At 42.8% G+C, this 251,637-nt stretch overlaps 3 protein-coding genes across 3 annotated transcripts; 2 read left to right on the top strand and 1 right to left on the bottom strand.

Annotated features, from left to right (window-relative positions):
* Positions 1 to 8,801: 8,801 nt before the first annotated feature.
* Positions 8,802 to 71,273, bottom strand: LOC137273092 (RNA-binding protein MEX3B-like). The gene is made up of 3 exons (XM_067805540.1): positions 71,183 to 71,273; positions 33,364 to 33,588; positions 8,802 to 10,197 (listed from the first exon to the last, which is right to left on the bottom strand). The coding sequence occupies exons 2-3, from the start codon at positions 33,521 to 33,523 to the stop codon at positions 9,878 to 9,880; spliced, it is 480 nt and encodes a 159-aa protein (XP_067661641.1). The 5' UTR covers positions 33,524 to 33,588; positions 71,183 to 71,273; the 3' UTR covers positions 8,802 to 9,877.
* LOC137273090 (uncharacterized) lies at positions 62,125 to 65,374 on the top strand. Its single transcript, XM_067805538.1, has 2 exons — positions 62,125 to 63,658; positions 65,347 to 65,374. The coding sequence occupies exon 1, from the start codon at positions 62,292 to 62,294 to the stop codon at positions 63,618 to 63,620; it is 1,329 nt and encodes a 442-aa protein (XP_067661639.1). The 5' UTR covers positions 62,125 to 62,291; the 3' UTR covers positions 63,621 to 63,658; positions 65,347 to 65,374.
* Positions 71,274 to 71,503: 230 nt separating the features above from the next.
* Positions 71,504 to 166,732, top strand: LOC137273091 (ATP-dependent DNA helicase DDX31-like). Its single transcript, XM_067805539.1, has 17 exons — positions 71,504 to 71,763; positions 83,427 to 83,707; positions 84,121 to 84,196; positions 92,652 to 92,766; positions 93,265 to 93,374; positions 93,713 to 93,754; positions 103,803 to 103,867; positions 105,760 to 105,879; positions 105,998 to 106,107; positions 106,259 to 106,479; positions 110,354 to 110,509; positions 119,758 to 119,817; positions 120,318 to 120,508; positions 120,751 to 120,829; positions 165,300 to 165,396; positions 165,759 to 165,930; positions 166,549 to 166,732. Exons 1-17 carry the CDS (start codon positions 71,668 to 71,670, stop codon positions 166,676 to 166,678), a joined length of 2,121 nt encoding a protein of 706 aa, XP_067661640.1. The 5' UTR covers positions 71,504 to 71,667; the 3' UTR covers positions 166,679 to 166,732.
* Positions 166,733 to 251,637: the final 84,905 nt, after the last annotated feature.

Below are 251,637 nucleotides of genomic sequence, written 5' to 3'. Positions count from 1 at the left end.
GAACACAGACCTACGAAAAAAAGCCACCAGTGATTTTGAGAAAAATCTCTACAAGCTCATGAACAACTCGGTGTTTGGTAAGACTATGGAGAACCTGAGGAAACGCGTGACCGTGAAGCTGGTTCGGTCGAGTGAGGAAGACAAGCTCAGGAGATTGATAGTCAGTCCGGCATTCAACCGTAGTAAGATATTCACAGACAACCTGGTTGCCCTACACATGAAGAAAAGCCACATAAAATTCAACCGGCCTGTTTACGTGGGGATGAGCATCCTCGATTTATCCAAACACCTGATGTACGACTTTTACTACAACGAGCTCAAGAAACAGTACGGCGACAGGTGTGAAGTGCTGTACACTGACACGGATTCCCTGCTGTTAGAAATTCGAACCGAGGACGTGTACGAGGACATGAAAAAACACCTCGATTTATACGACACCAGCAACTACCCTAAGACCCATGCCATACACAGTACGGTAAATAAAAAGGTCCTAGGTAAGATGAAGGACGAGTGTGCTGGCACGCCCATAGCCGAGTACATAGGTTTGAGACCGAAGATGTACTCCATACTGAAAGCCGACAATAGTGAGATCCGGAAGGCTAAGGGGGTTAAGAAGTATGTGGTGAAACAACACATCAAACACGCCAGATTCAAGGAAGCCCTGTTCAAGACCCGTACCTTTAGGCATAAAATGAACACACTTAGAAGTGATGGACATAAGATATACGGACTGACTATAAACAAGACGTCCCTGTCGCCTATGGACACGAAACGTTGGATAGCTATTGATGGGATAAACACATACGCGTATGGACATGAAAAAATTTGAGGCTATTTACTACAGCCCACGTGGGTACTGGAAAGGAGCTAGCGCAGTAGATAAGCTAGCTAAAATAGCGCGAGTACCCCCGGAGGAAGCCAAAGCGTGGCTTGAAAAACAAGCCCTGTGGCAGATCTATTTGCCGGCACCACGCTACGTGCCTAGAAGGAGGTTTGGTATTAACATACCTAATAGCGTTCACCAGGCAGACCTACTGTTCCTACCCCACGACAAGAGGTACAAGTATGCCTTAACCGTAGTGGACGTAGCCAGTCGTTACAAGGAAGCCGAACCCTTGACCACGAAAGATTCGGCCCAGGTAGCCAGAGGATTCGAACGCATATACAAACGCAGCCCGCTGACGTGGCCAACAGAGCTGCAAGTTGACCCCGGACGGGAGTTCATGGGTGCCGTGTCACAACTGCTAGCCAAACACGATACAAAGGTCAGGCGTGGCACGGCCGGAGCCCATCGCAGCCAAGCCATAGTTGAGAGATTTAATAGGACTTTGGCTGAGCGCTTGTTCGGCCATCAGTATGCTAGGGAGATGGCCACCCCTGGAAAACGATCGACTGAATGGGTCACGAGGTTACCCAAGGTGGTGTCGGCAATCAACCATGAAGTCACCCGTCTCACCGGTAAGAAACCGGCAGACGCTATCAAACTAAAATCAATAGTTGCAGAGTCGGCCGCTCCATTGCGTGGGAAGGAGAAACAGATACCAGATAGGGCCCTAGTGAGGTATCTATACCAGCCGGGGGAACACGAGGGTGATAGCCGTAAGCGAGCCACCGATCCTATATGGTCAGTCAAAACTTACAACATAGATAAAGTGGATATGAAAGCCGACGAACCTAACTTATACTACTTGAGGGATGGGCCGGGTAGGGGGTTTGTAAGAGAAGAATTATTGATCGTACCGTACGGCACAGTGTTACCTCCAACACACGTTATGTAGTAGGGGTAATAGTAGCAAGAGCTAAGGGTCCAACCAAAGCCTTATTTAGTAAATAAGGCTTTGTAGAGACTTTTCTTGAAAGTGTTTTAGAACCCCCATTCCCTATACTACTACTTGGGATGCAAGTGAGACATTTCAAAGGCGAAGTCCTCATATTTATCATGCTTTTCCTGAATCTTGACAGTCACATTGCTGTCAAAAGGGACAGAAAATTCAATGACATAAATAATTTCATTGGCTTTATCAAAAAGGAAAAGATCAGGTTTGTGGGCAGGAATTTTTCTGAGGCTGTATATGGGCCTATTCCCAAAAGGTTTAAAACTGTCATTTTCCAAGACACCCTTGACATGTTCAGGGTTGTACCATGGATGGACATCTGGGTCAAAGCATGGCCTGGTAAAACAGTGCATGTCACGTGAGCAAGTCTAAGTCGAGTGGCATGCAAAACCAGTTCCTATACACTTTGGCAAAGGCTTTTTGGACACCAAGATTTTGTTGAGCTGAACGTGCGTGAAGCTGTACCCCACACGTAACCGAGTGATTTATTACTATCGACACCGTTTTCACGTTCACACGCACCTCTCCAGAGATCCATTTAACTGTGAAACATGTTGCTGTTGTCGATGCTCAGCCCCTCGTTCCCACTGATTTTGGTCTTTTTCTTGATGATGGTAGCTTTCTTGACCGATGTTCCACACAAGTTCGCATTTTTGTTGCTGGAAGTCAAAGCAATGGTAAACGCCGGGGTAAACGGAATGTGCCGGGGACGGTGAGGTCATCCGCGCCCCGGTTCGGGAATTGAACCAACAGTGTTTGCTTTTGGCCTTTCTTGTTCGGAATAGTGGTGATGGTCACCGACTGACGCATGGCTTTGACGCCAAGAGGCTCTCTTAATCTTTGAAATGGATCTAAATTTTCCCTATATTGTGACATAAAATTATATACGTTTAATATAATTAATATATTGGCTGATATCAAAATGACCTCTTTCAGGGGTGATGAAGCCTACTTGCAACTTGACGATGCTAGTGAGGAGGACACGTCATTTATCAGAAATAACATTCAAATGGGGAAGATATGACGCTGGCTGGAAGATATGGTGTTAATTTTTTTCAGGCTGAATTAAACATACCAGATTACGGTAGAAAACAACTTACACCAAGGGAAGTTCAGAATCTACAAAACACTCGGACCAAAGTCATCGTGCGTTGGATCAAGACGATGAGAGAGGCTTTTAAAACGGGCTTGAGAACATACTGTCCATGATGAACGAGGCCCCTTACAAACTTCGAGAACGTCGAGAGTTGGACAAAGCCATGGGAACTGTGAGCGGAGCACTGAGTACTAATAACCTCACCAAACTGGAAGCATGAGATGACCATATCGCTTATGAGAAAACGAAAGTTGAATAAGCAGATGACAACTACGAGATGAGCAGGCGGCTTATTGAGGATAGATTGCATGATTTATACGAGGAAAGTGCAGCTCGAATTGACGCCGCTGCGACCAACAAAGAAGCCCTTAAGATCCAAATCAGTCACTGGCAACAAACTATCGAGGGGGTCCTCCACAAGGACACCAGCAATGGGCTTCATCATATCAACCGTGGTCTTATCGCTGATGGGCAGCAGTTCCCACCACCAACACCATCACCACCAGGCGGTAGCGACGTCAGAGACTGGATAAAGAAACATCTGAAATTGTTTGATGAAGCTCTGGCTAGACTTGCCGGTAAAGCCACTGAATGCTGGGCAGCATCGTCTCATGGATGCTGAGTACACTGTCAAAAACAGTCAAGTGGCTTGGTTAAAACCTGTGGGAAGCCATCATCGCTGTGGTATGTAAGAATTTTTTGTCAAATGAAGCACAAGCCAACCATGATTTCTCTGACCACCAGAGCTGTTTTTCCATTGATGTGTTCCTTATTTTCAATCACCTTGCGTGGTGAAATGGGTTGTGGTGGTCGATGTTGCCACTATGCCAGTTTCACCGGTGCTCGTAGGCATGATGTTTAAGATGCTGATATCTTGGTTGATACCCAACTTTTGATCAGTGGTGGTGATGACAATTTATTGTTGTAGTCCACCATTTTATGGATTCTCAGTTGCATATCACTTGGAGCAATGTACAATACTACTGGAGCAGTGATGGCATCCTCAACGTTTGACACCATCTGTTTCTGTGTGCTGTGAGCAGTCCCTCAGCCCACTGTGCTGGAACGTGTTTGCGACTACGCACCCAGCAGTGCCCACATGTATGTTCAAATTGAATTGTTCAAGCGTTCGACACTGGCACAAGTGAACCCTTTCGATGTGTCGAGCATAAACATTTTCCAATCTTCCATGCAGTCTTTGGGTTGTTCCACTTTTTAGACGGTGAAAGCAACACCACCTTTAAAGTTCATACGACCATCTCGCCATTCATTACTTGACAAAGCAAAATCCTGACATATTAAACCTCATTTCAGTAAATCATCACTGACTTCTTTCGCAGACTGCATGCCATCATGTGGAATACTCAAACCATGGTTAGGACCTTGCAAACGTTAATCCTTCCTCGGATGGATCTCGAACTGTCGCACACCACACAGCGAAATTGAATTGATTCTGCCAGAACTGCATAGAGTTGTTTGATGAAGTAATCATGCACCGTTTTAAAGTTTGTCACCAAAAATCCATAATTTTTAAACATGTTGATGAATGGTGCTCTGAAATGCACCCAAGCTGCATTGACCACAATCTTTATGTGTGTGAAATCAGAAACACATACGTTATCATTTTTAGAATAAAACACTCCAGGTTTGTACATTTAAATTATTATATAATGGACATGTATACTTTCCATATGTATACTAGGCACATAAAGAAACTGTGCATACAAAAATTTATAAACTAAATTTATCAAACGTGAGACATAAGGATTTATACTCAGAGATTAGTGACATGTATGCGCGTGCGACGTTCCGTGACATCAGTGGTTTGGTCCTTGTGATGTGCAATACGTTGTTGCATGTGCATTCTGGGAAAGAGAAACAGAGCAAATGAATGCTACACAATACTGTCAGTCTGGAAAGATCAACCACTGCCCTTGCCATCGTTCAAACGATCAAATGGCTATTGAAACAGCATGCCTATGCTAACGTCTGCACAACGTCATGAGGTCATTGAGAACACCATTTCTGCACTGGTGAGAGGCTACCAGAAGACAAATGATGTCATCGATCGGCCACGTTCCGGATGTCCATGTCTAACAACACCAAGAAAGGACAGATATATAAGGGTGATCCATCGTTTGTCACAGGTTTCAGACTGCAGTGATGACTGACCGGACCATCCCAGGACTTCGCCGTATTTACCCCAACATAGTTCGACAATGTTACAGGATCAGACCATGACATCCCGCCACACGACCTATCCTGACATATGAGTCCAGGTTTAACATTTCCCATAGTGATGGACGTGAATGTGCCAAAAGACGCCTGGGAGAACGTTATGCACAGGCCTGTGTCATGGAGAGAATCGCTTTGGTGGTGGTTCGTTGATGATTTGGGGTGAAACAACAGCATGCCAAAGAACTCCTTTGGTGATTGTTCAGGGCAACTTAACTGGTGTAGGCTGCATGGGTCAGATTCTTCGAACTGTGGCAAATCCTTTTCTGCAAGGTCATGGCCCTGGGTTAACATTCCAACAGGAATGCCCGCCCTCATATGGCAACTGTTGACTTGCTGCCTTGGCCTGCAAATTCACCAGATCTCTCCCCAACAGAGCATGTTCGGGATGAGATGGATCAACGTCTAAACCATCTTCCTCATCCGACACGTAACGTCCTTGACCTTGCAACTGAACTTGAGAGAATCAGGCATTGTTATGGTCTCCTGATCCCTAAATTAAAGTATATATGTATCTTTGACATTGTTATCGTACTTATAAACTGGGATAATATTTTGACAATGCACAGTTTCTTTATGTGGCTAGTATACATTACACTTCTAGGAGTAACCAGCGGTGAGGTTGTTCAACTGCTGCATGGGATCAATAACATGTCTGGCAAACTCGAAGTCACACTTTGTGATATCATCTACCTCCCACGATGGACCAACATCGACAGCAACCAGATACTGATCATCAGTGGCATCCTCAACTGCATAACCGAGGGTTACTACAGCATATGCTCGCGAATCGACAAAGTCTTCAAACCCATGCAAGCCGAACTCAAAATAAACGATTCAAATTTTATGGTTGTGTTAATCAACAACAGAATACACCTTGAGACTCAACCGGACATTGGCAGGAATACTCAGGGTGCAGTTGATCGGGACGTTGACCATTTGTTACTGAGGACCCATAGTGCTGGGTATTGAAATAACAGCTGGGGTGTCAGGGTGAGTGGGGTTAGTGTTTAACTTTGTATCTCACAAATTACATTGTAAAACATTTAAACATGAAATTAGAATTCTAGCTGAAGCAAAGTTAAACACAATAGATGACCATATTTCCTCCACACTCATAAACAGTAAAATCTCAGAGGAAGAGTTCTGTTTAGTACTCTCTGAACTTGCAAAGTATCACAGAATGAAACAAGATTTGAACCAAGTCTCGTAAAAGCAGTGCCATCAGTGAAGACAAGGAAAAAAATTACATAAAACAAGGGATACAACAAGCCCAAGAAGACTTCATTGTGAAAACCAAAGAAATCATAGGAGGTTCACTGATATCTGTTCCTCCCCGTTCTTGTTTCAGATGTCAGAAGAGGGCAGCACGATATCCGTTCCTCCCTCTGTTTCAGATGTCAGAAGAGGGCAGCACATGATATCCGTTCCTCCCTCTGTTTTTTCAGACGTCAGAAGAGGGCAGCACATGATATTCGTTCCTCCCTCTGTTCTTGTTGAAGAGGGCAGCCCATGATATCCGTTCCTCCCTCTGTTCTTCTTTCAGATGTCAGAAGAGGGCAGCACGTGATATCCGTTCCTCCCTCTGTTCTTGTTTCAGACGTCAGAAGAGGGCAGCACATGATATCCGTTCCTCCTGTTGTTTCAGATGTCAGAAGAGGGCAGCACATGATATCTGTTCCTCCCTCTGTTTTTTCAGACGTCAGAAGAGGGCATTACATGATGTCCGTTCCTCCTGTTGTTTCAGATGTCAGAAGAGGGCAGTGCATGATATCCATTCCTCCCTCTGTTCTTGTTTCTGATGTCAGAAGAGGGCAGCACATGATATCCGTTCCTCCCTCTGTTCTTATTTCAGCAGATGGGCAGCACAATATCCTTCCTGAACAGATACCCCTTTGAATTTACAAACCTACAAGTGCAACTTGATGTCGTTGACAATATTGTGCTCACCAAGAACTGGCAAAAACATTCAGCTGAAGACAGGATGCTGGTGAAGACATTTTTTCTGCCTGCATGTTTGCAAACATCAGTTTGCTAATTCATGGCAAAGGCATCCAACACAAATTGTGTTGTTATCTCTATTGCTTATGGTAATATACAGAGACAATTTACAACTGATGTTTAGTTTACTCATGGTTTCCAGGCCTAGAATAGTTTTAATCTTACTTGTCTTGACTTTATTCAGGCGTGTTTTGATCAGTTCACCCCATTGAGATGAAACTGTAGTAGCTGCTTTTGAAATGGCGATAGCTGCATGCACTGTTGTGAGAATTTGGTAATGCTAGATCACTATGACTGTGAGCAGTACACTGAGACACCATGTCAGTGATGTAACAGCTAGCAAACAAGGTAACAGAATTAATGCAAGAATTTAAAGCAACATTTGGAGACAAAACTCATTTTTGCAAATATAAACTGTAAATACCAACAATATCCATTTCCTATACGAACACAATTTCATCCAGGTTGTTTAAAACTAGGAACGTGTTACAGAATGTCCACTTGGCAGATGACGGTGTTAATTCCATCTAATACAACCACCTACACTCTGTACTGCCACAAACATCTACGACATATAGGCACAGGTTAATGTGTGCAATAACCACCTTTGTCAGTAATTCAAATATGGACCACAATACCGTGAACCATCACTACAACCCGTGATAACAATCTTAAAATCAATATAAATACCCAGAAATGGGCCAAAGGGTAAGTGGAATCTACAGAATATCTTTCTGAGTTGATTCAGTCAGTGGTATAATGTTGTCATTAAGTTAATGCACAAATGTGAAAAGAACAGAAACATTATTAGAATGAACCCATTCTGTTCCAGGCAGCTGTCATCCAAGTCTTGCTTCTCTGCAGGAGAGGTTTGCAGTTCTACCCACTGACAAGGCTTCAGCTAACATTCACATTATGTCTAAACATCACTGTACATGAATTGTTTGATGAAATAGTTTGCTAACTGAGCGAAAAACCTCTATTGTGCCAAAGGACAGCCAAGGTTAACCATGATTTATCCGCAAACAAATCATTTGGCCAACGATTCTTCTAGCGCTGCCACTCCTGACACTAATGAGGTCTTGAACCGATGTCATGGTCTGTGTACTGTGGGTGAACACATGGACATTGGGAATGTAGGCCTCTCTTGACACTCCAATTTGAGAGGCACTAAGACCCTGGTTTAATAACAGTTGTTCTGATGAAGAGGCATTGTGTTCCAATTGTTACCCTTGGTCGACAAATTATGGATTTGATCTTGACTATGTGCATGTACACGATTAAAAAAATGATGGGACTCATTACACACTGTGAATGGAATATTCATTTTATAAGTCTATACAGTCATACAACTTGGTTCCAAAACAGCATTACCCAAAAATGGAATATCCACCACTTTCAGAAAAAGTGTATGATGCCTATCTGTGAATTTATCCAACATGAGTGACGGTAGGACATCTAATCTTAGGGGAACATGAATGGTTTTGGAGTACTACTGTGAGAAATAGCTTTGCTAAAAGGGAACATCTATTTTGTTCATCATTGGTATCTCCAGGAAAGATTTTTTCAGTTAATCATATTCCTGGAACCACCAATTCTGGATAGACATGGCTGAATTGGTGACTAACAACTTCAACTTTCTTAGTGTTTAATTCTGACGCAACAACAAGAAATATTTTACAACAAGAACTTTCTTCAAAAGTGATCTCAAAATTCAGCAATAGAAATATTCACCACCAGCAATCTCCATGATTAGGAAGTCAGCAAACTTCATGTGCAGACAGTCTGCAACAGCATCAACAGCCATTATTTTCATAAACTCAGCAAAGCATTATGTCCTTCAGCAATCACTATGTTCATATACACAGACAGGAATGTTTCCTTGAGGGGGAAAACAGGATCAATGTTTTTCAAGAACTGATGATGATATGACGTAAACACAATATCATGCTTTCGAACCATATTAAATAAATCTGAATCTCAACGCTGAAGTGGAAAAAGACGGATCATATCATCATTGGAACCAAATGTGTGCTGTCTTGTTTCACTCATAAAAATATACCTCCCTGACCCATCGTTGGCCACAGCTGCCAGACTTAGACTCAAACCATAAAAACTGGCACTTCGTTAGTGTCGTACAGGAGCTCCATAACATAACACCATATGGCTTAGCTGAAACTGATGGTGTAAGGAGCTCCAGATCTTCATCTGAGATTGTATCTCTTGGATTTCAGCTGTTGTGGTGAGGAACTCTCAGATTTGAAGGCAGACGTGAGAAGCCTAATTGTCTCTGGTTGTGTTACCAAGTGATGTGTGGGTCCCAGTTCAGAGACACTTCCAACTATGAAATGTGAGTGTAAAACAATTCTAAATATCTATACAAAGTTATGCACAAACACATTATAAATATAGTGTTCACCAGCGTAAGCTGTGGGTTCCAGGCTTCAAAATACAGACATCTTCAAAGGCAAGCATGACCTAGTAACACATCATCAAAGCAGCCCTGGTGACACGTGTTCCTCAATGAACGACCTTGAAGTTCATTTTCTTCACTGACTCATATTCACTGAGCCACTGATTCATATTCTATAGGCAGTTTGACCCTTCTTAGTCTTTAAATACCAACAAATCTTGTATCATCTGATCAACAAAAAATGGGAAATTTTGCCAGGTTGGGAATAGAGTCTACAGATAATCAGCTGACAATGCTTCACGTTGATCTAGGTGTTCTGCTGTTGACTACAGCATATGCCTGTATGTAGCTCCTGCAGAATGGGCAGCTCCGGTCCAAGTCTGTGATGATCTTATTCACACAGTCTATACACACATTGGTGTGGGAGCAGGGAGATAACTCTATATTGCCCTCATTTTCAAAACAAACAGCACATTCATTGCTGATGTCTGGATCCTTTCCACTCTGGGAGCCAGACGTGTTTGCTCTCTTCCCATATTGGCTCTCACCATCTCCTGTGTCTTCAGGGTGGCGACGGCGACGACATGTCATTCGAGCTCGGCCAGTCTGGTTATTACCTGTGGAGAAGAAGAATATAATGGCAGTTAAACCACTTGACTACCCCATCTCTTCTGGGCATAAGGAGCCTGTAACCCATTGAACAACTAACGGCGATGGGACAATCCCTCTTGAACAACTAACGGCGATGGGGCAATCCCTCTTGAACAACTAACGGCGATGGGGCAATCCCTCTTGAACAACTAACGGTGATGGGACAATCCCTCTTGAACAACTAATGGTGATGGGACAATCCCTGTAGAACAACTAACAATGATGGGACAATCCCTCTTACCACAAATATGTCACCACACAACAATCCCTCTAGCCATAACAACCTTTCGAACCAACTTCTCTGACCATAACAATCCTCTTACCATAATCATTTCTCTATCCTTACAGAATCTTGTTACCATGACAAAACAATCACTTTGGGGTTGTCTGAAGAAGTGCAGATCTTTGGGGTCCAAGGTACAATTTTGTGATGGTTGTGTTGTTTAAAGTGATGAAACTAATTTAAAGACCTGGACAGTCAATGTGTGACTGTTTCAACTCTCATTGTTACACTCACTCACAGTCACTCAAACCACACTCCGAAAAGGAGAAACATGCCTCCGAGATATTGGTAGACAATGTACAACTGGAGGGGGTGGGATTTCCTGACCCCGCTGGTTTTACATTGTCTACCAAAACCAAGGAGAGGTGTTTTCCATAACATAGTCGAACACCGTTTATCCGGACGTTTTGGTTTCACACGTTATCTGGATCAAACAACCAAAACATGAAAATTAAGTGAAAGCAAAATAAATTCACATAAGTATATCAAAAAAAAAAACAGTCAGTAGGAATAACAGTGAATCATCATAACATATAAGTGTACCAATAACACATGGAAGGCGGAACACAGGTTACCATTTGTCAGCTTGTCTCAGACGTAATCGAGCAGCGTGTGGAGCTTCAGATGGTAAGTTAGATGAAAAACATAAATCGATGACAAAAAGTTTGTATTTTGCCAATTGCATATTCTTTTGTTAATTTTAAATGCCCTAAAAAGACACGACATCACGTTGAACTTGTCTGTCTGCAGAAAGTAAACTTCCAGATGGGATTGCATGTGGCAGGCTTTTTTTAACTTGTATCGCGACAGACAGCAGGGGCCGATTTATAATAATTATAATAATAAACCAGGTGAAGTCCTTTACCAAATCTGCCCAGAGTCGGTCCTTTGTGGAGAAGCTGTCTGAGAAACCACTGCATCATGTGTACATGCAGTGTGTGGAACAGAACAGCAATCCAACCGACTCCTTCGCCTGGATGAAGTCTGCTGGTCTCAAATGTGAAACTAAGGGCTTCCTTTTTGCTGTTCAGGACCAGTCACTTCCCACTGGCAATCGCCACAATGTGATTCTTAACCAAAATGTGAACATGAAATGTCGTCTTTGCAATGACTTTACAGAGACTGTCCAACATCTTGTCAGTGGATGCCCTTCCTTGGCACAAACAGCATATCTTAAAAGACATGATGGCATGGCTCGCTGCTTTTACTATCGTCTCCGCCATGCCTGTGGCTTTGACCCCGAGGTCCATCCATGGTATGGCCCTGAACATGTCCAGGGCGTCCTGGAAAATGACAGCTATAAACTTCTCTTGAATAGGCCAATATACAACCTGAGACGAATTCCAGCCAACAAACCTGACCCTGTCCTTTTTGATAAAGCCAATGAAATATCATTGAAATTTCTGTCCCTTTTGACACCAATGGGATTGGCAAGATTCAGGAAAAGCATGATAAATATGCGGTCCTCGCCTTTGAAATGTATGGCTTGCATCCCAAGTACACTGTCGTCAGACTCCCCATTGTTCTCGGTGCCCTTGGTTTGGTGGAGAGTGCCCGGGTTCTCCACTGGGAGAACAGCCCTTCTGACAATCTGGGTAATGCAGAAGGCTGCAGTGTTGGGGAGCCTCCATATTCTCCGGAAAGTTCTTGGTGGGTTCGACTAGGCAGTGCTTCCTGGGAGAAGTCCCATTCGCTGTCTGGGCTGCGTGTAGAGGGGGTGAGGGCCCTGAGCTAATGATGAGCTTTACCAGCCTGACTGTGCAAGGATCACCCGAACCCTCTCTGCTGCATATCAATTTTAATCTTTAAAAGATAATAATAATAATGGATAGCATTTATATAGTGCTAGTCTCCAAAAGGACTCTTTGCGCATTTCTCTCACAAAAATTGGATTGAAAAGTACACATTAAGGGAAAGCCTGTTTAAATAAGAATGTTTTCAAACCAGTCTTGAATGAACTTAGAGAAGGGGAATTGCGCAGTTCATTTGGAAGAGCATTTCAGACTGAAGGTGCACTGTATTTGAAAGAGTTCTATCCTGCTGACTGTATGTTGTATTTTGGGACTTTTAACAGTTTCTCACTGGAAGAACGGAGAGTTCGTGGAGCCTTGTATGCAGAAAGTTCTCTGGACAGATATGGCGGTAGTGAACCATCAAAATGGCGAAACACAAGTGTTTCAATCTTGTATTTGCATCGAAATGCGATAGGCAGCCAATGCAGATGCTGCAGCATGGGAGTTACATGATCATGCTTCTGTCTCTTCATCACAAGACGAGCTGCACTGTGCTGTGTTAAGTACACTACAATTACAGGGTAGTTTCCCTTAATTCTACTTAACATGTGTTTTCTTTACTCACACGTGCCAATCCTAATGAGCAGCCTGAGTGACACACACCATAAGTGTTTTGATGGCTAATTAATCAATTCACACCAACTGCCTTCCGATAGATTAAGAATGAAATCACATAGTCGTGCAGTAAACAGTGTTACAATACAAAGATTTCTCAATTATATATTGCAATAACTGCTCCCATCATCCGGGTCACTCGTATAGTATGGCTGACTTAAACATACAAGCGTGATATGGTGTCGTCTCCTATATCCATAAGTTAGGATGACTTATGAGGATCTTCATGAATGAAACATGGTGGCAACGTTGAAAACTGATCTTGGGAGTGCTGAAACTTGCGCTGGATGAATTGTTGATAGCATTTTGTGTGGACTAGTGGAGACCGTATGGTTGCGTGAGTCAAGAGCAGGTGCTTTCAATGACAGTATAGTTTACTGTATTTGTGCTTTGTTTGGATAATAACATTCTTTGTCATCACTATTACTGTGTTTGAACTGACATTCACAAATGGCGGAACAGCGAAACCAACCATTAGAGAATGGAGAGGGGCAGGCAGCGGGTGTTGAACACAAACTACCATTGCCGCACATGTTACCCCCACCGCCATTACAACTGTCGGGCAACGCTGCAGACAACTGGAGGATGTGGAAAGCTTCGTGGGAAAATTATGTTATTGTAGCACAGCTAGACAAATTTCCTGAGAATTACAAAGTGGCTGCTTTCTTACATTCTATGGGGACTGAGGCATTGAAAGTGTATATATTCTGCTATGGAATTTCTTCCCGAAGAGGAGAAAGATATGAAGACAATAATCAAGAAGTTTGATGCATATACCCCCGGTGAAACTAATGAGACTTATGAACGATATGTTTTGAACAACAGAATCCAAACAGACTCCGAATCCTTTGATGAGTACCTAACTGCAATCAGAACGTTAGCTCAAAGCTGCAATTTTTGTAATTGTTTGAAAGACTCTTTTTTGAGGGATAGGATTATCACAGGAATTAGAGATTCCAATCTAAAGAGAAAGCTGCTTTCAGATCCAAAACTAACACTAAAGTCATGCATTCAGATGTGAAGAAGTGCTCAAGCTGAAGGAGTGAGAATTAAAATCATGGACACTGAGGAAGTGCTGAAGCTGAAGGAGTGAGAGTTAAAATCATGGACACTGAGGAAGTGCTGAAGCTGAAGGAGTGAGAATTAAAATCATGGACACTGAGGAAGTGCTGAAGCTGAAGGAGTGAGAATTAAAATCATGGACACTGAGGAAGTGCTGAAGCTGAAGGAGTGAGAGTTAAAATCATGGACACTGAGGAAGTGCTGAAGCTGAAGGAGTGAGAGTTAAAATCATGGACACTGAGGAAGTGCTGAAGCTGAAGGAGTGAGAAGTAAAATCATGGACACTGAGGAAGTGCTGAAGCTGAAGGAGTGAGAGTTAAAATCATGGACACTGAGGAAGTGCTGAAGCTGAAGGAGTGAGAGTTAAAATCATGGACACTGAGGAAGTGCTGAAGCTGAAGGAGTGAGAATTAAAATCATGGACACTGAGGAAGTGCTGAAGCTAAAGGAGTGAGAATTAAAATCATGGACACTGAGGAAGTGCTGAAGCTGAAGGAGTGAGAGTTAAAATCATGGACACTGAGGAAGTGCTGAAGCTGAAGGAGTGAGAATTAAAATCATGGACACTGAAGAAGTGCTGAAGCTGAAGGAGTGAGAATTAAAATCATGGACACTCAGGAAGTGCTGAAGCTGAAGGAGTGAGAATTAAAATCATGGACACTGAGGAAGTGCTGAAGCTGAAGGAGTGAGAGTTAAAATCATGGACACTGAGGAAGTGCTGAAGCTGAAGGAGTGAGAGTTAAAATCATGGACACTGAGGAAGTGCTGAAGCTGAAGGAGTGAGAATTAAAATCATGGACACTGAGTAAGTGCTGAAGCTGAAGGAGTGAGACATGGACACTGAGGAAGTGCTGAAGCTGAAGGAGTGAGAGTTAAAATCATGGACACTGAGGAAGTACTGAAGCTGAAGGAGTGAGAATTAAAATCATGGACACTGAGGAAGTGCTGAAGCTAAAGGAGTGAGAGTTAAAATCATGGACACTGAGGAAGTGCTGAAGCTGAAGGAGTGAGAGTTAAAATCATGGACACTGAGGAAGTGCTGAAGCTGAAGGAGTGAGAATTAAAATCATGGTCACTGAGGAAGTGCTGAAGCTGAAGGAGTGAGAATTAAAATCATGGACACTGAGGAAGTGCTGAAGCTGAAGGAGTGAGAGTTAAAATCATGGACACTGAGGAAGTGCTGAAGCTGAAGGAGTGAGAGTTAAAATCATGGACACTGAGGAAGTGCTGAAGCTGAAGGAGTGAGAGTTAAAATCATGGACACTGAGGAAGTGCTGAAGCTGAAGGAGTGAGAGTTGAAATCATGGACACTGAAGAAGTGCTGAAGCTGAAGGAGTGAGACATGGACACTGAGGAAGTGCTGAAGCTGAAGGAGTGAGACATGGACACTGAGGAAGTGCTGAAGCTGAAGGAGTGAGAATTAAAATCATGGACACTGAGGAAGTGCTGAAGTTGAAGGAGTGAGACATGGACACTGAGGAAGTGCTGAAGCTGAAGGAGTGAGAATTAAAATCATGGACACTGAGGAAGTGCTGAAGCTGAAGGAGTGAGAATTAAATTCATGGACACTGAGGAAGTGCTGAAGCTGAAGGAGTGAGAATTAAAATCATGGACACTGAGGAAGTGCTGGAGCTGAAGGAGTGAGAATTAAAATCATGGACACTGAGGAAGTGCTGAAGCTGAAGGAGTGAGAGTTAAAATCATGGACACTGAGGAAGTGCTGAAGCTGAAGGAGTGAGAGTTAAAATCATGGACACTGAGGAAGTGCTGAAGCTGCACTAGTGAGAATTAAAATCATGGACACCGAAGAAGTGCTGAAGCTGCAGGAGTGAGAATTACAATCATGGACACTGAGGAAGTGCTGAAGCTGAAGGAGTGAGAATTAAAATCATGGACACTGAGGAAGTGCTGAAGCTGAAGGAGTGAGAGTTAAAATCATGGACACTGAGGAAGTGCTGAAGCTGAAGGAGTGAGAGTTAAAATCATGGACACTGAGGAAGTACTGAAGCTGAAGGAGTGAGAGTTAAAATCATGGACACTGAGGAAGTGCTGAAGCTGAAGGAGTAAGACATGGACACTGAGGAAGTGCTGAAGCTGAAGGAGTGAGAGTTAAAATCATGGACACTGAGGAAGTGCTGAAGCTGAAGGAGTGAGAATTAAAATCATGGACACTGAGTAAGTGCTGAAGCTGAAGGAGTAAGACATGGACACTGAGGAAGTGCTGAAGCTGAAGGAGTGAGAGTTAAAATCATGGACACTGAGGAAGTGCTGAAGCTGAAGGAGTGAGAATTAAAATCATGGACACTGAGGAAGTGCTGAAGCTGAAGGAGTGAGAGTTAAAATCATGGACACTGAGGAAGTGCTGAAGCTGAAGGAGTGAGAGTTAAAATCATGGACACTGAGGAAGTGCTGAAGCTGAAGGAGTGAGAATTAAAATCATGGTCACTGAAGAAGTGCTGAAGCTGAAGGAGTGAGACATGGACACTGAGGAAGTGCTGAAGCTGAAGGAGTGAGACATGGACACTGAGGAAGTGCTGAAGCTGAAGGAGTGAGAATTAAAATCATGGACACTGAGGAAGTGCTGAAGTTGAAGGAGTGAGACATGGACACTGAGGAAGTGCTGAAGCTGAAGGAGTGAGAATTAAAATCATGGACACTGAGGAAGTGCTGAAGCTGCAGGAGTGAGAATTAAATTCATGGACACTGAGGAAGTGCTGAAGCTGAAGGAGTGAGACATGGACACTGAGGAAGTGCTGAAGCTGAAGGAGTGAGACATGGACACTGAGGAAGTGCTGAAGCTGAAGGAGTGAGACATGGACACTGAGGAAGTGCTGAAGCTGAAGGAGTGAGAATTAAAATCATGGACACTGAGGAAGTGCTGAAGTTGAAGGAGTGAGACATGGACACTGAGGAAGTGCTGAAGCTGAAGGAGTGAGAATTAAAATCATGGACACTGAGGAAGTGCTGAAGCTGCAGGAGTGAGAATTAAATTCATGGACACTGAGGAAGTGCTGAAGCTGAAGGAGTGAGAATTAAAATCATGGACACTGAGGAAGTGCTGGAGCTGCAGGAGTGAGAATTAAAATCATGGACACTGAGGAAGTGCTGAAGCTGAAGGAGTGAGAGTTAAAATCATGGACACTGAGGAAGTGCTGAAGCTGCACTAGTGAGAATTAAAATCATGGACACCGAAGAAGTGCTGAAGCTGAAGGAGTGAGAATTAAAATCATGGACACTGAGGAAGTGCTGAAGCTGAAGGAGTGAGAATTAAAATCATGGACACTAAGGAAGTGCTGAAGCTGAAGGAGTGAGAGTTAAAATCATGGACACTGAGGAAGTGCTGAAGCTGAAGGAGTGAGAGTTAAAATCATGGACACTGAGGAAGTGCTGAAGCTGAAGGAGTGAGAGTTAAAATCATGGACACTGAGGAAGTACTGAAGCTGAAGGAGTGAGAGTTAAAATCATGGACACTGAGGAAGTGCTGAAGCTGAAGGAGTGAGACATGGACACTGAGGAAGTGCTGAAGCTGAAGGAGTGAGAGTTAAAATCATGGACACTGAGGAAGTGCTGAAGCTGAAGGAGTGAGAGTTAAAATCATGGACACTGAGGAAGTGCTGAAGCTGAAGGAGTGAGAGTTAAAATCATGGACACTGAGGAACTGCTGAAGCTGAAGGAGTGAGACATGGACACTGAGGAAGTGCTGAAGGTGAAGGAGTGAGAGTTAAAATCATGGACACTGAGGAAGTGCTGAAGCTGAAGGAGTGAGAGTTGAAATCATGGACACTGAGGAAGTGCTGAAGCTGAAGGAGTGAGAATTAAAATCATGGACACTGAGGAAGTGCTGAAGTTGAAGGAGTGAGACATGGACACTGAGGAAGTGCTGAAGCTGAAGGAGTGAGAATTAAAATCATGGACACTGAGGAAGTGCTGAAGCTGCAGGAGTGAGAATTAAATTCATGGACACTGAGGAAGTGCTGAAGCTGAAGGAGTGAGACATGGACACTGAGGAAGTGCTGAACCTGAAGGAGTGAGACATGGACACTGAGGAAGTGCTGAAGCTGAAGGAGTGAGACATGGACACTGAGGAAGTGCTGAAGCTGAAGGAGTGAGAATTAAAATCATGGACACTGAGGAAGTGCTGAAGTTGAAGGAGTGAGACATGGACACTGAGGAAGTGCTGAAGCTGAAGGAGTGAGAATTAAAATCATGGACACTGAGGAAGTGCTGAAGCTGCAGGAGTGAGAATTAAATTCATGGACACTGAGGAAGTGCTGAAGCTGAAGGAGTGAGACATGGACACTGAGGAAGTGCTGAAGCTGAAGGAGTGAGACATGGACACTGAGGAAGTGCTGAAGCTGAAGGAGTGAGACATGGACACTGAGGAAGTGCTGAAGCTGAAGGAGTGAGAATTAAAATCATGGACACTGAGGAAGTGCTGAAGTTGAAGGAGTGAGACATGGACACTGAGGAAGTGCTGAAGCTGAAGGAGTGAGAATTAAAATCATGGACACTGAGGAAGTGCTGAAGCTGCAGGAGTGAGAATTAAATTCATGGACACTGAGGAAGTGCTGAAGCTGAAGGAGTGAGAATTAAAATCATGGACACTGAGGAAGTGCTGGAGCTGCAGGAGTGAGAATTAAAATCATGGACACTGAGGAAGTGCTGAAGCTGAAGGAGTGAGAGTTAAAATCATGGACACTGAGGAAGTGCTGAAGCTGAAGGAGTGAGAGTTAAAATCATGGACACTGAGGAAGTGCTGAAGCTGCACTAGTGAGAATTAAAATCATGGACACCGAAGAAGTGCTGAAGCTGCAGGAGTGAGAATTACAATCATGGACACTGAGGAAGTGCTGAAGCTGAAGGAGTGAGAGTTAAAATCATGGACACTGAGGAAGTGCTGAAGGTGAAGGAGTGAGAGTTAAAATCATGGACACTGAGGAAGTGCTGAAGCTGAAGGAGTGAGAGTTAAAATCATGGACACTGAGGAAGTGCTGAAGCTGAAGGAGTGAGAGTTAAAATCATGGACACTGAGGAAGTACTGAAGCTGAAGGAGTGAGAGTTAAAATCATGGACACTGAGGAAGTGCTGAAGCTGAAGGAGTGAGACATGGACACTGAGGAAGTGCTGAAGCTGAAGGAGTGAGAGTTAAAATCATGGACACTGAGGAAGTGCTGAAGCTGAAGGAGTGAGAGTTAAAATCATGGACACTGAGGAAGTGCTGAAGCTGAAGGAGTGAGAGTTAAAATCATGGACACTGAGGAAGTGCTGAAGCTGAAGGAGTGAGACATGGACACTGAGGAAGTGCTGAAGGTGAAGGAGTGAGAGTTAAAATCATGGACACTGAGGAAGTGCTGAAGCTGAAGGAGTGAGAGTTGAAATCATGGACACTGAAGAAGTGCTGAAGCTGAAGGAGTGAGAATTAAAATCATGGACACTGAGGAAGTGCTGAAACTGAAGGAGTGAGAGTTAAAATCATGGACACTGAAAGAGTGCTGAAGCTGAAGGAGTGAGAGTTAAAATCATGGACACTGAGGAAGTGCTGAAGCTGAAGGAGTGAGACATGGACACTGAGGAAGTGCTGAAGCTGAAGGAGTGAGACATGGACTCTGAGGAAGTGCTGAAGCTGAAGGAGTGAGACATGGACACTGAGGAAGTGCTGAAGCTGAAGGAGTGAGAATTAAAATCATGGACACTGAGGAAGTGCTGAAGTTGAAGGAGTGAGACATGGACACTGAGGAAGTGCTGAAGCTGAAGGAGTGAGAATTAAGATCATGGACACTGAGGAAGTGCTGAAGCTGAAGGAGTGAGAATTAAAATCATGGACACTGAGGAAGTGCTGAAGCTGAAGGAGTGAGACATGGACACTGAGGAAGTGCTGAAGCTGAAGGAGTGAGAATTAAAATCATGGACACTGAGGAAGTGCTGAAGCTGAAGGAGTGAGACATGGACACTGAGGAAGTGCTGAAGCTGAAGGAGTGAGAATTAAAATCATGGACACTGAGGAAGTGCTGAAGCTGAAGGAGTGAGACATGGACACTGAGGAAGTGCTGAAGCTGAAGTAGTGAGACATGGACACTGAGGAAGTGCTGAAGCTGAAGGAGTGAGAGTTAAAATCATGGACACTGAGGAAGTGCTGAAGCTGAAGGAGTGAGAGTTAAAATCATGGACACTGAGGAAGTGCTGAAGCCGAAGGAGTGAGAATTAAAATCATGGACACTGAGTAGGTGCTGAAGCTGAAGGAGTGAGACATGGACACTGAGGAAGTGCTGAAGCTGAAGGAGTGAGAGTTAAAATCATGGACACTGAGGAAGTGCTGAAGCTGAAGGAGTGAGAGTTAAAATCATGGACACTGAGGAAGTGCTGAAGCTGAAGGAGTGAGAGTTAAAATCATGGACACTGAGTGTCAAGATCACAGATGATTTCGTTTATATAATTAGTTTATGGTACTGTAAATAGATGTAGTATGGTATTGTTAGAGTGTGTTATATATTGTTGGGAGTTGTTGTTAGATTATGTTCGGTAATACTATGGGAACAGGGTTATGTTCAGGGAAGCGTGACCAGGTATGGCCAGAGAGCTGGGGTGTTAATTTGTAAACAATAGAGAGGTGTTGAGTAGCTTGGGTATGGGAGGTCAATATAAATAGTGAGGAAGGGTAGTAATCTGCACAGTCAGCCAGAATCACCACTGTGTTCACCTGTATGGGTTCAACTTTTGCATGGGATTGCATCTCACGCTGGCTGGCGTAAGTTTTTATTATCATTATTACTTTTGTATTTATTGATTGAGTAGATGTAGCAAGAAATTGTTTTACTGATGTAGTATTTCTAGATATATGTGCATATTGTAACACTATATAGCCACAAAGCCATTCAAAATTTGAATGTTATCGTTCCACAAAACCTGTTCCACTTTCAAATATGTAAATCGGAGTAAAGTACATGCATAAAGTATAAGACATTGACACATGTCTTACTGAGTAACTGTAGTTACTTATATTGTATTGTAGTGTCCCGGAACTGGCCGGTTATCCTTAAAGTAAGGAGAGGGGTATTATCTCCGCCTGTAAGGAGACAGACAAGAGTCTTCCCTGTTGTACAAGGAGCATGTATCTCCTAGTAATGTGAGATGTGGATGGCACAGCCATCAACCATTACACAGGCCCCTTAAACTCCGTGAGGGAAACCATCGCCTGGGTGTGAGGGATACCACACAAATACTATGACGTCACCAAGTGGAACCAAAGTGCACTGACATTCTGATTACATTGTAAAGAGAAAGTGTTCTCTCTGAGTGGCTAATTCCTTTATTGTTATTTAGTTCAATTGTTTAGTTTCTGATTGGGATTATATGTAATCATTATCTATATTAGTGAGGGTATTAGGATTTTAGTGTAGTTAGTAGTAGTAGTAGTATTATTAGAACTTTAGCAATATAAGTGGTAGACAGAACTGTATATGTAGCTAGGTTAGGTAATTAGATTAGTTAGTTGTATTTGCACCTGTAGAATTAGTTTAGTATAGGTATTGGGGTTACTTATATCTTAAGGGGAGGAATAAAGTTTTGCAAAACAAACTATTCTTCTGTTGTGGTTACTTTGGTATGTGACACTGAGGAAGTGCTGAAGCTGAAGGAGTGAGAGTTAAAATCATGGACACTGAGGAAGTGCTGAAGCTGAAGGAGTGAGAATTGAAATCATGGACACTGAGGAAGTGCTGAAGCTGAAGGAGTGAGAGTTAAAATCATGGACACTGAGGAAGTGCTGAAGCTGAAGGAGTGAGAATTGAAATCATGGACACTGAAGAAGTGCTGAAGCTGAAGGAGTGAGAGTTAAAATCATGGACACTGAGGAAGTGCTGAAGCTGAAGGAGTGAGAGTTGAAATCATGGACACTGAGGAAGTGCTGAAGCTGAAGGAGTGAGACATGGACACTGAGGAAGTGCTGAAGCTGAAGGAGTGAGAATTAAAATCATGGACACTGAGGAAGTGCTGAAGTTGAAGGAGTGAGACATGGACACTGAGGAAGTGCTGAAGCTGAAGGAGTGAGAATTAAGATCATGGACACTGAGGAAGTGCTGAAGCTGAAGGAGTGAGACATGGACACTGAGGAAGTGCTGAAGCTGAAGGAGTGAGAGTTAAAATCATGGACACTGAGGAAGTGCTGAAGTTGAAGGAGTGAGACATGGACACTGAGGAAGTGCTGAAGCTGAAGGAGTGAGAATTAAGATCATGGACACTGAGGAAGTGCTGAAGCTGAAGGAGTGAGACATGGACACTGAGGAAGTGCTGAAGCTGAAGGAGTGAGAGTTAAAATCATGGACACTGAGGAAGTGCTGAAGCTGAAGGAGTGAGAATTAAAATCATGGACACTGAGGAAGTGCTGAAGCTGAAGGAGTGAGACATGGACACTGAGGAAGTGCTGAAGCTGAAGGAGTGAGAGTTAAAATCATGGACACTGAGGAAGTGCTGAAGCTGAAGGAGTGAGACATGGACACTGAGGAAGTGCTGAAGCTGAAGGAGTGAGAGTTAAAATCATGGACACTGAGGAAGTACTGAAGCTGAAGGAGTGAGAATTAAAATCATGGACACTGAGTAAGTGCTGAAGCTGAAGGAGTGAGACATGGACACTGAGGAAGTGCTGAAGCTGAAGGAGTGAGAGTTAAAATCATGGACACTGAGGAAGTGCTGAAGCTGAAGGAGTGAGAGTTAAAATCATGGACACTGAGGAAGTGCTGAAGCTGAAGGAGTGAGAGTTGAAATCATGGACGCTGAAGAAGTGCTGAAGCTGAAGGAGTGAGAATTAAAATCATGGACACTGAGGAAGTGCTGAAGCTGAAGGAGTGAGAGTTAAAATCATGGACACTGAAGAAGTGCTGAAGCTGAAGGAGTGAGAGTTAAAATCATGGACACTGAGGAAGTGCTGAAGCTGAAGGAGTGAGAGTTAAAATCATGGACACTGAGGAAGTGCTGAAGCTGAAGGAGTGAGAGTTAAAATCATGGACACTGAGGAAGTGCTGAAGCTGAAGGAGTGAGAGTTAAAATCATGGACACTGAGGAAGTACTGAAGCTGAAGGAGTGAGAGTTAAAATCATGGACACTGAGGAAGTGCTGAAGCTGAAGGAGTGAGACATGGACACTGAGGAAGTGCTGAAGCTGAAGGAGTGAGAGTTAAAATCATGGACACTGAGGAAGTGCTGAAGCTGAAGGAGTGAGAGTTAAAATCATGGACACTGAGGAAGTGCTGAAGCTGAAGGAGTGAGAGTTAAAATCATGGACACTGAGGAAGTGCTGAAGCTGAAGGAGTGAGACATGGACACTGAGGAAGTGCTGAAGGTGAAGGAGTGAGAGTTAAAATCATGGACACTGAGGAAGTGCTGAAGCTGAAGGAGTGAGAGTTGAAATCATGGACACTGAAGAAGTGCTGAAGCTGAAGGAGTGAGAATTAAAATCATGGACACTGAGGAAGTGCTGAAACTGAAGGAGTGAGAGTTAAAATCATGGACACTGAAAGAGTGCTGAAGCTGAAGGAGTGAGAGTTAAAATCATGGACACTGAGGAAGTGCTGAAGCTGAAGGAGTGAGACATGGACACTGAGGAAGTGCTGAAGCTGAAGGAGTGAGACATGGACTCTGAGGAAGTGCTGAAGCTGAAGGAGTGAGACATGGACACTGAGGAAGTGCTGAAGCTGAAGGAGTGAGAATTAAAATCATGGACACTGAGGAAGTGCTGAAGTTGAAGGAGTGAGACATGGACACTGAGGAAGTGCTGAAGCTGAAGGAGTGAGAATTAAGATCATGGACACTGAGGAAGTGCTGAAGCTGAAGGAGTGAGAATTAAAATCACGGACACTGAGGAAGTGCTGAAGCTGAAGGAGTGAGACATGGACACTGAGGAAGTGCTGAAGCTGAAGGAGTGAGAATTAAAATCATGGACACTGAGGAAGTGCTGAAGCTGAAGGAGTGAGACATGGACACTGAGGAAGTGCTGAAGCTGAAGGAGTGAGAGTTAAAATCATGGACACTGAGGAAGTGCTGAAGCTGAAGGAGTGAGACATGGACACTGAGGAAGTGCTGAAGCTGAAGGAGTGAGACATGGACACTGAGGAAGTGCTGAAGCTGAAGGAGTGAGAGTTAAAATCATGGACACTGAGGAAGTGCTGAAGCTGAAGGAGTGAGAGTTAAAATCATGGACACTGAGGAAGTGCTGAAGCCGAAGGAGTGAGAATTAAAATCATGGACACTGAGTAAGTGCTGAAGCTGAAGGAGTGAGACATGGACACTGAGGAAGTGCTGAAGCTGAAGGAGTGACAGTTAAGATCATGGACACTGAGGAAGTGCTGAAGCTGAAGGAGTGAGAGTTAAAATCATGGACACTGAGGAAGTGCTGAAGCTGAAGGAGTGAGAGTTAAAATCATGGACACTGAGGAAGTGCTGAAGCTGAAGGAGTGAGAGTTAAAATCATGGACACTGAGGAAGTGCTGAAGCTGAAGGAGTGAGAATTGAAATCATGGACACTGAGGAAGTGCTGAAGCTGAAGGAGTGAGAGTTAAAATCATGGACACTGAGGAAGTGCTGAAGCTGAAGGAGTGAGAATTGAAATCATGGACACTGAAGAAGTGCTGAAGCTGAAGGAGTGAGAGTTAAAATCATGGACACTGAGGAAGTGCTGAAGCTGAAGGAGTGAGAGTTGAAATCATGGACACTGAGGAAGTGCTGAAGCTGAAGGAGTGAGACATGGACACTGAGGAAGTGCTGAAGCTGAAGGAGTGAGAATTAAAATCATGGACACTGAGTAAGTGCTGAAGCTGAAGGAGTGAGACATGGACACTGAGGAAGTGCTGAAGCTGAAGGAGTGAGAATTAAGATTATGGACACTGAGGAAGTGCTGAAGCTGAAGGAGTGAGACATGGACACTGAGGAAGTGCTGAAGCTGAAGGAGTGAGAGTTAAAATCATGGACACTGAGGAAGTGCTGAAGTTGAAGGAGTGAGACATGGACACTGAGGAAGTGCTGAAGCTGAAGGAGTGAGAATTAAGATCATGGACACTGAGGAAGTGCTGAAGCTGAAGGAGTGAGACATGGACACTGAGGAAGTGCTGAAGCTGAAGGAGTGAGAGTTAAAATCATGGACACTGAGGAAGTGCTGAAGCTGAAGGAGTGAGAATTAAAATCATGGACACTGAGGAAGTGCTGAAGCTGAAGGAGTGAGACATGGACACTGAGGAAGTGCTGAAGCTGAAGGAGTGAGAGTTAAAATCATGGACACTGAGGAAGTACTGAAGCTGAAGGAGTGAGAATTAAAATCATGGACACTGAGTAAGTGCTGAAGCTGAAGGAGTGAGACATGGACACTGAGGAAGTGCTGAAGCTGAAGGAGTGAGAGTTAAAATCATGGACACTGAGGAAGTGCTGAAGCTGAAGGAGTGAGAGTTAAAATCATGGACACTGAAGAAGTGCTGAAGCTGAAGGAGTGAGAGTTAAAATCATGGACACTGAGGAAGTGCTGAAGCTGAAGGAGTGAGAGTTAAAATCATGGACACTGAGGAAGTGCTGAAGCTGAAGGAGTGAGAGTTAAAATCATGGACACTGAGGAAGTGCTGAAGCTGCAGGAGTGAGAATTAAAATCATGGACACCGAAGAAGTGCTGAAGCTGCAGGAGTGAGAATTACAATCATGGACACTGAGGAAGTGCTGAAGCTGAAGGAGTGAGAGTTAAAATCATGGACACTGAGGAAGTGCTGAAGCTGAAGGAGTGAGAGTTAAAATCATGGACACTGAGGAAGTGCTGAAGCTGAAGGAGTGAGAGTTAAAATCATGGACACTGAGGAAGTGCTGAAGCTGAAGGAGTGAGAGTTAAAATCATGGACACTGAGGAAGTGCTGAAGCTGAAGGAGTGAGAGTTAAAATCATGGACACTGAGGAAGTGCTGAAGCTGAAGGAGTGAGAGTTAAAATCATGGACACTGAGGAAGTGCTGAAGCTGAAGGAGTGAGACATGGACACTGAGGAAGTGCTGAAGCTGAAGGAGTGAGAGTTAAAATCATGGACACTGAGGAAGTACTGAAGCTGAAGGAGTGAGAATTAAAATCATGGACACTGAGTAAGTGCTGAAGCTGAAGGAGTGAGACATGGACACTGAGGAAGTGCTGAAGCTGAAGGAGTGAGAGTTAAAATCATGGACACTGAGGAAGTGCTGAAGCTGAAGGAGTGAGAGTTAAAATCATGGACACTGAAGAAGTGCTGAAGCTGAAGGAGTGAGAGTTAAAATCATGGACACTGAGGAAGTGCTGAAGCTGAAGGAGTGAGAGTTAAAATCATGGACACTGAGGAAGTGCTGAAGCTGAAGGAGTGAGAGTTGAAATCATGGACACTGAAGAAGTGCTGAAGCTGAAGGAGTGAGAATTAAAATCATGGACACTGAGGAAGTGCTGAAGCTGAAGGAGTGAGAGTTAAAATCATGGACACTGAAGAAGTGCTGAAGCTGAAGGAGTGAGAGTTAAAATCATGGACACTGAGGAAGTGCTGAAGCTGAAGGAGTGAGAATTAAAATCATGGACACTGAGGAAGTGCTGAAGCTGAAGGAGTGAGAGTTAAAATCATGGACACTGAGGAAGTGCTGAAGCTGAAGGAGTGAGAGTTAAAATCATGGACACTGAGGAAGTGCTGAAGCTGAAGGAGTGAGAATTAAAATCATGGACACTGAGGAAGTGCTGAAGTTGAAGGAGTGAGACATGGACACTGAGGAAGTGCTGAAGCTGAAGGAGTGAGAATTAAAATCATGGACACTGAGGAAGTGCTGAAGCTGAAGGAGTGAGACATGGACACTGAGGAAGTGCTGAAGCTGAAGGAGTGAGACATGGACACTGAGGAAGTGCTGAAGCTGAAGGAGTGAGAGTTAAAATCATGGACACTGAAGAAGTGCATAAAGTGAAACAGGGAAAAAGAAAATCACAGAAGAAATTTGATGAGCCACCTCAGAAACCAAATTGTCCGAGCTGTAAATTCTGTGGTCAGAAACGTGATGAACCGTACAAAGTGTCCTGCATGGGGAAAAGTGTCTGAGAGATGTCACGGGAAAAATCATTTCAAGATAAAATGTCGCCATAACAGAAAAAAATTAAATCATGTGAATGCTGTGTCAGATGACGATTATGATGACAGTGATGAGGAAACAGAACTGATCAGTGGTGTAACCTTTGATTGCATCGAAACATGTAATCAAGTTGGAGGCTCAGACATTTATGCCGAGATGACTGTGGGAAAAGATGTTCGGGTTGTATTTCAAATTGACTGTGGTGCGTCTGTGAACATATTGCCGAGTAGGCATTTGAGACCTGATGTGATTGTGTCACCTACTCAAAAAGTTCTGTCAGATGTGGAATGGTTCAGTATTACACCCTGATGGTGTATCTAGGATTCAGTGGAAGAACCCTAAGAACAGAAAGACATACAAAGTGGAATTTGTGGTTGTGTCTGATGACACGAACAGGCTAGTACCATTGCTGGGATCAAATGCAGTGCAACAAATGGAGCTTTTGACCGTCAATGAGGAAAACTTTGTGAGGATAAATTCTGTAGGAATACCGTCACCACAACAGAATGATGTGACATCTGCTGAAAAGCTCATAAAGTCGTTTTCAGATGTATTTGCCAGTGAGGTTGGGCAGTTACCAGGCAAAGTTCATCTATATGTTGATCCTGAAGTGCAACCATGTGTGTTGCAGCAGAACAGAGTTCCGATATCTAACAGGGATGAATCGAAAAAGGAACTTGATCGCTTAGTGAAGCTTTGAGTGATTGTACCTGTGGATGAGCCCACAGATTGGGTTAGCTCCTTAGTGAATGCCCAGAAACGATCTGGAGGCCTTAGGGTATGTATTGACCCAAAAGACCTCAATGTAGCCCTTCGACGGGAACATTATCAGTTGCCAACAATTGATGAAATATTGCCCGATTTGAGAGATGCTAAGGTATTTAGCATGTGTGATTTGGCTGCTGGTTTCTGGCACTTGGATTTAGACACTGAATCAAACCTACTTTGCACATTTGGTACGCCTTTTGGTCACTTTCATTGGACCAGACTGTCTTTTGGTCTAAGTGTATCTCCTGAGATATTTAAGAAGAGATTTCATCAGGCATTGGATGGCCTGAAAGGAGTGAAGTGCATCGTTGATGATATTCTCATCTGTTGAAGAGGCAAAGACTAAAGTGAAGCTGTTATTGATCATCATCAAAACATGCATACACTGTTGAGGAGATGTCGAGAGTTGGGCATCAGATTGAAGAAAGAGAAACTGAGGCTGTGTAGGAAAGAAGTGACTTTTCTTGGTCATGTGATAACGGACAAGGGACTCAAGGCTGAGAAAGTCAAGGCTGTGGCAGATATGCCTCAACCTCAGAATGTGGAGGATATACAGAGCTGACGTTACAGAGCGGTGCAAGCTCACTTGGTCCTGGAGCTGTCTAAGTAAACTTAGTCCAAGTGTATTTCGTTACACTCCACCACTGAGTCTAACAAAACCTTATGGGAGGTCGCGTCAGGTAACCTTTGAAATTGACCAATCAGACTGCACACGGCGTACGTACAACCATGACAACGGTGAGTAAACAGTCGCTGAAAATGGTGTTTTTGGCAATATTCAAGGATGACATCTTGCGGAAATATTAGCTAATGGTAACCATGTCAACAGAAACCCCAAAGCATATATACTGTAGGTCAAATAACTGTGTTATATGCAGCAGTTTTTTGTTTATGGAGAGATCTGTGTCGGTGACCTGAATATTTTGAAAGTCCCTCCGATCCCTAAATAGTAGCCGTTGTCTGATTGGTTAAATCTATTTAACGGTCTTGCGTTTGATTGGACAGTCACTGGTCGCTCAAAGGTTACCTGACGCGACCTTCTACTAGGTTTCGTTAGACTCAGTGGTGGAGTGTAACGAAATACACTGAGACTAAGTTTACTTAGACTGGGTCTTGGAGCAGTGCTGTTGCAGAACAACAAACCTATTCCATACATACACACTTGGACGTAAAGTGCTTGTAGAGAATGATCATCGTCCTCTAGAGTCAATTACAAACAAACCTTTGCATAGTGCACCCAGTACAAGCCATGATACTGGCAATGCAGCAATATGACGCGACAGTGAAATACAGGAAAGGGACAGAGGTAGTCTTAGCAGACACCCTTTCAAGAGCACATCTACCCTCAGATGAGAATCAGGATGAGGAATTCTCATGTGTGAACATGGCAAAATTCTTGCCAATAACTGATAAGAGACTTTCGCAAATCCGTCAGGAAACAGAAAAGGATGAAGTGCTGCAGAAACTGAAACTTGTCATCCTGTATGGTTGGGCTGAAGACAAGAAATTACGAAATTACTCTACAAAATGGTCTGCTGTTTCGTGGAGAACGTCTGATCATACCGCACAGTTTAAGCACGCTCATAAAGACAAGAATACATATGTCTCACATAGGAATTGAAGGCTGTCTTCGGCGAGCTAGAGAGTGTTTGTACTGGCCACACATGCCAGATGAAATCAAACAGTACATTGAGATGTGCAAGTCATGCTGCAGATACAGTCGCCCCTCGCAATAACGTGGGTCTCGGGGTCCATGGACAACCCCCTGTGTTATTAGACACCAGTGTTATTGCTCACATGAATATAGGTCGAGTGAAAGACCCAGCAACAAGAGCGTATATATACATTGCATTTGGTACACGTGTGCGTGTGTATATAAGAAACGCACAGTATGTGCATCTGTGAATGGTTACGAAACTTGTGTGTGACGGAGAAAATAAAACTTACAAAAGTGTCTCTGTGTTTTCTTTCGGTAAGACCAATCTTTAATACGCAAATCTGCTAATGTGGTATGATATGGTCAGTAGTTGTCAGTAGTAGCGCTGTCAAACTGGCACTGTCATTTTTTTCCAAACACAGGGAAATTTCAGATTGCGAGGTAGACTTTCTCCCATAATGTAACAGTATACATGATTGTTACTAATCGTTCAGATATTAAAATGTATGTGAGTTAGAAGTGAGCAATGACTTCCTTCTTTTCAGATGCCGATGTCAACTCACCTTCTCGAACACATGGAGAGGCAGTGGCATGCAAACAGTTTAGCCAATTAGATATATTGTATCATTTTGTTTACATAAAGAAAGGCAGTGACTGGATAATCGCTTTAAAATCTAGAGAATGTCCACGGTGTGACAAGATTGAAGAGAAAACACAAAATGAACTTTAATGAACACTACGTTTATTTGATGGCATGATAAAAATATGAATATTGATCAAAGTATGTGTACTTTTGTATATATACATGTATTTACAGGTTCATAGTCCTGCATTTAACAATGCAGAAAGTCAGGTGTTCAATTAAGTTTGACATTTTGCACGGTTATTGTCCGGATTACACTCCAGTTGACACTGAGTACGCATCCGCCATGTTGTTACTCCAATGACAACACGCGGCATGTTTGATGTTCAAATTAGTTTTGACAGTTTTTGACACTCTTGAGAACAGAGACTATTTGATCACAGTGGATTATTTTAGTAATTTCTGGGAAATTGACTACCTGAAGGACACAAAATCTCAAACAGTGATAAAGAAGTTGAAAGCTCATTTCTCTCGTTATGGAATCCCTGACAAAGTCATCAGTGATAATGGTCCACAGTTCAAGTCTGATGAATTCCAAAAATTCATGGTTGATTGGGACATTGAACATGTCATGTCAAGCTCGTACAACAGCAGAGCCAATGGCAAGGCGGAATCAGCAGTGAAGACAGCTAAACGACTACTACGTAAAGCAATAGACAGAGGTAATGACCAATATCTTGCAGTGTTAGACTACCGGAACACACCTACTGGAGTGGGATCTAGTCCAGCACAACGTCTCATGAACAGGCATTGTAAAACGCTACTACCAACAAGTGCAAACCTCCTCAAGCCTAGAACAACTGGTTATGCAAACGAGAGACAGAAACTGTTCGCTCAGCAAAAGAAGCAGAAGTCAAATTATGACAGGCATGCGAAGGACTTGGAACCTCTGGAAGAAGGAGATGTGGTTAGTATTAAGCCATTTTCCGTTAACAGTAAAGTGTTTCAGAAAGGTGTGGTAGCCAAAAGACTGGACGAGAGGAGCTATGAAGTGGAAACAGGCAGAGGGGTTGTTCGACATAGTGTCAGGATAACACCTGAGAGAACTACAGACAGACAAGAAACGGGGTTCCTTAAACCTCCATCAGAGATAGATTCTGCAGTGAATGCTCCAGTGTCTCAACCAACACCAATACTGGTCTCAGCTCAAACGCCAGTACCAGCGACACCAAACCTTGTACCATGACAACTAGGAGTGGTAGAACTTTGAGAGTGCCAAAGAAGTTCAATGACTTTACTACCTAGGTTGGATAGTGTCAGGCACTTTAAATGTTAAGTGTCGATTAAAGACTTTTCAAGTTATTTTACCATAAGGATAATTTTAAGCAAGTGGATTTGTGCCAGAGAGGCATGGACTCTTAATTTCTGCTCCACTTACAGTTTATATTTTAACAGTTCAAGTGAGTTTAACCGAGCTGAATTACTCATATGGCAGTCTTTAATTTTACTATAACTGCACGAAGATCTATAGCAAATTTTGCTGTTCAGTGTAACCGGAGATGGTCATTCCTTCATTGCTATGTATAAGAGATATTCACTTCACAAAAGGAGGGATGTTGCAATACAAGGATTGCTCTCTTATATGTTGCAATAACTGCTCCCGTCATTCAGGTCACTTGTAAAGCCTGGCTGACTAAAACATACAAGCGTGATATGGCGTTGTCTCCTATATCCATAAGTTTGGATGACTTTATGAGGATCTTCATGAATGAAACAAACGGTATTGACGTGACACATACACATGCATGTTGCATAGATCTCTGTCTGGATAACTGAATCATTTTTCAATCGAAATGTATGGGAATGGTCCGGGAATTCCCCGTCCGGGTCCGGAAGCGCGAGGTCCAGTTAAGTAAGTAGAATTAATGACCGTAAGTTTCGTTTCACACAAAAATGGGATCCAGGTAAACAGGGTTCGACTGTATATACCATCACTGATGGATAATTACCTAACTGAAGCACACATAAAATCAATTTAATGACAGTAACTTTAAATAGATAATTCAACCCCACTTCCTTCGTTGGCCCGGTGATTTGTCTGCTTACAAATCAGAGAATTGCTTTTCTAATCTTGGGAAAATATATGCACCTTGAGCTTAATCTTGAATGATATTTTTCAGTTGATTTCAAACACACATAGATCATTTGAATGTTGATGTTCACACAGAGTTAGGAAAAGACGATTGGAAAAAGGTCTTACTAATGAAAAGTAAAACCTGGGAAGAGGTCTTTCTAACAAAAAGTAAAACCTGTCCTTACAAAACAAAAACCTCAAATGCTGATATTGTAGGAAAACAAGAGATGACCTCATATACAGTGAGAAGCACACTTCAGGTTTATGTCCATGTTACAAACACTTCCATGGCTACACAAATACTCTCTCTCACCATGGTTACAATCGGTCTGCCCCTTAGAGTCACCTCTCACCAAGAGTCTCAGTCACTCACAGTGTCACAATAAGTCTCCATTATAATTGATCACAGTGTCGATATAACTCTCCATCACAATCACTCACAGTGTCACAATAACTCTCACTGTCATAATAGCTCTCCGCCACAATCACTAACAGTGTCAAAATAACTCAGTGTCATAATAACTTTCCATCCTAATCACTCACAGTGTCACAATATCTCTCCATCACAATCACACACAGTTTCACAATGACTCTCCATCACAATCTCTCACAGTGTCACATCGACCCTCCACCACAATCACAACAGTGTCACAAGAACTTTCCATCACAACCACAAACAGTGTCACAATGATTCTCCATCACAATCACACACAGTGTCACAATAACTCTCCATCACAATCACTAGCAGCATCACCATAACTCTCCATCACATTCACAGTGTCACAATAACTCTCCATCACAATCACTAGCAGCATCACCATAACTCTCCATCACATTCACAGTGTCACAATAACTCTCCATCACAATCACTAGCAGCATCACCATAACTCTCCATCACATTCACAGTGTCACAATAACTCTCCATCACATTCACAGTGTCACAATAACTCTCCATCACAATCACAGTGTCACAATAACTCTCCATCACAATCACTAGCAGCATCACCATTACTCTCCATCCCAAATACTCTCAGTGTCAACTGCACAGTGACCCATAACATTACATGACTCTCAGTGACCACATCACAATCACCCACAATGATACATCACTTGTACAGTATTACTGTCACCTTGACAACCTCTCACCTGAGTGATACCCTGAGTCAGGCTGTGGTTGCCAGTCTCCCCTTGTCTCAGCAAAACCATCTCTGATGGCTCCACACTGCTGCAAACTGCGGCGAATGAAGTAGATCGCAGCTGCCAAAGTCACCACCAAGGGAACTGCTGTTACCAATGTTCCCAGCATCCTTGACTCTACACCAAGTGAACACTAGTTTATCCCAAAACAGTCAAATGTCACACCTGCGAAACCTGTGAACACAACACACATAATAAACACTGATATCTGACTTTTAACATTTAACATTGGGAAGTACAACACAACCACAGCTGCAATGTAAATTAATGTAATTTTTTCAAGTAAAATTGATACTTTATACTCATCCTGACTCGTACTTTTTATGCTTATCTCCTTCCTCTATGCGTATAAATGTGGAGCTCTTGAATCCCTCGTAGTTCCCTGAGGAGCACGTAAAAGTTCTCTCACCCACAAATTGCCTCCCTTTTCCCACGAAAACAGGTATGCCATGCTTGTTACTTTCTCCTAAAGAAGCCCTTGCACTTGACTTAGCTGAATCTGAAGTGTGTGATGTGGGGAGGCTTGGAGGGCTTGACATCATGAGTCAGGATAATTATGAAATATCAGTTTTACTTAAAATACAACAGTGAAACTGACGGTGTGGCCCGTCGGAGTGGGATAGGCACTATTGTGAGTAGCAGGGGGGTGCCACTAGTGTGAGTAGCAGGGGGGTGCCACTAGTGTGAGTAGCAGGGGGGTGCCACTAGTGTGAGTAGCAGGGGGGTGCCACTAGTGTGAGTAGCAGGGGGGTGCCACTAGTGTGAGTAGCAGGGGGGTGCCACTAGTGTGAGTAGCAAGTGAGTGTGAACTTGGAATTCCTGTGATGCTGCCTTGCCAAGGGCGTACTGTCTGAGGCGCATAGGTCATAACCCCTGCTCTACAAGCTACCTTCACGGAGGAGATTGCCACCCTTAGAGCCTCCACCATCAAGTCCGCCTCTATGGACATGTTACGCTTACACATGCGCCTGCTCTCTGGAAAATAGCATTAAGGAATGCGAAAACAGCATCCCAACAGACATAGACTAACAGTCTAAGTCTACAATAGCCAAAGCCATTGAAACAGTAACCACCTGTGAAACCAACGTATTGTTTCAAAAATTGGACCAAAGATTCAATGAACTGGTCCAACAACATGAGAAAAATGACCCTTTCCATTTCAATAAATTTATTGAAGGGAACACATTCAAGCCAACAATCCACCGGCCTAGGTCTAGATCTAAGAGCGCTAGCAGACGCCGCCGCCAACCCAATGTACGCCGCCCGCCACCCGGACCACGCCAAACCGGACCACGCCACCGACCGGGAAACAATCGCAAACCGACCAGCAACAGGAAGGACCTAAAACAGGCCATTGCCCTGCTCATCCACAGTCTAAACCTCAACAACAGCTCCATTTGTGATACAATCAGCACTCTGAACATCAATAACAATTCAGATGCAAATAAAAACTCGGAAACTTACCAACAGAGTTTTGTTGTTAATCTGTCTGATCATCAACTAACTGAAGCGGAATTGAGCCTCTTATCTAAAGGCTTAACATTTGGCCCTACACCCACATGCTCCAATAAAAGTCAGTCATTCACTGATCTAAAAGCATTTTTTAGAAAGCTGAAACTCACTCACTACTTTAGTGACGTAGGAGAGACCACTAACGTCTCACCCCTTGATAAAACGTTTGGACCAAAAAGCAACTGGAACCCACAAGCTTGGAATCATTCTTCAAAGCAGTCACCAAATTTCTTCAAACTGAAAGACACAAAATTCAAACATCACAACCTTACTCGTGTTGAAATGACCGCACTCGCTGCTCTCAAAAATAATAATGAAATCATTATTAAAAAGGCATATATGGGCTCTGCAGTAGTAATTCAAAATACTTTGGACTACATAAATGAATCATTACGAAAACTTTCGGATGATAAATTCTACTGCAAACTAGATGACGATCCCAATGAAACATTCTCAGCCCAAATCACTAGAGAATTAACCAATCTCTATGACAAAGAGGAAATATCAGAAAAAAGTGTTTCTAGGCCTCGTACCCAATCACTGTAAAGTAGGCAGATTTTACACACTCCCTAAAATCCACAAATGCCTCAGACCAGGCAAAATCCCGGGCCGCCCTATTATAAGCTGCAACAATACTCCCACTGAAAAAATCAGTAGCTTAGTGGACGAACACATAAAGGAGTTCGTCTTGGAATACCCCAGCTATGTCCGGGACACCACCCACTTTATACAAAGATTGGAATCACTGTCTATTCCTGTTGACCAGGACGTCCTCCTAGTCACACTAGACGTCACATCACTCTACATGAACATCTCTAACCAAGAGAGTCTGTTAGCTGTCACCAGAGCAATTCGTAGACACAAGCCCGACTGGCAAATCAGTGCCGCCGGTATTCCCAGGGCTTTCACAAAACTGTACTTCACAAAAACAATTTCGTTTTTAACGGCCAACACTACCTGCAGGTAGGAGGCACGGCTATGGGCACTAAACTAGCACCATCATATGTCAATATATTCATGGGGGAATTAGAAACTAAACTCCTCTCAATACATGCTGACCAACCCCACATCTACATGCGCTTCATTGACAACATTTTCCTGGTATGCACACTAGGCCTGTCCCACCTACATGCCTGTCCCACCTACATGCCTGTCCCACCTACATGCCTGTCCCACCTACAGGCCTGTCCCACCTACAGGCCTGTCCCACCTACAAGCCTGTCCCACCTACAAGCCTTCATTAAATTCCTTAATGAAACTTATACAATAGAATTCACGCTGAATTTTCACCTAATAAGGTAGCCATTCTAGACACAGTCTAGTCTAGACAAGGAGAACAACAAGTTATGTTTTTCTTTATATTGCAAGCCCACCGACACACACTCTTATCTGTTGTACACATCATGCCACCCCAGACATGTCAAGACTAAGGGCCCATATAGTCAGTTTCTTAGACTCAAACATATCTGCTCCTCCACTGAGAAGTACAAAAAACACAGCCTCAACCTCATACATTTATATCTCAAAGCTCAAGAAGCGATGGCATTTGCTATCCAGATCAGAAATATGCCCAAAAGTGTTCAACTCACCCCACATTGCGGCCTAGAGGAGAAATAAAACCCTGAAGGATCACCTGGTATGAGCTTCACTAGAATACCCCAAAAACCACGCCACAGATCAGCAGCGTCCGGGTAGTCACATTCATCGACAACTTGAGTGATAAACAGAACTGCAACATCTCCATCGTAATAAACCGGTCAGACACTTTCCACAGTTCAGTGTCTGATGTCAAATACCGCAAACGACAATACAGATGCACCAACAAAAATGTGGTTTATTTGCTTACCTGCAAAAAGTGCAAAAAACAATATGTAGGGGAAACTAAAAGATGCTTCAAAACGAGGCTGAATGAACACTTCACTGACATCACCCACAACTCTGTGCACTAAAAAGAACCAACGAATCTGTTGGTAGATGGTGGCTATGCGAATTCAACCTGCTGCAATTCACTTCAATTCAGAAAAACATGGCAAATCAGATCTCAACTACGAAATCATCGCACAACTCAGAGAGTACCCTGAACCTGTTAGCACTGCCGAAAAGAAGAGATCACTTGAATTTAAGTGGACATTTAGACTCCACACGTCCGCCCTGCAGGGGCTCAACAACAAAATAGTTGGCTAAAGTATCCCCCTAGTCTTCCTCATTTAAATTTTCATATTTTTTCATTATCCCAACTCATGCATATTATGTTTCCAGACCCAACGATCTTCTGGAACCATAATGCGATTCTGTTTTGTGATGAATCTTATTCCCAGGAACCGTAAATCTTCCTCAAACTCTGACTCAAACAAGTTCATTAGTCATCCTAGCTGTGCGAGCTGTTTGAAGGTGAAGTCTAGCTGCTGTCTGAGTTGACTGATGAACTTGAATCCCAACTTGCAAATATATTAGGCACTCACTGTGTAGACCTTGACAATGTAGATCACTCAATGGGCTTGGTCACTCATGTAAACAACCATGGGGCAGACGATATTGGAAATGACAGGTTGCTCAACTGGAAGTGTCGACCTTTAAACAGGAATGTCAGATACTTTCTTGAATCCTGATGAATTGAAATGTGCAGGTACATACCTGTTAGGTCTATGCTGGCCAGGTAGTCTGCTGGATGGAAGAGTTGTTTGAGTTGGGTTAAGGTGAATATCTTGAATCTGTCTGGCTTGAGTAGGTAGTCTTGGTTGAATCTTTTCTTATTGTAAATCAGCCTGAACTTCATATTTGAACATTAAACTTTGGAGGCACGGTGGGCAAGCTGTCTAAAGCGCCAGGCTAGTAATCCTGCAAGCATGGAGGTGCTGGGATTGAGCCCACCTGTGACCGGGTGTAAAAACCTTGGAGTCAACTTTGTGTTCAAACTCTTTCAGTGTTGTGACAATCCCTTGCGTGCAGTACACAACTCTGTGCACTAAAAAGAACCAACGAATCTGTTGGTAGATGGTGGCTATGCGAATACAAACAGCACGTGGGTACAGCAATGTGCTGTAAACATGTCCCAGTCCACCCAGCTCTGATTGGGTACCTTGTAAAGATGGGAAAGCCACATTAACATGGTGCGCATAGTAGGCTGCATGAGTTGCATGATCCCCAGGGAGTTGAGATTGAAAATATGATGTGCCGTTGTGATGGGACATCCAATGATGAGCAGAAAAACAAAGTGTCCTTGAGCATCTGAATTGACAAACTGGATATTGGTGCTATACAAACGTCTAGTATATAATAATAACTTCCCCTTGGAGTTCTTCGGTACTGGGAAAACTGGGGAGTAGAAGTCAAGCATTAAGTGATGTTGCTCTACCAGTTCTACGGCATTCTTCACAGCACTTCTGAGACAGTTGTCCTCCATGATTCCCCAATTTTCCCAATAATTTTGTAGACATCCATTGTTGACGGCTGTACAGTGACAGCTTATGGTTGAAGTGTACATTCATTCTGAACCCATCTTCAGCATCTTGATCCTCTGTAACCTATGGGAGTGTTCCCGCTCCCAGAGGCATTCCTGGTGTTCCCGGATGGGCGTCGAAAAGAACTTTTCCCACCTCCTGGAGTATTTTGTCTCCTTTAATTTCTGTACACCTGGGAACTTCGACTTGTTACTGTATCTCTGTGAGGCCTGTATCAATCGACTTAATCGTCATCATCTCCCTGGAATCATGAGTGAACTCCCTGGTGACTTACTCAATTCCATCGCCTAAAAAAGCAAGCACCAATCATGAAGCTCTTGACAGGGATTTGGTAAATCTATCACTCCACAAGCATGACAACAGCAGACCTTTTCTCTGTAACAGGGTAAGACCTGTCGATGTCGAAGCCAGGTGTTTCGAGATAAAGTGCCAATCCTTTTTCTGTGTAACTTTGAAGTAACACTGAGAGGATCATCCTATCTTCTTCTGTGCTGGGTTGTGGAGCCTTGATATCAGCGCCTCGTCAATTGCTTTGGATCTTGCCAAGCCGCAGAACGTATTTCTAGTTGTAGTTTCCAGTTGAGTAATCTTCCACCTTGTAGGACTTGTTATGAGATTCATTGATAAATTTGTAACTGTCATCCAAGTCTGGTGCTTTCATAAACTGTTCTATGTGATGCTTAGGGAATCTCTTAGCTTTAAAGGATGGTACATGCGATTCTGGTATCTGGTTGCGTTATCGAAGTCCAATTCATTTGCCATCCACAATGTAAACTCAGCTTCAGAGAAGACAATGTCACCCTCTTAATCTGTACAAGTTCTGTCTAATACTTTCAGATCCAATGAACTGTAACTTTGTGTATCGTCCATTTGCGAAAGATCCTTTCATGAATGTTACATCTCCCATGTGTGCTTTTTGCGAATGATCCCTTGATGAATGTTTCTCCCTGTCTGTAGATGACACTGATTTGTATCTGTGTGAGCTGGAGGATTCTGAAACGAAGCAACAGGATTTCAACGGGGATTCTATCCTGCTTGACATTCTGGAAGATGAGGATTCATTCATGGACTGTTGCAGATCCGAGGATGAGTGGAGCCTCTATTTTCCAAGACAACAGTCCTCTGTCTGTAAGGATCTTCTCACGCTGACATTCGTGCATATCATCTTCACTGTAAAGTAGTAAGATGTGGGGATAATTTTTTCAGGAACAGGTACACAAACCTCGAGTGTAGAGTTTTGGTACACAGTCCTTTCTTAGGCAAGATAACATTCCATCACAGTCACTATCTGTTCTGTAAACTGCTTCATGAAAGCCCAGAGTCCAAGTTCTGCATAACAGACTGGGACTGATTCAGAGTAATTGAAGCATTTGAGAACACCGAGCCTCCCTCTATACTTCCTTGCAGCTGTGACGAGGTTACACTGCTCCTGTCTCTGGTACCTGATGTCTGTGTTGGTGACAGCTAGTCTTCAAATAGCTGATGAGCTGATTATGTTGTTGGAGATGCTGGTCTCACTGTAGAGGGATGATGCTGTGATGCTTTACTGGTAACTGTAACTTCAGAGAGTAAAATCAGCAGATCAGCAAACACTGCTTCGACAGAAGGCACAATATCTTCATTAAAGGACCTCTGAAGAGCAATCTTCCTGGAGTGGGATGTTAACAGCAAAAGGCACCACTTCAAGATCTGTCACATATATCTGCCAAAATCTGTTGAAAGATATCAAATTTTTTTAGATTTCTGCTCCGGAAATGAAGCCCATCCATCCCTTTTGAGACTAAGTCCGAATTATTTCGATGGAAACCGGGAAATAATAAAATGCCAAAAATTTGTCAACAGCAAAAGGCACCACAATGGGGTCTAGCTAACACATCTGCCATGTTTTGCAGAAAGATATTAAGAAGTTTTCCAACCATGCTCCTGAAACTGAGTCCATCCCTCCATTTTGAGGTGAAGAAAATAATAAATCACAAAAATCTGTAAATAGCAAAAGGTACCACTTAAGGTTCTGATTGATATATCCACCAAGTTTTGCAGAAAATTATTGAATGGTTACAAAATGTTCCATGGAAAACCTAAAAAAATAAAAATGACAGAAATCTGTAAATAGCAACAGGCACAACCATAGTTCAGGTTATTATATCCACCAGAGTTTATTATATCCACCAGAGTTTATTATATCCACCAGAGTTTATTATATCCACCAATTTTGGTCTAAAAATACTGAACGGTTTTTGAGATAGACTCCGGAAACAAAATGATTACAGACGGACGGACAGACAGACGAGGCATCGACTATGTTCCCCAGCCGAGGGGATTAAAAAATTCAGAAAAACTTCAAAATAGCCAAAGGCACATCTATGGTTAATGATTAACATGTGTGTGAAGTTTGCTGAATCTAGCATATAAACATTAAGAGATATGCTTTGGACAAGCCATCAAACTTTTTGGGCACTAAGTTATGTTCCCATGGAAACAGCAAAAATCAATCTTTTGAAAAACTTCAAAATAGAAAAAGGCACATCTATGGGTAATGATTAATATGTGTGTGAAGTTTGGTGAACCTAGCATGTAATCTTTAACAGATATACTCAGGACAAAGTTTCGGGATAAAAGGATGAAAGGACGGAAAGACAGACAGAATAAATACTGTATACCCTCATTACTTTGTAGCGGGGATATAATTATAAACCATAAACCATACACAGCTAAAATGTGGATACATGGATCGATATTAAAAGGAGACACTGCAGTACAAGGACTCCTGTGCTCCCCTAACCTTCCACTTGGGCGATGAAGGAGAGACTGACAAGCGTGGTCAGTAATGTGACCTTTTTGGTGGGAAAGTCCACAAGGGAAGCAACCCATGAGTGAGTGAACTTCTGTGTCCTCTTCAACGGGAACTACAAGGGATTCAAATGTTCCAGGGCTCACCCAGCCATGTGCTTGGGCTATGAAGGAGAGACTAACAAACATGACAAGTCACAGGACCATTTTGGCAGGAAAGGGCAGGCATCTTCTGGGTGAGTGAACTTTTATGGGAACTACCAAGGATTCAAGTGTTCTACTATCATTCACACAGAAGAAGGACATAAGCATAATAAACATGAGTCAGGATAAGGAAATATATGCCAAAATAGTCATAAAGAGAAGTCTTGAAAGTCTATGAGGAAAATCCAGGGTAACATTCTATGAGAAATCTTGATGACAAGCTTAACATGCAATTTAACATGCTGAAATCTGAAAGTGTCGCAGCAACTTTGGAAATTATGTGAAGGTCATCAAAACAACTGGGTCCAGCACCTTCACTTCATCAAGCTTGGGTCAAACATGAGTAAAATCCAGTGAATGGTTCTTGAGGTATCCCACTGACAAGCTTAACATGCAGGATAACATGCTGAAATAAAGTGCTGCCATGACCTTGAAAATTATGTGAAGGTCACCAAAATGGTCAAGGACCTGTACCTTTCCTAGATGAAGCTTGGTTTTAATATGAAGATTGTCCAGTGAACAGTACTTGAGATATCTTGATGACAAGGGTAAAACATTCAAGTCCCCCTGTGACCTTGAAATGGAGGTCAGGGTCACCCAACCTAACTAGGACCTTTTGTTTACTGTGATAAACCTTGGTACCAGATATGAAAAGAATCTAGTCAACGGTTCCAACTCCCAAGTACATATAGACGGACAGAGAGAGCCTAATACTATATGCCATACTTCACACATTTTCACACTGATTAAATCATTATAACTGGCAAAAGACTGGAAATGTGGTAAGACATCAAAGTTAAGCAGCTAGTAAGGAACAGTGAGTACACAAAGTCATCACAGTCACTGCACTTTTATTTGTTAAAGATTGTTGTTGACTTTAGGTCTGAACCTGGTTACTGTAACCTTAAGGCACATGGGTCAGTGATTACGACCATCTCATCAGGTTGCATGAAAAGTGTCATCATAAAGTCCAAATCTAATACAGCTCCAGGGCCGGATGGCATTCGAGACTGGTATTGGAAATTGTTTCCCTGTCTCCAAACACCATTACTTCACTGTATCAGTTCTCTCATTGACACAGGTGATTTTCCTCCAAGGTTCGGCAAAGGTCGCACAATATTCCCTAAAAGAAAGGAGACTTGACTGAACCAAAAAACTTTCCTATCACATGTTTGAATACACAATCATTGGAGTCTATTCCAATCAGAAGCGGAATATTTCAGGGCGATTCCTTCAGTCCTTTGCTTTTTTGTTTGTCTTCACATCCTGCGAGTTTTCTGCTCAATAGGGAAGAGGGTTAACATTACGGACCTCCTCATCACAGAATCCCAACATCTGTTACTCATCTCCTCTACATGGATGACATTGAGCTCCTTGCCAAAGGAGATGCCAGTTTGAAAGAACAGGTTCTCTTTGGCAAGTCCTTTTCTAATGATATTGGCATAACTTTTGGACTTGACAAATGTAACACTCTTCATCGGAAGCATGGCAAGGTAACTAATGATGGATCGGTCAAGTTACAAAGGGGAGGAGTTATTGAGCATCTTGTGGAAGTTCAGGCCTACACCTATCTTGGAATGCAAGTTTGAGACAAGCTCAAGAAAGCCCAGATTAAAGACAAACTTCAGGCCGAGTATAAATCTTCTTTAAAGAAAATCTGGAGCTCAGAGCTAAATGCTCGAAACAAGGTCAAACCACCAATACTTTTGCTGTGCCAGTCCTCTCCTATTCCTTTGGAGTAGTTGACTGGAAAAAACAAGACATCGAGTCTTGACCACCTGACCAGAAGGATCATGTCTGATAACAGAGCACACCCCCTCGTTCCTCTCTTAATTGTTTATATATGCCAATCAATTCTGGATGTCGGGGTTTAATTAATGTGGAGGCTCTTCATGACAGAATTTTATTGTGTACTTTTGCACTTACTTATTTATCGGTGATACTCTGGTGATCCATGTGAAGACTCATGATGAAAGCAAGGAATTCCACAGCTATTTTAAGTGTGCTAAGGTTGTTGGATACAATTTGAAATTTGCAGTTGCTTTTGTTGATGGTGATGTACTGCTGGATGGTACAGCAATGGGAGTAAACCAGGTGAAGTCCTTCACCAAGTCTATTCAGAGTCAGTCCTTTGTGGAGAAGCTTTCTGAGAAGCATCGTTTGTACATGGAGTGTATGGAACAGAACAGCAATCCAACTCACTCCTTCGCCCGGATGAAGTCAGCTGGTCTCAAATGTGAAACTGAGGGCTTCGTTTTTGCTGCTCAGGACCAGTCACTTCCCACTCGCAATCGAGAAGAATGTAATTCTTAAAGAATATATCAATATGAAATGTCGTCTTTGCAATGACTTTACAGAGACTGTCCAACACCTTGTCAGTGGATGTCCTTCCTTGGCACAAACAGCATATCTGAAAAGACATGATGACATGGCCTGCTGTTTCACCTACCGTCTTTGCCATGCCTTTGGCTTGACCCCGAGGTCCATCCATGGTACGACCCTGAACATGTCCACAGCGTCATGGAAACTGATGATTTCAAACTTATATGTAACAGGCCCACATTCAGCTTCAGAAAAATTCTGGCCAAGAAGCCTGATCTTGACCCTTTTGATAAAACCAATGAAATTACTTATATCATTGAATTTTCTGTACCTTTTGACAGCAACCTGTTTGGCAAGATTCAGGAAAAGCATGATAAATATAAGGACCTCGCCTTTGAAATGTCTCACTTGCATCCAAAGTACACTGTCATCAGGCTCCCCATGGTTCTTGGTGCCCTTGGTTTGGTACCTCCTGGTCTCTTGGTGCAGATCAGGAGAGTGCCCGGGTTCTTCACCGGGAACACAGCCCTTCTTACAGTCTGGGTAATGCAGAAAGCTGCAGTGTTGGGGAGTTTCCATATCCCCCCGAAAGTTCTTGATGGGTTCCACTAGGCCATGTTTCCTAAGAGAAGTTCCATTCGCTGTCTGGGCTGCGTGTAGAGGGGACAGGGGCCCTGAGCTGATGATGAGCCTTACCAGCCTGACTGTGCCAGGATCACCCGAAACCTGTCTGATGCATTTCTATCTTAATCTGTACAATAATGACAATACAGTGTATTTGTATTGTGCTAGACTCCATGCACTAGTGCGTGCTCAAAGTGCTACAAATTTGTTTAGTAGGAGTATGCTTTCCTGTCTCGAGGTTGCACTTGAAACAGTATAAAGAGGCAGAAGTCCTGAGTGGAGTTGAACAAGAAGATCATTCCACAGTCTAGGACCAACTAAGCTGAAAGCCTTGTAACCATTGGTTCTAAGTTTATATGGTGGAATTGTGAACTGCTGTGATTCCTGTGACTGTAGAACCCTTTTTGATTTGTAGGGTTAAATTAGGCATTACAGCGAAAGAGCAGACAGAGAGTGGGAAGAGACAGATAATTGGACACAAGGCAAGCCAGCAACAAGGAACGACAAACGCTGCCCTTGAAATCTAGGTGATAAGCCAGTCAGATGTCAGCCTGACATCAGGGTGAAAGAATCATAAACGATAAGGTTACATAATAAGACCTACAGCCAAACTGAAATTCTTATCATAATAAGAATTCCTCTTGTTCTCCCTTCCCAAATAATATTTATAAATGAATTTATACAAAAATTATTTCCAAAACCCAATACAACAATTACAAGAGACTCAAAAAACATAACTGAAAGCCTAAATATCAATTACTACATAACATGGTATATTCTTTCCTTGATTATGGGCGATGATGTCAGGAATTGTCATCACAATGCACACAGAAAAAACATCAGGTGTCTAGTAATAATGCAGAATAATTAAAATGGCACTGGTGAGACAACTGAGGGTGGGTTTTGTTTCCCTTTAAGTCTTTACCTACATCATGTCATGGACATTTGGAAAGATGACAGGCTGTTGTTTTATGTATACACTACTTCACAACCATGAACAGGGATACCAGGATTTTACAAAAGCAAGCCCTCTCGTTTAAACACCCAAGGAGTAGTATATACAATGACAGTTCTGGACCACTTTCAAGAAATGTCTCTACAAAGCCTTATTTACTAAATAAGGCTTTGGTTGGGCTATTAGCTCTTGCTACTATTACCCCTACTACTTAACGTGTGTTGGAGGTAACACTGTGCCGTACGGTACGATCAATAATTCTTCTCTTACAAAACCCCTACCCGGCCCATCCCTCAAGTAGTACAAGTTAGGTTCGTCGGCTTTCATATCCACTTTATCTATGTTGTAAGTTTTGACTGACCATATAGGATCGGTGGCCCGCTTACGGCTGTCACCCTCGTGTTCCCCCGGCTGGTATAGATACATTACCCCTACTACTTAACGTGTGTTGGAGGTAACACTGTGCCTATGTCACGTTTATATCGATGAAACAGTTTAACGTGAACCGCCTACGATCTCTTTGGTGTTCATAATAAAGGCTTGCTGGGCTTTTTGTATCCCCTGTTCTATGTACTTTTTTTTCTCGTCCTCGCTGATAGCAGACTTACGAGACTTGGATCGAATATCTTGTTTCATTCCGTTATATTTTGTGAGTTCAGAGAGGATTGAACGAAACTCCTCTTCTGAGATCTTACTGTCAGAGAGTGCCGTGGAAATACGCTCACTCACTGTGTTCAGCTTTGCTTCGGCCAGAACCCTGATCTCGTCGTGTTTCAATGCCTTACGATTAAGTCTGCGTGATACTAACTTAGGCGCCAATCCTGCTAACCCTGCCACCCCAGCTGTTATTTCAATACCTAGCACTATAGGTGCAGCCACGATGGTAGCTAACAACCCAACACCTGCCGCCCCTAGTCCCATGCTGGTTGCCATAAGGGTAGTGTCAGCCCCGTCCACGATATTGAAAGCTCTATTATATTTTTTACATAGTGCTTTCCGCGTGTCACGGTCTTGTTCTAGTTGACGTTTCACATCACATAACTGCCTCAAGCGGAACCCATCTACGGTTTCCAACGTCTTAGCTACTTCCTCTACGACTGGGTACAGACCCATCCTATAATATATATTATGAAAGATATTTTAATTGGGTTTCAGTTAATAGTCCATAAGTGAATTTGAATTCTACAAGGTCTATACCACTAGTCAGGGTAATAGGTGAGAGGTTAATAGACTTTCCTGTTGTAATCAAAACCCCACTGAGGCTTATTAAGCGGTTTATATGACCCGGGGTATCCCGTTGTATAATAATACGACAATGTTGACCTAGGTGTTCGTCATACCAGCGTACTGTCACCCCGGGTACAATTTGGTGTACTCTTGAGTTGTTTTCAGTGCTTAAATAAAAGAAGACTTCTATGATGAGTGTGGAAGGGGAATATATCTCAACAATATTTACTATATTACTCAAACGATTGCTAAATGTTAATTTTTTTTTTCCTACAGACATTAACCTATTTACGGAATTAATAGACATCATGAATCCCCTCTCCGGAATGATGAAATCCCCGATCCAGCTACCGTTGTTACTAATCTTAGAGACCCACTCATTTTCGTCCATTGTTATATAAGGTGAGGCGAGTGTTAAGTTGATATTCCATTTAGGTTCTTTAAAATCTGATAACGGCACCCGTCTGTACACGTTGTCTTTAAAGTGCAGGATATATAAGGCGTCTTCCTCACCAGGCTGATCGAATCCCTCCGTATCTCCTAGGTCGTTAAGCGTAGTGTTGGGATGATGACTGGTCATTATTATACTATTACGATATAATTTCCAACTGGTTTTCTGATAATAATTCAGGGGTGAACTTCATACCCATGAAGTGTATGTTGTCAGGCAGGAAGATATTGGTTAGTGATATCTTGTTTTCCACGATCACGTTGACCCCCTGCAGACTGGTGTTGGAGCCGACACCCACCCGCACGTAAACGTTGCAAACTTGATACTGGTGTCGTTTCACCCACCCGAGTTTGATCCCCTTCACGATCTCGACATCATTCCCCGATGGTTCCCCTAGGTAGACTTTGATGATCAGTGTTGAGTTTGCCGGTAGATCCTCTAGTATAGTGACCACACCTTCGAATTCAGACACCAACTGCAATTTCACGTTTTGTATGGCTGGTTTACTCGATAGCATGTGGGCTGCTATAGTGTTGACTGGGCTGACGACTACGCTACGTCTCTGAGTTGGGACGTAAGCCACGAGCAGGGTTCCATTGTTCACGACTTTGTTTAGGTGGTTGTCTTTGTTATCAGTAAACACGTAAGGGGAGACGAGTCTAATATTGAGAAACCAGTCGTTATCGGGTAACAACACCCACTTGTCATCTTCGGTGAAGACAAGCATATATGGCTTGTTTCGGGCGACGGTAGTGCTCTCAACATCGTCTAAGTCGAACAGTTTACCCCCAAACGATGGGTATATTATCCAATTATTATTACCGGTGTTGACAAGGGCGTACTTAGTGTTGACTGTTGCTCTTGTGGTATCTACTATATCACTTAGGGTTCCACCGGAGGGGACTTCAACGCGTTTGTAAATGTTGTTTTTCAGTTGCAAGGCGTACGATTTACCATCTACTCCGGGAGCGTCGAAACCGCGTGTGTCTCCGAGGTCGGAGATCCCGATATTGACGCATTTTTTCACTCCGGGCCCTTGTGCGCTGGTCATTTTACATGAAGCGTTAAGCTGAGGTATCCTATATTTACAGGATTATGATTTATATCTAACACCGATATTGTCAGCTCAGGTATGTTGCCCTGGGTTAATCTCTTATACTGCCGTGGTGAAAACGACTCAGTTCTACCGTCGTTGAATTTCTCAGTTTTCACCGGCACTGCTCTCAGTATAGTGGAAGGGTGACCTCCTTGAATGTTGTACGTTGTGCTCACCTGACCGAGATGAATGTACAGCTCTCGGTACGGTACTAGATCGGGTAACTTCGTGCCTGTGACGGTTGTTGTTGGTTTTATCTCGTCAGGAGACATACCGAGTATCCTCGCTAATGGTCGGCCGAGTCTTAAGGAGGTTCTTCCGTTGTTGATTAACACCACTGTACCGTTTGAGTCATTCATCTTGAGTTCGGCTCCCAGGGGTTTGAAGACCTCGTCGTTTAGAGAGCACACGCTGTAGTAGCCGTCAGTTATCTGGCTGCGAGTTCCACTGACGAACAGCTTATTGTTGCTGACGTTGATGTTAGTCCATTGCGGTAGGTAGGTGATATCGCAGAGTGCGACTTCGAGTTGACCTGACGTGTTATCGATCGCGTGCGTCAGCTGAACGGCCTCACCGCTCGTTATTCCTGGAAGTGTTATGTACATGTTAGAGTATATATGCTCATTATATAATAGTTTTAAAATGTATTCCACTGGTGTGTTTTACCCTAAACTGGACGTAGATTTCTCCCCCATGAAGATCGTGGTTGCTCCTGGGTTGTATTTCAATGCCCAGCTTTTAGATGTGTTCGATAAGTATAAGCTTTCGGTGACTAACATCAAGGCAGTCCACGCTTGGTTCAACAACCCTATGCAGTTCTGGCAGAATCAATTAAACTTTGCCGTGTGGTGCGCTACAACGGGGTGTGGTGTGACATTGACCGACACTCGGCGTGGACCGCTGAGTCAGTCTGTGTTCAAGTTCCACGTGTACTACCAGGTCAGACGTATCCTTAAAGAGATCAGCGCCCCCCTCCCACAGGACAAAGCGTGGGACGCAACAAACAACCCGTACGATAGACGGGTCTATGAACGTATTTGCAATGAATTCGAAATAAATCCGAAGACGGATTGGCGTTTGCCGGGGCCGAACCACGGGTTAGGTATTCCTTACAGCGATGGGCTCTCAGTAAAAGCATTTAAAAAAGATTTACTAACAAACTTTATGAAACGAAAAATGTTTAGTCCTGAGAATTTTTTACGTGAATTAGATGACATTGTTCCTAAACCTACCAAATATGGGCCAAAACCAGTGAAAGATGCAAGTGATGATTTACTGAAACGAGGTATACTTAGGCAGGACTTTGCTTTGTTGAGTAATGAATGGAGGGATGATCGCATGGACTTTGAAGGTGGTGTTGCTTTCACAATCCAGAAAGTGGAGCAGTCAACCGCAGACGGGTGGAAAATGTTCATGCTGGACACGTCGAAAGGATTCACTCGTGCTGGGGTAGTCAGGTTGAACGACTCGATTCGAACGTACGTGTGGGCGCTGTTGGGTGCTCAGTCGATGACGCGTTCCAACATCATCGGTAAGGGAACTGCTTTCGACGCTCAGAAACAGTTCGTTGCCAACGTTGAGGATGCTATCAATTCTCCAGTTGATCTCCCGCGGGCCATCAACCGTTACCAAAACATGTTAGAATACGCCAGATCGAAAGTCAACTACGTGTTCGGCGTGGGGTTGTACATGGCTCCGAGTGATATGCAACTGAGAGTAAAAAAAGTGGTGGGTTATAACAACAAAATAGTCATAGCCACGGCGGATCAAAAGTTGGGTATCAACCCCGATATTAACACCCCCTATATCCCACACATCCCACCACGTGAAACGGGTATAGTGGCGCCGCCCCCGGAGCCTAAAGTTCAACCAACACCACAGGAGGTGGCCCCCCATATTCAGGCCTCCCAACAGCAGCATATTGATAATAAAACAGCCCTAGTGGTTGGTGGGGTAACTTTGGGACTTATTTGGTTAAAGATTTCTTAGCCGCTACGTACACCAGACCCGCCACGGCGACGATGACTGCCCACATGTTTTGACTGAGCCACATGGCAGTTTTAGCCAGAGCGCCTAACAACCACGAGACGATGCTACCCAGGATGCCGGGAAGGGCTTCGGCGGCTTTACCAGCTAGTTTAGCTAGGCCTTCCCCGAGTTTTTTTATCCAGTCTTTAATCCCACCGCCTGTGGGAGTTCCCCCGCCGCCAGGTGTGGGGGTTCCCCCCACCAGTGACACCACCAGGGTTGATATGATGAAACCCAATGCAGTCAGAATGCTGGCGATGGTGATCCCTTGCTCCCGGAACAATATCCGAATCCTGTTGGCTAAAGTTGTATCCTCGTTCAGTATTCTATCGATTGTTTCCCGAATGCGACTGATCTGGGATCGAAGCTGTTCACGATTCGAGGAAGCGGCTTCCAATCGTGTACGTCTCTCGTCTTCTAAATCACGTAGTCGTTCATTGATACGACGCTTCATATCATCGTTTTCAGTTTCGTTGAGTTTGGTTTTTTCCTTAGCGATGTGCTCGTCGATTTCGTTCAGTTTCCCCATGTTGTTCACGAGTTCTCCACGCACGCGTTTCACGGCTTCGTCTAAGCCGTACAGTTCCCTTACCGGAAAGTCAAACCCCGGTAACGGTTTGTCCCAGTAGGTGCTCAACAGTTTTTCTATGCTGTCCGAGGCTTCTGTAGCACGCTGTGGTGTCATTTCATCTCTAGTGGTGAGGTGGGATCTGGTAGCTTGCAGATCTTCTTTAACGGCCTTAGGTATTGCACCACCGTAATCATTCATGTTTAGATTTTTACGGATAAATTCGACACCATGGCGGCTGGCTAGAGTTGACAAGGCCAGTGGTTTTTTATTGCTCTTGTTAAAGAGGTCAACCCCTGGGTCAGACTTAAGGCGTAGAACACCCTTTGTATCAATAAAAAAATTCTTATGGTATCGACCCTGTGGTTCAACGTAGTTTTTATCTCTTCTTAAACTTTCGTAATAATCATTTACCGTTGTTTCCAAGAGTTCTTGGTTCAATGGTGAACTAGTAAATGAGGTCTCCTGCTCATCATCGAATGCCTGGGCACTAGCGCCCGGCATCTCCGTCATATCTATGTCTTCATCCACTAGTATTAAAAATATATTTCTTTTATATAACAATGTACGGCAGAAAATTAGATCCTTTCAGAAGATTGAGAGAGCCATTAGGCGCCAGAGCCGTGCGCCAGTCGGTGACCATCACCAACAATCCCAGCAAGATAGACCAGAATCTGCTGGTTAGATTTCCAAACCTTGGTGAGAATGACCTCATTGTACCAGGCACTGTTCGACTGGCGTTCAATATCACGTTGACCTCCGACAACGACAAACGCGCGCTAGTGTGGAACGTGGGTCGAGCCATCATCAAGAAAACGACCGTCAAGATCAGCGGTAACGAGGTGCTGAGCATCGAAGACAGCGACGTGTTTCACTGCTACAAGGATCTCTGGAAAAGCGATGGAGAACGAGTCAATAATGTGTACCAGGGTATCAGCAAATCAACCCTGGCGCGCATAGGGTATGTCTTCACGCCAGACCAGCTACACAAGCTATCGGACGGTGAAAAGGCCATCGCTCGAGCATACGGGAATCGATTCTGCGTGCTGCTCGACTTCGAGTTGCTCACGGGACACGCGCCGTTTTACCAGGCCGCGCTGGGTGATAGGCTCGAATACGAGCTCACGTTTAACGACTATAGCAAAGTAGTGCGTACGCCGAATGGTGATGAGGCCAGTTATGCCATAGACAACATCTCTCTGGAGTTCGACATGGTCACTAGCCCGGAGCTGGCCAGGCAGGTTCGAAGCCAGTACTCTGGGAAGATGGCTATCCTGTACGATCGCGTACTGAGGCATAGATCAGTCGTGCGAGATAAGAGCGACACTGTGTGGAATATCAACCTGAACGTGCCGGCGCGATCGATGAAAGGTATCCTGGTCATCCCCGTGGAGGATTACGAGCCATTCCAGAGGAACAGCGAGAAGTTTTTCAACCCCGAGATTGAAAAGGTGGAAGTGACTATCGAGGGCGTGCCCAACCAGCTGTTCAGTCATGGTATGAGGCCACACCAGCAGTGGGATGAGATAAAAAAGCTACCAGTGGGGGCCCAACATTATATAACAAAGGACCTGGACCTCGGCTCCGTGCAGATCGGTGAATACCTGACCACCAAGTACGCCCTATGGTTGGACATGCGATCCACGGATGATGATAAACTGCACGGTAGCGGGCGCCGTATAGATAACGGCAGCGAAGGGATAACCATCCAGATTACTAAGAAGGCTCAACCCGCTGGTAAGTTGAAATTATATCTGTACGTTATTATGGACGCGCAACTTAATATAGACAATGGGAGATTCGTGCAAGCCATCTACTGATGGGGGGTACCCCCCCACACCCCCCAACAATAAACTGCCCCACCTCCCCACTGACCCACACTGCGCCATAGTGTGCGGGCAGACTGGCTGTGGGAAGACCGTTTTCGTGTTGGATATGTTGGAGAGTTACTATAAGGATGTGTTCGATAACATCGTTATCATGTGCCCTACTCTGAGCATGAATAAAACGTACGCGCGACCTTGGGTGATGACGGACCCGGACGTACACAAAATCGACCCTGGAACACGCCTGCAGGACTGGTTGAAAGCTCTTCACGAGAAATTTAAAGGGGAACCGACGCTGTTCATACTAGACGACTGCAGCGCTAATCGCGAGATAACAAAAAAGAGAGACATGCTATCGTACCTGGCCTTCTCCGGCCGGCATGCAAATCACAGCGTCTGGGTGCTAACGCAGAAGTTCAACTCGGTGTTGAAAGACCTCAGGGAGCAGACGCGATGGGTGGCCTTATTTCACTGCAAGGACAGGGATTCGTTCGAGGAGTGTTTGAGAGAGAACGATGTGATGAGCAAATTAGAACGGGAACGGGTGAAGAAACAGCTCGCTGAAACTAAACACGCTAAGCTCGTTCTAAAAACCGACCAACCAGTAGCATATATAGTATGCTAAAGCTAAGCAAAGCTAAGCAAAGCTAAGCAAAGCTAAGCAAAGCTAAGCAAAGCTAAGCAAAGCTAAGCATAGCTATGATATTTGAAGTATTTGTCGTGTGCAACTTAACCTTCATTTCTCTGTGTTTTGTCTGCATCGGGTATTATATAGTTAAAACTAAATCTTACTTGTTATATTATAAGATGGAGTGTGAGGAATTGCTCGAACAGTTGGGGGTCTCCCCCACGCCGCCAGCAGGCCCCACTGGGGGTGTGGGGGATTCCCCCAAGCGAGAGAAACTGGTGGCGTTGGCTGTTGGCGGCAAAGCCAAACATTACTTTGGAGACTACACTCCGGATAAAATTCACAAAATGTCAGCCGAAGAAATCGATAAGCTGTACGCTAGATACGAGTCCCGGCTCGGAGCAGAAATGACAAAGACAATAGGATCGGCTATGACCCAGATATACACCGGTATTGTGTCACACTTCCTTCCCATTCCACCAGAGCGCCGACTTTACCTGTGGGAGGACCTCGAGAAAGACCCTTTTATCGAACACGCCGTGAGCTCTATCAGCTGCGGGTTGTACCACAAATATGGTATGTTGTTGGCTCCAGTGACGGCGGCGATTATCACAGCAAAACATTGTCAATTTGAGAGAAAGAATAATAATAATAGTATAGATGGATACTGCACAGGAAACCCCAGTGGAGGTACCCCCAACAGTGATGGAGGAGACCCCACCCCCAACAGTGAGTCCCGAGGTGACGGTGAAGACCACTTCAACAGTAACCAGGCAGAAGAATCCTAAGAGAGTAGCTGCCGGTAAAAAACGGTGGTGTAACCAACATAAAGTGGCCAACCCCCGACTGTTGTTGGCTGTAGGTGTAACTGCTGCCGTGGTTATAACATGGTTATATACACGTGAGGGAACTGAGGGAAACCCTGGGGGTGTGGGGGTACCCCCCACGCCGCCGGCAGGCCCCACTGTCGACCCGCATATCATGTTATAATTTTAATATTTTATATCATATACATAATGTCTGAGGAGAAAACGTTCGTCAACGACGCATACCACGCCACAGTGGTAGCCAGTCTAGCAGTAGGGTACGCTCGGTTGACAAAAATGGTGCTTAAACAACCAACTATCAAGCTAGATTTCAACCTGCAGGATATGGGTATGCTCATAATGAACCTTGGTATGGCGATGGCCACAAAAGACATCCTAGTAAAACAAGGAATAATACCTGATAATATAATGAAATAAATATAGGGATGGCCACGATAGCTATGATGGTCGGTGGGGCGTTAGTGAATGCCCTGGCATTTTCCGGGAGTAATTTCCTCTTCTCGAAACTACGAGATGGGGCTGAAATACAGGAAGAAAGGAAGCGACACGATCTCGCTACTGAGAAATTACAAAGGGCACAGGCCGAGTACGCTAAAAAACGCCTCCAGAGGATCGATTTTATTAACGAACAACTCCAGCGTGAAAACCATTCCGTTCAAACATTCAACGATGTCGATGAAGCAATGAAAGAATACTACCTACTAACTGGTAAACAATTGGAACCGCTCAATAAACCCACACTCGCTCAGTACTACACACCATCCAAGGGACAAATGAATCGTGAACTGGGCTTCATAGTGTTGGGTATAGCAGCTACTGCGTTGGTTGCGAAGCAATTAAATTAAAATACCTATATAAGTAAACATGAGACCTGCTCCATACCGATGCGAATACATACTTATGGGGAAGACCGAGGCCTGTGGTAGGAAATGCAGGAATCAGGGGTTCTGTTGTTTCCATATGGGAAGTCCTAACTACACGTGTTCTGTGTGTGGTATCGGGGTTAAAGGACATTACTGTCTATGTAAAGCTCACGGAGCGAACATAGTCAGACATCAACTCATCTACGAGAATAAAAAAGGCTACATAAAAGAACGTAGGCGACTGCTCAAGATAGACTCCAATGCGTGAAAGGGTTACCTCCCTTTACTGTGAAGCAATTAGACATTGGTTCTCTTAGGTGTAAACACTATGTCTACTGTACGCGAGCTCAAGCGGGTCGCAAAACAGAGAGGTGTGATCGGGTATTCTCGAATGCGGAAGTCAGCATTGTTGAGATTACTAGGTTTAGAAGCCCCTCCTACGGTAACACAATTAAAAGCTCAAGCAAAACAGCTTGGATACACGGGTTATTCAAACCTGGGGAGAGCCGGGTTAACCGCATTGTTATCACATGCCCCCGTAGCACGTCCCACTGTAAAACAACTGAAAGCCGAGGCACACGATTTGGGTTTAGGCGGGTATTCCCGTATGAGAAAACCACAGCTTGTAGAATTATTACGACAGAATAGAGCTATTGACCTGCAGTTCGTGCGCACTGAGCGCGCTGTAGGCAACTATTTGAGAGGTTGGCGCATGCACGTTGATAGAAACATAGATATTACAGATATCAAGCCTCTGGTAGCTGATAAGGTCAACCAGGAACTAAATAACCTAGGAAGTATCAAGTTTCAGATCACAGTGAAAATGTCGCTCGATAAGCAGGTTGGGAGTACCACTGAGTATGTTCAGCCTTACTTCCGAGGTCAACAAGAGGTCGCCACACATACAGAGACCATTGACGCATCAATCGATACCAGTTTTCAGCAGATACGAGAATACCTAGAACGCTACACACACTTGGGGTCCGGGTGGGCTGTAGATAAAATCGATAATGTCTATCTAGACATAGCTAACTACGTGCCGTTCAGAGGCGGGTCATACCTAGCCTTGCCTCCCTACTATAGGAACAAACATGCCATAGTAAACGTTAAGAATAGAGGAAACGATTGCCTGAGGTTAGCTATCAGGTCAGCCTTATTTCCAGCTGGCACTCATTCAGATAGGCTTTCTAGCTATCCCCAAGACGATGGGCTCAACTGGGATGGTATAGATGAACCCACCCCCATATCCCAGATCACTAAAGTAGAAAAACAGAATAATCTGGCTATAAATGTCTTTGGGCACGAAGGTAACACAACAATAGTACACAGAGTCAGCCCGGTGAAGGATCGCCAAGTTATCAATATATTCATGATCCAACAAGGTGAAAAGTATCACTACACGTGGATAAAACATCTCAGCCGGTTGTTGCACGACCAGTCGAAACACGATGGGGAAAAACACTTTTGTGTACGATGCCTACACGGTTTCAGTCGAGCTGATTTATTAGAATCCCACCGGGATGATTGTCAAGGTGTGGGGCAGACGGCCATACGAGTCGACATGCCTAAGGAAGGTGATAATATCCTAAAATTCAGTAACCACAAGAACCAAATGTCTGTACCTTATATCATATACGCCGACTTCGAAGCCTTAGTTGTGGGTGGGGATTCCCCCAGTGGTAGCTTCACCCACAAAACACAAGAGCATAAAGCCTGTTCGTTTGGATACATTGTCGTCCGTTGTGACGGGGAAACGAAAGCTCCGGTAGTGTATAGGGGCCCTGACGCGGCTGAAAGGTTTCTAAAGTGTTTGCAGGAGGAAGAAAAAATTATTAGGAATGCATTGTATAAAATCGCTCCCATGCGTCTGACCCAAGACGACAAGCTAGCTCACAAGCGTAGCACTAAATGTCACGTGTGTGACTCACCACTTAACGGTGATTCGGTGAGAGATCACTGTCACATAACTGGTAAGTATAGAGGCGCCGCTCACAACGCGTGCAACCTCAAGCTTAAAATCAACCCTAAGACAATAAACATCCCCGTTGTCTTTCACAACTTGAGAGGGTACGACTCACACTTGATCATGCAGGTCATCGCGAAAATCGATGGTAATATAACGTGCATCCCCAACAATATGGAGAGATACATCTCCTTCAGCTTAAACGGACTTAGGTTCATTGACTCGTTTCAGTTCCTCCTGTCGTCACTCGACAGTCGGTCAAGGCCAACAATACCTTCCCTATCACCGATCGATACACAGACGCCGAGACTAGACCCCTGCTTATGAGGAAGGGTGTGTACCCCTATGAGTACATGGATAGTTGGGTCAAGTTCACCGAGACCAGACTACCCCCTATTGACTGCTTTTATAGCAAGCTGAATGAGGCGTCCGTCTCACTAGATGATTACTCGCACGCGACTAACGTATGGAATAAACTGGGTTGTAAGAACCTGGGTGATTATCACGACCTGTACTTGAGGACAGATGTACTGCTGTTAGCCGACGTGTTTGAGACGTTTAGGCGGACGTGTTTCAAGCAGTATAAACTCGACCCCGCATGGTATTACACCAGCCCAGGTCTGTCGTGGGACGCCTTGCTTAAAAAGACCGGAGTTAATTTGGAATTGCTCACAGATTACGACATGCACCTATTCATTGAGAAAGGCTTGCGAGGTGGGATTTCCATGGCATCCAAACGATACGCGAAAGCAAATAATCAATACGTGAAAGGTTACGATCCTAACAAGCCAACCAATCACATTCTCTACCTCGACGCAAACAACCTGTACGGCTGGGCCATGAGCCAGTATCTACCTACAGGGGGATTCGAATGGGTACCCCACGTTGATGTTATGGGGGTTGCACCAGATTCGAACAAAGGGTATATCCTCGAGGTTGACTTAGAGTATACCAAGGAATTACACACATCGCACAACAGCTACCCCCTGGCCCCCGAACGTATGAGGGTTAACCCAGACTGGATGTCTGAGTACCAACATAACTTGTTAGGTGGGCGTGTGACAGACGTTGAAAAACTCGTTCCTAACTTAATGAATAAGACCAAGTACATCGTTCACTATCGCAACCTACAGCTGTACCTGTCGTTGGGTATGAGGCTGACCAAAATACACAGGGTGCTCATGTTCGACCAGAGCCCATGGATGGAGCCCTACATCAGAATGAACACAGACCTACGAAAAAAAGCCACCAGTGATTTTGAGAAAAATCTCTACAAGCTCATGAACAACTCGGTGTTTGGTAAGACTATGGAGAACCTGAGGAAACGCGTGACCGTGAAGCTGGTTCGGTCGAGTGAGGAAGACAAGCTCAGGAGATTGATAGCCAGTCCGGCATTCAACCGTAGTAAGATATTCACAGACAACCTGGTTGCCCTACACATGAAGAAAAGCCACATAAAATTCAACCGGCCTGTTTACGTGGGGATGAGCATCCTCGATTTATCCAAACACCTGATGTACGACTTTTACTATAACGAGCTCAAGAAACAGTACGGTGACAGGTGTGAAGTGCTGTACACTGACACGGATTCCCTGCTGATGGAGATTCGAACCGAGGACGTGTACGAGGACATGAAAAAGCACCTCGATTTATACGACACCAGCGACTACCCTAAGACCTATGCCATACACAGTACGGTAAATAAAAAGGTCCTAGGTAAGATGAAGGACGAGTGTGCTGGCACGCCCATAGCCGAGTACATAGGTTTGAGACCTAAGATGTACTCCATACTGAAAGCCGACAATAGTGAGATCCGGAAGGCTAAGGGGGTTAAGAAGTATGTGGTGAAACAACACATCAAACACGCCAGATTCAAGGAAGCCCTGTTCAAGACCCGTACCTTTAGACATAAAATGAACACACTTAGAAGTGATGGACATAAGATATACGGACTGACTATAAACAAGACGTCCCTGTCGCCTATGGACACGAAACGTTGGATAGCTATTGATGGGATAAACACATACGCGTATGGACATGAAAAAATTTGAGGCTATTTACTACAGCCCGCGTGGGTACTGGAAAGGAGCTAGCGCAGTAGATAAGCTAGCTAAAATAGCGCGAGTACCCCCGGAGGAAGCCAAAGCGTGGCTTGAAAAACAAGCCCTGTGGCAGATCTATTTGCCGGCACCACGCTACGTGCCTAGAAGGAGGTTCGGTATTAACATACCTAATAGCGTTCACCAGGCAGACCTACTGTTCCTACCCCACGACAAGAGGTACAAGTATGCCTTAACCGTAGTGGACGTAGCCAGTCGTTACAAGGAAGCCGAACCCTTGACCACGAAAGATTCGGCCCAGGTAGCCAGAGGATTCGAACGCATATACAAACGCAGTCCGCTGACGTGGCCAACAGAGCTGCAAGTTGACCCCGGACGGGAGTTCATGGGTGCCGTGTCACAACTGCTAGCCAAACACGATACAAAGGTCAGGCGTGGCACGGCCGGAGCCCATCGCAGCCAAGCCATAGTTGAGAGATTTAATAGGACTTTGGCTGAGCGCTTGTTCGGCCATCAGTATGCTAGGGAGATGGCCACCCCTGGAAAACGATCGACTGAATGGGTCACGAGGTTACCCAAGGTGGTGTCGGCAATCAACCATGAAGTCACCCGTCTCACCGGTAAGAAACCGGCAGACACTATCAAACTAAAATCAATAGTTGCAGAGTCGGCCGCTCCATTGCGTGGGAAGGAGAAACAGATACCAGATAGGGCCCTAGTGAGGTATCTATACCAGCCGGGGGAACACGAGGGTGATAGCCGTAAGCGGGCCACCGATCCTATATGGTCAGTCAAAACTTACAACATAGATAAAGTGGATATGAAAGCCGACGAACCTAACTTGTACTACTTGAGGGATGGGCCGGGTAGGGGGTTTGTAAGAGAAGAATTATTGATCGTACCGTACGGCACAGTGTTACCTCCAACACACGTTAAGTAGTAGGGGTAATAGTAGCAAGAGCTAATAGCCCAACCAAAGCCTTATTTAGTAAATAAGGCTTTGTAGAGACATTTCTTGAAAGTGGTCCAGAACTGTCATTGTATATACTACTCAAGGGCTACTATTCTGAATTTATTTCAAAATTGGCCCATGGGCTTCTGTTTCATTCCGAAGTGTGTCAGATGTGTCCAACTTTCTGGTACTGCTCTGAATGGAGAAAAACAAAAGGTGGACATAACGGATCTGAACAGTCAACTATGAAAGAGCCTCGGATACAATGTAGGTTTGGAAGAGGATGACATGGATGTAGACGATGATGCTGCAAGCGAGGTTTATGATGAAGATCCTTTCAATGGAACTGAGTTTGATTGACTTTGATAATATAGAGACTTATAATAGATCATCCTTTTTCATGATGGACTAACTAGTTTGAAGCCCCTAGTTCTCATGATCAATTTTTAAACATTTAAAAGTTTACAAGAGTTATATTAGACTTTGTATCCATTCCCAACACTGGATACAACAATACTAATTAGCACAACCACAAGGATGCTGAAAAAGTCCCAATTCTATTTGTAAAAATTGTGATTGAGTAACATTGAGTTATCACTGAGTCTGCTACTAGCCAGGTTATGGTTTCATTTGCAATTTATTGCTGATCATGATATGCAAAACAATAACAGTAACTATATTACAGCAATATTACAAAATAGTATTAATATATAGGCGTCTGGGACCCCAATCGGTCCGAGTCCCAAAGCAGGGACTTGGAAACTGAAATATAGGACTCAAGGTCAATCCCTGCATGATGAACCTGTACCTGAAACCTGACCACTGCAAGTTCAACAATTCTCATCATGTCACACTTAACATTACAGCGCAACTGCAGAATAAGGCCGATATGTCTGTTAGAATAACCCTTCTGAGAAGGGCAAGCAGACAACATATAGTCAACATGTAGCTGTCATGCAGTCCTATACATTCAAGGTATGACCCTGCATCACAGCGGAGAACACTACCTTCACAAATCCTATTCAGATTCTAGTGGCTGATTACCCCTTGTAATTACTTGAGATTTTTTAAATGTATTTTCTGTGAGTGTTTGACTGAAAAGTCAATACCAAACTACTCCCAGATAATTTCCCTATTCATACACATAACCTTCATATTTTTATGATCATACATTTCACTCGTTTGATACCATATCATTCACTCGTTTTATGAAAATGGTATTACACAGAAGGTCATTTAGTATTCTGTTTATTACTCGCCAACATTAACTGATAGAAACTGCTGCAAAATTGCCTACAGTGTGATGACTCTCACCTTTCAGTAAGTCAAGCAGGCTCTAGTACCACTGTGACATCAGCATTAGCATTGTGACGTCATACCTGTGAACCATTTTCACATGTCTAGCGGCATTACACTAGTGTAATATTGCTGTAAAAATATCACAGTGCAGTATCTTCCACGGGCAAGTAATAAATTTAGACATTAATAGGCCTGTAACCCGCTATGTTCTTTTTTCAAAGATAGCCAGCTGACACGTTGACATGTGCACATGCGCCAGATTTCTATAGTCCATATCGGAGGAAGTTCATCATTAGTGGTGTGCCATAAATTCACTATCATCTCCTGTTTCACAGGTTTTCCTTGTAGAGAGGATTCCATTCACGTTATCTCAGAAGTTGTGATCAAGGAATCAAGAAGACTTATATGTTAACGCAGTGCACAGAAGCCTCAACCTCCTGGAAGCTGACTTCTTAAAATTTGCCAAATAAATATTGTGCCATTTATTATAATTGTGGTCTGATGAAGAAGGGAGTGAGTTTAGATTTCTGCCACTTATAGCAAGTACTGCTTCAGCAACATGACAGTGAAGGACACCAGAAATGGGCTTCACATATTGTGGCAGGAGAAGTTGGTCAAAAACCCACTGGAAATACATTAAGAAATCTGAAGAAAATACCAGTGCTAATTTGCTACTAGAATCTGAATAGGATTTATTGGGGCACTGCACTTTACCAGGCACACCTATTAAGATTAATTAGTGCTCTAACCCAACCCCTAAGCCCTAAAGATTGTAAAGGGCACCTAACCCTAACCCAAAAAGCCGTTATTAGCAGGTGGGATTTGGTTCAAATCTGACAATTGATAATTGCTTCATTACCAACGAACAATTATCGAAAAAAGTTGGCTAGCAACATTTTCTACATTTTCTTAGGTTGTTATTGCAGATATGTATTCCACCTCCCCATTCCGTACTATCGGAATCCCGTGAGATGTGCGCATGCGCTGAAACATCAGTTCGTGTGAGTTGCTTCATCAGTCGACAGCCTCCATATAAGTTCCAAGAAGTTTTATTTACATAGTTAATAGACAGGATAAATCATCGATCAGAAATCGCCAGACACTTTCTGGTTGTGTCAGGAACAGTTGGGAATTTTGGACTGACCGTCTTGTGAGTGTGTGGCTAGAACACTCAGGTTTTGTCTCAGAGACCGATACGGCCACGGGTCGTGGTCTGCCAAAATGGCGCAGCCAGAGGGGCAAGGGGCCAAGGGCCAGCGTGCACCCGATTCTGACAATTTCTTTGAATTTGTGGAAAACCTCACGGAGGTTACCACCATTCCTTTGGAGAGTACGTCCACGGGAGGAAAGTCAAACTCTATGCAAGGTTTCCGGAGTGAAACTGAGGGGGTCAAGAGGAAAGCCGCATCTCATAGAGAACTTGACCCCGCGGGGGAGAAACAGTCCCCCCTTGATGCCATTTTGCGCTCGCTACTTGCAAGCCAGCAGGCCCAGTCACACACCATGGCTCAGATCAGCACAGCGTTGGCTAAAATTAGCAACAGCGCGGAGAAGGCCGAACAAGACCGAGAATCGGCGAGTGGCGGTCTAAACAAAAACAAACATGGCGGCGCCCAGGAAATGGAGGAGGGTGAAACGTCCGACGAGGATGAAATGGACATGTTGATACACAGGTGCCTTGATCAAGGGGAGGAGACGCAGACCGATGATGAGACCGACGATTTTAATAGTCTCATGAAAGACATGACGGAGTTTTTCGGGGAAGAAGATAAAACAGGGCCTGTGATTAACAGCGACTTAGCTAGGTCTATCAATGATGGGCTCACTAAAACCCCGAACTTGGAAAAACTCAAAGCCATTATGGAAGCTTACAAACGCCCTAAAAACCTGGAATACTTGATGTCACCCCGCGTTAATGCCGTGATTTGGCATGAGGCGAGAGCTATGACCAGGTCCAAAGACATTAACCTGCAACGGATTCAAAATCTGCTGGACAAGGCCACTACTCCGGTTATTCAAATGATGGACTCCCTTATGTCGGCAGTTGTTCACAAGAAGGACATTAACCCTAAAGAACTCCTGGGGAAAACCAAGGATGCTGTTAGAATGTTGGTGGGCCTACATAGTGATATCAACAACACAAGGCGAGAGAATTTTAAGCCAGACCTTCGTGGGCCTTATAAACGGTTGTGCTCAGTGGATACAGTGGCAACTACAAACTTGTTTGGAGATGACCTCCCAAAGAACATAAAGGACATAACAGAGTGCAAAGAACTGAGTAACAAATTACATAGCTCTGAGAAGCAAAATAGGAGTTTTACTGCTCCATCACCCTCTCCACGTGGACATGGCGGAGCCCACCATGGAAACAGATTCAGGCCTTATGACTCACCTTATAGAGGACATAAGAAAGGTGGTTTTACTAAAGGTAAAGGTCAGTCCTCTCACTCAGGCACATATGGACCTACAGGCCGGCACAACCAAGGACCTTTTTTAGGCAAGCGACCGACAGGGTCACCATGGAAAAAAGGGGACCAGCGGAAACAGTAGAACAGTCCTGTAACCAGGGTGATGTGGAAACCGCTCAGGTGAGCTGGCTACTTGACGGTATTGGCAATACACCCCAAAATTTTATGGCAGGGAAAGTTGGCTTGTGTCATGACAATTGGAGGGTGATCACGTCAGACACGTGGACACTAAAATGCATTCAGGGAGCGCGAATAGAGTTTAAGCATCAAATATACCAGCCCGTCATACCTACACCCTTTAGGATACACAGTGACGAGTGGGAGCGGGTAGACAACGAAATCTCCCGTTTGCTTCGCATTAGTGTGATTGAAAAATGTACCCATGTTCCAGGGGAATATATATCTAACATTTTCTGCAGGGAGAAAAAAGACAGTTCACTAAGAATAATTCTGAACTTAAAAAGCTTAAACAAAGAGGTTGACTCATCACATTTCAAAATGGACACTTTCAAAACAGCGATCTATCTGGTACAAAGAGACTGTTACTTTGCATCAGTAGATTTGAAAGATGCATATTACTCTGTTCCGATACATGCTCAAGATAGAAAATTTCTAAGGTTTTACTGGAACAATGAGCTATATGAATTCACTTGTTTACCAAATGGATTAGCATCTGCTCCAAGACTTTTCACTAAAGTTATGAAACCTGTCTTTTCAAGCCTAAGGAAACAGGGATTTGATAACACTGCCTACATTGATGACTCCCTGTTGGTAGGGGAGACGGAAGAGTTTTGCATGGAGAATGTGAAATGTACAGTGAACACTTTAGACACATTAGGATTTACAGTTCACCCTGAAAAATCGGTGCTAAGGCCTACAAAATCCATTACATACCTGGGGTTTGTAATTGACAGTGAAACCATGACTGTAAATTTAACACAAGAAAGAGTAAAGAAAATTCAAAAAGTGTGTCGTGACCTACTGAAGTCCAACATGACTAAAACTACCTCAATCAGGACTCTTGCTGCAGCAATCGGACAACTAAATGCTAGTGGACATGGGATGATGTTTGCACCCTTGTACTATAAACATTTGGAAATAGTTAAGAACAAGGCTCTCAAGAGGGAAAAAGGGAACTATGATGGGAAAGTTTTGCTTGATCATACTTGTATCCATGATTTAAAATGGTGGATTGACAATGTGGGGAAAAGGCCACAGTTTCTTGACCAACGTCAGCCAGATGTACTGGTAACCTCAGATGCCTCTAAGACAGGTTGGGGCGGAGTTATGAATGGAGTTAGTGCACAGGGACTCTGGTCTAGTGAGGAAAGTGAAATGCATATAAACTCCTTAGAGCTGTATGCAGCCTGGTTAGTGCTAAAATCACTCTGCGCAGATGGCAGTCACCTTCACATAAGAATAATGATAGACAATACCACTGCAGTTGCCTACATTAATCACATGGGTGGTACAAAAATAGGATGCAATAGCATAACAAGGAAAATTTGGCAGTGGTGCATCGAACGAGACATTTGGATCTCAGCAGCTTACTTGCCAGGGACACAAAACACAGAAGCAGACTGGCACTCTAGGAATATGTGTGATGATAAGGAATGGCAATTAGATTGCAGCGTTTTCCAAACCTTAACATCCATCTATGGTACCCCATCTAGAGACTTGTTCGCCTCACGGCTGAACACACAATTGGATAGATATGTGTCCTGGCACCCTGATCCTTGTGCAGAAGCAGTGGATGCCTTTTCTGTTTTTTTGGGAAATTCTTATGACTATATTTTCTGTCCTTTTAGTGTGATCGGACCAGTCTTGCAGAAGATAAACAGAGAAGCGGCCGACGTGTTAATGGTGGTTCCCATATGGACAACCCAGCCATGGTTCACCAAGCTGCTGCAATTGTTAGTAGATTGTCCAAGGCTGCTGCCAAGATCACCAAACCTACTGACACTGAAAAACCGACCACAAGCTTTACACCCGCTTCACCAGAAATTGCGACTGGCAGCTGTAAAATTATCAGGGGATCTATTCAAACGGAGGGATTTTCAACAGCAGTTGAGGACATCATACTGCACTCATGGAGAGAAACCACGCACAAACAATATGGGACATATCTCTCAAAGTGGAGGTTGTTTTGCAACAAATGGAGTATCAATCCCTTTTCACCCACTTTGAGGCAAGGTTTAGACTTCCTAGCTCAGCTGTTTAAGTTAGGTCTCAGTTACTCGGCAATTAACACCGCCAGATCAGCCCTGTCTGCTATTGTGAAGACGCCAGAACTGACCCATCCACACTTTGGACAGCACCCTACAGTCACAAGATTTATGAAAGGTGTCTTTAATTTGAGGCCCTCCTTGCCTCGTTATAATGTGACATGGGACGCAAGCACAGTGATAAAATATCTAAAAGGTGTCAATGAAGATGAATCCTTGCTGTTGCTATCAATGAAGTTAGCAACTTTGATACTACTGCTGTCAGGACAGAGAATTCAGTCTCTCCATTTGATTGACAACAGGAATGTAGATATTTCTAACGGACAAGTCAAGATCAGATTTGGTGACCTGTTAAAACAGACACGACCAGGATACCAACAAAAAGAACTAACTTTTCAGAGATACCCAGACAAAGCACTGTGTGTAGTGTCTTTGCTAACCCAATACTGTGAACACACCAAGGATCTGAGAGGAGAAGAGACAGCTTTATTCATAGCCACACAGAAACCACACAGAAGGGTCTCCAAGGACACCATTACTAGATGGGTGAAGACTATGCTAAAGAATGCTGGCATCAATATGAAAATATTTAAGCCTCATAGCATAAGGGCAGCCTCCACTAGCAAGGCCTGTAACCTTAAAGTACCTTTAAAAACAATACTGAATACAGCAGGCTGGAGCAAGGACTGTGTGTTTGGACGTTTCTACAACAAACCAGTAGAAAATGACAGTGTTTTCAGTGATGCTATTCTATCACCTGAAAATTTGAGTAGTTCTTAGCAATACATTTGCTCTGGAAGAGCTTGATCCTGTTTCGCCGACCTAGTTAATGTGTAGAGGTTTTAGGCATAGTGACATAAAATTTTCGCAATAATGTTTCATTGTACTTTTGGAATACATATTGAAAGAGAACGAGTATTGTGTGTGTTCTTTAACATGTGGTTGAGGGGAAAACACTTTTCTGGAAATATGCCTCCTACTCTAAAATCTCACGGGATTCCGATAGTACGGAATGGGGAGGTGGAATTTAAATATTAAACGAGACTTACCTGTAAGGTGAAGTTTGATATTAATTCCACCGACCCATGAAGTACTGAGGGATTACGTGCCCTCCACTCCCACCCTTGCTAGCCAGGAACCATATTTCTACGCTAAAGACTGATGTTTCAGCGCATGCGCACATCTCACGTAATCCCTCAGTACTTCATGGGTCGGTGGAATTAATATCAAACTTCACCTTACAGGTAAGTCTCGTTTAATATTTAAATTATCCCAAAGCGAGTTGAATCTGACGTTCTGGTGATTTTGATGATTGCATTGCTGGTGCTATATCGAGGAAGTATGTGTGTGATTGGAGTGCACAAACAGTTTCATCAGTAGGGCGGATGCCCAGTTCTTGTTGTGAAACGTTTTATTGACAATTTAAATCATCGAAAACACATACAAAATACCCAGACGTTTTGCCAATGCTATTTTTGTTGGAAACCCATGATATTTTCGTGTGAAATAGATGAATTTACCTTTATCACTCAAGGTTAGCAAAATCAAAACTTAAAATGATACTGAAGATAAAAATTATGTGTTTGTTTTATTTTGTTGAAAACCCCTAACACTGGGATATATGATGCAACTTGATACTTTAAACAGATGACTAAAAAATCATGAATAGAGTGGAGGGGGTATTACTGATGGGCTAATGGAAAATCAAAATGTAACTGAAATTGTGGTGTGTTTTCACGTCTACTTCTATTATTATTATTATATATTAGTTACGGTGGTCTTGAAGCACCGCACGCCAACGGGAAGTGAGGCATTTACCGATGAAGGTCGGGTCTATCGATCATATTTGTTTGGTCGTTTGGTCACTGCGACCAATCTTTGATTATTTCAAATCAATGTATTGTAACACCACTAGGTGCTATAGTGAGAAACTGCAATTTAGATGGATTAATTAAGGTAGTGTTCTCGGCCACGATACAGGTTCATGTCTTGACAGTATAGGACAGCATCGCAACTCTCAGCTAGACCGACCGATCCCCAGCCATAACCTGGTTTGTGTGGCAGACACAACTATGTACATAGGGATTTTATCATTTTAATGTTTTCTGTTCTGCATATGTATATATGTAGACTACTTAATAGGTCATGTGTCTCTCAATCCCTTAACAAACCCAAGCCATGACGTGGTCAACTGATTGGCCAAGCTAACCCTCCAAGTTAAACCTTTTGTCCAATAGCCTGCACTTTGCACAAAGTCACAACAGAGACAAGTTCACAGAGACACTTGACAAATCAGGTTTGATTATTATATATCTCTGTATCCCAAAGCGAGCTTAATTCGACATTCTGGTGATTTCGACGATTCCATTGCTAGCGCTATATCGAGGAAGTACGTGTGCGATTGGAGTGCACAAACAGTTTCATCGGTAGGGCAAATGATCAGTTCCTGTCGTGAGATGTTTTATTGACAATTGAAATCAAGAAATTAAGTTATGTAAAGAGCAATTAAACAACAATATTATTTACCCTCGATCGTTAATACCACTTCAGATGCAAAATCAAATACTTATATAACAAAACACAGTGAGAAAAATTCAACAAGATCAGTCGTCTGCAAGTGACAGGTTATGCATGAAACAGGAAGCCACGTGATCAAAACACTCTCTCGCAGTGCAGAGGGAAAAGTATGGCTCACCGTCGAAAACACATACAAAAATACCCGGATGTGACAAGCGACTGCAGTTTCGCTGATATGATGTAAAAACGCAATTTTTGTTGGAAACACATGAAACTTTTTTGTGAAATAGATGAATATACCTTTATCACTTAAGGTATTCAATGATATTAAGGATAAAAAATACGTTTTTGTCTTATACCGTCGAAAACCCCTAACACTGGGATATATTTATATCATTGCACCTATATGTTGTGATGCGTTAAATATGTTCTATTAAAGTAAACTAGGTGTTTGATATTGTCCAGATGTCATCCATTATCTATAAACATAAATTTGCTAAACAAGGCTTAGCAGTTGCAAAGTTTTTTTTGTATTAACTAACAACTTTTCTATATCTTTACTCTTGCGTGCATGAGATATTTAAAGGGGCACTGATGCGGAGCGAATAATGTTTCTCGCCAACGGTCTAATCACGAAACCAAACTGCAAATTGGTCAGCGCCCGCTCCTTCAACCGTGACGGACAAAGGAACTGGGCTCCTGTCAATATTAGCAGAATTTCTTCACCTAAACAGTCAGGAGGCCGGATGCCCATCATATGCCATTATTTAAAAATATCCATGGTATTCCTTGTCTGATTGTAACAAAATACCCCAGCAGTGTAGTTTTTTTCGGATGCTTGGATGGCATAGTTACTGATCCAATTTGATCCTATTTCTGTGATTTTAACCTCTATATTTAATCATGTTACATGAAAATATGATGTCTACAGGTACGTAGCAAGCCATTTGTTTCAGTCCGAAACATTGCAAAGCTTTATTTAGGTAGTTTTGAGTGTTGGTTCAGCTGTGATAGGAAATATCATATGTAAATTTTGGTAGCTATGGTAGCTACAATGGTTTATTATTTATGATAATAAAAACACACAGTGGATTTATTTGAATTCGTAAACAAAAAAAACGATGACTTTGCCTTTGGTAGAGAAATCTGAAAATTTTCTTACGTAAAAAAACCCCTTATTTCAGCAATTTACCCAAGTACACAGCAAATGCCTGTATGTATCCCTTATGTAACGAAATTCCGTTGGTATCCTTAAAACAGTTTCAGCCCCTAAGTGTTTTCAGGCTGCATGCGACTGGCGTTTGATGGTGTAAACCTACACGTGTTATTTGTCATCATTCTCTGGATGGTCAATTAATGAATTTATAACAGGTATAATTAGTAGTAACACAACTCAGGTTACTCAACAAAGGTTCCCATTTGGCATTTCTCCTGTCTGGAGTAAATACTCAACATTATAAATTAAGGTCTGTAATGGCAAATGTATTGTATGTTATGTAATATGTGCAAGTACGTGATGCAAGAGGGTTTATCAGCTGAGTTACAAAAACAAACATCGATCAAAGGATTAACCGATAACACACTGATTGATTAATTACTGTTATCTTCTAGCGGATTTGTCAAAAGGCAGTATGTGTAGATGACTACACCCTGTCGTAAAGTGCAAGTGTAAAAACAACATCCTCCCTTCAAAGAATTAACCACCCTTGCATTGATTGATTGATTGCTCATTATTGGTTAACTAAATTACTTAGAATAGTGGACATCATACAGTGAGTTGCCAGGTGTGCTACCTTGGGTGACCAATGAGAGGGCTATCTGGTTTTCACCAACGAAAGACGTGAAACAATGTGTTACTTTTTCGCAAACTAGACAGTTGTAAGAAACGTGACACAGAGCAGGATTATTTACCAGCTGCAGATGAATGGAATACGATTTCTTTTATGTGGATATTGATGGATACATTCCTGAACAAGGTAGTAGCCTGACATCGATGCTATAAAATTAGTCTGTTTTACATTCATTATTTGCATTTTGTTTTAATTTATTTGTTGTAGCATTCAGCAGAATCTACATGACGGAAAACACACACTAGATCGAGTATGTGTGTGAAATAGGATCCACATTGGCAATCTATACAATGTATAAATGTTGCTGTTATGTTAGAAATTTACTATGAGTATAAGCAGATCGTGTGTTCTTTCATTAATTTTCAAAATCATACAAATATGACAATAAACTAATTAGGGTTATGAGACAAAATATAGAGACGCACATTGGCTTCGTTATTTTCCCGTCCTAATAGTTTTTTTCACCATTTCTACCACTGGCAGATGATTAACCTTCAAAGTGTTTCATTTGTTTTCATAATACATTTGTAATGAAGTAAAAATGACTTCACCTCAGGTGATCTGTCTATAATTAAACTATCAAGTGCGCATAGGGACTGCACGGCAGAGGTCACAAACCAGTCACGAATTCTGGGATATCATCTGGGTATTCACGGGAGAAAAACAATAACAAAAGTTTACACCAGTCCACGGAAATTTCTCTGCATCAGTGCCCCTTTAAGTCCGAATGTGTTGTAGAAAAGTCATATTTTAATTCTGTTGTTTAGGTATGTGTATACAATATGCGCATATAACATTTCACATAGCACATAAACTGTAAAGCGTGTTACTCTTAGTAATTATATTTTATTCAGATATATTCGGGATACAGCTTGTTGCTGTGGTCTGTCGTCACCCGTCTCACCCACAGGGGTGACTTATCGACAACAAAATAAACATACTTCGGGCAATAAACTCACACCCGTAGAGTGTGTTTGTCCTTTGTACATTCATTTCATTGTTTTCATTAACTGTGTGTATGTAATATCTGAAGCATACAAAAACTTGATTACCATTTCTGAAAACGTAAGAGACGAAGATTATCTTGGATTCTCGTCTTTTCATTTCATGATGTTTTGACTTTTAGGGATCAGCTGTCATCTCAGATTCACAAAGCTGTTAGAAAAGAAAATTCAACACAGAATTGTCGTGAATAGCCTTTATCTCCCCGAAGAATTACATTTTACAATATTATTTGGAGGTGTAGGTACAAAGCTATTCTTTTTGCAAACCAGTGTCAAATCTGTATCAACATAACTCGTTGTTCTTAATACATGCTCCCTACTCCAAACTCTTTACCAGTGCGTGACTCGTTTCTTAGGCCTTGTTCCCGTGGTATGTGCAAGCCGACGGGTTAGAATATCGACGAGGTAAGGAGTTTGTGCAGGTTCCGTCAAGGGGCACAACTCTCGGCCCCAACTCTCGGATATAAACACAGGCACGTGTTACAGTTCTGCAACGAAAGAATAACACAGATAATGCCAAGAAGAAATCTTTAATGATGGACAGCAGTATCACTTTGAATCTTTCAGGAACAAACATTCAACTCGGCGATGGCTTCTCTCGTATTAAATCAAAAATCACCGGAAGTCGGGTAGGTTATTTTATGGTGATAATTCTAACATCAAGTCATCAACAAATTTAAAGGGGCACTGATGCGGGGCGAATAAAGTTTCTCACCAACGAAACCAAGCTGCAAATTGGTCAGCACCTGCTCCCTCGACCGTGACGGACAAAGGGACTGGGCTCCTGTCCACATTAGCAGAATTTCTTCACACTAAACGGTGAGGAGGCCTGATACCCATCACATGCCGTTATCTAAAAATATTCATGGTATTCCTTATCTGTTTGTAACAAAATATGCCAGCAGTGTACTTTTTTCCTGATGCCTGGACTGTATAGTGACTGATCCAATTTGATTCAATTTCTGTGTTTTTTACCTTGATATTTAATCATGTCATTTGAAAATATGATGTCTGCATAAACGTAGCAAGCCATTTGTTTCATATAAGTCCGAAAGAGCTGTCATAGCAAACGTCATATGTAAATTTTGGTAGCTACGACCCTGGTTTATTATCTACGATAATAAAAAACGCACAGTTGATATATCTGAATTCGTAAACTAATAACAACGACTTTGCCATTGGTAGAGAAATCTGAAAATTTTCTTACGTAAAACAACCCCGATTATACCCATTTATCCAAGTATACAGCAAATACCAATCTGCATTTCATATGTAACAACGAAGTTCCATTGGTATCCTCGAAACAGTTTTGGCCCATAAGTGTTTTCAGGTGGCATGCGACACAGAGATTACATCTTCCTTGCTGTAACTCGCGTTTGATGGTATAAACCTACACGTGTTGGTTGTCATCATTCACTTGATGGCCAGTTAATGAATTTATAACAGGTATAATTAGTGGTAACTCAGATTACTCGACATAGGTTCCCATATGGCATTTTCCCTTTCTGGAGTAAATACTCAACATTGTAAATTAAAGGGGCACTGATGCGGAGCAATTTCCGTGGACTGGTGTAAACTTTTGTTATTGTTTTTCTCCAGTGAGTACCCGGATGATATCCCAGAATTCGTGACTGGTTCGTGACCTCTGCTGCGCAGTCCGTATGTGGAACTGATAGTTTAATTATAGACAGATCAACTTCATTACAAATGTATTATGAAAACAAATGAAACACTTGGAAGATTAATCATCTGCCAGTGGTAGAAATGGTAAAAAAACTATTAGGACGGAAAAATACCGAAGCCAATGTACGTCTCTATATTTTGTCTCATAACCCTAATTAGTTTATTGTCATATTTTCATGATTTAAATTAAAGATTTAATTGGAAATTAAAGATCTTTCCAACTCCGGTCCTTACACCATCCTGACGGACTCTTTATCATCCCTGCACACTCTGTTGTCATACAAACCTACTGAGTACTACCATCAAACCAAAGCCATCAACAGTCTGCTACAAACCCTGAAAACTGTCATCTGCCTACAATGGATCCCAAGCCATGCAGGGATTATTGGGAACGAAAAGGCTGACGAACTTGCCAAGCAAGCATCTGAGTGTGGCCCTCTGCTAAAACCTATGTCATCTCTACCTAGTTTGAAATGCAGAGTGAAGGAAACCTCTAGTGATAAATGGTCAAATATCTGGCTCAATAACAGCAAAGGTCGAAAGTACTTTGAACTGCAGGAAAAACCCAACAGAATTTTCTACAAAAATATCAAAAGAACGGATCAAGTTACCATCTCTAGAATCCGACTGAACCACATTCCCTGTCAGAGCTATCTAGCCAAATATCATCTGGCAACTGACCCCATTTGCACATTTTGTAATCAAGAAGAGGAAGATCTTGAGCACATCTTATTCAGATGCCCCGAATATGATGAAATCAGGTCAACAGCCAACAACAATCTTAAAGAAGCCCTTGAAAACAGAAATAATGAATGGGCTCAATTCATCAATATAATCAAGAGGAGAAACGAGAGGGTACATGCAAGGGCCACGACGCCAGAGGCATGCTCCACTACCTAACCTAACCTAACCTATTTTTATGATTTTGAAAATTAATAAAAGAACACACGATCTGCTTATACCCATAGTAAATTTTTAACATAACGGCAACATTTATACATTGTATAGATTGCCAATGTGGATCGTATTTCACACACATACGCGATCAAGTGTGTGTTTTCTGTCATATCGATTCTGCCGAATGCTACAAAAATTAAATTAAAACAAAATGCAAATAATGAATGTAAAACAGACTAGTTTTATAGCATCAATGTCAGGCTACTACCTTGTTCAGGAATGTATCAATATCCACGTAAAAGAAATCGTATTCCATTCATCTGCAGCTGGTAAATAATCCTGCTCTGTGTCACGTGTCTTACACAACTATCTAATTTGCGAAAAAGTGACACATCGTTTCACGTCTTTCGTTGGTGAAAACCTGATAAACCTATCACTGGTCACCCAAGATAGCACACCTGGCAACTAACTGTATGATGTCCGCTATTCTAAGTAACTTAGTTAACCAATAATGAGCAATCAATCAATCAACGCAAGGGTGGTTAATTCTTTGAAGGGAGGATCTTGTTTTTACAATCACACTTTACGACAGGGTGTAGTCATCTACACACACTACCTTTTGACAAAAGTAATTAATCAATCAGTGTGTTATCGGTTAATCCTTTGATCGATGTTTGTTTTTGTAACTCAGCTGATAAACCCTCTTGCATCACTTGCATGCACATATTACATAACATACAATACATTTGCCATTACAGACCTTAATTTATAATGTTGAGTATTTACTCCAGACAGGAGAAATGCCAAATGGGAACCTTTGTTGAGTAACCTGAGTGGTGTTACGACTAATTATACCTGTTATAAATTCATTAATTGACCATCCAGAGAATGATGACAAATAACGTGTGTAGGTTTACACCATCAAACGCGAGTTACAGCAAGGAAGATGTAATCTCTGTGTGGCATGCAGCCTGAAAACACTTATGGGCCGAAACTGTTTTGAGGATACCAACGGAATTTCGTTACATAAGTAATACATACAGGCATTTGCTGTGTACTTGGGTAAATAGGTGAAATAAGGGGGGTTTTTTTACGTAAGAAAATTTTCAGATTTCTCTACCAAAGGCAAAGTCATCGTTTATTGTTTACGAATTCAAATAAATCCACTGTGTGTTTTTATTATCATAAATAATAAACCATTGTAGCGACCATAGCTACCAAACTTTACGTATGATATTTGCTATCACAGCTGAACCAACACTCAGAATTACCTAAATATGAAGCTTTGCGATCTTCCGGAGTGAAACAAATGGCTTGCTACGTGCCTGTAGACATCATATTTTCATGATTAACATGATTGAATATCTAGGTAAAAAACAGAGAAATAGGATCAAATTGAGTAACTATACCATCCAAGCATCATATTTTCATGTAACATGATTAAATATCGAGGTTAAAAACACAGAAATAGGATCAAATTGAGTAACTTTTCCATCCAAGCATCCGAAAAAAACTACACTGCTGGGATATTTTGTTACGATCAGACTAGGAATACCATGGATATTTTTAAATAATGGCATATGATGGGCATCCGGCCTCCTGACTCTTTCGGGTGAAGAAATTCTGCTAATATTGACAGGAGCCCAGTTCCTTTGTCCGTCACGGTCAAAGGAGCGGGCGCTGACCAATTTGCAGTTTGGTTCCGTGATTAGACCGTTGGCGAGAAACATTATTCGCTCCGCATCAGTGCCCCTTTAAGGCCTGTAGTGGCAAATGTATTGCGTGTTATGTAATATGTGCATGTAAGTGATGCAAGAGGGTTTATCAGCTGAGTTACAAAAACAAACATCGATGAAAGGATTAACCGATAACACACTGATTGATAAATTACTTCCACAGCGGATTTGTCAAAAAAGGCAGAGTTTATGAGTGTAGATTTACGTAATCTATACTGAATATACCCTGTCGTAAAGTACGAGTGTAAAAACAACATCCTTCCCACAAAGAATGAACCGCCACTGCCTTGATTGACTGATTGTTTGCTCATTATTGGCTAACTAATGGCAGACATCATACAGTTAGTTGCCAGGTGTGCTGTCCTGGGTGAACAATGAGATTATGCATACACTAGTGTGAAACATTCTCAAACGATGTGTCACTTTGAATGGAATGAATGAATGAATGGAATATCGTTCTTTTATGTGGATATTGATGGATACATTCCTGAACGAGGTAACAGCCTGACATTGTTGCTAAAACTTTAGTCTCTATTAAATTTAATATTTGCAGTTTGTTTTAATTTATTTCTTGTATCATTCATCAGAATTTGTATTACAGAAAACGTGCACTAGGTCGCAAATAGGGTGTGTGTGAAATATGATTTACTCTGGCACTCTATACAATGTTTAGATATTAAAATCATGTTAGAAATTCACTGTAAGTATAAGCAGACCGTGTGTGGTTTTTTTTATTAACTTTCAAAATGCATACAAATGTGACAAGGAAGTAATTAGGTTTATAAGACAAACTATAAAGACGTACACTGACTTTTTTAATTATTTGTTTATTTTTCAGTCCTAACATATTTTATATACCACTGGCAAATGAGTAAACTTCAAGGTTTTTGATTTGTTTTCATAATAACGAAGTAAAATGACTTCATCTTTGTTGATCAGTCTACACATAAACTGCGCATATGGAAGGCGCAGCAGATATTACGAACCAGTCATGAATTCTGGGATATCATCCGGGTACTCACGGGAGAAAAACAATAACAAAAGAAACCACCAGACCACGCAAATTGCTCCGCATCAGTGCCCCTTTAACAGTTCACATTTAAGGTTGGATTTTTAAACTGAAGAGTTCAATCCTTTCCCCTATCTTCTTTCATCTGCAGATTAACAGAAATAACACTAAGTGGTTCAACCCTGTTTATTGTGCTTAATTTTAGGGCTTTTAGTTATTTTTGTGAGTTCTCTAGTTTATGGTTTATAATTATATTTATAATTCTATATATGTCTACATATAAATATTATTTGGGATGGGGGAAGGGGAGGAACTCTTACCCTTAAGTTTTCAAGGTTTGCCAGCATGAACCATTGTTGTTAAATGCTGTAGAAGGTATGAACATGTCCACAATTCCAGCATGAACCATTGTTGTTAAATGCTGTAGAAGGTATGAACATGTCCACAATTCCAGCATGAACCATTGTTGTTAAATGCTCTAGAAGGTATGAACATGTCCACAATTCCAGCATGAACCATTGTTGTTAAATGCTGTAGAAGGTATGAACATGTCCACAATTCCAGCATGAACCATTGTTGTTAAATGCTGTAGAAGGTATGAACATGTCCACAATTCTAGCATGAACCATTGTTGTTAAATGCTGTAGAAGGTATGAACATGTCCACAATTCCAGCATGAACCATTGTTGTTAAATGCTGTAGAAGGTATGAACATGTCCACAATTCCAGCATGAACCATTGTTGTTAAATGCTGTAGAAGGTATGAACATGTCCACAATTCCAGCATGAACCATTGTTGTTAAATGCTGTAGAAGGTATGAGCATGTCCACAATTCCAGCATGAACCATTGTTGTTAAATGCTGTAGAAGGTATGAACATGTCCACAATTCCAGCATGAACCATTGTTGTTAAATGCTGTAGAAGGTATGAGCATGTCCACAATTCCAGCATGAACCATTGTTGTTAAATGCTGTAGAAGGTATGAACATGTCCACAATTCTAGCATGAACCATTGTTGTTAAATGCTGTAGAAGGTATGAACATGTCCACAATTCCAGCATGAACCATTGTTGTTAAATGCTGTAGAAGGTATGAACATGTCCACAATTCCAGCATGAACCATTGTTGTTAAATGCTGTAGAAGGTATGAACATGTCCACAATTCCAGCATGAACCATTGTTGTTAAATGCTGTAGAAGGTATGAACATGTCCACAATTCCAGCATGAACCATTGTTGTTAAATGCTGTAGAAGGTATGAACATGTCCACAATTCCAGCATGAACCATTGTTGTTAAATGCTGTAGAAGGTATGAACATGTCCACAATTCCAGCATGAACCATTGTTGTTAAATGCTGTAGAAGGTATGAGCATGTCCACAATTCCAGCATGAACCATTGTTGTTAAATGCTGTAGAAGGTATGAACATGTCCACAATTCCAGCATGAACCATTGTTGTTAAATGCTGTAGAAGGTATGAACATGTCCACAATTCCAGCATGAACCATTGTTGTTAAATGCTGTAGAAGGTATGAGCATGTCCACAATTCCAGCATGAACCATTGTTGTTAAATGCTGTAGAAGGTATGAGCATGTCCACAATTCTAGCATGAACCATTGTTGTTAAATGCTGTAGAAGGTATGAACATGTCCACAATTCCAGCATGAACCATTGTTGTTAAATGCTGTAGAAGGTATGAACATGTCCACAATTCCAGCATGAACCATTGTTGTTAAATGCTGTAGAAGGTATGAACATGTCCACAATTCCAGCATGAACCATTGTTGTTAAATGCTGTAGAAGGTATGAACATGTCCACAATTCCAGCATGAACCATTGTTGTTAAATGCTGTAGAAGGTATGAGCATGTCCACAATTCCAGCATGAACCATTGTTGTTAAATGCTGTAGAAGGTATGAACATGTCCACAATTCCAGCATGAACCATTGTTGTTAAATGCTGTAGAAGGTATGAACATGTCCACAATTCCAGCATGAACCATTGTTGTTAAATGCTGTAGAAGGTATGAACATGTCCACAATTCCAGCATGAACCATTGTTGTTAAATGCTGTAGAAGGTATGAACATGTCCACAATTCCAGCATGAACCATTGTTGTTAAATGCTGTAGAAGGTATGAACATGTCCACAATTCCAGCATGAACCATTGTTGTTAAATGCTGTAGAAGGTATGAGCATGTCCACAATTCCAGCATGAACCATTGTTGTTAAATGCTGTAGAAGGTATGAACATGTCCACAATTCCAGCATGAACCATTGTTGTTAAATGCTGTAGAAGGTATGAACATGTCCACAATTCTAGCATGAACCATTGTTGTTAAATGCTGTAGAAGGTATGAACATGTCCACAATTCCAGCATGAACCATTGTTGTTAAATGCTGTAGAAGGTATGAGCATGTCCACAATTCCAGCATGAACCATTGTTGTTAAATGCTGTAGAAGGTATGAACATGTCCACAATTCCAGCATGAACCATTGTTGTTAAATGCTGTAGAAGGTATGAGCATGTCCACAATTCCAGCATGAACCATTGTTGTTAAATGCTGTAGAAGGTATGAACATGTCCACAATTCTAGCATGAACCATTGTTGTTAAATGCTGTAGAAGGTATGAACATGTCCACAATTCCAGCATGAACCATTGTTGTTAAATGCTGTAGAAGGTATGAACATGTCCACAATTCCAGCATGAACCATTGTTGTTAAATGCTGTAGAAGGTATGAGCATGTCCACAATTCCAGCATGAACCATTGTTGTTAAATGCTGTAGAAGGTATGAACATGTCCACAATTCCAGCATGAACCATTGTTGTTAAATGCTGTAGAAGGTATGAGCATGTCCACAATTCCAGCATGAACCATTGTTGTTAAATGCTGTAGAAGGTATGAACATGTCCACAATTCCAGCATGAACCATTGTTGTTAAATGCTGTAGAAGGTATGAACATGTCCACAATTCCAGCATGAACCATTGTTGTTAAATGCTCTAGAAGGTATGAACATGTCCACAATTCCAGCATGAACCATTGTTGTTAAATGCTGTAGAAGGTATGAACATGTCCACAATTCTAGCATGAACCATTGTTGTTAAATGCTGTAGAAGGTATGAACATGTCCACAATTCCAGCATGAACCATTGTTGTTAAATGCTGTAGAAGGTATGAACATGTCCACAATTCTAGCATGAACCATTGTTGTTAAATGCTGTAGAAGGTATGAACATGTCCACAATTCCAGCATGAACCATTGTTGTTAAATGCTGTAGAAGGTATGAACATGTCCACAATTCCAGCATGAACCATTGTTGTTAAATGCTGTAGAAGGTATGAGCATGTCCACAATTCCAGCATGAACCATTGTTGTTAAATGCTGTAGAAGGTATGAACATGTCCACAATTCCAGCATGAACCATTGTTGTTAAATGCTGTAGAAGGTATGAACATGTCCACAATTCCAGCATGAACCATTGTTGTTAAATGCTGTAGAAGGTATGAGCATGTCCACAATTCCAGCATGAACCATTGTTGTTAAATGCTGTAGAAGGTATGAACATGTCCACAATTCCAGCATGAACCATTGTTGTTAAATGCTGTAGAAGGTATGAACATGTCCACAATTCTAGCATGAACCATTGTTGTTAAATGCTGTAGAAGGTATGAGCATGTCCACAATTCCAGCATGAACCATTGTTGTTAAATGCTGTAGAAGGTATGAGCATGTCCACAATTCCAGCATGAACCATTGTTGTTAAATGCTGTAGAAGGTATGAACATGTCCACAATTCCAGCATGAACCATTGTTGTTAAATGCTCTAGAAGGTATGAGCATTTCCACAATTCCAGCGTGAACCATTGTTATTAAATGCCAAGAAGGTATGAACATGTCCACATATCTTCCCCCCACCCTCCTGCCTCCCCCCTCCCCAAAATGTCACCTCAAATACAGATAATAGTCTTGTCCATCAGTAAAACTGCACAGGAATTAATGAAGTCTTTGAATATCATACAACCAAGTACTCCAGTTTTGCTGAGATCACCTAAAAGAAGACAGAAAACATTATTAGACACCTTGAATGGTGTACAACCTATTTTTCAGTTATGAAGATACATTTATGTGAGAGTGTGTGAAGACAATAGATTGTGTTCTGCTCCTTTATTTTTCTATTGTATCAACATGCATTTGGTTATTAATTGTAGTCATGTATCGTCACTGTTGAAAAGAGTTAAAATGATAAATTGGAGCTAGTATACATGGGTAATAGAACTCAACAAATATTTACATTTGTTTGTTTAATTTGGTCATAAGTGGAGATAAAATCCAGAAAGTCTTTGATTTGAAAGGGAGAACAGGTAAGCAAAATAGGTCATTATCTTTTATTTCGTTGATATAGGCTACCTAAGATCACATGTACTGAAAGGGGGAACAAATCAATAAATCATTTATTGAATTCATCATAAATGAAACCCTGTCATTATAAACTACTCATGTCGACATTTAATTACGTTAAATCGACCTTTTTGACAACAGTGCAGAATTCTTCCCCAAGAATGAAATTTCAACCAATCAGAGGGCTGCGCCTCCATGATGGAATATGAGGTCTACCTATGTGGGTTGCTGTAATATTTGTCTACATTTCTGAGAGTTGGATTGTCTTGGTTAAAGGTTTGTCTAAACCTGCAATCGTGACAGTCGTTTTGAAAAATGAAAGCTCTATGATTTCACAATCTACTGCCATTTAATCTTGTCACCTTATTTTCCGAGATGCAACTTGTTTTCATAGATGATCCTGTCAAATCGCTTGTTGTCATAATGTTTATAAATTGTTCTTGTGGAGCTGTTACAAATGGTGTCTCGCAAAATCGTTTTGGTCATTATTCAAAAACACATTTAACTACGAGTAGGAAGTAGTTTTGATAGTTTAGTTTGATGAAAACAAACCATTATCTTATTAAACCATAATCTAACTGATTATCAAACTGACTTAGACCGTGATGTCATGATTTTGAAAAATGGCTGCGCCCTGTCACAAATATCTGCCAGTCTGAGTATAAACATACTGTTTACTGATAAATGCTGTTTGGGTTGTTTTCATCGAGTTAAAAAATCTAAACTACTTTGTACTGGTAGTAAAATATGTTTATTTTCGTTGATGGACAATAGGATTTTGCATGATTTTGCTTATAAAGTAACAATTTCACTCTTGGAAGCTAGGTCGGTGTCAGTATCATGGTCACTTTGACCACAACCGCATGTCCAAGGAAGGAATCGTTATGTTACTACTTGTGTCATGCAAAATCCTTTTTGGTCATAAATCATTTGCTACAACTAGTAAGTAGTTTGAAGTAAGTATGTTTTAATCTCAATGAAAACAAATCTAAATAGAATCTTCTACCTTGGAAGTGACTTAGGTTTTCAAACCACCCGATTTAATATGTACAGGCTTCCAAAGTGCTCATTTCGCACTCGCAAACAACATCTTTAGTGCGAATTGAAGGGTCTGATTGAAATCTGTGGATGGTGACACCATCACCCGACACCTTTGGACACCTTCTGAGAGAAGCAGACGACTTTTGGGCAACTTTTAATCCCTTGGTATTAATTAACCACACCTTTTGTAAGAATGAATTCGGTGTTCTGCTGAAGACTAACCATAAGTCTTTGATATGCAATGGTTACAAGAGTACAAAAAATGTGTGTATATTCGTTCTTTAATGCACCACATATATATAGTGAAAGTAGATTTACAGGAAATCAGAAATACCTTGGAATTTATGGCTATTGTATTATGATTAGTAATCTGTATAGACTATCATCATATGTTTGACAACGGTATATGAATCCATACTGAAACAATGCATCAAGTACAATAAAAGAAGTTGTTATCCATAAAAAATCTTACTTTCTTGTGACTCACCACACTTCTAGATGCCCACCAAACAGATCATCTTTCTGTACACATAATGTGCCCTCAGCGTATTGCCGTAATGAACCAGTCAATCTGTTGAGTGCACACCCACCCTCATCGCGATTGTACGCATATAATTTTGTTTATTTGATATATGATACCAGATACATGATATTAGTGATTTAATGCAAATTCTTTTGTAGTTTAGTTGAACCATAACGAACTAAATAGAATATAATTTCTTAAAATCGCATCATGTTTCATGAGGTACTAGAGTCCAGAATTATTGCTCCCTTGCATAATTAACACAAAATACAGAGCTTAACTACAGTTCCTCTGTGAATGACAGCTCATTTTAAATACATTTTGGGTTATCTGCCCTGTTTTATGGAGCGTAAGGATATGATGTCACAGGATAAAACTAAATCCATGGAGTGTCAATAGATCTATTTTCTGAGTGATGCAATATTTTGAATAGTTTTCTATGAAAAAGAACACCAAACAAACTTCTCTGGACCCCCACTCTGGAATAGAATATAATCTGAAAGGACCAGTCACTGTTTTCCAGATGCTAGAACATGTAAACCAAGGACTATCCTGGCAGAAGAGCTGCAGCAGGATCTATTGTAGAAATGCAGAGTTACACCATGGACTTGTTAATTCTAACATACTACACAGCATTTCCATGTGTTTCCTACAAAGAGGATTTGATTTGCTTGCTTGAAGCAAAGCTATCCCAAAGCCTTATAAGCCAAATAGGGCTTGAATGGTTGTTTTTAATTGTGAAGTGGTTATGTAAAGTCAGTGATATTAAAAGAATGCTTGATCGGAAAGAGGTTCCACCCAGGCTAACACAACAAGTCCTAATGCTTAGAGAGAGAACAAATCGGAGCTGTGAGCTATGTCTGTTAAACTGTAGTCCTTACCAAACTTTGTCACCAGATGATTTGGTGAGTATGGCTGATTTGCTTCTTCAATGCTGTACATGAAGTGGTTTTTCACATACCAGATATTTTGACCAAAGCTTGATGTTTTTGTAGGTCAGACGAATAAGAGGCCGGCGGAAGCTGAACAGTGTACAGAAGGAGAAATTTGCTAAGTCCAAAACTGCAGAGAAAGGAGTTGGTGGAGCTGGAGGTGTGGCAGGGTACAAGTCAGTAGATAGAAGGGAGGGGGAAGTTACACCAGAGGTGGGTGATGGACAGTCAAGGAAAAGGAAACAAAAAAATGACGTTGCTGGAAAGATGACAAAGAAGTCGAAGAGTGGACAGGTTATTTCATCATTGTTCAGATACAATCCGGATATACCTAAAGTTGTCAGGTATGTTGATGTCTGACTGATACATTTACAGGCAGTATTGCAATAAGTGAAGGGAAGTAACCCACCTTTTGACATGGATCATCGGATATGTTAAAACACTCACTGACTTAATGGAGTGTTTCTGTGGGGGCAATTTTGGGGTTATGTTAATCGCTCACTGACTTAATGGAATATTTCTGTGGGGGTAATTTGAGGGGATATGTTACAACACTCACTGACTTAATGGAGTGTTTCTGTGGGGGCAATTTGAGGGGATATGTTACAACACTCACTGACTTAATGGAGTGTTTCTGTGGGGGGAATTTGAGGGGATATGTTACAACACTCACTGACTTAATGGAGTGTTTCTGTGGGGGGAATTTGAGGGGATATGTTACCACGCTAACTGACACAATAGAGTGTCTCTGTTTCAGCTCCAAGGTAACAGAAGTGAAAGAAGATGTATTTTCATCTGATTCCTTCAGTCATCTGTCTCTCCACCCCTTCATGGTGAGTTTGTCCTTAGCATGTTAACATGGTGATAGTGTAAATGGCTTGTTAACATGATGATAGTGTAAATGGCTTGTGTCCATGGCAAGATGGTCATTACCTTGTTAACATGTTAGAATTGTAATTGGTGTCACATACTAGAGTAAAAACCAAACCCCAGATTTAAAAGTTAATGCAATTTATTAACTAGATCTGTCTTATTTACAATAAACCATTGCCTGCTTGCCTTCACACCTGCATTCTCACCTCACCAAACACCCTTGTGCTCTTTCCTTGCACACTCACGCACGCCCACCATACTTCACTCTTCAACTGTACGCACATACAGTCATATCAACACTCACATCAACTCACAAACTCACACTACAAATGTCTTTAAAGAAATGCACAACAAATCATATAATTGTATTATTTACACTGAAGATGGAATGCACAATTCATTGAAAGCACAAATCAGTAACCATGACTGTTCAATGTTCCAATCACAGTCAATGTTGTTGTCACCATATGTAGAGTTTCAAATAGTTTATTCTTTTGGTGTTATATGAGGGGTCCTTCCCCTGCATGTTAATCTCCAAACACTTTGTCAGTGTGTCTTGGGGCTGGCTTGGGGTGGTGGCCTTGACCTTGACTATTGGGTTTGCGGTTGTTGATGTGGTAGACTGGGATCCTAGCGTGAACTGTATGGATAATTAGGGTCTGTTATATAGTAGAGGTAAAGGGCAGGTTTAACGGGACTGAGCGGTTAATTGAGGTTGACTGGCTGGTGGATTAAATATGGCAGATTTGGAGGAGCGTGGGGCTTTTGTTGTGTTGTTTATATTTTATGTGGTATGTTAGAGTTTTCTAAGAATGTAGATGTGGTCTGAAATATGTAGGGGGGATTGTGGGGGTTGAGTAATAGGTGGGTATTGTTGTGAAATTTAGGTGGAATGCAGTTATGTAGTTGTATTATGTTTGCTTGTTTTGCCGTGCATTGTGCAAATGTATGGTTGATGTCTTCTTGTGTGTTGAAGTGGGTGCATAATGTATGTCTGTTTTGTTTATATAGTGTGTGGTTGAGGTTTGTGATGTCTGTGATAAGTCTGTTTATGGCTGTATGAATGTATTTGCTGTTTGAGAATGTGTGTATTTTGTGATTGGTGATGTTATGATAGATTTGACCCATGTAGAATTGTTAGTGTTTATGTGATGTTGGAAGTTTGTGTGTTTAATGTTTGATTTAATGAGTTGCTTGAGTTCTGTTTTGGATGTATGGAAGTTGATGTTGAGTGATGGGTGTGTTGTTGCTAGTTTGGCTGCTGTGTCTGCTGTGTCATTTCCTGGTATGTGTGTGTGACTTGGTATCCATATGAAAGTTTTGCTTTTGTTTTGGTGGATGAGTGGATCTGTTTGGATGACTATATTGTGTATGAGATCTGGACGTGTTTTAGAGTGCTTGGTGTGTATTTGTTTGATAGACCTGAGTGAGTCAGAGAGGATAAGGAAGTTAGATTGGGGAAGGCAGGGGATTAGATGGAGTGCTGAGAGGACTGCTGTGCGTTCTGCTGTGTGTTCTGCTGTGCGTTCTGCTGTGTGTTCTGCTGTGCGTTCTGCTGTGCGTTCTGCTGTGTGTTCTGCTGTGTGTTCTGCTGTGCGTTCTGCTGTGCGTTCTGCTGTGTTTATGTTGGTGTGGTTTGTGTAGTGGAGGGGGTGTTTGTTGTACGTGTATGCCTATACCGGTGAGTTTGTTTGTGTTGATGGATGCATCAGTGTGTATGTGCATGTGGTTGGGATAGTTGGAGTGGATGTAATCGAGGGAAATGTTTGCTATGTCTAGTTTGGTAGTATTTTAGGGAAGGTGTTGGAGGGTGGAGTTGAGGGTGGTGTCAGTGGTTGGTGGTGGTTTGTCGTGAATGTAGCTTGTAATGGGAGGTGTGTGTTGTATGTCGTTTAGTTGTTGTGAATGTAGCAGATTGTGGAGGTGGGTTAGGTAGGGAGCTTTAAGTGGATTGAGTTTGAACTTTTTAAGTGTAGATTTTTTTATTTGGCTGTATTTTTGTGTGATGTGTTTGTAGAGTGGGTTATGTTGGACCCCAGCCCAGTAAGTGAGTGAGGTTTGATTTATTCTTTGTTTGATTGAAGAGTTGCCTGTTAATAGAAGTAGTGTATTTAGGGAGATGCCATTCCTCGTACCAAAGGCTAATTTAAGGGCTTGGTATTGCACTGAGTTTAATTTTGAATGTTGGGGGAGGGGGGAGAGTGAGTGGAGGACCGGAGCGGCGTAGTCCAGTCTCGACAGAATAAGAGTTTTGTATAAGTTTATTAGGGTGTGTTTGTCGGCACCCCAGTTTATGCCGCTGATGGCTTTCATTAAGTTGAGATCATTTGGACAGGAGTTGACCAAATTATGAATGTGGGGTGTCCATGTTAGTTTTGGTCGAAGGTTACGCCTAGAAATTTTGCTTCCTTTTTTAATTCAATTTTTTGGTTGTTAAGGTGTAGTTCAGGTGTACAATTTTCCATATATTTATTTTTGAAAAGTATGCCCACGGTTTTGTTGACATTTATGTGGGACCCCCACTTTTGGGCCCAATTTTGAATATGGTTTAACATTTTTTGGCATTTGTAGCTTGTTTGATCGAGATGGAGGAAGTCCAAAAGGAAATGTCGTCAGCAAATTTTGCTCTAGAGATTTCAGACCAGGAGTCAGGAAAAATGTAGTTAATCATGAAATTGAAGAGTGTAGATAATATGCTACCCTGGGGGGTCCCTTTATCTAATGGAAAGTGGTCCGAAATGGTGTTGTGGGATTTGAGTGTTGATTGTCTATTATTAAGGAAAGTGTGAATGAAATTTAGAATACGTCCATGTATGGCATGATTTTGAAGTTTTTGTAGTGGGCCGTTGTACCAAACCATGTCAAAAGCTATGCTGAAATCAATGAAAATGGCCATAGTGGATTGTTTTTGTGCATGGGCTACTTTGACGTCTTGTTCCAAATGCAATATGTGGTCTAAATATTGTCGGTTTGGAGTAAAGTCACTCTGGTCCTGCTTGATAAGGTTTTTGGAATTGATAAGATGTTTGAGCCTGTTGTTTACTATAGTTTCGAAGGTTTACATAGGTGTGAAGTGAGAGAAATGGGGCGGTAGGAATCAGGCTCATGGCTGGGCTTCCCTGGTTTGAGGATTGGCACCACCTTAGCTGTTTTTCATGTGTCTGGGATAGATCCTGTGGTCCAGATTGTATTAAAGAGTGTGAGTGTTATGTGGTGCATGTTTGGTGGTAGCTTGTTGAGTGTAGTGTATGTGAGTGAATCTGGACCAGGGGCTGAGGCTGTTTTTTTGTTTTTACGTGCAGATTTAAGCTCATGTATGTTAATGTTTTTGTTTATGGGGAGTTCAGTGTGGGGTGGTTGCTGTGTGCATGGTGAGTGTGACTTAATAATGTCTTGAAAGGTGGGTGGGTAGTTGGTGGAGCTACTGGTGGCCGAAAAGTGGGCAGCAAACTTGTTTGCCTTAGCTTTGTTTGTGGGTAGTTCTGGAAAGTTAGGTGAAATGGGTTTTTTTGAAATACCCTTTATGGCTTTAAATTTGTTCCACAAATGTCGAGAGATTTCATTGGGGACGTGAGGGTGGAGCAGAATTTTTTCCAGTGATTGGATTTTGCTGCCCTGATTAAATCTTTAGTTTGATTTCTTAGTTTTCTTGCCAAAGTTAATTTCGAACGGTCCCTTTTATATTGATTAAGGGCCGTTTTTCTTGCCTTTCTGGAGTTGATTAGGTCAGAACTCCACCAGGGGATTGTTTTTCGTGCAGGGTTAAGCCCAAAGGTGGGGATGCATTTTTCTGTTATGTTTAGGATAGTGTTGGTGTAGTTTTCATTAAAGATATTAATGTCGGGGTCTTGTATGGTGTTAATGTTAATTTGTTTACATAATGTGTTAAATCTGTGCCAGTCTGCTTTGTGTAAGTGATGTCTGTGGTGGTAGTGGGTGGAGTGTTGTCTGATGTCTCTGGTGGTAGTGGGTGGAGTGTTGTTTGATGTCTGTGGTGGTAGTGGGTGGAATGTTGGTGGGTGAAGTGTGAGTGTACTGTTATTTTGATGGGGCAGTGGTCACTGCCTCAGGTGTCGTTGTGTACCTCCCATGTACAAGCTTGTGTAAGTTTTGGTGTGGTGATTTTGATGTCGATGGCTGTGGGTGATAATAAATTTGTGAGGGGGTAACGTGTGGGTTGGTTGTCATTAAGCGTTGTGAGATTATGTTGGTTTAGCAAGTCAGATAGGCGGGTTCCATTAGTGGCGGTGAAGTCTCTAGTGCCCCACAGTGGGTGGTGAGCGTTAACGTCTCCGAGGATAATGGTGTTGGGGTGATAAATTTAGAAAGGGTGTCCAGATCTTGGGGAGTAATTTTGAGATTTGGCTCTCTATATACATTTATAATTGTAAGGTCTTTATTATTGAGCTTGGTGTTTATTGCCAGGACTTCTAATTTTGTGACGGGAATTGGTACAATGATGAAATTTAGATGCTCTGCTATGAAAATGCCCAGACCTCTGCTGTAGGGGGGGGCGGAGCGGGGAGCCTGGGTAATTACTGGACCGAGGTCTGTCTTTCCGAATAAAAAAGTAGCCTGGTATTTTGAAGGCATTTTTGAGAGAGAGTTTTGTTTCTTGCAGTGCAACAAGATCAGGGGTAATTTTGTTTTTGGCGATGAGTGCCTTAAGTTCATGCCCATGCGCTCGGAGACTGCTGCAGTTCCACTGTATAAGTGCCATGGTTACTGTAATTTGAAAGAAACGTTTAAAAAAGACCATGGGATGGGGCTTAATTTAGAATAGGTCGAGAGAGGGTGACTGCTTGGGTAGCTTAGAGGTGGATTGAACTTTAATAGGGATTTTTTAGGGCGACTAGTAGACTGACTAGGCTCTTATGATATAGTTTGGTTTTATGTGCAAAAGCATGTAGTTTCTTGGCTGTAGGTTTTTCCATAAGGGTGGCTGCAATGATAAATTCTACTAGTTTGTTAAGATTTTGGTTTAGTTTCTGTGGTGTGAGAGTGAGGGTAGGTTGTTGGGTGTTTGTGGTTTGTGTGGTGTTTAGTGCATGTTTGTCAGTGAATGTAACTTTAAAACCTTGGCCGCAATTGTTTATGTATTTGTATTGTATATTGTGTTTTTTTAGGCAAAGAGCAAATTTGTTTATAGAATAGGTGTGGTTGAGTGGAGTGTTTGTGTTTGAGGCGAATGCAAGGAATATGTACGTTTTTGGTTTTGTTGGTGGTGGGGTGGGTTGGGCGCATTGTTTTTGTGGGTTTGAGTGTTTGCTGTGGGTGATGTATGATGTCGTTTTGTTGTTTTAGTGGAGCTTGTAGGCTGATTGGACAGGGCAGTGGGGTCTGGAGTCTGATCGGTTGGAATAATGGTTGGGGTGGGTTGGCTACTCTTGGATGATAGGATGGTTGGTTGGGAGACCGGTTTGGTGTTAATAAGTGAGTCAAGGTCAAGACCAAAATTTATGGGGATTGGGTCGGTTTGATGGGATGTAAGGGGAGGAAAGTCTTTGGGGTGGAGAAGAGTAAAGTTGTTGGGTGGTGGTTGTCCATGATGATGCATTGGGTGGGGGGGAAGGGGTGTTTGGGTATAATTGCAATGAGGGTGAGGATGAGATGAATGTAGTTAAGTTTGTGTGACATACAAAAGGGTGAAAAACATGGGCAATAAGAGTACTATGTATACAAAAGAGAATAAACAAGCTATATACACTGACAAAATGTTGGGTGATAGCGAGGTATTTACAAAAGATGAAGTGATGGGAGAAGGGAAGATTTCTTTGGGTTTTAATTTATGGATATAAGTACAATACAAGGAGATGCAAAAAGCGGGAGTGATTTACTTTGAGGGCTGGCTTGCGCCCAGAAACCCGGGGGCTGGGGCTCGCCTGGTCGCGATCTGTATCAAATGTCTCTTTTGAGGAGGAGGCGTTAAGATGCCAGATGAGGGTGTGGGGTAGTATCCGGGCTCTCACCGTACATCCTTGCTCTGTGCTTTCCGATATAAGAAAGTGTACATGTAGATGGTGATCTGTGATGGCCAACTCACAATCTTCACAGCAAACTTTATATACCCCTCAAGCTACTTGTTTGACCCTAGTACCTAGCCACATACAATAGTTTCTCATACTGCACTCCTCAGACACAAACAATAGCTCATCGCTTGCTTCACTGCCCTCGCTCACAAGTCCTCACTCCAAACTTGTCACCCTTCAAATTTAACCCTCAACATATACTGTATGCACTATAATTATTGTGATCTTGACAATTGGTGTGTCAGAATGGTGAGACTGTCATTAGCATGTTAATGTGATGAGATTTCATTACCTTGTTAAATATAGCTATTAGCTTGTTATGATGGGATTGCAATTGGCTTTTTAATATGGGGAGATTGCCATTAGCTTGTTAATGTGATGAAATTTTATTAGCATGTTAACATGGCAAGATTGTCATTAACATGGCTGGATTGCAGTTGGCTTGTTAACTTGGTGAAATTGTTATTAGCTTGTAGATGTGCTAAGATAATCAAGGTCCCCTTAAGGTTAAATTGCAAATGGTGTGCTGATATGGATAGATTGTCATTAGTTTGCTAACATGTTGAGATAGTTTTTAGCTAAAAGTGAAGACATTGTAGCTTGGCAACATGGTAAGATTGTCATTAGTTTTAATATGAGGAGATTATCATGATGTTGTTGATACGTGTTCACATATCAGCAGGGTTAACAAAAACATAACTCTTGCTCTGACAAGACCAACCCGGTAAAGTTCTTGCTTTTGGTCAGTATAAATCAGTGTAACTGAAATTTGCTGTGAGTGTTCTTTGAAACTGTCATAGCTGAACTTTATTGCTGCATCCATGAATGTTTCTGTTTCCCATGAGTGTGAAACTCGCTTCTGGTGTCCTCAGTGTGATATCACTGCTTACATCACCCCATACCTCACTCACTCACTTTCATGTCCTTACATACAGATAGTGTTGAGAATGTCATTACAATCAGAGCAGGTGTAATAGCAAGTTAAGAATAACATATTAAGGTTTTGTCTTATCATTTGTGAGATTTGTCATTATGCCATCATGGTGAGATTGTCATTATGATGTCAGCATGGTCAGACTGGTATTAGGAGTCAGCATGGTGAGATTGTCATTAGGATGTCAGGATACTGAGATTGTCATTGCAAGGGTTAAAAAGTCCTATTGCCCGATGCCCGGGACAAGTCAGTTTTCATTTTGGGCAATCAAATAATGGTATCTTACTTGTCCATGGAATACTAGATAATTTCCTCTTATGGTTTCAAACTGCAAATAAACATGGATTTCATTCCATATCTGCTCATAATGTAGCTATTACATTTCGCAATAATAATAATAATAATTTAGAGCTATCATTCTTTGAAATTATCACTCTTCAATAAATAGTTCAGTAAATATTAACATCAAACATTGTCATAAAATCAGGGTAAGTGGAAATTTAGTCCGGGCAAGTTACTTTCTTGAAGTCACTTGCCCGGTAGCAAGTGGCTTTTAAAAATGTCAGTATAGTGAGATTGTCATTAGAATGTCAGCATGGTGAGATTGTCATTTGAATGTCAGCATAGTGAGATTGTCATTAGAATGTCAGCATGGTGAGATTGTCATTACGATGTCAGCATGGTGAGATTGTCATTTGAATGTCAGCATAGTGAGATTGTCATTAGAATGTCTGCATAGTGAGATTGTCATTACGATGTCAGCATGGTGAGATTGTCATTGGGATGTCAGCATAGTGAGATTGTCATTACGATGTCAGCATGGTGAGATTGTCATTTGAATGTCAGCAAGTTCAGACTGGTATTAGGAGTCAGCATGGTGAGATTGTCATTAGGATGTCATCATAGCGGGATTGTCATTAGGATGTCAGCATGGTGAGACTGTCATTAGGATGTCAGCAAGTTCAGACTGGTATGAGGAGTCAGCATGGTGAGATTGTCATTAGGATGTCATCATAGCGGGATTGTCATTAGGATATCAGCATGGTGAGACTGTCATTAGGATGTCAGTAAGGGCTGACTCTCATTTGGAGTCGCCAAGGTGAGATTGTCATTAGGATGTCAGCCTGGTTAGATTGTCATTGGGATACCAGCATGGTGACTTTGTCATTAGGATGTCAGCATGGTGAGACTGTCATTAGGATGTCAGCATGGTGAGATTGTCATTAGGATGTCAACATGTTGAGATTGTCATTACGATGTCAGCATGGTGAGTCTGTCATTAGGATGTCGAAATGCTGATATTGTTATTAGGATGTCAGGATGGTCAGAATGTCATTAAGAGGTAACAAGGTCAGATTGTCATGATATAATGCCGATGGTGTGATTGTCATGCTGAGGTAAACATGTTGAGGTAATGGTGATGTGGACATGGTGAGATTGTCATGTCAACAGGTACATGCACTGGAAGAAAAGCTGCAGCTGACACAGATGACAGCTGTACAGCAGCGAGCCATCCCCACAATCCTACAGGGTCATGATGCCCTCATCAGGTCACAGACTGGGTCAGGTAGGTCAGGTCACAGACTGGGTCAGGTAGGTCAGGTCACAGACTGGGTCAGGTAGGTCAGGTTACAGGCATGCTAAGGTTGTTCAGGTCACCTGGTTGCCCACTTAGGTCAGGTCACAGACTTGCTCATGTAGATCAGGTCACAGACTGCCTCAGTTAGGTGAGGCCACAGACTGGCTCAAGTAGGTCAAGCCACAGACTGGCGCAGGCAGGTCAGGCCACAGAAAGGCTCAGGTAGGTAAGGCCACAGACTGGCACAGGCAGGTCAGGCCACATACTGGCTCAAGTAGGTAGTTCACTATGTAAGTGTATCCTGCATGTAAGTGTATCCTACGTGTATCCTGCGTGTGCTGCAGTGGTGGTATGTTATTTCAGATGTATGTTGTGGTTGGTAATGAACTAGGTAAATATATCCTGAGGAGGGTATCCACTATATAAGTGTATGCTGCAGTGAAATTATCAATCATCTACAATGAAAGGAATATATGTCTGTTTCAGGAAAGACCCTGGCATTTGCTGTGCCTATAGTACAGAAACTGCAAGCCTTGGAACCGCCTATAACCCGGGCAGATGGGCTGTATGCTATTGTCATAGTACCCACACGAGAGGTAGGTATTACAAAATGTTTGATACATGGTGAGGACACACCAACTGACTGGTAGCAGTTATGGTCCAGCAAACATGGTTGCTTCCACAAGCTGCTGCTGGATTGACTAAAATACACCAATTGTCTTAACAGTCATGATGGAAGACGGCAAAAGTAGGATCACAGATTGTACCCCCAGCAAAGCTATATTTTGTACAATGCAGTGAAAAAGATGGGTACAGTCATAGCCATGTTTCATGGGTACAATCATAGCCATGTTTCATCAGATGTCATGTGACATATACTTGACAAGAGTCATGACTTCTGTGCAGTGTTTGACTTGACCTCTCTCTGTTTCAGCTGGCCCAGCAGTGCCTACAGGTGTTTACAGAGCTTGTCAAGGTAACACTAACCCAAACTCTTACACTGTGAACACAAACTCAGTAAACACTGTAATATACACAGTACGGCTTGAGATTCCTCTGTCAAGACAGCAATGTCCAAGTAGTGCTTGTGCTCCCTCCCAGATAGCATTCCGACTTTGGCCCCACATTGGTAATGGCTGGCAACATCGCGATTTCATACGTGTAACATCGGGTATCATTGTGGATATTTTTTTCAAGGGACGCTATTCCAACCTGTTAGCTTTTTCCAGAGGTCGCTCTTATTTTTCAAGCAGACGACACAACATGATCACAGACTCAGATATATAGTGGTAAGTGTTTCATTATGTGTTTTTATTATCCTCAACTCCTTTTCCGAATTGTGCCCACCAAAAACAGTCATGGTTCATTCAAATATACCAACGTGAATTGTTATTTACTTGAAACTGAAAACATGTCACAACTTTAAATGACCACAATGTGGTTCTTGGCTAACGAAATTCATGACTGAAGCCCAACAGGGGTAATGTGATCATACTGGTGGTGTTTAAAATGCCGCATTCAGTATCATATAAACACCGAGCTTGCGGGTATCATTTAGTTGGATGTGATCGACAGTACATAAAATTATGAGTTACAAGTCGTTAAGTGACCCTTGCGGTACCGCATGTAGATTAGTGTAGTGGGGATCAAACTTTTAACAGTCCGGAGATCTACAGCCTGCCATCCACCTGCATGACTACTGAATGGTCCCAATAATAGCATTTGTGAATAAAATTTGGTTCATTTTTTATTGTGCCTATGGTGAAAAATATTACAGTAATAGTAACAGTCATCGATGAAATCGACATGCAGAGCTTCGCTGGTGTAAGTGAATCGCGAGTTCAGGTTTCGATCATTGTCTGGGCGTGTTTGTATGGGTTTTGTTGCAATTTAAAACAATAATTGTGAATAACATTATGCATTAGAGTGACTTAAAGTGCAAAATGGTGGCTGTTATATTCGGTCAACTGACGTAATTTTTAACTTACCTTACCATAGGTCTTATGCATATTACCTCTAGCTTCGCTAAACGAGATCAGACAGTCGTTGATTCGCCATCCCCTCGATGGCTACCTCATGTAATCTACGAATGTAGTCACGGAAGTGACGTGATCTCTCCACTCGCGCGAGAGCGCAGAATCCAAAATTCACTTTTACCTTTAGCGTTCGTGCGAACGGACGTGTTGGTTTGCAGTTTTTTTTTTCCTACTGTGTGTAGTTTCAATAAAGTTGCTACTCCTTGGTAGGTATGGTTTGTATCCCCTCATTATGTATCAAAGTCAAGTCATACAAGCATTTAATGTGCTTACCTTGCTACCTCGTGTTGTTCTTTTCTCACTCAGGCTTGGCTTGGCCATGTCGGAGGTGAGAACGACATGGCGTCCATGAGGGTAGTTCATCTTGTTGGTGGTTTGCCCGTCATGTTTCTGCCCATGCTTGGTCATTTTCACTTGTGTTTTCGGTATTTAGCATACTTTTTTCTGCCATGAATTTCAGCGTAGCGAAGGCAGCCATTGTGGTTGTTATTTTTCGCTGCCCCGCACTTACGGGTGTGCCTATTTTTTACGTAGGGGTGCAACTACTTTCTACATTTTTATGTAGGGGGTTTTCCTCCTAGTATTGTATTAACATGTCGTCAAGTCGTGGTTTCTTGTCTGTTACAGTTCTGTGTATGACTCGACACTATTGTACTGTCTGCAAGGGGCAGAAATCAGCCAAGGACCCACATCCCTGGTGTCCGGATTGTGCGTCCGCTGTTTGTTCCATCGATAGTCGGTGCCTACACTGTCAAGCGTTATCTCTCACCGATTTCAAGACCTTTTTGGCGGTTCGGAGGAAACGTTTTACGCAACGTAAGAGAAGAATGTCGTCGCCAGCGTCTTCCTTGGGATCCTTACCTGACGACCAAGATCTACCACCGCCTTCAATACCACTATCAACGCCGAGTGTGGAGCGCTCATCTATTACGCCGGCGCGCTCCTCTCCAGAGCCTACGCGTTCGGACGCCTTTGTAGATTTATCTCACCCGGATGCCTTATCCCATCCTGAAGTTCAGAGGCTTCTGCGATCTCTCTTGACGCCGGGCGCTGCTGTACTCCCTACCTCGGTATCTACACCTTTACCAACGACAGCGCCTAGACTTACGCCAGCGCCGTTGCCTGTACCAGCGCCTCTGCCTGTCCCGGCGCCACTGCCTGTCCCGGCGCCTTTGTTTACATCAGCACCGGTGTTTTCGTCAGCGCTTATTCCGACGCCAGCGCCTATTCCGACGCCAGCGCCTGTACCAACGCCAGCGCCAATATTGTTGCCGGACCCTGCTCCTATAACTACGTCTTATCGGATCCCCAGAGTGTCTCATACGCTGACTAAAGAAGAAATGTTACAGCGCCAGCTGGATGAAGAGCGCGCTCGTCGTTTAGAGGCTGAGCGCTCCCGGCGCAGATCTCGTTCTAGGTCCCCGAAGGGTCGGCGCTCTCGTTCTCCACACCGTAGCAGGCGCCGGCGCTCCCGGTCGGTTTCCCGCTCTCCAAGGCGCTCCTTAGAGGAAGACTCACGTACCAGAAGTAGACGTAGAGTGCGATCTCGGTCAAGATCACCACGACGTCTCTCTAGATCCCAGCGTTCGCGATCGCCGGAACCACTGCGGACTTCCGGCAAAGAATTTAACACTAAGAACTCTGCTTCCAACTCGAGTCAGCGACGAGAATCAACCTCTATTTCCTGGGAGGAACACGAGGAACAGTTCTTTTGCCCAGACTATGAGGAGGAACCTGGCAATGTTGGTGATAGTGATGGCACCTATCTTCCCTTAACTGCTGTCTTTGAGTGGATTGCCGACAGATTACCGGACTGTCCTTCCCCTTCTTCGGATTCAAACAACCCGGCGTCGATTCACTTGACTCCTGAGTTACTTATTCCACCACACCCTATGGTGGCGGATGCGATTACTTTGTTAGACTCGGACTTTGCGAAGTTATCCTTAAATCCGACCATCAAAGCGTCGAAGTCTAAGAAATCAGATTATAAAGTGCACAGTCTGGATTTTGCCGACAACGGGGCGGCGCTAGACGATTCAATTAAGAGGTTGTCAAGTTCAACTCCGTCATCTTACAGAGTTCAGGATTCAAAGTTAGCAGCTGTTGATACTGAACTGAAACGTATGCTTAAACCTATCTCGGCGCTTGCGTCAGCCACCTCCGCTGCAGCCTTGGATTTGTCAGAGGATAATGCCTCGAGGGTGGATCATTTAACTACCATTTTTGCTTGGCAAGGCAGAGTACTCCATGACCTACTTGGACACTTACGTGCGGCGCTAGCCATGACTACTACTATGCGCCGATCTGGATTTTTAGATGCTTGTTCTTGGCAAGAGGAATTTAAACGTCAACTTCTTCGTGCACCATTTACGTCTAAGTTCCTCTTTGATGAAAAGATACCGTCGGTGTATAAACAACATGCCGAACTTACTAACACGGAAGTGGCGCTGTCAACTTTCGAGGCCTTGGGCTCTGCATTTCGTGGCCGAGCCAGGGGTAATGCCAAGAAAAGATATGTACCCAGGAGAGAGTCGATCCGTTCCTCGTTTGGGAGGGGACGAGGTCGTACCAAAGACTCAGATGTCCAGCGCAAGCCTCAAGAACGTGGCAGGGATGCCCCAGCTACGTCCGGTCGAGGTAGGGGCAAGCGTCCTGGATCTTCTGGGCCAACTGGACATTCCTGGAAGACCCGTTTGTTTGCAAGATCCTGAGAGCCGGCTACAAGCTACCACTAGCCAGAGCTCCGCCGTTGACTACCACTCCCCTGTCACGAGGGTACTCAATAGATCAACAGGTACTTATCCTAGAAAACATCAACATTTTATTAACAAAACATGCTATAGAGATAGTGTCAGAACCCCATCTCTCCCCGGGGTTCTATTCACCCATCTTCCTGATACCCAAGAAAGGTTCCACCAAAATGCGGATGATTCACAACATGGCGACTTTCAACAACCTGTATTTAGCCGAGCCCCCGCATTTCCGAATGACATCACTGGATCAGATCCGAGCCAAATTGTCACCCGGAGCTTGGATGGCCAGCCTAGATTTACAGGATGCTTACCTGCACGTTCCTGTATTCCCACGTCACAGGAAGTTCCTGCGTTTCATATTCAACGGAGTACACTACCAGTGGCGAGTGCTGCCGTTTGGAATTTCTACGGCCCCGTGGCTTTTCACTCGGGTCACACTGCCTGTCACCCGGTTTCTGCACCTCCGGGGGATAGACTTCGATCCTTACATCGACGATTGTTTTCTAAATCACTGCAATCCTCAGTTGCTACGCAAACAACTGGACTTCTCCACACGCCTACTTCAACAGTTGGGATGGATTATCAATTTCGAGAAGTCGCAACTGAAACCAACGCAGGAGTTAACATTCATTGGGGGGTTGTTCCTGACTCGGCTCAATCTAGTCAGGGTCCCTCCCGATCGATGGCAGAAGATTCTCGCCTTTACGGATCGAGCTCTGTCCCTACCTCTCACCCTCAGAGAATGGCAGTCTCTGTTGGGCTTGTTGACGTCGGCGCAGGACCTCACCCTCAGAGGACGGCTTATGCTGCGCCCACTACAGAGGTTCCTATTACCATTCATTCGAGAGAACGACCTCCAGTCGTCATTTCTTCTACCCCCGCACCTGCATCAGTACCTCAGGTGGTGGACGGTAGAGTGGAACGTCTGCGCCGGTGTTTGTTTGACAAACTTCAACCACGACCACAAATTGTTTGTAGACGCATCCCTCTTGGGATGGGGTGCTCATTTGAACGGCCAGACAACCTCAGGGCTGTGGTCAGACGCCGAAAAGGAGTGGCATATCAACAGCCTGGAGATGCAAGCAGTCATCCTAGCGGTTCGCCACTGGCTACCGGTCCTAACAGACTCCAGACTCCTGGTAGCGTCCGACAATTCCACGGTCGTGTGGGTGATTCACAATCAGGGTACAACCAGGTCCAAACAACTTCTGGACCAGATGTTCCTGTTAGCGGATCTGGTAGACAGCAACGGCATCGTGATCGCGGCTCGTCACATTCCCGGCTGCAAAAACATTCTGGCAGACGCCCTGTCGCACCCCGGCAAACCATCCCCGACGGAGTGGATGCTTCATCCGGACGCATTTCGCCAGATTTGCTGGCAACTCGGGAGACCACTGGTAGATCTTTTTGCCACCAGTTTCAATCACCAGTTACCAACGTACGTATCTCCCGTGCCGGATCCACAGGCGTGGGCAGTCGACGCGATGTCTCTATCATGGGAAGGACTGGACGCATATGCGTTCCCTCCTCCAATTCTTCTCTCGGATGTAATCGCCAAGATCAGACTGACGCAGAACCTCCGACTGCTTTTGGTCGCACCTTGGTGGCCAGCCAGATCGTGGTTTCCCGATCTTCGACGGCTCGCCAGCGGAGACCCTTACAAACTTCCAGAGTGGTTGCATCTGCTTCGACATCCACACAGTCGACAGCTGCATCCGGATCCACGGCGATTCCATCTTCACGCATGGGTCATCTGCAGAGAGCATTAAAGGCTAAGGGCTACTCTGCGCACGTGGCGAACGTTATAGCTCGCGCGCATAGAGTTTCTACCCGTTCTTTATATGACGACAAATGGCGCTCTTTTGAGAATTTTTGCGCACGAAGATCTCAAGATCCCATGGCAGCATCTCCTCAGTTTGTGGCACAGTTCCTTCTCTACCTACGGAACTCTAGACATCTCAAAGGCAGTACCTTAGGCACCTATTTGTCAGCTTTGAATTCTGTCCTTGCTATCAAGTCAGATTCACAGATCTCCAAGATACCGGAACTTATTGCGCTTCTCAAAGCTTTCAAGCTGGAAGACCAGAAGACCAAGTTTCGTCCTCCAGCTTGGGATCTTAATGTTGTCCTTCAACATCTCAGAGGGCCGCCGTACGAGCCATTAGAAGAAGCCTCCTTTGAACATCTTTCCAAGAAGACGGTTTTCTTACTATCATTGGCAACAGCGGCTAGAGTCAGCGAGATCCATGCTCTTGACGTTACTCAGATCCGATTTGAACAGTCAAGACACGGACGTGCTCATTTGGGTTTGCTTTGGGATTTTGTGGCTAAGAACCAGCTTCCCGGGCAGCCTAACAGGTTATTCTCCATCCCTCCTTTGTCTACGATCTTGGGTCATCATGACTTGGAGGAGGAGCTGCTATGTCCAGTCAGGGCTCTCAGATGCTATATTAAAAGGTCAGCCTCTAGGAGACGATCCCGCAAAAGGTTATTCATTCCCTTTGCCGTGTCCTGCAAAGGTGAAGTAAACAGAAATACTATTGCCCTCTGGCTCAGATCGACTATCCTGGCGGCCTATGACGACAAGCACCTGCCTCATCCGGTAGCAAGTAACCCGCACGAGATCAGGGCCTTGGCGTCTACGATGGCCCTCCATCGGAACTGCACAGTACCGCAGATCATGGAGGGCTGTTTCTGGAGGTCATCAACTGTCTTCGCATCCCACTACTTGAGGGACTTGGCAGTTGAAGACGTGGAGGGATTACAGTCATTTGGTCCATTGGTGGTTGCTCAGCAACTTACCCGACCATCCGCCCATTAGGTAACTACACTTCTACTTACCTTTGGTCTTAAGATTAACCTCACCCCCAGGGTGCGTCGGTTTTTCTTTGGAGTTCTATTGGGTTGCTCTTTGTCCTGTTCCAGGTATTATCCTGAGACCGTTGACATTGGCTTTCCCGAGTTCTCCTGATGCATGTGCACGGTTTGCTGAGGGATGGTCCTCTGGAGTCCACACCACCATCCATCTGTCGAAGCCATATGCATAAGACCTATGGTAAGGTAAGTTAAAAATTTGTTAAAATCTAAATATTTTAGATATTTAAATACTTACCTTACCATAGGGCGGTGACTCCCTCCCAACGCTGGATGCTCCTCCCCACTTTGGACTCTTCGGACCTTCCGGTTGACGGTAAAAGTGAATTTTGGATTCTGCGCTCTCGCGCGAGTGGAGAGATCACGTCACTTCCGTGACTACATTCGTAGATTACATGAGGTAGCCATCGAGGGGATGGCGAATCAACGACTGTCTGATCTCGTTTAGCGAAGCTAGAGGTAATATGCATAAGACCTATGGTAAGGTAAGTATTTAAATATCTAAAATATTTAGATTTTAACAAATTTGCATAGGCTAATATGTTATATCAGCACAGCATAAATACTTTTCATGAAGTGTGTACAGGATGGATCTTTTTAATGTTTGACAGGCAAATACAAAATCAGCTTGCCTGTGTGCCCAAAATTTCAGTTCAGTTTTCTGACTACAATGTATTTATCAACTTTGGTAAGGTTCCACAATGCTCATTTGTATAGGCTGCCATGTTATAGAGGTTCACGGCACTGTACAGGAAATATGTTTATTTATTGGATGCCATTTGATTAAAAACAGAAGAATAAACACAATATGAGTGATCATAGGTGAGGTATTTTTTCACAAATGTACAGAATTTGACATGCATCTTTCAAAAATTAAATGAATGAAAATTATATATAATGCTACACTGAATTAACGGGTATGTATGTCTATGGAAACAAAGTTGCAACAGTACAGTATGCATATTGATACGACAGCATTGTGTTTCCTATATTTCCTGATATCAAAGCTATGCTATAATAAGAATTCCCCGACATCTGAATCATTACAACACATGTACTTTTGCATTTATTCTGTACTTGAATTACCAGTTTTAATAGAATGTAATATATAAGAGAAAGGTAAATTTACTGTTTACACTAATCACTCAAACTGACACCTGTGACACCACTTTTAACAAATGGGGTTAATGTGTATTTGTTAAATTAAGAATGTCATAGCTTGTGGTTACTCTGCAGGTGATGTGTACAGTGCAGCATATTCACTTGAAGTACAGACCATACATGAGTGGTAATTTCACCTGCTCTACCCATACAGAACGTGTGCACAATGCAAAAATAATGGAAACATCTTCCAGAACGACAATATCTAAATAAAAACTTAATTGTAAAACTTGATATCTCCAAATCAGTTAAGTATTTTCTCCAGTGATTCAGTGACACCAGATGTTCATTGATGTTTTGAAAAGTAATCAGTGCTAGCTTATATCAAAAATAGATGTCTTGTGAAGTCATTAGATGTTTAAGACATTTTTTTTATTCAGAGGCCAAAGCAGACATTGGATACAGATGAAGATCTACTGTGACAATTTCCTCCTCTTCAATTGATGTCTGAAAATAGGAGGATGCCCTGCCAAGTTTGGACTTGTAATTTAAGAAATAACTTAAGGTCATCTCAAACAGAATGATCTTTTGTTTATTTTGTTGCTGTCAAAACCAAATTTTTAACTGATCAAGAAAATAAATTGTAGGACATCAAATGTAGAGGTTATTTTGTTGTCCACACTCTTGCCATGGTGCTGAAATTTGTGGTGTAAGGCCAAGAAAAATTTAAATGTTTTAAATAATTTTACCAGAGCCTGTTCTCTAATGGTTAGCAATTTCAAAATAATAATGTTTTAATATTGTTGTGAATAAGTTGTGATATATATTGCTTGAAAATTGTTCATTGTATTAAGAAACAATTTTCATAGCCTACGTCAAGCTGTCCAGAGGACCATCCGGCATGGACAGAGAGAGTGAATTCAACTTAAAGAATTTATTACTAGCTACATGTGATAGTATTGCAAGATTTGTACAAACATTTCAGGGTAGGTGAGAGGTATTGAGGTATTAAACTGACACTGGGCCAACGTTTCTTTGCCAATGTCGGGCCAACATTGAACCAACGTAGGGCCAACATTTCTTTGCAAACGTTGGTCGAATGTTGGCCCGGAGATCACGGTTATGTTGGGCCAATGCTGGCATCCGACGTTGGGCCAAAGTAACTGTTGATGGGCCAACGTTAGGCCAACTTCAGAATGCTATCTGGGCCCTCTGTAAAGACATCAATGAGCAAGTAGTGCTTGTGCTTACTTTGTAGTGAGTGAGTGAGTTTAGTTTTATGCAGCACTCAGCAATATTCCAGCTATGTGGTGCAGTCTGTGAATCATCAAGTCTGGAGCAAACAATCAAGTGATCAACACCATGAACATCGATCTGTGGGATTGGGAATCGGTGAATGGTATCAACCACATCAACAAGCTTGACCGCCCAATCCCATTAGTTGCCTCTTATGACAAACATGGTTGCCTTTTATTTCAAGCATGGATTGATGAGGACCTATTCTACCCCGTACCTTCACAGGTCGGTTCCTTTGTAAAGACATCAATGTCCAAGTAGTGCTTGTCGTTCCTCTGTAAAGACATGAATGTCCAAGTAGTGCTTCACCCTCGATACCTCCAGGGTATAGTTCCAATAAATCTCCTCTATACCCTGGATGCATCTACGGCTCAGCCCGATTATTTTATTACCTGCTTTTGCTGGCTCATTGCTTATGACAGTAGCCAATGAGCTAAGCCGACATTACAACTGAGTTTCCAGTGGCAACAAAGATAGCAATGTGTTCGCAGTGCGAATCATATTTGAGGGAAATGAATACAGACAAACTGACATGTCCAAAACTTTTACAAAATATGCAAGAACTCCTTCAACCTCTCTCAGAGTACCTCTGCATCATTTTTGTTGCCATGTTTAATGGGTGGGGTAATTTAAAAAGTGAAAATGAGTTATGACTGGCATGCTCAACTTCCCAGCATAGACACCTGATTGGATGAAAAGTCAGCCAAGGGAGGTAATATTTTCATTGGGCCGAGCCGTTGATGCATCAAGGGTATAGTGATTTATCGGAGTGTATACAGTGACAATATCGAGGATGGTAGTTCTTGTGGTTCTTCTTTAAAGACATCAGTGCCCAAGCAGGGCTTGCAGTGGCTCACCCAGAACTATAGTACATGTATATAAGTATTTGTGAGTAGTGACTCTGTAAACAATGTAACATTCAAGGTACATCTTGTATTGATTATCTTTTATCTGTTAATTTCAGCCGTTTATCCGAATTGTTCCAGGCCTTGTGATTGGAGGCGAAAAGAGGAAGGCCGAGAAATCCAGGTGCTGTAGTTGAGAGTCAAATGATGCAACTGTGCCAGATGTTCTACCTAATGCTTCAGCTGTAGCACTCTTCTGATGTGGTGGCGTTTACTGCCTTGTGTAAAACCCCCTTGTTGCTACAGTCACTTCTTGGTGTTTCAGATGTACAATAGCTTTCTTGTTTATACAGTAACTACCATTGTCTCAGCTGTAAAACCCCTTTGTTGTTGCTACAGTAACTGCCCATTGTCTCAGCTGTACAACCCCCTTCATGTTGCTACAGTAACTGCCCATTGTCTCAGCTGTAAAGCACCTTGTTACAGTAACTGCCCATTGTCTCAGCTGTAAAATTCCTTTGTTGTTGCTACAGCAACTACCCATTGTCTCAGCTGTAAAACACCTTTCTGTAAAACACCTTTGTTGTTGCTACAGTAACTGCCCATTGTCTCAGCTGTACAACCCTTTCATTGTTGCTACAGTAACTGCCCATTGTTTCAGCTGTATAATCCCTTTGTTGTTGCAGCAACTGCCCATTGTCTCAGCTGTAAAACACCTTTCTGTAAAACACCTTTGTTGTTGCTACAGTAACTGCCCATTGTCTCAGCTGTACAACCCTTTCATTGTTGCTACAGTAACTGCCCATTGTTTCAGCTGTATAATCCCTTTGTTGTTGCAGCAACTGCCCATTGTCTCAGCTGTACAACCCCCTTCATGTTGCTACAGTAACTGCCCATTGTGTCAGCTGTAAAGCACCTTGCTACAGTAACTGCCCATTGTTTCAGCTGTAAAATTCCTTTGTTGTTGCTACAGCAACTACCCATTGTCTCAGCTGTAAAACACCTTTCTGTAAAACACCTTTGTTGTTGCTACAGTAACTGCCCATTGTCTCAGCTGTACAACCCTTTCATTGTTGCTACAGTAACTGCCCATTGTTTCAGCTGTATAATCCCTTTGTTGTTGCTGCAGCAACTGCCCATTGTCTCAGCTGTACAACCCCTTCATTGTTGCGACAGTAACTGCCCATTGTCTCAGCTGTAAAACCCCTTTGTTGTTGCTACAGTAACTGCCCATTGTCTCAGCTGTAAAATCCCTTTGTTGTTTCTGCAGCAAATGCCCATTGTTTCAGCTGTAAAACCCCTTTGTTGCTGCTACAGTAACTGCCCATTGTCTCAGCTGTAAAACACGCTGCTACAGTAACTGCCCATTGTTTCAGCTGTAAAACCCCTTTGTTGTTGCTACAGTAACTGCCCATTGTCTCAGCTGTAAAACACCTTGCTACAGTAACTGCCCATTGTCTCAGCTGTAAAACACCTTGCTACAGTAACTGCCCATTGTTTCAGCTGTAAAATCCCTTTGTTGTTGCTACAGCAACTGCCCATTGTCTCAGCTGTAAAATCCCTCTGTTGTTGCTACAGTAACTGCCCATTGTTTCAGCTGTAAAATCCCTTTGTTGTTGCTACGGCAACTGCCCATTGTCTCAGCTGTACAACCCCTTTCTTGTTGCTACAGTTACTGCCCATTGTTTCAGCTGTAAAATCCCTTTGTTGTTGCTACAGTAACTGCCCATTGTTTCAGCTGTAAAATCCCTTTGTTGTTGCTACAGTAACTGCCCATTGTTTCAGCTGTAAAATCCCTTTGTTGTTGCTACAGTAACTGCCCATTGTTTCAGCTGTAAAGCCCCTTTGTTGTTGCTACAGTAACTGCCCATTGTTGTTGCTACAGTAACTGCCCATTGTCTCAGCTGTACAACCCCTTTGTTGTTGCTACAGTAACTGCCCATTGTCTCAGCTGTTGTTGCTTCTACAACTAATCATTGTTACAGCTAAAAAACTTGTCTAGTGTGTTCATTGTTGCAGCAGTAACATCTTGTTGTGGCAGGTGTAAGACAGTTGTTTTGGCTGCTCTGGTTGCAGCATACGCAAGGGCATCAACATTATGGTTTGCACACCGGGGCGACTGGTGGACCACCTAGAGAACACAGCCAGTCTCAGGGTGGACAGGGTAGAGGTCCTTGTGCTGGATGAGGCAGACAGGTGGGTACACAGTCAGTCTGAGGGTGGACAGGGTGGACATATTTGGTCCCGGACATCTGTACTCAAATCTGTCTTACTTCTGTTTTGTTGTCATATCTTTATGTTGCTGTCATTTCAGACTTTGTGACCTCGGATATGAAAAACACATTTCACAGATTGTGACAGCCTTGAACACACGGAGCAACCATGGTCGCCAGACTATCCTCCTGTCTGCCACACTGTCTGATGGTAACTATCCCTTCACATGTATTCTGCATGGTAATTGGTGGTTAGACCAAGTATTTATGACACCATCCGATCATAAGAGTTCGTTCACATGACAACACTTTCATATTGCAATTGTTCTTTGTGGGCTAGCTTGTTGTGTTTCTGTCTGAAGGTGTTGAAAGGATGGCAGGAATGTCGCTGGGTGATCCAAAGCACATCTACCTCTCTGACACACCCAGTTTGGAGATGTCATCTTCAGCGTGCACAGAAAGCCAGGACAAGTCAGGTGACTCTGCCAGCATGTTCACTGTGCCCCAAAACCTACAGCAGTTTTTTGTCATCACTCCAAGCAAATTGAAGTTGGTCACACTTGCTGCCTTCATTCTGGGCAAGGTGAGCATAGACTCAGCCATGTTGGTCACTCTCTGTACCTGTATCACTGACTGCATATTTCTATGGACTATTTCTATGACACTGTATTTACCAGTGTCTGGACTGTCTGTACCTGTATGTGTGACTGTAACGACCAGTGTCTGGACTGTCTGTACCTGTATGTGTGACTGTAACGACCAGTGTCTGGACTGTCTGTACCTGTATGTGTGACTGTAACGACCAGTGTCTGGACTGTCTGTACCTGTATGTGTGACTGTAGCGACCAGTGTCTGGACTCTCTGTACCTGTATGTGTGACTGTAACTGCCAGTGTCGGGATGGTCTGTACCTGTATGTGTGACTGTAACTACCAGTGTCTGGACTCTCTGTACCTGTATGTGTGACTGCAACAACCAGTGTCTGGACTGTCTGTACCTGTATGTGTGACTGTAACTACCAGTGTCTGGAATCTCTGTACCTGTATGTGTGACTGTAACGACCAGTGTCTGGACTCTCTGTACCTGTATGTGTGACTGTAACGACCAGTGTCTGGATGGTCTGTACCTGTATGTGTGACTGTGACGACCAGTGTCTGGACTGTCTGTACCTGTATGTGTGACTGTAACGACCAGTGTCTGGACGGTCTGTACCTGTATGTGTGACTGTAACTACCAGTGTCTGGACTGTCTGTACCTGTATGTGTGACTGTAACGACCAGTGTCAGGACTGTCTGTACCTGTATGTGTGACTGTAACTACCAGTGTCTGGACTCTCTGTACCTGTATGTGTGACTGTAACGACCAGTGCCTGGACTGTCTGTACCTGTATGTGTGACTGTAACTACCAGTGTCTGGACTGTCTGTACCTGTATGTGTGACTGTAACGACCAGTGTCTGGACTGTCTGTACCTGTATGTGTGACTGTAATGACCAGTGTCTGGACTGTCAGTTCCTGTATGTGTGACTGTAACTACCAGTGTCTGGACTGTCTGTACCTGTATGTGTGACTGTAACTACCAGTGTCAGGACTGTCTGTACCTGTGTGTGTGACTGTAACTACCAGTGTCAGGACTGTCTGTACCTGTGTGTGACTGTAACTACCAGTGTCAGGACTGTCTGTACCCGTATTTGTGTCTCTACCTGTGAGAGTGACTGTATTTACCTGTGTCAGGACTGTCTCTACCTGTGTGAGTGACTGTATTTACCTGTGTCAGGACTGTCTGTACCTGTATGAGTAGCCATATTTACATAAACCTGGACTGTCTGTACCTGTATGTGTGACTGTATTTACCAGTGTCATGACTGTCAGTACCTGTATATGTGTTTGTATTTACCTGTGTCAGGGCTGTCTCTACCTGTATGTGTGACTGTATTTACCTGTATTAGGACTGTCTCTACCTGTATGTGTGACTGTATTTACCTGTGTCAGGACTATCTCTGCCTGTATGTGTGACTGTATTTACCTGTGTTAGGACTGTCTCTACCTGTATGTGTGACAGTATTACCTGTGTCAGGACTGTCTCTACCTGTATGTGTGACTGTATTTACCTGTGTCAGGACTATCTCTACCTGTATGTGTGACTGTATTACCTGTGTCAGGACTGTCTCTACCTTTATGTGTGACTGAATTACCTGTGTCAGGACTGTCTCTACCTGTATGTGTGACTGTATTACCTGTGTCAGGACTGTCTCTACCTTTATGTGTGACTGAATTACCTGTGTCAGGACTGTCTCTACCTGTGTGTGTGACTGTATTACCTGTGTCAGGACTGTCTCTACCTGTATGTGTGACTGAATTACCTGTCTCAGGACTGTCTCTACCTGTATGTGTGACTGTATTACCTGTGTCAGGACTGTCTCCCAGGTAGATAACTTGTGGGAGAAGTAAAATCCCTGAAGTGGAATTGCCGAGGACCATGGTGATTTCACGTTTGTTATCCACGCCGACTGCGTCGACTTGTTTTGCACCCTGTTGTGTTAACGTACAGCCTGACATAGGCACAATTTTGACATCGGTCTGGTCAAAGTTTATGACAAGGTCGGCTGGAATCTACTTTGACTTTACTGTCTCCCCTACCGCTTTGATGAACTCTTCCTTCTTTTTATCAAAATCAGCTGGGAGTTTCCTCGCTGCTTCAGTGGCCTTCCTTTTCACAAATTTGTAGCAATTTAGGAATGAATTTGACCACAACCGGTCTAGCTTAATAGGACCTCCATTTTCTTCAAGCAAAGTCCGGGTTCTCATGTAACACTATGCCCCTAGCAGTAGCCAAAATGATGTTTCGATTGACGATTCCATCCACCACTCTGATCTCCTTCACGTGTTCATATACAAGTCGGTCGAACTGCCCTAGCAGTAATGGATGGCCACATGACTTATGGTCAAGTTTGGTGATGTTTTCATCAGGCTTAACTTTACTCTTTGCAACAATGTATGCTTTCTTCATAACATGAACGTCACTTTCCCTTAAACTAATGTCTAACACCTTACTAAAGTGCTTTGCCGCACGTGTGTTGCCATTATCTACTGCATACTTGGCAATCTTGGCTCTTGGCTCTGTTGTTGGGTCTTTTCCTCTTCACACCTCTGCAAGATGTAACGGCATCGGGGGGTGTACATAGATATCTTGATGATTTCTTTGTTGGCCAACTCCATTCACGAGGCTTTTCCAGGTGTCTCGGCTGTCGCCGGGGCTGGAAAGTCAACAGGCTGGCGCTTGGTCATGGTACCATACTTCAGCATGATTTTGCCTTTGTGACATTACACAGTTGCTGAGGTTTTTTATATGTTAGCATGTGTCACCTCAATTTAATTTGAGCAAATCCTTTCAACAGAAGTCTTCCGAGTTGGATTACATTTATAATTGTTGTCATAAGACAAGTAGTAGCAAGCAATCACATGATCAAACATGACAGAGTAATCAAAACATCGTCAGCTCCATTTCATTCATTACTTAACAAGCTCAGTTCAGGTCACTAGTGTGTGGTAAAAAGAAATGAAAAGAAAATGAACATCAAAGAATCAGGGTGTCGCATTTTCTGATCAATACAGCTTCCTGAGGTCGCTTTAATTTCATGACACATTTTAGACAAGACCTTTGCACTTGCATTAAATTCATGATGCATTAATTTCATGATTTACAGTACTCCAAGGTGCTGCTGCCAGTGTTGTCACTAAAAGATCCAAATTGTCTCACACAACCCCCAATCCTCCAATCTGCATTGGCTGTCGGTTGAAGCCAAAATTGATTTCAAGATGCTCACTCTTGTCTTTCACTGCAGACGCGACCTAACTCCTCCAAACTTCTCTGAGATGTTATCAGTGTATCAATGTATAGGCCTGCCTGTTCTCTCCGCTCCCCAAATAAGGATTTTCTCTCTGTTCCCCAAGTTTATCTCAAACACTTTGGCGAAAGGTCATTCAGATTCCCCCTGGGGCAAGTCCCATCCCAAATATTGTCTTTGGCCCTGTGATTGTGTGTACCTGTGACTCTCTTTTCCTGGCTTTGTGACCGTCTGTTCCTGTACCTACAACTGTCTGTTCATGTACCTGTGATTGTTTGTGTATGTGTGATTGTCTGTACCTGTGACCCTCTGTTCCTGTTTTTGCGACTGTCTGTTCATGTACCTGTGATTGTTTGTGTACGTGTGATTGTCTGTACCTGTGTCTACCTGCTCCTCTGTCTGTTACTGTCTGTTCTTGCACCTGTGAGAGTCTCTTCCTGTACCTGTGACTGTCTGGTTTTGTACCTTTAACTGTCTGTTTGTCTATTTGTGAGTGTCTGTTCCTCTAGCTGTGACTGTATATTCCTGTACCTATGACTGTTCCTGTTCATGTGATTGTCTGATCCTGTACCTGCAACTGTCTATTCCTGTACCTGTAACTGTCTGTTTCAGCTGCAGGGTAGAGGCCACAAGATGGTTGTTTTCATGGGAACACAGGATGCAGTGGAGTTTCACCATCAGCTGTTTACCAGAACACTGTGTGAGGTTCAAGGGAAAGATGCAGACCGTCTGTCCATGTTCAGGTTACATGGAGACATGGAGCAGAAGGTTAGTTAGACTTATATTGTGGAGGTTACAAGGAGACAAGGAGCAGAAGGTTAGTTAGACTCATAATGCAGAGGTTACAAGGAGACATGGAGCAGAAGGTGAGTTAGACTTGTAATGTGGAGGTTACAAGGAGACATGGAGCAGAAGGTTAGTTAGACTTGTAATGCGGAGGTTACAAGGAGACATGGAGCAGAAGGTTAGTTAGACTTGTAATGCGGAGGTTACAAGGAGACATGGAGCAGAAGGTTAGTTAGACTTGTAATGCGGAGGTTACAAGGAGACATGGAGCAGAAGGTTAGTTAGACTTGTAATGCGGAGGTTACAAGGAGACATGGAGCAGAAGGTTAGACTTATATTGTGGAGGTTACAAGGAGACATGGAGCAGAAGGTTAGTTAGACTTGTAATGCGGAGGTTACAAGGAGACATGGAGCAGAAGGTTAGACTTATATTGTGGAGGTTACAAGGAGACATGGAGCAGAAGGTGAGTTAGACTTGTAATGCGGAGGTTACAAGGAGACATGGAGCAGAAGGTGAGTTAGACTCATAATGCAGAGGTTACAAGGAGACATGGAGCAGAAGGTGAGTTAGACTTGTAATGTGGAGGTTACAAGGAGACATGGAGCAGAAGGTGAGTTAGACTTGTAATGCGGAGGTTACAAGGAGACATGGAGCAGAAGGTGAGTTAGACTTGTAATGTGGAGGTTACAAGGAGACATGGAGCAGAAGGTTAGTTAGACTCGTAATGCGGAGGTTACAAGGAGACATGGAGCAGAAGGTTAGACTTATATTGTGGAGGTTACAAGGAGACATGGAGCAGAAGGTTAGTTAGACTCGTAATGCGGAGGTTACAAGGAGACATGGAGCAGAAGGTGAGTTAGACTTGTAATGCGGAGGTTACAAGGAGACATGGAGCAGAAGGTTAGTTAGACTTGTAATGCGGAGGTTACAAGGAGACATGGAGCAGAAGGTTAGACTTATATTGTGGAGGTTACAAGGAGACATGGAGCAGAAGGTGAGTTAGACTTATATTGTGGAGGTTACAAGGAGACATGGAGCAGAAGGTTAGTTAGACTCGTAATGCGGAGGTTACAAGGAGACATGGAGCAGAAGGTGAGTTAGACTTGTAATGCGGAGGTTACAAGGAGACATGGAGCAGAAGGTGAGTTAGACTTGTAATGTGGAGGTTACAAGGAGACATGGAGCAGAAGGTGAGTTAGACTTGTAATGTGGAGGTTACAAGGAGACATGGAGCAGAAGGTGAGTTAGACTCGTAATGCGGAGGTTACAATTAGATGTCAAATCTAAGTGAAATGAACTCTAAATAGGAAGACAATGTGATAGATATGAGAAAGTTGACATAGAGATTACTAACTGAGTGTCTGTTAGATACCATTTATCTTACAAGTTGTTTAAAAATGTATTTAGCAAGCGAAAGTGAGTCTCTGTATGATACCATCTATCTTGGAATTTGTATTTATTACATACCATACAATCACATCGTTTTATGGTCAAATAGATTCAAATGTATTTTCTCATCATAGCTGCACAGTAACACTGAACACAACATTATGAATGAGTGACGTCACTTTGCTTCCTAATCACTCCTCATCTCCAAGATGACCATCCACCAAAACATTTCTGCCACATCTTTGCGTCGTCAAGGCAATAGTGAAAATGCAAATAGATAAGACCACAGAAAATTAAACACAGTAAAACAATGATGTTACGATGTGAATGTGGATGATTTTAATTCTTGCAAGCATAAAATATTTGAGCTTATGCCGTCATCATTATAGTTTGGTGGTTGTCATCATTGGGAGATTGTTTTGTTCTTCACATTGGGTATCTGTACTTGTGTACCAGTTTTCATTCAGTGTCATCCCATCTACCAGAGACAAAATTATTGAGTGTGTAATAAATTGTACCCAGTGTACGTGAATGTGAGTTTGCTGAGGTTACATTTACTATCAATGGGGGACTACTCTTCCTTACCGCAGCCAGAAACTGGAATGGATTGTTGCAGAGTTGGCAGTGTGAAATGTGAGTTGATTACATCCTGTATGTTATGAGCACATGGACTTTGCTTTATTACGCGCCAGAGGAAGAGCTTAAGCAATGGCTTATGTGTACATCAGCCGTTCCTGTACATGTTCGATTGAAAGGATGTGAACCCACATGAACCCTCACAATCGTTCCATGTTGTACATTACTGTTTCAATGAGTGTGTCTTGGTTCTGAGTTAGTTTGATCACATTTGAATCACATAGTAGCTCGGAATTGGGAGTGGACATTTATCGAAAGAATTACCATGTGAAAATGTCATTGTCATCAAATCATCAGAGAAACCACAAGGCAAATCAATCTCACAGTGGACAGTCACTAATGTTATCATGACAGGTATGTTTGTAAGACGATATATGACATTTGTCACATCTCCCTGGTAAAAGTGCCAATGTTGTACATGTTGAAGATTCAAAGGGAATCCCAGCCTCTATCTCTAACGGCGATTTCCACATAACTGTTTACATAGATATCACTGATTGTTTATGCCATTTTTAATTCATGAACAGCACATTTAATAAAATAAATTAAAATTCAGATTTGTGTTATATTTATTCTAATTGCTTTTCATTGTATAAATATCTCTTTATGTTTGAATAGTGAAAATAACAGGAAGGTGTAATGTGTGTTGTTTTTGGCATGAGTAACAGGTTGCTGTTTGACTGAAGCAGGTTGCTGTTTGACTGAAGCATGAGTAACTTATCAGTGAAAGTAGTCCATCATAACCTGACCCTAGGTCATCACCATGGAGTAGCCAATCACAGGATTAGATATCAATCTGACAGACAGACAGACAGACAGACATTTTATTCAGTAATAGGCCAGTGGCCCAATATACAAACATAGGTATAATTAGAATTTACATGCGTTTATCTAAATACATCAGAATCTCTTATTTTCCCAACATTATATAAAAATAGGCATAAGTTTTTTATAACATCTATATTTTTTGAGGTCATAATGTTTATAAAACTGTGTTGTGATATAGGGTGTTTCAAATATTTATCCAGAAACTTTTTTCTTATGTCTAGGTAGGCTTTACAATAAAGTAAAACATGTATTTCATCTTCAATTACATACAAATTCTTTTGATAGCAAAAGTGACAGAATCTTGAATCATAAGGGATATTGTTGTATCTGCCAGTCTCAGAACAAAGTTTATATTTGCCGCATCTAAATTTTGTTAAAGAATTTCTCAAATATGGGGCAATATCTATAGAGAGATAAGATTCGACATTCAAGGTGGACTTAAAGAGTATATAATTAGAACACTTGGTTGTATTATGTAGCGATGAGAACCAGTCTTGTGAAAGATTATCAGATAGTCTTTGTTTAAAAACAGACATGAATACATCAATATTACCAATATCCTGTGCAATCCAGACAAAGCCAAACCCAAGTCTGTATAATATATTCTTGATATGAGATGCCCAAGTCGTTCGTCCAGATTCATCTAGTGACTTTAGCATTAAATAACACTGGTGGGGCAACCTACAACTTGGGAGAGTTAAAAGTCTACACCAATATTTAACTGCCTTTGACATATAAGTAAGCTGAAGAGTGAATCTGCCACATTCACCTAGTGCCATGTTGTTGCAAGTATTTTTACCAACTTTTAAGAAATATTTACATGTTTTTATCTGTATTTGTTCGATGATTTTACAGTGGGTAACACCCCAAATTTCTGAACCGTAGCAGAGAATCGGTTTTACCATAGCATCAAATATTCTAAAAAGATCTGCACATGACAGAAAACCTACACGTTTTTGGAATCTAAAGATAGCCATAACGGCTTTATTGGCTTGTGATGCAAGAGTAGTGTGAGCTTTAGTCCACACTAACCTAGGAGTAAACACGATACCCAAATACCTGTAGTATGAAACAACTTCCAGCTTTTGCCCTAAAAGAAACCACTTTTCATACTGTCTAAGGGGCCCACTATTTCTGAACACAATAACCTTAGTCTTATCAATATTGACCTTCATACCAGTGACTCGACAAAAATTCTCAAGGCCATGAATCTTCTTCTGTAGCTGGAATGCTGTATCTGAGACTGAGGAAACATCGTCCGCAAACATTAGAGCATATAGGTTATTAACGTTAAGTGAAATAAATACACCACGGCCGCCAAATTGCTCCATACTTTGCATGAGCTGATTAATGACGATAATAAACAGTTGGGGACTGAGGATGCAGCCCTGCCTAGTACCTATACTACAATCAAAATAGCTTGACAGACCTTTAGATGTTCTAACACAGGCTGACAACCTATCATACATTGATACCAAGATGTTATAGAATTTACCACCCACACCAACTCTTTTCAGACTTGACAGAAGAATTTTGTGATTAACTGTATCAAAGGCCTTAGAGAAATCAATAAACAGACAGTAGAACCTTCCTTTTTTCTTAACTGAGTATTTCTGAACCATAGCTTGAAGTGAGAAAATGTGGTCAGTGGTAGAATAATTGCTCCTAAATCCTGCCTGTGCTTCATGAATAATATTCTTCTCCTCACACCAAACCTGTAATCTACTGTTAAGAATGGAAGTGAATATTTTACACACTGAATCAATAAGAGAAATACCTCTGTAATTATTAGGGTTACTTTTGCCACCAGATTTATAGAAAGGACAAATAATGCTTCTGCCCCAGTGCACAGGAAAAATACTTTCCTGGAAAATCTTATTAAACAGCACTGTTAAGTAATTACTGATAAATGTCTTAGAAGCTTTAATGAAGTCAATTGCAATACCATCTGGTCCAGGGGACTTGTTTTTTGCCAGTTTATCAATGTGAAATAAGACTTCATTTTCGGTAATGTCACAGTTTAATGTTACAAGCTCTTCATCCTTGTAGACCTCTGAATTGATATCTCTGTCATGCACATTACCAGAACACTCAGTAAGAAGCCCTGAAAAGTGATTGTACCAGTTTTCACAACTTATATCGTATGTTTTGTCAGGTGTTGATATTGAACCTGATTGCTTTAGTGTTCTCCAGAATTCTCTTGGGTTGTTTCTCGCTGCCATAAGTTTTTCTTTTTGAATATCAAAGTAAGCTGTTCGTTTGTAGTTGAAAGTCTTCTTGAATGATTTACGTAGGGTTTTATAAATCAATATATCTAAGTTATTATCTCTATGGTCTCTCAGTGCTTTATATTTCAAATGTTTTAATTGTTCAAGTTCTTCGTCCCACCATGGGGGCTGAGGTTTGGAATTAATGTCATGGAAACCTGAAAATACCTTCCTATTGTGTTCTGCAGCTCTTTGGTACAGCTCAGTAAAAACATTTAATGAATCTTCAATATTAATGTCTATATAGTGATATAATTCTCTATGTAGTTTTCCATACAGGCTTTGGAACTTAGAGATAAACATATCACAGAGCTCTTCATTCCACACGTATTTAGTCCATACTGTTGTTGAATTACTCTCTATGCAATTGCTAGTTGGAGGATCTGTTGCTACAGGTGACTCGAGCACACCAGTAATGTTGGGTGGCTGGATATTCAGAGAACAGTAAATAGGAAAATGATCAGACACATCACATGTACCAACACCAAAATTAGCAACTCTAGGAAACACAGATGTTGATGCAATCATGTAGTCTACTAGACTAGAACCATTATGTGTAACACAAGTAAACTGTCCTTGTTTATCCTCATATAGTCTACCATTCATGATATGGATTCCAAATGCACAGCACAGTTCCATCAGTTTTTTACCAAAGTTGTTATGATGTATGTTGTCTTTACTTGATCTGGACATTTCAAAATCATCTGAGGGATAATCATCAACATCTCTTACAATAAAATCAATATTATCATTAGGAATGAAGTCTAAAAAGTCTTTAGTCCTAGCATTTAGGTCACCAGCTAGAAATAGTTGCTTGTCCGGGTGATCAGCAGCTATAATATTTAAGTAATGTTCAAGCATGGCAATTCCATCACTGTCACTAGCATCATACACTGGAGAGCCCTCTGGCGAGATATAAGTAAATATAAGCAGAGTGTCTCTATCCCAATGCAAGCACTTAGTTGAGAAAAGTAAAACAACAGTGTTTTGAAAATGATCATAAAGTCTTGTAATTATATCATCCTGTAGCCATTTCTCCTTTATCAACACGGTGACTCCGCCACTGTGGCGGCCTAACTGTTTCATTTTATCTCTCACAGCGTTGACTGCTCGAAAACCGGACAAACAGGCGGAAAATTCGTTATGAGCCTTTACAAATGATTCACAAAAACATACTATATCGAAATTATGACACAAAGGTTTCACCTGGGAATATTCATTGTCATGTTTATGTAGACCGCCGATATTCCACGTCAGAATGTTGAAAATAAGGCCATGGCCATCGCATCATTCGTCGGTTTGTTTATCTTCCGACTGTGTCCGTCCTTCACCTTCCTTGTCTATTTCATTTCCGGGTCCAAACAAACTGGCCCACGTGGTTGTGTTATTGTTTGAGTATGGCGGTTCTTTGTGCGATCCTTTCTCTTTCACGATGTTTTGGGAATTCCTATCATACACAAACACTTGACCATTTACAATAAGCTTATTTTGCCTCATCTTCGGGTTGTTTCCTGCATTCCTTGCCTTCACAAACCAAGGTGAAAGTGCTCGTCTGTCCTCTCGTATTTTCTGGGGGAAGTCCTCTGTCACACGCTTGTGTTGTGATCCCTCAGTCCTGTCCGCACGTGATGCCTTGAAGATGTCGCTCTTATCTTTAGATGTCAGAAATTTCGCAATGATTGGAGAACCTGGCTTCCGCTGATTTAGCCGATGTGCTCGTATTATCACCATCTCGTAGGCGTTGCCCATATGTAAATCTTCAGATAGAAACTGACGCACCTTACTCTCCGATTGTTCCCACGTCTCGCCTTTATCGCCGGGAATCCCATGGAAAATTAGATTTTCTCTTCGGTTCCTAGATTCGAAGTCAGTAATCTTATCTTCCATCGCTGATAGTTTTGACTTTAGCTCTTTGTTTTCTTGTTGTAGATGATGAAGTTGGCTGCTGAAATCTGTCGCCATCTTGTCGACCTTGTCACTGAGGTTTACAAAGTTTTTGTTCATAGATTTGATATCAGTTTTCATTTCAAGGAGTATGGTCAATATATCAGTGCTGTCCTTTTCACTCACGTTTATGCCAAGTGCACCCGATTCGTCCACAGCCAGGGTTTGTTGTCGTGTAGTGGGTCCAGGGTTTGACTCGACATCGCCACATGTGATAAGTAGGACACTCATCAGACAAATTAAACGCACTCCTAGCGAGAGGTAACACCTCTCAAGTTTTAGTCCATGCATACTTAGGCCTTTTATCTTGTTTGGTTGGCAAAATGTGCCTATTTTGGCTCTGTATTGGGCTAAAGAAATGCCCATTTTTCAGAGCTCGTAACTGACACGTCCACACACAATATCAATCTCACACATATAAACTCACACGCAAAAGAAACGCAAGTCTGACATGTAGCATCACTGTATTTCTTTTTCAACAGTTAAGTATACAAATACGAGTGGAGTCAGATTACAGAAATTTGAGCAAACACAGTTCATTGGTATCCATACTCAATAAGGTCTTTACAATTTGTGTCAGCAATTGCATTTTCCGATTTCGATCATTTGAATTACGTCATTCAATACCTGGTGTGCCCACCATTAGCATTGATCACTGCCACACATCTCTTGTACATAGAGTTGATCAGACGATTTGTGAAGGCCCTTGGGATCATTCTGCACACTTCCAGTACAGCTGTGCGCAGGTCATCAGCAGTTGCAGGCGCTGGTTGCACTTGGTGGAGACGCCTCTGAATCTCATCCCACAAGTGCTCGATGGGGTTAAGGTCAGGGCTAATGGCCGGCCATTGCATGACGTTTATGTTGTGCTGTTGAAGAAAGGCCATGGTAAGTCTTGCAACATGCGGACGAGCATTATCTTGCTGGAAAATGTGATTCCGATGTCGGGCAAAAAATGGAGCAACATGAGGTCTGATGACTTGGTCAATGTAACGCTGAGCTGTGATGCCGCGTCCTCGACCTTGACCCACATTCTGGAAGCACATTGGTCCAAGCCTAGCATTAAGTCCAATTCCGGCCCAAATCATGACACTAGGACCACCCCATGCATCCCTTTCCAACACGTTTCGGTCAGCAAAACGCTCTCGTTGACGTCTCCAAACCCTGACCCGTCCATCTGCATGTGACACACAAAAGCGACTCTCATCAGAGAAGATGACACGTCTCCACTAACGCTGACGCCAATTTTGATGACCCTGTGCCCATTGAAGTCGTGCTTGTCTATGGTGTGGTCGGAGTATTGGACGATGTGCTGGTCGGCGACATCGTAGGTTGGTGGCGTGCAGCCGTCGGATAAAGGTGTCACGGCTTATGCGTCGATTATGTGTCCCGACAGTATCCCGAGCAGTTTGGCTTGCTGTTAAGAAAGGATCACGCTGGTGTTGCCGTGTCATGAGACGATCTTGCCTAGGGGTCGTGACCCTTGGTCGGCCGCTTCGTTGACGGTCATTGGTTGACTGTGTTGTGTTATAGCGATGCTGGAGACGGTAGATTGTCGTTATGTTGACGTTAAAGTGCCAAGCAATGTGTTGGACAGACTCTCCAGCGTGTAAACGTCCGATAGCCAGATTCCTCTCATGTTGGTTTAGTCGTGGCATTGTTGAACAATGAAGGATATGCCAAAGTTCTTGGCGGTTTTTATACCCACTACATTGATCTTATAAAATGATACAGAAAATGTTCCAAGCATCGCCAAGCATCACTATGTACCGAAGGTATTATGAAATTAGGGGTCCAAATTTGGTTCTTCAGTTCAGATAGAAACTTGCGTTTCTTTTGCATGTGAGTATATGTGATAACAGTTTTTCTCACTAGGGTTTCTCACCCATGGGATAACTTTGAGTGAAGTGACAATGAGATAACTATTAGTGAGATGACAATGAGATAACTATGAGTGAGATGACAATTAGATAAGTTTGAGTGAGATGACAATTAGATACATAAGGGGGAGATGACAATTAGTTACTTAAGAGGGAGATGACAATTAGTTACTTAAGAGGGAGATGACAATTAGTTAACTATGAGTGAGATGACAGTTAAGTAAGAGGGAGATGACAATGTAGATAACTAAGAGTGAGTTGGGATAATTCTGCTGTATGTTTCAGGACAGGACGGAGGTGTACCAAGCATTCAGCAAGTCTTCCCATGGTGTTCTTCTCTGCACTGTAAGTACTGGCAGTGTGTTACTACATGTTAGATTGAGTTAGGGTTAGGGTAACACATGGACCTTGTTAGTGTTTCACAGTACATATTGTTGTCTTCAGGATGTGATCCGTGAAGGTCCGGGGTAGAATTGGCGTTCAGCAACCCATGCTTGCCATAAAAGGCGACTATGCTTGTCATAAGAGGCGACTAATGGGATCGGTTGGTCAGGCTCACTGACTTGGTTGACACGTGTCATCGGTTCCCAGTTGCACAGATCGATGTTCATGTTGTTGATCACTGGATTTCTTGATACTCACTCTTCAGGATGTGACTGGGTTTAGGGTACACGTGGACCTTGTTAGTGTTTCATGGTACATATTGCTGTCTTCAGGATGTGAGAGGGTTAGGGTAACATGTGTATCTTGTTAGTGTTTCTTTATACATATTGTTGTCTTGAGAATGGAACTGGGTTGGGGTAACGTGGACCTCATTTGTGTTTCATGGTACATACTGTTTTCAGGATGTGGCAGCCCGAGGTCTTCACCTTGCCCATGTTCAGTGGATTGTTCAATACACTGTTCCGACTCAGGAGGCAGACTACATACATCGGGTGGGGCGCACTGCCAGGGCAGGGGCAAAGGGAGAGTCACTGCTCTTCCTTCTACCCTCAGAAGTAGACTACCTCCAGGTGCTCAACAAACACAACATCAGGTTAGTACATCCAGGTGCTCAACAAACACAACATAAATTCATACTTTCAGGTGCTCAACAAGCACAACATCAGGTTCATACTTCCAGGTGCTCAACAACCACAACATCCTGTTCATACTTCCAGATGACAACAAACACAGCATCAGGTTCATTTGTCCTGGTGTTCACTGAACATAATGTCACTGGATTCTGTGTAATGTGTGATAGTGTCTGATCATCTAATCTTCAGTTATTTATTTCAGCCTGAAGGAGGTTAAGATGAACAGGGTGCTGGGTGTCCTCATGAAGCTGATGACTGACCTGTCTTCAGACAAGGAAATGGTGAGCCTCCTGTTATACAGTATAAACTGACAGATTTTGACACTGATTGTCCAAAAGCTACCACAGCTGTATTCTGGGTGTTAGCTCATTTTCCCATATCATTCCAATTAACAAATTGAACCTTGATGGGTACTATGTAATATGCTCCAAGTGACTACCATGAAAAGTTTCAGCAGTCTTCTGAATGTGATCTCATTATACCATGTAGCCATTGTTAAACTAAAGAGGACAAATTGTATGGATAACAACTTCTTTATTGCGTGATAGCGACGTTTCGGTGCAGATTCTTGTACCGTTGTCAAGCATGAATGAGGCATAAAATCCAGAACTTGTATATATATATATATACTAATACAAACAATGGGATAACATAGTATACAAAGAAAACACAATTGATAACCGGAGCAACATAATGCCATAATTGGGGAAACAGAAAGCTGGAGAAGCCAGTAGTAGACAAAGGATAGTCAATGGAAGCCAGACATGTACAAATAAAGGGGGGTTACAATGAAGGAGGATGAGATGTTTATACAATAGATTGGGCTTGGTAGAGGAGTGGATCATAAGCAGATGGAATGAAGTATCCTTGGTCACGGTTGATGGTGGGCTTGTGGCGTTTGATGTGAATGGCTTCGGTGAGTTTGCGTTTGGTGAAGTCCGTTAGGTTGTTGGCTAGGATTGTGATGTCAGACCACTCTATTTGATGATTAGGGTTTTCTTTGATGTGGTCCGAGATGGCTGATTTGCTGTCCGAGTTAGTAACAGAGGTGCGATGTTCTTTGACTCGGGTTTTGAATGGTTTCCTGAATGGGAAGAGACGTGATCTCCCTTTCTGTGCATGCATGGACCTTCCAAAAATTTCACTTTTACTTAAGTGTCTTGCGAGTCAGATATTTTTGTTTTCGCTAAGTTGCTGCTTACTGATACGTTATTACTATTTAAATTGTTGTTTGTATCTCCTTTGTGTGTATGACACAACAGTTCTGTTGTATCTGCTGACTACCGAATCCCTAGGGTGGCACCTTCCTCTACAGTCTCTCATGAAGAGGATTTACAGAAACAGTAATTAGAGGACCATACCTGGAAGCTGAGCACTCCTGTCGCTCTAAGACGTCTTGTTCCTGCTCGCCCAGGTCTCGTTGCCGATCTAGGAGCCCACACCTTTGTTGCTACTGCCGATCTGGGTCCAGGTCTCACTCTACCCAGTCATCCACAGATAAGGAGAGACGTTCCAGATCCCCAGACTCGCAGGAAGTGCCATCATTGGTCCCATTCTAGGTCACCTCCTCCTTGCCTACGTACATTACATTACTTACACTTCTCTGACTCAGTAGTCGTCCACTGTTCAGTGCCCAACATCTTCTGCCTCTAGTCAGTGACACGATGCTCCTACTGTATCAGGGAATGGTCCGGAGGAACGCTATTCTTCCCCGCATTATAACCAAGAGATGCTACATGAGACAAATGATGGGGGTACTTGCTGACAGGTTGCCTGGTACTGACGACCCGAGAGAGATTAGTTTTTCTCCAGAATTGATATAGCTGCCTCATCCTATGGTTGCCAATGTTGTTGCCTTCCTGGATGCAGATTTTGCTGAAATATCACAATCAACTCTCTGAAGTCATGCAAGGGAGATTATGAAAGCCACAGCTTGGAATTTGCAGATAGTACAGCAGCACATGATAAATCCCTGAAGCGCCGGTCAAGCTCACCACTGTCTTCCTATCGCTTAAAAGGATGCTGAAACCTATTTATGTCAGCCTGGGATTTAAGAGAGAAAAATGCATCAAGGATTGATCATTTCTTTACTCTATACCAATGGCAGGGTCAAGTTCTTCGTGACTTACTGGCACATCTTTGAGTGTGGCAAGAAGAATTCAAAAAGAAGTTGATGAGAGCCCCTTTTACGTCTCACTTTCTGTTTGATGGTGGATCCTGAAGTATATTGAGAACATGCGGAAGTTACAAACACTGAGGTGTCCTTATCTACTTTTGAGAGCAGAGGGAAGCACCGCTGCGGAGCCTTCTGTAGAGGGCGCGGTTGAGGCAGGACCAACTCCGATGGTCAGCGCCATCAGCAGGACTGCTCCCAGTAGCTTCCTAAGATGCCTGGCAGGAGAAGGGGGAAAGGCTTCATAGTTCCACATCCACAACAAGCACAACATCAGACCCCTACCTGCAGGTGTTCAACAAACACAACATCAGGTTCGTACTTCAGGGTGCTGAAGATAGGAGCGGGACCTCCCACTGCCAGTCATGCTGGTTCGTTCTACTCCAACGGGCAGGAGAATGGAGATCTTCTGGCCAAACTCGACAGTTTCATTTGTAACCAACATCCTCAAGACTGGCTACAAGTTGCCAATCGTTGTGTCACCACCTCTGACTGCAATACCCCAGTGACGCAAGTACACTCTAGACCAGCAATCACTGCTAGCAGACAGCATTCAGACTCTGTTAGACAAGAAGGCTATAGAGACCGTGCTAGACCCCCAGCAGTCTCCTTGGTTCTACTCACCCATCTTTCTGGTGCCCAAGAAAGATTTGCAACATGGCATCTTGCAACAAACTGTGTCTGCCAGAGGCACTTCATTTCCAAATGGTGTCCCAGGAACAACTTCAAGCCAAGTTTGCGCCCGAGGTCTGACTTGCCAGCCTCAACCTTTAGGATGCCTACCATCATCACAGGAAGTATCTGAGATTCATGTTCAGTGGGTCATACTACTAGTGAAAGGTGCTCCCGTTTGGCATTTCAAAAGCCCTGTGGCTTTTTACTCGGATTACTTCGCCAATCACCCGTTTCTTACATCTTCAGGGCATCGACTTCGACCCTTATATAGACAACTGTCTCATGAAGCACTTGGACAGTCAGTTCTACACAAACAGCTTGACTTTGCCATCTGTCTCCCAGAGCAACTGGGGTGGATTATCAACATCGAGAAGTATCATCTGGGGCCATCCATGGAACTGACGTTCCTAGGAGTCTTGTTCCTGACTCGCTCCAACCTCATCACGATTCCCAGGATCAGTGTAGGAAAATTCAAGCCTCTTATGCTCAGGTAGTGGCAGTCCCTCTTGGGTCTTCTCACTTCAGCCCAGGACTTGACAGTCAGAAGTCGCTTGATGCTCTGGTCGTTACAGAGATTCCTCCTGCCTTACATCCAAGCGGATGACCGGCATCTCCAGCGGTACAACATTGGACACCTCTACTGAACACCAGACTCCTGATAGCATTGGACAATTCTAGTGGTGTGGTTGTTTCACATCCAAGGAATGACCAGATCCAAACAGCTGATTGAGTAGACATTCCTGTTAGCCAGTAACCTGGATGACAATGGCATCACGGCGAGAGCTTGGCACATTCCAGGGTGAAGGAATGTTCTAGCAGATGCTCTTTTATGTCCGGGAAGACCATCGCTTACGGAATGGATAATGCATCCAGAAGCCTTCCACCTGCTTTGTCACAATCACAGCCATCCTCTGATTGACCTATTTGCGACCTAATTCAATCAGCTCCTGTCGTACGCATCCCCCATTTCAAACCTGGAGGCATGGGCAGTTGCCACCTTGTCCTTGTAGTGGGAGGGTCTGGACATGTACGCCTTTCCAATACAGTACGCCAGTACAGTTGCTAGCAGTGATAGACAAGGTCAAGCAGACGGACAGAATTCATCTGCTTTTGGTTGCGCCTTGGTGGCCATCCAGGATGTGGTTTCCAGACCTGCGTTGCCTCGCCAATGGAAATCCGCAACAGTTACCAGAGTGGCCTCACCTGCTCCATCATCCTCACAGTCGCCAACTGCATCCAGATCCATCTTGGTTCCATGTGCATGGTTGGACCATCTGCAGAAAGCACTGAAGGCCAAAGGTTTCTCTATGCATGTGGCAAAAGGTATTGCTCACACTTTAACAAGTTTCCACTGATCCCTCTATACGATAAGTGAATGTCTTTTGAGAAGTTTTACGCACAGTTGTCCAAGGACCCGCAGAACACCTCTCTTCAGTTCATTGCACAGTTCATCCTTTTTCTTAGGAACCCCTGGTGTCTCAAGGGCAACACTATAGGGACTCATTTGTCAGCTGTTACCTCTGTTTTATGACAAGCAGGTGATTATAGGTGATTATAGCAGTGCTCAAAACCTTCAAGCTGGAGGATTAGAAGGTCAAGTTTTGTCCTCTTGCTTGGGACCTTAACATCGTCCTTGATGATCTGCAGGGCTCCTCCTTATGAACCTTTGGACACTACTTCTTATGAGAATCTTTCCCGAAAGACAGCTTTTCTCCTGGCACTGGCCACGGCGGCTAGATTTAGCGGTATCCACTCACTGGATGTTACCAGGGTGTATTTTGAGCAGTCCGGGGTTTTGTCCACTTAAGACTTATTTGGGATTTCGTGGTGAAGAAGCAACTGCCAGGACAACCAGACCGAATGTTCCCCATTCCTCCAGTGTCTTCCATCTTAGGACCCTATGACAAGGAGGAATTACTGCGTTGTCCTATGTGGGCTCTTAGGATGTATATTGCCAAGTCATCACCTAGGAGAAAGTCTAGTAAGAGACTATTCATCCAGGTTTGGCTGCATACAACCCTCCTGGGCACTTTCGATGCTCTGATCTTCCTCATCCTTCAGCCAGTAACCTTCATGAGATTAGGACCTGGGCTTCTCCAGTGGCTCTCCAAAGAAATTGCCATCATGGAGGGGTGTATGATAATATCTCTGTCTGTCTGTCTGTCTGTCTGTCCCTCTGTCAGCTAGTGTTCCCTGATTCCCCTTCGCTTGTGGTCTTATTGTTGTGTGACGGTCCTCGGGAGCCTGACACCACCGTCCTACTGTCAAATCACATGCGTAAGACCTATGATAAGGTAAGTTAAAATCTAGCTGTTTTAGACATTTAAATACTTACCTTACTATAGGGTGGTAATTCCCTCCCAATGCTGGATGCTCCTCCCCTCTCTGGGCTCTTCGGACCTGCTTAGTGAAAGTGAAGTTTTGTATAGTCGGTGCTTGTGCAGGAGGGAGGATCACTTTGATACATGAGGTATCAATGACTGTCAGATCTCTATTAAGGTGAGCTCGAGGTAATATGCCTATGACCTACCAAGACCTATGGTAAGGGAAGTATTTAAATATCTAAAATATTTAGATTTTAATATTGTGATAATAAGTCATCATCTGTAGCATATTGTATCCAAACACCAAGTGATTGCATTTGGCGCTTAATCACAATCTGATTCTCATTACCGCAGATAACCCAAGCTGCCTGTTAGGTGCTAGAAGGTTATAGTCACATTACTTTATTCAGTCAGGTGCCCGTTTTCTGCTCATTGAACAGAGGCAATTTTTATCAAACTCACTTACCTAAGGTGAGACCACATGTATCACAAGTGCTTTGTTGTGGAGCAGGACTGACGTTCTAGAAACTCTCAGGAGCAAGCTGCCAAACACTGTCACCCATCCAAGGACTGGTTTGTGTCATAAGCTCAGTGTAGAGGACCACATGCCACATCTGCAGGATGTGACCTCTTCAAGACTGTGGACACCTTGGAGTACAACCTGTACACTTAAACATGTTAGATATTCAGCACTGGTTTCTACATCAGAGAGATTCCTCCATTCTCCATCCCTACAGTTGTGGCTCATATCTACAGACACGGGGGAATACTCACTGTTCTGAAGATTACGTTTTTTGTTCCTTGACATGCAAAATTTGGCTTGAAAACGCAACACAGTAAGTGTTCATAGACAAGAAACACCACATCAAAACACATCATCATGACAAAAAGCAGGATTCACGTGCTGCTTGCTAGGCTGGGGTGAGCAGACCACGTGGGTTGTCGGGATTGGTTGGGCTAGTTTGTGTGGCTCAGAGTTAGGTTTTGCCGTTAGTGATCAGATGTTTTATACACTCTGTGGAGTTTAGCAGATATAATTCAAATCTGCATGGCCTGAAATATTCGTTCAGGCCATTAGTTTAGCAGAAGTCATTTAACATAGAGGAAATTCTCATATTTAGTTTGAAAAGGAAGAGTCATTCACATTTAGTTTGTTGAGTTCAAGTTATATCATTTTATATCGTCTTAGGTTATAAATGTTATCATCCTGAGTTGTTTTTGGAGAAAAATTTAGTAGTTCGTTTCAACATTTGGTAGCAGAGCGTGGTTAATTCTTTAGTTAGTTTCGACAGTTTTGTCATTACATATTTTCTACAAAGTAGGCAGTCGTTAGAAACATGTCACAGTCGAGTGATTTGGTTGATTTAGACAAGAAACTTGTCAGTTTGAAAAAGAAAAAGGCTGTGTCCAAATCGGCTTTGACAAAATCTAAGAACAAGCTAGTTAGTTTGTTGGAGATTGAACCTTTGAACAAAAAGGTTGTTAGGGACACGGTCTTTACAGGCCAAAGTAGTTGGTCTTATAGCTGACATGTGTCAGATTTACAAGGATTCAAATAATGATGACAGTTTTCAAAAGTTGTCAAATGAGTTAGATGAAGTTGAAGAGGAAATAGATGCTGTTATTCGGCAAGCCAACTCTTTTCTTCGAGATTGTTCTGATACCACTTCAACAAGAAGTAGTAAGTCTGGTTTGTCTAGGTTGTTCAAATCTGAGAAGCCAAAAGTTGATCATAGAAAAAAGGTAGACCATAATGTATCAATTGCAGACAAGCCAGTTGAACAGGCAGAGGCGTGTAGTGTGCACTCTGTAACTGCACTTCCTCCTACTTTTAGTAGTTTGCCTTCCATGAAACATGATCTTGGGGAGGACATGTGGAGGCAATTGAAAAGAGTCACAATACCAGTGTTCACGGGTGATGTCAAATTGTATGAAGGATGGAAAGCAGCCTTTATGGCATGTGTGGATCGTGCCCCAGCTACGAATGAATATAAATTATTGCAATTAAAGCAGTATCTTGGTGGTTCTGCTGCTCAACTTGTTGCCAAATTAGGTCATTCTGCAACTGCATATGACGTTGCTCTCGAACGACTTGATCGTAAATATGGGGGTACACGCAGGCAAATTGCTCTCAAACTTGAGGAGATTCGAAATTTTAGACCCTTGAGACCGGAAAATTCTAAAGATTTAGATAAATTTTCAGATATGCTTGATCTCGCTGTTATCAACTTGCGTGAGGCTGATAAAGTTGAGGAACTTGGTGATGGTTGCCTCTATGCATTGTTGTTAAGCAAAATGACTGAAAGTATGATTACCCATTACAAGAGATGGGTGTATGAGCATGAACGGCAAGAATCAGTAGAATGCTTGAGAGATTGGGTAGTGAAAGAAGCTGAATTTCTGCCAATGGCTTCTGAAGCTAAACATGGTGTTTCAGTTAACAGTGGTTCTGAAAATCGCCGCTCTAAATCCGAAATGTATTTTGGCATGCAGAGTGGAAGTACATCTAAAGGTTGTGCCTTCTGTCATGAATTAGGACATGGTATTTGGAAATGCCGCAACTTTATATCACTTGAAGTTGAAAAGAGATGGCAAAGGGCAAAAGAGTTAAGACTCTGTTTTAGATGTCTTTGTTTTGGCCACCAAGGTAAGTCATGTAAAAGGTTCAGTAAATGTGACATTAATGAGTGTAATGCAAATCATCACCAATTACTGCATGTACACAAACCTGATGCAACATTGAAAGATCAGGTGCCAAATAGAACATCAGTCAATAGAACATCACAAACTACGATGTCAACCTCCAGGGAATCTTTCTATTCTGCTCTTAGAACCATTCCAGTTATACTCAAAAATGGAGAGCGTAGAATTATGGTAAATGCTCTTCTTGATGATGCGAGCACTTGCTCATACATAAATGAAGATGTTGCATTTGAACTTGGTTTAGAGGGCCAGTCTGAAAGGATATCTGTCAATGTTCTAAACAACATGACCAGAACATTTGACACAAAGTTGGTGACAATGGGTTTGGAGAGCACTGATGGATCAGTAGATACAACAATGGAGGCTTTGACCACTACGAAGGTTACAGGTAAAATGTCAGTCATTGATTGGCAGTTATACAGACACAAATGGTCTCATCTAAAAGGAGTGCCATTTCCAAAAGTAAGTCGTCGTCCTATAGTTGATTTACTGATTGGCATGGATTATATAGAGCTCCATTCATCTATCCATGAAATTGTTGGTCTTCCTGGAGAGCCAGTTGCCAGAAAAACGCCTTTGGGTTGGACTTGTGTGGGAAACGTGTCAGGTGTTTGCAATGACATCCAGTGTAGTCAATCTTTCTTTGCTAGCTCAATTTCAGGATACTCCAGTTCAGATGATAACCTGGATAATCTGTTGCAGAAATTTTGGGATGTTGAAAACATTCCTTCCCAAACAGTGTTACCAATGTCTGCTGATGATAGGTGTGCACTTGATAAAGTTCAAGAATCACTGACGTACACAAATTCCAGATATGAAGTCCAAATACCTTGGAAAGGTGATAAAAGTAGTTTGCCAAACAGTCGTGATATGGCGTTAAATAGACTGAAAAATGTAGAAAAGAAACTCTTAAAGAATGATGCTCTTGGAAAAGGTTATGATGAAGTCATACAACAGTACTTGCAGAAAGGTTACATATCTAAGGTGACAGACGCCAATGAAACCATTGCTGGTACATGGTACCTACCCCATTTCCCAGTTGTCAAACTCGATCGACAAACAACAAAGATTAGGATAGTGTTTGATGCTTCAGCTAAGAACTGTGGTGTCTCGTTGAATGATCTCGTCTTCCAAGGCCCCAAACTCCAAAATGATGTCTTTGAAATATTACTTCGGTTCAGAAAATACCCTGTGACGATCATCTGTGATATTGCAGAGATGTACCTGCAAATTGGTATTGCTCCAGAAGATCGAAGTTGTTTGAGGTTTTTATGGCGATCGTTGGATCAATCAAAAGAACCAGAGGTGTTTGAGTTCAACAGGGTTGTATTTGGTATGAACTGTTCTCCTTTTCTTGCACAATATGTCACCCAAGAACATGCAAGACGTTCAACTGATGAACATCCATTAGCTTCTGAAACCATTTTGAAATCTACATACATGGATGACACCATTGACTCTGTACAAACTGTACAAGAGGGCATTGAATTATACAAAGATCTAAGGGCAGTTTGGAATTCAGCGGGCATGCATGCCCACAAATGGCTGTCAAATTCTGCTGAACTGCTGAAAATCATTCCTCCTGATGATAGATCTTCCAAGATTGATGTTAGTCTACAAGACCTCCCTTCGGTTAAGGCTCTTGGTCTAATGTGGAATGCAGAGTTGGATGAATTTCGTTTTTGGAAAGGAGAAAATACACCTTTCATCACTATTACCAAACGTACATTTCTCAGTGAGATTGCCAAGATCTTTGATCCCCTTGGGTTTTTAGCTCCTTTCACCATTAGGGGAAAGATGATCATGCAAAACATGTGGCTATCTGGAGTAGCCTGGGATGAAAGGTTGAGTCCTGAAATTGAAAGCAGTTGTTTTGAATGGCTATCCGAACTTAAAGTGTTGGAATTGTTGCGCTTCCAGAGATGCATCAATTTTCCCAGTCTGCCCTCTGATGCAAAACTGCATGTTTTTGTTGATGCTTCTGAAGGAGCGTATGGGGCCGTCATATACCTTAGTACTACCCAGAATGATGAAAAGTCAGTATCTCTCGTTGCAGCAAAAAGCATGGTTGCACCACTGAAATCGGTGAGCATCCCAAGATTAGAGCTGATGGCAGCAGTGTTAGGTGTGAAACTGGTGACTGCAGTTCTGAATGCTTTAGGTGCATCAATTCAGTGCTCTACATTTTGGTCAGACAGCCAAAATGTCTTATGGTGGATTCGGAACCAAAGTCGTGTGTTTAAGCTATTTGTGGCGAATCGTGTGGGATACATACAACAGCATTCATGTCCAGGTCAATGGCTGTACATACCATCTGCTATGAATTCTGCAGACATGGTTACGAGAGGAGTTTCTGCACACATGCTGAAAGAAAAATGCTGGTTACACGGTCCTGAGTTTTTAACTCATGATGAAAATGAATGGCCACTTCAGCCTGAGGTGTGTTCATCAAAACCAAAGTTAGAGTTGAAACAGACCTCATTGTGGGCCAATGCAATGCAACTTGTAGATTTAAAGTTAGATCCATCTCGGTTTTCTGATTGGTCAAAGTTATGCCGAATCATGGCATGGGTCTATCGGTTCATCAATAACGCCCGGAAACCTCATTCACTACGGAAAAAAGGTGAGCTTGAGGTTGAGGAGATGGATGATGTTGTAACACATCTCATTGTTGATACCCAGAGGAAAGGCTTTCCCGATGACTATGCTGCTTTGGCATCGAAAAGGAAGCTTGCAAGCTCTAGTAAAATTGCAGCACTACAGCCTTTCTTAGATGAGGATGGGCTAATGAGATCAGCTGGACGTTTAGCTTATGCTGACCTCCCATATGATGCCAGATGTCCTGTAATACTTCCTCGAAAGTACATGGTAACAAGGCTCTTAGTCAAATGGTTTCATGAGAAGTATCATCACATGGGTACAAACAGTACATTAGCAGCTCTGTCTGCTAAATACTGGATTCCTTCTGCCCGAGAGGAAATTAGAAGTTGGGAGAGAGAGTGCGCCGTATGTGTCCGTCGCAAAGCCAAACCATCTTCTCAAATCATGGCACCATTACCTGCAGTCCGTGTGAAATATTCGTTGAGGGCCTTTGATCAATCTGCTGTTGATTATGCAGGACCATTTTTGACAGTACAAGGTCGGTCAAAAAAGCGTCAAAAGCGCTATCTTTGTCTGTTCACGTGCATGTCAACACGTGCCGTACACTTGGAAATGGCGTATGGTCTTGATACCAATTCATTCTTAAATGCATTCTTTCGGATGGCATCCAGACGAGGTATGCCAAGTGAGATGGTGTCAGACAATGGCACAAACTTTGTGGCAGCATCCAAAGAACTGAAAGACGTTCTTGGTCAAATAGATCAAGATAAAGTTCAAACTTCGTTGGCAAAATCTGGAGTGGTTTGGAGATTTAATCCTCCTCATGCACCCCATTTTGGAGGAGTGTTTGAGTCACTCATCAAATCAGCTAAACGGGCAATGTTTGCTATTTTGACAAAGAGTGACGTTACAGATGAGGAACTGGTAACAACTTTTGTGGGAGTTGAATCTCTTTTAAATTCCAGACCACTCACTTATCAGTCTGCACACCCTGCTGATGAGATACCACTGACACCCAATCATTTCTTGATTGGACAAGTTGGAGGTGTTTTTGCACCATCTCTGGATGATGTGTCATTCAATCCCAAGAAGAGATGGAGACGGGTTCAGGAACTCATCCTCCATTTTTTGAAACGGTGGATGAGGGAATGGCTTCCATCTCTTGGAGTCAGAAAGAAATGGGTGTCATCCAGCAAGGATATTGCAGTGAATGATATCGTCCTCGTTGTTTCAGCAGATACTCCACGTGGTTCATGGCCATTAGGAAAAGTTCTTCAGGTGTTTCCTGGTAAAGATGGTCATGTGAGAGTTGTGGTCCTACAAGTTGGGAAATCCCGATTGACAAGACCCGTAACAAAGATTTGTCCATTGGAATGGACTCTGGATTAGTTCTCAGACTTTGCTTCCCAGGATAGTTACATGTGTAAATAGTCGTCTGTAAATAATCTGCTTTTTGTGTGAAACATTGTTGTTGTTTTTATTTTGTTTAAATGATAGACAGTTCTATCATGGAAGGGGGTATGTTCTGAAGATTACGTTTTTTGTTCCTTGACATGCAAAATTTGGCTTGAAAACGCAACACAGTAAGTGTTCATAGACAAGAAACACCACATCAAAACACATCATCATGACAAAAAGCAGGATTCACGTGCTGCTTGCTAGGCTGGGGTGAGCGGACCACGTGGGTTGTCGGGATTGGTTGGGCTAGTTTGTGTGGCTCAGAGTTAGGTTTTGCCGTTAGTGATCAGATGTTTTATACACTCTGTGGAGTTTAGCAGATATAATTCAAATCTGCATGGCCTGAAATATTCGTTCAGGCCATTAGTTTAGCAGAAGTCATTTAACATAGAGGAAATTCTCATATTTAGTTTGAAAAGGAAGAGTCATTCACATTTAGTTTGTTGAATTCAAGTTATATCATTTTTTATCGTCTTAGGTTATAAATGTTATCATCCTGAGTTGTTTTTGGAGAAAAATTTAGTTGTTCGTTTGAACACTCACTCTCAGGACCTTATGGACCACTCAAAGGATCTTTACAATACTATGGACAGTCTTGCATGCAATATTGCTGCCAGGAACATTTCGTGATAAATTAATGTCCTAGCAGATTATGCACCAACTGTTATATGGTCAGTCTGCCCTTCAACATCTGCCTGGTATCATTCTTGAAGTTGTGGCTCAGTTACAGAATTGACAAAAGTACAAGAAGTGTTCCAGTGGAGGCTGTTTTCTTTTTTACTATTCATATCAGTATGGATGTGCACTGTGGCAAGATGTCATACAACTCATACAAGGCAGGTATTCACAAGGGAAAAGATCCAATACTCACCAGCTTCCTTTATTTGTTTGTGATTGAGGTTGTCCCGAAGCAACATATCTGCATAAAATGGGCTTACCATTCGGTGTCCTGCATGAGTCAGTTGACCTTATGAACAAGCCATTGATATTTCTCGAAACCTGGAAACGTCATTCCTTCTGACCCCTTCTTCTGCTTCAAGGATTTGAGAGTATCATGGCTTGGATGTCTGATCCGTCATGTTATCAAATGTGCCATGACAAGTTACACTTGCCATTTTGCAGCTCTGACTTGGCATAAAACCAAGGAGTGAGAACTGAAGGATTAGATGAATTGCTCAGTTTGCATGCGTTACAGGCTAACCCCCCATAGCCCCTCATTTATATAACATGGAGGATCTACAAGGTCTTCATTGCTCTTTTGCCTCCCAGTCTGTTTTTTTGTTCCTGTCTAGATTCATCATAGGATGATGCAGTTGTGGGATATGGACACAGGATCAAAACTAAGTTTCACACCTCAGACAGTAGACTCAGGCTAAATTTGTGAGCTGGACAGAATTCATGTTCAAACCTTGTACACAACAAATAAATAGGAAGTGATACAATGATGTCACTGTGTCATCAGATGTACCAGTAACAAGAAATAATATGCCTCTATGTAATATGTTAACAGCAAGAGGGCCTCCAGGTGTTGTCACTGGTAGTCACTGTTGTGTATTGTTGCCTTCCATACTTGTGCTAGTGGCACAGTTGTCTATTGTTGGCTTCCACACTTGTGCTAGTGGCACTGTTGTGTATTGTTGCCTTCCATACTTGTGCTAGTGGCACTGTTGTCTATTGTTGCCTTCCATACTTGTGCTGGGGGCACTGTTTTGTATTGTTGCCTTCCATATGTGTGCTAGTGGCACTGTTGTGTAATGTTGCCTTCCATATGTGTGCCAGGGGCACTGTTGTGTATTGTTGCCTTCCATACGTGTGCTAGGGGCACTGTTGTGTATTGTTGCCTTCCATACCTGTGCTAGGGGCACTGTTGTGTATTGTTGCCTTCCATACCTGTGCTAGGGGCACTGTTGTGTATTGTTGCCTTCCATACCTGTGCTAGGGGCACTGTTGTGTATTGTTGCCTTCCATACCTGTGCCAGGGGCACTGTTGTATATTGTTGCCTTCCAAACTTGTGCTAGTGGCACTGTTGTGTATTCCTACCTTCCATGCTTGTGCTAGTGGCACTGTTGTGTATTGTTGCCTTCCATACTTGTGCTAGTGGCACTGTTGTGTATTGTTGCCTTCCAAACTTGTGCTAGTGGCACTGTTGTGTATTGTTGCCTTCCATACCTGTGCTAGGGGAACTGTTGTGTATTGTTGCCTTCCATACCTGTGCTAGGGGCACTGTTGTGTATTGTTGCCTTCCATACTTGTTCTAGTGGCACTGTTGTGTATTGTTGCCTTCCATACCTGTGCTAGGGGAACTGTTGTGTATTGTTGCCTTCCATACATGTGCTAGTGGTACAGTTGTGTATTGTTGCCTTCCAAACTTGTGCTAGTGGCACTGTTGTGTATTGTTGCCTTCCATGCTTGTGCTAGTGGCACTGTTGTGTATTGTTGCCTTCCATACTTGTGCTAGGGGCACTGTTGTGTATTGTTGCCTTCCATACTTATGCTAGTGGCACTGTTGTGTATTGTTACCTTCCATACTTGTGCTACGGGCACTGTTGTGTATTGTTGCCTTCCATACCTGTGCTAGGGGCACTGTTGTGTATTGTTGCCTTCCATACTTGTGCTAGGGGCACTGTTGTGTATTGTTGCCTTCCATACTTGTGCTAGTGGCACTGTTGTGTATTGTTGCCTTCCACACTTGTGCTAGTGGCACTGTTGTGTATTCTTGCCTTCCATATGTGTGCTAGGGGCACAGTTGTGTATTGTTGCCTTCCACACTTGTGCTAGTGGCACTGTTGTGTATTGTTGCCTTCCATACTTGTGCTAGGGGCACTGTTGTGTATTGTTGCCTTCCATACTTATGCTAGGGGCACTGTTGTGTATTGTTGCCTTCCATAATTGTGCTAGTGGCACTGTTGTCTATTGTTGCCTTCCATACTTGTGCTAGGGGCACTGTTTTGTATTGTTGCCTTCCATACTTGTGCTAGTGGCACTGTTGTGTAATGTTACCTTCCATACTTGTGCTAGTGGCACTGTTGTGTATTGTTGCCTTCCATACTTGTGCTAGTGGCACTGTTGTGTATTGTTGCCTTCCGTACGTGTGCTAGTGGCACTGTTGTGTATTGTTGCCTTCCATACCTGTGCTAGGGGAACTGTTGTGTATTGTTGCCTTCCATACGTGTGCTAGGGGCACTGTTGTGTATTGTTGCCTTCCATACCTGTGCCAGGGGCACTGTTGTCTATTGTTGCCTTCCAAACTTTGCTAGTGGCACTGTTGTGTATTGCTACCTTCCATGCTTGTGCTAGTGGCACTGTTGTGTATTGTTGCCTTCCATACTTGTGCTAGGGGCACTGTTGTGTATTGTTGCCTTCCAAACTTGTGCTAGTGGCACTGTTGTGTATTGTTGCCTTCCATACCTGTGCTAGGGGAACTGTTGTGTATTGTTGCCTTCCATACTTGTGCTAGGGGCACTGTTGTGTATTGTTGCCTTCCATGCTTGTGCTAGTGGCACTGTTGTGTATTGTTGCCTTCCATACCTGTGCTAGGGGAACTGTTGTGTATTGTTGCCTTCCACACTTGTGCTAGTGGCACTGTTGTGTATTGTTGCCTTTTATATGTGTGCTAGGGGCACAGTTGTGTATTGTTGCCTTCCATACTTGTGCTAGTGGCACTGTTGTGTATTGTTGCCTTCCATACTTGTGCTAGTGGCACTGTTGTGTATTGTTGCCTTCCATATGTGTGCTAGGGGCACTGTTGTGTATTGTTGCCTTCCATACTTGTGCTAGTGGCACTGTTGTGTATTGTTGCCTTCCATATGTGTGCTAGGGGCACTGTTGTGTATTGTTGCCTTCCATACTTGTGCTAGGGGCACTGTTGTGTATTGTTGCCTTCCATACTTATGCTAGGGGCACTGTTGTGTATTGTTGCCTTCCATACCTGTGCTAGTGGAACTGTTGTGTATTGTTGCCTTCCATACATGTGCTAGGGGCACTGTTGTGTATTGTTGCCCTCCATACCTGTGCTAGGGGCACTGTTGTGTATTGTTGCCTTCCATACTTGTGCTAGTGGCACTGTTCTGTATTGTTGCCTTCCATATGTGTGCTAGGGGCACTCTTGTGTATTGTTTCCTTCCAAACTTGTGCTAGTGGCACAGTTGTCTATTGTTGCCTTCCATACTTGTACTAGGGGCACTGTTGTATATTGTTGCCTTCCATATGTGTGCTAGTGGCACTGTTGTGTATTGTTGCCTTCCATACTTGTGCTAGTGGCACTGTTTTGTATTGTTGCCTTCCATACTTGCGCTAGTGGCACTGTTGTGTAATGTTGCCTTCCATACCTGTGCCAGGGGCACTGTTGTGTATTGTTGCCTTCCATACCTGTGCTAGGGGCACTGTTGTGTATTGTTGCCTTCCATACCTGTGCTAGGGGCACTATTGTGTATTGTTGCCTTCCATACCTGTGCTAGGGGCACTGTTGTGTATTGTTGCCTTCCATACCTGTGCTAGGGGCACTGTTGTGTATTGGTGCCTTCCATACATGTGCTAGTGGCACTGTTGTGTATTGTTGCCTTCCATGCTTGTGCTAGTGGCACTGTTGTGTACTGTTGCCTTCCATGCTTGTGCTAGTGGCACTGTTGTGTATTGTTTCCTTCCATGCTTGTGCTAGTGGCACTGTTGTGTATTGTTGCCTTCCATACTTGTGCTAGGGGCACTGTTGTGTATTGTTGCCTTCCATACTTATGCTAGTGGCACTGTTGTGTATTGTTACCTTCCATACTTGTGCTAGGGGCACTCTTGTGTATTGTTGCCTTCCATACCTGTGCTAGGGGCACAGTTGTGTATTGTTGCCTTCCATACTTGTGCTAGTGGCACTGTTGTGTATTGTTGCCTTCCATACTTGTGCTAGGGGAACTGTTGTGTATTGTTGCCTTCCACACTTGTGCTAGTGGCACTGTTGTGTATTCTTGCCTTCCATATGTGTGCTAGGGGCACAGTTGTGTATTGTTGCCTTCCACACTTGTGCTAGTGGCACTGTTGTGTATTGTTGCCTTCCATACTTATGCTAGTGGCACTGTTGTGTATTGTTGCCTTCCATACTTATCCTAGGGGCACTGTTGTGTATTGTTGCCTTCCATAATTGTGCTAGTGGCACTGTTGTCTATTGTTGCCTTCCATACTTGTGCTAGGGGCACTGTTGTCTATTGTTGCCTTCCATACTTGTGCTAGTGGCACTGTTGTGTAATGTTCCCTTCCATACTTGTGCTAGTGGCACTGTTGTGTATTGTTGCCTTCCATACTTGTGCTAGTGGCACTGTTGTGTATTGTTGCCTTCCGTACGTGTGCTAGTGGCACTGTTGTGTATTGTTGCCTTCCATACCTGTGCTAGGGGAACTGTTGTGTATTGTTGCCTTCCATACGTGTGCTAGGGGCACTGTTGTGTATTGTTGCCTTCCATACCTGTGCCAGGGGCACTGTTGTCTATTGTTGCCTTCCAAACTTGTGCTAGTGGCACTGTTGTGTATTGCTACCTTCCATGCTTGTGCTAGTGGCACTGTTGTGTATTGTTGCCTTCCATACTTGTGCTAGGGGCACTGTTGTGTATTGTTGCCTTCCATACTTGTGCTAGTGGCACTGTTGTGTATTGTTGCCTTCCATACCTGTGCTAGGGGAACTGTTGTATATTGTTGCCTTCCATACTTGTGCTAGTGGCACTGTTGTGTATTGTTGCCTTCCATACTTGTGCTAGTGGCACTGTTGTGTATTGTTGCCTTCCATATGTGTGCTAGGGGCACAGTTGTGTATTGTTGCCTTCCATACTTGTGCTAGTGGCACTGTTGTGTATTGTTGCCTTCCATGCCTGTGCTAGTGGAACTGTTGTGTATTGTTGCCTTCCATACATGTCCTAGGGGCACTGTTGTGTATTGTTGCCTTCCATACCTGTGCTAGGGGCACTGTTGTGTATTGTTGCCTTCCATGCTTGTGCTAGGGGCACTGTTGTGTATTGTTGGCTTCCATACTTGTGCTAGTGGCACTGTTCTGTATTGTTGCCTTCCATGCTTGTGCTAGGGGCACTGTTGTGTATTGTTGGCTTCCATACTTGTGCTAGTGGCACTGTTCTGTATTGTTGCCTTCCATATGTGTGCTAGGGGCACTCTTGTGTATTGTTTCCTTCCAAACTTGTGCTAGTGGCACAGTTGTCTATTGTTGCCTTCCATACTTGTGCTAGGGGCACTGTTGTATATTGTTGCCTTCCATATGTGTGCTAGTGGCACTGTTGTGTATTGTTGCCTTCCATACTTGTGCTAGTGGCACTATTTTGTATTGTTGCCTTCCATACTTGTGCTAGGGGCACTGTTGTGTATTGTTGCCTTCCATACTTATGCTAGGGGCACTGTTGTGTATTGTTGCCTTCCATACCTGTGCTAGTGGAACTGTTGTGTATTGTTGCCTTCCATACATGTGCTAGCGGCACTGTTGTGTATTGTTGCCTTCCATACCTGTGCTAGGGGCACTGTTGTGTATTGTTGCCTTCCAAACTTGTGCTAGGGGCACTCTTGTGTATTGTTTCCTTCCAAACTTGTGCTAGTGGCACAGTTGTCTATTGTTGCCTTCCATACTTGTACTAGGGGCACTGTTGTATATTGTTGCCTTCCATGTGTGTGCTAGTGGCACTGTTGTGTATTGTTGCCTTCCATACTTGTGCTAGTGGCACTGTTTTGTATTGTTGCCTTCCATACTTGCGCTAGTGGCACTGTTGTGTAGTGTTGCCTTCCATACTTGTGCCAGGGGCACTGTTGTGTATTGTTGCCTTCCATACCTGTGCTAGGGGCACTGTTGTGTATTGTTGCCTTCCATACCTGTGCTAGGGGCACTATTGTGTATTGTTGCCTTCCATACCTGTGCTAGGGGCACTGTTGTGTATTGTTGCCTTCCATACCTGTGCTAGGGGCACTGTTGTGTATTGGTGCCTCCCATACCTGTGCTAGGGGCACTGTTGTTTATTGTTGCCTTCCATACGTGTGCTAGTGGCACTGTTGTGTATTGTTGCCTTCCATGCTTGTGCTAGTGGCACTGTTGTGTTTTGTTGCCTTCCATACTTGTGCTAGGGGCACTCTTGTGTATTGTTGTCTTCCAAACTTGTGCTAGGGGCACTGTTATGTATTGTTGCCTTCCATACCTGTGCTTGGGGAACTGTTGTGTATTGTTGCCTTCCATACGTGTGCTAGTGGCACTGTTGTGTATTATTGCCTTCCATACCTGTGCTAGGGGAACTGTTGTGTATTGTTGGCTTCCATACGTGTGCTAGTGGCACTGTTGTGTATTGTTGCCTTCCATGCTTGTGCTAGTGGCACTGTTGTGTATTGTTGCCTTCCATAATTGTGCTAGTGGCACTGTTGTGTATTGGTGCCTTCCATACTTGTGCTAGGGGCACTGTTGTGTATTGTTGCCTTCCATACATGTGCTAGTGGCACTGTTGTGTATTGTTGCCTTCCATACTTGTGCTAGGGGCACTCTTGTGTATTGTTGCCTTCCATACCTGTGCTAGGGGCACTGTTGTGTATTGTTGCCTTCCATACTTGTGCTAGTGGCACTGTTGTGTATTGTTGCCTTCCATACTTGTGCTAGTGGCACTGTTGTGTATTGTTGCCTTCCATACTTGTGCTAGTGGCACTGTTGTGTATTGTTGCCTTCCATATGTGTGCTAGGGGCACAGTTGTGTATTGTTGCCTTCCATACTTGTGCTAGGGGCACTGTTGTGTATTGTTGCCTTCCATACCTGTGCTAGGGGCACTGTTGTGTATTGTTGCCTTCCATACCTGTGCTAGGGGCACTGTTGTTTATTGGTGCCTCCCATACCTGTGCTAGGGGCACTGTTGTTTATTGTTGCCTTCCATACGTGTGCTAGTGGCACTGTTGTGTATTGTTGCCTTCCATGCTTGTGCTAGTGGCACTGTTGTGTTTTGTTGCCTTCCATACTTGTGCTAGGGGCACTCTTGTGTATTGTTGCCTTCCAAACTTGTGCTAGGGGCACTGTTATGTATTGTTGCCTTCCATACCTGTGCTAGGGGAACTGTTGTGTATTGTTGCCTTCCATACGTGTGGTAGTGGCACTGTTGTGTATTATTGCCTTCCATACCTGTGCTAGGTGAAATGTTGTGTATTGTTGCCTTCCATACGTGTGCTAGTGGCACTGTTGTGTATTGTTGCCTTCCATGCTTGTGCTAGTGGCACTGTTGTGTATTGTTGCCTTCCATGCTTGTGCTAGTGGCACTGTTGTGTATTGTTGCCTTCCATACTTGTGCTAGGAGCACTGTTGTGTATTGTTGCCTTCCATACATGTGCTAGTGGCACTGTTGTGTATTGTTGCCTTCCATACTTGTGCTAGGGGCACTGTTGTGTATTATTGCCTTCCATACCTGTGCTAGGGGAACTGTTGTGTATTGTTGGCTTCCATACGTGTGCTAGTGGCACTGTTGTGTATTGTTGCCTTCCATGCTTGTGCTAGTGGCACTGTTGTGTATTGTTGCCTTCCATGCTTGTGCTAGTGGCACTGTTGTGTATTGTTGCCTTCCATACTTGTGCTAGGGGCACTGTTGTGTATTGTTGCCTTCCATACATGTGCTAGTGGCACTGTTGTGTATTGTTGCCTTCCATACTTGTGCTAGGGGCACTCTTGTGTATTGTTGCCTTCCATACCTGTGCTAGGGGCACTGTTGTGTATTGTTGCCTTCCATACTTGTGCTAGTGGCACTGTTGTGTATTGTTGCCTTCCATACTTGTGCTAGTGGCACTGTTGTGTATTGTTGCCTTCCATACTTGTGCTAGTGGCACTGTTGTGTATTGTTGCCTTCCATATGTGTGCTAGGGGCACAGTTGTGTATTGTTGCCTTCCATACTTGTGCTAGGGGCACTGTTGTGTATTGTTGCCTTCCATACCTGTGCTAGGGGCACTGTTGTGTATTGTTGCCTTCCATACCTGTGCTAGGGGCACTGTTGTTTATTGGTGCCTCCCATACCTGTGCTAGGGGCACTGTTGTTTATTGTTGCCTTCCATACGTGTGCTAGTGGCACTGTTGTGTATTGTTGCCTTCCATGCTTGTGCTAGTGGCACTGTTGTGTTTTGTTGCCTTCCATACTTGTGCTAGGGGCACTCTTGTGTATTGTTGCCTTCCAAACTTGTGCTAGGGGCACTGTTATGTATTGTTGCCTTCCATACCTGTGCTAGGGGAACTGTTGTGTATTGTTGCCTTCCATACGTGTGGTAGTGGCACTGTTGTGTATTATTGCCTTCCATACCTGTGCTAGGTGAAATGTTGTGTATTGTTGCCTTCCATACGTGTGCTAGTGGCACTGTTGTGTATTGTTGCCTTCCATGCTTGTGCTAGTGGCACTGTTGTGTATTGTTGCCTTCCATGCTTGTGCTAGTGGCACTGTTGTGTATTGTTGCCTTCCATACTTGTGCTAGGAGCACTGTTGTGTATTGTTGCCTTCCATACATGTGCTAGTGGCACTGTTGTGTATTGTTGCCTTCCATACTTGTGCTAGGGGCACTGTTGTGTATTGTTGCCTTCCATACCTGTGCTAGGGGCACTGTTGTGTATTGTTGCCTTCCATACTTGTGCTAGTGGCACTGTTGTGTATTGTTGCCTTCCATACTTGTGCTAGTGGCACTGTTGTGTATTGTTGCCTTCCATACTTGTGCTAGTGGCACTGTTGTGTATTGTTGCCTTCCATATGTGTGCTAGGGGCACAGTTGTGTATTGTTGCCTTCCATACTTGTGCTAGGGGCACTGTTGTGTATTGTTGCCTTCCATACCTGTGCTAGGGGCACTGTTGTGTATTGTTGGCTTCCATACTTGTGCTAGGGGCACTGTTGTGTATTGTTGCCTTCCATACCTGTGCTAGTGGAACTGTTGTGTATTGTTGCCTTCCATACATGTGCTAGGGGCACTGTTGTGTATTGTTGCCTTCCATACCTGTGCTAGGGGCACTGTTGTGTATTGTTGCCTTCCAAACTTGTGCTAGGGGCACTGTTGTGTATTGTTGCCTTCCATACTTGTGCTAGTGGCACTGTTCTGTATTGTTGCCTTCCATATGTGTGCTAGGGGCACTCTTGTGTATTGTTTCCTTCCAAACTTGTGCTAGTGGCACAGTTGTCTATTGTTGCCTTCCATACTTGTGCTAGGGGCACTGTTGTATATTGTTGCCTTCCATATGTGTGCTAGTGGCACTGTTGTGTTTTGTTGCCTTCCATACTTGTGCTAGTGGCACTGTTTTGTATTGTTGCCTTCCATACTTGCGCTAGTGGCACTGTTGTGTAATGTTGCCTTCCATGCTTGTGCCAGGGGCACTGTTGTGTATTGTTGCCTTCCATACCTGTGCTAGGGGCACTGTTGTGTATTGTTGCCTTCCATACCTGTGCTAGGGGCACTGTTGTGTATTGTTGCCTTCCATACCTGTGCTAGGGGCACTGTTGTGTATTGTTGCCTTCCATACCTGTGCTAGGGGCACGGTTGTGTATTGGTGCCTCCCATACCTGTGCTAGGGGCACTGTTGTTTATTGTTGCCTTCCATACGTGTGCTAGTGGCACTGTTGTGTATTGTTGCCTTTCATGCTTGTGCTAGTGGCACTGTTGTGTTTTGTTGCCTTCCATACTTGTGCTAGGGGCACTGTTGTGTATTGTTGCCTTCCAAACTTGTGCTAGGGGCACTGTTATGTATTGTTGCCTTCCATACCTGTGCTAGGGGAACTGTTGTGTATTGTTGCCTTCCATACGTGTGCTAGTGGCACTGTTGTGTATTATTGCCTTCCATACCTGTGCTAGGGGCACTGTTGTGTATTGTTGCCTTCCATACCTGTGCTAGGGGCACTGTTGTGTATTGTTGCCTTCCATACCTGTGCTAGTGGCACTGTTGTGTATTGTTACCTTCCATACTTGTGCTAGGGGCACTGTTGTGTATTGTTGCCTTCCATACCTGTGCTAGAGGCACTGTTGTGTATTGTTGCCTTCCATGCTTGTGCTAGTGGCACTGTTGTGTATTGTTGCCTTCCATACCTGTGCTAGGGGAACTGTTGTGTATTGTTGCCTTCCACACTTGTGCTAGTGGCACTGTTGTGTATTGTTGCCTTCCATATGTGTGCTAGGGGCACAGTTGTGTATTGTTGCCTTCCACACTTGTGCTAGTGGCACTGTTGTGTATTGTTGCCTTCCATACTTGTGGTAGTGGCACTGTTGTGTATTGTTGCCTTCCATACTTATCCTAGGGGCACTGTTGTGTATTGTTGCCTTCCATAATTGTGCTAGTGGCACTGTTGTCTATTGTTGCCTTCCATACTTGTGCTAGGGGCACTGTTTTGTATTGTTGCCTTCCATACTTGTGCTAGTGGCACTGTTGTGTAATGTTACCTTCCATACTTGTGCTAGTGGCACTGTTGTGTATTGTTGCCTTCCATACTTGTGCTAGTGGCACTGTTGTGTATTGTTGCCTTCCGTACGTGTGCTAGTGGCACTGTTGTGTATTGTTGCCTTCCATACCTGTGCTAGGGGAACTGTTGTGTATTGTTGCCTCCCATATGTGTGCTAGGGGCACTGTTGTGTATTGTTGCCTTCCATACCTGTGCCAGGGGCACTGTTGTCTATTGTTGCCTTCCAAACTTGTGCTACTGGCACTGTTGTGTATTGCTACCTTCCATGCTTGTGCTAGTGGCACTGTTGTGTATTGTTGCCTTCCATACTTGTGCTAGGGGCACTGTTGTGTATTGTTGCCTTCCATACTTGTGCTAGTGGCACTGTTGTGTATTGTTGCCTTCCATACCTGTGCTAGGGGAACTGTTGTGTATTGTTGCTTTCCATACTTGTGCTAGTGGCACTGTTGTGTATTGTTGCCTTCCATACTTGTGCTAGTGGCACTCTTGTGTATTGTTGCCTTCCATGTGTGTGCTAGGGGCACAGTTGTGTATTGTTGCCTTCCATACTTGTGCTAGGGGCACTGTTGTGTATTGTTGCCTTCCATACCTGTGCTAGGGGCACTGTTGTGTATTGTTGCCTTCCATACTTATGCTAGGGGCACTGTTGTGTATTGTTGCCTTCCATACCTGTGCTAGTGGAACTGTTGTGTATTGTTGCCTTCCATACATGTGCTAGGGGCACTGTTGTGTATTGTTGCCTTCCATACCTGTGCTATGGGCACTGTTGTGTATTGTTGCCTTCCAAACTTGTGCTAGGGGCACTGTTGTGTATTGTTGCCTTCCATACTTGTGCTAGTGGCACTGTTCTGTATTGTTGCCTTCCATATGTGTGCTAGTGGCACTGTTCTGTATTGTTGCCTTCCATATGTGTGCTAGGGGCACTCTTGTGTATTGTTTCCTTCCAAACTTGTGCTAGTGGCACTGTTGTGTATTGTTGCCTTCCATACTTGTGCTAGGGGCACTGTTGTGTATTGTTGTCTTCCATACTTGTGCTAGGGGCACTGTTGTGCATTGTTGCCTTCCATACGTGTGCTAGTGGCACAGTTGTCTATTGTTGCCTTCCATACTTGTGCTAGGGGCACTGTTGTATATTGTTGCCTTCCATATGTGTGCTAGTGGCACTGATGTGTATTGTTGCCTTCCATACTTGTGCTAATGGCACTGTTTTGTATTGTTGCCTTCCATACTTGCGCTAGTGGCACTGTTGTGTAGTGTTGCCTTCCATACTTGTGCCAGGGGCACTGTTGTGTATTGTTGCCTTCCATACCTGTGCTAGGGGCACTGTTGTGTATTGTTGCCTTCCATACCTGTGCTAGGGGCACTGTTGTGTATTGTTGCCTTCCATACCTGTGCTAGGGGCACTGTTGTGTATTGTTGCCTTCCATACCTGTGCTAGGGGCACTGTTGTGTATTGGTGCCTCCCATACCTGTGCTAGGGGCACTGTTGTTTATTGTTGCCTTCCATGCGTGTGCTAGTGGCACTGTTGTGTATTGTTGCCTTCCATGCTTGTGCTAGTGGCACTGTTGTGTTTTGTTCCCTTCCATACTTGTGCTAGGGGCACTCTTGTGTATTGTTGCCTTCCAAACTTGTGCTAGGGGCACTGTTATGTATTGTTGCCTTCCATACCTGTGCTAGGGGAACTGTTGTGTATTGTTGCCTTCCATACGTGTGCTAGTGGCACTGTTGTGTATTATTGCCTTCCATACCTGTGCTAGGGGAACTGTTGTGTATTGTTGCCTTCCATACGTGTGCTAGTGGCACTGTTGTGTATTGTTGCCTTCCATACCTGTGCTAGGGGAACTGTTGTGTATTGTTGCCTTCCATACCTGTGCTAGGGGCACTGTTGTCTATTGTTGCCTTCCATACTTGTGATAGTGGCACTGTTGTGTATTGTTGCCTTCCATGCTTGTGCTAGTGGCCCTGTTGTGTATTGTTGCCTTCCATACTTGTGCTAGTGGCACTGTTGTGTATTGTTGCCTTCCAAACTTGTGCTAGTGGCACAGTTGTCTATTGTTGCCTTCCATACTTGTGCTAGGGGCACTGCTGTGTATTGTTTCCTTCCATACTTGTGCTAGGGGCACTGTTGTGTATTGTTGCCTTCCAAACTTGTGGTAGGGGCACTGTTGTGTATTGTTGCCTTCCATACCTGTCCTAGTGGCACTGTTGTGTATTGTTGCCTTCCATACTTGTGCTAGTGGCACTGTTGTGTATTGTTGCCTTCCATACTTGTGCTAGGGGCACTGTTGTGTATTGTTGCCTTCCATATGTGTGCTAGTGGCACTGTTGTGTATTGTTGCCTTCCATACTTGTGCTAGTGGCACTGTTGTCTATTATTGCTTTCCATACTTGTGCTAGGGGCACTGTTTTGTATTGTTGCCTTCCATATGTGTGCTAGTGGCACTGTTGTGTAATGTTGCCTTCCATTCTTGTGCCAGGGGCACTGTTGTGTATTGTTGCCTTCCATACGTGTGCTAGGGGCACTGTTGTGTATTGTTGCCTTCCATACCTGTGCTAGGGGCACTGTTGTGTATTGATTCCTTCCATACCTGTGCTAGGGGCACTGTTGTGTATTGTTGCCTTCCATACGTGTGCTAGGGGCACTGTTGTGTATTGTTGCCTTCCATACCTGTGCCAGGGGCACTGTTGTCTATTGTTGCCTTCCAAACTTGTGCTAGTGGCACTGTTGTGTATTGCTACCTTCCATGCTTGTGCTAGTGGCACTGTTGTGTATTGTTGCCTTCCATACCTGTGCTAGGGGCACTGTTGTGTATTGTTGCCTTCCATACTTGTGCTAGGGGCACTGTTGTGTATTGTTGCCTTCCATACCTGTGCTAGGGGCACTGTTGTGTATTGTTGCCTTCCATGCTTGTGCTAGTGGCACTGTTGTGTATTGTTGCCTTCCATACCTGTGCTAGGGGAACTGTTGTGTATTGTTGCCTTCCACACTTGTGCTAGTGGCACTGTTGTGTATTGTTGCCTTCCATACTTGTGATAGTGGCACTGTTGTGTATTGTTGCCTTCCATGCTTGTCCTAGTGGCCCTGTTGTGTATTGTTGCCTTCCATACTTGTGCTAGTGGCACTGTTGTGTATTGTTGCCTTCCAAACTTGTGCTAGTGGCACAGTTGTCTATTCTTGCCTTCCATACTTGTGCTAGTGGCACTGTTGTCTATTGTTGCCTTCCATACTTGTGCTAGGGGCACTGTTTTGTATTGTTGCCTTCCATACTTGTGCTAGTGGCACTGTTGTGTATTGTTGCCTTCCATACTTGTGCTAGTGGCACTGTTGTGTATTGTTGCCTTCCGTACGTGTGCTAGTGGCACTGTTGTGTATTGTTGCCTTCCATACCTGTGCTAGGGGAACTGTTGTGTATTGTTGCCTTCCATACGTGTGCTAGGGGCACTGTTGTGTATTGTTGCCTTCCATACCTGTGCCAGGGGCACTGTTGTCTATTGTTTCCTTCCAAACTTGTGCTAGTGGCACTGTTGTGTATTGCTACCTTCCATGCTTGTGCTAGTGGCACTGTTGTGTATTGTTGCCTTCCATACTTGTGCTAGGGGCACTGTTGTGTATTGTTGCCTTCCATACTTGTGCTAGTGGCACTGTTGTGTATTGTTGCCTTCCATACCTGTGCTAGGGGAACTGTTGTGTATTGTTGCCTTCCATACTTGTGCTAGTGGCACTGTTGTGTATTGTTGCCTTCCATACTTGTGCTAGTGGCACTCTTGTGTATTGTTGCCTTCCATGTGTGTGCTAGGGGCACAGTTGTGTATTGTTGCCTTCCATACTTGTGCTAGGGGCACTGTTGTGTATTGTTGCCTTCCATACCTGTGCTAGGGGCACTGTTGTGTATTGTTGCCTTCCATACTTATGCTAGGGGCACTGTTGTGTATTGTTGCCTTCCATACCTGTGCTAGTGGAACTGTTGTGTATTGTTGCCTTCCATACATGTGCTAGGGGCACTGTTGTGTATTGTTGCCTTCCATACCTGTGCTATGGGCACTGTTGTGTATTGTTGCCTTCCAAACTTGTGCTAGGGGCTCTGTTGTGTATTGTTGCCTTCCATACTTGTGCTAGTGGCACTGTTCTGTATTGTTGCCTTCCATATGTGTGCTAGTGGCACTGTTCTGTATTGTTGCCTTCCATATGTGTGCTAGGGGCACTCTTGTGTATTGTTGCCTTCCATACTTGTGCTAGGGGCACTGTTGTATATTGTTGCCTTCCATATGTGTGCTAGTGGCACTGTTGTGTATTGTTGCCTTCCATACTTGTGCTAGTGGCACTGTTTTGTATTGTTGCCTTCCATACTTGCGCTAGTGGCACTGTTGTGTAATGTTGCCTTCCATACTTGTGCCATGGGCACTGTTGTGTATTTTTGCCTTCCATGCCTGTGCTAGGGGCACTGTTGTGTATTGTTGCCTTCCATACCTGTGCTAGGGGCACTGTTGTGTATTGTTGCCTTCCATACCTGTGCTAGGGGCACTGTTGTGTATTGTTGCCTTCCATACCTGTGCTAGGGGCACTGTTGTGTATTGGTGCCTTCCATACCTGTGCTAGGGGCACTGTTGTTTATTGTTGCCTTCCATACGTGTGCTAGTGGCACTGTTGTGTATTGTTGCCTTCCATGCTTGTGCTAGTGGCACTGTTGTGTTTTGTTGCCTTCCATACTTGTGCTAGGGGCACTCTTGTGTATTGTTGCCTTCCAAACTTGTGCTAGGGGCACTGTTATGTATTGTTGCCTTCCATACCTGTGCTAGGGGAACTGTTGTGTATTGTTGCCTTCCATACGTGTGCTAGTGGCACTGTTGTGTATTATTGCCTTCCATACCTGTGCTAGGGGAACTGTTGTGTATTGTTGCCTTCCATACGTGTGCTAGTGGCACTGTTGTGTATTGTTGCCTTCCATACCTGTGCTAGGGGAACTGTTGTGTATTGTTGCCTTCCATACCTGTGCTAGGGGCACTGTTGTCTATTGTTGCCTTCCATACTTGTGATAGTGGCACTGTTGTGTATTGTTGCCTTCCATGCTTGTGCTAGTGGCCCTGTTGTGTATTGTTGCCTTCCATACTTGTGCTAGTGGCACTGTTGTGTATTGTTGCCTTCCAAACTTGTGCTAGTGGCACAGTTGTCTATTCTTGCCTTCCATACTTGTGCTAGGGGCACTGCTGTGTATTGTTACCTTCCATACTTGTGCTAGGGGCACTGTTGTGTATTGTTGCCTTCCAAACTTGTGCTAGGGGCACTGTTGTGTATTGTTGCCTTCCATACCTGTCCTAGTGGCACTGTTGTGTATTGTTGCCTTCCATACTTGTGCTAGTGGCACTGTTGTGTATTGTTGCCTTCCATACTTGTGCTAGGGGCACTGTTGTGTATTGTTGCCTTCCATATGTGTGCTAGTGGCACTGTTGTGTATTGTTGCCTTCCATACTTGTGCTAGTGGCACTGTTGTCTATTATTGCTTTCCATACTTGTGCTAGGGGCACTGTTTTGTATTGTTGCCTTCCATATGTGTGCTAGTGGCACTGTTGTGTAATGTTGCCTTCCATACTTGTGCTAGGGGCACTGTTGTGTATTGTTGCCTTCCATACCTGTGCTAGGGGCACTGTTGTGTATTGTTGCCTTCCATACTTATGCTAGGGGCACTGTTGTGTATTGTTGCCTTCCATACCTGTGCTAGTGGAACTGTTGTGTATTGTTGCCTTCCATACATGTGCTAGGGGCACTGTTGTGTATTGTTGCCTTCCATACCTGTGCTATGGGCACTGTTGTGTATTGTTGCCTTCCAAACTTGTGCTAGGGGCTCTGTTGTGTATTGTTGCCTTCCATACTTGTGCTAGTGGCACTGTTCTGTATTGTTGCCTTCCATATGTGTGCTAGTGGCACTGTTCTGTATTGTTGCCTTCCATATGTGTGCTAGGGGCACTCTTGTGTATTGTTGCCTTCCATACTTGTGCTAGGGGCACTGTTGTATATTGTTGCCTTCCATATGTGTGCTAGTGGCACTGTTGTGTATTGTTGCCTTCCATACTTGTGCTAGTGGCACTGTTTTGTATTGTTGCCTTCCATACTTGCGCTAGTGGCACTGTTGTGTAATGTTGCCTTCCATACTTGTGCCATGGGCACTGTTGTGTATTTTTGCCTTCCATGCCTGTGCTAGGGGCACTGTTGTGTATTGTTGCCTTCCATACCTGTGCTAGGGGCACTGTTGTGTATTGTTGCCTTCCATACCTGTGCTAGGGGCACTGTTGTGTATTGTTGCCTTCCATACCTGTGCTAGGGGCACTGTTGTGTATTGGTGCCTTCCATACCTGTGCTAGGGGCACTGTTGTTTATTGTTGCCTTCCATACGTGTGCTAGTGGCACTGTTGTGTATTGTTGCCTTCCATGCTTGTGCTAGTGGCACTGTTGTGTTTTGTTGCCTTCCATACTTGTGCTAGGGGCACTCTTGTGTATTGTTGCCTTCCAAACTTGTGCTAGGGGCACTGTTATGTATTGTTGCCTTCCATACCTGTGCTAGGGGAACTGTTGTGTATTGTTGCCTTCCATACGTGTGCTAGTGGCACTGTTGTGTATTATTGCCTTCCATACCTGTGCTAGGGGAACTGTTGTGTATTGTTGCCTTCCATACGTGTGCTAGTGGCACTGTTGTGTATTGTTGCCTTCCATACCTGTGCTAGGGGAACTGTTGTGTATTGTTGCCTTCCATACCTGTGCTAGGGGCACTGTTGTCTATTGTTGCCTTCCATACTTGTGATAGTGGCACTGTTGTGTATTGTTGCCTTCCATGCTTGTGCTAGTGGCCCTGTTGTGTATTGTTGCCTTCCATACTTGTGCTAGTGGCACTGTTGTGTATTGTTGCCTTCCAAACTTGTGCTAGTGGCACAGTTGTCTATTCTTGCCTTCCATACTTGTGCTAGGGGCATTGCTGTGTATTGTTACCTTCCATACTTGTGCTAGGGGCACTGTTGTGTATTGTTGCCTTCCAAACTTGTGCTAGGGGCACTGTTGTGTATTGTTGCCTTCCATACCTGTCCTAGTGGCACTGTTGTGTATTGTTGCCTTCCATACTTGTGCTAGTGGCACTGTTGTGTATTGTTGCCTTCCATACTTGTGCTAGGGGCACTGTTGTGTATTGTTGCCTTCCATATGTGTGCTAGTGGCACTGTTGTGTATTGTTGCCTTCCATACTTGTGCTAGTGGCACTGTTGTCTATTATTGCTTTCCATACTTGTGCTAGGGGCACTGTTTTGTATTGTTGCCTTCCATATGTGTGCTAGTGGCACTGTTGTGTAATGTTGCCTTCCATTCTTGTGCCAGGGGCACTGTTGTGTATTGTTGCCTTCCATACGTGTGCTAGGGGCACTGTTGTGTATTGTTGCCTTCCATACCTGTGCTAGAGGCACTGTTGTGTATTGTTGCCTTCCATACCTGTGCTAGGGGCACTGTTGTGTATTGTTGCCTTCCATACGTGTGCTAGGGGCACTGTTGTGTATTGTTGTCTTCCATCCCTGTGCCAGGGGCACTGTTGTCTATTGTTGCCTTCCAAACTTGTGCTAGTGGCACTGTTGTGTATTGCTACCTTCCATGCTTGTGCTAGTGGCACTGTTGTGTATTGTTGCCTTCCATACCTGTGCTAGGGGAACTGTTGTGTATTGTTGCCTTCCACACTTGTGCTAGTGGCACTGTTGTGTATTGTTGCCTTCCATATGTGTGCTAGTGGCACTGATGTGTATTGTTGCCTTCCACACTTGTGCTAGTGGCACTGTTGTGTATTGTTGCCTTCCATACTTGTGGTAGTGGCACTGTTGTGTATTGTTGCCTTCCATACTTATCCTAGGGGCACTGTTGTGTATTGTTGCCTTCCATAATTGTGCTAGTGGCACTGTTGTCTATTGTTGCCTTCCATACTTGTGCTAGGGGCACTGTTTTGTATTGTTGCCTTCCATACTTGTGCTAGTGGCACTGTTGTGTATTGTTGCCTTCCATACTTGTGCTAGTGGCACTGTTGTGTATTGTTGCCTTCCGTACGTGTGCTAGTGGCACTGTTGTGTATTGTTGCCTTCCATACCTGTGCTAGGGGAACTGTTGTGTATTGTTGCCTTCCATACGTGTGCTAGGGGCACTGTTGTGTATTGTTGCCTTCCATACCTGTGCCAGGGGCACTGTTGTCTATTGTTGCCTTCCAAACTTGTGCTAGTGGCACTGTTGTGTATTGCTACCTTCCATGCTTGTGCTAGTGGCACTGTTGTGTATTGTTGCCTTCCATACTTGTGCTAGGGGCACTGTTGTGTATTGTTGCCTTCCATACTTGTGCTAGTGGCACTGTTGTGTATTGTTGCCTTCCATACCTGTGCTAGGGGAACTGTTGTGTATTGTTGCCTTCCATACTTGTGCTAGTGGCACTGTTGTGTATTGTTGCCTTCCATACTTGTGCTAGTGGCACTCTTGTGTATTGTTGCCTTCCATGTGTGTGCTAGGGGCACAGTTGTGTATTGTTGCCTTCCATACTTGTGCTAGGGGCACTGTTGTGTATTGTTGCCTTCCATACCTGTGCTAGGGGCACTGTTGTGTATTGTTGCCTTCCATACTTATGCTAGGGGCACTGTTGTGTATTGTTGCCTTCCATACCTGTGCTAGTGGAACTGTTGTGTATTGTTGCCTTCCATACATGTGCTAGGGGCACTGTTGTGTATTGTTGCCTTCCATACCTGTGCTATGGGCACTGTTGTGTATTGTTGCCTTCCAAACTTGTGCTAGGGGCTCTGTTGTGTATTGTTGCCTTCCATACTTGTGCTAGTGGCACTGTTCTGTATTGTTGCCTTCCATATGTGTGCTAGTGGCACTGTTCTGTATTGTTGCCTTCCATATGTGTGCTAGGGGCACTCTTGTGTATTGTTGCCTTCCATACTTGTGCTAGGGGCACTGTTGTATATTGTTGCCTTCCATATGTGTGCTAGTGGCACTGTTGTGTATTGTTGCCTTCCATACTTGTGCTAGTGGCACTGTTTTGTATTGTTGCCTTCCATACTTGCGCTAGTGGCACTGTTGTGTAATGTTGCCTTCCATAATTGTGCTAGTGGCACTGTTGTCTATTGTTGCCTTCCATACTTGTGCTAGGGGCACTGTTTTGTATTGTTGCCTTCCATACTTGTGCTAGTGGCACTGTTGTGTATTGTTGCCTTCCATACTTGTGCTAGTGGCACTGTTGTGTATTGTTGCCTTCCGTACGTGTGCTAGTGGCACTGTTGTGTATTGTTGCCTTCCATACCTGTGCTAGGGGAACTGTTGTGTATTGTTGCCTTCCATACGTGTGCTAGGGGCACTGTTGTGTATTGTTGCCTTCCATACCTGTGCCAGGGGCACTGTTGTCTATTGTTGCCTTCCAAACTTGTGCTAGTGGCACTGTTGTGTATTGCTACCTTCCATGCTTGTGCTAGTGGCACTGTTGTGTATTGTTGCCTTCCATACTTGTGCTAGGGGCACTGTTGTGTATTGTTGCCTTCCATACTTGTGCTAGTGGCACTGTTGTGTATTGTTGCCTTCCATACCTGTGCTAGGGGAACTGTTGTGTATTGTTGCCTTCCATACTTGTGCTAGTGGCACTGTTGTGTATTGTTGCCTTCCATACTTGTGCTAGTGGCACTCTTGTGTATTGTTGCCTTCCATGTGTGTGCTAGGGGCACAGTTGTGTATTGTTGCCTTCCATACTTGTGCTAGGGGCACTGTTGTGTATTGTTGCCTTCCATACCTGTGCTAGGGGCACTGTTGTGTATTGTTGCCTTCCATACTTATGCTAGGGGCACTGTTGTGTATTGTTGCCTTCCATACCTGTGCTAGTGGAACTGTTGTGTATTGTTGCCTTCCATACATGTGCTAGGGGCACTGTTGTGTATTGTTGCCTTCCATACCTGTGCTATGGGCACTGTTGTGTATTGTTGCCTTCCAAACTTGTGCTAGGGGCTCTGTTGTGTATTGTTGCCTTCCATACTTGTGCTAGTGGCACTGTTCTGTATTGTTGCCTTCCATATGTGTGCTAGTGGCACTGTTCTGTATTGTTGCCTTCCATATGTGTGCTAGGGGCACTCTTGTGTATTGTTGCCTTCCATACTTGTGCTAGGGGCACTGTTGTATATTGTTGCCTTCCATATGTGTGCTAGTGGCACTGTTGTGTATTGTTGCCTTCCATACTTGTGCTAGTGGCACTGTTTTGTATTGTTGCCTTCCATACTTGCGCTAGTGGCACTGTTGTGTAATGTTGCCTTCCATACTTGTGCCATGGGCACTGTTGTGTATTTTTGCCTTCCATGCCTGTGCTAGGGGCACTGTTGTGTATTGTTGCCTTCCATACCTGTGCTAGGGGCACTGTTGTGTATTGTTGCCTTCCATACCTGTGCTAGGGGCACTGTTGTGTATTGTTGCCTTCCATACCTGTGCTAGGGGCACTGTTGTGTATTGGTGCCTTCCATACCTGTGCTAGGGGCACTGTTGTTTATTGTTGCCTTCCATACGTGTGCTAGTGGCACTGTTGTGTATTGTTGCCTTCCATGCTTGTGCTAGTGGCACTGTTGTGTTTTGTTGCCTTCCATACTTGTGCTAGGGGCACTCTTGTGTATTGTTGCCTTCCAAACTTGTGCTAGGGGCACTGTTATGTATTGTTGCCTTCCATACCTGTGCTAGGGGAACTGTTGTGTATTGTTGCCTTCCATACGTGTGCTAGTGGCACTGTTGTCTATTATTGCCTTCCATACCTGTGCTAGGGGAACTGTTGTGTATTGTTGCCTTCCATACGTGTGCTAGTGGCACTGTTGTGTATTGTTGCCTTCCATACCTGTGCTAGGGGAACTGTTGTGTATTGTTGCCTTCCATACCTGTGCTAGGGGCACTGTTGTCTATTGTTGCCTTCCATACTTGTGATAGTGGCACTGTTGTGTATTGTTGCCTTCCATGCTTGTGCTAGTGGCCCTGTTGTGTATTGTTGCCTTCCATACTTGTGCTAGTGGCACTGTTGTGTATTGTTGCCTTCCAAACTTGTGCTAGTGGCACAGTTGTCTATTCTTGCCTTCCATACTTGTGCTAGGGGCACTGCTGTGTATTGTTACCTTCCATACTTGTGCTAGGGGCACTGTTGTGTATTGTTGCCTTCCAAACTTGTGCTAGGGGCACTGTTGTGTATTGTTGCCTTCCATACCTGTCCTAGTGGCACTGTTGTGTATTGTTGCCTTCCATACTTGTGCTAGTGGCACTGTTGTGTATTGTTGCCTTCCATACTTGTGCTAGGGGCACTGTTGTGTATTGTTGCCTTCCATATGTGTGCTAGTGGCACTGTTGTGTATTGTTGCCTTCCATACTTGTGCTAGTGGCACTGTTGTCTATTATTGCTTTCCATACTTGTGCTAGGGGCACTGTTTTGTATTGTTGCCTTCCATATGTGTGCTAGTGGCACTGTTGTGTAATGTTGCCTTCCATTCTTGTGCCAGGGGCACTGTTGTGTATTGTTGCCTTCCATACGTGTGCTAGGGGCACTGTTGTGTATTGTTGCCTTCCATACCTGTGCTAGAGGCACTGTTGTGTATTGTTGCCTTCCATACCTGTGCTAGGGGCACTGTTGTGTATTGTTGCCTTCCATACGTGTGCTAGGGGCACTGTTGTGTATTGTTGTCTTCCATACCTGTGCCAGGGGCACTGTTGTCTATTGTTGCCTTCCAAACTTGTGCTAGTGGCACTGTTGTGTATTGCTACCTTCCATGCTTGTGCTAGTGGCACTGTTGTGTATTGTTGCCTTCCATACCTGTGCTAGGGGAACTGTTGTGTATTGTTGCCTTCCATACGTGTGCTAGGGTTACAGTTGTGTATTGTTGCCTTCCAAACTTGTGCTAGTGGCACTGTTGTGTATTGTTGCCTTCCATGCTTGTGCTAGTGGCACTGTTGTGTATTGTTGCCTTCCATACCTGTGCTAGGGGAACTGTTGTGTATTGTTGCCTTCCATACGTGTGCTAGGGTTACAGTTTTGTATTGTTGCCTTCCAAACTTGTGCTAGTGGCACTGTTGTGTATTGTTGCCTTCCATGCTTGTGCTAGTGGCACTGTTGTGTATTGTTGCCTTCCATACTTGTGCTAGTGGCACTGTTGTGTATTGTTGCCTTCCATACTTATGCTAGTGGCACTGTTGTGTATTGTTGCCTTCCATATGTGTGCTAGGGGCACAGTTGTGTATTGTTGCCTTCCATACTTGTGCTAGTGGCACTGTTGTGTATTGTTGCCTTCCATACTTGTGCTAGTGGCCCTGTTGTGTATTGTTGCCTTCCATACTTATCCTAGGGGCACTGTTGTGTATTGTTGCCTTCCATACTTGTGCTAGTGGCACTGTTGTCTATTGTTGCCTTCTATGCTTGTGCTAGGGGCACTGTTTTGTATTGTTGCCTTCCATACTTGTGCTAGTGGCACTGTTGTGTAATGTTGCCTTCCATACTTGTGCTAGTGCCACTGTTGTGTATTGTTGCCTTCCATACTTGTCCTAGGGGCACTGTTGTGTATTGTTGCCTTCCGTACGTGTGCTAGTGGCACTGTTGTGTATTGTTGCCTTCCATACCTGTGCTAGGGGCACTGTTGTGTATTGTTGCCTTCCATACCTGTGCTAGGGGCACTGTTGTGTATTGTTGCCTTCCATACGTCTGCTAGTGGCACTGTTGTGTATTGTTGCCTTCCATACCTGTGCTAGGGGCACTGTTGTCTATTGTTGCCTTCCAAACTTGTGCTAGTGGCACTGTTGTGTATTGCTACCTTCCATGCTTGTGCTAGTGGCACTGTTGTGTATTGTTGCCTTCCATACTTGTGCTAGGGGCACTCTTGTGTATTGTTGCCTTCCATACTTGTGCTAGTGGCACTGTTGTGTATTGTTGCCTTCCATACCTGTGCTAGGGGAACTGTTGTGTATTGTTGCCTTCCATATTTGTGCTAGTGGCACTGTTGTGTATTGTTGCCTTCCATACTTGTGCTAGTGGCACTGTTGTGTATTGTTGCCTTCCATATGTGTGCTAGGGGCACAGTTGTGTATTGTTGCCTTCCATACTTGTGCTAGTGGCACTGTTGTGTATTGTTGCCTTCCATACTTGTGCTAGGGGCACTGTTTTGTATTGTTGCCTTCCATACTTATGCTAGTGGCACTGTTGTCTATTGTTGCCTTCCATACCTGTGCTAGTGGAACTGTTGTGTATTGTTGCCTTCCATACATGTGCTAGGGGCACTGTTGTGTATTGTTGCCTTCCATACCTGTGCTAGGGGCACTGTTGTGTATTGTTGCCTTCCAAACTTGTGCTAGGGGCACTGTTGTGTATTGTTGCCTTCCATACTTGTGCTAGTGGCACTGTTGTGTATTGTTGCCTTCCATATGTGTGCTAGGGGCACTCTTGTGTATTGTTTCCTTCCAAACTTGTGCTAGTGGCACAGTTGTCTATTGTTGCCTTCCATACTTGTGCTAGGGGCACTGTTGTATATTGTTGCCTTCCATATGTGTGATAGTGGCACTGTTGTGTATTGGTGCCTTCCATACTTGTGCTAGTGGCACTGTTTTGTATTGTTGCCTTCCATACTTGCGCTAGTGGCACTGTTGTGTAATGTTGCCTTCCATACTTGTGCCAGGGGCACTGTTGTGTATTGTTGCCTTCCATACCTGTGCTAGGGGCACTGTTGTGTATTGTTGCCTTCCATATTTGTGCTGTGGGCACTGTTGTGTATTGGTGCCTCCCATACCTGTGCTAGGGGCACTGTTGTGTATTGGTGCCTCCCATACCTGTGCTAGGGGCACTGTTGTGTATTGTTGCCTTCCATACTTGTGCTAGTGGCACTGTTGTGTATTGTTGCCTTCCATGCTTGTGCTAGTGGCACTGTTGTGTTTTGTTGCCTTCCATACTTGTGCTAGGGGCACTCTTGTGTATTGTTGCCTTCCAAACTTGTGCTAGGGGCACTGTTATGTATTGTTGCCTTCCATACCTGTGCTAGGGGAACTGTTGTGTATTGTTGCCTTCCATACGTGTGCTAGTGGCACTGTTGTGTATTATTGCCTTCCATACCTGTGCTAGGGGAACTGTTGTGTATTGTTGCCTTCCATACGTGTGCTAGTGGCACTGTTGTGTATTGTTGCCTTCCATACCTGTGCTAGGGGAACTGTTGTGTATTGTTGCCTTCCATACCTGTGCTAGGGGCACTGTTGTCTATTGTTGCCTTCCATACTTGTGATAGTGGCACTGTTGTGTATTGTTGCCTTCCATGCTTGTGCTAGTGGCCCTGTTGTGTATTGTTGCCTTCCATACTTGTGCTAGTGGCACTGTTGTGTATTGTTGCCTTCCAAACTTGTGCTAGTGGCACAGTTGTCTATTGTTGCCTTCCATACTTGTGCTAGGGGCACTGCTGTGTATTGTTACCTTCCATACTTGTGCTAGGGGCACTGTTGTGTATTGTTGCCTTCCAAACTTGTGGTAGGTGCACTGTTGTGTATTGTTGCCTTCCATACCTGTCCTAGGGGCACTGTTGTGTATTGTTGCCTTCCATACTTGTGCTAGTGGCACTGTTGTGTATTGTTGCCTTCCATACTTGTGCTAGGGGCACTGTTGTGTATTGTTGCCTTCCATATGTGTGCTAGTGGCACTGTTGTGTATTGTTGCCTTCCATACTTGTGCTAGTGGCACTGTTGTCTATTATTGCTTTCCATACTTGTGCTAGGGGCACTGTTTTGTATTGTTGCCTTCCATATGTGTGCTAGTGCCACTGTTGTGTATTGTTGCCTTCCATACTTGTGCCTGCTGCACTGTTGTGTATTGTTGCCTTCCATACGTGTGCTAGGGGCACTGTTGTGTATTGTTGCCTTCCATACCTGTGCTAGGGGCACTGTTGTGTATTGTTGCCTTCCATACCTGTGCTAGGGGCACTGTTGTGTATTGTTGCCTTCCATACGTGTGCTAGGGGCACTGTTGTGTATTGTTGCCTTCCATACCTGTGCCAGGGGCACTGTTGTCTATTGTTGCCTTCCAAACTTGTGCTACTGGCACTGTTGTGTATTGCTACCTTCCATGCTTGTGCTAGTGGCACTGTTGTGTATTGTTGCCTTCCATACCTGTGCTAGGGGAACTGTTGTGTATTGTTGCCTTCCATACGTGTGCTAGGGTTACAGTTGTGTATTGTTGCCTTCCAAACTTTTGCTAGTGGCACTGTTGTGTATTGTTGCCTTCCATGCTTGTGCTAGTGGCACTGTTGTGTATTGTTGCCTTCCATACCTGTGCTAGGGGAGCTGTTGTGTATTGTTGCCTTCCATACGTGTGCTAGGGTTACAGTTGTGTATTGTTGCCTTCCAAACTTGTGGTAGGGGCACTGTTGTGTATTGTTGCCTTCCATGCTTGTGCTAGTGGCACTGTTGTGTATTGTTGCCTTCCATACTTGTGCTAGTGGCACTGTTGTGTATTGTTGCCTTCCATACTTATGCTAGTGGCACTGTTGTGTATTGTTGCCTTCCATATGTGTGCTAGGGGCACAGTTGTGTATTGTTGCCTTCCATACTTGTGCTAGTGGCACTGTTGTGTATTGTTGCCTTCCATACTTGTGCTAGTGGCACTGTTGTGTATTGTTGCCTTCCATACTTATCCTAGGGGCACTGTTGTGTGTTGTTGCCTTCCATACTTGTGCTAGTGGCACTGTTGTCTATTGTTGCCTTCCATACTTGTGCTAGGGGCACTGTTTTGTATTGTTGCCTTCCATACTTGTGCTAGTGGCACTGTTGTGTAATGTTGCCTTCCATACTTGTGCTAGTGGCACTGTTGTGTATTGTTGCCTTCCATACTTGTCCTCGGGGCACTGTTGTGTATTGTTGCCTTCCGTACGTGTGCTAGTGGCACTGTTGTGTATTGTTGCCTTCCATACCTGTGCTAGGGGCACTGTTGTGTATTGTTGCCTTCCATACCTGTGCTAGGGGCACTGTTGTGTATTGTTGCCTTCCATACGTGTGCTAGTGGCACTGTTGTGTATTGTTGCCTTCCATACCTGTGCTAGGGGCACTGTTGTCTATTGTTGCCTTCCAAACTTGTGCTAGTGGCACTGTTGTGTATTGTTGCCTTCCATGCTTGTGCTAGTGGCACTGTTGTGTATTGTTGCCTTCCATACTTGTGCTAGGGGCACTCTTGTGTATTGTTGCCTTCCATACTTGTGCTAGTGGCACTGTTGTGTATTGTTGCCTTCCATACCTGTGCTAGGGGAACTGTTGTGTATTGTTGCCTTCCATATTTGTGCTAGTGGCACTGTTGTGTATTGTTGCCTTCCATACTTGTGCTAGTGGCACTGTTGTGTATTGTTGCCTTCCATATGTGTGCTAGGGGCACAGTTGTGTATTGTTGCCTTCCATACTTGTGCTAGTGGCACTGTTGTGTATTGTTGCCTTCCATACTTGTGCCAGGGGCACTGTTGTGTATTGTTGCCTTCCATACCTGTGCTAGGGGCACTGTTGTGTATTGTTGCCTTCCATATTTGTGCTGTGGGCACTGTTGTGTATTGGTGCCTCCCATACCTGTGCTAGGGGCACTGTTGTGTATTGGTGCCTCCCATACCTGTGCTAGGGGCACTGTTGTGTATTGTTGCCTTCCATACTTGTGCTAGTGGCACTGTTGTGTATTGTTGCCTTCCATGCTTGTGCTAGTGGCACTGTTGTGTTTTGTTGCCTTCCATACTTGTGCTAGGGGCACTCTTGTGTATTGTTGCCTTCCAAACTTGTGCTAGGGGCACTGTTGTGTATTGTTGCCTTCCATACCTGTGCTAGGGGAACTGTTGTGTATTGTTGCCTTCCATACGTGTGCTAGTGGCACTGTTGTGTATTATTGCCTTCCATACCTGTGCTAGGGGAACTGTTGTGTATTGTTGCCTTCCATACGTGTGCTAGTGGCACTGTTGTGTATTGTTGCCTTCCATACCTGTGCTAGGGGAACTGTTGTGTATTGTTGCCTTCCATACCTGTGCTAGGGGCACTGTTGTCTATTGTTGCCTTCCATACTTGTGATAGTGGCACTGTTGTGTATTGTTGCCTTCCATGCTTGTGCTAGTGGCCCTGTTGTGTATTGTTGCCTTCCATACTTGTGCTAGTGGCACTGTTGTGTATTGTTGCCTTCCAAACTTGTGCTAGTGGCACAGTTGTCTATTGTTGCCTTCCATACTTGTGCTAGGGGCACTGCTGTGTATTGTTACCTTCCATACTTGTGCTAGGGGCACTGTTGTGTATTGTTGCCTTCCAAACTTGTGGTAGGTGCACTGTTGTGTATTGTTGCCTTCCATACCTGTCCTAGGGGCACTGTTGTGTATTGTTGCCTTCCATACTTGTGCTAGTGGCACTGTTGTGTATTGTTGCCTTCCATACTTGTGCTAGGGGCACTGTTGTGTATTGTTGCCTTCCATATGTGTGCTAGTGGCACTGTTGTGTATTGTTGCCTTCCATACTTGTGCTAGTGGCACTGTTGTCTATTATTGCTTTCCATACTTGTGCTAGGGGCACTGTTTTGTATTGTTGCCTTCCATATGTGTGCTAGTGCCACTGTTGTGTATTGTTGCCTTCCATACTTGTGCCTGCTGCACTGTTGTGTATTGTTGCCTTCCATACGTGTGCTAGGGGCACTGTTGTGTATTGTTGCCTTCCATACCTGTGCTAGGGGCACTGTTGTGTATTGTTGCCTTCCATACCTGTGCTAGGGGCACTGTTGTGTATTGTTGCCTTCCATACGTGTGCTAGGGGCACTGTTGTGTATTGTTGCCTTCCATACCTGTGCCAGGGGCACTGTTGTCTATTGTTGCCTTCCAAACTTGTGCTACTGGCACTGTTGTGTATTGCTACCTTCCATGCTTGTGCTAGTGGCACTGTTGTGTATTGTTGCCTTCCATACCTGTGCTAGGGGAACTGTTGTGTATTGTTGCCTTCCATACGTGTGCTAGGGTTACAGTTGTGTATTGTTGCCTTCCAAACTTTTGCTAGTGGCACTGTTGTGTATTGTTGCCTTCCATGCTTGTGCTAGTGGCACTGTTGTGTATTGTTGCCTTCCATACCTGTGCTAGGGGAACTGTTGTGTATTGTTGCCTTCCATACGTGTGCTAGGGTTACAGTTGTGTATTGTTCCTTCCAAACTTGTGGTAGGGGCACTGTTGTGTATTGTTGCCTTCCATGCTTGTGCTAGTGGCACTGTTGTGTATTGTTGCCTTCCATACTTGTGCTAGTGGCACTGTTGTGTATTGTTGCCTTCCATACTTATGCTAGTGGCACTGTTGTGTATTGTTGCCTTCCATATGTGTGCTAGGGGCACAGTTGTGTATTGTTGCCTTCCATACTTGTGCTAGTGGCACTGTTGTGTATTGTTGCCTTCCATACTTGTGCTAGTGGCACTGTTGTGTATTGTTGCCTTCCATGCTTATCCTAGGGGCACTGTTGTGTGTTGTTGCCTTCCATACTTGTGCTAGTGGCACTGTTGTCTATTGTTGCCTTCCATACTTGTGCTAGGGGCACTGTTTTGTATTGTTGCCTTCCATACTTGTGCTAGTGGCACTGTTGTGTAATGTTGCCTTCCATACTTGTGCTAGTGGCACTGTTGTGTATTGTTGCCTTCCATACTTGTCCTCGGGGCACTGTTGTGTATTGTTGCCTTCCGTACGTGTGCTAGTGGCACTGTTGTGTATTGTTGCCTTCCATACCTGTGCTAGGGGCACTGTTGTGTATTGTTGCCTTCCATACCTGTGCTAGGGGCACTGTTGTGTATTGTTGCCTTCCATACGTGTGCTAGTGGCACTGTTGTGTATTGTTGCCTTCCATACCTGTGCTAGGGGCACTGTTGTCTATTGTTGCCTTCCAAACTTGTGCTAGTGGCACTGTTGTGTATTGTTGCCTTCCATGCTTGTGCTAGTGGCACTGTTGTGTATTGTTGCCTTCCATACTTGTGCTAGGGGCACTCTTGTGTATTGTTGCCTTCCATACTTGTGCTAGTGGCACTGTTGTGTATTGTTGCCTTCCATACCTGTGCTAGGGGAACTGTTGTGTATTGTTGCCTTCCATATTTGTGCTAGTGGCACTGTTGTGTATTGTTGCCTTCCATACTTGTGCTAGTGGCACTGTTGTGTATTGTTGCCTTCCATATGTGTGCTAGGGGCACAGTTGTGTATTGTTGCCTTCCATACTTGTGCTAGTGGCACTGTTGTGTATTGTTGCCTTCCATACTTGTGCTAGGGGCACTGTTTTGTATTGTTGCCTTCCATACTTATGCTAGTGGCACTGTTGTGTATTGTTGCCTTCCATACCTGTGCTAGTGGAACTGTTGTGTATTGTTGCCTTCCATACATGTGCTAGGGGCACTGTTGTGTATTGTTGCCTTCCATACCTGTGCTAGGGGCACTGTTGTGTATTGTTGCCTTCCAAACTTGTGCTAGGGGCACTGTTGTGTATTGTTGCCTTCCATACTTGTGCTAGTGGCACTGTTGTGTATTGTTACCTTCCATATGTGTGCTAGGGGCACTCTTGTGTATTGTTTCCTTCCAAACTTGTGCTAGTGGCACAGTTGTCTATTGTTGCCTTCCATACTTGTGCTAGGGGCACTGTTGTATATTGTTGCCTTCCATATGTGTGCTAGTGGCACTGTTGTGTATTGGTGCCTTCCATACTTGTGCTAGTGGCACTGTTTTGTATTGTTGCCTTCCATACTTGCGCTAGTGGCACTGTTGTGTAATGTTGCCTTCCATACTTGTGCCAGGGGCACTGTTGTGTATTGTTGCCTTCCATACCTGTGTTAGGGGCACTGTTGTGTATTGTTGCCTTCCATATTTGTGCTGGGGGCACTGTTGTGTATTGGTGCCTCCCATACCTGTGCTAGGGGCACTGTTGTGTATTGTTGCCTTCCATACGTGTGCTAGTGGCACTGTTGTGTATTGTTGCCTTCCATGCTTGTGCTAGTGGCACTGTTGTGTTTTGTTGCCTTCCATACTTGTGCTAGGGGCACTCTTGTGTATTGTTGCCTTCCAAACTTGTGCTAGGGGCACTGTTATGTATTGTTGCCTTCCATACCTGTGCTAGGGGAACTGTTGTGTATTGTTGCCTTCCATACGTGTGCTAGTGGCACTGTTGTGTATTGTTGCCTTCCATACCTGTGCTAGGGGAACTGTTGTGTATTGTTGCCTTCCATACGTGTGCTAGTGGCACTGTTGTGTATTGTTGCCTTCCAAACTTGTGCTAGTGGCACTGTTGTGTATTGTTGCCTTCCAAACTTGTGCTAGTGGCACAGTTGTCTATTGTTGCCTTCCATACTTGTGCTAGGGGCACTGTTGTGTATTGTTGCCTTCCATACTTGTGCTAGGGGCACTGTTGTGTATTGTTGCCTTCCAAACTTGTGCTAGGGGCACTGTTGTGTATTGTTGCCTTCCATACCTGTGCTAGGGGCACTGTTGTGTATTGTTGCCTTCCATACTTGTGCTAGTGGCACTGTTGTGTATTGTTGCCTTCCATACTTGTGCTAGTGGAACTGTTGTGTATTGTTGCCTTCTATATGTGTGCTAGGGGCACAGTTGTGCATTGTTGCCTTCCATACTTGTGCTAGTGGCACTGTTGTGTATTGTTGCCTTCCATACTTGTGCTAGGGGCACTGTTGTGTATTGTTGTCTTCCATACTTGTGCTAGGGGCACTGTTGTGCATTGTTGCCTTCCATATGTGTGCTAGTGGCGCTGTTGTGTATTGTTGCCTTCCATACTTGTGCTAGTGGCACTGTTGTGTATTGTTGCCTTCCATACCTGTGCTAGGGGAACTGTTGTGTATTGTTGCCTTCCATATGTGTGCTAGGAGCACTGTTGTCTATTGTTGCCTTCCATACTTGTGCTAGGGGCACTGTTGTGTATTGTTGCCTTCCATACCTGTGTTAGGGGAACTGTTGTGTATTGTTGCCTTCCATACGTGTGCTAGGGGCACTGTTGTGTATTGTTGCCTTCCATATGTGTGCTAGTGGCGCTGTTGTGTATTGTTGCCTTCCATACTTGTGCTAGTGGCACGGTGTTCCACATTATCAATAACGTAGTGGGATTCAATGATGATTGGCCACAGCAGCGTGTGTCAAAGCTTTCCGGGCCCAGTAGAGTGGGTCAATGAGTATCTGGTGTAAGAGCATGGGTCAACACATTTCTCACCCAATAGAGTGGGTTGATGCTCCATTGGCCCAATATTTGGGTGGAGATAAACATCTAGTTTATGATGTATTTATGCCTTGTTTAATCGTCAGGTAGCTTAGCTCACAGAAGATGCATTGTGATTGTCTGGGAATTAACTCACTGTTCCAATCATGTTTCACATGTTTCTACTGTTGTAGAGGCCACGGGATCTGGTGGAGAGTGCCACACACCTGCAAATGAGGTTCGAGAACTTGATACAGGGACAAGAAGAGATGCTGATCTTCGCTCAGAGAGGTAATAGTGAGTTGAGAGATATGTGGTGTGAGTACTGCCCAGGCTAAAAGAGTTAACAGTAATACTCTTGTGATGTCGGAGGTGTAACAGTGACTTGTTAAATGTGGCTGTTTTAAAAGGCATTGTTTGATCAGTGCTCATAATGTCAGTCACTGGATTGTCTGAGAGAGAAGAGCAAATAAACATGTTTATTTCTGAGTGAGGATATAGTGTCAGTATAGTGCTGCTTTTCTTGTACGCAGGTTCCAACATGTGCGCCGCATGTTTATTTCACTATCTGGGAGTCGTCATTCCATCACAGCAAAACATCATGGCATCTGTCATTTAGTGTTTGTGATCTCATTCCTATAAACCGGTTCCAGGGTTCAAGTCGTTCATCAGGGCATATGCCACATACCCTCATCACCTAAAGTCTATCTTGAAGATCCCTGACCTTCACCTTGGTCATGTTGCCAAAATGTTTGGACTACGGGAAGCACCAGCTGGTATTGGAGACAGGATGGGACACCATGTTGTAAAGAAACGAAAACAGAGGTGGGTAACCATTCCTTTGTTCCAGTGAAGAGAAATATTCTACATTCTATTTCACATGTTATACAGTGGTACTCTATGGCAGTAAACATTGACTCTTCCTTTGAAACTGATTGTGTAACACTGTCACCATGTTGAAACAGATGTTATATACAGGTAGTCACCCTATTGAGACTTGTGAGAGACTGTCACATTACTGAGACAAATGAAAGACTGTCACCCTGTTGAGACTGGTGAAAGACAGCCATCCTATTGAGGCTTATGAGAGACTGTCACATTACTGAGACAGATGAAAGACTGTCACCGTATTGAGACTGGTAAAAGACTGTCATCCTAATGAGACTGGTGAAAGACTGTCACCCTACTGAAACTGATTAAAGACTGTCACTCTTTTGAGACTGATGAAACACTGTCACACAATAGAGACTGGTGAAAGACTGTCACCCTATGGAGACTGGTGAAAGGCCGTCACCCTATTGAGACTGGTGAAAGACTGTCACCCTATGGAGACTGGTGAAAGACTTTCACCTTTTTGAGACTGGTGAAAGACTGTCAATTTGTTGACATTGTTTGAGACTATCACCTGCCAGACATGTTCAGTCATCCCTATGTTTTTAACAGACCAGGGCTCCCGCGAAGCAGAAAGCCTGAGGTATCAGAGTTTGACAGCGGCTTCATGAAGACAAAGACCAAAACCTTGGGCCCACGAAAGAAGAAATACAAAAAGAGGAAGCTAAAGGGGCCTAAATGAATTCTTTTTTAATTATTTGTTCAAATATTGTTAATAAAAACCTTTGTTATAGAGTTTTTCAGTCTGTCTGCAATTCCAATCATTGTACTAATCCTCGAACTAACATATGCCTCAGACAGTGCAACATGACACCTCACATTGCAACAGACGACCCCTGACATGCAGATCCTTGTGGACGACGACGCCTGACACCCAGTACTCAGTAACAAATGACACCTGGCACCCCGTACTCAGTAACAAATGACACCTGGCACCCCGTACTCAGTAACAAATGACACCTGACATCCCGTACTCAGTAACAAAGGACACCTGACATCCCGTACTCAGTAACAAATGACACCTGACATCCCGTACTCAGTAACAAAGGACACCTGACATCCCGTACTCAGTAACAAATGACACCTGACACCCCGTACTCAGTAACAAATGACACCTGGCATCCCGTACTCAGTAACAAATGACACCTGACATCCCGTACTCAGTAACAAATGACACCTGGCACCCCGTACTCAGTAACAAATGACACCTGACATCCCGTACTCAGTAACAAATGACACCTGACACCCCGTACTCAGTAACAAATGACACCTGGCATCCCATACTCAGTAACAAAGGACACCTGACATCCCGTACTCAGTAACAAAGGACACCTGACATCCCGTACTCAGTAACAAATGACACCTGGCACCCCGTACTCAGTAACAAATGACACCTGACATCCCGTACTCAGTAACAAATGACACCTGGCACCCCGTACTCAGTAACAAATGACACCTGGCACCCCGTACTCAGTAACAAATGACACCTGACATCCCGTACTCAGTAACAAAGGACACCTGACATCCCGTACTCATGCAACATATGTCATATTTGGGATTTCACTTTCTTAGTAAAGTACAAATTCTAGTACTTTTTCGGTTGAGTCCCATCCGGGATTCGAACCCGCACCCTCAGAGTCAGGCACCTAATCGCCAGCACACAAAGTCAGCCGCCTAGCCCGCTCAGCCACCGCGACTTCCACCGCTGAGGGGGCTAGGCGGCTGACTTTGTGTGCTGGCGATTAGGTGCCTGACTCTGAGGGTGCGGGTTCGAATCCCGGATGGGACTCAACCGAAAAAGTACTAGAATTTGTACTTTACTAAGAAAGTGAAATCCCAAATATGACATATGTTGCATTTGACCACTTTCTAAATGGCATCGTGTAATCATATCCCGTACTCAGTAACAAATGACACCTGACATCCCGTACTCAGTAACAAAGGACACCTGACATCCCGTACTCAGTAACAAATGACACCTGACACCCCGTACTCAGTAACAAATGACACCTGGCATCCCGTACTCAGTAACAAATGACACCTGACATCCCGTACTCAGTAACAAAGGACACCTGACATCCCGTACTCAGTAACAAATGACACCTGGCACCCCGTACTCAGTAACAAATGACACCTGACACCAGTACTCCGTAAAAAATGACACCCAGTACTCAGTAACAAATGACACCTGGCTTTGTCAAGTTTTACATGCAATGACTATCTCCCTCTCTGTTTGATTCCAGGCATGCCACATTGCTCCCAATACTCAGCATGCATTAGCAATAGTTAATGAAGAAGACATTGATGATGTCCCGCCCATGGCCACTACGTGCACTTCAAGCACTGTGTCACAAGTGCTGATGTAACACTCAGACAATTGTGCAAGAGGTGGTGGGGTAGCCCAGTGGTTAAAGCATTGGCTCATCACACTCAACACCTGGGTTCGATTCTCCACATTGGTCAAATATGTGAAGCCCATTTCTGGTCTTCCCTGCCGTGATATTTCTGGAATATTTCAAGAAGTAGCATAAAACTAAACTCAATCACTACAGTGAACAAGCCACAGATGTCTGAAGAGTGGAACTTCACATCCAGCGAGTGAGTTGAAATGTAACGTGAACATTATTCCAACAGAACTGCAGTGACAACACGTTTTTATCTTCTTCTTTGTTATAAATACAAAGGTGTGTCTACAAACATACTCAGCATAGATTCATCGCAACACACAAAGCCAGCAATATATGACACGCATCCATGGCTGCGCCCACGAAAGTGTTTGGTATATTTCAGGTGATTATTATTGAAAAATTCTCACCTTTGTGCAGGGGCAGTGAGGTCCTCAGAAGTATCAACCATTGATGGAAAGTGAAGAGATTTATAGAGTACAACCCAGTAAGAAGTGATAGGATAAATAGTTGTAAGATGCATTATTGCAGCATCTAAAAACTGTCCCTTAATAGAATACCAAGGTGAAGAAGTTAGTAACTTCACAGATTGTAACAGACCAGTATTCCTGATGACAACACATTTCTAACAGTAATCCTCATGACAACACATTTCTAACAGTAATCCTCATGACAACACATTTCTAACAGTAATCCTCTTGACAACACATTTCTAACAGTAATCCTCATGACAACACATTTCTCACAGTAATCCTCATGACAACACATTTCTAACAGTGGTCCTGATGACATTTCTAACAGCAGTCCTGATGACACACACATTTCTGACAGTAGTCGTGACGCATTTCTCATTAAAGTACTGTCGGAAATAGAAAAAGAACTTTTTTTCACATTTATCTCTGTAATTTATGTAGTTGATACGTGAAAGTGTGCAATATTTGTTAAAGTAAGTTCGGTCTAACAACAGTTCCTGTGGTAAGGAGATGGGAAACATGAAAAAAGGACTTTACGGAGGAGAGATTTGTCCGTCGTCATACCTGTTTGAGCGACCTGTTTGCCATCTATAGTATGGTCTAGTGTTTTCAGCGAGTTATCCCCCGTGTGTGTGTGAGAGTGTGTGTGTGTGTGTGTGTGTGTGTGTGTGTGTGTTTGTTTGTTTAGAGGTTAGAGGTTATAGAGTGTCACAGCCCAAAATAATGCAGGTATTTTAGTTGATATATCCAGGGTTTCACGGAGTTTGCTATTAGTTTTATACATTTAAACCATATTTCGTTTTCAAGCTCTTGGGCATAAACATTCGGAAGACCACAAAGAGGCCTTCGTCATTCCATAAACTGACAAAGGTGTCAACATCTAGTGATTCAATCATGGCGTTTCTACTACTTTATTTGAGGGAACAATGTAGAAATACATGTTTCACAATGTCATGGGCAACCATGCCACTCTAACACACAAGAAACTGAATGCTAAGTGTGCTGATACGTAGAAGTGCAGCAATATTAGAGAAACATTCCGGCATTTTATAGCTCGCAGACCACAGTCTGTGAACATTTATAGGATATCTTATAGTAAGTCTCGACTTCATTACAGAAGCATTATGTGATTTTTCAGCTTTAACCCCCTGGATGCCACAGGGACATATATGTCCTTCCTCTACATACCTCACTTGGAAGTCCAATAAAATTCTAAATATACCACGCATATATAAATACTTCAATACTACTTTGAATTCTGCGGAAAATTCCCAGTTTCTTGATACCATCCACTATTACCTCTGACCAAGCTAAAGTGCTTAAACTCGCCTTTCAAAATAGGCTTCATCGTAAATGTCGCCATTTTTCAAACTGTACAAAATCGAGATTCACAGCGTTATTAGCAGTATGTTTTGAAATGTGAAAATCGGATAATTACTGGAAGTAATGAATTTCAAAAATAGCATATTAATGATCACTGATATCAAGTTTTCATGTAACCAGGAATGATAATTCTGAAACGTCACCGATGTACCCAGAATCGGTTGGGATGTTTTCGAAAATACACTTACACGAACGCCGAAGTGCGCTTTCCGCCATATTGGATAGTGTTTAAAAAATCACGTTTCGAGAAGGCCGGTATTGAGAAGCCTACTACATCATGTATACTTCATAGTTAGCTACGACAAATGCATCACTGAACTCCCCATGCATCTTAGAATCAAATTACAAATGGTCTTTGTCACCAGTACCAACTGTCTAGACAAAACGAAACGAAATATGCTTTGTTTGAAAACGAACGCTATGCTCGAAAGACGCTGAAATGTACACAAAGAAAAATTCCAATTTTACACTGCATAGCATTTTCGGAAATTTTCCAACATCCAGCCCTCTAATCATTGCTTACAATGGCTCAATACGCTTAGTATATTCAGGGGAAGAGTATCGTGGCAAAAAAATAGCAAATTGAAAATAGATACAATGAAATAATTTGGTAATTCATAAGAAACTGTCAAACTTTTAGTGCAGCGTGACGCCATGACTGACGCAAAATCACGCAGAACGACAACAGTACTTATCGGCATTTCTGGCTTCTTCCGTCATTTACAATGTAAACGATAAGAACATATCACAATACACAGATAGTCAGAATAATTCTGATTACTTACATCTCACATTTATATACAAAAGATCCCTGAATCAAGCAAAAAGTCGTCGCAAAATCCTGTGTACCCTTCTCAGCGAAGCCGCCATTTTGAAAGAAATCGGTCATCGGTAGTGATGTCATACGTCAACATTGTTGCACATATTAGGCAATTTCTTTGAGGTGAAGGTCGGTTGAACAAGAGTAAACACAATGCCCATACCATTCCGATTGCACTTTTAGTATTGTGATGTATATTTTGCGCATCGTTCAGATATTTTTTCATGAAATTGATTTCAGTATCTACATATATCCATGTTCAACACCATATCATGTGTGGATATAAGGTATCCGTTTTTATTCTTTGAAAGCTTTGGATTGTTTGAATAATATTTACATGGGAAATTGACTCAGTAAGTGTATTACACCACATTTTAAGCCTCTACACAAGTGTTGGAAGATCACACGTAGCCATTACTGCAACATGTGCAACTCCCGTGATGTGCAATATTCAATACGTTGGGACAAATATTGCAGTTTCATATGAACAGGTTAATAAACAACGATTTAATTCCAACTTATAAGTAAAACGGATAATATTAATGAAAATGATTTGTACATTTTATCAAATGTAGGGGCACACATACTACTATTTAAAGGAATTGTCTTGTTCATTGTATTGGTTTGTGTCGTTTTTACTATTATGAATATTAATTGACCAGGTGCGAGTTTGTCAAAACGTTTCATGATTCATTATCATTGTTTTTCGATAATAAAGTCAATTCAAATGCGATTAAAATATGTCAGAATGTCTGACTCAAACAATATTTATACGGAAATTGTTAAAAATATATACATCAGGTCAAGTCTTAACTTGGACAAGCATTACGTCCATTTTCTAATAGTTCTGTACTGAAAAAGCGATCTCTTTGTACCTTTCATTGCATACTTATGAAGGGAATTGATTTCATAATCATGAGAAGAAAAGTCTTTTTCCTAAATGAATACTCAATGAATATTCAGGTGTTGTGAAATTTTCATTTATGCGAAATTGATGCTAGGCAGGGGCGCGTGTTGCTCACAATAAGATATGTAGTAAAACCGTGCAATTGTTGATATATTCAGGACACTATTTCAGTGATAAAACCATTCATTTTATATTTTGGCTAAAAAGTGTCGAATTCTGACACAGAAGCCGAGATCTGTTACACATTGAGTGGAAATAAGGTTAGACATATACTAATCAGCAACCAGAGTCGTCTTTTTCCGACGTCACAAAATGCACAAAACATGCCGTGACGTCAACTAAAATGTCGCATTATTTTCAGTTATTTCATTACGTTTGAAAATGTGGCTGTTACTCCGTTAATAATGATGGAAAATTAATAAAAATACATATACACAAACAGGAGAATATGGGAATCTAATTACTAAAATATGTCTCGGATAGGGACATCCAAATCGCTATTGCCCGCTTTTTGATGTAGTACACTTGCATCTTTTCTTACAAATTGTGAAACTCCCAGATGGCATCCACTCACATTGGGGAAAGTTGTATTGGAATAGTTTGGTTCACTGTGAACAAAACATCACGAAAATATACTGTCCATATCCACAGCAAATTCTCTCCATGTGATCGGAGTTACATTGACCTAATGTAAACCATAGCTGAGTTATGCGCCCTTATCTTTATACGTGCATGACATCTCTGTCGACGTTTGACGTCATAGTAGAAAATCGATTTTTGACATTTATTGCTGGTCATTTTTGATTTTGTGAGTATGACGTTATGCATTAGCACATACATCCATTTCATATACACTTATGTCGTTCAGATATCAAGCTGTATTTTCTTCGCTCACACTTTCCGTAAAGATGCCAAATTAAAAAAATCGTAGCAGAGCGTTTTTATTGGTGCACGATAAAAAACTGAGAAATTTACTGTTTTTGAACACACACAAAAGTTTTGGACAACTTTTAGCAGTGTCTATTTCTCAAACCCCTGAGGTAGTCGCAATTATATTTATACCAACGGATAGAAAATTAAATATTCTACATGTCTGTGCAATTTCATAGCCGTACGCAGATCCAGGATCACGCGAGCGCAAATCTCGCACAACGTTCACTTTTCAAACTTTATGAAAATGTGCGCCTGAAAAAAAACTCGTGGTCCTGGATCTGCGTACGGCTATGAAATTGCACAGACATGTAGAATCGTTTTCATGAATATTATCCGTTTTACTTATAAGTTGGAATTAAATTGCTGTTTATTAACCTGTTCATATGAAACTGCAATATTTGTCCCAACGTATTGAATATTGCACATCACAGGAACTAAAGCACATGTTGCAGATCTTCCAACACTTGTGTAGAGACTTAAAATGTGGTATAATACACTTACTGAGTCAATTTCCCATGTAAATATTATTCAAACAATCCAAAGCTTTCAAAGAATAAAAACGGATACCTTATATCCACACATGATATGGTGTTGAACATGGGTATATGTAGATACTGAAATCAGTTTCATGAAAAAATATCTGAACGATGCGCAAAATATACATCACAATACTAAAAGTGCAATCGGAATGGTATGGGCATTGTGTTTACTCTTGTTCAACCGACCTTCACCTCAAAGAAATTGCCTAATATGTGCAACAATGTTGACGTATGACATCACTACCGATGACCGATTTCTTTCAAAATGGCGGCTTCGCTGAGAAGGGTACACAGGATTTTGCGACGACTTTTTGCTTGATTCAGGGATCTTTTGTATATAAATGTGAGATGTAAGTAATCAGAATTATTCTGACTATCTGTGTATTGTGATATGTTCTTATCGTTTACATTGTAAATGACGGAAGAAGCCAGAAATGCCGATAAGTACCGTTGTCGTTCTGTGTGATTTTGCGTCAGTCATGGCGTCACGCTGCACTAAAAGTTTGACAGTTTCTTATGAATTACCAAATTATTTCATTGTATCTATTTTCAATTTGCTATTTTTTGCCACGATACTCTTCCCCTGAATATACTAAGCGTATTGAGCCATTGTAAGCAATGATTAGAGGGCTGGATGTTGGGAAATTTCCGAAAATGCTACGCAGTGTAAAATTGGAATTTTTCTTTGTTTACATTTCAGTCAAGCGCTGTCTTTCGAGCACAGCGTTCGTTTTCATACAAAGTATATTTCGTTTCGTTTTGTCTAGACAGTTGGTATTGGTGACAAAGACCATTTGTAATTTGATTCTAAGATATATGGGGAATTCAATGATGCATTTGTCGCAGCTAACTATGAAGTATACATGATGTAATGGGCTTCTCAATACCGGCCTTCTCGAAACGTGATTTTGTAAACACTATCCAATATGGCGGAAAGCGCACTTCGGCGTTCGTGTAAGTGTATTTTCGAAAACATCCCAACCGATTCTGGGTACATCGGTGACGTTTCAGAATTATCATTCCTGGTTACATGAAAACTTGATATCAGTGATCATTAATATGCTATTTTTGAAATTCATTACTCCTAGTAATTATCCGATTTTCACATTTCTAAATATACCACGCATATATAAATACTTCACAGTTTTGAATTCTACGGAAAATTCCCAGTTTCTTGATACCATCCACTTTTATCTCAGACCAAGCTAAAGTGCTTAAAATCGCCATTCAAAATAGGCTTCTTCGTAAACGTCGCCATTTTTCAAACTGTGCAAAATCGAGATTCACAGCGTTATTTGCAGTATGTTTTGAAATGTGAAAATCGGATAATTACTAGGAGTAATGAATTTCAAAAATAGCATATTAATGATCACTGATATCAAGTTTTCATGTAACCAGGAATGATAATTCTGAAACGTCACCGATGTACCCAGAATCGGTTGGGATGTTTTCGAAAATACACTTACACGAACGCCGAAGTGCGCTTTCCGCCATATTGGATAGTGTTTACAAAATCACGTTTCGAGAAGGCCGGTATTGAGACGCCTATAACATAATGTATACTTCATAGTTAGCTGCGACAAATGCATCATTGAATTCCCCATATATCTTAGAATCAAATTACAAATGGTCTTTGTCACCAATACCAACTGTCTAGACAAAACGAAACGAAATATATTTAGTATGAAAACGAACGCTGTGCTCGAAAGACAGCGCTTGACTGAAATGTAAACAAAGAAAAATTCCAATTTTACACTGCGTAGCATTTTCGGAAATTTCCCAACATCCAGCCCTCTAATCATTGCTTACAATGGCTCAATACGCTTAGAATATTCAGGGGAAGAGTATCGTGGCAAAAAATAGCAAATTGAAAATAGATACAATGAAATAATTTGGTAATTCATAAGAAACTGTCAAACTTTCAGTGCAGCGTGACGCCATGACTGACGCAAAATCACGCAGAACGACAACGGTACTTATCGGCATTTCTGGCTTGTTCCGTCATTTACGATGTAAACGATAAGAACATATCAGAATACACAAATAGTCAGAATAATTCTGATTACTTGCATCTCACATTTATATACAAAAGATCCCTGAATCAAGCAAAAAGTCGTCGCAAAATCCCGTGTACCCTTCTCAGCGAAGCCGCCATTTTGAGAGAAATCGGTCATCGGTAGTGATGTCATACGTCAACATTGTTGCACATATTAGGCAATTTCTTTGAGGTGAAGGTCGGTTGAACAAGAGTAAACACAATGCCCATACCATTCCGATTGCACTTATAGTATTGTGATGTATATTTTGCGCATCGTTCAGATATTTTTTCATGAAACTGATTTCAGTATCTACATATATCCATGTTCAACACCATATCATGTGTGGATATAAGGTATCCGTGTTTATTCTTTGAAAGCTTTTGATTGTTTGAATAATATCTACATGGGAAATTGACTCAGTAAGTGTATTATACCACATTTTAAGCCCCTACACAAGTGTTGGAAGATCACACGTAGCCATTACTGCAACATGTGCTTTAGTTCACGTGATGTGCAATATTCAATACGTTGGGACAAATATTGCAGTTACATATGAACAGGTTAATAAACAGCGATTTAATTCCAACTTAGAAGTAAAACGGATAATATTAATGAAAATGATTTGTACATTTTATCAAATGTCGGGGCACACATACTACTGTTTAAAGGAATTGTCTTGTTCATTGTATTGGTTTGTGTCGTTTTTATAGACAAAACTATTATCAATATTAATTGACCAGGTGCTACTTTGTCAAGAACGTTTCATGATTCATTATCATTGTTTTTCGATAATAAAGTCAATTCAAATGCGATTAAAATATATCTGATGGCAGAATGTCTAACTCAAACAATATTTATACGGAAATTGTTAAAAATATATACATCAGGTCAAGTCTTAATTTCGACAAGCATTACGTCCATTTTCTAGTACTTCTTTACTGAAAAAGCGATCTCTTTGTACCTTTCATTGCATACTTATGAAGGGAATTGATTTCATAATCATGAGAAGAAAAGTCTTTTTCCTAAATGAATACTCGATGAATATTCAGGTGTCGTGAAATTTTCATTTAAGCTAAATTGATGCTAGGCAGGTGCGCGTGTTGCTCACAATAAGATATGTAGTAAAACCGTGTAATTGTTGATATATTCAGGACACTATTTCAGTGATAAAACCATTCATTTTATATTTTGGCTAAAAAGTGTTGAATTCTGACACAGAAGCCGATATCTTTTACACATTGAATGGAAATTAGGTTAGATATATACTAATCAGCAACCAGAGTAGTCTTTTTCCGACGTCACAAAATGCACAAAACATGCTGTGACGTCAACTAAAATGTCGCATTATTTTCAGTTATTTCATTACGTTTGAAAATGTGGCTGTTACTCCGTTAATAATGATGGAAAATTAATAAAAATACATCTACACAAACAGGAGAATATGGGAATCTAAGAACTAAAATATGTATCGGATAGGGACATCCAAATCGCTATTGCCTGATTTTTGATGTAGTACACTTGCATCTTTTCTTACAAATTGTGAAACTACCAAAAGGTATCCTCTCACACTGGGGAAATTTGTATTGGAATAGTTTGGTTCACTGTGAACAAAACATCACGAAAATATACTGTCCATATCCACAGCAAATTCTCTCCATGTGATCGGAGTTACATTGACCTAATGTAAACCATAGCTGAGTTATGCCCCCTTATCTTTATACGTGCATGACCTCTCTGTCGACGTTTGACGTCATAGTAGAAAATCGATTTTTGACATTTATTGCGGGTCATTTTTGATTTTGTGAGTATGACGTTATGCATTGGCACATACATCCATTTCATATACACTCATGTCGTTCAGATGTCAAGCTGTATTTTCTTCGCTCACACTTTCCGTAAAGATGCCAAATTAAAAAAATCGTAGCAGAGTGCTTTTATTGGTGCACGATAAAAAACTGAGAAATTTACTGTTTTTGAACACACACAAAAATTTTGAACAACTTTTAGCAGTGTCTATTTCTCAAACCCCTGAGGTAGCCGCAATTATATTTATACCAACGGATAGGAAATCAAATATTCTACATGTCTGTGCAATTCCATAGCCGTACGCAAAACCTGGGCCACGCGATCGCAAATCTCGCACAACGTTCACTTTTCAAACTTTATAAAAATGTGCGCCTGAAAAAAAACTCGGCATCCAGGGGGTTAAAGGACCACTAAACTCAAGTTTTTGGTACTCTTTTTGTCACTGCATATGAAAGACTTCTGGTTAGTCATAAACGAAGCACCATTTTCTTTTTAAAAAAACTTGTGGTTAATTAATACCAAGCGCTTAAAAGTTGCAAAAAAGTCGTCTGCTTGTCTCTCGCCCGCAAACGAAACGCAGACAGGTTACGTAACTCTGTCGCCAGAGCCCTACAGTGACGTCATAGAAGGAACGGTTTCCAGTTAAATGTATAGAAATGTGTAGGAAGCTCGTCATTTTGCTGATTTCTCGATGTCACCAAAGACATGCCGAATTGTTGTGTTGCCGTCAATTGTTTCTTGGGGTCGGGTGATGGTGTCACTATGCACTGATTTCCACCAGACTCCGTAGTTTGTGCTTAAATTGGTTGTTCTAGTGTGTGCGAAGTGAGCTTTGTGGAAGCCTGTGGTATATACTAAATCGGATGGTTCGCCCCCTACCACGCTCCCAGGGTAGAAAATGGAGTTTAAGTTTCATCGAGTTTATAAAATCAAGACTGCTTACTACACATTGCTGACCAAAGGATTTTGCATGGATATAACGCTTTCTTCCACAAAACGAGGTTGTGGTCGAAGTGACAATATTATCGTAAGTAATATTATATTGACCCCTTATATTGCCCGATTCCAAGCGTGAAATTGTTATGTTACAAGTAATGTCATGTAAAATCCTAATGTCCATCAAGAAAATACATATTTTACCACTAGAAGAAAGTAATTTTGATTTTGTAAGTCGGTGAAAACAAACTTAAATAGCATTCATCCTCAGACAGGGCGCCGCCATTTTTGAAAATCGTGAAGTCACGGGCTAAAGTCCGTTAGAATTATTGAGATTATGATTTGTTCTCATCAAGTTAGAATATCAAAACTACTTTTTACTGGTAGTTACATATGCATCTGAATCATGGCCAAAAGGATTTTGCATGACACAACTTTTAACAAAAGGACTTTTTCCAAGGAAGCAAGGTGGGGGTCGAAGTGACATTTATATTGCAAGCAATGTTATACTGACCTCCACCTCACTTCCAAGAGTGAAATTGGTATGTTATAAGCAGTGTCATGTAAAATCCTAATGTCCATATTTTACTACCAGTAGAAAGTAATTGTCCGTTTGTAAGTCGATGAAAACAAACTTAAATAGCATTCATCCCAAGACCGGGCGCCGCCATTTCTAAAAATCGTGAAGTCAAATCCATTGAATTAATGTGATTATGTATGGTTTGTTCTCATCAAGTTAGAAAATCAAAACTATATAAATATGTATTTGAATCATTACCAAAAGGAGTTTGCATGACACAATCTGAAACATAACCTAAGCGAGGTCGGGGTCGAAGTGAAAATACTGCGCGATAAATTTCTTCACTTGCTAAATTTACTTGGTTTGTAACGTTCACTCACCAGTATGTAGACACTTGTCAATAAACGTCTTTATACATGGTCTCATAATCCTAATTACTTTATATTCATACTTGTATACATTTTGAAACTTAATAAAAAGAAGCGATCTGCGAATGTATAACAGGAATTTAATATGTGGACATTTCATAGTTTGCCTATATGAAACATAATTCGCACCCACGCCCTAGTGTATGCCGTCTGCATCATTACACTTAACGATGAAAACAATGATTCTGTTGAAAGCTACGACAACGTATTAAAAACAAAAATGCAAGTATTAAAATTAAAGTTATAGGAGCAATGTCAGGCTATTACCTTGTTCGAGGAATGTATCCATCAATATCCACAAAAACAAGTGATATATAATTCATCTGCAGATTACCCAAGTGATGTGTCTTTTAACAGTCTAATATACGAAAACGTGATGTATCGTTTAAAGTTTTTCACATTGCTGTAGAGTTTCATTGGTCACCCAAGATAACACACCTATTCTTTTTAAAAAGTTATTTAATTAGCCAATAATGAGCAATCAATCAATGTATTGGCGGTTAATCCTTTGAAAGAAGGGTGTTGTTTTACATAGACACAAACACGACAGAGTGTATTCAGTATAGATTAGTAAATGTACATACATAAACACTACCTTTTGACAAATCCCCCATTTAAATCCCCATAAAACTAATTAATCAATCAGCGTGTTATCGGTTAATGCTTTGATCGATCCAGACAAAAGAAATGCCAAATGGGGGCCTTTGTCGGGTAATCTACGTGGCGTTACCATTAATTATACCTGTTATAAATTCATTAACTGAGCATCAAGTGAATGATGACAAATAACGTGTAGGTTTATACCACCTAACACGGATTACAACCTAACGACACCAAGTGATTCGTCTATGAAAACAAGGGTTGTAACTCGAAAACTAGGCAAAGCAGGAGACAACACTAAATGATAGCAGATTGTGAGAACATACAGCTTTCATTTTTCTCAACAACTTTCGCGATTTCAGGTTTGTACAAACCTGTAAACGAAATAGTTCAACCCCTGAAATGTAGATGAATACTGCACAGACCCTCATTTCTATACCCACTATTACGTCACGGAGACGCGCCGCTCTGATTGGTTGAAATTTCGTTTGCGGCTGAGAATTTTGCACTGTTGACAAAAAGGTCGATTTAAGGTAATTAAAGATCGAAATGAGCATTTTTAATGACGGGGTTTCATTTATAACGATGTCAGCAAGTGACTTTGCGTTTGTACCCTATTAGAGTATATGTGAGCTTTAATTATTTAACTAGTACAGACCACTCAGCATTCGCTAAGAAGGACGATTGGTTTACATAGTTGTGCAAATGTGTATCTAGGTCATACATAGTTACAAGATTCAGCATATGGAATATTGGTGATGACTTGCTTTATCGTTCTTTCTCCAGTGATGAAGCTTGTCTGAAGTGACAAAGTCTATGGATAAGCACTTTCTTCAAAACAAATTCGACATTACCGTTACATAGTTTACTAAGAAATAGCAGAGATTTCTGGTGCATATATCTTCGTAGTGTAACCAGGGCGAGACTATCTCTGGCTATTGTGGATGATCCACATTTTGAGAGACCTTGGATACTCCTACAAAACTGGTTTTGAACAGTTTCCAGCATAGCATATTCCTTTTCAGGTAAACGAGTCCAAACATTACAAGAGTACAAACTGCATGGAAGAATAACGTTTTCCCAGATATGGACACAACAAAGTGGGTTAAGTCCACCAAAACATAGGCCATGATTCTTATTGGCATGAAAGAGTATCCTAAGCCTTTCACATACAGATTGCGTACGTTCTATAGTTCTGCCCGATGAATGGATTTGGCAGATTTTACATGTGTATTGGTAGGTATTTCCTTCTCACCAATGTATATTTTGGGATTGACATTCCTTTTCTCATCTCCAAATACAAGAAATAGGCTCTTTGAGGCATTAAAATGCAAGTACCATGTGTGCGTATACTTGTGTACAACATCAAGCAGGCTTTGAAGTCAACCCAGGTATGCACTTATCAAAGACAGGTCGTCAGCAAACAGCACCCCGGGTGTTTTGGCCCATGGTGGACATCTGCCCAGCTCAGAGTCAACACTACTATGAAGCAAGTCGTCTATATATAGCGTGAAGAGCCAAGCTGATAAGACACGACCTTGACCTACCCCCTCTTTTACATCAAATACATGAGAAACACAGCCACCAGTGCTGACACATCATTTCATTGATGTATACATAGTGTATATAATTCGACATAGTTTTCCTCGAATTCCAAAACTGTAAAGCTTATAGAGAAGTCCATTTAACCAGACTCTGTTAAACGCTTTCTCATTATCAAGGAAGGCACAATAAATTGGTGAATTTCTTTCGCAATACTTTCAGTTAGTGTAAGCGCTGCCGTTTCCGCCCCTGCGCCCTTCCTAAAGCCAAACTGGAGCGGGTGAGGGAAATCGTTTTCAGCTTTCGTCCATGTTTCAATTCTTTTGAGCTGTAGTCTTTCAAAAAGCTTTGAGAGAACATGGGTAAGAGTGATACGTCTATAGCTACACGGGTCATATTTGCTTTTACCATTTCCTTTGTAAACTGGAGTACATTACCATCAGTAAATGTATTTGGTACATACTCAAATGATACAATGGCATTAAATAATGATACAATATGGTCAACAACAGACTGACAAGCATATTTTACATGCTCGTTTGAAATACCATCTGGATCTGGAGATTTGTTGTTTTTGAGGCGTTTTACAGTATCAAGTACCCCATCGTTAGTAAACGGGGACAGAACTGCAGAATCGCCGCATTTACAGGATTACGTACAGCATCTTCTACAAACTTATCAACGTGCTCTGTGAATCCAGTATCGAAACATTCTAGGCCCTGAGGTACTGACAGGTCACCAAAGTACCTTAAGAGATTACACATGCTATCCTGCGTGTTACAGGAGTCACCGTTATGAGTTAGAGACTGTGTTTGCTCTCTTTTACGTTTGAACCGTTTTGTAACTCTAAAGTACTCTTGGATGTCTACCTCAGCTGCTTGGTAAATTTCATCAAATGTTTCATTTCTGTAACGTTGCTCAGCTGAACGGTGATTTCTTCCAAATGCACGTTTAGCTTGTTTATATTCAATAAAATATTTGTTATCTGAGCTATGGCTTTTGCCGTTAGAAATCCATTTTTTCGGCAATTACGCATGTGATCATGGTGTCTGTTAAGTTCATACTTTCGCCAGTATGGCTTTAAGTGTGCTTGAAATTTGAAAGTAGGAATTGCAAGTACAGTTGCAGCATGTAGACACTCTGTGATATAACTGTTGTGATACTCGAAGTATTCATCGGGAGATGAAAAATAGGAAACATCAAGCTGCATATTTCTAAAGTAGTTTTCACTTTAATACCTATATAGCATAAAGTCAGTACACTTTGCTTTCCGCCAGTTTGGACGTTCACCGTGATAGCTTACATTATCACCGTCCATATTGAAACATACTAAGATAAGGCTGTTATCAGATACAGAATATGGGACGCTTGTATCTACAAAATAGCCTATGACACTACTGCGAAGTTCAAGGTCTATGAACACATAGTCAGTCGTGCTTCTAATAGTTCCGCATGTGTATGTACTGCTGCCATCTAGCGGCACAACTGAAATAAGGTGACGTGCTGCGAGAGCGCGTGCTATTGACTTTGCCCTACCTTTTAAAGAATGACGTACAGAGATATTGGCATTAAAATCACCTAGTAAGATTGTTGTACCTAGTTGTGAGCATCCGTCATACACGTCTAGCATAACCATATCATACATCACATCAAAGTACATACTAGGACGTTTGATGACGGTAGACGGACACCAATAATGTAGACGGGTGTACCGTTTCTGATTAATTTAGCACCAATGGTATGCCTGCTTACATCTATATCCACACTACCAATACTCTGAAATAAACTCTTTCTTACAAATAGAGCACTTCGTTTTGAGGTTTGTTCTATACGGGATTTAGTAAACACCTTAAAGTCATTGTGTAAAATCTCAAGGACATGACATTGAGACGGGTCTAGCCAATGTGCAAGCCTGACAATACGAAGCACCACTGTAATAAGGCTCCATTGAAGAATGTGCATGGTTGTTGAGGTCATGAGCGTGTATGATCGTTGTACCATGCTTGTACCACGCGTCCTTGATATTCCACTGAACGACCTTGACCACTCGTTATCGAAAGTCACCTTCCTATTACGTTGATCTCATGGATGGGTAACATCAGCAATATCACGACCATCATCATGGCTGATATCCTCGTCGGGGCTGTTCTGTCCCACGTTGTCGTCCGTCATGATGACATCAGCATTGGTGTTGTTTACCATTCTATCTGGGCTAGTGTTTTCAGCGAGTTATCCCCCGCAACGCGTTTTGCGTGGGGTATTAAACGCACCCCGCCCGTCCGTGCACATATATCCTTTCCAGAGTATAACTCTAAAACCGTTCAAATTTCTTCACCAAACTTGACAACATGTGTAACTTAGACTGAAATTGAAGGTAATGCGGGGGATATTGATGACTGTGGCTTCTTGTATTTGTTTTCAGTTTTGTCCGATTTTAGCAAACATGTTTTTTCTGGATGACCTCTCACGCATCCCACTGAACCTCATTGTTTGTTTTTTCCATTGCCGACAGTACCTCATGACAATACGTTTGTGACAGAGCGTTGTCAAGGGTTACTTGAAGCGTAATAAAATCCTATATTGTCAGCGCTCGTGGTGTAGTCTCCCTTCGACTGTACAAATGGACAAGGAAGACGATGTCTACTGCGATGGGGTATATTGATCGTTTAATGTGTGACCGTCCCGAGCCCAGCTAACTGTGACTGGTCCTCAGGGTGAGGTCTTTTAATGGGGGTTGTTTCCAAAGTTGGCATACACGCCAAATACACGCTGGTTGCATAGCACACTGAAAGTCTAAAACACAGAGACCTCTAATTATCCCCCGATGTGGGGAGGGGGAAAGCGGGGGATTGGGGTGTGTGTGTGTGTGTGTATTAAAATGCACCCCGTCCGTCCAAAATATTTTTGGCGTTTCCATGGAAACAAGTTTGATTTCGACTGAAATTGGAAGTAATGCATGGACAGTGCCGGTTCTCGAAGAATAGAATAAGCCGTTCTCGTCCTGATGGTTACGCATGTTTGCTGGCTTGAATCTACATTGACAGTTGGTTTTGAATATTGGCTTCCTAGACAGACGTATTTCGATCATGGTAAAAGACAGTGAAACCGATTTTCTATGGCATTTAAATCACATTGATCACTAGTTCTCAGTTCCCCAGCTGTGTTTCAGCGTGTACGTACATCCGTTACAGGTCCGCGAGAGCTACATCTAAACTATCCTTGACCTTTCGTTGGTCTTTTAACAAAGACAGACAGAAAGATAGACTGACAGACAGACAAGTATAAGTATATTCAGTAAAAGGCCACAGGCCCATAATACAATTAATTCCATGTGGCAATGACAGCTTAGTGCACTTGCTGTTTAAGAGGAACATTTCTAAAGCGGTGAAGAAAAACACCAAGATCATTTATGATACAGTCATTATTTGTTTTCATAATGTGAATAAATTTGGCATTTGGGTAAAAATCAGTCAGATATTTCTGAATAGAGCTTAACCTTAAATCAGAAAAACACGTTCACATTAAGGAGTACATGAAATTCATCTTAAATGAGACTTTTGTTTCAGTTAATAAAATGACCATGCTTGCTCATTATGATTAAGTTTATTGTATCTTCCACTATGAAATTTCATCTAGATTTCGACAGTGCAGATCTGAAAAATAAGGGAACATCAGAATTTAAATATCATTCCACATTTAGACGTGTCATAATAATTAGCTAAATAATTAGCTTTGCTAACATGTATATACAATTAAACACGGCAGATGAAAAGAGAATTAAATATACATACAAAAGCTGGTATCGAGTTGTTACAGTGGATTAAGCAATTGAAGCCAATGTATTTGACTGGTGTATTGTAGTGAGGGGGAGTGGGAGGGAGGGTGGTGGGGTGGTGAGGATGATAGTCTAACAATATACACAAGCTTGGCTAGGATACTAAGGGTGGGATGATGCTGTAACAGTGGATTAAGGGGTGATTGGTGAAGCCTTGCGTCTAATTGATTTCCCAGGCATTGGGTAGGTGAACCCCTTGGTCTCTGTTCATCTGTGAGGCTAATCTCTTGATGTTTATAGCTTCTGAAATTTTGTGTCGTCGCTAATCATGGATGTTAGATGTTATGATGGTTGCCAGTCAGTGGAGTGTGACGTTTTGTTCACAATATGTTCAGAAAGAGCCGACTTTAGATCTGATTTCTGTACTGAAGTTCTGTGCTCTTTCAGCCTGATGTCAGTGGAGCACGATGTCTCTCCTCCATAGCTGCTGAAACAGTCCCACATAAGCTTGTAGATGCAGCCCCTGGGCTTGTAAGTGGTTTTGTTTGGTGTGCATCTGCCATTGGCGTTCAGAATGGTCTTCAGCGTTTTGTCAGACCTGAAGGTCACACCTATACCGGGAGTTTTCTTGAGCTGTCGGCTGATGTGGTGGCTAATCTGACCTTGGTTGGTAGGGAATGGTAATTCTAACTGGGGATGGTTCAGGTTTTGGTTGGTGTTCTTCTTTCTGTTGCGGGGTTCATCATATGGTTCTGTCTATAAGTTGTTTCGGATAGCCGTTGAGGTTGATGAATGTATTTCTTAGATGCTCTATTTCAGTTTGGAGTGAGTGAGTGAGTTAAAATTTAACGTCACATCGGCAATATTGCAGCCATATCGTGACGAGAAATGTTGTAGATGCACACAAAAATACAGGTAATTAAAGAACCAGCCATCAACGGACTGTAAAATAACTACAGTATCACAAAAAGAGGCAAAACTAGCGAGAATGTATTTTTAAAAGCAGAAAACTATGTTACATAACACCACATAACAATTGGCTATTGATCACCAACAACTGAAGGTAGATCACCATACCTGGGGCCATGGGGACTTACAGTACCTTAGCTATCTGCATGATCCCTAGTTGGATTTACACCATCCCCTCAGCTATTGGCGATTGTATGCAAGTTTAGCCACGAATTAAAATGACAATAATATTACATCTAAATGTGTAGTAGATCAAATTTCACTTCAAATGTTTTTGGACTTACGTACCCTCCCAGGAGGACAATAATTTTACAATACTTCAACCCCCTTTGAGGGTACAGCCACTAACAATTCTAGTTACGAATCCAAAACTACCAATTATTAAAATACATCTTTTTACAGAAACACATTGCTCAAAATTCAATCAAAAAATCAATTTCTTTAAAAAACCAAGAATTAAATGAAAACTAACGCTGCTAAAAAGATCCTTCATTGTTTTAACTGTAAAATACATATCCCTTGTGATGGAGAATTCAACACAGTCAAGCAGGATATGCTTGACCGTAACTCTCTCATCACAAGAGATACAAAAAGGAGGATCCTCACCTTTTAACAGGTACGCATGAGTATATCTAGTGTGGCCAATACGACATCGTCGTAGAATAACCTCTTCAAATCTCGACTGACAACCCAAGTGGGTATAACCAATGTAAGGTTTTATCTCATGTAATTTATTTATACCCACTTGGGTGTCCCACTTCTTCTGCATCAGGTCACGGATATAACACCTAATGGGGGCTTTGTAATCACTGTAAGGAATAGGCAGTGGTGTCACAGATTTGTTGAGTGCTGCTTTAGCAGCAAGGTCAGCCAATGTGTTACCAGAGATCCCTACATGGCTGGGTAACCAACAGAAGACGATGTCGTATTGGCCAGTAGCAAGATCATTATACAATTCAATAATTTCTATTAAAAGTGGATGTTTACAAGACATATTTTAACAGCCCGAGGGCAAGAAAGAGAGTCGGAATATATTATATACTGTTTACGTTTCGGGTGTCTTTGAATATATTTAAGGGCTGTTAATATGGCGTTAGCTTCAGCTGTAAAAATAGAACTATTGTCTGATAATGTAGAAGATATTGTTCTGGATCCAATGACAGTAGCACAAGCAACTGCGCCACCGTCCTTGGACCCATCTGTAAATAAGGATTTATAATTGTTATATTTATGTTTCAATTGACTATATTCTTGTTTATACTGTAATTCATTGGTTTCAGACTTTTTAAATGTAGTTAATGTTAAGTCAACTTGTGGCCTAACCAACTGCCAAGGAGAAGAAAGAAGACGGGAGGGAGCTATATTTTCCAGCTCAATGCTAGAAGCAGCAAGAAATGGCTTAATTCTGAGCCCAAGAGGCGGAACAAGGGAAGACGTTTTGTTATACAAATCCTCACAGAGAGGATTAAAGACACAATTAAATGCGGGATTAGACTCATTAGAAGCTAATTTTGTAATGTATTGTAAAGATAGTTTGATACGACGTAAGTTGAAAGAAGGCTCATCAGCTTCGACGTATAGACTGTCGATAGGAGAGGTTCTAAAAGAACCGAGACAAAGTCTTAGCCCTTGGTGGTGCACAGGATCAAGTAGTTTTAGGTTGCTTTGACAAGGTCCACCATATACGATGGAGCCGTAATCAAGTTTAGATCGGACCAGTGATCTATATAAGTGAAGGAGGGTAGTTTGATCCCCTCCCCATTTTGAATTTGAAACAACCTTTAATAAATCGAGTGCCTTCAGGCATTTGGCTTTAACCCCCTGGATGCCACAGGGACATATATGTCCCTCCTCTTCACCCCTCACTTTGAAGTCGAATAAAATTCTAAATATACCACGCATAAGTATATAAGTACTTCACAGTTTTGAATTCTGCGGAAAATTCCCAGTTTCTTGATACCATCCACTATTATCTCAGACCAAGCGAAAGTGCTTAAAATCGCCATTCAAAATAGGCTTCTTCGTAAATGTCGCCATTTTTCAAACTGTACAAAATCGAGATTCACAGCGTTATTTGCAGTATGTTTTGAAATGTGAAAATCGGATAATTACTAGGAGTAATGAATTTCAAAAATAGCATATTAATGATCACTGATATCAAGTTTTCATGTAACCCGGAATGATAATTCTGAAACGTCACCGATGTACCCAGAATCGGTTGGGATGTTTTCGAAAATACACTTACACGAACGCCGAAGTGCGCTTTCCGCCATATTGGATAGTGTTTACTAAATCACGTTTCGAGAAGGCCGGTATTGAGAAGCCTATTACATCATGTATACTTCATAGTTAGCTGCGACAAATGCATCATTGAATTCCCCATATATCTTAGAATCAAATTACAAATGGTCTTTGTCACCAATACCAACTGTCTAGACAAAACGAAACGAAATATACTTTGTATGAAAACGAACGCTGTGCTCGAAAGACAGCGCTTGACTGAAATGTAAACAAAGAAAAAATCCAATTTTACACTGCGTAGCATTTTCGGAAATTTCCTAACATCCAGCCCTCTAATCATTGCTTACAATAGCTCAATACGCTTAGTATATTCAGGGGAAGAGTATCGTGGCAAAAAATAGCAAATTGAAAATAGATACAATGAAACAATTTGGTAATTCATAAGAAACTGTCAAACTTTTAGTGCAGCGTGACGCCATGACTGACGCAAAATCACGCAGAACGACAACGGTACTTATCGGCATTTCTGGCTTCTTCCGTCATTTACAATGTAAACGATAAGAACATATCACAAGACACAGATAGTCAGAATAATTCTGATTACTTACATCTCACATTTATATACAAAAGATCCCTGAATCAAGCAAAAAGTCGTCGCAAAATCCTGTGTACCCTTCTCAGCGAAGCCGCCATTTTGAAAGAAATCGGTCATCGGTAGTGATGTCATACGTCAACATTGTTGCACATATTAGGCAATTTCTTTGAGGTGAAGGTCGGTTGAACAAGAGTAAACACAATGCCCATACCATTCCGATTGCACTTTTAGTATTGTGATGTATATTTTGCGCATCGTTCAGATATTTTTTCATGAAACTGATTTCAGTATCTACGTATATCCATGTTCAACACCATATCATGTGTGGATATAAGGTATCCGTTTTTATTCTTTGAAAGCTTTGGATTGTTTGAATAATATTTACATGGGAAACTGTCTAAGTAAGTGTATTACACCACATTTTAAGCCTCTACACAAGTGTTGGAAGATCACACGTAGCCATTACTGCAACATGTGCAACTCCCGTGATGTGCAATATTCAATACGTTGGGACAAATATTGCAGTTTCATATGAACAGGTTAATAAACAACGATTTAATTCCAACTTATAAGTAAAACGGATAATATTAATGAAAATGATTTGTACATTTTATCAAATGTAGGGGCACACATACTACTATTTAAAGGAATTGTCTTGTTCATTGTATTGGTTCGTGTCGTTTTTATAGACAAAACTATTATCAATATTATTTGACCAGGTGCGAGTTTGTCAAAACGTTTCATGATTCATTATCATTGTTTTTCGATAATAAAGTCAATTCAAATGCGATTAAAATATATCTGATGGCAGAATGTCTAACTCAAACAATATTTATACGGAAATTGTTAAAAATATATACATCAGGTCAAGTCTTAATTTGGACAAGCATTACGTCCATTTTCTAATACTTCTTTACTGAAACATCGATCTCTTTGTACCTTTCATTGCATACTTATGAAGGGAATTGATTTCATAATCATGAGAAGAAAAGTCTTTTTCCTAAATGAATACTCAATGAATATTCAGGTGTTGTGAAATTTTCATTTATGCGAAATTGATGCTAGGCAGGGGCGCGTGTTGCTCACAATAAGATATGTAGTAAAACCGTGTAATTGTTGATATATTCAGGACACTATTTCAGTGATAAAACCATTCATTTTATATTTTGGCTGAAAAGTGTTGAATTCTGACACAGAAGCCGAAATCTTTTACACATTGAGTGGAAATTAGGTTAGATATATACTAATCAGCAACCAGAGTAGTCTTTTTCCGACGTCACAAAATGCACAAAACATGCCGTGACGTCAACTAAAATGTCGCATTATTTTCAGTTATTTCATTACGTTTGAAAATGTTGCTGTTACTCCGTTAATAATGATGGAAAATTAATAAAAACACATATACACAAACAGGAGAATATGGGAATCTAAGAACTAAAATATGTATCGGATAGGGACATCCAAATCGCTATTGCCTGATTTTTGATGTAGTACACTTGCATCTTTTCTTACAAATTGTGAAACTACCAAAAGGTATCCTCTCACATTGGGGAAATTTGTGTTGGAATAGTTTGGTTCACTGTGAACAAAACATCACGAAAATATACTGTCCATATCCACAGCAAATTCTCTCCATGTGATCGGAGTTACATTGACCTAATGTAAACCATAGCTGAGTTATGCCCCCTTATCTTTATACGTGCATGACCTCTCTGTCGACGTATGACATCATAGTAGAAAATCGATTTATGACATTTTTTGCGGGTCATTTTTGATTTTGTGAGTATGACGTTATGCATTAGCACATACATCCATTTCATATACACTTATGTCGTTCAGATATCAAGCTGTATTTTCTTCGCTCACACTTTCCGTAAAGATGCCAAATTAAAAACATCGTAGCAGAGTGCTTTTATTGGTGCATGATAAAAAACTGAGAAATTTACTGTTTTTGAACACACACAAAAGTTTTTGACAACTTTTAGCAGTGTCTATTTCTCAAACCCCTGAGGTAGCCGCAATTATATTTATACCAACGGATAGGAAATCAAATATCCTACATGTCTGTGCAATTTCATAGCCGTACGCAGATCCAGGACCACGCGAGCGCAAATCTCGCACAACGTTCACTTTTCAAACTTTATGAAAATGTGCGCCTGAAAAAAACTCGGCATCCAGGGGGTTAAGGAATTTAATATGCGGCAAAAAGGTCAAATGTGAGTCGAAAATAAGTCCCAAGAACTTGACCTCCTTGACCACTTTAATTGGGTTACCACTGAGATATAGTTCTGGGTCTTTATGGGGTTTGTAGTTACGACAGAAGTGTATACAATTAGGAGATAAACATCATGTGAAATGTATTTGGAACCGACGGCGTCAGCCGGAGGTTTCAAATGAAATATTCCCGTGCTTCAAATACTCAATAACACCCGGAAATTGGCCAACACATGATGTTTATCGACATTGTAAACACAAAAGTAAACCAAAGGGGTTTTAGTGTCTGCACTCGTTTACATCGAATACCGACACAGCAGTGAAGTGTCATCAGCAGGCCGTTTCAGCTGGTTCTCATGGTAGCATCTGGAGTTGCTCATTTGTGACGTCATTCTAACTTTACGTCACAATATGATTTGAATGACGTCACCACTGTTGATGACACAACAAAACAATTGTTTACGTGTCAATACGCGGAAATGTATACAATTAGTTTCTGATTTAGAAAATTTGAAGCCGTTTTCAAGAAACCATTTATCTATTTTGTTTAAACACAGCTGCAGTTGCCGTTTAATAGTATGCATATTTTTACCACGACAAGAAATATTAAAATCATCCACAAATAAAGATCCATCTGTTAAATCGTTTAAAACTTTAGATAGACTGTTGATCTTGATGCTAAAAAGAGTGACTGACGAAATACTGCCTTGTGGAACACCCTGATCCTGATTGTAATGATCAGACAGTGTAGAACCCACACGGACTTGAAATTGCCTGTTATTTAAAAAGTTGGCTATGAATTGAGGCAAACGACCTCGCAAACCGAAATCATGTAAATCTCTTAAAATGCCATATTTCCAGGTTGTGTCATATGCTTTCTCAAGATAAAAAAAGATAGACACAGCATGTTGTTTATTAATCAGCGCATTTTTCACAAATGATTCTAAACGCACTAAGTGATCAACTGTACTTCTGTTTTTACGGAAACCACATTGTATGTCTGCGATAAGGTGATTGGTTTCCAAGTACCAAACAAGTCGATTATTTATCATGCGTTCCATGGTCTCGCAAACACAGCTAGTTAGTGAAATAGGTCGATAATTGGACGGATCCGTATGATCACGTCCAGGTTTAGGTATTGGTACTACTATAGCGTCACGCCATGACGGAGGAAAGTTACCCGATGTCCAAATATCATCAAAAATATTGAGAAGAGTTTCTAGGCAGGATTCTGGTAAGTGCTTCAGGAGTTGATAATGTATGTTATCAGCTCCTGAAACAGTATCATGAGCTTGATCAAGAGCAGTATGGAGCTCATGAATAGAAAAAAGTTTCATTATAATCTTCCCCATTATCTGAGTTGAAATTAATAGTTTTCTTTTCTTGTTGTTTTTGATATTGCTGGAATTTAGGTAAATAATTAGAAGCGGAAGAGTGTTTAACGAGGGTTTCGCCCAGTTTATTTGCGATATCTGATTTATCAGTAAGTAACTGATCTCCATGTTTAAGATGATGGACGGTAGATTTAGTACCTTTGCCTTTAATTTTTTGGACCATGTTCCATACCTTGGACATGGGTGTCCGAGAATTTATTTTGGATACATAATTTTGCCAAGATTGGCGTTTGTTCTGTTTAAAAGTACGCCGTGCTTTAGCATTTAAAATTTAAAATTTATTGAAATTATGCACCATAGGATGGCGACGGAAATAATGTTCTGCTTTTTTCCTTGCCTTCCTAGCTTGTTTGCACTCATCGTTGAACCATTGTTTTCTTATTTGTGGAACTACAGAGGACTGTGGTATACATTCATCAGCTATGGAATTCAGTTCATCAGAAAAGTATTTAATAGCATCGGGAACGTCAATAAAACGTTCAGGTTTAAGTTTTTCAGCACACAGCGTTTCATATAAAGCCCAATTAGCCTTTTTAAAATTTCGTCTTGATGATGGAAGGACATCGGATTGAGTTACAGCTTTTCATACAGTAGGAAAATGGTCACTTCCACAGAGGTCATCGTGGACTGACCATTCGAATTCATTTAGTAGTTCTGAATTCGTCAATGACAAGTCAAGAGCAGAATAGGTACCTGTCCCCGGGTGTAAATATGTGTTGGAACCATCATTATAAATACATAAATCATTGTCAGAACAAAAGTCCTCCAACAACTTACCTTTAGTGTTTGTAGTTACACTACCCCAGAGAGGGTTGTGCCCATTTAAATCTCCCATTATAATACAAGGCTGCGGGAGTTGGTCATACAGGGCTTGAAGATCAGTTTTGGCAAATGTCGAAGAATATAGAAATATAGAGTGAGCATAGCGTAAACCCTACATGTAAAGTAATTCTCACTGCAACAACCTGCATATTAGTATTTAGTGAAACAGGGCTTTGAATAACGTTTTGTTTGACTAGAACGGATGCCCCGCAGGTGGCCCTATCACCCGGAGGTGAAAAACAATGATATGCATTAAAATGACGAAGGTCAAATGTATCTGTTTGTTTTAAATATGTCTCTTGGAGACATATCGCTGAAGGTGTAAAATCCTGGACTAATAGCTGTAATTCATGTAAATTAGTCCTCACTCCTCTGCAGTTCCACTGTACAATATTATTGGAATAAACTATCTTTTGGGGGGATTTGTTGGGGATCTACCCCGCACCCTTTTGGAGGGCGACAAGCTATGTGCCCTAGAATGGACGTTTTCAGAAACGTCCATGTCTTCAAGAGACCCATACTTATTGTACAATTGAATTTTATTTTGTGACCCTTTAGGAGCTCTGCCACTTTGTTGTTTTGAAGCGTCAGGCTTTGGCTTCGGTTTATTTTTCACCGTTTGTTGACTATCAGCTGTCGACTGAGACTTTGAATGTGACTGAAATGATGATGATTTGTCATCAGAAGAAGACTTTGATGAACCAGGAAGTAATTCCTCAGTCTGGGATGAAATAGCAGGGTACAAAAGCTGTGGAGAGTCGCAATTTACGTAAGTCAAGGTAGTTTGGCAGCCTGTGGATGGTTTTGTTATTTTAGAGACTCCGATGATGTTTTTGCTACTGTAGCATAACTCTCTGGAAGATCAGGCCTCTTTACCAGTCTTTTTGCCTCAGAAAAGGAGATATTTTGAGTAAACTTTATTCTGTTAATCGCCATTTGCTCTTTCCAAATTGGACACTGTTACGATGAAGATGAGTGATCGCCTGAGCAATTGGTGCATTTTTTAAAATCACTGTCACAATCTTCTGTTGTGTGTGTCTTCTCACCACAGTGAGCACACACAACAGACAATGTACAGGTAGATACCCCGTGTCCATATTTCTGGCATTTATAACATCTGAGCGGGTTGGGGATGTATGTTTCAACTTGGATGTTACAGTAGCCTGCCTTTACTGACTTAGGAGTGTTTGGAGACGAGAAGGAAAACAAATAGGTGTTTGTTTGGATAGTTTCATTATTTTTCCGGGTTGAAAAACGCTTGACATAAAGCACACCTTGATCTTTCATTTCGCAGGCTATGTCAATTTCTGATGTGTCAGCAAACAGTCGATCACGATCTCTGACAATACCTTTACTTGTGTTCAGGGTTTTGTGAGCAGAGACCGTGACCGGAATGCCCACGAAAGATTTAATACTCATCAGATTGGTCGCTTGCTGTTTTTTCCCGCACTCAACTAGCAGTGCACCCGAACGTAAGCGTCTAATGTTTTTAACATCAACAGCAATACCTTGAATACCCTTAGATACTGCAAAAGGGTTCAACTGTAATGGTTTCTTGTCAGGAGTTTCAATTACAAGGAAACGTGGCCATTATTCAATCGATGCAGACGGTCTGTGCTCAGTATCAACAGGGTCAATATCAAGTGGACGTTTTGGGTTTTTTTGGTGGGATTTCATAAGCCATGGTTAGTGTAATACGGTTCATCATCCGAGCTCCCCACCCACCACGGAGTATGACAAGGACAATGCTAAAAGCAAGTGGGTCTCCAACTTGCAGCACCAAGGATACCCGGATGATATACTCCAGCAGAAGAATTATAAATAATTAATCTACCAGATTGGCCCATGAGCCACCGCCTTCTGGGCATAAGACTCTAGGCAAAGGTCAGAACGTGAAAAACGCATTTCAAAATCAGAAAATATCAATGAACAATAAAGCCAAGACCGAAATTAAAATGTCCAAATAAAATTTGTGCAATGGCATATATATATAGTCCATGCACAGGGCCTGGCATGACCAGCCGATTGATTTCAGTTTGGAGATGGTCAGAATCGCAGATAGATTTGGCTCGGCTGGTTAGGGCGGAGACATTTGCACGTTTGATCTGGGGGTGATGGTTGGAGATGTAGTGAATATAGTGGTCAGTGTGGTTCTCCATCTACATAAAACCCACCCACACCGACCAGTTTATTCACTACCTCTCCACCTCTCCATCCTTACCAGATTCGGGTTAAGGATTCAGGTCTCCACACCGACTTGCTACCAAACAGTGAGCGACCATCATTGGTACTGATGCTACCAGACTGGGTGAGCGACCATCACGGGTACTGATGCTTCCAGACTGGGTGAGCGACCATCACGGGAACTGATGTTGTCAGGCTGAGTGAGAGACCATCATGGGTACTGATGCTGTCAGACTGGGTGAGCGACCATCACCGATATTGATCAGGGTTGTGTATGGCCAGAAATTTCGTATTGCGGTGTATTACGGTACGCCCTTCTATACTGCGATGTATTACGGTACGCCCTTCTATATTGCGATGTATTAGGGTACGCCCTTCTATATTGCGATGTATTACGCCCTTCTATATTGCGATGTATTACGGTACACCCTTCTATATTGCGATGTATTAGGGTACGCCCTTCTATATTGCGATGTGTATTGCGGTATATAGTGAAAGAAGTGTTATTGAGATACCTCCACTTGTTAATGGTATTTCACCTGAATTCCCTGAATTACACTGGATCACAGTATATGTTCGTAGCCATTGCGTATTCTATAGCTTCTTTCAAAATTTAAAAATGAAATACTAGAACAATCTTCTATTTATATTTTCATTTTAAAACAGCAGGGATCGACACTTTTAACTGGACCTCCGGGCTAGTGGATTTTGTATGTCACTAGTCCTTTCCAAAAATTACTAGCCGAACACTTTACTTCAATAAAAAGCTGTCAACAGGTCTTTCTATTAATTGTAGCTGCTGTCGGAAGGAAGGTTAACACAGGTATATGTATGATTTCTCATTTCATACACATGACAAACTCAGCTGAAACGAGCTTACACCATGTCCCCCATCAACCCACCCATACTTTAACGCCTTAAACACCAAATTTCAAATCTTTCATACTGTTTACATCTGTATTACTGAAGAAAAATACAACTGAAGTCAAAATTATGTGACATGATCTTGAAGTGGACATTTCAATGATTTATGCACTTATGTCTTTATCTAAAAGTATTGTAAACATTACCTATTCCACGAATGACGCCTGGTACTCTTTCTCATAAAGAAATGATTTAACAAAACACTCAACGTTTGCAAAGTACACCCTGCATTAGGTAACGTACACTTTCTTTAGACTGAACAGAATAATGAAGACAATTGAAACATGAGATACATTGCGTTGTAATAAGATAGAATCCTCCGTTTACCACGGATAATATCAGCTCGTGAAACATTATTGCTGCAACATGTCATGTACAACTTAAAACTTTTATGTCTAAACCAACAGTTGATAAATACCAAAATGCAGTTTTTCAACTTATTCAAATAATACAACTACAACTTAACTAAGTATACTTATACTACAAGTCCAAACTACGAAGGAGACGAAACCTCCCGCCATTTCAGTCCGTGTGCAAGATAGATGTCATAATGTCCGTTTACCTATATCCTTTACATTTTCAGTTTTTTACGTAATCAGATAATTATTATGCAAAGATTAATTAAACCAGTGAATATACAGTATGGTTCAAAATTATTGAGAATAGCTAAAGCATTTCATATTATTAAACGAGAACAAATCAGATAAAATTGAATGTATTGTGAAAGTGAACTGACCTTTTCATGTTGTGTAGGTAACAGTTTAATATTTTATCAAGTCTCCTTGAGCTTCACGGCACACTCTAAGACGGGTAGGCATACTTCCTATCAGAGAGGTTAGTGTCTCGTGAGTTATGTTGTCCCAGTATCGGACCACTTCTCTCTTCATGTCTTCAATTTTTGTCAACCCCTTTTGATTCACACATTCCTTCATCATCCCCCAAATGTTCTCAATGGGATTTAAGTCAGGACTATATGCAGGAAATGGTAATGCAGTCACATTTTTCTCCTGAAACCACTGCTTGGCATGTTTTGCGGTGTGTTTAGGATCATTATCTTGCTGCAAAATCCAGTCATTTCCATAAATCACATGTGCACTTGGAAGCAGAAAATTATCTAATATGTTAGTGTAGCGTTGACTTGTCAGATTTCCCTCAAACACACACAGCGGGGTCGTTCCTAATAAGGATATCCCTCCCCATACATGAAACTTTGGGCTGTATTTAGGTCGTCGATACAACGGTGCTGACGCAGACTTTGTCAATATTTTCACATTATTGGGATATACCCATATTGAGCTTTCATCAGTAAAAATCACATTTTCCCAGTCAAAGTTTTCATGTGCCAAACACCACTCAACACGCCTGTCTTTATGTTCTTGTTTCATAAGAGGAGAAGGAATTCCAGTCTTTTTCTCCCATCCAAGATCAATCAAATTTCTTCTAACTGTAGATTTTGATACAACTGTTGATCCCCTTTCTATCATTTCATACCTGATGTTGGAGATGCTTGCCCTTTGCTTTTTAGACGCTAAAATTCCCAGCCGGACGCGATCTGAGAAGTCCAATTTTCTGGGTCTCCCTGCTCCTTTCTGGTGCCCCAAATCCTTTCCCTCTTTAAAATTCTTCCTAATCCTATACACAGTAGAAAGAGGAGTTCCTGTTCTCTCTGCCAATGTATTTACATCATCAATTCCTTGATTACACAGCTAAAAAATCAACCTTCTTTTATCTTCAGCAGACATTGTTGACAGTGCTGAGGAAAATGACGTCTGCTACAGATTCAGGGGAGGTAACTCTAATTGTACTATACTCAGTAGGCCAAGATGAGTTACCTCCCTTATACCATTACTTAGTTTTAAGTATCAGTGAATCAGTTGAGGTGTTAGGATAGCTCAAAGTAAGAAGAAAAATTCTCAATAATTATGAACCAGACTATATATATAAAATCACGTGGAGGGTGGAAAAGCATGTAACAGGAATATTGCAGCTGATTTAAGAAGGGTGTTATCATTGCATACATATTCTTAACTCGATATGGATATGACAACTTCAATCGTAAACTGGAACACTTTGAGCAAGCAAACAAGACATGAAGGTCATCTTCGATGCTATAGTCATAACAATTTGTACAACTGATATCAGCACTTTCAACATTCTTACTCTTCCTTGCAATATTTACTTCAAAATCATGTTGAGATCTACATTTATATAGTACTCGTCGGAGGTTTTTCTCAACGTGCTTTATATAGAATTCTGATTCTGTATCCAAAGTCTTGAAATGCGCTAAATATGTTGAGTTTGGGATTTCACCATGCCGTGTTTGAGCATATATATATATCAATTAAACGTTGTTTCAACTGATAAATAAAACCATTCTCATTTCCAACATCTTGGAAGAACCGTACGTGTGAGAATCCATAAGAAAATAGCAGACTCCGTATTTCCTATGCCCAATTCTATTTGCATCTAAGTTTTTCAGCATTAAATGGTATTGGTGAGGATATCTGTATTCCTTCATTCTTAGTAGTCTGATCCAGTATTAGGCAGCTTTTGCTAGTGAACATACGTAAAATGGATATCGTCCAGTTTCTCCAAGAATTGCTTTATTTGCTGCAAATTTTCGAACGTTTAGAAATAATTTACAATAAATAGCTTGAATCTTTTCTATACTTTCTTGATATTTCATTCACCATATCTCAGATGCATAGAGCAGTTTTGGTTTAATTTTCCTGTCAATTATGTGACAGACAGGCTCGAATGATATTGAGGAATATTGCTTGAACAGACTGTAAATGGGAATGACGGCTTTTCCAGTTTGGGCGGAGAGACTCTGGAAGTTCTTGGTCCATTTCAGTGATGATGAGAATAGGACTCCATATCTATAATATGCCAGACATTTTACAGGTTTATCTTCAAATGTCCATGATTTAGGTTTCGATATTATGCCACCATTTCTAAACACAATTATGTTTTTGATTTATTTTGTTTTTTGTTTTGTTTTTAAATTGAATTAAATAATATGTATGGTCATCTATGTCCAGAAATTGGCTTTACGCCTCTTGATATGACACAACAACGCGTAATGCCTCCGTTATCGAAGCTGCGTATGAATTCCACTCGAGAACATTCCTATGATGGCGTGTATAGTCGGAAAGCCCTAACCATCAATAATGTCTCTGCCAGGAGTATTGTTACAGTTGTATGAAGCAATTTTATTGTATAAAGATTGGTTTCTAATGATACTTTTCAACCGCAGTCTGCCATAAGCTTCACGACTGGTAAAATCATGCTTTTATCCCTGGAGCAGCCAATCATATTACAGCCATGGATACCATCCTCATAAACGAAAACTTTTAGACAAAAGCGACCACAACTAGAACTGATGCTTCCAGATTGGGTGAGTAACCACAACTAGAACTGATGCTTCCAGATTGAGTGAGCGACCACAACTAGAACCGATGCTACCAGACTGGGTGAGTAACCACAACTAGAACTGATGCTACCAGACTGGGTGAGTAACCACAACTAGAACTGATGCTACCAGACTGGGTGAGTAACCACAACCAGAACTGATGCTACCAGACTGGGTGAGCGACCATCATGGGAACTGATGCTTCCAGACCGAGTGAGCGACCACAACTAGAACTGATGCTTCCAGATTGGGTGAGTAACCACAACTAGAACTGATGCTTCCAGATTGAGTGAGCGACCACAACTAGAACCGATGCTACCAGACTGGGTGAGTAACCACAACTAGAACTGATGCTACCAGACTGGGTGAGTAACCACAACCAGAACTGATGCTACCAGACTGGGTGAGCGACCATCATGGGAACTGATGCTTCCAGACCGAGTGAGCGACCACAACTAGAACTGATGCTTCCAGACTTGGTGAGCGACCATCACTAGAACTGATGCTACCAGACTGGGTGAGCGACCATCACGAGAACTGATGCTACCACACTGAGTGAGCAACCATCGCGGGAACTGATCCTTCCAGACTGAGTGAGCGACCATCACTAGAACTGATGATACCAGTCTGAGTGAGCGACCACCACTAGAACTGATGATACCAGACTGGGTGAGCGACCATCACTAGAACTGATGATACCAGGCTGAGGGAGCAACCATCACTAGAACTGATGTTAGCAGACTGAGTGAGCGACCATCACGGGAACTGATCCTTCCAGACGGAGTGAGCAACCATCACAGGAACTGATATTAACAGACTGAGTGAGCGACCATCACGGGAACTGATGCGTCCAGGCTGGGCGGGCAACCATCAATTGAACTGATGCTACCAGACTGGGTGAGCGACCATCACGGGAAATGATGATACCATGCTGAGTGAGCGACCATCACTACAACTGATGCTTCCAGACTGAGTGAGCAACCGTCACGGGAACTGATACTTCCAGACGGAGTGAGCAACCATCAATAGAACTGATGTTACCAGACTGAGTGAGCGACCATCACGGGAACTGATGCTTCAAGGCTGAGCGAGTAACCATCACGGGAACTGATGATACCAGACTGGGTGAGCGACCATCACTAGAACTGATACTACCAGACTGAGTGAGCGACCATCACGGAACTGATGCTTCCAGACTGAGTGACCGGCCATCACTAGAACTGATGCTACCAGACTGGGTGAGCGACCATCACGGGAACTGATGATACCATGCTGAGTGAGCAACCATCACGGGAACTGATCCTTCCAGACTGAGTGAGCGACCATCACGGGAAGTGATGATACCAGGCTGAGTGAGCGACCATAGCGGCAACTGATCATATCACACCGGGTGAGCGACCATCACTAGAACTGATGCTTTCGGGCTCAGCGAGTGACCATGTCGGGAACTGATGATAAAAGACTCAGTGAGCAGCCATGACAGGAACGGATGTTACCAGACTGAGTGAGCAACCATCAAGGGAACTGATGCTTCCAGGTTGAGTGAGCAACCATCACTAGAACTGATCCTACCAGACAGAGTGAGCAACCATCATGGGAACTGATCCTTCCAGACGGGGTGAGCAACCATTACTAGAACTGATGACACCAGACTGGGTGAGCGACCATCATCACAACTGATGCTACCAGACTGAGTGAGCAACCATCCCGGGAACTGATGCTTCCAGGTTGGGCGGGCGACCATCACGGCAACTGATACTTCCAGACTGAGTGAGCAACCATCACGGGAAGTGATGATACCAGGCTGAGTGAGCGACCATCACGGGAACTGATGCTTCCAGGCTGAGCGAGCGACCATAAATAGAACTGTTGATACCAGACTGACTGACTGATCATCACTAGAACTGATGCTTCCTGGCTGAGCGAGCGACCACCACTAGAACTGATGATACCAGGCTGAGTGAGCGATCATCACGGAAACTGATGCTACCAAACCGAGTGAGTGACCATCACGGAAACTGAAGCTTGCAGGCTGAGTGAGAGATCATTACGAGAACTGATGCTTCCAGACTGGGTGAACGAGCGACCATCACTAGAACTGATGCTTCGAGACTGAGTGAGCCCACCATCACTAGAACTGATCCTTCCAGACAGAGTGAGCAACCATCACGGGAACTGATGCTTCCAGACGGGGTGAGCAACCATCACTAGAACTGATGATACCAGACTGGGTGAGCGACCATCATCACAACTGATGCTACCAGACTGAGTGAGCAACCACAACGGGAACTAATGCTTCCAGGCTGCGCGGGCGACCATCACGGGAACTCATGCTTCGAGACTGAGTGAGCGACCATCACGGGAACTGATGATACCAGGCTGAGTGAGCGACCATCACTAGAACTGATGCTTCCAGGCTGAGCGAGCGACCACCACTAGAACTGATGATACCAGACTGGGTGAGCGACCATCACTAGAACTGATGATACCAGGCTGGGTGAGCGACCATCACGGGAATTGATGATACCAGACTGAGTGAGCGACCATCACTAGAACTGATCCTACCAGACTGGGTGAGCGACCATCACGGGAACTGATGATACCGTGCTGAATGTGCCGACCATCAGTACAACTGATGCTACCAGACTGAGTGAGCAACCATCACGGGAACTGATCCTTCCAGACTGAGTGAGCGGGCATCACTAGAACTGATGATACCAGGCTGAGTGAGCGACCATCACGGGAACTGATGATACCACACTGGGTGAGCAACCATCACTAAAACTGATGATAGCAGACTGAGTGAGCAACCATCACGGGAACTGATGCTTCCAGGTTGGGCGGGCGACCATCACGGGAACTGATACTTCCAGACTGAGTGAGCGACCATCTCGGGAACTCATGATACCAGACTGAGTGAGCAACCATCACGGGAACTGATGCTTCCAGGCTGAGCGAGCGACCATAAATAGAACTGATGATACCAGACTGGGTGAGCGATCATCACTAGATCTGATGCTACCAAACCGAGTGAGCGACCATCACGGAAACTGATGCTTGCAGGCTGAGTGAGCGACCATCACGGGAACTGATCCTTCCAGGCTGAGCGAGCGACCACCACTAGAACTGATGCTACAAGACTGGGTGAGCGACCATCTCTACAACTGATGATACCAGGCTGGGCGGGCGACCATCACTAGAACTGATGCTACCAGACTGGGTGAGCGACCATCACGGGAACTGATGATACCATGCTGAGTGAGCAACCATTACTAGAACTGATGCTACCAGGCTGAGTGAGCGACCATCTCAGGAACTCATGATACCAGACTGAGTGAGCAACCATCACGGGAACTGATGCTTCCAGGCTGAGCGAGTGACCATCACTAGAACTGATGATACCAGACTGAGTGAGCAACCATCACGGGAACTGATCCTTCCAGACTAAGTGAGGGACCATCACTAGATCTGATGATACCAAATTGAGTGAGCGACCATCAAGGGACCTGATGTTACCAAAGCGAGTGAGGTGATGTTACCGAAGCTTTTAGGTTTGGCGGGTGACCATCACGGGAACTAATGCTTCCAGACTGAGTGAGCAGCCATCACGGGAACTGATGCTTCCAGGTTGGGCGGGCGACCATCACGGGAACTGATACTTCCAGACTGAATGAGCAACCATCACGGGAACTGATGATACCAGGCTGAGTGAGCGACCATCACGGGAACTGATGCTTCCAGGCTGAGCGAGCGACCACAAATAGAACTGTTGATACCAGACTGACTGACTGATCATCATTAGAACTGATGCTTCCTGGCTGAGCGAGCGACCACCACTAGAACTGATGATACCAGGCTGGGTGAGCGATCATCACGGGAACTGATGCTACCAAACCGAGTGAGCGACCATCACGGAAACTGATGCTTGCAGGCTGAGTGAGCGACCATCACGGGAACTGATCCTTCCAGGCTGAGCGAGCGACCACCACTAGAACTGATGATACCAGACTGGGTGAGCGACCATAAATAGAACTGATGCTTCCAGGCTGAGCAAGCGACCACCACTAGAACTGATGATACCAGACTGGGTGAGCGACCATCACTAGAACTGATGATACCAGGCTGGGCGGGCGACCATCACTAGAACTGATGCTACCAGACTGGGTGAGCGACCATCACGGCAACTGATGATACCATGCTGAGTGAGCGACCATTACTAGAACTGATGCTACCAGGCTGAGTGAGCAACCATCTCGGGAACTCATGATACCAGACTGAGTGAGCAACCATCACGGGAACTGATGCTTCCAGGCTGAGCGAGCGACCATAAATAGAACTGATCATTCCAGGCTGAGTGAGCTATCATCACGGGAACTGATGCTACCAAATCGAGTGAGCGACCATGGCGTGAACTGATTGTACCAGACGGATTGAGCGACCATCACGGGAACTGATGTTTCCAGAGTGAGTGAGCGACCATCACTACAACTGATGCTACCAGACTGAATGAACGACCATCACGGGAACTCGGGCTACCAGGCTGAGCGAGCGACCATCACGGGAACTGATGTTTCCAGACTTTGTCAGCAACCATCACGGGAACTGATCCTTCCAGATTGAGTGAGCAGCCATCACGGGAACTGATGCGTCCAGACTGAGTGAGCGACCATCAATAGAACTGATGATACCAGGCTGGGCGGGCGACCATCACTAGAACTGAAGCTACCAGACTGAGTGAGCAACCATCACGGGAACTGATCCTTGCAGACGGTTTGAGCAACCATCACAGGAACTGATGTTACCAGACTGAGTGAGCGACCATAACGGGAACTGATGCTTACAGGCTGGGCGGGTGACGATCACTAGAATTGCTGATACCAGACTGAGGGAGCAACCATCACGGGAACTGGTGCTTTGAGACTGAGTGAGCAACCATCACGGGAACTGATCTTTCCAGACTGAGTGAGCGACCATCACTAGAACTGTTGATACCAGTCTGGGCGGGCGACAAGCACTGGAACTGATGTTACCAGACTGAGTGAGCAACCATCACGGGAACTGATGCTTCCAGACTGAGCGAGCGACCATCACGGGAACTGATGCTACCAGACCGAATGAGCGACCATCCCGGGAACTGATGATACGAGACTGAGTGAGCGACCATCACTAGAACTGATGATACATGGCTGAGTGAGCGACCATGGCGGGAACTGATGCTACCAGGCTGGACGGGGGACCATCAGTAGAACTGAGGCTTTTAGACTGGGTCAGCGACCATCACTAGTACGAATGCTACGAGAATGAATGAGCAACCGTCACGAGAACTAATGATTCCAGACTGAGGGAGCAACCATCCCGGGAACTGATGCTTCCAGGCTTAGTGAGCGACCATCACGGGAACTGATACTTCCATACTCAATGAGCAACCATCACGGGAAATGATGATACCAGGCTGAGTGAGCGGCCATCAAGGGAACTGATGATACCAGACTGGATGAGCGAGCGACCATCACTAGAACTGATGCTTCGAGACTGAGTGAGCAACCATCACGGGAACTGATGCTTCCAGGCTGCGCGGGCGACCATCACGGGAACTCATGCCTCGAGACTGAGTGAGCGACCATCACGGGAACTAATGATACCAGGCTGAGTGAGCGACCATCACGGGAACTGATGCTTCCAGGCTGAGCGAGCGACCACCACTAGAACTGATGATACCAGACTGGGTGGGCGACCATCACGGGAACTGATGATACCAGACTGGGTGAGCGAGCGACCATCACTAGAACTGATCCTTCCAGACTGAGTGAGCAACCATCACGGGAACTGATGCTTCCAGGCTGCGCGGGCGACCATCACGGGAACTCATGCCTCGAGAGTGAGTGAGCGACCATCACGAGAACTGGTCATACCAGACTGAGTGAGCGACCATCACGGGAACTGATGCTTCCAGGCTGAGCGAGCGACCACCACTAGAACTGATGATACCAGGCTGGGTGAGCGACCATCACGGGAATTGATGATACCAGACTGAGTGAGCGACCATCACTAGAACTGATGATACCAGACTGGGTGAGCGACCATCACGGGAACTGATGATACCAGACTGGGTGAGCGACCATCACGGGAACTGATGATACCGTGCTGAATGTGCCGACCATCACTACAACTGATGCTACCAGAGTGAGTGAGCAACCGTCAGGGGAACTGATCCTTCCAGACTGAGTGAGCGGCCATCACTAGAACTGATGATACCAGGCTGAGTGAGCGACCATCACGGGAACTGATGATACCACACTGGATGAGCAACCATCACTAAAACTGATGATAGCAGACTGAGTGAGCAACCATCACTAGAACTGATGCTTCCAGGCTCAGCGAGTGACCATCACTAGAACTGATGATACCAGACTGAGTGAGCAACCATCACGGGAACTGATCCTTCCAGACTAAGTGAGGGACCATCACTAGATCTGATGATACCAGATTGAGTGAGCGACCATCAAGGGACCTGATGTTAACAAAGCGTGTGAGCTGATGTTACCGAAGCTTTTAGGTTTGGCGGGTGACCATCACGGGAACTAATGCTTCCAGACTGAGTGAGCAACCATCACGGGAACTGATGCTTCCAGGTTGGGCGGGCGACCATCACGGGAACTGATGCTTCCAGACTCAATGAGCAACCATCACGGGAACTGATGATACCAGGCTGAGTGAGCGACCATCACGGGAACTGATGCTTCCAGGCTGAGGTAGCGACCATAAATAGAACTGTTGATACCAGACTGACTGACTGATCATCACTAGAACCGATGCTTCCTGGCTGAGCGAGCGACCAGCACTAGAACTGATGCTACCAGGCTGAGTGAGTGACCATGGCGGGAACTGATGCTACCAGGCTGAGTGAGCAACCATCACGGGAACTGATCCTTCCAGATTGAGCGAGCGACCATCACTAGCACTGATGCTACCAGGCTGAGTGAGCGACCATGGCGGGAACTGGTGCTACCAGGTTGGACGGGCGACCATCACTAGAACTGAGGCTTTTAGACTGGGTCAGCGACCATCACTATTACCAATGCTACGAGAATGAATGAGCAACCGTCACGAGAACTGATGATACCAGACTGAGGGAGCAACCATCCCGGGAACTGATACTTCTAGGCTTAGTGAGCGACCATCACGGGAACTGATACTTCCATACTCAATGAGCAGCCATCACGGGAACTGATGATACCAGGCTGGGTGAGCGGCCATCACGGGAACTGATGATACCAGACTGGGTGAGCGAGCGACCATCACTAGAACTGATGCTTCGAGACTGAGTGAGCTTACCATCACTAGAACCGATCCTTACAGACTGAGTGAGCAACCACAACGGGAACTGATGCTTCCAGGCTGAGCGGGCGACCATCACGGGAACTCATGCCTCGAGACTGAGTGAGCGACCATCACGGGAACTCATCATACCAGGCTGAGTGAGTGACCATCACGGGAACTGATGCTTCCAGGCTGAGCGAGCGAGCACCACTAGAACTGATGATACCAGACTGGGTGAGCGACCATCACTAGAACTGATGATATCAGGCTGGGTGACCGACCATCACGGGAATTGATGATACCAGACTGAGTGAGCGACCATCACTAGAACTGATGCTACCAGACTGGGTGAGCGACCATCACGGGAACTGATGATACCGTGCTGAATGTGCCGACCATCACTACAACTGATGCTACCAAACTGAGTGAGCAACCATCAGGGGAACTGATCCTTCCAGACTGAGTGAGCGGCCATCACTAGAACTGATGATACCAGGCTGAGTGAGCGACCATCACGGGAACTGATGATACCACACTGGGTGAGCAACCATCACTAAAACTGATGCTTCCAGGCTCAGCGAGTGACCATCACTAGAACTGATGATACCAGACTGAGTGAGCAACCATCACGGGAACTGATCCTTCCAGACTAAGTGAGGGACCATCACTAGATCTGATGATACCAGATTGAGTGAGCGACCATGAAGGGACCTGATGTTACCAAAGCGAGTGAGCTGATGTTACCGAAGCTTTTAGGTTTGGCGGGTGACCATCACGGGAACTAATGCTTCCAGACTGAGTGAGCAACCATCACGGGAACTGATGCTTCCAGGTTGGGCGGGCGACCATCACGGGAACTGATGCTTCCAGACTCAATGAGCAACCATCACGGGAACTGATGATACCAGGCTGAGTGAGCGACCACAAATAGAACTGTTGATACCAGACTGACTGACTGATCATCACTAGAACTGATGCTTCCTGGCTGAGCGAGCGACCACCACTAGAACTGATGATACCAGGCTGAGTGAGCGATCATCACGGGAACTGATGCTACCAAACCGAGTGAGCGACCATCACGGAAACTGATGCTTGCAGGCTGAGTGAGCGACCATCACGGGAACCGATGCTTCTAGGCTGAGCGAGCGAGCACCACTAGAACTGATGATACCAGACTGGGTGAGCGACCATAAATAGAACTGATGCTTCCAGGCTGAGCGAGCGACCACCACTAGAACTGATGATACCAGACTGGGTGAGCGACCATCACGGGAACTGATGCTTCCAGGCTGAGCGAGCGACCACCACTAGAACTGATGCTACCAGACTGGGTGAGCGACCATCACGGGAACTGATGATACCAGACTGGGTGAGCGACCATCACTAGAACTGATGCTACCAGACTGAGTGAGCGACCATCACCGTAACTGATGATACCATGCTGAGTGATCGACCATCACTAGAACTGATGCTACCAAACCGAGTGAGCGACCATGGCGTGAACTGATGCTACCAGACTGAGTTAGCAAGCTTTACGGGAACTGATGCTACCAGACGGATTGAGCGACCATCACGGGAACTGATGATACCAGGCTGAGTGATCGACCATCACGGGAACTGATGCTTCCAGACTGAGTGAGCGACCATCACTACAACTGATGCTACCAGACTGAATGAGCGACCATCACTTGAACTCGAGCTACCAGGCTGAGCGAGCGACCATCACGGGAACTGATGTTTCCAGACTTTGTCAGCAACCATCACGGGAACTGATCCTTCCAGATTGAGTGAGCAGCCATCACGGGAACTGATGCTTCCAGACTGAGTGAGCGACCATCAATAGAACTGATGATACCAGGCTGGGCGGGCGACCATCACTAGAACTGAAGCTAACAGACTGAGTGAGCAACCATCACGGGAACTGATGCTTCCAGGCTGAGTGAGCAACCATCACGGGAACTGATCCTTGCAGACGGTTTGAGCAACCATCACAGGAACTGATGTTGCCAGACTGAGTGAGCGACCATAACGGGAACTGATGCTTCCAGGCTGGGCGGGTGACCATCACTAGAACTGCTGATACCAGACTGAGTCAGCAACCATCACGGGAACTGGTGCTTCGAGACTGAGTGAGCAACCATCACGGGAACTGATCTTTCCAGACTGAGTGAGCGACCATCACTAGAACTGATGATACCAGGCTGGGCGGGCGATCACCACTGGAACTGATGTTACCAGACTGAGTGAGCAACCATAACGGGAACTGATGCTTCCAGACTGGGCGGGCGACCATCACTAGAAGTGATGCTTCCAGACTGAGTGAGCAACCATCACGGGAACTGATGCTTCCAGACTGAGCGAGCGACCATCACGGGAACTGATGATACCAGACCGAGTGAGCGACCATCCCGGGAAATGATGCTTCCAGGCTGAGTGAGCCAACCATCACTAGAACTGATGCCACCAGACCGAGCGAGCGACCATCACGGGAACTGCTGATACCAGACTGAGTGAGCAACCATCACTAGAACTGATGATGCATGGCTGAGTGAGCGACCATGGTGGGAACTGATGTTACCAGATTGAGTAAACAACCATCACGGGAACTGATCCTTCCAGATTGAGCGAGCGACCATCACTAGAACTGATGCTACCAGGCTGAGTGAGCGACCATGGCGGGAACTGATGATACCAGGCTGAGTGAGCGACCATCACGGGAGCTGATGCTACCAGGCTGGACGGGCGACCATCACTAGAACTGAGGCTTTTAGACTGGGTCAGCGACCATCACTAGTACCAATTGTTCGAGAATGAATGAGCAACCGTCACGAGAACTGATGATACCAGACTGAGGGAGCAACCATCCCGGGAACTGATGCTTCCAGGCTTAGTGAGCGACCATCACGGGAACTGATGCTTCCAGGCTGAGCGAGCAACCATCACGAGAACTGATCCTTTCAGACTGATTGAGCAGCCATAACGGGAACTGATGCTTCCAGGCTGAGCGAGCGACCATCACGGGAACTGATGATACTAGACTGGGTGAGCGACCATAAATAGAGCTGATGCTACCAGACTGAGTGAGCGACTATCACGGGAACTGATGCTACCATGCTGAGTGAGCCATCCATCACTAGAACTGATGCTACCAGACTGAGTGAGCGACCATCACTAGAACTGATGCTACCAGACTGAGTGAGCGACCATCACTAGAACTCATGCTACCAGACTGAGTGAGCGACCATCACGGGAACTGATGCTACCAGGCTGAGTGATCGACCATCACTAGAACTGATGCTACCAGACTGAGTGAGCAACTATCACGAGAACTGATGATACCGGACTGAGTGAGGAACCATCCCGGGAACTGATCCTTCCAGGCTGAGTGAGCGACCATCGCGGGAACTGATCCTTGCAGACTGGGTGAGCGACCATCACCGGGACTTATGCTGTCAGACTGAGTGAGCGAGCGTCACCGATAGTGACAACCTTGGTCCCGTGGTCAGTTCCAAGAGCCTTCACTAAAGCAGAACGTTTTGGTGTATTCTGACATTTTAGTCATAAAGTGTCCACATCAGGATTCATGAAAAGCGGTTCAGTGTTATCTCCCTTGAATAGACCCTTGTAGACAGGCGGTCGGAGATTATACCTAAGCCTCATCCGACTTGAGCGCAGTTAATTTCCTTTGATGAAATTTGACTCTACATTTCCATGTATTCTAAAATAATACTCAGTAAATTGCTTCACATCATATCGTTTGCGGGAACACGCACTTGCTCCGATGTCGTGGCTTAAGATATCGCTGGCCGGTAATTATTTCCTATTTTGCCCCAGACAAGAGGCCACTGAAAGAAAAAGCGTCATGAAAAGAGGTAATCGACTTTGTTTATCTGTGAGAGAAGTTGAGAAAGAAACAGTCTTGACTGATTTGCCGTGTGCTTGTAGAGTCAACACTATGACGGGCCGCCATTGAAAGCGTGTGTGCCGAAAACTGACACTGTGCCGCAGCAAATAGCGAGATGTCATCCCGCAGCAAAACAGTCTCGCGATGCTCATTTCAATTATCGTGTTTGTAAGACGTGACTTTGCGAGAAAAAGACTTGACATGTGGTCTGTTGGGCCGAAACGGTATCGAACTGCTACCAAATGGCTGCAGATTCGATGAAAGATGTATACATTAAGAGAGATTAGAGCTGTTTGCTATGGTTCACATCGTGATGTTTAATGTGTACGTGACTGCTCCAGTCACACAGTGAGTGGCTCCAGATTGACAGAGCCGACAACACCAAGGGAGTCCAGTAAGATAGAGCAGACACCCTCCAGGGGCTCCAAATTGATAGACCCAACATCACCAAGGGGCTTAAGTAAGATAGAGCCGACACCCTCTAGGGGCTCCAGATTGCTAGACGCAACACCACAAGGGCCTTAAGTAAGATAGAGCCGACATCATCCAGGGGCTCCAGATTGATAGACCCAACACCACAAGGGGCTTACGTAAGATAGAGCCGACACCATCTAGGAGCTCCAGATTGATAAACCGACACCACCAAGGACCTCTAGATTGATAGAGCCGGCACAACCAAGGGGCTCTAGTTCGATAGACCCAACAACACCATGGAGCTTAGGTAACATAGAGCCGACACCATCTAGGGGCTACACATTGATAAAGCCGACACCACCAAAGGCTAAAGTAAGATAGAGCCGACACCAACAAAGTGCCCCTATAGACACTGGTCTGTGTTGTACCTGTAATACTTATCTGCACCTGAAGACACCAAGCAATCAACAAATTGCCTCCCCACCCTAGGTACCCTATCATTAATAAATGTGTGAAGGCTCGTGTGTGGAGATCCGTCCCAGGAGACGAGGTAAAGTCCCTCTAAATGTTCCAGTTATCGGTTGCCAAAGTAGATTGTCTTAACTTCAAGTGTAAATACAAGCAAGGAAGCATGTTTCAATTCCCCAGACTGCATTTTCAGTTACATATAAAGGAATTAATTATCGACAAAATTATCTTAATGAAGGACTCTTAATTTTTCATTAGAAAACAATTTGGTCTTGTGTCTGTGTGCTTCCTATGACTGTCAATGAATAGCTGACAAAGAAGCACTGGCTCAGGATTGATTCCGTCACGTGACGCTAAATGAATGCTGTATTGCTCACTGTGTGCTTGGTAATAAAACAAAATACCAAATAGCAACAATATTTTAAATGAGTAATTAAGGTATTTCTTCAAGTATTGTGTATCCGTGAAGAGCGACGTTGGGTAATGGGTGTATCTTCTCACTAATGTATTTCAACTACAGGCTGTTCACTTCATTTGTCCCATTGGAGTTGGTTCATCTCACGCCGAGTCCGCTGCGTGGTTAAGTAATAGAAATGGTTTGTAGCAAGAATGAGTTGTGCTTTTACCAATTTGGTTCTGGGAAACAGAGAAGGTTTGCATACACATGGGACACTGCCGCCTATTGTTTGGTTATGTCGTCTGCTTATTAGTTCTTTCAAACATATTTGACAAAAAAAAACATGGAACGAAAAACAATCATGTTCATTTTACTAGCACCGCCATATAACGGTGCCGTGTGTGAAGCGGCCTCGAAACGCATGATTAAATCGACCAACTCCTTTAATACTGGCTTTAAACAATCGCAACTTGCCAGTCGCTTTGTATATCTGGACTTTCTCGAAGTTCTTGAAGATGCGAAGGCCATTATCAGACGTTTTGTGTTGCACGTTACATTATGCTCGTCGCTGTGTCTTTCATGACAACACATCTGATCTCCCATCCTAAAGTACATCGTTGTCTGACTGCGGTACACTATCGGGTACCCATGAACTATACCCTGGGGAACACTACCGGGTACCCCTCGGTAAACATAAACACGAGTGTACACTACCGGGTACCCATCCCATAATTACTTGCCATTCACTGCCCGGAGAAACATACGAATAAGAGGGGTACATTATACAGGTGAGAAACATATGAATAAGAGGGGTACATTACACAGGTGAGAAACATACGAACAGAAGAGTACATAACACAGTTGAGAAACATATGAATAAGAGGGGTACATTATACAGGTGAGAAACCTACGAATAGAAGAGTACATAACAAAGTTGAGAAACATATAAATAAGAGGGGTACATTATACAGGTGAGAAACCTACGAATAAGACGGGTACATTACACAGGTGAGAAACATATGAACAGAAGAGTACATAACACACTTGAGAATCATATGAATAAGAGGGTACATTATACAGGTGAGAAACATACGAATAAGAGGGGTACATTATACAGGTGAGAAATATATGAATGAGAGGGGTACAGTATACAGGTGAAAAACATACGCGGAGACTGCGTGCGTGCACAGCACACAGAGCGTTGTGTCATAGATCACGTGTACAATTACAGGTGAACTGGAAATATAGATGAAAATTATACTAGGTCAAACGGTACACCTTGACTTGAAAACCCCTCTCGCCGATTACCCAAAAGCAATAGGGAAAATTTCATTCCCTGCCTCTCCTTTAATGTGAAACACAATTACTATTCGCATCTGTTTCAGTGTTTCCGATGCCCAGTCTCGCCGGCAATGTATCAATAATTCATTGACATTTGATTAGAACATAATTCACGAAAACAATTACCGAGCGACGTCGTGTAAACATTGTCGTTATTAATCATTACGCCATTACGACATCGCATCGGCGATCATCATTAAATTGACAAAGCCTTTACCTGTGATACCATATGCCAGAAAACGGCCTCTCCAGGCGGAAACGTGTTCCTTTGTGGACGTGTCGCGCCCCGCCGTCAGACTCCGGTCTCTTATACCCGGGCGTCGTCTATACACCCACCCACCAAGGGAAATATTCCTTAATCAATCCCCGCCCTTGTGAGTGTGTTAGTGTACAAAGTATTCTTCTACTTCTGTCATTGTGTTGCATGGCACAGAGTCTAGTTATATCTCACCTGATTCTAAATAAGCGATAAAATTTGTAATCAAATATGCACATTATTAATGGCATCCGTGCGAGTTGTATTTAGAAAGAAATATCATTAACAGTCAAACATGTCTAAGGATATTAGGGCTGCTTTGTTCCGTTTTTCGTCCCGCAAAAAGACGGAACAGAGTAATCTGTGGCAGTGGTGTTATATGTAGATCTATGTACGAAAATGATAATATTTTCTGAAACATGGCCTGATTCTTCATGCGAAAAACAATAACTCCACACTGTATGGGGCCATTCAGTGAACACTATTCCAACCATGCTTTTGTACACAAACATAAAAAAATTGCTAATAATTAAAAACTGGCCATAATTGTATGTTGTGATTCCCCAGGGTGGGGGCAGACCGAAGTAGAACGACCTCTATTGTTCTAGAAGAGACACATCTGGTAAAGAGGCTGTAAAGACGTGTTGAAAGGTGATTGGTATTGCTGTACAATAAGCGAGACCATATGCTCCACACAGCGGGGCCATGCGAGGAGCTTTCATGTACCAAACATTACAGTTTAACTCATCGGGGTGTCCGAAAATCCGAGATGTCCCTCGAATTAAACATTTTTATAGACCTTAAACATTTCCCTCAATATCACGTCGACAGTTTCAGAATTGGTGACGTTTTACTGTAGTGATTATAAATGGGTTATGTTTTTCCGTTCGGACTGGCTCAGCGGTTAATGGCCCGTGAGTTTTGTGTTGGGGGTGATATCTAGCATTACTGCTAGCTCAGTACAATTAATCATTATCACGAGAAACGAACGAAATATTTCATACATTCTGCTAATATGAGATGAGCTATGGCCTGCATTACGCAATATAACAGATATACTACGAATATTTGTATTCCGTGCAACATATATTACACAATGGTGTGAACTCATTTGAACTTTCTACAGTGTCAATAAATGTGGAGTTGTGCTGTTTCAAAATGTTGGAGCTAACATTTGAATACAAAGGCAGTTCTTAACGGAAATATGTCGCAGATTCAACATTATCATACAAGCAAATAGATTACTATCTAAAGGGTTAGAGGGTGTTGTGTCAGTCAATCTGTGTGTAGGCGGTTCTTTGCCGTAATGTTCTCGACATCAGGAACGTTTTGCTATTTTGGTGACATTTGTAGTCCTAAAGGTCGGTGAACTGGAAGAAATTGTCGAGTTTTTTCACTTTGCTCTGATGTGTGACATCATGCATTTGGTTGGGCCAAGTAAAAACAATAGGTGCTCAATATTAATTTCTCGGTATATTATACTTACAAATTATAGTTTTGTCCTGTATTCGTCGACAGTGTTAAAACGCTCAAAGCTTCCACACTGTCCTTGGTTACGAACAAAGACCAACCCATCTCATCTCGGACGAACGGCACAGCTAGAACTGTCTACACGCTTGAAACTACGTTATAACACAGTTGTAAATATTGTAACAGAACATTGCAAAAGCTATATCATGATTAAATTTAGAACACTGTGATATATATGTGGCGACGGCCTACAGATATACACATTGTAGCAGATGTATCACAAATCTGCCTGATGACAGATATAACGGCATAAAAGCTTCCGGTATAGTGATGTGTATAGGTTTATCGTCATCACTACAATAGTTATTGAAATCAGTTTATCTCAGTATAGTAACTGCGGTAGTGATGGTGAGTTCACGGCATGCTGCACCACAACGACATGCTAATACACGTGGAAAGTATTAGGCTTGATGAAGATGATCAAAAGAGGTCAAATGTTATTTTTTTAATAGAAATATTTGCCCTAGCGCAGTTTATCGGTTATACTGATATAACAGATATATCACCGAAATATAGCATCTCCGTAGTCTAATGACGTCACGGAAGTAGTGACTTCACACCTCCTCTTACTTCAATACAGTTTCTCGCTCAGTTGGCTGATCTCGTTCTTGAGGCGTTTTGACGCCGACTCGTCCTGACTGCATCGTATTTGATAAAACTGGTACTCGACTGCCACGTGTCTCCTGATGCTCTGAAATAAACCCCCAACAGAGAAGTACAGAATCACCTAGACGAAGAGATACAGAGATACAGGCTACCAGAGATACTGAAATTCAGAGCTACCGAGAAATAGCAAGCAGTAAAACAGACATGCCGTAATACAGACATGGCGACATGCATGGACCAGAAGCACACCAACAGTTCACTCCCATTACGCAGACCTCCCAAACTGCAGATGAAATAGCACACTAATTACCTGATCATGCTTCTCACCCCCAATTAATGAATAGCCTGGTCCACACTTTCATAAAGTGGAGAACAAAGGACTACGTGGGCATCCTTGTCTAACACCAGTGAAACAATCAAAATAATGGATACCATTTCTTAAAATAAAACAAAGTAATTCAGATAGACTGAAGAATGAATATCTTGTCAACTGTTGAATGATTTGTTTCTAATGATGCTTTCAGATATAATTTCTGCAGTTGCTTTGTCATAGGACAGTTCATCATTTACACAATCAGTATAATGTTCTTAGCTTCGTTCAGTAATAAAGTTTCCAAGATAAGCATCCAACTCCTGATCTCACCCATCACACGATGCAGGATTTACTAAGTCTAAAATATTATTCTTTGTCAGGTCGCCTGGATGAATTGTTTTTACAACTTCACAACGTTATTGATGAAATAAAGGATCGCTTGCTACATTGTCAAAACTAGTTACATGGATGATACCATTTTATTAATCTAGGGTACAGCCTATTAATCAACAGACCAAAACAAGTGTTGTTTTAACGTTTGTGAGGATACCACACCAACACATGTGTATATTACATAACGACCTACCCAGCTTTGGGCCTGGGGACAGGAGGGGGAGGCCCGGGATTCAACCAGGAAGCCTCCATTGGATATTTATCAACCAAATTATGAGGGGACCGGCACTTGTTTAAACAATATTCAAGCACCTTTTATGTTGAACCAGAGACCCCGTTCCATGCAAACGACGCGCCGCAATGGCTTATCTAGAAGGCAGTTGTTTCATGAAGAAACCTGATACAGAGAAAGAATAGTTTATTACCGTATCATGTTGTTTCATGAAGAAACCTGATACAGAGAAAGAATAGTTTATTACCGTATCATGTTGTTTCATGAAGAAACCTGATACAGAGAAAGAATAGTTTATTACCGTATCATGTTGTTTCATGAAGAAACCTAATACAGAGAAAGAATAGTTTATTACCGTATCATGTTGTTTCATGAAGAAACCTGATACAGAGAAAGAATAGTTTATTACCGTATCATGTTGTTTCATGAAGAAACCTGATACAGAGAAAGAATAGTTTATTACCGTATCATGTTGTTTCACGAAGAAACCTGATACAGAGAAAGAATAGCTTATTACCGTATCATGTTGTTTCAAACTATATACAACGGTAAAATATACGTATCTATGAAACGACCGGGCATAATAAGGCCATGTTTAAAGCATTTCTGTATTGACGCAAACAGACACACACACACACACACAGACACACACACACACAGACACACACACAGACACACACACAGACACACGCACGCACGCACACACACACACACACACGCACGCACGCACACACACACACATACATACATACATACATACATACATACATACATACATACATACATACATACATACATACATACATACATACATACATACATACATACATACATACATACATACATATATGCACAGAGCCTCACAGCAGACTAGGATGATCTTAAATTCACATTTCTCCCCTCCCCCAGAATCTAAGAGTGGCCATGCAATATGTCTGCTCAGGAGTTATTCCGTAGTCAGGTTGTGTGTTCGTCTCGTTTCCTAATCAGCGATTAAGACTGGCTGAAATCTGGAAAGGAGGTGTTCCTAATATCTCAATGATTAAATTAATGGTTTCGATTTCTTCATGTTTGAAAACACTGCGTCAGAACTAGTTCTGGACACCCACTAACATATAACATATTGCTCGTCAGGATTACTTCCCTTGATCTCGGGGCCAGGAGGCCATCTCGGCGAGAACTGGCCATAATGCGAGATTAGTTATCGTTGATGGGCAATCTTGTGTTTAATGCTTAGTTTATCACATGACAATACTTCTATTGAGTCGCTCATGTCCCATATGAGGTGCAGGGAGCGAGGCGGGGGACAGGCACGTACCCAGCGGAAACCCTACGCGCGGAATAAACACGAGCATTTGACACATTATTTGGAAATCTTAAACACCCAAAGACATGATTTACGCTAATCTTATTTTTTGTTAAGTGAAAAGCAAAGGTTACGCACAATGAATTAGATGTGAAGTTTGGTCGGCCTAGTCGCAACCTTATGATAACAACAGCCGCGGCTCTGTAACAATACTCCCAGCCTCGGCTGATGACTGAGCACGGTTCGCCGTTACCCACACTGACGCCCATTTAATTATTATTTCAAATTAAATAACATGATACCCATAAGTGAAATGCAAAACGCCATCGTAAGGTACAGACAAACATTATAATCGTATCTAAGGGCGCGCTATACCCGCGCTTCAACAAATGCTTCCTTTGAAAAATATTTGTACATTTTTTCCGGTGAAGATGACAAAAGGCTTATCAGTTCGTAAGCAAACCCGAGATTATCCGAATGACTATCACCTGACGAACGGTCAACAGTAATGGCTACAACCTACCTCACAGGGAGATCCGCACCAGCTACAACCTACCTCACCGGGAGGTACACACCGGCTACAATCTGCCTCACAGGGAGATACACACCGGCTACAACCTACCTCACAGGCAGATACACACCGGCTGCAATGTACCTCACAAGCAGATACACACCGGCTACAACCTACCTCACCATGAGATATCTTCTACAATGTATCTCACACGCAGATATACACCGGCTACAACCTTCCTCACCGGGAGGTACACTGTGGGGTAGGGTGTAGCCGGTGTAGCTGTGTAAGACATTGCAATTTACAACCTTTACGGTACCATTTGCAACTTTTACGTTACCATTTACAACCTTTACGGTACCATTTTCCTGTTTATAGAGTAAAGGCAGTGAAGACACTGACGTTAGTATTTTTTCCCATATTAACATGTATATATATTAAATATCACAATAATTTTCAAGATAATTAATTCGTTTCTTGAGTCCAAATATTGTGTCTGAGATTATTACGGTTTTGTTGTGACCATAAATGCAGATGCTCTTAATTGTGTAGCTATTGTGTAAGAATCGAAAAAGTCCATTGTTGGCCAAAGGAACACAATCCCTCTTGTGTTTATCCATGATATCCCTTAACCGCTTCCCCAATACACTTGTCCGTCATCTGCATCTACAACCATCCCAGAACGTATTTATGAAACTCCTTTGTCCTCCTGCTCCTGAACTGAAGGCATCAAGAGGTCTCTGGAACAGCGAACTTGTGTACAACCTACATTATGCATGACGTCATCATGATGCATCATATCCGTGGGTAACTTATGACAGACAACTACAGCGACGTAGCTACGACGACAGTGGAGAGAGAACATCGGCGGTGTCGTATCTCGGACATAAAGCAGTAAAGGAGATTGGCAGACGCACTGCATGTGCTCTTGTGTCCCGGATTACTCCCGTGTCGACATACGTTCCACGTTCAAGCGCGTTACATGCACGTGCACACCACGAGCACTTTACAAAATACACGCGCAAAAGACTATGTGACGCTATTTGGAAATATGTCGGGCGAGTCGCGCCGCCTGCAGCATATGGCGGCCACGCGGGGACGTTACGGACTCACGTGTTGAAATCACCTTAGAATTTTGCCATTGCCGGTTTTCAATGTAACCATGAACCAAATAATTAAGGTAAAATGAAAAGGAACTGTGATTCTACCTGGGAATAAAGATATTGAGCTGCCTTTGTGACGCGTCGTGTCCAGGTATTATACAGAAACTAAAGTACTGTCAACTCCCTCTCGCGGCAAACTTTCACCTTGCGATGCGCTCGCTTTGTTGAACAGGAAGTTGTAAATATCCTTGCATCGCTCACAAATAGTATCAGATAATTACCTCATATCAGAACAGAATTCAAGTCCTAATCGCAGCCGTTTGTTATCCAGATATTCTGCATATTGAGTTGTCAGCACTGAAGCGTGTAGGTGCAAGTGTAGGCGGGGCCATTGGTGCATGTACGTCACCACACCGTGTCGTTACCGTCACCACACCGTGTCGTTTGTGTCACCACACCCTGTCGTTACCGTCAGCACACCGTGTCGTTACCGTCAGCACAACATGTCGTTACCGTCACCACACCGTGTCGTTACCGTCACCACAACATGTCCTTACTGTCACCACACCGTGTCGTAACCGTCACCACACCATGTTACCGTCACCACACCATGTCGTTAGTGTCACCACACCATGTCGTTACCGTCACCACACCATATCGTTACCGTCACCACACCATGACGTTACCGTCACCACACCGTGTCGTTACCGTCACACAATGTATCTTATAGTCATATCAGAATAAATCCTAGTCAAGAATCATATAAAAATCGCCATGTTATCTTGTTCAAGTTAAATTAAGAGCTTAACGGAATTGTTCTTAAGAAATGACAACACAAGAAGAATTTGTTTTCCAAACACTGGTGCGTGTTATGATTTTCATATCATAATGAATACAGCGACTGAGAGCCTAAACATACGCTGTGATCTATTGGTAAAACCCCCACCCACTGTCTACCGGTATCACCATTCATCAAACCCCCCACCCACTGTCTACCGGTATCACCATTCATCAAACACCCACTGTCTGCCGGTATCACCATTCATCAAAACACCCACCCACTGTCTGCCGGTATCACCATTCATCAAAACACCCACTGTCTGCCGGTATCACCATTCATCAAAACACCCACCCACTGTCTGCCGGTATCACCATTCATCAAAACACCTCCCTTTGTCTGTATCTCAATTGCTCAAACCCCCAAACGGTGTCTCCACAGGCTTTGATCTTGAGTAACTCCTAAGGTGAAGTGGACACAAATGTCGATTTTAGTCCAATTGGATTCCAGTGTTGTTTAAGCACCATTTGTAAGTGTGATCTGAAGGAGTTCAATATTTAGGCATTGATCTTTCATATTGACTGTGCACACAGAATTAGCAAAGAAGCTTTTGTATGTGAAACAGGCAGAAAGAACTCTGCACCGACAGACACACTCCCGTAGACACGTACAAATGCACAGTCAGACACAGATCGGAACACACACATACACACAGACTGACACAGACACACAGGTATTAATATGAGAATGCTACTGACCCTTCTAATACCTTCAATACCCTCAACGTCGTGACGGTATCTCTATAACGTCTGTATCACTTTAACCTCGGTACCCTTTAACGACAGTGTCCCTCTAAAGTACCCCTTGTCCAGACTATGAAAGCCATGGTGGAAGGCGTGGGGCGTGTTTACAAGCTGCTGCTGATGCGCTGATATAAGGCTATCACACAGTTTCTGTTTCTTTTAATCTTTAATTTCAGTTGTATAAAACTGTTTACAGTCAGTGTGAATTAGAACCCGATCTACATAATATATTGAATGGGATATTGAATGTTTAACTAGAAGGGCGGTCTGTGTGGCCACCTCGGCGACTGGCCGAGTTGAGGGGAGGGGGCGATAGGGTGGGGGAGCAGGGTTGGATGTATTGACACAGCATCAGATGCGGCCCTCGGGAAGGGGGGCTAATATTGAACCGGAGCTCGCTGTCTGTAAGCTCTAAAGCAGGGATCATTTTATCAAGAGCAAACGAAGATAATATTTATTCTTCTTTTCAATAGTGAGCTAGCTCGGTGGCAACAAAATGTCCATTGAATGTTCCCTCGGCTGCTGTGGCGGATATTTGTCGAACGTGCAGATCAGTAATACAACATAAACACTGTCCCTTAGCTTGAAGGAGGCCCAGTGAGGGGATCTATAGCGCCTTGCCAAAAGGGCCTCACTAAACGTTGTCGGATCAGCGACCAGGGACAATTAGAGCTGCCCTTGGCGTCATTAGGCGAGAATACACGATGTGTGCCGACTGCACGGCTTAGATCGCTCTCTCTTTGAAGCGCGTTTGTCCGCCAATAACACATCCATGACAAATTATACCTCAACAACACGCTCACGACTGACGGACGTCTCCAATACCTAACATACATACCCTAGATATGAGGCAGTGATGTATGGAGAAGGATTTATGTTAGTCTGAACGTTGATCGTATGGAAAGGGTTGTATTTTAGACTGAACGTTGACCGTATGGAGAGGGTTGAATTTCAGTCTGAACTTTGATCGTATGGAAACGGTGTATGTAGGTCTGAACGTTGACCGTATGGAAAGGGTTGTATTTTAGACTGAACGTTGACCGTATGGAGAGGGTTGTATTTTAGACTGAACGTTGACCGTTTGGGGAGGCTGAATGTACGTCTGAACGCTGACCGTTTGGAGAGGCTGAATGTTGATCTGGTGGATGGAGCACATCTATCAAGTTGATGTCAGTCAAAAGGCCTCCAAACGAGTAGCCTACAGCGCCCACAGTGTAAGGTTGCGGGCTTAATCCACTTGTCACCACCGCGAGAATTCATTTCAAAGTTTCCTATAATACAGATTAATATCAGGTATCGCATATCGGTTATCGTAAGACGTGTGTCGGGCGTTTGGTCGTCGACCGTGTTCAGCAAGTAGAGATTCCCTCTGGCCAGTCTACGCTTCATGTCCAGTCCTACACTGACCCACGTACAGCTTAAATATCAACACTGCTGCTCCCATCGTCTATATTAGGTAAACAGAATGTCTGAAAACTAACACATTGCAATTTAGATTAGAGCAACATGATCTGTTTTCATTGAATGTTTAAATGAAGCTTTCTGATGGAGGAGCAGCACAGGGGCGTCTCCTGTGTCAGCGCACGTGGGAGCAGAATCCAGCTCACGTATCAGATTCGGGTGGGAGACTGGAAGCGTTTGATTCACACAAGAAGTAAAAGCAAAGCCTGTAATGCACGCACTAGAGACCCCGACACATTCATACATTCAAATGAACGCCACTCTCACTGCACACCAACCTACACTTACCTGACCGCATACATAACTGCACAGCAGTCTACACGTACCTGAACGCCACCCCATCAGCACACAAGCCTACACTAACCTCAACGCCACCCTCCCTGAACACCAGCCTACACTAACCTCAACGCCACCCTCCCTGAACACCAGCCTACACTAACCTCAACGCCGCCCTCCCTGAACACCAGCCTACACTAACCTCAACGCCAGCCTCCCTGAACACCAGCCTACACTAACCTCAACGCCACCCTCCCTGAACACCAGCCTACACTAACCTCAACGCCACCCTCCCTGAACACCAGCCTACACTAACCTCAACGCCACCCTCCCTGAACACCAACCTACACTAACCTCAACGCCGCCCTCCCTGAACATCAGCCTACACTAACCTCAACGCCACCCTCCCTGAACACCAGCCTACACTAACCTCAACGCCGCCCTCCCTGAACACCAGCCTACACTAACCTCAACGCCGCCCTCCCTGAACATCAGCCTACAATAACCTCAACGCCACCCTCCCTGAACACCAGCCTACACTAACCTCAACGCCGCCCTCCCTGAACACCAGCCTACACTAACCTCAACGCCGCCCTCCCTGAACATCAGCCTACAATAACCTCAACGCCACCCTCCCTGAACACCAGCCTACACTAACCTCAACGCCGCCCTCCCTGAACACCAGCCTACACTAACCTCAACGCCGCCGTCCATGCACACCAACCTGCACTTACCTGAACGCTACCCTCCCTAAAACCACCATCCCTGCACATCAATCTACACTAGCCTGAACGCCACCCTCCTTGCAAAGCAATCTACACTTAATTACCTGAAGGCCACCCCATTTGCACACCAACCTACATTAACCTCACCGCCACCCTCCTGCACAGCAATCTAAACTTGTCTCAACTCCAGGTTCGTGCACAACAACCTTAACGTCACTCTCCCTGCTTACCAAGACAAACTTACCATAACGCCATCCCCCCTGCACACCAATCTACATTCACCTCAACACCATCCTCCCTACAAACCAACCTACACTTACGTGAACACCACCGTTCCTGCTCACAAGTCTACACCTACCTGAACGCAACCCTCCCTGCTAACCAACCTACACTAACATGAGCGCTATCTCATCTGCACACAAGCCTACACTTACCTGAACGCTTTCCTCCCTGCCCACCAAGGTACTCTAACCTGAACACCACCCACCCCCTCCTGTAAACAAACCTACACCTGCGTGAACACCACCCACCCCCTCCTGTAAACCAACCTACACCTGCGTGAACACCACCGTCCCTGCTCACCAGTATACATTTACGTGAACGCCACCCTCCCTGCAAATCAGGATACACTTTCCTGATTTCTATCCCACCAGCAAAACAACCCACACTTACCTTATGCTTGTCTTTACGCCCATCAACATTTACCTCAACACCGCTGGTTTATTACTCTCACCTACAATTACCTCATAAATTCTATTACGCTCCCTTACACTTACATCTACACCACCCTTTTATTACACCCACCTACACTTACCACAACAGCACCCACCTACACTTATCTCAACACCACTGTTTTATTACTCACCTCCACTTACCTCAACACCACCCGCCCATTGCACTCACCTACACTTACCTCAACACCACCCGCCTATTGCACTCACCTACACTTACCTCAACGAAACCCGTCTATTACTCTCACCTACACTTACCTCAACACCACCCTTCTATTATCACAAAAGTCTGTCTAAAATCCTGTGTGAAACGTCTGTACAAACGTCTAGTATGATAATAATAATTTATTTATATCATTGAATTTTCTGTCCCTTTTGACAGCAATGTGATTGTCAAGATTCAGGAAAAGCATCATAAATATGCAGACCTCGCCTTTGAAATGTCTCGCTTGCATCCCAAGTAAACTGTCGTCAGACTCCCCATTGCTCTCGGTGCCCTTGGTTTTGTGCCTCCTGATCTCTTGGCGAAGATCAGGAGGGTGCCCAGGTTCTCCACCGGGAGCACAGCCCTTCTGGGTAATGCAGAAGGCTGCAGTGTTGGGGAGCCTTCATATTCTCCGGAACGTTCTTGGTGGGTTCGACTAGGCAATTTCAGATTGCGTTCATCAACCTTGGCAAGCTTGAAATTGCTGTGGAATTCCTTGCTTTCATCATGAGTCTTGACGTGCATCACCACAGGATCATCCGATAAATAAATATGTACAAAAGTACACAATGAAATACTGCCGTGAAGAGCCTCCACACTAATCAAACCCCGACATCCGGAATTGATTGGTATATATACACGATTAAGAGAGGAATGAGGGTGGTGCGCTCTGTTATCTGACATGGCCCTGGTCAGGCGGTCAAGACCCTGGATATCTTGTTTTGTCCAATCAACTACTCCAAAGGAATAGGAAAGCACTGGCACAGCAAAAGTTTTGGTGGCTTTGACCTTGTTTCAAGCATTTAGCTCTGAACTCCAGATTTTCTTTAAACGAGATTTACACTCGGCCCGAAGTTTACCTTGAATCTGGGTATTCTGGAGCTACACCAAGATAGGTGTAGGCCTGATCTTCCTCAAGATGCTCAATAACTCCTTCCCCCTTGTAACCTGACCGATCCATCAGTAGTTACCTTGCCACGTTTCAAAAGAAGAGTATTACATTTGTCGAGTCCACATGTCGTGCCAATATCATTAGAGAAGGACTTGGCAAGAAGAACTGGTCTCTCCTTTGGCAAGGAGCTCGATGTCATCCATGTAGAGGAGATGAGTAAGAGATGATGGGATTCTGTGTTGTGGAGGTCCAGGATGGTAACCCTCCTCCCTATTGAGCAGAAAACTCAAAGAATTTAAACAGAGACAAAAAAGTAAAGGACTGAAGGAGTCCCCCTGAAATATTCTCCTTCCGACTGGAATAAGTTCCGAAGTCTGCACCTGCCTTTGCGAGTACATCTCAAGTTGAGTCGACCAGCAACTCATTAACGACATGAGTAAATCAAGTAGTTGCTTAGAGAGGTTAATACACTGAAGAGACTTCAGAATCCATTCGTGAGAAACAGTGACATATGTAGTCAATCCGGAACATGGAGAGGTTGCGGTGATAGGTTTTAGCCTCTTCCTAAATCATTTTCAGTACAAGATGTTGATCCTTGCACCCCTAACATCCCTTTGTCGTCCCCTTCTGCTCTCTGTAAATTATGTCACTGGAAAATCAGTAAGATGACACGAGGTTTGTCAAACACCCTGCAAATAATTTCTATTGAGTATTCAAACATGTGATAGGGTGGAAGTTTTTGGGATCAGTCAAGTCTCCTTTCTTGGGGAGAAGTATTGTGCGACCTTTGCAGAACCATGGAGGAACATCACCTGTGTCCACAAGAGAATTGAAACAGTGAAGTAATGGTGTTTGGACACAAGGGAACAGTTTCCAATAGCGGCTTCGAATGCCATCAGTCCATGAATCTTTATTAGATTTGCACTTTTTAATGACACCTTTGAGGCAATCTGGTGAGATCTAACAGAAACACAACCTAGTTACTTTCTCATGCATTGCACGGTCTTAATCACTGACCCATGGTGTCTCCAGGGTACAGTCGCTGGTTACAGACCACAACTGTTTCCAGAACCTTTCACTGGCATCCATGGGATGCCCTTTATCATGCTCACCTCCACCACTCGTTTTAAGTTGCCTATACAATTGTTTTTTCATTATTTCTAAAATGTTTATTTTGTTTGGTGAATTTGTTCTTCTTTTCCCTTTTGTCTTTCTCTCTTTCCAAACCTTTAATTTTGCCTTAAAGGAATCGACAATTTGGAGAAGGACCATTTCTTTTGCTGTTTTGCATTGCAATTTTACTTTCTACCAAACTGACTTTTGTCTTTTAGATATGGGATTCCCTAACGATACTAATTTCGGGCACAACTGTAGCCAGGAAATATTTCTTCTAGTGTCAGTACGTTTTACAAGAAACCAGTTTTTCTTTGGTCTTTTGTTGACAATGTTATGATTAGATGATTTGTCTTTAGAGACTGCAAGAAGTTCCCGCAAGGTTCGAGCGGCAGCGCAGACAATGCAATTTACTTCATGTAATGAACAGTCCGCACAAAGTTTTAGAGATATAACTTTATGAAGTAAATAAATTTCATGTTTGGGAAAATACACGTTTATGTGTTTAATTGACCTTCGATTCTCTACAGGTAAATAACAAATTTCCTCATAAATAGAACTAAACAAAATGTAAACAGGATTTTCGGAAAGGTCTGCAACTGAAGAAGAGGAAGGGTCAGGGTAAAAATCTGGGGCCCACTGGCTCTTTGTTGGAAGAGCTTCCATCAGGGAAGGAAAGAGGTTGACGCGGACGTACATAAGAAGCTCAGCTACCACCTGAGCATTCTGCTCATGCAAGGGTTCCTGACAGGTGCCAGTTGTGGGTTGAACTGGCTCACTGGGCATGAGGTTTTTATGCCACCGGAGTTGATCTCTGAGATTTTGCTCCGTTAGGTATGCATACATGGGTATGGCATTGTTCCAATGCAGCTTAGCGACTTGCCATTAATAAGTGGATTATCAGACCTTCCTGTCGCTCTCGCACACTCTAGACCTGTGAAGGTCCCGGGGTAGAATAGGCCTTCAGCAACCCATGCTTGCCATAAAAGGCGTCTCAGCTTGTCGTAAGAGGCGACTAACGGGATCGGGTGGTCAGGCTCGCTGACTTGGTTGACGCATGTCATCGGTTCCCAATTGCGCAGATCGATGCTCATGTTGTTGATCACTGGATACAGACCACCGCCATATAGCTGTAATATTGCTGAGTGCGGCGTAAAACTAAACTCACTCACTCACTCACTCGCACACTCTAGTAGCGTGGTGTTAAGATGTTTTGACCAAGATATTCTTGGTCGGGTTCTGTGCCTTCCCCTGGGGCAAATCCCCTCTCCAGTGTGGTTGGTTTGCCGACCTGAGGAAGGCTGACTGGGCTGCAGAAGTGAATTGAAACTTTCCTCCTGGCTGTCTGTAACCCAGTGAGAAGACCAACTTTGGGGAATCGGCCCTAACTGGTTGATGTACATTCAATTCAGGGAATACAATTCCCCTATATAGGCCCACCACGAAGAGGCGTACATCTTCAGGCCATTATTATTATTGTATTTATTATCATGTTTTGCAGATTAAGACAGAAATGCAGCAGAGAGGGTCCGGGTCATCCTGGCACAGTCAGGCTAGTAAAGTTCATCATCAGCTCAACGCCCTTACCCCCTCTACACGCAGCCCAGACTGCGAATGGGGCTTCTCCCTGGAAACACTGCCTAGTCGAACCCACCAAGAACTTTACAGAGAATATGGAGGCTCCCAACACTGCAGCCTTCTGCATTACCCAAATTGTCAGAAGGGCTGTGCTCCCGGTGGAGAACCTGGGCACTCTCCTCATCTTCGCCAAGAGTTCAGGAGGTACCAAACCAAGGGCACCGAGACCAACGGGGAGTCTGACAGTGTACATGGGATGCAAGCGAGATATTTCAAAGGCGAGGTCTGCATGTTTATCATGCTTTTCATGAATTTTGCCAATCACATTGCTGTCAAAAGGAACAGGAAATTCAATGATATAAATAAATTATTACTATCATACTAGACGTTTGTATAGCGCCGATATCAAGGACGCTTTGGTTTTCCTCGCTCCCCGCTCACTGGATGTCCATCACAACGGCAGATCGTATTTTCACATCGTATCTCAACTCCCTGCATAGTACTCTTGCAGCCTACTAATCGCACTGAGTTATTGTGGCTTTCCCATCCTTACAGGTACCCATTCACAGCTGGGTGGACTGGGACACATAGTCACAGAACTCTGTCCATATTTATTGCAGGTTGACGTACGCGCAACTAGGTGTTTGCACGTATTCATGTGGCCACCATCTGGTCATCTACCAACGGATTCGTGGGTTCTCTAAGTGCACAGCACACTAGAGTCTGAACACAAAGTTGACTCCAAGGTGTTTTACACCCGGTCACAGACTGACTCGATCCCTTAACCTCCAAGCACTGTGGATTACTAGCGTGGCACCAAAGACAGCTCATCCACCGCGCCCCTCAAAGATATGGAACGCTTTGCGTGTCATCCTCGTGATGCGTTACAAGTGTCGAGTCAACCATGGCAAACAAGTACACAATCCTATGACATACTTCCCCAAGTCCCGGCCCCTCTGAAGCAATAATAAGTTCATTAGATTAAATAAAAATGATCATAATGGTTATTCATAATTTTTCTATACTATTTGGCTAGTCTTGCTCAGTAATGACAATAGTATAATACATAATTGTGACTTTGCATACCCTAATGATCATGCTTTTGTCACTGAATGTAATTGTTATCAGAAATATTCGTGTGTATTTATGTGAAAACATTCCTCATTGTCTGACATTCAACGTGCGAGTGTGATATCAAGAGTCATTTCAACGTGCGATTGTGATATCAAGACTGAGTCATTTCAACGTGCGATTGTGATATCAAGAGTCATTTCAACGTGCGATTGTGATATCAAGAGTTATTTCAACGGATGTTTCAGTTCTGATGATGAATGGACGAACAACCAACCGACAGCGTGAAATGGTCCAAAAGATGCGAATTCCTGCACTCGAAATTCTAGTTCTTTTTTGTCAATGTACTAATCATCATGGAGGACAAAATCGAAAACAATATGTCATTTTGGTATATTGTGACATAATCATAGGTTGTTATTTATAAGATTGTCTGTCAAAATAACCCGTCTGTTCAACACTGACCGGCGAACAGCTTCGGCGCCTACGCCATCGCGGTTGTCTCTTCTTTATGTGTTCATATATTTAATCCATTGCCAAGACACATTGGCAGACATCACATTCCCTGGAGTCATCCTTACCCGAACAGGTCTTGTGATGGCGCACAAGAGCTTTCTTTGACAAGTACGATTGCTTACAACCCATGATACGTGAGATTTGTAACTCCACAGTTGGTTGATTTTTTTTATTACACACAACACGTTCAAATCTCCGTAAGTTTTTTATGGCTGCTGTCGGCATGCAGCTTCATGACATACTTAGTTTTGAAGCTTCGCCCATATCCATCGCATAGAATTGACGTCGTTTTATCTTTAATATGCACTTGTGACAACTTGTGACAACTTGTGACGCATTTAAGGAAACACTAGACTTGTTAGGGGCCTCAACGTCCATTTCTAAAAGCAGTTTATGCTGTGCAGTATACCATACCGTTTACAGCAAACGGGCCTAAATGTCTGTGGTAGGAGAATAATAATTATTTTGTTATAAATAATCGTGAACTAGTTAAAATCATGCCACTAATATCACTAATTGAGCATTTCCTGAAATCATCCAAAAGAATTTAAATAATACCATACCAATGTGTATCACTTTGTAGAGATGTTTGTATGGTTCTCAAGCTAGTATGGGTAAGATAGAAAACTGCGTAATAGAAACTTTCCAACTTCTACATAACGCCTCTCAAAGAAGTTATTCTTTGAGTGCTGACTTAGCGAAACTGCTGGTCACGTGTTAGTTTGTTTCACGTTATTCAGCAATAATCCGACTCTATGACGCCACCGAATTATCTATTGGATGTGCATTGCAGTGATCGATATTGTGACCTATGAGGGGGTGAGGTTGAAAACATTCTAAGAACCAACTGATCGAACTTGACAAGCTGCTCCATCTAGTGATCTCGACAAACAGTTGTGGGGAGGAGTCATTGTGTCTGGTACGTTCCACTGACGTTGTAGGTACTGAATGCTAAATACAGACACACATGACAGTCACATTCGAGCAAACACAAATGCGGATTTTTCCTATATGGATTGGGATCCATCGGTAATACAACCAGAGCGATGTCGTTCATTCAGAAAACGGGTGTCGTCGAAAACCAGTACCACTGGAACATCAATCACTTTCTACCACTAGAGCAACTAACAATCATTTTTCACCATGAGAACAACAGACAATTATTTCCTTGCTCACACAACTATATTCACCGCTATAACTACAGACAGTCATACTTTGGTCACAAGAAGTATGGTTGTATTCTACCACTAGATGAACAGTTACCTAGCTCTTGGGGCATAACATATACGTCAGCATACAATGGAAATCTCGCCGTCTAATGACAGACGTATAACGTCGATAAAAAGTCAGTTACATTTGAAACATCAGCATTCGTTTGATCAGTCCGTGTATCCACAAACATAATTAGCTGGGATTGCTGGTAAAACGATAGTTGCAGAATTTCTGCAGAACCACGTTTGTTGTAAAAATTAATCATCTATAATCGAAATGATTTCTAATTAAGTGAAAACAGAGCCAAGTGAAGACTTGTTAGTTTACTGGGGGTACAATAATTAGATGTCAATTCCCTAACGCTGACTTCCCTACAATAGTCTCCTTGCACGCACACTGGGGCGAGGTGCGTGATCAAGTCTGCGGGAAGCTGGGCACTAAAAGTATTTTGCAACAACCCTTTAGCCTTCCTTGGTGTATTTTCTCCTCCAATTAGCTAGTGATAAATTGTTGGTGCGTGCCCCTCGCTCACCGACAAAGACAGCGCAAATATAAATATTTCATACTAATTTGAAGGAATCAAAAGCAGCTATCATTCAAAAATTATTTCAGATAACCTGCAGAGGAGCGATCTCTCCTCGGAATTTCCCAAGCGGCCAAATAAGCTCAATTAGTTTCTGGTGATAATCGTTGGCGGAGTATGGCCCGGACGGGTTTCCATAGGTAATGTGATTGTTGCTTGGTGCAGAGGTGTGATTCGCCTTTAAACAATGAGCATGGAAATGTCCCCTGGGGCATTTCATACTTGAAGCTAATCTGGTTAGCAGGGAGAGACGGCCTGGACACGCAATGGCTGTGCACAGTACCACAACGACGTCACCACGGGTAGGAGAACACGTAGATAGGACGTCGAGGAACCGGCATCAGTGTCTAGAAGAACATCCCATTGGGTGTGTGTATACTTGTCAGTTCTACAGAGCAACTGTACACCCACCAGTTTTACTGTGTCGAAACGACGTGCTCTAGAATCAAAGAGGATGTCACCCATATATATATACTTGTTCTATCTGGATTATGATTGGTTAATCAAAGTCATTCAGAAGTATCAAATCGCGTTATATACCTCTAATTCTCTGTTGAAATATCAGAGGTATATAACGAAATTATGATAGCTCTAATCATTCAAATTCTCACGATACGCTTTCTGCTTTAAACTAAATTTAGGGCTATCATGTCCTGTCACATGTTTAGAAGATAAACATATTGTATTGGAAAATCCGAGGTGTAACGAACTTGTAATAGCTCTAAATATGATTTAAAACCGAACGCGTATCTCTGATTTACGCCTATTCCTTAGCTGTTATGGAATGTGCACAGATACTTTAACTTTAGGTTAATGTGATTCCAGAACGCTTCCATTATATGAAATATGCCAGTTTTGGTAATGAAAACAAACTTCAACAGTCTGTATAAGATTTGGGTGACAGTCTCATTGAAGAACACATCTGTCAGTGCGGAATGCAGCTAGCTGAACGTGTTTCTTTGTGAGGAAAGTGAACAAAAGGTTCACTGAACAATATATATGAGACCACCTTTTGAAACAGGACACCTAATCACACACACGCGCGCGCGCACGCAAGCACACACACACACACACACAATCGATAAAATGTACTCGCAGTACTTGATACACACGTCACGTGAAACAAATAATGCCACTTGGGAAGGTCGCAGGAAAATCACGTGACCTTGCACAGAGCCTGTTCACAAGACGAGTGAGGGCATGTGTCGCTTGACGTGCTTTGTCTTGCACGTGCAATCTCGTCACTTTGTATGGAGCGTAATGTTGCTTATAGTTGGACAGATTGAGCGTCGGGTCACTCGGCCCAGGGGAGTCCGAGGGATTTACTAGATGTAGGGTCGTGGAATCACGTGACACTGCATGCCGACACGTGACCAGGATACGGTGATCAGATTGTCATCAAGTGACATACGTTGATGTTCATTAGCTGCTACTGCGTGTGTGTGTTTGAGAGGCCTATGCTATGACTGACAATACACGGGTAGGATAGGGTGGTAACATTCAGATAGCACGTGTCAAGTTAACTTCAGTTCACTCCCATCGCCTGAACTAAAGTAGAAAATTTACATTAACTCAAAACACTCGTTAAATCTAAATCAGGATCAACTGTAGCAATACCGGCCATGGATCGCTTGTAGAAGTACCTAATTTCGTGTGCGCGAATGGAGTGCCCCACTGAGAGAATGTGAGCCAGAATCCTGGTTGGGAGTACTGGCGTGTGTTCACGTCGCTCACATTGACTACTCCCGTAACATATGGCACATCTGACCAATTTCTAAAAATAATTCTGTATCAATTGTGTAATACATTACCATTTCTATACAAGTTAATCACTAAGGTTGACGTGGTCACAGATAATTAACGGACAAAGGGTGATGTCATCGCAGATAATTAATGGACAAAGGTTGATGTCATCACAGATAATTAATGGACAAAGGGTGATGTCATCACAGATAATTAATGGACAAAGGGTGATGTCATCACAGATAATAATTCGACAAACATTGATGTCATTATATGTAGTCAAGTGGACAAAGTAAACCAGTTGAACAATATATGGCAGGGAGACAAGAATTTGTGATAAAGAATCAAGCCTTAAATTGTTTTTCTTTGGTAAATTGAACACTTTTGCAATGATACAAATCCCACTGAGGTAACTGGAAAATTTCCAATTACAGTATCGAAGCTTTCACTTCCAAAGAACAAACCCCACTTAAAACGGAATCAGCTGTTGTCGCTTGACAAAGGTGATTCTGGACGTAAAGGTGATTCTGGACGTAAACTTCTTGTGTAATACTCCTAAGTAAAGAGTGCGATATTTTCAATACCTTTTCTTGCACGAAAACCAAAAATACAAACATATTTTGACCTGAAATTCAATCTTTATCATCTTAAGTAACTGTTGGAATTGTAGAGCTGGAACTATTATTCATGGGAAAGCTACTCGGCGGCAGAAAATTCACTGAGACAACCACGAGCAACACAGCGACGTTTTGTGACGGGCTCAGTCTCTCTCACAGCCAAAAGTAGTTTTTGCTCCCAAAAGTAGTTCCACATTCCATTGGGGTCATGAAGGTCATAGTCTGATATCTGATGAATGAAATTTGTTTTAGGGATTATTACACGTGTGCAACATGTCATTTTATATGTGTGGTTATGTTTCACTGTGTTGATAACATGTATAACACATTACGTTACAATAAGAGAAACTGAAGACATTGCCCGTGTACCTCTGTTTATCTATTGTACATACGGGTGTAAGGAAATCTATAAAAAATAGAAAACAGGTATTAACATTCTAAAGATTTCAGTCCTGGTATGCATATATATGTTACTAAGTTATTTTACTGGTGGTGTGAGATCATCTATCTGTAGGTAAACAGGTAAATGCTGTGGATTTGTAGATAATCTATGTAGGTAAACAGGTAAATGCTGTGGATTTTGAGAAATTGTTTCTTTTCTTTTGCTTTCACACTTTCATACCTGTTTACAATATGTATATAAATATATACTAACACAAAAAGAAACGCATAAGCGATTTTCTATTCTTAAAAATCTATTAATTACCTATTGTGTTCAAACAATCGTCAAAATATGTAACACGTGTGTTGATAACATGATTTTACACAACTGCAGAAGAAAAGATCGATTTTACTTGTAACTGTTGATTTGAATGAGATTTCGTACAAGGATTAGAAAAGCATCGTCACGGCGCAACAAAAAACACTTTTCAGTTGAAATTGTGCAGTAAAGAGCATTCACTGTCTGGCAAGAAAATCCAGATTACTTTCAGAGATTGGCATTCGTTTTGAAGGAGTTTCAAGGTCAAATCACAACGTGACGTCTTGACTCTGCGCCACGGAACGTCGCCATTGAAAGAAAACATGCTTGAGATAACCAATTTTCTATTGCCAAGCGTCTGAGTGTTAGTCTGAGCAAGATATCATGGCTTCCAGCTCGTTGCAACCAAATGGGTATGAAAACTGACCGTCCCCGTACAGGTAGATCTCGAGTTAGCACTGCAGCCCAAGTTCGATACATCAAGGTACAATTGTGTGATCGCGCTGCCCCGAATGAGGGCACAGCAGGAAGGGTGCCTGGACTTCAGAGGATATACGGTCAAACAGGCTGAATGAGTTTGGTCTGAGAGCCAGGAAACCCGACGTCGGGATCGTGCTACTTCGTCACCATCGCGCTCAACGTCTTCGTTATCCACAAGTATCCACTTGGTCATATAGAAATTACCTTTTTCTAAACTGGTGTAAAATTTCATGCACTAAAGTCTATTTGTGAACGAGTTATACTTGTTTGAAAATACACTTCCGCAACAATGGTCAAGCTACTTGTTACACAGTACGCGGATATATGTATGTGGATATATGCATGTGGATATATACAATTGTCAACAGTCAGCAGTAACTTCGTGCTCCAAGTAAAATCTGAAATCTTGAGGACATAGTGATTTATCTAGTACACCATACCACACACTGTGTTACGGTTACAAATTTGACGTGACACAAGGTGTACGAAATCCCCTCAGAACCAGCAAAATATAACATTGACAAGTTGGATATTTTCAATGATTCTTTATATGGGACATATGACACACATGTGTATATCACACACACGCACGTGTGTGTGTATAGGTAGGTAGGTAGATAGATAGATAGATAGATAGATAGATAGATATAGTGTGTGTGTGTGTGTGTGTGTGTGTGTGTGTGTGTGTGTGTGTGTGTGTGTGTGTGTGTGTGTGTGTGTGTGTGTGTGTGTGACAAGATACACCCAGGAGAAGATACACCCAGGGCTGTTAGAGAGAAGCATTTGTTGCTTGGAATATGTTGTATTGGCTGTGATCGTTTGAACACTATTGTTTAAATTTATTGACAGGCACACATATTCATTACTTGGTAATATTATACATCATAACTGTTCTGTTTTCACAGTTTTGCCTATATAATATATAGAATTTATGTTTGAAAATAATCAAGACTTGATGTTCCCCTACAGTTGCGAGCTGTATTATATAATTGCAATAAATTCTAGACGGCATTTTCGTACAGCCAAGAAATATAGTTTTAATTCATTGTTTTTAAAATATTTTAGCGATTTTCCTTTTTCTCACAGTGGTTGTGTTTATAACCATGAAATGGTGCCTACATTCAAGGGATCAGGACAGGTCAGTACAAGATGCCGCTTCTTCCAAGAAATGCTGAAATATTCGCAGCATGATTGAAAAGGGCACGTAACTGAAACACTGGTTAAACAAACTCCAAAACAAACTCCATTACAAAACACTATCGATATGTGTATAACACACTTTACTGCTCGAAATGTATTAATCTTAATAGGTGCATATTAAAGGATTATTTTAAATTTTGAAACTTATTAAATCGTAACTTTCTCGCTGTTGTCATCAACTCGTAAATTGTATGCAAATGTTCAAGAGTGCAGAAATTCATGCAAATTCGTGTTCAAACAAACGATTGAAAATAGTGGAGTCTTTTAAGTAACCTTAAAGCCTAACACTTAGACTGAGATATTGAAATGTCGACTGAACGACCTGCAGTAGTTCATACACAGCTCAGCAAATGATTGTTTAGTATGTTACAGTTTTCAATATGTGTTTGCGGTCACTTCAGAGAATTGTTATAACACTCTGACTTTACTCAGTGTGGAAGTGTAAGTTAAGACCGATGTAGTGAAGCGTAAGAAAGGTATTGTCTCCAATAAAACAGTAAGGTCAATCAGCAATTAAGAATAAATATACTCAAATACTTTACATGCTCCATATCAAAATAATGCCATTTTACTTGACTGGTGCGACACATGACAAGTACATGAAAAGTTAAACACGGGTACATACTGCTGTGATAAGTTAAACACGGGTACATACTGTTGTGATAAGTTAGACACGGGTACATACTGCTGTGATAAGTTAGACACGGGTACATACTGCTGTGATAAGTTAGACACGGGTACATACTGCTGTGATAAGTTAGATGCGGGTACATGCTGCTGTGATAAGTTAGACACGGGTACATGTTGCTGTGATAAGTTAGACACGGGTACATACTGTTGTGATAAGTTAGACACGGGTACATACTGCTGTGATAAGTTAAACACGGGTACATACTGCTGTGATAAGTTAGATGCGGGTACATACTGCTGTGATAAGTTAGACACGGGTACATACTGCTGTGATAAGCTAAACACGGGTACATACTGCTGTGATAAGTTAGACACGGGTACATACTGTTGTGATAAGTTAGACACGGGTACATACTGCTGTGATAAGTTAGACACGGGTACATGCTGCTGTGATAAGTTAGACACGGGTACATGCTGCTGTGATAAGTTAGACACGGGTACATACTGCTGTGATAAGTTAAACACGGGTACATACTGTTGTGATAAGTTAAACACGGGTACATACTGCTGTGATAAGTTAGATGCGGGTACATACTGCTGTGATAAGTTAGATGCGGGTACATACTGCTGTGATAAGTTAGGCACGGGTACATACTGCTGTGATAAGTTAGGCACGGGTACATGCTGCTGTGATAAGTTAGATGCGGGTACATACTGCTGTGATAAGTTAGACACGGGTACATACTGCTGTGATAAGTTAGACACGGGTACATGTTGCTGTGATAAGTTAGACACGGGTTCATACTGCTGTGATAAGTTAGACACGGGTACATACTACTGTGATAAGTTAGACACGGGTACATACTGTTGTGATAAGTTAGACACGGGTACATACTGCTGTGATAAGTTAGACACGGGTACATGCTGCTGTGATAAGTTAGACACGGGTACATGCTGTTGTGATAAGTTAGACACGGGTACATACTGCTGTGATAAGTTAAACACGGGTACATACTGTTGTGATAAGTAACACGGGTACATACTGCTGTGATAAGTTAGATGCGGGTACATACTGCTGTGATAAGTTAAACACGGGTACATACTACTGTGATAAGTTAAACACGGGTACATACTGTTGTGATAAGTTAGACACGGGTACATACTGCTGTGATAAGTTAGACACGGGTACATGCTGCTGTGATAAGTTAGGCACGGGTACATGCTGCTGTGATAAGTTAGACACGGGTACATGCTGCTGTGATAAGTTAGACACGGGTACATGCTGCTGTGATGGGTTGTTCTCTATTCGCCTACATTTCTATACGCCTACATTCTTATAAAACACTCCATGCTCTGTTGACCACAGATTACGTAATGATCTGAAACTGGTCTCTTCTATGTGAAAGAAGAAAAAAGAGGTACACTGAAGTATAAAATGACCTTATTCATTGATATTAAAATATATTTAATGTCTTAATGGAAAGAAATATTAGGAAGTCGATTTCTCCCAGAATGATTGAGATATATACAGGTAATGTCCAATAGATGAACACAGAGTGTACATTTGAAATATTTCTAATACAAGCATACTAAGAACATTTTAACAACTAATACTTATGTAGACAAGACTTGAATAAGTGACTCACCATTATGCACCTTTTGTAAACAGGAGCGAGAGGTTGTGTGGCATCTACTGTTTGAGTGTAGTTTTGTAAATGGAGTGTGGACCGAATTGTCCTCATGGTGCGGAATATTGTGAGAAGGTCATATTGAATTGACGTTAGAAAATATTTTATTTGGCTCTAAAGGGAAACCTAACAACCCCTAAACATTATCTGCCTAATAGGAAAGATGAATATTTACACTATGGGCATTAAGAGGAATATTTACAGTATGAACATTAAGAGGAATATTTACACCACGAGCATTAGGAGTAATATTTACAGTATGAGCGTTAAGAGGAATATTTACACTACGAGCATTAGGAGTAATATTTAGAGTATGAGCATTAAGAGTAATATTTACAGTATGAGCATTAGGAGTAATATTTACAGTATGAGCGTTAAGAGGAATATTTACACTATGAGCATTAGGAGTAATATTTACAGTATGAGCATTAAGAGGAATATTTACACTACGAGCATTAAGAGTAATATTTACAGTATGAGCATTAGGAGTAATATTTACAGTATGAGCATTAGGAGTAATATTTACAGTATGAGCATTAAGAGGAATATTAACTTCAAGGAAATTAAGAGTAATTTTTACACTATGAGCATTAGAGGAATATTTACACCACGAGCATTAAGAGGAATATTTACAGTATGAGCGTTAAAAGGAATATTTACACTATGAGCATTAAAAGGAATATTTACTCCATGGGAATTAAGAGTAATATTTACAGTATGAGCATTAAGAGTAATATTTACACTATAAGCACTAAAGGAATATTTACACTATGACCATAAAGAGGAATGTTTACACTATGAGCATTAAAGGAATATTTACACCACGAGCATTAAGAGGAATATTTACAGTATGAGCGTTAAGAGGAATATTTAGAGTATGAGCATTAAAAGGAATATATACTCCATGGGAATTAAGAGTAATATTTACAGTATGAGCATTAAGAGTAATATTTACAGTATGAACATTAAGAGTAATATTTACACTATGAGCATTAAGAGTAATATTTACAGTATGAACATTAAAGGAATATTTACACTATGAACATTAAGAGGAATATTTACACTATGAGCATTAAGAGGAATATATACACTATGAGCATTAAGAGTAATATTTACACTATGAACATTAAGAGGAATATTTACAGTGTGAGCATTAAGAGGAATGTTTACACTATGAGCATTAAGAGTAATATTTACACTACGAGCATTAAGAGTAATATTTACACTATGAGCATTAAGAGTAATATTTACACTATGAACATTAAGAGTAATATTTACAGTATGAGCATTGAGAGTAATATTTACGGTATGAGCATTAAGAGGAATATATACACTATGAGCATTAAGAGTAATATTTACACTATGAACATTAAGAGGAATATTTACAGTGTGAGCATTAAGAGGAATGTTTACACTATGAGCATTAAGAGTAATATTTACACTACGAGCATTAAGAGTAATATTTACAGTATGAACATTAAGAGGAATGTTTACACTATGAGCATTAAGAGTAATATTTACACTACGAGCATTAAGAGTAATATTTACAGTATGAACATTAAGAGGAATATTTACACTATGAGCATTAAGAGTAATATTTACAGTATGAACATTAAGAGGAATGTTTACACTATGAGCATTAAGAGTAATATTTACACTACGAGCATTAAGAGTAATATTTACAGTATGAACATTAAGAGTAATATTTACACTACGAGCATTAAGAGTAATATTTACACTATGAGCATTAAGAGTAATATTTACACTATGAACATTAAGAGTAATATTTACAGTATGAGCATTGAGAGTAATATTTACGGTATGAGCATTAAGAGGAATATATACACTATGAGCATTAAGAGTAATATTTACACTATGAACATTAAGAGGAATATTTACACTATGAGCATTAAGAGTAATATTTACACTACGAGCATTGAGAGTAATATTTACGGTATGAGCATTAAGAGGAATATTTACACTATGAGCATTAAGAGTAATATTTACACTACGAGCATTGAGAGTAATATTTACGGTATGAGCATTAAGAGGAATATTTACACTATGAACATTAAGAGTAATATTTACACTATGAACATTAAGAGTAATATTTACAGTAGGAGCATTAAGAGTAATATTTACAGTATGAGCATTAAGAGGAATGTTTACACTATGAGCATTAAGAGTAATATTTACACTACGAGCATTAAGAGTAATATTTACAGTATGAACATTAAGAGGAATGTTTACACTATGAGCATTAAGAGTAATATTTACACTACGAGCATTAAGAGTAATATTTACAGTATGAACATTAAGAGGAATATTTACACTATGAGCATTAAGAGTAATATTTACACTACGAGCATTGAGAGTAATATTTACGGTATGAGCATTAAGAGGAATATTTACACTATGAACATTAAGAGTAATATTTACACTATGAACATTAAGAGTAATATTTACAGTAGGAGCATTAAGAGTAATATTTACAGTATGAGCATTAAGAGGAATATTTACAGTATGAACATTGAAAGTAATATTTACAGTATGAACATTGAAAGTAATATTTACAGTATGAGCATTAAGAGTAATATTTACAGTATGAGCATTAAGAGGAATATTTACAGTATGAACATTATGAGGAATATTTACACTAAGAGAATTAAAAGGAATATTTACATTATTAGCATTAAGAGGAACATTTACACTATGAGCATTAAAGGAATATTTACACTATGAACATTGAATGTAATATTTACAGTATGAGCATTAAGAGTAATATTTACAGTATGAACACTATGAGGAATATTTACACTAAGAGAATTAAAAGGAATATTTACATTATTAGCATTAAGAGGAACATTTACACTATGAGCATTAAAGAAACCAAACTCTCACCATATCAAAAGTGAGAAAAAAAATACTACAAGTCATGGCACATGGTGACCATGCTAACATGTATCTCTTGGAAATAAAAACCAAAAAAGTTGTTTATATTTTGACATATTAGGACATTTATAAAACCAATCACTTCTAAAAGAAGAACGTCCATTCACCAATGTTGTTCATCTAAATAAATAATGAAATTCATATTGGATATACTCATCTTCCCACTCCACTGAATATTCTTGTTACAACAGTCAATCAAGATCTCTTGAGCCTTTTTCAGGAGGTTTCATAATAAGAGTAGGGTGCATTTTTTCATCCTAATTAGTCAGCTTTATCTTTGTTGGCGATTGGAGACGTAGGCGGAAAGAGATGTAGGCGATTAGAGACTAAACCACCGTGATAAGTCAGACACAGATACATGATGCATTGATAAGTGAGACATGGGTATATACTGCTGTGATAAGTGCGTGAGACATGTGTACATACTGCTGTGATAAGTGCGTGAGACATGTGTACATACTGCTGTGATAAGTGCGTGAGACATATGTATATACTGCTGTGATAAGTGCGTGAGACATGTGTACATACTGTTGTGATAAGTGTGTGAGACATGTGTATATACTGCTGTGCTTGAGACATGTGTACATACTGCTGTGATAAGTACGTGAGACATGCGTACATACTGCTGTGATAAGTGCGTGAGGCATGTGTACATACTGCTGTGATAAGTGCGTGAGACATGTGTACATGCTGCTCTGATAAGTACGTGAGACATGTGTACATACTGCTGTGATAAGTAATTAGTCAGCTTTATCTTTGTTGGCGATTGGAGACGTAGGCGAATAGAGATGTAGGCGATTAGAGACTAAGCCACCGTGAAAAGTCAGACACGGATACATGATGCATTGACAAGTGAGACATGGGTATATACTGCTGTGATAAGTGCGTGAGACATGTGTACATACTGCTGTGACAAGGGCGTGAGACATGTGTAAATACTGCTGTGCGTGAGACATGTATACATACTGCCGTGACAAGGGCGTGAGACATGTGTACATACTGCTGTGACAAGGGCTTGAGACATGTGTAAATACTGCTGTGCGTGAGACATGTGTACATACTGCTGTGATAAGGGCGTGAGACATGGGTATATACTGCCGTGATAAGGGCGTGAGACATGTGTACATACTGCTGTGATAAGTGCATGAGACAAGTGTATATACTGCTGTGATAAGTACGTGAGACATGTGTACATACTGCTGTGATAAGTGCATGAGACAAGTGTATATACTGCTGTGATAAGTGCGTGAGACATGTGTACATACTGCTGTGATAAGTGCATGAGACAAGTGTATATACTGCTGTGATAAGTACGTGAGACATGTGTACATACTGCTGTGATAAGTGCATGAGACAAGTGTAGATACTGCTGTGATAAGTGCGTGAGACATGTGTACATACTGCTGTGATACGTGCATGAGACAAGTGTATATACTGCCGTGATAAGGGCGTGAGACATGTGTACATACTGCTGTGATAAGTGCATGAGATAAGTGTATATACTGCTGTGATAAGTACGTGAGACATGTGTACATACTGCTGTGATAAGTGCATGAGACAAGTGTACATACTGCCGTGATAAGGGCGTGAGACATGTGTACATACTGCTGTGATAGGTGCATGAGACAAGTGTATATACTGCTGTGATAAGTGCGTGAGACAAGTGTACATACTGCTGTGATGAGTGCGTGAGACATGTGTATATACTGCTGTGATAAGTACGTGAGACATGTGCACATACTGCTGTGATAAGTGCATGAGACAAGTGTATGTACTGCTGTGATAAGTGCGTGAGACAAGTGTACATACTGCTGTGATAAGTGCGTGAGACAAGTGTACATACTGCTGTGATAAGTGCGTGAGACATGTGTATATACTGCTGTGATAAGTACGTGAGACATGTGCACATACTGCTGTGATAAGTGCATGAGACAAGTGTATGTACTGCTGTGATAAGTGCGTGAGACAAGTGTACATACTGCTGTGATAAGTGCGTGAGACATGTGTATATACTGCTGTGATAAGTACGTGAGACATGTGTACATACTGCTGTGATAAGTGCATGAGACAAGTGTACATACTGCTGTGATAAGGGTGTGAGACATGTGTACATACTGCTGTGATAAGTGCGTGAGACATGTGTACATACTGCTGTGATAAGTGCGTGAGACATGTGTACATACTGCTGTGATAAGTACGTGAGACATGTGTACATACTGTTGTGATAAGTACGTGAGACATGTGTACATACTGACGTGATAAGGGAGTGAGACATGTGTACATACTGCTGTGATAAGTGCGTGAGACATGTGTACATACTGCTGTGCTTGAGACATGTGTACATACTGCTGTGAAAAGTACGTGAGACATGTGTACATACTGCTGTGATAAGTACGTGAGACATGTGTACATACTGCTGTGATAAGTAATTAGTCAGCTTTATGTTTGTTGGCGATTGGAGACGTATGCGAATAGAGATGTAGGCGATTAGAGACTAAGCCACCGTGATAAGTCAGACACGGATACATGATGCATTGATAAGTGAGACATGGGTATATACTGCTGTGATAAGTGTGTGAGACATGTGTACATACTGCTGTGACAAGGGCGTGAGGCATGTGTACATACTGCTGTGACAAGTACGTGAGACTTGTGTACATACTGCTGTGATAAGTACGTGAGACATGTGTACATACTGCTGTGATAAGTGCGTGAGACATGTGTACATACTGCGGTGATAAGTGCGTGAGACATGTGTACATACTGCTGTGATAAGTGCGTGAGACATGTGTACATACTGCTGTGATGAGTGCGTGAGACATGTGTACATACTGCTGTGATAAGTGCGTGAGACATGTGTACATACTGCTGTGATAAGTGCGTGAGATATGTGTACATACTCTGTGATAAGTGCGTGAGACATGTGTACATACTGCTGTGATAAGTGCGTGAGACATGTGTAGATAACGCTGTGATAAGTACGTGTGACATGTGTACATACTGCTGTGATAAGTACGTGAGACATGTGTACATACTGCTGTGATAAGTGCGTGAGACATGCGTACATACTGCTGTGATAAGTGCGTGAGACATGTGTACATACTGCTGTGATAAGTGCGTGAGACATGTGTACATACTGCTGTGATAAGTACGTGAGACATGTGTACATACTGCTGTGATAAGTAATTAGTCAGCTTTATCTTTGTTGGCGATTGGAGACGTAGGCGAATAGAGATGTAGGCGATTAGAGACTAAACCACCGTGACAAGTCAGACTCGGATACATGATGCATTGACGAGTGAGACATGCGTACATACTGCTGTGATAAGTGCGTGAGACATGTGTACATACTGCTGTGATAAGTGCGTGAGACATGTGTACATACTGCTGTGATAAGTACTTGGGACATGTGTACATACTGCTGTGATAAGTACTTAGGCAGCTTTATCTTTGTTGGCGATTAGAGACGTAGGCGAATAGAGATGTAGGCGATTAGAGACTAAACCACCGTGATAAGTCAGACTCGGATACATGATGCATTGACGAGTGAGACATGGGTACATACTGCTGTGATAAGTGCGTGAGACATGTGTACATACTGCTGTGATAAGTGCGTGAGACATGTGTACACACTGCTGTGATAAGTACATGAGACATGTGTACATACTGCTGTGATAAGTAATTAGTCAGCTTTATCTTTATTAGCGATTGGAGACGTAGGCGAATAGAGATGTAGGCGATTAGAGACTAAACCACCGTGATAAGTCAGACTCGGATACATGATGCATTGATAAGTGAGACATGGGTACATACTGCTGTGATAAGTGCGTGAGACATATGTATATACTGCTGTGATAAGTACGTGAGACATGTGTACATACTGCTGTGATAAGTGCGTGAGACATGTGTACATACTGCTGTGATGAGTACGTGAGACATGTGTACATACTGCTGTGATAAGTACGTGAGACATGTGTACATACTGCTGTGATAAGTACGTGAGACATGTGTACATACTGCCGTGATAAGTACGTGAGACATGTGTACATACTGCCGTGATAAGTGCGTGAGACATGTGTACATACTGCTGTGATAAGTACGTGAGACATGTGTACGTATTACTGTGATACGTGCGTGAGACATGTGTACATACTGCTATGAGAAGTACGTGAGACATGTGTACATACTGCTGTGATAAGTGCGTGAGACATGTGTACATACTGCTGTGATGAGGGCTTGAGAGGAGTGTATATACTGCTCTGATAAGTGCGTGAAACATGTGTACATACTGCTGTGATGAGGGCTTGAGAGATGTGTATATACTGCTGTGAGAAGTGCGTGAGACATGTGTACATACTGCTGTGATAAGTGCGTGAGACATGTGTACATACTGCCGTGATGAGGGCTTGAGACATGTGTACATACTGCTGTGATAAGTGCGTGAGACATGTGTACATACTGCTGTGATGAGGGCTTGAGAGATGTGTATATACTGCTGTGATAAGTGTGTGAGACATGTGTACATAATGCTGTGATAAGTGCGTGAGACATGTGTACATACTGCCGTGAAAAGTACGTGAGACATGTGTACATACTGCTGTGATAAGTGCGTGAGACATGTGTACATACTGCTGTGATAAGTACGTGAGACATGTGTAAATCCTGCTGTGATAAGTAATTAGTCAGCTTTGTCTTTGTTGGCGATTGGAGACGTAGGCGAATATAGATGTAGGCGATTAGAGACTAAACCACCGTGATAAGTCAGACTCGGATACATGATGCATTGACGAGTGAGACATGGGTATATACTGCTGTAATAAGTGTGTGAGACATATGTATATACTGCTGTGATAAGTGCGTCAGACATGTGTACATACTGCTGTGATAAGTGCGTGACACATGTGTACATACTGCTGTGATTAGTGTGTGAGACATGTGTATATAGTGCTGTGATAATCAAGACACGTGTACATGCTGCATTGATAAGTGCGTGAGACAGGTGTATATACTGCTGTGCGTGAGACATGTGTACATACTGCTGTGATAAGTGTGTGAGACATGTGTACATACTGCTGTGATAAGTACGTGAGACATGTGTACATATTCCTGTGATAAGTAATTAGTCAGCTTTATCTTTTTTGGCGATTGGAGACGTAGGCGAATAGAGATGTAGGCGATTAGAGACTAAACAACCGTGATAAGTCAGACACGGATACATGATGCATTGATAGGTGAGACATGGGTATATACTGCTGTGATAAGTGCGTGAGACATGTGTACATACTGCTGTGACAAGGGCGTGAGACATGTGTACATACTGCGGTGATAGGTACGTGAGACTTGTGTACATACTGCTGTGAAAACTACGTGAGACATGTGTACATACTGCTGTGATAAGAACGTGAGACATGTGTACATACTGCTGTGATAAGTACGTGAGACATGTGCACATTCTGCTGTGAAAAGTGCATCAGACATCTGTACATACTGCTGTGATAAGTACGTGAGACATGTGTACATACTGCTGTGATAAGTGCGTGAGACATGTGTACATACTGCTGTGATAAGTACGTGAGACATGTGTACATACTGCTGTGATAAGTACGTGAGACATGTGTACATACTCCTGTGATGAGTACGTGAGACATGTGTATATACTGCTGTGATAAGTGCGTCAGACATGTGTACATACTGCTGTGATAAGTGCGTGACACATGTGTACATACTGCTGTGATAGGTGCGTGAGACATGTGTACATACTGCTGTGATAAGTGCGTGAGACATGTGTACATACTGCTGTGATAAGTGCGTGAGATATATGTATATACTGCTGTGATAAGTACGTGAGACATGTGTACATACTGCTGTGATAAGTGCGTGAGACATGTGTACATACTGCTGTGATAAGTACGTGAGACATATGTACATAGTGCTGTGATCAGTGCGTGAGACATGTGTACATACTGCTCTGATAAGTGCGTGAGACATGTGTACATACTGCTGTGATAAGTGCTTGAGAAATGTGTACATACTGCTGTGATAAGTACGTGAGACATGTGTAAATCCTGCTGTGATGAGTACGTGAGACATGTGTACATACTGCTGTGATAAGTACGTGAGACATGTGTACATACTGCTGTGATAAGTACGTGAGACATGTGTACATACTGCTGTGATAAGTACGTGAGACATGTGTACATACTGCTGTGATAAGTGCGTGAGACATGTGTACATACTGCTGTGATAAGTACGTGAGACATGTGTACGTATTGCTGTGATACGTGCGTGAGACATGTGTACATAGTGCTATGAGAAGTACGTGAGAAATGTGTACATACTGCTGTGATAAGTGCGTGAGACGTGTACATACTGCTGTGATAAGGGCTTGAGAGATGTGTATATACTGCTCTGTACGTGGACACATGTCTCACGCACTTATCACAGCAGTATGTACACATGTTTCACGTGAGACATGTGTACATACTGCTGTGATAAGTGCGTGAGACATGTGTACGTATTGCTGTGATACGTGCGTGAGACATGTGTATATACTGCTGTGATAATGAGGACACGTGTACATACTGCATTGATGAATGCGTGAGACATGTTTACATACTGCTGTGATAAGTACGTGAGACATGTGTACATACTGCTGTGATAAGTGCGTGAGACATGTGTACATATTGCTGTGATGAGGGCTTGAGAGATGTGTATATACTGCTGTGATAATGAAGACACGTGTACATGCTGCATTGGTAAGTGCGTGAGACTTGTGTATATACTGCTGTGATAAATGCATGAGACATGTGTATATACTGCTGTGATAAATGCGTGAGACATGTGTATATACTGCTGTGATGAGGGCTTGAGAGATGTGTACATACTACTGTGATAAGTACGTGAGACATGTGTAAATCCTGCTGTGATGAGTACGTGAGACATGTGTACATACTGCTGTGATAAGTACGTGAGACATGTGTACATACTGCTGTGATAAGTACGTGAGACATGTGTATATACTGTTGTGATAAGTGCGTGAGACATGTGTATTTACTGCTGTGATAAGTGCGTGAGGCATGTGTACATACTGCTGTGATAAGTGCGTGAGACATCTGTATATACTGCTGTGATAAGTGCATGAGACATGTGTATATACTGCTGTGAAAACTACGTGAGACATGTGTATACACTGCTGTGATAAGTACGTGAGACATGTGTACATACTGCTGTGATAAGTGCGTGAGACATGTGTACATACTGCTGTGATGAGGGCTTGAGAGATGTGTATATACTGCTCTGTACGTGTACACATGTCTCACGTACTTATCACAGAAGTATGTACACATGTTTCACGTGAGACATGTGTACATACTGCTGTGATAAGTACGTGAGACATGTGTACGTATTGCTGTGATACGTGCGTGAGACATGTGTATATACTGCTGTGATAATGAAGACACGTGTACATACTGCATTGATGAGTGCGTGAGACATGTGTACATACTGCTGTGATAAGTACGTGAGACATGTGTACATACTGCTGTGATAAGTGCGTGAGACATGTGTACATATTGCTGTGATGAGGGCTTGAGAGATGTGTATATACTGCTGTGATAATGAAGACACGTGTACATGCTGCATTGGTAAGTGCGTGAGACTTGTGTATATACTGCTGTGATAAATGCATGAGACATGTGTATATACTGCTGTGATAAATGCGTGAGACATGTGTATATACTGCTGTGATGAGGGCTTGAGAGATGTGTACATACTACTCTGATAAGTACGTGAGACATGTGTAAATCCTGCTGTGATGAGTACGTGAGACATGTGTACATACTGCTGTGATAAGTACGTGAGACATGTGTACATACTGCTGTGATAAGTACGTGAGACATGTGTACATACTGCTGTGATAAGTACGTGAGACATGTGTACATACTGCTGTGATAAGTGCGTGAGACATGTGTACATACTGCTGTGATAAGTACGTGAGACATGTGTACGTATTGCTGTGATACGTGCGTGAGACATGTGTACATAGTGCTATGAGAAGTACGTGAGAAATGTGTACATACTGCTGTGATAAGTGCGTGAGACGTGTACATACTGCTGTGATAAGGGCTTGAGAGATGTGTATATACTGCTCTGTACGTGTACACATGTCTCACGCACTTATCACAGCAGTATGTACACATGTTTCACGTGAGACATGTGTACATACTGCTGTGATAAGTGCGTGAGACATGTGTACGTATTGCTGTGATACGTGCGTGAGACATGTGTATATACTGCTGTGATAATGAGGACACGTGTACATACTGCATTGATGAATGCGTGAGACATGTTTACATACTGCTGTGATAAGTACGTGAGACATGTGTACATACTGCTGTGATAAGTGCGTGAGACATGTGTACATATTGCTGTGATGAGGGCTTGAGAGATGTGTATATACTGCTGTGATAATGAAGACACGTGTACATGCTGCATTGGTAAGTGCGTGAGACTTGTGTATATACTGCTGTGATAAATGCATGAGACATGTGTATATACTGCTGTGATAAATGCGTGAGACATGTGTATATACTGCTGTGATGAGGGCTTGAGAGATGTGTACATACTACTGTGATAAGTACGTGAGACATGTGTAAATCCTGCTGTGATGAGTACGTGAGACATGTGTACATACTGCTGTGATAAGTACGTGAGACATGTGTACATACTGCTGTGATAAGTACGTGAGACATGTGTATATACTGTTGTGATAAGTGCGTGAGACATGTGTATTTACTGCTGTGATAAGTGCGTGAGGCATGTGTACATACTGCTGTGATAAGTGCGTGAGACATCTGTATATACTGCTGTGATAAGTGCATGAGACATGTGTATATACTGCTGTGAAAACTACGTGAGACATGTGTATACACTGCTGTGATAAGTACGTGAGACATGTGTACATACTGCTGTGATAAGTGCGTGAGACATGTGTACATACTGCTGTGATGAGGGCTTGAGAGATGTGTATATACTGCTCTGTACGTGTACACATGTCTCACGCACTTATCACAGAAGTATGTACACATGTTTCACGTGAGACATGTGTACATACTGCTGTGATAAGTACGTGAGACATGTGTACGTATTGCTGTGATACGTGCGTGAGACATGTGTATATACTGCTGTGATAATGAAGACACGTGTACATACTGCATTGATGAGTGCGTGAGACATGTGTACATACTGCTGTGATAAGTGCGTGAGACATGTGTACATATTGCTGTGATGAGGGCTTGAGAGATGTGTATATACTGCTGTGATAATGAAGACACGTGTACATGCTGCATTGGTAAGTGCGTGAGACTTGTGTATATACTGCTGTGATAAATGCATGAGACATGTGTATATACTGCTGTGATAAATGCGTGAGACATGTGTATATACTGCTGTGATGAGGGCTTGAGAGATGTGTACATACTACTGTGATAAGTACGTGAGACATGTGTAAATCCTGCTGTGATGAGTACGTGAGACATGTGTACATACTGCTGTGATAAGTACGTGAGACATGTGTACATACTGCTGTGATAAGTACGTGAGACATGTGTACATACTGTTGTGATAAGTGCGTGAGACATGTGTATTTACTGCTGTGATAAGTGCGTGAGGCATGTGTACATACTGCTGTGATAAGTGCGTGAGACATCTGTATATACTGCTGTGATAAGTGCA

Source organism: Haliotis asinina, chromosome 2 (genome assembly GCF_037392515.1).
Source record: "Haliotis asinina isolate JCU_RB_2024 chromosome 2, JCU_Hal_asi_v2, whole genome shotgun sequence".
Lineage (NCBI taxonomy): Eukaryota > Metazoa > Mollusca > Gastropoda > Lepetellida > Haliotidae > Haliotis > Haliotis asinina.
The sequence above is the reverse complement of the archived record's forward strand: the minus strand, read 5'-3'. Positions and strand labels throughout refer to the sequence as shown.

Coding starts and splice junctions, on each gene's coding strand:
- LOC137273092 (XM_067805540.1), bottom strand. CDS start 33,523: ATGCTGGGAACATTGGTAACAGCAGTTCCCTTGGTGGTGACTTTGGCA. Junction 10,198..33,363: donor TGACTCAGGGTATCACTCAG/GTGAGAGGTTGT, acceptor TCTTCTCCACAG/GTAATAACCAGACTGGCCGA.
- LOC137273090 (XM_067805538.1), top strand. CDS start 62,292: ATGGCGCAGCCAGAGGGGCAAGGGGCCAAGGGCCAGCGTGCACCCGAT.
- LOC137273091 (XM_067805539.1), top strand. CDS start 71,668: ATGATGGACAGCAGTATCACTTTGAATCTTTCAGGAACAAACATTCAA. Junction 71,764..83,426: donor CAAAAATCACCGGAAGTCGG/GTAGGTTATTTT, acceptor ATGTTTTTGTAG/GTCAGACGAATAAGAGGCCG. Junction 119,818..120,317: donor ATGGTGTTCTTCTCTGCACT/GTAAGTACTGGC, acceptor TACTGTTTTCAG/GATGTGGCAGCCCGAGGTCT.